The sequence below is a fragment of the Falco rusticolus genome, chromosome 3 (genome assembly GCF_015220075.1).
Source record: "Falco rusticolus isolate bFalRus1 chromosome 3, bFalRus1.pri, whole genome shotgun sequence".
Classification (NCBI taxonomy): domain Eukaryota; kingdom Metazoa; phylum Chordata; class Aves; order Falconiformes; family Falconidae; genus Falco; species Falco rusticolus.
Window position 1 is genome coordinate 93721175 of NC_051189.1, and position 288358 is coordinate 94009532.

Genomic DNA, 288358 nt, shown 5'->3' on the forward strand with positions numbered 1-288358 from the left:
GGCAGGTCTTACCAGGAGACATAACGTACCGTCAGGCAGTGCCTGCCTGCGCTGCTTCCACAGGGTGGGAGAGGGACCTCTGGACAAAATTCATGCCCTTTCCCTACTCATCTGTTCCCAAAGGGAAGGTGTCTGAGGAGCAGGCTCCAATTCCCTCCATACTGAGGCTCTTACGTCTTCTAGCCATAGCAAGGGGGGACAAGGAAAATATACTCGCTTCAGGTCCCCTCTGTAGCCACATTAGGCAGCCCCAGCCTTACCCTGGGGAGCCTTAGCCAATGGATTTTTCCTCGTGATGCCACAAAATGAGAGGCAACCTCTAACATCACGCAGCACTCCGTGGTGCACCACACATTGGATTGTCATTTGAAAAACAGCAGCATTAATAATCCTGGACAAAAGTCCAGGTTCTGCCTCTCTTACTTTCTTAGGGAGGGGGGTGTGTGTCAAAATTTTTTCACAGCCTTTTAAAATACCACACCACTGTACACATCTTTCCTAAATCACTTGTCCACGTATTAGTCCAAGTTAGATATGCAGCTGGCTCCTTGCTTTCAGAGCTCTGCTTTGGGTCATGGCCAAGCAGCTTGCAAATGAATTGATGGAGGTTTTCTACAGGCAGTAAAGAGAGGCAACCGTAGCCACCTCTTGTTATTTATCAGCTAACTTACTGGAAACCTGGAGACTTCTGGGAGTGGCCAAATATTCTTTCTGGAGACACAACTTTCCCTACCATAAAAAAATAAAAAAAGGCATTACAACTTACCAGATGATCAGTGTAAAGAACAGTCATTTTATCTTTCGCCATTGTAGAAGACAACAAATTCTGACAAAAAGTTGTTAAAGGCAGTAGGTGTATATGGGAATGGCACCAATTATTTAATCATACTGAAGACTGGAACTCTGGGTGAAATTTTGGGTAGTGAAATGAAAACCATCTTCCCTTCCCTCAATCTCTTGATTTGTTTACAGAACACAGAATCAATAAAAATTAAATAAAAATTCAGAAGGCGGAGGTAAATTTGATAAAATGGATACGATGAGTTCCAAGGGATTTTCCCTAAACTTTCCTTATATATTGATAGAATAGAAGGGCACAGACTGATTGCAACAAGTATTTGGTGCGTTAAGGACTAAAAATGAACTCAGGTTAAGGATAAGAAAAGTACATGTTTTACAGCAGATAATGGGATGGTACATGGAAGTGATATTTCAAATCTAGTCCAGACTTGCTGCAGAGTGCTTATGGATTGCAGACTTTATAAGGAAGAGCCTTCACTGAAAAAGCAAACAGGAAACCACATTTTAAAAATGATAGCTGAACATATGGAAGTTTTCACATGCATGATGTGAAATTAGGAGTATGTGTGTTACTAACAGGCAGTGCTATGGCTGATTCTATGTATCACAACCGGCTTGTATCATAACAGACTCCAAAGCACTGCTCTAGTCTAAACTGTAGTGAAGAGCCCGTCTCGAGTCAGAGCTACGTTACAAGAGCTGGGGAGCCACTGTGTAATGATGTGCAGATACGTGTGTTTTGACCTACAATGTTTATTATTTGGATGTGTTTCCTTTAGCTAGTATGAGGCTGTGCAGAAAAAAGCAAACAGGAATATTCACAAATGGCCCAAAGAAGGCCATCTACCAGCAAACGGTTGAGTTTTCATAAAGAAGCAGGGCCAAAATACTACATTTTAAAACTTTTGCTCCTTCACCGGTTAAAAGCAAAGTTGGCCTTGCTCATACGAGCTGGGACTGGCAGCGTTCAAAAGTGAAGCGGGTGTTTTTGGAGTCAAAAAGACTTTCACCAGAGTCTCTCTTAAGAAGGAATTTGGAAAAATCAAGCTAGGAGTATCTGTAGAAGGCATAAAAGTTTCCCTTGCAGAGATATGCAATTATGTGATGTCTGCAGCTGTGGGTACGCTCAGGCTGGGATGTCTGAGTCGTAAGGTTATCTGCTGAGGTTATTACGCAAGGGCAATCGAAGTGCTAGATCCCGAGCAGCAGGAGCAGCCTCCTCATTGCCCGAACAGCTTGTTCAGTGGGGAGGCACGAAGGAAGCAGCACGAGGTGGCCAGAGACGTTTCCATGGGGCTGCGTGTTTGCGCTTGCTGAAGCCGGTGTCCCTGGGGGAGTGGGTCTGGCTGGAAGCTAGATTTGAGAGAAATTTTACAAAACCCACCAAAGCAGCTGTCTAGGCTGATGTTGGGGATGGTCGCCAGTGCTGTGTCTGCGTAAGCCCGAGCCTCTGTGCCAGTCAAGTTACTGCCAGGCCGTGACCAAACGCTGTCCCTCCACATGCTCGCATTCCATAAACTGTGACATGGATCAGTTAAACTACTTAAGCCCACAGGAGACAAACACCATTAAATTTTCTGTTCCACCTCGCACTTGCTTTGGCATGTCCTGAGGACTGGGATTTGCAGTGAGGTAAATAATCTATGGGTTTATATAGTTTTTATAATCTCGGCTGCCTATTTGAACACAGCTGTCAGTCAGGGGCTCCAGCAAAAGCCCTGCCGCCAGCGCCAAGGGCCTTGGCCAGGCAGAGGCACCGGTGGCCGTGCCCAGTGCCCAGCCACCCGGTCCCGGCCCCCTCAGGCCCGTGTCTCCCCCGGTCCCGGCCCCCTCAGGCCCGTTTCTCCCCCGGTCCCGGCCCCCTCAGGCCCGTTTCTCTACCCGGTCCCGGCCCCCTCCGGCCCGTTTCTCCCCCCGGTCCCGGCCCCCTCAGGCCCGTTTCTCCCCCCGGTCCCGGCCCCCTCAGGCCCGTTTCTCCCCCCGGTCCCGGCCCCCTCAGGCCCGTTTCTCCCCCGGTCCCGGCCCCCTCAGGCCCGTTTCTCCCCCCGGTCCCGGCCCCCTCAGGCCCGTTTCTCCCCCCGGTCCCGGCCCCCTCCGGCCCGTTTCTCCCCCCGGTCCCGGCCCCCTCCGGCCCGTGTCTCCCCCCGGTCCCGGCCCCCTCAGGCCCGTGTCTCCCCCGGTCCCGGCCCCCTCAGGCCCGTTTCCCCCCCGAGTCCCGGCCCCCTCAGGCCCGTCTCCCCCACGGCCCCGGCCCAGCAGGTCGCCCCTCTGCGGCGCGGCGGGGCGCGGCACCAGGTGCCCACCTCCTGGCTGTGGCGGCGCGACGGGCGCCCGTCAGGGGGCGCTGCTGAGGCGGCCGCCGGCACCAACTCCGCACGCGTGTGGTAACCGCGCGTCTGTCTGCGCGCCTTGGCGTGTCTTTTCCCCCTTAAACTCGCCGGTTTTGTTCTATTTAACGGGAGGACCGGGGAAAATTTCTCCTCCTCCGGCCAGGGCTGGGCGAGGCCGGCTGGGGCCTGGTGCGAGGCCTTTCCAGCTGCCCCAGCCTCCCGCAGCAGCAGCAGCAGCCCCCCTGGCTGTGCCTCCCACCTGGCAGCTGTCTCTAAAGAAATGAAATGAATACATCCCATCTGTTTTTTTTGTTGTTTTTAAGGACGGTAGCAAGGCAGTTTGCTACCAAACGTCTCATTATTCAGTAAACATGGCGACTGCTGCCATCCCTTTGCCTCTGGACCCTGTTTGTGATGGCCGCTGTCCTGTGTGGAAGCTTTCGGTGGGACAGAGATGGCGGAGAGGTTTCATGCTGGCTGACAGGGCCCTGGGTTTCGCACAGCACCCTCTCTGCTCCCCCTCTACATGGCCCTGGATTTCGCACATCACCCCCTCTGCTCCCCCCTCACACAGCCAAGGGTTTTGCACACCACCCCAGCTACTCCCCCTTTACACAGCCCTGGGTTTTGCCCAACACCCCCTCTGCTCCCCCTCATACAGCCCTGGGTTTCACAGAGCACCCTCTCTACTCCCCCCTTACATGGCCCTGGTTTCACACAGCACCCTCTCTACTCCCCCCTTACATGGCCCTGGTTTCACAGAGCACCCTCTCTACTCCTCCTTTACACGGCCCTGGTTTCACACAGCACCCTCTCTACTCCCCCCTTACACGGCCCTGGTTTCACACAGCACCCTCTCTACTCCCCCCTTACATGGCCCTGGTTTCACAGAGCACCCTCTCTACTCCCCCCTTACACAGCCCTGGTTTCGCACAGCACCCCCTCTACTCCCCCCTTACGCGACCCTGGTTTCGCACAGCACCCTCTCTACTCCCCCCTTACATGGCCCTGGTTTCGCACAGCACCCCCTCTACTCCCCCCTTACGCGGCCCTGGTTTCACACAGCACCCCCTCTACTCCCCCCTTACATGGACCTGGTTTCGCACAGCACCCCCTCTACTCCCCCCTTACACAGCCCTGGTTTCGCACAGCACCCCCTCTACTCCCCCCTCAGCTTTCCAGATTGCCGTTAATAGCATATAAGAATGAAGGGTGCCCTTTGTGCCGTTTGGGGTTGCTGTAAGCTGACACAAGTGTGTTTTACAGAGGCTGATTTTAATTTTGCCACCCAGGAGAGCAATAGTCCCAAGGAAATGAAGCGTCTTTCTGCTATTGTTATATATCCGAAGGAAAAATCCTGGCACATAATTGGCTAAAAAATAGTAGTGTGATGAGTCAATAAATTTCTATTGTGTAGCTTTCTCTGGGTGAACAATACTATGTTCTGGGGTAGTGTTAAACAATTAGTTCACATATCATACAAATAAGCACATCCTAGATGGATGCATGTGGGGGTAGTAGAAATTATTCATCTCTGGCCAATCAGACAGCAGTTTTTATTTATTTCAGTGTTTAACAGAATACCTCTCTGGGCTCTGGGAGACCTTGCAAGCAATAGAAAATACAATAACTTTAGAAGGAAAGCCAGCAGTTTTTCCTCACTCTCGATCCAGAGGAATAATATATGACAAAATATCCTGTTCCCACAACTATTAGCTTTTGTATCCCCAAGTGTGTAAATAGATAACTGTGCAGGATCGACGGACCTCTTCACAGGGTATGTCCCGCCGTGGGGCTCCCAGCCCTCTTTCTCTAGCGGAAGAATTTTCCGTGTTAACGTTTCTACCAGTACAAGGCAGAAAGACGGATGAGTCTGTCCACGGGTCCATTAGAAATGAGTAATAAGGCCAGAACCTTAGTTTGTGTAAATGCAACACTGTCTGTATTGAGGAAAGTAGGATGAAAGGGGCTGAAAATCAGCCACATTGTTTCTTCTGAATTTCAGGCATCAGCTCCCTCCATGGTGCTTTTTAAAGGCAAAATATTGCATTTTGAGCTATATGCGGTGAAAACATTTACAAGGAATGTACCTTCATCTTTGAATGGTATTCACCGTTTTGCTTGACTTGTTTGGAGTAGTTCTGTGTAAATTCCTGCAGTTATTTTTATTGTTTTGTGTTACAATGTGCCTAGAAATCTGAACCATTTTGCTAGATGCTGTTCGAACACGTCCTAGAGGACAATCCTTTCCCCAGAAGGTTTGCAGGCTTGTTCCTTACCCTGAGAATTTAATTCCTGGATTTCATTTCTTGGTACATTTGCGTTCTTTTATCTCAAGAAAACTTAATTTTTCTCTGTTCTCATTTAATCCCAGTTACTGCCTCATTAGAAGTTAATGCTGTTTTGAAGGGAGACTACCACGAGAGTTTGCAAGCAACTTGCAGCATGCAGGATTCTGTGAACTAAGTCTCTACAGATGGTGCATGCCTACAGACCCAACTAGATCTCTCTAAGGCATTAAGGAAATGTTTAATATTTTTCATTTTGTGCAGGGAGATTAGCGGTCCCCAGCTGTGCCTGAGACCACGCATTCTTCACAGCTGGTCATTCTTATTAATCCCCAGGAAATGGCCTATGTCCTAATTTGTTGATTTTTTAAATACAAACTGAGCAAAATCCATTTAAAGACGATAGTGTAAAAATTGAAATCATACTTTGTGATGGATCACATTCGTGAAGAAGTAACTTCTGTGGGGGTAAAAAAGTAATACCCTAGTTTCACCTCTGATGTTTATTTTGAAGTGTCACAGTAAATGTAACGGGAGAACGTAAGCATCCGAGACACCCTGCTTAATGAACCTAAATGCGTTTTTAGTCTGGCTGTTGTTTTTTGTCTTTAACATGGGAAAAGAGGTGTCAGCATGGAAAAGCACCAAGCCATTATGACAATTGGGATTAACAGGCCAAAAGCTAGCAATACCATAAACCAGAAAACCACTGCTTTATTTTTACTGGTGTCCAATATGTTTGAGGTGGATTGCTCTAGCTGAAAATGGTGAAGTTTCTTAGGGCTGTTGACCCTGATAGTGAATGGTCAGCACATTACTATGGTGAGGTCTGGATAAAGACTGGTTCCAGTCTCTCTGTTCCTCAGGTGCGTATTCTTCAGTTGGAGGGACTGTGCCTGCCATTTTTGTTGGGATGCAGGTCCTCTTGGTCTGTGTGCCTGAGGCTTTAAAGCAGGCACTAAATTTCTAGTTCTGTCCCACCAGCACGTGGCTTTTTCCTGACTTCTAATTACTTGAGCACTCTATAATCCTGCTGGTCTAGAACAAGTCACAGTGAAAGCAGAAAATGCATGCCTTGCAAAAGAACTTGCTAAAAGGATGTACTTTTCTCATAAGCCACGTAAGGCAGTTACAGACACAACAGAGCAAGCAGCAGGGGAATACAACCTCCCAGTCCTCACCTTGCTGCTCCAGAGGCTTCCGAGGGCTTTGGTCACTATGCATAAGAAAAAATTTACAGAGCCATTCTTGTTCCTGCTTCTCCAACGGCAGCACTTCTTTCAAGCCCCAGGGCAACTCTCTTCCTTAGATTGCACTTGTGCTTAAAGGAATTAATTTATGAATGCTCTTCTTTTTCTGGCTTTTTGCTTGGAAGTTTTTACTGTACCAGCTCTTCCTTAGGGATAGCTAGGCAGAGAGTTGGGTTCTAGCTGTGTTGAAAACTTTTCTTCCACTCTGGCAGAGCCTTTCTGCTGGCACTTGCCAATGATGGCTGGGTTTTACTTGTTTACAGTGGTTTACTGGGTTTACAGTATTAGCTGTCCAGGGGATGCTTTAACACGCAGTGATTCTCGTAATTGTAAATGGCATTTCTCCAGGAACAAAAAAGGAAAGAATTATTCTCTGAACAATATGAGAGTTGGTTTTTTTTTTTTTCTCCAAAGCAGGATTGAAATTTGGACTTTTCAGTATAAAAAAGCACCCCTCTATCCCAATCTCCCCATCACTGAAGATGCTGGGATGGCTAGGCACTAGGACGTAAAAAGGTCTGGATGAGTTTATTTTACATTTCCGCTGTCCCCTTGCCCTTCCTGGAACATGATTACTTAAATGAGTGATGAAATGTTATTTGCATCTATTTAAGGCAAAAAGTTCTTAATCCTCTACATTTTCCAACACCTGGATGAAAATGGGCATGTGAAAAGTTTAGGTTATGAAATACTCAACACTTTTCTTGTAAGTCCACTTACATATTGAAATTAAAATTGAAGCTACATGAAACATTTAAAAATGCCATACTGGTTTTCTTTGGTGTTTGAGGTAATATGCATCTTTGACTGTTTTGAACTAGCAAGTCTTATTCTTTGTCTCTTTAAAGCTGTAGAGCAGCATGTAAATCAGAAAATTCAGTATCTGAGCCTCATCCATTGTAAAACACTGTGGCTTCCTTCATTTTCTCCCACAAAGAGTCTAACCTGGTAATTATTTTAATTATAGTGATTGGGGTACTATGTGACTTCTGAGAATGTTTGTGGCCTCGCATGGAGGCATAGCTTATACGAAATAGAAGAAAACTACGGACTTGTTTCATTCCATGCTAGCACACCTGTGAGGGTAAAACATAGGATGCATCTCAATTAGCAAATTAGTTTGGAGCAGGGGTTGTTTCTGAAGCCTAGCTCCTTAATGTCCTCTCTTACTATGTTTCCTTTCATGTCTTAAGTGTACAAGCTGGGATGCTTCCACGTGGCATGGAACTGGAAGATGCACTCCAGTATCAGTGCTCCAACCACTGACCAGAGTTCTGTCCCTGGGACCACACCAGAACTAAAGAAAAGTAACCTCCCCCTGCAACGTGTGTAGTGCAGACACTGGACCCTTAGCATCACAGTTTTGGGCTGCTTTACTTGTTAGCATAGCCAGAGCCAGAGGCACGTGAATGAGAGGCCCAGAACAGGGAAAGAGAGCACGCATGTTATTTGTGTCCATCTTATTCATGCTATATTAATTTATCTTGAAAGTTTAGCAGCAGAATAGTGGACAGGTGATAACGTAAAACCCAGCTCTGGAAACTGCAACCCTGCACCCCACTTCAAAGAACATATTAAAGAACTCCTGTGAATTGTCAAACAAATACAGCAAAACAGGGAGAGACATTATTAATTGCTAATGAGAAGTAAGTGCCCTGCTGTTGTCTAGGTGGGGAACATTTATCTCTGTTGTTCATCATTAAAGTATTAAGAATGCTTGCCACAGTTCCTGCAGTGTTAGTTCAAAGGCAGTGATTTACATTTGCAGGATAAAATCTTAGCAACGACACCTTGCGTTTGGTTCAGTAGGACCAGCACTTATAACTAATTGCCCTTATTATTATATTACCTTCTTTCTTTGCATGTATGCTCCTGTCCTCTGGTTTACCTTAGAAACTATCCAGCCTCAAAGCTGATTTTATCACTGCTGTAGATGCAAAGAGAGTAAATTGAAGGCATATTCTGCCCCCAAATTAACCAAGTTAGCATTTTAATCTCTTTTCTGTCATTTAGGGGACTATGAAAGACATGCATATGGACATTTGTGTAATGTATATATGTACATATGCATAAGCTCTTTACCTAGAGTATCAATCATTGATTATTAGCCTTTTAAATATCATTAATAAAAATGGAGTAATTAATTTTTATATGATGGATTTTTCGACACACTTTAAAAATACAAACTAAATGAGTGGGATTCACTTGGTGTTTCTGAACAGGAAAAGTCCAAACTCAATCTTCCTGTTATTTTTGAGAGAAAACAGCTATTTCAGGGAAGAAGCAGTTTGAACACCCAACCTAACATTGCAGTTCTAAGTTTGGAGATGGCCAGGCTTTTTGCAAGCTAGTCTTCTCCAATGAAGTTTGTTTTGCTAAATGTAGTGAATCAAATGAAAATTTAATCTGTCTTTACTTTGATTTATACTGAACAAGTACGTAGCCAACATTATAATAGCTTATTACCCAGTAACTGCAGATAGGAGCACCCTGCTGGCTGCAGCCTGCTGGGATCTTAGCTTTTCTGTGATTTTTATTTGAAGTCATATATGTGGCAGTATAGCGACTAGCAAGGAACACACTTGTGATGTATGTCATCCTACTTCTCAAAGACACACAAAACTGATGAGTCTGTCAGCTTTTTCAGTTATCATCCCACGAGTGTCAGAGGAGACAGCCTGGAGCTTCAGGAAGAACAGCTCCCCTTCCCTCCCAGCTCTGTGACAGTTTTGTGCCTTCACTCCAAGAAAAATATGCTGGGCCAAAGCTCTGTAGACAATATCTTCATTTACCTCCATAGATTTACAGCCTCTAAGAATGTAGCTTTTTCTGCTCTCATGGATTCTGTAGTGTGATTCACAATATCTTTTTTTTTTTTTACCCCTGCAAAGTTAGACAACCCCCAAATCTTGAAAAACACAAATATTCCTGTTATTCAGAGTGACATCATATTGTCTGAAAAAACCTCTGTGTTCCTGATCTGTGTTTCAGCTGCTTCTGAAAAGGTGTCATCAGATTGTTTGTTTATGATATCTTGGTTTTTTGTTGGTTTGTGGTGTGGTGGGGTTTTTTGGGTGGGTTGTTTTTTTTTTTTTGTGGGGTGCTTTCTTAGGATTTGAAGTGCCTAAGCTGAAGGCATCCTTACACAGTCTGACATCAACAAATGCAAAATTACTCCCCTTGTTATTTAAACTAGCCAGTCAGCATGACCTTTTGGCTCAGGCAGAGGCACAGTTGTTGGTATTCTTGGAGTGAGGCAGAGGAGAAAGCCTTTAAACATTTGCAGCATCTGAAGGAGGGTGGCCTGAGATACCTTACAGGGGTGTAACACAAAGGGGTACCGACCACCTACTCAGGAAAAATCAAAACCCTTCTAAAATACCTAAACTTGAACATTCTGAAACAAAAGCACTGGGAATGGCAAATAGTTTGTTAAAACTGCTCCAGGCTTACTGGTTCACTTTTTTTCTCAGCTTCCGAACTTTTTTACAATACTTACGACATGATAAAAATACTAATATGTACTTAATTACAAAGCCATGCCACTTCTTAGCCAAAGGGAAAAGGGGTGAAAGGAAGGAATTGGAAGCCTTGATATTGTAAGTCCTACAGATTTATGAAAATTATTGTAACAAACTTTGAAAAAAGGAAGGTGGAAAAGAGAAATCGACTTGCTTGTAATTTACAGCTTTATTTTCTTGGACCATACATATGAGTTATATATAGCACACAAGTGAATTAAAGTGAGAAAATTGTGACATTGAATTTTGCAGCTTTTTGCAGTGATTCTGTCTGTTAAACTGTACAAGCAAAATTCCTACTTTCCTTTTATGTTTTGGAGATACTTTTTTTTGTGTGGTCATATAATCTGGTATTAAAGTAAATGCTGTGTTCTGATTTCCATCAATTTAATTACCAGCTGAGTTTTCTTGCAGCACTTAAAAATAACGATGCCTCAGTCATCCAAAAATGAATTTAGTTTTCTTTGTGTGGCCTGGTTGCATGGACAGAGGAGGTATACCCCCAGTGATGAAGAAATATGGCTGTGGATTAGGAGGGGATATATTTCTGGCATACACTGTCAAAATTCTCTGGAAGTATGTTAAACTTTTTATTCTGTGTATCCATCCTTAAAATGCAGGGCACATGGCAGTGACATGCCTGCAGTCTCCCTTCGTATTTTGTGGTATACACACAGCCTTGAGAAGCGCATACCATCCTTCCTTGTCCAAAACTCTCAAATTACATCATTACTCCCTTTGGGTACGCCTTCATCTTGGCATCAGTCATTGCAAGGCTTGCTTTGGCTCTGTGTTTGTTCTCTTTTCAATGACACATCTTCTTGGAATGTAGTATCTTTACGGGACATGTTCAGTCAGGGTGCAAGAAAAGAACATGGGACAGATTACCAGAAAAATCACTGCAATGCTGATATCTTGCTGATAGGCAAGGATCTCCACCATTGGCATAGCAAGCATCTTATTTTAATTGTTGTATTTGCTTTTTGGGAAGCATGCTGTACCTCTCTAGTCTTGTCACAGCACCGATGGCTGCAGCACCAAGACATTTGGCATCTTCTTCTACCTTTCAGGGAGCCGTGGTTTTTGCATGGATGCTTCACAGAGACAATGATTTCTTCCCACTGCTTCTTAGGAGGGGCAGCAGGAATTTCTGGCAGTGAAACTGTGTGTCAGACTGTAATTCAGGTGTTCCATATGGTGGACACAGACCCTTTGGGCCTTAGAGAGCCTGTCCTGCACGTTTGCTCAGGATGCAGACTGGGAGTTAAAAGTTTTGCCAGTAGACCTCTAGCTCTGCAGACATCCTGGAGAAGTTAAGTTTTGTAGTTCCTCCAGTTCTGTCATTGCTGTTAGTCTGCAGCTGGAAGGAAATTCCTTTTTTCATGGCACTCTCGGATGGGAATTTGTTCTTTAAAATCTCTTTCTGGGGTCCTGCACATGCACGCATCCATGAACTAAGAATTCAGACCTGCCTCTGTGTCCTTGGACATTACCCACTGTTTTTGGGTAGGTATGAGAGGAACAGCCATATGCTACTAAACAATGAATTCTGTGATGTTAAACGTAGATCTGAACTCAGGAACGGAGGTGAGGAGTGCACCACAGAGAACTGCCTTTGCCTCTCATTCACAAAATATGTCGTCTTGGATGACCTCTAAGTTTGTTGGCCAAAACACTTTAGACCTCCTTTGGTATATTACATTGTTCTTCCCAGTTCAGACAACTGGGTTTAATTTTCAACACATAATTATTCTACACTTCTTTGTGCATTCCCTCTTCATCTCCCCGAAACTAAATGCATTTTGACAGTTACCACCAAGGAATAAAAAATGTTATATTCCGTGGTTCACTGGATGCAGGACTGGGAAGTGAATCATTCCTTTCCCGCATAAGAGCTACCATGTACTGCATGGACTGTTGTTTTGGAATTTATAACTGTGTGTTTCGCATGATCCTGTATGTCCCTAGGAATCTTAAAAGTTCAGATGCAGTGGCTAGAACATATATTTAAACATTACTAGGTCTGGTCCACAGTAAGTGGCCTTATAGCCCTAGAGCCTGCTTCAGATATAGTCATTTTTAACACGTGCTTAACCGCAATACTTGAACCCTATCATGTGGCTTTCACAGACACAGATTTAATACCCTTCAACAGTAGTTCTTGGAGACTCTTTTAGCCAGAATACTCATTACTTCTTTCAAACATTTATGAAACTATTTTCTTCTTTTGTTCCCCCCCCCGCTTTTTTTTTCCTCCTGTTTTAGATTTCTACACTTGGTATTTTCTTCATCTCATTCATACTGTAGGCTTGAATAAAAAGTTAATTTTGTGTCAGCATCTTTAGCATTTGTGGGTGAAAAAAATCTTTTAATCTGTTTCCAATTTGGGATGCAGGTAGGCGTTTAGGTTTATACAGCTGTTTCTGGCTCTCAGCATTCATGAAGTGCTCCTTTTCAATGTCTTCCAAAAAGTGGTTTCATGAGAGATTTGCATATGCATTTATTAATCTGCCACAGCACTGGGAGTAACTCGTATGCTGAGATATTTTTCTCTTCTTTCAAGGACATTTTTGAATTCTGTTTTGACCATCTCAAGGATTAAGAACCAGCATTTATATATGTTTCTCCACTTTCAATATAAGGCTCTTTCCTATATGCTCAGGGAAATACATCCTTCTCTTCCACAACACTCCCAAGAAAGGTTCAGAAGACAGTCTAAAGATGTGAAGTCATTCTTAACATATTGACAGGCAAACCAGCTCATTAGGAGTCAACATACCGTCTTTCCAGGAGAATCCCTGTCCTGGAGCAAAACATCCCTCGTTGTTCCTTATGGGGCAACACAATTTTGCATTGCTCGTGGTGCAGGAAAACAAAATCTGTTTCATACGTACAGTGACAAAGCCTCAATCTCAACTTTTTTTTTTCTTTTTTTAATTTATTGTAACGGATTGAATCTAGTGTTTGTATCCTTGTTTATAACCTGGCTTTAGCTGGCTCCGTAAGCTGGTAGCACTTTGCAGCAGGCATTCAGTAGGCGTCCCTCTTTTGGCTTTCTGTTATGCATCCATGTCTGGAAAGAGTACTTCCCTCTTCAGGGGAAGATTAAGTACTCAGTCTCTTCTCTCATTGTAATAGTTTACTGTATGGGCAGTAGCTGAGCAATAGGGGTTCCGACAAACAGTAATAATGCCATTTATCTGTGAATTAAGTTCCTTGGATGGGTTTACCATTCCCTGAAAAGACGTGCTGTTTTCCATCCGTCATTCATCCCTGTGGTGTTCAGATTATGGATTCCAAAGTGCTTTGGAAGCAAATGGTCTGCTTGCAAAGCGGTGGACCAGATTTTCTGCTGGCATACCTTGGCGCGTCTCTGTGCCCCATAGATAGAGCTGTTTGCTTGGGGTGAAGGCAGAGGTGTTCATTTAAAAGGTTGGGAGTCACAATTCATGACTCCCATAACTCATTCTGAGGCACGTGCTTCTCCCACAAAAAAGGCCCTCAGGAGGTGGCGAACATCTGGCAAACCTATGTTAGGAAAGAGGCTTGTCCCTCCGTTGCTGCCTTGGGTTAGAGAGCACTAAAATGAGGAGTGGAAGGAGTAAATACTAAACTATAAGAGAAGAGTTAAGTTTGCCGATACAGCTTTCTCCTCTGCCCTCTTTTATATCCATTAGTGCTTAGAGTGCTTCATTGCCATTACTAATTCTCCAGCAAGCTATTTAATAGATGAAAAAAAATTAAAAAATCTTACATGTGCATATAGCATATTGCAGTCATAAGGAAAGGGGTGTTATTGAGCACGTAGTGCTGTTAGCGAGAAATAGAGTGCTGCTGCAAGCTGCTTAGGATATCCTGTGGCTTTTCCCTGCAGTCTTGAGATATAATTTATACCTTTGTAAGGACCTTTGAATTTCCATGGTGGTGTAAACAGGCATTAGTGTAAGTAGGAATGGAGTGCTTTGTCTTCTTGTGCTTGTATTTTATACAGCTGAAAGAGAGAGCTGTATTAGAATTGTTACTTCCCATTTAAATATCTCTAATAGACAGGTCAGATTTTCAGCTAGTGTCATTAGTGTAATCTCAATGATATGTCAAGGAAACTACCCCAGTCTACTGGCCCTCTATCTCTAAATATTACTTATTTATAAGGCCTAAAGCCCTATTGAATTTTACAATTCAAATAATTTCTAAATGAAACTAAAACACTTGAAAGCAGGATAAACGATTAGCATATACTTCAGAACATGTTTCTACCTGTTAAGTTTTTTCACTGTGTTTGAACAGGTCTATCAAACGTTATAATACATCGTCAAATCCTGTAGTCTGCCCTAAAATCAGTTTCACAAGTGAGGAAGCTGCTAGTAACCCCTTCTGCAGAGAAGCAAATAACTGGAGAAAGGTCTCGGCAGGGCTCAGTTGCAAATGATGCACAGTGACCACGCTGAGGTTTTGACAGCCAGGGATCTGAAAGCATGGGAATATCAACCTGGTGTCACCCAGGGTTAAAGTTGCTCCCACTGAGGCACAGCTGCAGCTCTTACATGGCTTGGGTAATGTATTCGCAGATTTTTAAAACTGGGCGAGTTGGACTGGCTATGAATTAAACCGTATGCTTTATTATAGACAATAGACGTCACTGAACTTTTCCTATTAATTTGTTTTGAAAATAATGCCTTCCTAGCTCTGTGCTGCAGACAGTGAATGGGTTGGAAAAAAGTGACGATTGCCCAAGATTTATATGTACATTTTTTTAATCCAAATCTGTTGCTTTAAATGCTCATACTTTTTTCTCCCCCGAATTCTGAATTGGGCAATCAGGGCAACATAAATTTCCAAATAAAAGCAAACAGTGTCCTTTCAGCCTCCCCCCAAACAGCTCTTGGACAAGCTCTGAGGGGAAAAAAATGTTAACGATGCTTAAAGCTGCACTGACCCCAAAGTGAAGCTTTCCTGGGTTCGCTGCTGCACGGTCTCACTTTTCTGCAGCGTTTCGTAGGAGGTAATTTCTGTGCTGGTTAAGATTTGAAAGGGCTGGCCCGCAACCCGACCTCAATCAAATTGGAACAACATGTCACCAAAGGTCCTGGTCCCATGGTATGTGCTTGGAAATACAACTCCCCAGTGCAGAGAGGTTTCTGGCAATTCAGTGAAACTAAACTCAATTTCCATGGCTAGAAATTGCTGCAGGAGCATTTCATTGTGTTGCAGTTGTGGTCCTTTGTGTTGGGGGGGGTGTGGGGTGCGCGCTCACAAGTGTGTGTTGCTGCTTTACTGCTAACGGTTAGGGCAACTCTGAAAGTTTGATTTGTGGACAGAAATGACAAATTTCTGTTAAATTATTGACACAGAAGGGAAAATACTTTTCTCCTTTGAAGTTAACTAAAACCAAATGGGATTGTTTCCCCAAGGGAGAAGTAGGAGTTTAGTTATGATGCATCCCCTCCCAAAAATCTTTCAAATCATACATACTGTACCCTCTGTTTATATAAATATGAATTACATGATTGTGTGTACAGGGTCATTTGTAGTTCAAATGGAAATGCAATGCAGCTAGGCAGAGGCTATGGAGAGATCGAGGGGATTCTAGGATCTGCCATTTAACCCTTTTAAAACACAGTATGTTAAGTGGCTTCGAGTAGATCTGCGAGAAAGCTTTGGCCCGGCGCGAAACGGAGACGCTCTTGTTTTGCTGGTAAATCTGGGTTTCTGTGCAGTTTTAAACGAAGGGAGAGAGGCCGGCCGTTCCTCATTTACATCGTGGGCTCTGATTGTACATTGTTGTTGATGGTGACAACCAACAGTTTATGCTCTGCATTAAATTTGCTTATGTGTTCTCATCCAGCTGTGAAGTTCAAATTTTGCAAGGGATGTTTTCCCACATGCAGGATAACAAATTTGTCAGATTGACCTTAGGGTTGTTCTTTTCCAATTTGCCAGTTGATTTCTTTTTCATTTTAGCTAACTTAATAATAGTTGGTTTAAATGTTGTTAAGCCATAAATAAATTGTCTTCTGAAACATTTTTTCTCTGTCATACCATCGTGTTTCTGTATGTCAGAGGAAATACATATTTCTGGCTGGGTGTCTTTCTATCTTTTAAGCTGAGAGTTTAGCAAATTTAATTTCACCACAGGATATTCAGTTATGTTTTTGCTCTTACTATGTCGTTGGACTTCAGTTTCTACTGCCTTATGTCTCCTGCAAATTCTCTGAGGAAACTTAGGCAGAATTGATAATTTCCCTAATTTAGTAGCTCCGGGCAGTCCAAATATGATGCAAAGAAAGTAGGAATGTCATGACTATTGCCTTGTAGACAAAAAGTTTCATTCCCAATCTGGTGTGTCTTCCCTGCTCTCCCTGCCCCGCCCCCCCCCCCCCCCCCCCCCCCCCCCCCGCCCAGTTTCATCAGAGTATTCTCAGCAGCCTTGCAAGCTTTGGGTATTCTGCAGCTTATTTCATCTCTAAGAACGCCTCCTCTGCACAAAATTTCCCACTTAGATGAACTTTTCCACTGCAAATGGGAAGTAATCATCATTGGGTGTGTGTGGTGTTCCCTAAAGATTGTCAGGATCAGGCTAACGTATATGTTCTGCCTTCCTGAGACTGAGAAAGACGATTGAAGCTCCAGAAAAAACGTTGACATTGATTTGGAAATACTTCTTAGCATGGGCAAAGAAGACATGGCATCCAGCAAGAGCTCCTGAGCCAGATGACCTTTTTTTGCAGTGTTGGTGGCAAGCAGGGTGCAGTGTTTTGTGTGTTAAAAGACCTAATTCACTCCTCTGCTCTTGCAGGTGGAGTCCTTTCCGTGGCATCTCCTGCAAAGATGTTAGGAAAGCAGTCCCTGCCGTGCAGGGGAATAAGGGCTGACTAGAGCCGCATGCTCCTAAAAGCAGTGACCTGTACTTTCAGAGCTGGCCGTGGAAGGAGACTTTTGTCTTACCAAAGTGACTCGGGACAAACTAGCCTGTTAGCAGCAGGGAGTGTTGGGCAAGTGACTTTTTACGCAGCTTCTGACCTCTTCACTGCTGCATGTCCCATGGTAGTTCTCCATTCTTTATAAATCATTTCAGACGGTATCGAGGGATGTGTTTACCTTTCCATTAGCAGTGAATTTGCCAGAGCCACGTTCATAATGACCTGTTAATAAGAAGCAATGCAGGAGGATACAGTTTCAGAAAGCAAATGCTAGAATTAGATACACAGGTATCAGTATTGGATTCCCAGGTATCAGTATCTATTGACCCAACACTGTATCTCTTCTAGTCTCACCCCAGGTAATGTTAGAACCAGCAAGGTCAGTAGGCTTTTCCAGTTGAAATGGAAACAGGGCAGTTGTATGATCTGAAAGGTGTAGCAGTTTCTCTCATTTGGAGATCACTTTTTTCTTTTTTTTTTTTTTTTTGACAGACAAAGCTATGTAACTAATACAGAGGGTTTGCTTCCTGAAAGTTAGTTTTCCAGATGCTTTATTCATGCAATCCTAAGAATCTTAGCTCAACATACTCCCACGGAGCAAAATACCCGAGCTGTTTAAAGGGGTGCGTGGATCATTGCAAACAGCACCACGCTTCTGTTCTTCCCTCTTTTGCTAAAGGCAATAAGAAATCTACTGCAGGCTTCTAAACCAGTTTGAGGTTGCCTAACAAAAGGTATGAGCTAGGAGCTGTAAACTGTTTTTAAAGCACAGGCCTCTTGAGAACATGGATTGTATTTTGTCACTTTTTACTCTCCACCTGCAGAGTCTGCAGCATCAAGTAAGAAGCATGAGTATAAACTGGCTGTGAAAACTTTAGGGTGGAAATAAGAGGGTTCCCAGTAGCAGAGCTCTGGGCTTCAGGAACAGCTTTCCAATAGGAGTAGGGGGGGCAAGAACAAACTGGCTAAATATCTGAAAGATCAATCATGATAAATTCATGAACAGGACAGCATGAAATGAGTATGCCAGCAGAGTAAAACTCTATGAGTTGGCCATGAGATACGATCACATGGGTCGTTTCTCTAATAAGTAATCAGTGATGCTCGGTGCTAAGCACTGTCCATTTATGCCTAGTTATTGCAGAGATACTGCCACGTGAAATTGGAGCACAATGGGAGAAATCAAGCCAAGCTGTTAAGCAAGGTGATATTCTATCAGCTACCATTGTCTTTCCTTACTGTAGCAACAGGATTATAGGCCTGTGACACCTAGCCAAAACCATAATGCAGAAAAGAACCTGATTATGTGAATTCAGTCAGTGTTATCCAGCATTTTTAGATTGCCACCCTATTCTAACCTTCCTATTTTATATAATGGCATTGAGCTCTTTCTGCAACCCAACATCCAGCCCCCGCTAATACTCCCAGCTCAAACCCATCCTCTCCACATATTCTTGCACTCTGAGCTCACCTACATTAGCCATGGTGGTGCTCAGCTTAAGTCCTCCGAAATCCAGTGCTCCTTCTCCCCTTTACCATCTCTCTGCAACCCTTTGTAGCTTGCCTGGTTCCTTCCACCTCCAGCCAGGGAAAAATGACAAGATTCTCTTTGTCGGTAAGGAGGTGTTAGGAGGAACTAAGGTAGGCTGGAAATAGAAAAGATCCAGCCATTTAAAAGTGCGATCTGAGCGTTTTACAAACATTTCACATCTCAGCAGTAGCACGCTGAACCTTAACTCCCTCATCTCCTTCATTATTTAACTCTACAGCTTTAATGGAACATTTTCTTAATGAGCCACAGTAAAAGAAGTAGGTAGTTCTGGCTGGGAATTTATCAACGGTAATTTAAATGTTGTTTTGTCCTTTGTCAGATGTGTGCATTAATTCAAAGCTCAGTTCAGTTCTGAAGAGTGAATCAATGGAAAAGGCAGTGAGAAAAGCTTCATGTCCGTGGACTTTCTTGCTCACTTTTCAAGTAATAATGTTTGGGGTTTGGTTTTTTTTTTTTTATCTGCTAGAACCTAAAAGTCTTAACCTGAGCGGGCAAAGTCAAAGAGGGTTTGCTCTGCTATCTACATGACAACCAGTAACAAAGTCCCTATTGTCCAAACTGCAGTTTGTGCAGCTGCATTGTCAAAACCAGAGATTTTCACCTTGTGATGCTCGGATCTTAGGGACTCCACAGATGGCTTCTAAGCCTCCGTGAAAAGTCACTTAAAAAGTGGGTTTGATAGTAGGCTTAAATTTACTTTCAGAGCTGCACTTCTACTGGGAAAAAAACCCAACCAAGTCTGCAATCTGCAAATTAAAAATAAATGTCTGAAGTTTATCCTACAGTCACATGGATGCTAAAAGCCCAAAGACTCATAGGCTTTACACAGCTGTTACTGGGGGGAGTTGTGGAGTGTGTAGATGCACCTGAAGGATGTATTTCATCTTGCATATTTAGCCTCTGTGGGAAGCTTTTGTGTTGGAGGTTAGAAGTACACATCTGTTAACTCTTGCTTAACCATCCATAAAATCCTTGTCATCAGGTGGATTACCTTTTCCCTCATACAGGTCTGATTACATGGGAGTTGCTCTCATTCAGTTTTATTACACTGATAGGTGTTTGGAATGTATCACACTAAAGCAGCCTCCAATAAGCTACACAAACTGTTCTAATAAAAACATAAATTGGTCGAAAGAAATCCAGAATCAGCATGCACAGCTGATGTGCAATGGCTGCAAACACAATTACTGCGATGCACAAGCTTGCAAATACTTGGTCAGGCACAGGTCTGAGGTCTTGGGTGAAATCTTTTCAACCTCCATCCTATTTATCCACTGAAGCGTGTTTCTGTGGAATTAGGTTCTATAAAAACAGTATATAAATATTTATATATATATGTGTGTGTGTGTGTTTTAAAAAATGTCAATGGCATTCTTCATCGCAAAAGTGTTCCTAAGCAGAGGCTGTTGACAAAAGTAGGTATGCAGTGCTGGTGGACTTGAAGTCTCTCACCTCTCTGACGAACATGCTTTGGAGGAAAGAACTCTCCGGCGGCCTCTGTGTCACTTCGGTGTGCTTTTGAGAAAGCATCTATAAAAAAGGCAAGCGCTGAATATATGAAAGTGCTGTTAGATTCACAGTACCTTCTGAATATATATGCACACACACAGATTTTACATAGGCAAAACATTTACCTTGGTGCAAATTTCATTCTTAAACCTACAGGCGTCTGGTTTACATGTGCTTTCGGTTTGCAGACTTAAGGTTGCAAACCCATTTGAGAATGAGACCTAAACCCTCATGATTTGCCACCCTTAGTTTTTCTTTTGTCAGCTTTTTTAATTGCCAGCTTTTTAAGGCAAGCTTGAGAAAGAAGAAACCTTACAATGACTCCAGTTAATATAGTGATAAGTGCGAAGAGGCTGAATTTGAATGGACCTTGAACATGTGCTGGCAATGTTAGCAAGGGACTTTGTTAATATATAGTACTCCAAGATGACTGTAAATTATAGTCAGTCAGAGCTGTCAACAGGAAAAGAAAGAGATAATTTGCAAATGCTGTTATGCTGGGTTTGGGAAGGGGTGTGAGAAACAACCATCGTTTGGTCTATTCTGCAGTGGACTGGATGGATCCATGATGCTGCTAAACAGGCCAAATGTACTAAAAGTGAAGCAAAGGAGAATTGTTTATTAGGTAATTATTTATCAATTAGTTTGAATATAGTGATAAAAATACATTTTCAAATTTGTAGTTTGAACATACCAATTTGCAGTGGCAAGGAGAAAAAAGACACCTTTTTAAAGATACTAATATGTTGTTGCATGGAGATACACTCCATGGGATTTTTTGAAGTTCTTAAATTGCCTGATCCCTGTTTAAATTGGTGGGGACTCCTGACAGGCTTTTGGAAATTCTTGTAGTGCCTCACAGCATGTTTGGTCCTTAAATATGCTTTAAAATCCAGCCTAAATGACTGCACTAATATTACTTCACCCACTTATCACCTGAGGGCAATAACTTACAATTTTCCTTTGGATTTTATGTTTATGGCTAATATTCACAGAGGTTGCAGTGACTATACAGGTGTCAGAGGCTACCAGGACAGGTATCCTGGTGAAGGAGCAGTGATGTACTCGGGGTTATTGGGCCATGGAATCAAAGGGAGCAGAGTTAGGTGGTGCTGGCTTCCTACACATGAGGGATGGGGATTTCTGCGTTCAGTCCTCAATAGACAGGCGAAAATCCCAGGCAGCCCAAGACAGAACCAGCCAGGCTTTTGGGTATGGGGCAATAGCAGGGGGACGATGTGGAAACAGATTTTCAGAGCTGTTTTGAGGACAAGCTGTGATTTCAGTAGCTGGTTTTGTGGAACCAGCTCTAATAGCCCCCAGTGCATCTCTAGTGATATCCACACCCAGTTTGTCCTCCCGCCCCAGTCCCTCCAGCTCTTGCATTGATTCTATCTTCTTCTGCAACTCTTCCCATTCTCTATATCCTGGAAAAGGTTCAAAAGCTTTTGTAAAGTAAATAGTTCACTTACAGTGCTACCATGACACAGGATGTTTCATTTATCCAGTTACTGTTAATTTAAATCAATCAACTGTTAATTTGAATTCCACTAAAAGCATGGCTAGCAATTGTAACTACAGCTAACAAATATTCTTCAACTAAAATTCTATCAGGTTTCCAGCAAAAATAGTTTGTGCACAGACAATGAAAAAGGAAATGAAAAATGTTAGAAGTGTTTAATTATGGTTATGGCACAAAGGACTATGATAGCTTATCCACAGCTAAAACTAAAGATAACTTTCCATTTTAATAAACAAACAAAGCAAGCCCCTTGTCCAGTGTTCTCTATACCGCATCCTTTAAAGAGAGGTATCTGGGAAATCCTGTGGAAGCAGAGTGCATGAAAGTGTATTATGGAAGTATTTTCTTTTGCTGTCCTTGTGGGAAATAGACCTGTAGACTTGTGCATCTTCCTATATTGGCAGCAGTGCTCGGTCCTGTTCACTCTGTTCTTTTGAGCAGTAAAGCCCATGTCATTTTTGGAAGGGGCCTGGGATGAGGGACAAGTAGCAGCATGACAACTGCTGTAAATTACTTGGGAGCTAGGAAGTGTTGGATCTTTGTCTTTTTATTTGCTGACTGTCTGTGTTGGAGAGTCGTGTTTTCATGGCTCGTGCATGTCCTTCACTTTCCCACCGGGCTACACATCCAAAGCTTACATCGTCTCCCATGGAGGGATGCTCACCAACAAGGACAGCACTACTTAATAACTGTCAGAGGGGTTCATAGATTCTTACCAAACACGTATTTATTTGTACCTCATGGGTCATTTACCAGGAAACTTTCTAGAGTCCACACCATTTTGAAAGACCTTAAGAAAAAATACTTGTTTAAGAGCAAGCAGGGGAGAACTGTAGGCTGTCTCTTATGGAAATCCCCTTGATGTCTGGGAAGTCCTTTGGTGGAACATAAAGGGAAGTTTAGATTAGTTGCTGTTGCTGCTGTTTGCTTAGTGTATCTTAGCCAAATTTTCTTTAATTCATGCATAACTTGAACCAAAAAAACCCACCTTTGTGAAGAGGTTGTCATGCTGCAACTGTACTTCACAGCACAGAGAACTGCATGCTCTGACTTAAAGAGCCAAATATTTTATTGATGACACTGTAGTATAGTCAACATACGGGCCTCTATGTAAAGGAAGTAGTTGATCAAGGATATATTTAATTATTCACTTGTTAGCAGCCTGGTTTCTTCTAATACTTTCTTGGATCTGAGTTATGGTCAGATACTGAAGATGATGACGACTGTAGGGTGCCTGGGAATACAAAGCACTTTCACCACACTGGCTTCAGTATGTTGTCATGTTATAATTATTATAGTTCATTCACTGTCACTAACCTGTTTAAATATTTGAGAACAAAGCGGTGCGGTTACATAAAACTTTGTGCAAGAAAACGCAACTCTCAAGATATCTTTTAAGTGCTGCTGTTGTCATCTGCAGTCCCCTTTGATCCCAACCACATATCCGCATAGTAGCTCTGAGGATCTGTGAACCATTTCTCCCTTTCTCCCTGTTTTGGATTGTGGCTGATGCTTGTTAGAACACTTCAGAGCATCTCTTTGAAGAAACATGGTGGTGACAGTGGCTGATCAAAACCCAAATGCTTAAGAACCTTGCAGGGGGGGAGAGGAAACCCATATGTCAGAATCCTGTCACAGCTTGAATCTGTTATTGGAGGAAAAGTAGGCTATTAGGCACTGGTTGGGAGTCAGAAAAACAGAATGCTGCTCTCAGTTTCCCATCTAACCATGGAAGGGCTGTTTCATTCTCCCTGTTCCTTAGTTCTCCAGATGAAAACTGGTCTTTTCTTTCTCACAGAGGCTTGTAAGAGTGATTTCATTAAGTGTCGGAACAGCTAGGCACTGTGATGATGGTAGAAGCTCAGATGGGTGCGATTGGAGTCATGAGGCAGGGATGTCCTCTGGTGCGTGGGTGATCTGGCCCCAGGTGATGCCTATTGGTAGGACAGAGGGGGATAGCTGTGTGCTTGCTGCTTGTAGCTCCTGAGAGCTTTGATGTCGGAGCAAAGAGTGCAGCAACTTAGCAAGTCGCACAGCGGCTGCATGGAAGACCACACTGATCCTTTGGAGCTATTCCCAGCAACATCAGCTCATCTCAGTGTGTTATACAGCTGTAATCTGAAGAGTCATTATGGGAAAGCAGGTCTTACTCCATGGATGGCAGAGACTCCCAGCAGGTCTCTCTTTTTCACTTCTGACAGTTCCGTAGAGCCAACCAAGGTAAAGAGGATGTGAGCTGAAAAATCCTGCTCCGCAGCATTGGCCCCATGATTTACAGCTTCTGTAAAATGCTGTTGATGGCATCAAGTCTCAAAAATGTGTTTCAGGGCATAATATGGACCAATGATGCATTTTCAGTGATGGAAGCCTGTGAAAAAACAGGCACTGTCTGAGTCTGGAAATCCAGGCTGAGTTCATACTACTGACAAATATCTTGGAAATGAGTATCAGCTATCACTGGGGGGAAGAAAACACAGAAGTCAACACTGTCATTTTCAGAGTTGTTTCTGTAACATGAACCTGCAGTTGACATTATACATCACTTTTTGCCTCTTCAAATGTGAAACTCTGGGACAAATACTAAAAAAGCTTTCTAATGATAGTGCTCAATTGTGCAGTGTTCCTGGCATTAATGTGATTTAAAGAAAGAGCCTATAATATCTGTATGTTTTTGTTCTTGGAAAGGGTTCCTCCAATTGCCCGTGGCACTGTCTGACTGCCCAAATGAAGTGATCCCACAGGAGCTTTGTATCTCAGTCCAGGCAGCCAGCCTGGAGTCATCACCTTGCCAAGCAGTGTTCCCCCTGGCCCAGGTTGCTGGTGAATGATCTGCATAGGGAAATAAATGGGCTTTCATGTGAATCTTTTGACAGTGCCACCTTTAGGACTGCTCTATGAAGACTAGGCTATGCAAAAATATTTAAATACATGATAAAAATAAGTTCTCATTTCTATTTTTAAGGAAGGGTGTGCTGGCTTTGGCTGGGATAGAGTTAATTTTCCTCACAGTGGCTAGTATGGGGTACGCTTTGGATTTGTGCTGGGAACAGTGTTGGTAACACAGGGATGTTTTCGCTGTTGCAGAGCAGCGCTGACACGGAGCCAAGGCCTTTGCTGCCCCTCACCCCACCCCACCAGCGAGCAGGCTGGGGGGCAGGAGGAGTGGGGAGGGGACACAGCTGGGACAGCTGACCCCAGCTGACCAAAGGGGTATTCCAGACCACATGATGTCACGCCCAGCGTATAAAGCTGGGATGAAGGAGGAAGGGGAGGATGTTCAGAGTGATGGCATTTGCCTTCCCCAGTACCCATCACACGTGATGGAGCCCGGCTTCCCTGGGGATGGCCGAACACCCGCCTGCCCATGGGCAGTGCTGAGTGAATCCCTTGTTTTGCTCTGCTTCTGTGCACGGCTTTTGCTTTGCCTATTAAATTGTCTTTATCGCAACCCACAAGTCTTCTCCTTTTTAACCGTTCCAGTTCTCTCCCCCATCCCACTGACGCGGGTAGTGAATGAGTGAGTGGCCGCGGGGGGCTTAGTTGCTGGCTGGGATTAAACCACGACAGAGGGATTGAATGCTTGTCTGCAGAGTCCAGTCTCATAGGGCCCTGAATCCAAAACTGAAGCTTCTTGGCCCTTTCGTGATGCAAGCAGTAATTTAAAATACACATCTGTCACAGTGCAAAGAGAGAACACGCAACATCTGTCACATTCCATTATCTTGTCTTGCTGCTATTAGGCTATTATTAGTATTTAAACTAAATATATCTTCCTGCAGGCTGCTAACCATAATACCTCGTTCAATTACCCATTCCTTTTATTGCCACAAACTGTTCTGAACATCACATAAATGAAACCGGAACATCACGTGATGGTGTTATCATATTTTATTGCTTTTTTTAAAATTTTAAATGGAAGGAAACAAAACTTGCCAAATGTTGCCGTATGGTTTGAAGAAAATGAAATGGATTTCCCTATCGTTTTGGGCAAGGGAAGTGAACAGAGGTTTTTCTAATGGAGATCAGCTGCAGGCGTTTGGTTCCACACTAACAAGGGCCCATATGCTGTCACTGGTGTATCGGTTTTGTCTTGGGGCTGTAAGAGTCTGGAATGACTATTTTTTTTTTTAACTGTCTTTTATAATTAATTATCTGTCTCCTCTATCTCTTCAAAGCCAAGTGAAATAAAGACGTCGTGAGAGACTAGAATTACTCTAAGCAAGAAGTTAGCTTAGAAATGTTTCCTTCCCAAGTCGAATACTGTGTTTCCACTGGCAGCTCTGTGCAGCAGTTAGAAAAAACTGCCCGATACCTTGGGTAGCCTTTTGAAACGAGTCATGTTTTTAATTTGCATCAGCACAGATCACGGCTGTTTGCCCAGGGCCAAGAGAGGTGCCTTTCCCTGGGCAGCCATGAAGGATGCTCATGAAGCAGCCAGCCTGCATCACAGTTTGGCAGGTGCTCACACTGTGTCTATGCCTGTACATCAGGCAGTGCCCCCTTATGTTCCTAGGTCCTGGGACAGGATTGTCTGCACGGTTGAACACAGCTATCTTGGGTGTTATTTTGGCCTGGGCCAGGTAGCACCATCTCAAATGGTTCCTGAGACAGGTGGATGCTAGTGCAGACCAGTGGCAGTCCTGGGGAGTAAGGGAGCAGTGGTGTGGAGGTGAGCCTTCCCTGCACGGGGGCTCAGTCCCAGAGAACAGTCTGGACAACATCTAATTTTGAAGCAAGGAAAGTGAGGGTCCTGCAGCCCTAGGCCTGTCTGCAGGGGCTGGCCCACCACCCCAGCTCAGTGAGCTAGAGGGCAGCCACAACGCTCCAGCTAGAAAGCCTGGGCAGAGCATCATGCTAATGCAGTTGTGCAGCCTCTGGTGTCAGAGCTGTGGCATTCAGAGTTACACTGAATATCTCAAAAGTGCCTGGAAATGACTTTTAATCGCTTATTTCTGAGGCTGTTATTTTTTTTTTTTTGCTGGAAGAATCCGCTGGCACAAAGTGGAATAAGCTATTTAAAGTTGGCCATGTGGCAGTCTGACAGGATCAATAAGGTGCAGAGACCTTGCTCTGAACATGACCATCTGCATGGTGCAGAAAAGAGGATGTGGCTCTTCCCTCACCTCAAAACTCCTCTGAGCTGAGCTGCCTTCTCAGTGCAGGCAAGGTACTCCTGCACACCAGAGGTACTTGGGTTTAAGCTAATCCTATCTTCTTGTTGACTTTTTTTTTTACATTATTTATTATAGTACTGTACTTGTTAAATATGAAACCAGCAACAATATCTTAGGGGTTATTCTTTCCACTCCGCACAAGTCACACTTTTACATATGGGCAAAGACCCGCATAGACCCAGAGTGGCTCAGGTCCCCGAGTCCCTCCTGAACAGCTTGCAGGGGCCAGGGCTGGCAAGGGCAGGTTTTACCTGCATCCATGGGGGCTCAGCAAGGTCTGGGCTGCTGGCAACCCGCAGGAGGGATGGAGGCTTTGGAGCTCGTGTGTGAGCTGGCCGAGACAGAAAATTTGAGCTCTGCTTTGGGCCAACAGTGCAACAAAGACAAGCCTTGCATTACAGGCATGCTGTTGCTCCGGAAACTTGAAGCCTCCGATAAGCAATGCAATTGCTAGCTGGTTATCACTTTTGCTTCACCAAGGAGGAGATTTTGTTAATTTAGAGAAGGCTGAGAACACTGAAACGGATTCTTTTACAAGGCTTCCTCCTAATAGCCTTTAAAGAAACTACATTTCTTTCTCTGTGATCACTGTACGACCTACCTCCAGAAGGCAAATGTATAAAATCTTTTCTGTCAGCCTCTAAACGTTTTCTGTAGAAAGAAAAAAAAGACAACTCTCTTTTCAGAGTTACCTCATCTTAAGCTGGCATGGAAACTTGTTTAGTGCACAGTAGCAGCTGCATCTCTTCAGCTTAAATTGATACATGGCTGCTGCTTACCTCAGTTCTTCTCCCAGCTTGTTAACAAAATGATTATTGCAATGTGGACCTCTTAAATCTAAATGTTAAATGGTGTCTGGGAACAACTCATGTCCCCTTTCCTCCTGGCTGAATCAGTTCCCTTAAGGAACTAATCCGTAAGGCTATTAGCCATGACAGTAAGTACCAGTGTTGAAAAATACTCTCTTAGGGGGGATGAGGGAGGGTTTTGTTCCTGAAGTATGAAAGAAAAGGCAGGCTCAGCTATAAGACAATAGCATTTTTAAAGTTTTTAAAGCCACTGTGGTTCTTCATGTCTAAAAATGCCTTTGTAGGCTTGCTGCACTGTGCAGTGTCTTGTGAGACCCTGCTTTTTCCTAAAATACCCGTGTTTGGATTGGCACTGTATGAGGTGCCTTTTAAAGCAAATGTGAATGAAAGTGAGTGGTGTCTACTGAATGTCCCTAAGAAGCAAAGAACCGTAGGAAATGTGGTTTATCCCCCAGAGCCTGGGGAGGCCACAAGGCAGAAAACCCTTTGGTGGCAGCTCTACTGCAACAAGGGGTGCGGTGGCAGTGGGGAAGCCTCAGAGATAGCCAGGGACGGGAGAAGACACTGAGCTGCCCACCATGCTCCCTGGAGGTGCCCTACCCGGCGGTAGGGAGTAGGGAGATGTCCAGCAGGGTCGGAGTGGGATGGGTGCATACGAGACCGCTACCAAGCCTAATGCAGCAGGGATGGTCTCTGACATCTATTTTTGGAGGGTGTTTAGGGATCATTGCCTTGGAAAACTCACGCCTGTGTGCAACTAGGTGAGGGAAAGGCAGTTTGAGTACAGCCGCCTCTACAACAGGATGCTGCTGGGAACAGCATTTGTATTTTCAAACTTAAATAATCTGGCAGTCCCCGCTGTGGCCTCATGCTATTTGGGTCTATCCCAATTTCATTGAAAAGTGTTGTTGAAAAGACATATTTTGCACACTGGTCAGAGCAGACCTCATCAGAGTTACTTTAAATAAGATTTCAGATTTTTTTTTCCCCTAGTTTTGTTCTCTCCGGGATATTTTCCAGTCCCATTCTGCAATATTTGTTAGCAATCTTAACATCTGTTCTTTCGTTCATTATTATTACCATTGGCTTTGCTTCTTTGGTTGTTTTTTTTCTTTTTTTTTTTCTTTCTTTTTTTTTCCCCTGTTGCAGAGCACAAGGTGATAACCAGGCCCTTCTATCTCAAATATACGCTTTTTCTTTTGTCTGCATAAAACCACGCGCCTCTGAAGGTGAGTGAGCTCAGGCGTTCGACCCCAGGAAGCAGTGTTAGGTGCTGCTGTGCAGCGTAGCAGCCATGTGGGGTGTGCCTGCTGGCACCAGGAGTGGAAGGGGATTGTTTCAGCAAAGTACACTGCCTAGTCCTCCTCTCTGTTGATGGGGGGCTGAACAGCAAGTACCCTGGGCAGCGTGGCACAGGGAATACCCCTGAACCGCCCCCCCGCCCCCCCTTATCACACGGAGACAGAAATTACGTGCTAATTCTGGTAACTGGCTGATGCTGAGTCCTGCACTGTCTTGGGTGTCTTTCCCCTTTGCAGAAAGCGTGAAGAGTTAAAACCAGAAATCCAGGTGTGCTGGGCATATGGGTTTATAATGAGTAGATTGCTTGGATTAAAATCTTCCCAAACCTGTGAAGTGTAACTCCCCTTTGATAACTCACGGCACATTTCCAGGTTATTAACGCCATTTGAAAGCATTCATGGTTTTCCAGCTTTCCAGTTTCTTTACCAAATTGTGATGGCTTTTACGAGCTCATGGAGCTCACCATTTGAAATACCCACTGGCACAAGGGCAGAAATGGCAGCTTCTACAAGCTTCAAAAGAGCTTTCAACACTCAGAAGAGAGCTCTTCTGTTAATTTAGTCCTTTCTGTTAATTTGCCAAGGGTTAAAGCTGAACCGACCTAACAGAAAGGCTTTCTGTCTCCATGTGGATGTATGAAAAAAGAACAAAAATTAATTGCTGAACAAAACTTTCAGCCAGAGTTAGGGTCACTAATGCATGTTTATTAATTTAAAGTATTAGAAAGTAAATTGAGATCAAATATTTGAAGATGGAGAGTCTGGTAAAAATCTACATATGGACTCCCCTTTACCTCTCCATCCTTTCCCAACCTTAACCTGTCATGTAGACATCTCGGCATTCATTCATTATACCTCACATGAGCCTAAAGGTCAGGATCTACCTGCTAAAACCAGAGTCTTCCAGTTCATCCTCACACTATGAGCTACCCCAATCAGTGTTTATTTTTTTCTGCCCAGTACTCCAGACAACGCACATGAAGGGACACTGGCTGACGGTTTGCCAGCTGATACCAGCAGAGGATGCAGTGAGGACCTCTCCTCCTCTCCTCATCTCTTTTTGCAGCATTCACGTGCTCGCAGCCAGGTACCTCTCTGGTTCAGAAGAAATTCAGTTCTTTCTCAAGACCCCACCGGAGGATACAACTCCAGTGCGGACTCATGGCCACGCTGAAGCCATCTACGCAGGCTGGCCATGGTGCTGTGTCTTTTGGACGAGTGTAATCATTACACAACAGATGTGGGCATATCTGCACAGAATGCCTGATTACAACACAGGTATGCCTGCAGCCCAGCTTGTATGGATTCAAGATGCATCTTTGCTACTGTTGTTACTTGCGACAGTAATAATAATGGGGACCTGTTCTTACAAAAATCCTATCTTTGCTGTATGCAGGCTAAAGGTAGACTCTTACTCCCGTGTTGGCTAATGTATTTCTAAACTTACTGACTTTTCAGTTACATCAGTCTCAACTCTGTATATAAAAAGTACCTGCCTTTCTAGTTTACCAAGTCTAATTTGCAGCCTGTACAGTGCAGATTTTGCTGTTTCCCTTCTATAGTCGATGATTCACTTTCCTCAGTTTTAAACAGAAAAGGCATTACTAGCAAAAATAAAATGAAAAGCAAATACCGTAAAAAGACTCAGAAAAAATATATTAATGATACAATATATTAATATTGATTTAATTGCTGCCATTTCAGGTCAGTTTCCCTTAATACTTGATACTGTTGACTTCAAATAAACTTTAAGCTATAATTGTTCGCGCATAAGTATATCCTTGATAGGGTGGAGATGGTGGCCAGGGTTGGAACAGAGTTGAAATTGTTTGTGAAATGCATACTGGGACTTAATTCACTTTTAACTGTTTGCTTTTGCAAGGATAGTGGTCTAGTCATGTTGTCAAATTAGTATTTATAACCATTTTTTAAAGTGTTCTGATCTGGGAGATCATCATTGCGTATTTTTAGACGAGATTTCTGAGTAAAGAAACTAGTGGTTTGCTACGTGCAAATAAGATGCTGTTACTATTTTTCAACTGTCCCTACTTGCAGTGGAGAAAGTTCAGCGAGAGAAAGGAAAAATTTGAGCTTTCATAGCAAATACTGTTTTTAGCTTGCTTCAACCTTTGAACTAAGATTATACTCAACCACTCTTTCTCATTTCTCAAGCAGACCTTGGAAACTAGCACACTAAAATTAGGATGTTTGTATTTTAAACCTCTCCAAGTGCAGCACTGGAAATAGTCTGTTCCAGCTATGGCATTATTGTACAGCATAGGGTCTCTTTATTTTTTTAGAAAGAAAACGTCATTCTTATTACTTACAGCTCTTCCACGTTGATTTAAAAAAAATACCTGCCTTTGCTTGGCAAAACGAGTGTGAAGACAGAAGCTGCCCTTACTGCAGTGTCCTTGCTGACCCTGTAAGTGCAGGAGCCTCGGTTTCTTGCAGGCGCTTTGGCAGCCGCTGGTCCAGCTGGAGGGAAAGGTGGGAATGCAAAGTTATAAAAATTAAATGTCTCTTCTGTTTTCAGGAGGTGGAGAAGGGATCACTAGAATAGTAAGCTCTACGCTATATTCAAAAATATATTATTAGTCCTGAAAAAAAAATAATTTCAAGGTGTATCATTCTGTTAGAGTCACCTAATCCTGGTACCTGGAAAGTTGTACAACTAAAAGTATTGACAAAGGTTTTGCATATATATCCTCATGTATACAGATGAGATGGCTGTATTTTAAGGCATAGTAATAGAACTTGGGTTTGGGGTGGTTTTTTTTGGTTGGCTGTTTTTTTTTTTTTAATTATTATTATTTTGAAAGCTTCCAACTAGAGTTAAATTACCTCTTTACCATTTCAGTGCTTCATATGCCTGGAACTGCTCCTCACAATTTCTGCATGGAACAACCAAGAAACCTAATTTGCTTAAACGAGAGCAAGGAACGATTTGCCTAAATGAAGACAACCAGAAAACCAATGAATCCTTTTTGACCAGAAACAGGTAGTCCAGCATTTAATTGCATACAACCTCAACACTGTTGCTGCCAGAAGAAATTAACTGCTGTTGTTAATCCTTGCTGGCACCACACCACATCTTGGAATGGGAGTCCTGGGGGGGCAGGCTCTGTTCACAGCCACGTGCACAATACGTTCTTCACGACGCACTGAGCAGGTGTGGGTTTTTGAATACAGCCTGAAGTTTGGCTTAGGGGCAGAAAATTAAATAAGGATTTTTCTGGGGGAGAGGTAGGAGACCTCTTTGAATTACTAGTTGGGTTTGGGGTTTTTTGTTGTTTTTTTTTTGTTTTTTTTTTTAAAGAGAAAAAAGAAAAAAGGTTTTATTGCTAATTTGCCCGCAAAGGGAGACTTCCAGGAACCGACCCGAGTTTTCCCACTTTGCCACCAGATGTCCGTCATGAGCAGGGAAAGCTGATGACCTGACCGATACCCAGAAGCCTGTATCCACAGCATTTTTGAAGATATGACGGTGAAAGGAAAGTTTGAGTGAAAGTACGTGTTACCGCAGTTTTGGATGGTGGATATGCTACAAAGACTCTTTGGCAAGTGAAAAGATCTGCCGGTAGCACTACGATGTGTGTTTAATTAACTCTTAAAATGTATGTGTCAGCCTGCAGCCGTTGCTGAACACAGAGCCTTCGCACTGCTCCAGAGAATTAGGTATTTGGCTCTCATGCGAAGTCTTAAAATCCTTTGCAGAAACTTGCCCTTTCCGATGGCAGGAATATCTGAAACCTGTCTCTGTGACCTCTGCAAGAAGACGTAATTTTTTCCCCCCTCAGTGAGTTGCTGAGTGACACAGTGACTTTCCTAGGTCTGATGACGTTAGCTAAAACTCACAGTAAAGTGTTCACATCTACAGGCAAGAGGCATTTCCAGGGATAAGTAGTGTGCAGGTCTAGGAAGCACTGCTGAAAAAAAGTGAAAGACTTAAATTAAACTTAACAAAAGGTGCAATGACTTCTTAGGGAGGGTGTTAGCTCTCTAGCTACACATAAGAACTTACCTTAAGAATATGGTAACTTTAGGAAATACTGGAGAGGGACTTTTTACGAGGATCTGTAGCAATAAGACAAGGGGTAATGGTTTTAAACTAAAAGAGGGTAGATTTAGATTAGATTTAAGGAAGAAAACCTTTACTGTGAGGCAGTGGAATGGGTTTCCCAGAGAAGCTGTGGATGCCCCATCCCTGGACATGTTCCAGGCCAGGCTGGATGGGGCTTCAAGTGACCTGGTCTAGTGGAAGGTGTCCCTGCCCATGGCAGGGGGGTTGGAACTAGATGGTTTTTGTGGTCCCTTCCAACCCAAACCATGCTGTGAAGGTTTGCAGTGTACTCCTGTCCCCAGACTGCATCAAACTCAGATGCCCATATGCTGCCAACTGTTATTACAGCTGCTATTTATTGCAGTAATCCCTGTGCGAATGGTACTATTTCAAATATTTTTCCTTCAGAATAAAAACATATAGGTGATACACATTTGAGCATCAGAGAAGCAGAAACACCCAACAGCTGCCCTGGAGTTTAACGGTCTGTTGCTGAACATGCACTATCTCTGCCCAAGCAGGGGAGGCTTTGGATGGAAAGGTTCATTCTTCAGAGATAACTGTATAATGGGACACTTCCCTCTGTCACTGTCAAAACAGGATGCGGAGGGCACACAGCTCTACCAGAGCAGCCACATGGGCTGCATGCAAAGAGGCTCGGAGACTGGAAGGGAACGGCACAGAAGTGGCTGCTCTCTTCCCTCACCACCTGCGGGATAAGTACCTGCCTGGGAAATCTCCCTCACTGGCATCAGGGCTCCTGCGCTTCCTCCCAGCCCCCAAATGTCCCTCCTAAGGCAGCTATAAAATGCCTCCTTGGGGGGTTGAGAGGGATGCAGGACAGCTTGTGCAGTGGGCTCTCCTCCTGGGTTTTCCCAGCAGGATCCCACACCACCTCGCAGAAGGGGAAGGCTGTTGCTTTCCTCCTCTGTGGGAATTAGTCTTCTTCTCCCTGTTTAATCAAACCAGCCCCATCGCTCTAAGCTGAGCAAAGTAGACAAAACAATCAAAAGTTTCACTAGACATTGCCCTCCCCAGTCCTTGTGGGACGGCACAGACCACTCCACCAAAAAGGAGAGTGTTGGGTCTGTTCTGTCACACGCACCCTCGCTTTCAAATTCTGAGTATTTTCACAAACTGAAAATGAAAAGGAGACAGTTGCAAAAGCAACTTCCATACTCTTCCCTCCCACCCCCATGCTATCTATGCTCAACTCTCCTTAAAGGTGCCTTTTTTGCTTCCCAAACAAGCTTTTAAATACCCAGTATTATGGTGATCCTTGACCGGTGCAGTTAAAAACACCCATCTGTAACATTGCCTTCACTTAAGTGAACGCTTGGTGTAACCTCCACTTCTGAAAATAACATATTCTGCCTTGAATATTCTCAGCTGTGTCTCTGGGAAACTGAATATGAGCTTATTGCCAGATTCTGATTCTAATAAAATTAATGGAAATTTTGCCAGTGACTTCAAATGGTCCAGATATTATTCTCCGGGCCAACTCCTCTGAAATTATCCCAGTTCAAACCTAGAGTAATTGCACTGATTTCGGCAGGGCTAGCCTGGCTTTACTCATCCAGCCCCAGCCAGGTCCGTGAGATCGGAGATCAGCATATGGAAGAGCTGCTTCTCGCTCAGCCTGGCCGCCGTTATCAGCGGGGCGGGTGGTGGGTTTTAATTCTCCTTTATGAAAGGGACTGAAATCAGAGCTGCGACCTTAGACCATCCCCGCAGGAACGGGTATGTTCCTTACGGCAGGATAACGGGTTCCACCGTACGCAGAGGAGGCAGATGGGTGCTTCACCGGCCGGGGCTGGCGGGGATACCCGTGCCTCGCCCCTCACCGGTGCTCCACGCACGGGTTTGCAAGGTAGTCCGGTAAAAGCCGTAGGATGCTGCAACCCGTTACACCGACCCGCAGGGGTTAGTGCAGGCAGCGCTCCACCTATTCTCAGGACAAACAACCTACATCCACGGGCTGGGGGCGGGGGGGTGGCCGAGACCCCTCCTCCGCAGGGCAGGGAGGCAAGGCTAAGGCGGCCGGTGCCGCTGCTTTTGCGGCGCGCCGCCCCAGCGCAGCAAACCGGTGACAACCGACGGGGCCGGCGCTTCCCAACCTGCTCCGCCGCCCGCCGCTCCCCCCGCCCCCGCGGGGACGCGCTACCTGCGCGCTCGCCCCCTCCCCGCCCCGGAGGAGCGGCCGCCCGCCCCGCCGAGAGGCGGGCGCGCCGGGGAGCTGCCTTCGCCGCCCGCAGCCCCGCGCCGGCCAGCCCGCGGGGACCGGGGCTGCAGCCGCTGCGGCCGCTCGCTCGCTGCCGGGCAGGGGAAAGTTTGCCGCTCTTCCTCCTCCTCCTCCTTCGTCCCCCGTGCGCAGACCCCGCGGGCGCCCCCGGGCAGGGGCATGGCGCACTGAGCGGCCGGGCCGGCGGCGGCCCCGCCGCACCTGAGCGGCGGGGCGGGGGGGGGAGGAGGGCTGCGCCGCGGTGCCCCGCGGGCGGCCATGCGCGGCGGCGGGGGCGAGCGCTGAGCCCCGCTGGCCTGGCTGCCCCCCGCCGGCCCGGGCCGTAGCCGCCGCGGGGGGGCAGGGCTGGAGGGCGGCGGGGAGCCCCCGGGGAGAGGGGGAAGCGGGGACCTCGCCTGCCTCCGCCCGGCCGAGCGCCATGCCGCGGCGGCTGGCCTGGCTGTGCTGCTGCTGGGCGCTGCTGCTGGGCGCCTGCCGCCCCGCGGAGCCCGCGCTGCCCGCCGAGGGCGCGGAGCCGCCGCCGCCCGCCGCCGCCTCGGGCTTCCTCTACCGGCGGCTGAAGTCGCACGAGAAGCGGGAGATGCAGCGGGAGATCCTCTCGGTGCTGGGGCTGCCCCACCGCCCCCGGCCGCTGCCGCGGGAGCCGCCGGCCCCGCCGCCGGGGCGCCTGACGGCGGCGCCGCGCTTCATGCTGGACCTGTACCACGCCCTGGCCGAGGGCGCGGAGGGCAGCGCGGGCGCGGAGCGCAGCGGCCGCCCGCCGCCCCCCGCCCCGCCGCCGCTGCCCAGCGCGCAGGACAGCGCCTTCCTCAACGACGCCGACATGGTCATGAGCTTCGTCAACCTGGGTGAGTGCGGGGCTGCGCGGAGCCCACCCCCCGCCTCCCGGCCGGAGGGGGCGGCTGCTGCCCGGGCGGCGCGGCGGGGGCGGGGGGTGCCGGCCGGGCCCCACCGCGGGCCGCCGGGGAGGGACGCGCACGTCGGGGATGGGCAGAAACCTCCCATCCCTCTCGCGAACGCTGGAAAAACAATGCCCCGGAACGCAAAACCCGAGGGGGACGACAGAGAAAAGGGTGTATTGTTGGTTTACTTTTTTTATAGCCTCTTGTTCTCGCTGTGATGATAGGGGCCAGAGCCCCCTCGCTCGGGTTGACCCCCCCCCCCAGCTCCGGTTCCCGGGCAGTGGAGCCGCGGCCGCGCAAGTTGCGCGGGGCCCGGCGGGGCTGCAGGGCTCCCGGAGCAAAGCGCGTCCCGCGCCCCGCTGTCCCCGTCCCCTCTCTTCTGGTGTGAGCTGGTGTGAGCTGGCGTGGCGATGAATATGTGACTCTGTGTAGGATATTCTGCTGAGCGAGTCCGAGAACGTGATAAAAATCCCTGTTGTGTGGAAATCTTGAAATAAGTTGTGTTCGATGCCAGCCCGCACTCCAAGCATTTCGCGCAGCCAGTGCGGTACTGATGCGAAGGGCTCCGAGGTGGGTATTTCGGTGGAAAGCCATTAAACGTTTTTACTTGAAGGAGCCCTGAATACTTGTCTGCAATTGTAAGGAAACAGTGTAATTAGATTCAGCCTAATGTGGAGAATGAAAATATTTCAGTTGGCAAATTGCAGTTCCTTTTTTTAGGGAATTTCTGTGAAGCTCAAGTGGCTTTGCCGGTCGGCTGAAAACTGTCTTTACGCTAGTGCTGCCAGAGCTGCGCACCAGGACAATGGCACCTGTGAACAGCTTGCTTTGGTTTAAAAAAAAATACAAACTGTTGTGTGTTTTCTCATCTAGAGCAGGGATATGTTGCTGCTGAGGGAAGTTTCTCTCAGCTCCCAGCAGTGGCAGGTGTGTTCAATGGCTTTGCACCACGGTGTATGTATTTAGAACAAGAGCTGGGTAATTGTTGTACCTGGTGACAGTTCTGTAATAGGTCAGAAGTGCCCCCCTTGCGCAGCAAATGCTTGTTGAAGGGGTTTGTCTGCGTTGACGTCGGGGTGACTGCCCGTGTGGGCACAGCTGAGTGGCCTGGGGTGCTCAGCCCTTGCAGCAGTGCAGAGCCCTGTGGGCTCCACGTACGGCGAGGATACCTGTCAGGGTCTCGGACTTATCCTTTAAAATTAGCTTGGTGATGTTTAAATGGTGCTGCCATCTCGGGGCTCTGATGCGTTTGACTGAGACGTCCTGAAATCGTCCATCAATGAAGTCAGCGTGGTCAGAGTCTAGCTGGGACCCTGAGATGTGGGAATATTGTCCAGGGTTCGAGTCCGAAGGGCAGCTGCTCGGGTGCTTCTCCCCTCCCAGCCTCCCCAAGCCTCTGTGTCCTTTGAGTACACGGCGCTGCTGCCACTGTCTCTGCTTTTTGCCTTGGGGACTTTGAGGACGTATACTTGGAGCTGTGAATTTAAGAAGAGTGGTGTTGGCTGTAGCTGTCTGTAAGCAATCCCCATAGCAATTTTTATTTAAAGGACGCAGAGCAAGGTGCTTGCAAGGGGCTGGGTGGTTCCCAGAAGAGCTGATTTCGGGAAGAAACGTGAGCATGCGGTGTTTTAGAAGGTATTTAGCTGCCTACTTTGTAAAGCACCAGGAGAGCGGTACTAGACGGTAGACCTGGAAGGATTTTCTTTTGAAAATAAAAAAAAAATTCATATGATTCAAATCAGTTCTGATAATTTGGATCTAGACACTTATGTAACAACAAGGAAAATTATTCATGTAGTGTAGTAAAATAGCACGACTGAAATGCTAGTTATGAGTCTCAGGAAGTATGAATCAACTGCAGAAATTTCTCATCAACTTCCAAGTTCCGAGTCATAAACCATAATGTCATTTAACGTGATTGTTTGTTACCAGAGTGTTGGCAAATTGACGGGCTGAGACTGAACAGCTGTTCGGCTGTTTTCTCTAGCGCCTCTGACATGTCAGGGATTTTTGGGGGTCTTTCACATGCATATTGACATTTACTTTTCCAATAAACAATAATTAATGCCAGAAAACTAGAGGAAGCCTGAGGTTATATTGCGATATGGAAACTGAAGGTGTGATGGGAGAAAGCCAGCCTGCGATCTAGCAAATGGCTTATCAGATGTAGTCTAGGAAATGCAGCAAAAGATGGTGGGATCGCAGCAGCAAGGGAAGACTGCCTGACCCCAAGGACGCTGGCTATTCCAATGAAGTGTGTGCCAGGCAACCCTGAAAACCCACAGCTGGAGTCTCCTTATAAGCAGACACTGCCAGGATTTTTTTATGTGGCGTTTTCTGCATGTGATCAGGCATATAATAACTTAAAACTGGTTACAATTGGCTTCTGAAGAACTTCGCGTTCAACCTTAAAGACATCCATTCCGTTCCATTACTGAAGGGGCAGCTGCCAAAGGGATGTGAGGGGCCCTTGCTGTCTGTTCTCGTCGAATCAGGACTGTATGGTATCCTGTGGGTACACCGGGTGCAGGCTGCCCTGAAGATGTATGCAGCTGCGTGGGTGTGAAGGCAGTGCAGGTGACCTGCCTTCAGGTGCTGCTGCTGCTGCAGCCCAGAACCAGGCAGACATTTGACGATGCATCTTGTCGTGCTGGGAAGCCGTGATCTAGATCAGCTGTGGGGAGAAGTCCTGCTTTGTGGTGAAAGTTTGCAGGTGTTCTTTTGAAGTGTATTTAATTTTTCCAGCCCTGGAGCCCAAAAAGCGTCAGTAGCTTGTAGATGCTGCTGACTTTAAATGTGTGGTGCTCCAGCCCTTCCTGACCAGCACACATATTCCTTCAGTCTGAGGATACAGCAGATGTGGTTTCTGTCTGGGGCAGACTGTTTTCCTATGTGCTCAGGGTAAAAGTCCTGCGTGTCAAGGTCTTACAAAGCTGAGGGACTTTGGTGAGGTCTTGGATTATTCAGGCAGTGCAGGCTTGTCCCAGGCTCAAAGGTGATGTCTGGAGAGACAGTTTCATTAAAAAAAAAAAAAAAAAAAAAAGTGATGAAAGAGGGGCACAGGGGTGTGGAGGTTCTGCAGATGCAGGGAGTTGCTGTCTTGCTGGCAGGATAAGAAACATCAGTCTTAGAAGTCTAGAGTCTGGGATTTATCCTGCCTGCCTGATGATGTCTGCGCTGTAGTATGGACTTGCAAGGTGTGGGCGATGATTCCCAGAGGGGCTGACTATAGGGGATCTTTGAGTGTCCAGGGTTTCTAGGAGATGCTTAGCACTTTGTTTTAAAAGGCACCTGGAGAGTGTTACCAGACAGTAGAAAAAATTATTTGTTCCCATTACAAGTAAAATTAAGATATAAACCAGTTCAGGTAAGTTAGATGATAAATTTCATTTATCAGCTTAGATACCAAAAAATAATTTGACAGAAAATGTCATCTACCCTCAGTAAACCTGGTTGTTATTTTGGGAAGATGATCCTAAAAGTGTCTATTTCAGGTGTTTTCACTAGGGTGAGGCACCTGAAACATGCCTGTTTCTTTCCATTTCCCACATAGGAAGTTTGGATAGCTAGCGCGGATGGAAACATCCACATTTTAGATCTATTTGGGATTTATCAGACCAAGCAGGGTACTGACTTTTTATGCCAAGGGGATGACTGTCCAGCAGGGCTGGGGTGCTGTGGTGGTGGTGGTGCGTTCTGGACCAGCAGATGTCCTTGTGAAACTGTTCGGCTCCTCCTGGAGGAACATCCTGGGTACAAACGTAGAGCTAGCATGACTTGACACAGCATTGTTGGGGAAAATAACATCTACTAATGTTTCCTGTTTGACTAATGTACCTTCCTGGTGGCACCCGGTAGGGTTATCCCCTTCTTGTCGAACAGCCCCGGGGTTGGTGTGGAGATCCCTCTTTGAGGCGGTGACGCTGGATTGACAGCTGGACTCAGGCAAGCATCCCTACATTTTGCTGCCAGGACTGTTTTAGCAAGATAGGTATCGAGCTCCTCACAGCAAACCCCTTCTCTTTTCGGTCCAGGGAGATGAGGAGAGAGGGGTCACTGCTCAACCCAAGCTGCAGACTGGTGCTGGGGGCTGTGGCAGATCTGAGGTCCCCCTGGTCTCTTCTGGCTCATCAGTGCTGATGTGTAGGGGGCTGCTCTCCAGCTCCTGTTTCACTGCCTGATGTCTTCAGAGAGTAGTGTGCACCATGTGTAGCAGCAGGAAGAAGACTTTTGAGGACTTCGCTACTTTAACTGTGGCCAGAATTATTCCCTGTGCTGTGGGACAGTCCTGTGTTAACATGGGGAAGAAGCTTTTCAGGTCTTCACCCGTGCTTTCCTATCCTGGCATCCACGCCGAGGGGAAAAAAAGCAACATGCTATCCACAAGAAAACCCAAGGAATCCAGTGACAGTCTTTGTGGGTTTCTGCTGTGACCCAGATCTGGGGCTGCTGACAGCTGGATGGCTGTGCAGGAAACGTCTGAACCCACCAAACCCTCCAGAGATAAGGACAGCTAAAAGCGTCTTTTGAGGTGTGGTGCCTGGTTATCCATGACGTCGTGCCTTTTTGTAGCAGGCTAAGAGCGTGGATTTACTGTATCTCTGGACTTTTGGAGAGGGGGTTTCCCCCTTTATCACAAGAGCTGCAGGTCTCTTGGGAGAACTTCAGGCAGAGGGATGAGGGGAAGCCCAGCTGTTTGCCACGAAGTCCTGCAGGCAGCCCTGAGGCTTTTCCACGTGATTCGAGTTGGGACCATGATGAAAAGCCTCTTTCGTTTTCGAATCCCAAACCCCCAGGCAATTCCTGTCTTCCCTGCAAGACTTCAAGTATCTGCTGGGGCAAGGGTGCTCCCTTTCAGTGCCAGGGAGCTGCTGGGAGGTCAGCGTAGGGCTCGCTGTGCAAATGCTCTCTCTCCCCTTGCCTATAAAGCAGCAACTTACGGATGCGCTGTCTTCCAAACAGGCTTTTCATCTTTTTGGCAGCCATCACCTGCCAGATTTCCTTCTAGGAATGATCTTGCACAAATCCATAGCAGCTTAGGCGCAAGCAGTATGCCTTCGCTCCGCATGGCTTTTCGCAGGAGGGAAGCAGTGCTCCAGCATCTTTGTGTGCATTTCTAAAGCAGGTGAATTTTTTCATCTGAAGGATTTGATCAGCCCACCTGTCTTTTTCCTGGTACCATGCTTGCTGTCAGGGGATATGAAATTAGGCAACCAAGATGTATCAGGGACGTTGCCTGATTATGTTGATGGGACCATACCATTCATACTGTCATCCCATCTGTTTATACTCTTGGCCACATGTTGTAAAGGTCAAGACATCTACTCACAGGGAATAACTGGAGTGTGTGATGCTGTGGATCTGGCTGTGCTGCCAGCTGGCTGAGTACAGCCTCGCGCTTTCGGCATGTGAGCAGCGTCCTCCATGTGTGTCCAAAGCAGGCCAGTATTGGAAAACATGAAGCTGATGATGGGAATGAATTTACTGACTTCTGCCAAGCCTTGTATACCGGCCTTTGATGCCAAGACAGATCCCAAGTGTCAGAGAGCAGCCTTACATTTGCCGTTCAACTGATGCAGCTCAAGGTCTTCATTTATGTCATCTCCTTGAAGTAGTCATCGCTTGCAAGCTGCCTGCTAGTGTGCAGCTGCCTGACGACATGATTAAAGAAAGGGCAAATGGTCTCTTAAAAGTCCTCAGCTCCTCTAGACCCTGAATTTGAGGGACTGCAGTCATCCTTCTGCCTGTGGGCAGGAGCGCTGGAAGATGTGTGGCTTGTGGAGAAGCTGCTGTTCAAAACCTGCATTGTTGAAATGAGTGAAGAGTCACCTTTGTGCAAGCAGTTTATCCAGGTCCAAGTGTCATCTGGACTAAGCTACTGGAACCTGACTGTGTGGCATTAGCGGGACAATTCTTTGTCTTGTGAAAGCTTTTCAGAGCTTGAAAATTTAAGTCTCAAATTTGGGTGGAATGTTGAAGTCTTACTTACAACAACAACAAAAAATGATTGTAATTGGAAAAAGTTAGTAGTGCCAAAACAGTCTTGATTGATTCGAGTCCAATTTTGTATGTGTAAATAACGAAAAAGTTGCATTTTGAAATACAAACCCAGGTGTGTGGGTGGTTTTTTGGATTTTTTTTTTTTTTGTAGAAATAAAAGCAGTGCTTCCTAATTCTTTTCCTCAAACAAAGTTGAAACTAAAGAGCTTCTTGTAAAAAGGTTTTCTTTTGGCAGTTTTCTTCCAGCTGAACGTGGCTTCATCACAAAATCACTTTGGGTAGCAGTTGCAGATGTCTTCGGCTGAGCTCCTGCAGGGACTTCTTGCTGCAGGCTTGCATCTCCACCGAGGAGCTGCAGGTCCTTGCTGGCTCTAGTGGCGATGCTCTCTCTCGTAGTTTTAAATATAAACTTCCGAGTGGTGTTTGTGATTTAGGAGGAAGGAAGGTGGTGTTTAGACTTTCCATGTCGTGCAGGCATGATTCTTTTTAAGTCATCTTGCCTCATTGCAAACTTGTGGGGGGTTAGACGAAGGTACGAGTTACTTGGGATGTAAACAGTCCCATCTTGTGTTTCTCCTGTATCGCGAAAGATGCACGGTAATGCTGTGAGGTGCAGCCCACCTACTAATCATTTAGCATTTCCATTTGACCATTTGTGTAGTGATGTGAAACAGAGAGCAAACGCTATTGCCTGAATGGAAAAATGGCTCGTGGTTGAGACATTCCCATTGGTTTTAGCAGGCATGAGACCCCAGAGCCTGGGAGACCGAGGCTGATGGACCAGAAAGTCTTCTGTGCACCTGGTTATTGGAGGTTGGTGTTTGGCCACCCCTTGTTTGATGGGGCAATGGTTTCAAGCTGAAAAAGGGTGGGTTTACATTGGCTAACAGGAAGAAAATTTTTATAATGAGAGTGGTAAGACACTGGAACAGGTTGCCCGGAGAAGCTGTGGATGCCCCATCCTTGCAAGTGTTCAAGGCCAGTGGATGGGGCTTTGAGTGACCTGGTCTGGTGAATGACGTCCCTGCCTGTGGCAGGGAGGTTGAACTGGATGATTTTTGAAGGTCCCTTCCAACCCAAACCACCTGTGATTCTAAACATGGAAAGGGCATTTGGGACTGGGATTCTCCAGCTGTGGTACACCAAGGGCAAGGGGACATGCGTGAAAACAGTTCAGTGGGTTGTTCCTTTCCACATTTTTTCCAGTTGTGGCTGGCAGAGGATGAGGAGCGGTGCCTCCTGCACGGCTGCAGTGCCTGTAGCAGGGGTGGCCAGCACCAGCACCCTGAAGAGGTGCCCACTCCCTGGGGAGCCCTGCGGCCCCACGCTTGCACCCGGAGCAGGTTCCCAAGGCGGTGGCTTTGGGAAGAGCATGGGGCTGCAGCTGCCGCAGGGCTGTTGCAGGAGAAAAAAAGCTTAATTAAAGTAACTGAGCCCCTGTGGGATTGCAGGGGTGTTTAATACATTGGACTGGACTTTGATTCCTAAAACGTGCAGTGGATCAGGGCCAGTATTTCTTCAACTGTCAGTTACTTAAGAAACAGCCCTGTAGGACTGGGTAGATTTTTGGGGTCGGTTTTTTTCTTTGTTTGTTTTGGGTTCCTTTTTTTTTTTTGGTGATGGCACGAGATGATTTTTTGTTTTGTTGTTCAGGGCACAAATATTTTGACAGCACTGCCTTCAGCTCTTTTTATTATACATTGCAGTGTTCATCATAGCACAATGACAGAATTGAATCACTGGTAGCAACAGTGGGAATTTTTGGCAAAAAAGGATAATGTAGACAGAGCCGAAGTGTTCTGCTAACTAAAACAGTAGCTGTATTTTCAGAGAGCTAGACATGACTGTTTTGATCCAATGTGGTGTTAATCGCGAGAATACTTAACTACTTTCCTATGAACTTTCCCCTTAAAAATATCCAATGATATCACCTGATGTTTTGCACGAATGCTCGGTATAACCAGAATTTAGAACAGCTGGCTCCATATAAACTTGGAATATTCATAGGTCAACTATTAGTGTATAAATAAAAACATTTTGAAAATGAAAACAGAAGCACAGTATTTGAAATATACTCAGTGTGCAGATGTACTTCATGGCTTGAATAGCTTTACAAATTATTCAAGACAGCCTTAACACTTGTTCTGAAGAAGTCAAATTTCTCGATACTAAATGAGAAAGTGTTTTTCAAGCAGTATTGCAAAGATGTGTTATTCCGTGTATTTTAGTGGTCATTTGCAGTATGAGAGATGTATGAATCTGCTATTAGAAGCCCCCTTTTAAAGAAGATTTATTTGATCAACCCAAAATCTTACTGGTGGCAGATGGAGACCCACGATTTCTTTTATCAAGCACAGGCTGTAAAATACTCTGTGTTTAAAGTGTGCATGCAAATGTTGACGGTGAGGTGTACTACAGTGTTCTTATCTTGTCACTTACTGCATCGCGTTCGCGTGGTGTATACAGTCAAGGCATTAGACACTCTGTTTGCGCAAGGGCTGAGGGGTGACATAATGTCTATTGAAGCACAGGCGTTCAGCTCCACACCAGGCAACAACGAGCACTTAAAAAATGAGAACAGATGAGAGCTTGTGGGCAGGCTGTGATAGTCGCACCCGTAAGCCGGGAGGTGTTGGAGGGAGGAAAGGGTCCACAGTTTTGGTGTGAAACAGAGGTGCATTCTCACATTCTTATGTCTCCTGGGCTTTCCAGACTATCTGAGAGAGAAATCCAGGAGAGTGAAGCTGTAAGCAGTCAGTCCCAGTCCTTTTACAAGAAACAGAATTGTCCAAACGAGTTGGAAAAAATGTTGAACTGTAACAAGCACGTACAAGATGCAAGAGTCTTGTCTGCCACTGGCTTTGTAAACTCTGTAATAAATATTGTTTGGATGTGAACACTTACCGCAGCCCAAGTTCCATATATCTCAAGCCGCCTCAGAAGTATCTGGATGAAGGCTCGGTATCGGGGAGTAAAGCAGGCAGAGCTTTAGTTCCTCATATCGCAGAGGCGCAACCTCCCTGTGGCCAAATCCAGATGAGCCAGGGCCGAAGCGGTCATCTTTAATCGCCAGATGCTCTGCAGGAAAAAAGGAAGAAGCATTTTCTGTCACTTCCCACGGGCTTCCCATTCATGTTCCTTCTCTTCTTACACCCATACTGGTGGCACAGTCCAGCTCAACCATGATAAACAACACTTCTCCATGCGGGAAGAGGCCTCACGAGCTATTAATATAGCTGTGTCTTCATCATGGTGCCAAGCCTGTTTCTTCAACATGTTTACATGCAAGCACTGAGAGGCTTCTCCACAAACCTTGTCCTGTGTACATGATTTTGGTGCAGAATAGTAGGAGCATAGTTTTAAAATTTAAGCCTGGTATGGAATTGGTATTTGAGTAACTACAGAACGATTTGATCCACAAGTACAGAATCCAGGTGCTTGACTGACAAGCAACGAAGTTTGGAGAAGAAACCTTTCATTTTAGAAAAGCAGCAGTCTCTCTTGCCCACAAACTGTCATCCCGAGACCGCATTTCAAACATGCAGACCCTTTTGCTTAATTATTGTAACATCAAACGCCTTTGACATGAAAGGGACCAAGCAGTGGCTATGCAAGATAATGACTTGTTTATAAAAATAATTTAAACAGCATATGAAAAGGATAAACATGCATGTCCTGCCAAAATTCACTGTATGTTCTGCAGGCTTTGGTGATTGTGAATCTCTTGGCTTGCCCTTTCAATATATATATATTTTTTTAACCCACAAAGAATAAAAGGCAGAGGGGGAAGGGAGTGAAGAAAAAAGGGAGACTTAAAAAAATTGTTCTCATATTTAAGGAAGTTCCAACTTACTATGCTATGGAATATAGCTGGAGAGAAAATACATTTGTTTAATGTACTACAGTAGAGATTTTCACTTGGAGATGCCTGTGTCTTGTCTCTTTTCATGTGATAGTTTTTACACTTCAGTGATTGTAGCAGCTGTCCTGTCCAAAAATGTTCCATTCTGTGGGATGCGTAATGCTCGTTACTTATTAGACAACGTAAGGCTACCGCTCTGTCTCTTATTCAGGACCTCAAAACACTTGATAAGCATTGACGACTCACAGCGTGCTCTGATGAATGTAAACCGCTACTACACTCGTGTTCCAAGTGGCTGATCTGAGGCTTGAAGGGCACCACTGGACCACAGCGATGAGGTCTCTGACATTCCTGCTTCTAGTCCTGCAATCTAACTGTGAAGCTACGTGCTGTGTTACTGTCCTGGCAGGTCCCCAGGTGGCTCATGGAGTTGGTGGAACAGTAGGTTCTTACTCTGTGAAACCCGTCCTTCTTCAGGTTGCAGCATCAGTCAGCTGGAGACCACAGTTTCTCATTTGGCCTGGGGTTTAGTCATTCTGGCTTACGACCCTTGCTCATCAGTGTTGCACGAGCTGTGCCTTCTGCAACCACAGCCTGTTAGGGACGTGCTTCTCAGCCGTGCTTGCACACAGCTCAACATCAGTAACACCTCTGACCTCTCTGGGCGCTACCTGAACGTGAATGCCCACCAGACATGCATTTGTATATGATGTCTGCTGTGTGCCATAGGTGATGGCTTTTGCAAGAGAGCAGCTCTTCATTTTAGATCTCTGACCTGAGCAGCGCAGGAGATGCCTGGGTGCAGTGGGTGGTAGCGTGGGCGTGTAGGCAGGCTCTGGTTTTGCGCGTGTGTTGAAGTACACCTCTTGTGCATGGGTGTAAGCTGGCATCTGTGCAGAGGTGAATAGGAAAAATGAAAGTGGTCACAAGCTAGCCCAGTTTTCAGTTGAAACTATTGTGGAGCCTTGTAAAGGTCCGGTTGACTTTTGGTAACGTCCATGATAACGGTAACATCTGTGCTGCAGAGTTGTAATGTCTCTTGGTAATGTCCATACTGCAGGCGCGGGGAGGCTAGTGGTAGGTGTTCTTCTGAGTTAACTGATAGTTTTGTTGAAAAACTCTGAATAATAGTGCAGTGTAATGGCTGAAGTCAGTATAATGACTCCTTTATATTTCAGGAGCTATTGGGATTGGGTCTGCCTGATACTTCTGCTATCGCTAGTCTCAGTAAAAATGATTTTATGGGGTCCCAAAACAGTCTGTTGCTTCTGGCAGCCAGAGAGCTGGCAGCTCCAACTCACTGACGCTTGAAGAGATAGTTCATTAATTCATGGCACTTTCCAGAATAAACATGGCAAACCTCCTCTGAAATAACAGACGGTAAATCTTCCTTGTCACTCAAGACTGCACATTTGTCTTCAGAAAGGGGCCGTGAAAGAAGCTGTCCATCTCCTAATGAATGAGAAAATAAATAGAAGGGGAATTGTGCATTGTGTCATACTTGATGGGGCGAAGCTTCAGGCTGGAATAACAACGAGCCTTTCCTCCCGTCTTATCCCTGTTAAACGTGGACCTGACCCATGCAACGCCCACCGGGCAGGCTATCAGGTGCTGTAAACTATCACAGCTCTCCAGCAGGGATCCCTGGTGGGAATGACGGCCTTTTTCACTCCTGCTTTGACTCTTTTTGGGAAGGTAGATTTCAGCAGCTCTCAGCTTTGGGTCCTCGGGGATGGGACCCTCTGGTTTCTCTGTGCTGCGAGGTTTGTGAAGGTTGTTAGAAGCTGGGGTTGCTCGGAGCGCACAGATGTTTTGTGCAGCTTGTTATTTTCTATGTTGGAGGTTATGAGTCAGATTACTGTTACCAAAATGTTTATGTGAAATCATTTCTGAGTCATATATTTGCATCATATACAACCTGTCTGACAATCAAAACATTCAGTGCTCAGCTAATGATTATATTAAGTTTTCCGACACTCTGCTCCAACATAACATAATTACACGGCAAAGTGCAATATATTACTTTGACAGGGTTCTTCATGCGTCTTGTGATGTCAGAACAGCATCATCGCTATTATTTGAAATTATCAGAGAAACATGGACTTTGTTGCACGAAACAAAGTTAAAAATAGGGAGAGACAGTCCCTCAGAAACAAAATGCCCTGCCAATGTTCCTGGACGTGGGCTTTTTTGGCCCCCAGGAAGAAAAAAACATGTATTTTGAGAAGTTGCATAGTGCTTTTAACCTTGTTCTATCCAGAGAGGTGCCTGATCAGGGCTTATTGGGGAACTGGGTTATAGCTGTGTATATCTGCATGGAGAAATCGTTTGGCTACTGGGATTCAGCAGCTGCCTGGGAGGCTGTTTGGTGGTTTCTGTATAATACATTTTGTAGGACGGAACCAGAGTATTTTTAGCACCGTGGAAGACATAAACAGTCTGTAAACTACAACTTAATGCACGCTGTGTGTATCTCTTGTGTGAGCTCTAGCATAAATATGGGTTGCTTACAGAAGTATTCTGGGTAATCGGAGCAAACATTTAAATTACATTTACCTTCAGATGCGTGAGAGCTAGGGCAGGAGTGTTCGCTGCCGTGTCCCAGTGAATTCAGTAACTCCTTTTTAATTGTTTATTCTAGAATGAGATGGGGAAAAACAAAGTGCCTCTCAAGTCTGTCCTGAGGAAACGGTCAGGGAGATGAAAAGTGCATAAGGGCATAGGGCTGCTGTTTGTTTGTTTTTAAATAACCGGCCATGAACAAACTTAGGGGTATTGAAATGGAAAATGATTTTAGGGCTGACTTGTCTGAATTTGGTGTACAGTCTTTTGGAAATGGCTTTGGGAGCTTGGTTACAAGCGTGGAGGGCACTGGCCAGTCCCTTTAAATATAAAATATCATTGCGTTTAATCGCTCTTACTGAACTGGCCGAGTGCGAAGCGCAGGGTGGATTATGATGACATTCTTTATGTTCCTACTGAGAAGAGTATGGACAATACAGCAGTGGACTTTCCTGGCTACAAGTGTCTGAACTGTGCTTAGTAATCAGGGAGCCTGCGTTTGGAGTAATAAAACGCATCCCCGTGCAGTATTAGCGAGCACCATCTTTGCTTATGCACTCTCCTTGGCCAGCATCAGTGGCAAATACATAATTGGACTATGAGGACCAATATATTGTGAAGTGTAGTGGAAAATGCCCAAAAAATTTCAGTTGGATGAAGTCCATTTGTCCTGTGCTAATTTCTAGCCCTGTAAACAAACACAGCTGCTGAGTGTAGAATCAGTGCTCAGAGTGGTTAAAAACAGTGATGCATTGCTAGTGAGATCACGGCAGAAAAAATATGTAACATATGAGGCTGCAGTAAGGATCAAGACTATCCTCAGCTCTGATTAATTGTTTCTGTGTATATGTATTTTCATCTGTTTATGATGCTGTATGGAAACTAGAATGTAAAGATGGCTTTTTAATTGCTCGACCATTCAGCAGAGACAGGCTGAGTGTTAAGTATTGGTGAGCCATTTGTCATGAACTTCTGCGAAATGGTCTGAATTGTTGACCAAAGGCTTAATGAATCTATATGTACGTATTTTATATTTCTCTTTTCCATAACAGTATGTCATTGGTTTGGTCATCTGGGCTTTGTTGTTATTTGTTTATATATATGAAGGATCCATGCAGGTAGGTTTCCCTGTCATTTCATCTTTATTAAGATGTCTTTTAAAGTACTGCAGTGCTGAACAAGGGGCGTGAGGCTTCAAACATTAGAAACCTCAAGGCCAAGCCTGCTAGGTCATTGGCAAAGCAGCAGCACTTACACTGTAATTTGTCTTGTGTCCCAGTTGTATGTTTTGACATCCCAGAGCTGACTAATTGCCCTGGGGAAAAAAAGGAGTAAAGAACCGTCTCAGTTACTGTGCTAGAAAAGACAGCTTCCATCCTCTTCTGTCCATCGCATCAGTTATTTCATGACTGCTGCATGGTCACCCCCAGATCTAGCACAGCAGGACTCCCATGGCTTGCCCCAATGCAATTAAATAATGTGCTTGACGTGGTATTGTGCAGCACCTATCCTACCTGAGCATTAAAGAGATTTCTTTTTCCTCCTTGGCTTTAAGAGGAGACTAAAGGAGCTAGATAATTCAGGTAGAAAGTAGTGGAGAGTAGATGAGACAGAGTATTAATCACCATGTATGATTGATCAGAGATGTTGTTAGGGAATCCTCCAGCACGGCACACTTGTTTGTGTGCTGTGTATTGAGGATGGCTGGGGTACAAGATCTACATGCTCTGTGTGAGGGTCTGTTTCTGACAAAGCTGTGGTGGTACCTGTGAGGGCTTTTTGCCAGGTGATTTGCCAGGTGATTTGCCTGGTCCTTGGCCAGCTTGGTTGCGCATGGAGGTTCTGAAACTGAGACAGATGCCCTGGCTCCTCTGTGGTTTGCTTTGGGGTCTGCAGTGTCAAGGCAGGTCTCTGGGAGCTCCTGGCTCTCCACTGCTCATCCTGTCCCAGGGGCCTTGACAAGCTGCCTAGAACCCCCAAGAGTGGCAGGTTATCTCTTGCTGCAAATCTGCATCTGCTTTGTAATAATAAAATCTTCTATGAGATAGACTTGGTCTTTTGAATAGCTTTGGTATGAAAGCTTTGGACATTTCATAGCCATCTCAGGCTTCGAATTGTGCGAGGTGCTTCACTCCATGCTCTCCAGTGGTATGTGGTGGTGCCACCCTCTTCAGAAGCCACTTGGGGCTTGAGAAATAATTAGGTGTTCACATTGCTCTGCACTGGATTGTGCCATCGTGACTTCTGTCGTGGCTGCAGAATGCTGCCGGGGTCCATCAGTGGCTCAGGTTCTGGAAACTCTCCTTGCCACTACCCCAGCTCAACTACGCGCTGGCATGGAGAGTTTAAATCTCCAACTGTCAGTCTGGCACTTTCCATAAACACTGAATTGACTCAGAGTGGCTAGGTCTAGTGCTATAAAACATACTGTTCAGGTCTTACTGCCAGAAAAAAAAAATTACCTGTAAATAGCAGACTTACAGCATAGGGGCTTATTTCTGTGCTTACACTTCTTACATTTCCATTTTTGCACCAGCTTGGCAAGAAGTTAACTTAAATGTCAAAACTATTTTTATGTAAATATATGCATTATTGAATTTGTTACTCATAAAGCAAATACTACTTTAAACCCACACAAAACAGCTGAAGCTATATATATTTTCTCACTACTGAATTTGCCTTTTAAAAACTTGGAGTGGACTGTCCAAAATAAAGTTAGGAATCAAGGGCACTTTATTTTCCAGCTAGCAACATATGTATTCTTGGCTTTGGACTGTACCAGTTTGAGATGTAAGAAAACCTGGATTTGTACGACAGATCCTCTCAGCAATTAAAACAAGAGAGAGGTACCATGGTTAAATAAGTATATTATTTAATATATTAAACTAGGAAACGTTTCTAAAATTCTACAAAGCTACAGAAAAATATGAAGGACTATTAAGAAGCCTTGAAGGCTTTAATATCAGTGGGTTTCTAATGTGTTTCTCCTGCTGAAAGTACAGCCTCGTGCCAGGTTCAGAGGCAGCAGTTACCTGGAGAAAAGGCTGTAGTCTGCAAAGAGTCCCGTAGATTTCACTGATGCTATTTGAGGAGTATGAACAGCAGAACCTGCCCTGAGCAAGTACAAACAAAACCAAAGCTGGGCTTGGGATTGTGTACTAAGCCCAGGTTGTGGTGGCCTGGAAGGAGATGCTCACTCTCTTTCCTGGGATTCATGGCTTGTCTCCACATCATGCGTTTTCATGTCCCACCGCCCTCCTGCCTGTGGGAAGTTACCTGAAGTTGGTATCAGTTCCCGAAGATAAGGTGGGAGAAGTCACTTCAGAAGTTTACATGGACGACAAAGGCTTGTTCCTGAATCCAAAGGACACCTTGCCAGTGCTCTGCCACCGTCTCCTGGTGGGATTCACTGTATCGCCACTGTTTTATCACTACCTGCCACGTGCGCAGTGCCAGAGCTGCCGTAGCAGTCGTGCATTGGTTTTGCCTGGTCCTCTGCTGCAGGCAGGGCTCCCCCGAGCACACGGGTACGTTCAGGCTGATAGGGATGCAAAGAAGCAAGGTAGAGGAAGAAAGGAATCCTCAGCAGAACCGCATGCAATCTGCCAACCCAGATTGCAGTTCAGTTTTAAGTCAGTTATGCAGCAATTCAGACCACCTTAGGCTGGGTTGCAGGATGCTATGTGCTACAGGAACGGCACCCATCGCTGCTCCTGCTTTTTCTAGTTCAAGAAACACAAGCTTTGGTCGAGGAGAAAAAACGTCAGAGTGCTTTCTGAGGCAGATGGCCTGGGACAGCTGCCTTGGTTATCTGAGGCTGAAGTTAATGTGAAGCACAACTGGGGAAAACCCCTGAAAACCCCTGTTAAAATGTTGGGTGCAATCACAAGCAAAATTTGGAAGACTCCACCAGTGTCGGAGCAAATGCTGCAGCCGCTCATGGGTGGGTCACGTCCAGCCGATGGCTTGGGCTGACTTCATGGGCATGGGGGAGAGGAGAAAAACTGGGGGCAGGAGGAAAGAACTGGACCGGAGAGATGGGTATGTTCATGGGTCCTGGCTCTCACCCATGCAGGCAAGTGAATTTGAAGGATGGTGGCGAAGAGATTCTAGTTTTCTAAAAATAATATTTTCAGCTGGTTGAAACCACAGCTCTTGCTGTTGCAGCTTTTGATTCTTTTTCCTCTTCCATCTTTCCTAGTTTGCATGAATCAGACCTGTGCAAACACTAGTAACGGTGCCTCGTTGCTGTGACCGCGGAGCTGCATGGAAGAGGCAAGGCTCACAGGCTCACAAGTTTGCCATCTTTGTTAGACCAACTGATGGAGCTGAGGGAACAGGCATCTCTCTATCCTAAAAGCCTTTTTGTCCATGAGATCCCCTGTGCATCCCTGGGTGGTGTCCTCTCGAGCTCCCCAGGTGGCTTTCCGAGCGAGGAGTGAGCTGGCTCTGCCTGGTGGTGTCCGGGAGGGACATCTGAGGAAATGATGCTGTTCTGCTTTTCTTGCGATGTCCTCTCCTAGGAAACCGGATCGTAATGTTCTTTATTCTTTCTCGTTAAATGCAGTGTGTGTTAAAAGGCTGCTGAGCGTAGGCTGCTCCGGGTTGTCTTTGAACACAAGCCTTAAGGAAAAACTGAAACAACAGATGAATAAAATGGTCGTGGTTTCACTTGCGCCATAAACACTTTTCCTTTTTAAATACATTTTTGGAAGGTGAGAGGAAACCAGTAACAATCGAGTTTAAAGCAAGAAGTCTTTCCTTTATGTGACTAAGACACATGATTCATCTTGACCAGCTTCATTTTTAAGTCATTCTGCTTGTGCTGCCTTCGTTCCCTGAACTTATTTTGTTAACCTTGCCACCTGAACAAATAAAGCGTGTGCCGTCATGTGGTGTTCCCTTAATTGTGTACCTGCTGGTCACAGTTGGGATGCCTGTAGTTTCACCTGCTTCTGTACGTAGCCAAAGGACAATTAATCTTGCAGATTTTTTTGCAACCTTTGAAAACTTCTTTTGGGTATTGTGCAGATTATGTGAATACACTTAGATGTCCTGTTTTTCCATTGCTTTGGCATTTCTGCATGTGCTTGGAGTGCAGAGGTAGTAGGCTAAGGTGTGACAGTTGGTACTTTTGTAAGTAGCGGTGGTGCACACAGAAAGCCCAAATCTGAGCAAGAAAGGTAAATTGACGCTGGGACTAGCGAGGACCCTCAGGACCATTACAGACAATGAAGGTGTAGGCATTTTGTCCAGCAAACTCCACAGAAATCCTTCCCAGTTTTCCCCTGTGTCTCACAGGTCACAGGACCAGCTGTCCAGCTGCCCTGGAAAAAAAATTAAGAGCACAGAAGCAAAGACCAGTGCCTACAGCTGTAAGCAGCCAGGGAGGTGTGCCCAGGAGCAGGAAAGATCAGCAGTGTCGCTGGTGGCTTGGGTCCTCACGGCAGTGCGGCAGCTGCTAGGTGATGTTCCCAGGTGGGACATGGACTGTCCTCGGTGTTATAGAGGGAAGAGAAAATGCCTAACGTGCAAACTCTCCCTGCTTTGATTTGAGGAAAATTTCTTTGCTGGTCTTAGGCTTTGCAGGCGTTATCTTTGCATGTGATTGTCAATAACTCGGTCGTTGGATCCCAGTACGCTCTTGCCCCATGGGAGTCGCTGAGGTTCTTTCTGTAGCTGGGGTCAATATCTGATGCTTTGCAGGACCACAGGAAAAAAGGCTCAGACCATTGATGTAAGTCATGAAATGTGGGACTAATACAGTGTAACTCTGGGCCAAACGAACATTGGAAAAACAATGATCACCTCCAACTTCATTGCGCTCTGACAGTGCTGACAAATTTGGCACCTCTGGCCTCATTTCCCAAGTATCAGGTTCCCATTTCAGGAGCTTCAGGAGCAGTGGCTAAGTAGGACAAAGCACACCCCAACTTTTCTCCCAGTTTTTCGTGTAGATGTGTGCATGCTGTGCTCACGCTGTCTTCCCCTCCTGCTCGACACTGTCAGCTTTCTCTTTGGGAAATCTAAAATTTGCAGCGAGAAGTGTTGGAGGTGGCTTGTGAGAGATGTAAAACACAGGTGCTGTGTATTAGCTGGGTGGAAGGACCTACTTTTATTGAAATTTGGCTTTTTGGTCTGACTTGTGACATCTATACTGGTATAATAACACGTGCATTAATATTTGTAGAAGCAGTGACTGAATGTTATTGTTCAATGAGTGGCCCAGGCATGAGTGTGGGTTTGAGTAGTTTGACATTATCCCCTTACTATGTATATGACGGAGAATGAACTCAAAGGATCTCCCACTACATGCAGAATTATTTCAAGTGTTATGTGGTCAGTAGGTGCTCTGTGTTGGGGTAACTGCTTTAATTGGGATATTTTTCAAGAGAATTAGACAGTTTAATGATAATGGGGAAAAAACCTAGAGTGTAACTGAAACAGCATTAACAGATTGTCTCTTGGAATGCAATCAGCGAGCGGTAAGGGTTGTTAAATAGATACAAAATGTAAGTGACTCTACTGCTAATAAAGAAGCAGCTAAATAAATATTTCAAGAAAACAGTGAAGTCAAATTGCAATACATTTTATTATTTAGTGCACTTTTAAGGCCCCAGGACAGGGATATATCTGCATTCAGGAAAGCACTTAAGCACATGCTTTCCTGAATAGGGATAGTCTAAGGCTTGTACTTAAGTGCTTTCCTGAACATGGGCCAAAGCCTTCCAAGAGTTTATTTTAAAGACACTCTTCCCTTAATTAAAACACTTGGTCAAATTTAACAATTAGGTGTCAGCTTGCTTACTGTCACACAGCAACGTTCTGTAACAGCAGGCGGTAGCACTGTACAATGACTGAGGCCAGGAAGCGAAGACTGCTTCATCGGTTGACACTAGGAGAGGAAACTTGGGTTTTATGGGCCTCCCAATAGTTCCCTCCGGCGAGTGCCGGCGGTCTAAAATAAATTGAAGGGCTCTGCCAAGAAGCGGCCCAAAACTGTTTACAGGGTCTGTACTGGAACCAGCCTTGGCTTGAGGCTTCTCCCCGCTGTGGCAGCGCCGGCGCTCTCACTGGTGCCATCGGTACGTGTGGCTGGACCGCAGGCATCCCGCCAGATGTTTTGTTCCATTTATGCAGATGTTAAATTTTTATTTGATTGTTCCTCACAAGCATCCAGTTGCTCTTTTTCTCGCTTTGGTGGCTGGGAGCCAGGTGTGCTAATGGCACTATCAGATGAGCTAGAGAAAGAGGAGTCATTGCAATGTTGCTTTCCCCCCCACCCCAGGGTCCTGGCTGGTCTCCGTAGCTCTGAAATGTAGGATGGAGGGCTGCTCGGTCCTGCTGCTCGGTCCTCCCACCCTTCCCTGTGTTTGGTGTTCACTGCTTCCTACCCGGAGGAGCAAGAGCTCCCAAAGCCGTTGGGAGGGAGAGGTGGGGTCCTGTCACACTAGCAATGATGGAAATAAAGCTGTTCTGGGACACGCTGGCAAGAAGCCCCTGTGCCCTGAGGAGGTGGCCTTCAAGCATCTCCTGCAGTGCCAGTAAATATTCTTTTCTAGCAGCTCAGAGGCAGACGAGTAACTTTGATGAGATGGTTTCCGTACCGAGCTCAGCCGAGGCCCTGTCCTTTGGGTGTTCCTGTCCAGAAGCCATGCTGGTGAGGTGCTGGAGGTGGCTCCTGTCTCGTAGCAGCCTCAGCTGACCTACAGATGAGGAAACGCACTCTTTAGTTTTCCTGAGGCGTTGGACTTGTTCATAAACAAGTTGTATATGGTTTGAAAGCCTGTTACATTTTCTTTCTCTCCTCTTAGGTTTAATGGGTTTGCCCTTTGCCTCATAACCGGAGTGGTTCGGTGTCTTCCTCCTGTCGACCATGGCTGTCCTGTCTTGCTTATTGATATTTCCGTTGTTCCATAATTTGAGATCTGTAATTGCAGGATAGCTTGCAGCAGGCTAAGCCCTTACCTTTGTGTGGGTGCCTTCCTTTGAGGGCCACCTGCGTAGGGTTTTCCTCAGGTTGCAGTAACCTTGATTTTTTAAGTCAGCATTTGAATTCTCAAGTTGGTAAGTGTTAGCCGTGGCCGAGCTTTTAAAGGCAAGGTGAGGGCAAGTCCGTACCACATTCAAAACTGCTCCTCAAAGACTTTCCCATACAAAGCCTTGCATGCTGTTGTCCCCTCCTTGTGCTTTTGGATGTGGTTTCTACCTGAGCTTGGAGGACCTAAGGCTTGCTTTCGGCTCCTCTGGGAAAGGAGGCGAGCAACGAAAGAGAAAACAATTTTCCTGAAAAAAAGGTGAAGAAGGACATAAGGTTTGATAAGCAAAAGACTGCAGGCTGGACCCCCGATAGTTGGATTTTCCATTTTATGGAGAATGTGCCAAAATACTACAATAAAATACATAATGTGTTTCCTCCGCCTTCCCATTGTAAAACTTGAGAGTCATGGCATATTAACCAAAACCAGATACAGCCATCGAGTTTCCATACTCTGAAGCAGTATAGGGTGGGGTGAAGCTGGTATTAATAGGTCTATTCATCACAATAAATTTTCCTGGTAGATGTGGGTGGTTCAGACTCGGTCAAGAAATGGCTCAGAAGCGATCAGTCTCCACCCAGAGAAGCAGGAATTTGTAGCAGGGAGTGTCCCACATACCGGTAATAAAAAATGATGGTTAACTGAAGAGTCTTTGCTTCAAGGGTTTTATTTTAAATTCAGGTGAGCTGAGGTTTAGGTAGTGCCAAGACTCATTTTGGTTCCCCAGCTCTTTTTTAATGTAACTCGCTGATCGTAGGTCTGCACTCCATAGGTAAAGCTGCATTTCATTAAGAGCTGGCTTTAGGCTGTCATCTTCTCACTTCTGTCCCAGCGCACCATAAAAAGCCCTATAAAATATAGAGGTTCTCCAGGGAGTTGGCGTTTGCAGTGCTGACTGACACGAAAGCAGCATTTTTGTGAATTTGTGTCATTATGTAAATTGTACGTTCTCTTCAGAAATTTATCTATTTATTCATGAGTTTAATTGCTAGTTCTTTTACAGCGGGGCTTGGAGTTTGTAATGAGAAATCTGTGCTGGGCGTTGTACCAATACATAACAGAGAAGGCAGCTCTGCCCTTGACAGCTAAGAGGACATGACGGGATGATAGGAGTAACAAAAGGGGTGGAGGACAGAGTAACAAAATGCCCAGAGTTTCGCAGATAAATATGTGGCTAACTACATTAAGCAAATCATGTGAAATACAGTGTGTTATGTATCAGTTGCGTGGGAACGTGCATTTTACAGTATTTCATGTAACATTTGGAGACCTACATGTTTTTGTCTCTTTAAAGAAAAGTAAGGATCGGGCAAAATTTTTTTGTGTATACGCAGAGTAATCTTCTGTACCAAACCTTGCTTCTGTGTCCCTGGGAGGCATGTGTACATGGAAATCATTTTTAGGTTGGTGAGACTGAAACAGAAAATGAGGTGTTGGTGATGTCTGGGTTTGGAACTTGGATATCTGATCATGAAGGGATGTTTTGAACTCTGCTTGGTGGAGAGCAGAGAGATCAATTCTGTTGTGAAATGATGGACCTGTGATGGTGGGTCTGAATCACTCTGCTTTTTTGGAGAGCATGGGTGTGGGGACTGAATTTGGTCAACTGAGCAGGAGGAGAGCAGGCAAATCTCTATTTCAATGCAAAGCCCAAACACAGATGAAAAGGAACCTTTTCCCTTAAACTTAGCTTTTTGGGAGGATGGTGGGAGTTCACGTGGGGTTTGTGGCATGAAGGAGTTGTTGAGGTACAGGTAACCTGCTGTTTTCTGCTCACACTTTGCTGTGGGCATCTTTGGAGGTCCTAGGGATGGCTTTGCGTTAGGTGGTGTGTTCTGCAGGGGAGCTTGTGGGCTCCCAGTAGGTGAGGAGCACATTCTTCCCGCATCTGCTAGGAGGACTTTCTGGCCTTCCTTCTACAAACAGTCATTTTGATGTCCACCCTGTGAAATCACTGAGACAAGGTGGAGTGAATGATGGACAAAAATTGCTCGAGGATATTGGAAATGAAAATGTGTTCCCATTTCTTACGGTAAAGCTGATGTTTATCTCAGCTCTGAGTTTCTTTGCTGCGGGCTGTCTGCAGCAATTGAAGACGGTGTGTGCCCCAGTGGAGGAACATTGTCTGTTCAGCTCCACAACAGCTCGTAATTTGCTCAAGTAATTCTGAGATGGTCACATTTTTGTGGATGAGCGTGGGAGGCTCTGCACTGCGTCGCACCCTTAACGTCTTACCATATGAGCCTCCTGTTTGCTGATTATGTAAATGCTGAGGTTTCATTCTTAGGGCTTTGTTTCTGGGGCTCGTGGTTCTTCACTCCAAAGAAAGCAGCCACCTCCACCACAGTCCAGCCAGTGTTCACAATGTGGCTTCTAAGCTGCCTTCAGACCACCTGTGGTTTGCCCTGATGAACTGCTGACCCCGGTGGGTGCCGGGGGGAACGTGGATGCTTATGGGCTCCTCTGAAATACATGGCAGTGAGGAATTCAGGTGGTAAATCAGGACCCTGGTTGTTGGTGGTGAGAGGAGACCAGCGCTAAGTCAGGTTGGGCTGGAAAAAAGTGGCCAGAGGCTGGAGGCAGGTGCACTTGTTGGTGAAGGGTGGAGGGGACATGTGGGGCTGGTGAAACAGGTGAGTCAGTGAGTGGGAGGTAAGGACATTTCTGCATGGATCCCTGGGTGGATGAGTAAGTGAGCCTGTGCCAGCAGGGTGGGTTTCAAGGCAGTGTGCGAGGTGCTGCTGTGCTTCTGGCAGTAGCTGAGACAGCACTGCAGAAATGCAGTGCTTTTTGTGGAAGGGATGGTAAATGATGACGCTAAAGAAATTGAAAGAGTGTTCTTAAGAGTTGTGAGATGCTGGATCACCCCACGAGCAATGTTTTGTGGGAGCTGACAAGTTTGCAAAACAAGTTGCTGTAATTTTGCTGCCGTTGACTTTTAGTGGTGCTCTGACCGAACTCTCAACCACACCTGCAAGAAGGCAAGAAAAGGCTCTCGGGCTCTGGGTGCCAGGATTCCTGCTGCGGGTTGTCTTTCACCCTGTCCTTGGCTGGTCCTCCCTCGGGGATGAGTTGGGTGCCAGTGGTCCCCTCCACTTCCCAGTGCCAGCCTGAACATCCCTGCCATGGGTATAAAATGATTTCAAACCTTTCTGCAGCATAGGGAGGGCTGGGCATGGCTGTTCCTCACCTCTTCTTTTCCTGCAAGTTCTGGGAGCCACCAGCTTGTGGTGTTTTTGGGGTCTGAGTTGGCAGTAACTACCAGCAGTGAGAAGATGAAATTTGGCTTGAAAGCAACCCTCCTACTTCTCACCTTCAGAGGTGAGAGGTGTCTTTCTGACTAGTTCTGGTAAATACTGATTTTGGTGTTGCTTAACTATGGCTTGTCATGAGTTGCATTAATGGATTTCAGCATTACTGTTGGTCAATTTTTTTGAAAAATTAACATTATGGCTTTTTTAAACAAAAGAGCTAAAGTGTTATGGTTTGGGCTTTTTAAGGACATTATTCATTTTTGTATTAAAATGGAAATGAAAAAGGGAAGGGGAAGAAAATGAAAAAAATTACTGTGTCTTTTCCATTAAGAAAGATTCTTTTTTCCATCCTTTTACTGACATATGTGGTGGATATTTGTAAAAGTTTCTTTCATTTTTTAAGAGCCCCCAGCCATCTTGTCTTGGAGAAAATATTTTAAATGTGGAAAATCTCATTTTTCTTTTACTTCATTTTGGAGGGGCTTTCTTGCTATGAGCTCAGTTTACCAACTGGAGCTACATAGTTGGTGTCTTGAATCCATTTTTGTCAGCGGATCTCTGCATAACAGTTGTCATCTTCTTTTTTGCAAGAGTATTTTTTTTTTTTTGCAAGGATTATAATGAGAGAACCAGCCAAAAGATACAGAGTGGGCACAGATTAGTCTGTTTAGTCCAGACAAATTATGCAGAAAATGTGCATCTCGTGCACTGTGAAAAACACCAGGGGGGAAAAGTATCATCTTTTGAAGGTTAGCTTGTAGAGTGCAAAGAAAATAACTAGGTCTCTATATTCTGGAGCAAATCTTTTGCTTCCCATTAAAAATAATTGAAAAATCAGTTCTTTTCATACAATCGTGCATAAGTATTTCTTCCACAGTGTTGATCTTGCCTTTTCATAACTTTTTCTTGCAGAATACTTCAGAAATTCTTTTGCTCTCTTTCTCAGATTTTATCTCAGAACATGTGTTTTTGTCATTAATTTCATTCTTATGCATTCATTGTTTTACCAACTTCTGGTTGGCTTACAGTCTGTCTGCGGGCTGGGTGTATTTTACTATCAGTCCCTGTTCAGGTTGTCCTACAAATGCGATTTCTTCCTGCTCCCTGCCACCGAAAGATTGCCTTTGTAGTGCATCAGTGTTGTATTACGAAAGCAGTTGCAGAAAGATGCTGTGGAGGCCAGAGATATGTATGGTTCAAAGAAGGATGGAGATAATGGGTCTGTTGATAACTCACAAATGTGATGATCTTCATTTCCCAGGAAACTGTTAAGTTTATGATGGCTGGAAGAGTGTGTGCCAGGGTACACAGACCTTTCTGTGTCGTCTCTCATCTTGTGTTTGTCCCCGAATTATTTCTTACTGGCCACCCTTGGAGACAAGATGCTGGGCTGCCAGAGATTTTGGTCTGGTCTGTTAAGGCTGTTTCCATGACCTCATTACTCTGACTTTGCCTGGTTCGGGCTCTCCAGTTTGTGGTGCAAGATGGTGGAAACCCATGGGGAAATGCTACCTGTTCCTTGGCTCTGTGACTGCGGAGTTCATACTTATAAAAGCCAAAGAACAGAGTTAACCACCAAGTGAAAAAGAATGATGGTTTCCAACCTAGCGTAGGCTTTGAGATTACACCTAAAAGGGTGTTTACTGGTGTCCAGGATGAGCTTCTGAGTGAGTTCATGGTGCGCACAAGGGAAGGATTTAGCACTTGTGTCTTACCTGGTTTTGTGATGAACCATTTCAGTGCTCGACAGAGATGATTAATCATTTGTGGCTGTATCTTCTCTACAAAGCGCTTCACAGATCGCCAGAGCCCAAGATGTGGCTGTTCACTCTGCACAGGGCAAAGCTGAGGCGTGTGAGCAAATAAGCATGACTTGTGCATCGGCACGTCACAGACCAAAGGATCAGCCTCAGCCCTGCAGCAGCCTTTGGTGACTCTGTATTTTGGTTAAGCAATTGCAATGGAGGCAGATCCGTCAGCTTTTGAGCTTGTCATAGGTGTTGGAAGGCTTTATTGGAAATTGTCCATTTGCTCGCCTGTTACTGGTTGTCTTTCCTGGGAGGCTTTTCTGGGGCATTGCCTTAGAGCAGCCTGCTGCCAGGACAGATTGTGAGCAGACTGCTGTGAGCATGCAACCACAGCTTTTTGTGATTTTTGCCCCCATCATCCTTTTCCCACAGGAAAAATGCAGAGATTGGGATTGCCAGCTTTTGTTTTGAGTGTATTTCTAGAGCAGAAATGAGCAACGAAGATCAAACTCCTCAGGTTGTTGCCTTGGCTGGATAGAACAAGATTATTTCTATTCTTTGCTTTTGGGTTTGGTTTTCTCTTCTGAGTTTTCCTGTAGAAGCCTAGAAAGATACCATTATATGTATAATTTAATACTAAAAGCAGTTGGCTGTAGTGGCTGACTCAAGGATTTTGAATATGTGAAAACAAATATAAGTGTATTATAGTGATGGACTTGGCAGTCCTGGGGTAACGGTTGGACTTGATGATCTCAAAGGTCTTTTCCAACCTGAATGATTCTATGATTCTGTAGTTCTGTAAGACTCATGATAAAACTCCTGTGTTTGGGAATGATATGGGGGCAATGTTGATGGTACAAGGACATAAGCTGCACTGTGGCTGCTGCACAGATTTTACACCAGGCGAGGTATGTTACACTGGTGAGAAATACGTAGGCACCAGTAACCACTATTTCAGTTCTAGACGTAGGCACCAGTAACCGCTCTTTCAGTTCTAGACCTGTTGATTAAAGGACCTTGAGTATATACCCAAGTGGTAGACTATAGAGCTATAAAAAAAGTAAACCAACTATTAATATGGGCTTTATGTTATGAGAACACACACAAATGGTAACTTTTTGAGGCAAGATTGTTTGGTTTGGACATACCTACAATTAGGGGAAAAGAAAAAGTGCAAACAGCTGTTTCAAGGTTTTGTTTTGAATAAAAGTATCCAGTCTTAATTCAGGGCTTTTTTTAATGCCAAGTTCTGGTTCAAGGCCGGAGGAAGATCTTACAACTGACTTGATTCAGAAAGTGAGTGCCAGCACAAACTGTAATGGTGCCCACGTGTGCTGCTGCCCTGCGGATACGGAGTGGATGGGGCAGATTTTAGTAGTTTTGTGGGTTTTTGGGGGGCTCAAGTGAGCGGACAGTTAGAAGTACCTTTTAGTTATCTTGACAACAATTAAATAGAAGGACATGGAGTTGGGTAAAAGGAAAAGAAGAGCTTCACAGATACTTGTTCTTGCAAAATACATTTGTTTAACTGCATTTATGCCTCCTTCTACATTGTTGTCTGCATATGAGTGAATGCATTGGCAGGGGTGTTGGTGAAGGAGTTAGAACTTGGCTGAGTATGGGATAAGTAAAAGGAAATTTTGAATTAGAATGTGTTTGTATTGGAAAACTATTAGACCAAAACAGGAGAAAGAAACATCCCTATCCAGAAGCCTGCAAAAATGTCCATGTTGATGATGCTAAGTGTAAGAGCACAAGATTTTGGTAGGGTATATGTGAATGAAAAAAACCTGCAGATTTAGTGTCCACTGAACAAGCCAGCAGGTCAGACAGTGAACTGCTACTGTGAACTGCTTGTTTGCAACTGACGGTCCCTGGAAATTCATCGTAGAAAACAGTGGAGTGGATTATTCCAACTAACAGATTTGGGATGTTCACAAACTACTCATTGACAGCTGGGAAGTGGAGACTGGCAAAAGGAATGACATCTTTTGGCTCCTTGAGTCCTTGTAGGGTTAGTAACTCTGAGAACAGCAGTGCTTGGGGTGGGTGAGCACTTAAAAATAAAGAGCATTAATTCAAGAGATTTTTTTTTTTCCTTTTGTAAGTTAAAATTCAGAAAGACGCCTTTCATAGCAACTTGCAGGACAAGTGAGTGTGTTATGAATCAGGCTCCCTGATTCACCTGGGAGGTAGCTGCCGCCAAGCAGCACATCGTTCCTCTTCACTCTCTGGGCCAATGGGTTTCCAAGAGATAGGATTTGCTTCTTCCATATGCATCTCTGAGATGCTTCTGACAATGTATCTCAGACCCTGAATTTCGTTGTGACAATTTATTACTTCTGTGTGTTCAGAACATAGATGATACAAGTTTGGAAGGCACTTCGGAGAACTCAGCAGAGCCCTCCACTGTATTCAAAGGAGCAGGACTCTGCATATGGATAAATCCTCTGTAAATCAAGTGTATTAGCTTGAGGAAATACTTGTCGGGAGCAAGGAGGAAACGGCAGTAGCTGAGCGTAGATTGTTTTATTTGGGATATCTTGGGCTGCTGAGCTGCTGCTGAATCCAGAGTCCAGGAGAAATGTCGTATGTGGCAGCTTTCCCCTGTGCCAGGAGGTGCTGGGAGTTTTGAGGTCCCCAATCCAGCACAAGTATAACTGGAGGATCTTAACCAAGGTCCTCAGCTGCAGAAGTAGTACATCCAGTTCAGTCCAAAACCACACTCAAAAGAAATGAAAATTTCCTGACAACTGGAAATCCTGTTTTTCTGCCAGCTCTATACCTGGCTCTGATTTCATCTCCTAATGGAAACAACCTGCAAGATCCTAATTACTGGCTGACAGCTTGGGACAGAAGAGGCAATGGCACTGTTAAATGCAGGAAGCAGATTTCATCAGTGCTTTGTCAACTGTCCTGCCTGCTCATTCATGTGAGGCAGTGACTCAGCCATGGATCTGTGGTCTGGCTGCAGGTCCCTGCCTCGGACCGGGTCACCCTGCAGTATGGATGTGATCTGGATCACCTGTGAACAGATGACATGGCATTTAATGTTACCTGAGTGCTCTTATGTTGGCTTTATGTTGCCTGTGGGAGGCACGGACTGACAGATGACTTGGCCAGGAGCCTGCCAATACAAAGTTGAATAGGTAGCAACGAGCGGAGCAAATTTAAACCACTAGAGGAAATTTTTACCATATCTTGGTTCTTTATCACATTTTTTTGATTTGGTAGTAGGAGCTTTAAAGCTAGATTCACTGTACCAGCAAACCACAGCATCAGCATGAATACTGATTTTCAACCTCTTTCCTTCTGTTTTATTAGCCAGATCTTTTTGCAGATCTGACCTGGAGCTTGGCTCCACAGACACTTCACTCAGCATAACGAGGGGCCAGCAACAGCCACTGGGGATGAGGAGATGTCTCGAATGGCATCCTGGAAGCAGAAAGGCAGACAGCAAGCTCTTGAACTGTCTCTGCCACCAAAGGATGCAGCATGTGGGACTCCCCTCTCAGAGCAAGGTCTGCTGTCCTGGCTCTCCAGGTTGCCTCAGAGGTGTTTCTTCTGGTGCTGGCTGTTACTTCCTTTAAACTATGGCTTGTCTTTTCTTCTTCTGTTTTGTGCCGTTTGGTTTTGGTTTTTTTTTTTCCTTTTGGTACTTCAGAACAGTTTTGCATGTTTATTTCTTGCTGGAATTTTTGACAGTTTATCATTAGAGGCAGAATTTGTGCATTTGTTTTGAAGGCCAGCTTACGGGTCCTCTCATGTTCTAATGAACCTGTAGAAGTTAACATAAACAATTTGGTAGTATGATGTAAAACCTTTAAGTGGTTTTTGTAGGACCTTAGTTCTGAGATGGGTTCATAAACAGTAACCCCAAGTGTTCTCTCTTAAATCTGTGCCCCAGAAAATGGTAGGAAGTGATGGCCTTCCCCACCTCCAGAATTCTCCATCCCTGCCTGTGTGCACACAGGTATACGCATCTGTGGATATGCCTGGCTTGTGTGGCAGCCAAATAGTTACATGATTTCATTGCAACTCTTGAAGATGTTTCTCTTGCTTTCTGCATTGCCAAAAACCCTCTGTTTTTTTGTCATTTTAAGATGAAATATAGGTAGACCTAATACAGACATTGCACATACGAATGTGTGTGAAGGCATGTATACATAAAAAAAAGGAATGGAGTACAGCTGTGCAGGGGGCAGAGCATTGTTTTTTCTGTTGGAAGGGCCACTACAGCATTGATACATTAAAAAAAGAAGAAAAAAGAAAACCCCAAACCCACTAGAAAACCAACCCCCTTCAACCTTCTGTGGTGTGAAGACCCTCCAGTCTTTACTTATGTCTTGCCTCCAGGTCTGGGTGAGAAGAGGCTCAGAGATTTGTTGTGTCTTAACTTCTTTTAAGAGGGTTTCCTTTAAAAATCTGTTTATGGTTGGGGAGGACATGCCTGAAAAAACATTTGCACATAAAACAGCTGTTAAGTGAATCTCCACACACTGAGATCAAGAGAACGTGAAGAAATATGTACTTCCAAGGATCTCTCTGCCAACTTGGAGCCTCCTTCAGAAAATAAATACAATCTCCCTACAAGTCTCTGGTAACTTAGTTACTGAAAAATAAATTGAGCTACTTAGACCCTTGAACCTTCTCTTTTTCTCCCCCCACTCCCTCTAAGTCTGAAGCAAATGCATAAAATTGTGTTGGAATGATACACACCGAAGCCAAATAGATTGATTTTAATGTTTCTTCGGTATGTTGTCAGCTAGTCAAGTGCAGGCAGCGACGGAATTTGTCTGTGTGTGAACTAACCACTTCCAGTAGTGCAGCCGCTGGCCTTCCAGCAGTAAATTAAAACATTGCAAAGCCCTCTCTAAATCTCCCCTCGATGCCACTCGCCAAAAAGAGCATCACCTGTGAGGGGCTGTCAGAGGTGTAGTACGGTGTTATTAAGGACTTCTCCTTATTTGTAGTTGAATTCCCCTTTCCCTCTTTTGCATGGTCCCAAAAGCCAAGGGCTCACTGGGGTGGCACAGCTCGGTTTTCCTGGTTTTGTTTGTTTTGCTGTGCGGTGTCACTCAGTGCCAGCGTGCGTCTAGTTGAGGCGGCTGCAAAGTTCTCGTCCTCCACTGCAACATCGTGGCCCTTTAAAACCCTCCGCCGTCGCAGCCAGAGGCGGTCGGTGGTGCGCTACAGATGTTTTTACAGTTCATTTCCAAACAGCTGCTTTTCCCTTCTTTCGTCTGTTTTTCCTTTATTTATCAAGTCCCTGAGGAAGGCTGACTGCTCGCAACCCTGGCGGGGGCTCCCTCGGTGAAAGCCCTCGCACGGGGCCCCGGGGCAGACCCCCGGGCAGCACCTGCTACTGCACAGTGGGGCTCGTTTCGGCAGCTTGCGGTGAACCCGGGCACGGGGGACCATAGCCTCAGCCCTGGGTGGGCAAGCCAACAGACCTGCAGCTTTTCCTAAAATGACCGAGGAAAAGGATGGAAAAGTGCTTGGGACAAGGGTCGATTGTGCCAGGGTCTGTCTGTGGTGGCCGGAGCCATGCTGTGCGTCGAGGGCACACTGTTCCAGTAGCTTTTGCCCTGCTTCTGGTGCTTGAATGAGCTCTGTGGATTAAAATATCAAGGCACGTCCCCCATCTGTCATCCTGGAGAGCGCACGCTCGCCGGCTGCTGCCGTCAACCCCCGATGTTCCCTGATGCGCCGTGATTTGTCCCATACCGATATAAAATGTTTCGGTCGCAGGTAATGGGAAGCAGGAAGAATGAAAACAAGCCAGAGCGCCCTATTTGGCCAGCTGACAAAAATCCCCAGGCATTTGCGACTCAATCCTTGGCTCGGGAGCCGGATTTTTTCCCATTCATATTCCCTTTCAGCAGACACATTTCTGCGGATTGTTTAAGAGGAGGAAAGTCCAAAGATGAATCCTTTCTCCACCCGCTCTCTAACAAAGTTGTTTGTTTCTTAACTTGTTCCCAAAATCATGAATATGCTCCATCTGCTGCTTTTCCTTTTAAATTTTCTTTATGGCTGTTCCTTGCTTTGAAGGAACGCAGGGCAAGTGAATGCTGCTGGGGGGCTCCAGGGTTGTTGCAGCCCTGTTTGCTTCTGTTGTGTGAGGCCAATAAACCCGGGGCTGCCTTTTTTCTAAACAAGGTTTCAAGTTTTATAATAACAGGTTTCAAATGCTGCCTGGACCAGAGGATGCCCGGGGAGTTGGTTGCTTGAGGGTCAGGTCCAGCTTTGTTAACTTGGAGGGCCTGTCTGCTCTTTTGTCATTGTTTTGTCAAGTCTGGGCAGGGCAGATAATTACATGTGACAACTTTGCATCTCTGAGAAATAAGGTTAATTTTTTCATTGTGGGTTCTCGGAGCGGCATCTGGAAGGTTGTATGCCAAACCAAGGGGTTTGCTGTGTAAAGAAATGAGTGATAAAATGATTTTACATTTTGCGTGATTCTTTTGCAGAAGGGCTCAACTGGTCACCCCTCATGCTGAGTTAAATTAACTGTGTAGTCTTGCAAAACTGAATGCAAGACACTGCAGTTCTCTTTTAGTAAATAGCCACTGTGCTCTGGCTTGTTGTAGAGTGCGTGGAGCGAGGGCAGCACTGGCATGGAAGGAAAAAGCACTGAGAAATTGAATTTGAATAGAATAAATGTTATGCAAGCTGGCAGGGAGCTCCGCCACCTGGAGAGGGTGGCAGGGAGCCTGAGGCCTAGTCTTCATCTTTAACTTCTTTCTGGAGAACCTCAGCAGAGGCTGTGGCAGAGGTTGCCTGTGGCAGAGGAGCAGCAGGGCAGGAGGGCAGCAACCCTGCTGGGGGTCCTGCCTGTCGAGGGGCAGGGGAGAAATGCGTGGGGTGGGGTGGGGTGCTGTCAAATGTCTGTGTGCTTGTGCAGCTGGGAAGCCAGAGGGTTGCAGGGATCCCTGCCAGGAGGGTCGAGGCAGGAATGTGGCAGCACCCACCCCCTGGGTGGTGCTGGAGTCAGAGTGCCCGTGAGGGACAAGGATGTGTAGGTAATCACCACAGGGACATCCCCACACCTTTCCTTCATGGAAGAGCACCCGTTGCCCAGTTTCCTCACGCAGTTGGATCAGGGATGGGCTGTTCCCTCTCCCACTTGTTGAGCAGCCTACCGCGTTGCAAGTGGTTGGGAGTCCCCAGGTTTTACAGTGGATGGTGGTGAATTCCCATTTGAAACATCTTTCAGCTTAGCTCTTTAAAGTGAAGTGTATAAACAAACTGTATTAAACATAGATAGGTCTAGTTGGACTGGGAGGGTCAAAACATCAGCTTCTTAACTTTGCAGGTAAAGAAATAAACCCAGGGCTGGCCATTTCAGATGTCCTGAAAATGTGGGATGTCAGGTAGTGCCTGCTCTCTCTGACCACCAGACACTGGTTATCTGTTTGCTGTGGGACACAGTTGAGATATTTAGTGAATATTTAGGGAATACAGTATCGTAGGGCAAAAGGCTCTGAAAGGGCGACTCTTTTGGGTCTTTTCTGTATGCCAGCAAGATCTGAGCAGTTTCCAAAGCTTCGTGCAAAGTACGTTATGGAGCTGAGCAAGATATTTAGAAATCATTAGCTTGCTTTGACAGGATAAATGCATTACAGAAGATATGTGTAGTCTTGACCAGCTCTTGGGCTTAATTTTTCTTTGCTTCTGCATCTTCCTTTTTGTGGGTGTTTGAGATGCATCACTTTTGTTCAAACTCCCTTTTCTGCATCACTGTCAGAGTGATCTGCACCTCCTGTGCCATATTAAGTGGGTTCAAGCTGAACCATGCCAGAATTGCATGGTGTTGTGCAAACTGAAATGCAGTTTATTTGCTTGCTGAGTCAGGAGGGCCAAAACCAGTGATGGTACTTGCTAGTCAACTCACTTCGGTACTTTGGGTATTTGGCAGTAGCTTTGAGCTCTTTTTGTTTGTCTTCTGTTGTCAGGCAAAAGCTACAGCAGTTGGTTTGTTTCAGAGCTTATCTGCTGTTGAAGTAAACTCTTCAGAGTTAGTGTGGTGAGAGGCTGTTTGGCAACAGCAAAGAAATTATGCAGCAAGTTTTTCCTGTAATTTCTTCACCGTTACGGTATTTGCAGTATTAGGAAGCGTGCTATGAAAAACAGTGTAAGGCTAGAAAGGTGTATTTGGCTTTCATATTTATAAAGATGTTCTTCAGGACAAAACTACTTGTTAAGGTTTATTTAGCAGTAAGAGCTGGGATTTTTTAATATCCTAAAGTGAAGCACCTTTATTTCTAATACATAAGAGGTCTGAGTTCTTTTCTTCAATTACGTAGACCTACCAGTCCTGCCAGATGCTAGCTTTGATAGGGAGCTCCTCTTTCTCTTTAAAACCTACTTGCTTGTGATTTATGTTTGAATTCCACAAAAGCTTAAGCTGATGCTTAAGCATCGGAGGAGATTTCTTAAAGTTTAGGTGGAATTTATACAACTTGGAAAAAATCATGTACACGAATACCATTTTGGAGGACTGAGGCATTCACGGACCGATGAAGAAAAACTTTGCGTTTAGCTTCAGCTGAATGAGAGCACTGCTTTGTTCTGTTCAGCTTGAGAAGAACAACCATGCATCTCCCTGAGAGCCTCTTCCTGCAACCCCTCCTCTTACAGAGTTGTGACTGCAGCAGCAGATCTGCACTAAGAAAGTTTGTCGCCAGTGTTTCAATGACTATTAAAAAAGTACTGTATATAAATTCACCCTTAGAGAAGATGATGGGAAAGCAATTAATTTCACTTCTGTTTAGGATTATTTCTGGCCAAGTTTTTTTACCAAAAAGGGCTTAGTTTCAGCATACTAAATGTGAAAATCTGTACTGCATGACTTCAGTTATTAACAACAGAAAAACTGTCCCATATGTTTTACTGGCAGGGAAAACATATTTTTACATAATAGAATTAGAGCAGAAAATATTGTTCCCTCTTGGAAACATTATAGTATATTAAATATGAACTTGGAAGCTACATTTCCAAACAATTTGATTCCAAAAGCTTATTAAAGTTTGATATATGCTAAAGTATCTTTTGATTTATGTTGGTTGTATGCATCCTAATTAGCTAGGAAAACTTCAATTGATGGCTGTAAAATTATGAATGTTGTTACCTTGCCACTCCTGAGTCTTCAAGCGTTTCTCAGGGAATACCTTCACTTTTATGGGGCTTACAACTGGAATTGCAGTTTTCCTGGCTAAATATGTGAAGAAAGTGCATACACAAATGACCTGTTACCCCTTAAGAGCTACTCCATACCAGGGCAGGCACTGACATTTATGAATAAACCATTTTGTTTGTGTTAGGTGTCATCTGGAAGCCGTGATCCAAATTGGTCCTCTCCTATTGTGCAAGGCACTGTACATAAGGATCAATTCTTGTCTGGGAGAGTTTACAGTCTAATTAAAACTAGATTGCAGTAAGTAGCTTCACCTAAAAGTGAAAAGGGAAATAGTAAAGCATGGTGGAGTTTTGTTGCTTCCAGATTCACATTTTAAAACCCCAGAATTCATAGCAGAAGTGTAAAAAGAGTATTTTAAGCTATGAGACTCGTCGTTTTGCTGGTATGCTTTGTATTCTTTCACAATTGGATTTATACAGCTATGTAACCTCAGATGAAGGTTACAGTGGTAGAAAGATCTCCTGGTGAGAGCCTGGGCAAGTGCAAAGCTAATGGAGACACCTCTGCTGGAGTCTTGGACGTAAATACTGCAGCCTTAACTGTCATCAGCTCAGTCTGCAAAGAAACACAGGCAGAGCACTAATAAAAGTCTCTGCATTAATAACACTCCCACTGGGCATCCTTGACCAGGCATTTAATATAAGCCTTGACCTGTTGATGATTCCAGGTTGCTACTGGTCCTCTGTCTGCCTTTGATTAAAAGCAAGTTGCAACTGACGGCACTGGCAGGAGAGAGCCCTGTTGGAAAAAAATGAAGATATTGCATTGTAAAGGAGGAGGGTTGAACCACTGCCTGATCCTCATTAGCAGGCCTGCAAGGCAGATTTGGGATGGGCAGCAGCAATACACACTTCACCATGCTGTTCCACTGGTGTCCTCTCTCCTCCACCTGGGGAGATGGTGGCTGCATCCCTGTTGTCTATTAAGGAGCCTTTCTGCAGGGGTTGGCAGGGATGACTCCATCTGAGATGGCTTCCAGATGTTGACATTTCTTCTAGAACCTGGACTGGGAACAACCACTTCCCTTCCCATCACTGTTCCCCTTGTGAGCGGTTACAAACATTTCAACAGGAGTTTGTTCAGGGCACGCTTCAGTGCAGCAGTGCCAGTAAGGAGAAATCTTTGTGGAAACTACTGGAAACGTCACTGTTGCAGCAGCACACCTGTGTCATAATGAATTTACTGTCATTAAGGAAAGGAAGAAGTTTCTTGCAGCTCTGGACATATGAACCAAATCTTACATTCAGTCTTGCCTTCTTAAGAAAAACAGTTTTTGACATAGGCTATTACTGGAGACAGGGAGGAAAGAACTCTTCTTCAGAGAAATGCCTCCAGCCAGTAATTGGAGATCAGAAAAATATTTAAAGACCAGCGTAAGCATATTTTAACAATACTAAAAGAAACCAAAAATCATGGTGTTTCTTTTGTGACTGCTTTTTTTTTTTTTTTTTGTTGGCATGTTAAGTGTGCTTTTTTTATCATCCTGACTGTCTGGTCAGAGAGCTTTTTATACACACATTCATTAGGCAGAGCAAGTTAGAGTATAACTCTTTTTAGCCTCTGTCTTTGTGTTGCATTGTGTGTGACATGTTCACATGTGCTTTCATGAGCATTGAAGTCGGTATCTTGAATTGGACCACAAGTAAGTTAGGATTTGATTTAAGATATTTGACATGGAACTTGAACAGACGAGAACTAATGAATGCCCCTGTCAGCTGGGATCGCAGGGACCTCCTTGAAAAGGCTTCAGGCACTCTTAAAAAATCCCACCCATAAATAGTCCTGCAAAATGCCTCGTCCCTCTGTGTGTTACCGAAATCTAGGAAGCGGCGTGATTTGTCACAAAGCTGTTTCAGTGCCAGGCTCGCTGTGACAGCGGCAAGCTTGCTGGCGGATGGCTGCTCCTGTGCTTTCCTCCACTAGCCCTGACTCCGAGTGAGACTGCGGGAATGAGATTTAAGAGAAGCAGAAACAGCCTGCGTGGCTTGGCTTGAGGAGGGGCTGGGCTCCTGTGACCATCCTTGGTGGCAGTGGGGCTTGCAGGCAGCTCTGCTGGTGGGGAGATGGTCCAGGTGTTTGTAACAAACCCCTTGCTAAGTGCTGCCATCGGCATCTTTTGCTAGAAAAGCATCCGTTCCATTTTGTTTGCCTTTGGGTTAAGGCCTGTGTTTTGCAGCTGTTACTTAATCATGCTGGCACTGAAGAACAGTGTATTTGTTCTTACCGGTCTTCCCATTACTACCCGTGTTTATGGACTGGTGGCAAGTGCCATAACCTGGTAGCCGCCTCTCTGTGCCCACGCTGTCTTCATAGCCAGATATTTCCGCATCAGAAAAGCGGATTAGTCACGGGAGGAAGCAGGTGTGTCATGGATAGGAAAGACTGTGATTAAACAGTGGTATTTTCTGCTTAGGCTTCTTCCAGTGAACTGAGGGAGTCATCCTCGGCACCACATCCCCCGCAGGTCAGCTGCAAGGCTCAGGGAAAGGAATACGCCCCGGCTAATATCTGGTGGGCTACCAGCTGCATTTTGTACAGGAGCATCCTGCCTTTAAACCTGTAGGAGGTTTGCTCCTTTCTGCTTATGAGCCTTCAGAGAAGGAGAAAAAAATTACTTCTTCAATTCACAGCAAATCTAGTTAAGCAGTAATTTTCTTGTCATCCTTCATCTAAAGACTCTATGTCTTTCCCCATAAAACTTTGGGTTTGCTGTTTTTGCTGAGTTTTGCCACCCCCAGCCCCATGATGGGTGAGGGTCTGGCCACCCCTGACTGCAGAAGGTGGTGTGAGGGGAAGAGAAGTTTGGGCTTGGTGCACCCAGAGCAAGTGGGAAGGTCTGCTCCTCCTGCTGTTCTCCTGTACCTGCCGTGCCATGTTTGTTCCTGGCTGTCTTGGTGGGTCAACAGCCAAACCTGGGGTTGCAGAGTGATGGTGTAGTTACTGGGGACGTTTTTCCTTTGCCTTGACCATAGCAGGCTCTTGTTTTAGCAGCAGTTTTTCTCATAGGTGAGACGGCCATGACTTGTGGAGGGAAGGTGTGTACCTTGACTAAGGCTGGACCTTGGCATCCATCTTACTTTTCCCTATATCAGAATGGCCAGACATCTCTGCTTTTCAAACCTAGGTTACAATTGCTATGGGACACTTTGATTTTGTTTTGTTAAATCCTTGAAAGTTTTTTTTTTGTTGTTTTTTAGGGGGGGTTATTTTTCATATATATAAATTACATAGATAAATAATTAATAAATATTGTTAATTTTTTTATTGGGTTTTTGTTGTTGTTGCTAGACCTAAGTTGAGCCCTTTGCCATTGGTTTTTGCTATGTTGAAACCTGATGGAGAGATACCTGTGAGAACTCACCCTGTGAAGCTGTTTTTTGCCTGGTTGAGTCTCAGTGCTTCTTAAGGAGAAGCAAATCCAGGTACAGGGAAAATTTTTTCCCCTTCATGAACATCTTAGGAGTAAACTTCACTTTCAGATGCCCCTGTACAAGTATGCCTGTGGCAAAGTGGGGCAGAGTCTGGGCTTTGATGCTGTGATGTACTATGACTAAATACTGAGACAGGGTACAAATGAATTTTTCCAAGTCATGTGTTGCCTACATACTTATTTTTCTAACATACTCTCCAACAGTTTTAAGAAATGGCTGAAAAGGTCCAGCACAAAGCCAGAATATAAGTTTATTGTTACGCTACTGTTGTTCAGGCAATTTAGAGTAAAACACTACATGTACTTTGGAAGAGCCAAAATAAATATTAGGACTTCACACCTCACTTCCCTTCTGCAGTTGCTTTGCTTATCACCAGCGGTAATGAAGGAATAAAACTTACAGATAGCCACCTCCCTGGAGTGGCTTCCAATGCGCGAACAGAATTTACGGAGGTGGCTTGTTCAGGAAACTTACTTTCTCTGTGGCAGATACTGCAACCAAGTCACAGAACGGTAATGATGTTGCTGAAGACAATCCCTATGTATTTTGACAGCAGCTTCAGAACCCCCCTATCTAGTCGGGGGATTATCTTAATCTGAGTCAAGAGATACTGCTGAGAATTTGCAGGAGGCAAAAGCATTTGGGGTGGCTTTGTTTACTTCAGGCGGCTAAAGAGGGGTCATGGACAAATTCCACTGATGGTCTAATTACAGAGAGTATCCAGAACAAGTCAGTGCAGATGCTGTGTGTGGACCATGCCCTGAGCCCTCTGATGTGAATGGACATGGCTAACAGGGTCACTCTTCTGTCTGGTGGTCATCCTGGGAGCACTCTGTCATGCACCTGGGGAAAAAAATGGTGATAGAAACACCAGGGAAGCAGCACCTGAGGATGGAGTTAGGTTAGGAGGTGCCGTTCTTGTTCGGAGGTGGCACAGGAAGGTGCCAGGCGTGGAGACCTGCGTGTTGCTGCTGCCTCTAACCCCCATGGTTTGCAGATTGTATCACGAGGATGTGGCCAAAATATTAGGTCATTGGCAAATCAGAGATGATTATGAGGAACGTGACAAGGCATAAATCACGTGGGGAGGTTCAAAATGTGAGTAGCCTTTCAGATGCTAGTGCAAACTGATGGATTGTGTTCATAAGCAGAGCGGTAAGGCATAGCCAGTCAGAAAGGGGGGATGGACAATGCTCAAAGATGGTGCCGAAGTAGTTTTATATTCTGTCGGGGCAGGAGGCAGATCTTCTTTGTCAGTAAAATTTTATTCAAGAAAGAGCCTTGTTCCAACTGGTGAAAGGGCCAGCATCGTCCTTCAAGTAATTGTATCCACCACAAAAGGTTTTTGTGTGTCAAAGGAGCCTGACCCGATTCATCAGGTGGGTGAGGGGCTTCTTTAATTGTTCTGAAATGATGGGTTTGGTGATAGACATGGAGAGTAATGATGTTAGGCTTGGCTAATCGCAGGCTTTCTGAGTAGCAATTAACATGTCAGAAATGTAGTTATGCTTGAGGGAAATGCTGAAACTTTCCTTGCCTCCTATTAAGAAAAAAACAACTACAAATGGAAGTCTCCTGTAAACTAATGCAAACAATCTATATGGCTTCAGGAACCTGTTTGTCAGTGGCGTGACCCGATCGTTGCCTGTCGGGAGATGGCTGTAAAGAGGGCTGCCAGCGGCTCTCGGTCTGCTCGTACTGAAAGCGGAGATCACGCTGTGTGTATGAGGCTTCTTAATACCCCTGGCAGCTGCAAGAATTTCCAAGACTATAAAAGCAGCTTATCTCCTGAGGAGGAGAGCCCCCTCACCACCACCCCCCCTCCAAAATTAGACAGATTAACTTCCTAAGAAATGGAGAGTTATTCCACCCCAAACCTATGCTGCTCATTCAAGCTAATCTCTGGAGGGCTGAAAAGCCTCTTGTCTGTGATTGGAATCATATGATAAAGCCTTGCTTGCTTTCTCTTTTATTGTGCCAAAAACTTTGTCTTGCTTTTGATCTAGCTAAGAGCTGAAGTGGCTTTTAGTGTGTTTATGTGTGTTTTACAGAACATTTTAGGACAAGAATATTGGGTCTTGTTTCTGGGTTTCTGGCATGGTATCTCCCTGTACCCCACAGTGGTGTTCTCCTCGGGCATCTGCTGTACTTTCCACATCCCAGTGATGATTAATAGCACCTCCTGGCGGGCTTCTCCACTGATGCTGTGGGATTTTTCAGACCTGGGGCAGAATGCAGACTAAACAGGGGAGTAAAGTTATCTTAATTTGCAGATTATATTCCGCAGGCTGAGGAGAAGAGAATGGTGTAGGCCACTGTGGTGCTGACTCCCCTCCGGCATCCTGGCCCCATGCTGGGGATGACACTCGTCTACTGCTATACTCAGACATGACCTGCCAAAATACTATTAGTAGACACTGAATTGTACTAGCTGCATAGTAATCAATAGATGGAATGAATAAACTGTGCCCTACTCCTCCATGTAATCTGCTAATCCTTGCCTGATGGACACTGAGTTTACTTCTGAAGAGGTCTAGCTTTGGCATAGATATGGTAAAGGCTATAAATGTTATTTTTTTTTCCCCCAAAAGACTAACTTTCCACTTTAGTAAATGCTTCAGAGTCTTACACATCAAAAATCTCTGACAGATTTTTTCCAAGGAGCAAGCAGTCTTTCCTCCTCCCACCCAAAAAAAGTCCCAAGGAAAAAAAGAAATCTTTCCAATGTTCAATACATCAGAGTTGTACAAGTGCAACTGGCCCTCAGCACACAGGTGAAGTTTATGCTCCCTGGGACCGAATCCTCATTGCTCTGCAGAGCTATAGAAGGTAGACTTTGCTTGGACAGGCAAAATGGCATTTCAGAAGGAGGAGGACTTCTTCCACACCGCGTTTGCAGTGCTGATGCCAGATGCTGATGCTGAGGTGTCCCCTGTGCTGCTGCAGCTGTGGGTGGCAGTGGTAGGAACCTGTCTTCCTATGCTGGCTTGAAGAGCCTCTGGTGGGCTTATGGCAGAGCCTGAGTATGCTGATACTGAGCTGGTGCTGGGGGAAGCTGAAGGACATGATGTGGGCTACAGACCTCCCCCCCCAGCTGGTTACTATGTGGTTTCCCAGGGTGCACTAGATGGGTACCACTCCTGCTTTGTTTATTGCTGGCTGAGATTGAGGGTCCTGGGAAAACCGTGTCCCTGAAAGCCCTGAAGGGAGGAGGACAAGAGGAATTGCAGAGCATGTGGTTAGTTGAGCACTTTTTAATTTGGGAACATCAAGGCAGACTCCCAGGCTCTCTTCTGATAAGATGAAATGCTCTAAACTGTGTCAAAAAATGAGGCTTCCAAAAACATCTGAATTTGGATCGCAGCTCGAACCTCGGCTCCCTTGTGACCTTACGTAAATCATGTAATCTCCCCTAAGAAACATAAGGGGCCTTGCCCTTTGAACTGAGGTTCTTGGCTCATCCCTCTGCTGGCTTTCCTGTTGAACTCCTGGAAGCCATTCTTGTTTGCCGTCGGGTTGGGGAACTGGCTGCTCTGTCTTCGGAGTGTTGCACAGAACAATGGGGAAAGATTCATTCATTCATCTGAAAGATTGATCTCGTTTCTGTCACAACTAAATTTTTGCCTTCCTCCTTTTTTTTTTTTTTTTTTTTTTTTTTTTTAGTGTTTGTGTCTGTGCCTGTCTTGCTGGTCTAAAGTCTGGGTGAGTGAGAATTCAAAGCCTGCTTAGCTAATGTCACATGAGGAATAAAGCATCTTGGAGTAATGGTATTAATTTCCTGCACCTTGGGAAAACATGTTATCACCCATTGAGCATCCTGAAACTCTTCTCTGTACCAGGAGAGCGTCTGCCTCACTCACTTCATTTGAAAAAAACACAAATACAATGGGAGGCTTTTCACACTTAGTCTGTATGTGCACCTATTTGTATCATTCAGAAGCATTGTTTTTTTAAAAAACCTTCACAGTTTTCCATTAATTGATCAGAAATATGGTAACTAGCTTTCCTTGCACTGGGTTTTGTTTCCTCCATCACTTCTGTGAAGGTCAAAAGGGATGTTAGGGTGGCTGCTGTGGTGGAAGCTGTCACTGAGGGCTTCTCTATTTTTCTTTCTGTGATGATTGTAAGAACTTCGTGTTTGTTAAAACATCTGTGGCATTTAATGCCCTATTGTTTTCCCGCTTTGCAAGCAGGAAGGGAGAAATGTATATTTTCCTTTACAACAAACCAGCCTTTGTCAGATGCTGGCTCACTTGGCCTTGGTGTGCTGAACTGCTACAAGTGAGTTCATTGTAAAGGTCTCTAACAATGTATAGTTCATGCCTCATGTTTTTTGGATTATGAAATCATATACTGATATACAGGTATGAGAGGGGCTCTGCATCCATTCAGCACAGGTGAGATTGTTATCTGGGCAGTAATTAGCTTGAATAGGAGACTGGATTTAACTGTTTCCCTATGGTAACTTTGCACAGTGCAGACATTGAGATGCTAATATTTTTTGCATTACACGGGTTCCTTTTCTTCTCATAGCTTATCTCTGCTTTAAATGGTTCCAAATAGATGGCATTTTAATTGTGCAGATGCATCGGATGCTCTGGAATGAAACTAGATCTTTCCAGTGAGGGTCATGCTGAAGTTTTCATGTAATGAGAATGACTGTGAATCAATTACTTGATACTTCATTATGACGAAAGAAAACAAACAGGGCATCAACAGTGGGTTTAGCACTCTTTGTTTCAAAAAGAAACTTGCAGAACCATTTAAGGCAAAATTAAATCCCAGAGAGGATCATCAAAGGGCTCAAATGAGAGCATAAAATACTGTACAGTGAAAAATGTCACAAAAGCTTCAATGCCTTAGATATGTATGTGAAAAATTTCAGGCTGAGCCTTCCCACACTATGGGAGGTCATCAAGTAAAGCAGAGTTAGCTCTGTTTATCTCCAGGCAAAGCGACACATGACTTCACTTGGGTTTTAGTCTCATTACTGCTGAAGTGTGAAGTGTCAGGTTAAAAAGACTACACGCTTTTCACCCATAGGGATTGCTCTGTTTTAATGGGTCAGGTCAGTGCTATGGCTCAAAGCATTGCTAACGATTAATGTTTAATACATTTTAAAGTTAAGTCCTTGAGAATACAAAGTTAACCCTGTGGATGTCTGTGATTAGAACTTTTGATATTCACCCGTTCCAGGGAATACAGCGTGTCATTACTGCTGGCAATGGAGAGCTGAAACAAAACTAGAACATATTTTTCTTAAACCCTATTGTTCTTCACAGAGTGGTCCTGGCAATCTGTGCTCTTGCATCCTCAAAGATTGCCAGGATGAATTATGTTACACAAACATGTCAGTCTTGGAGTATGAGGACAGCAAGTGTCCCATCTAGGTCAAGCAAGAAAGTGCTATTTTTCCCTCAAGAGTTTCCCGTTACTGACTTTACCTTCCACATTCCTCATACTGCATACTGAAACTTTAAAAAATTCCAAAACCCCCAAACAAACAAAAACCCACCTCAAACCAAATACCCCCCCCCAAAAGCCTCTATCCAGAAGGGCAGAGATTTCTACCCCATATTCTTGCAATTTTTGTGGCAAAAGTTAGCAGACAGAATGCCCTGCTAATGCCCACAGGTTAAAAACACCTGAGGCTTTCCAACATACCACACAGTATCTCTGGTGGCTTTTGATGTCGTAACTGTAGTGGTGGATGTCTAAAATGAATAATGAAGAAGAATTCTGTGTGTTCTTGTATCTTGTCAGCAGTATTACTTCTGTGGTGGTTTATCATGCCTTGTTGAGTATTAATAATTCAGAAAAGACTGGCTAAGAAACTGCTTAATATATTGCCTTTTTTGGAGTGGCATGAGGACAATTTGCCAAACTCATAATTTTAAAGGAATGCAATAGTTTGCAGTAGAAAATCGAAGAGGAAAAAATTTTTTATGGTGGCAACATTCTTCATTCAGAACTTTATTTTTTTTTTTTTAAACCTAGAATACTGGCACATTTATTTCAGAAAGGCATAGATAATGTCAGTGTTGATTTCTGTGGCTGTATAAAACAGTGGGATGATGAGTTAAATTAGTGTATATTAATTTGTGGCTTTTTATATGGTTTAGTAAAAGGAAACATGATTAATTAAATGTCTTAAAATTTAAGATTAACGTTCTTCTAGATGTATCATCTGTCAGGGTTCTCTCATGGCTTTTGTTGTTCCTGTGGTGAGTGCCAGAGGAAGTATTCTGATCAGCAAGGCTTAATGGAGGGCTGTTTCTAAAAGTGGATTATGAATCTCGTAAATCTTTGTTTTGGAGACCTTTTCAGTGTCTTGCAGCTGAAGCCAGCGTGTCACAATCTGTTACTCTGAACTAAACGCAACGAATAGCTCAGTTGAGGTTCTGGTTTTGAAATTTCATTTTATTTTTTTAATTGAACAGTTGTTCTTAGGAAACGGAAAAGCTAAGAAAGATGTTGATATTTCCCCCTCACCACCGGCACTAGAGTTGTCTATTTTTATTTACTTTGAGAGACAGGGAGAATTGGACAATTGGCTGAACCACAGTAACCAGTGTCACCCGTTTCTCATTATTTCTGATGCTTCCTTAAACTTCTGAAATCTTGAGACCGTCAAGAAAGCCGAGAGTCATTTCTTTTGAAAACCACACAGACTCTGGCAAGAATTCCAGTGCTTTCAAGCAATGACAGGATATACACTGTCATCTTTGATCCATGCACTGGGAAGGGCTTTGTCCCCTACCCCATCCCCACCCTCCTTCTCCTTGCAGTTTAACTTGGGCTGTCAGAAGTGGTTTCGATGTATAACCCTTTGCAGAAAGAAATAGATCAGCATGCCCTCAAGCACTAATTTGGGGGGCAGTCCCCCCAAAAATGCTGACAATCCTTATGTTTGCATCCTAGCTTATCTTGCTAGGCTGTGAGATGGAGCTCTTTGTAGCAGATGAGCCATCCTGAGGAGAAGTGGAAGAGCAGCTCTCGAGTTGGGAAAAGAATGCACAGCATGGATGTTGTTTTTCTTTGTGGTTGGGTGCAGGCAGAAAAGGATGAAAATGTGGTTCGGAAATCAAATGCAGACAACCGCTGTTCTCCTTGGAGGACTGCACAGAAGGCGTGTATGTGCAGAAGGCACTGCTGACCACTGGCCACATCCCACCCACCACCCATTAGGGATTTTCAGAATCCATAAGCAAGCCAATGGCAAAAGAATTTTTTTTTTTTTTTTTTTTTTTTTTTTCCTGGGGGGCAATGTGTTGTGAGTATCTCTTTTAAGTTTTTGCAGCTGGTGAATTGCGTTTATGTCTGACCTTGAGGTTTCATCTGGGGTGGGGTGTGTGTGTGGTGAGTGGGAATAGTAGGAAAAGGGTCAATAGACAAAGAATGGGGAATTTATGCTGGACATTTGAAAGCTCTTTCTGGGCATTTAAACTATTTGTAGACCTAAACCTTGGATTCAGCTGTCCTTACGGAAGGGGTTTTGTCGTCTCTGTTTTCACTCCACTCCCAGCTCTTTAAGTCCAGTAGCATAAAGTTCTGAAAATACTGTACTGAATAGTCTCAGTCTTAAAAGGCTTTATTTCAAAGCGTCGTTGGCTGTGTCTAGGCAGGTGGCTTAACCCTGTTCAACTCTAACACATCATATGTGGAAGTGTGTGTCTAAGTCACTTAAAAGTTGCATTCAGAGCTTGAGCTCTGGCCCCCTTGGAACTGGGCCAGTGCTCCCAGTCCATCTCCTCACTCACAGCATGCCATGTGGTTGCACAAAGCTGGCAGAGCCTGAGCACCTGCCAGTCAACGCTCAGCTTGCACGGATGCTGGTGTGTCTGGTCAAGCCTGTGGAAGTGGAGTAGACTCTTCCATCAGTCCTCTCATTAGCCTTGCCCATGTGTAAAAGAGGCCAAAATTCCCATTTTCCCACTCAGAAGCTTTGCACAGCTCTGTTGATTCTGTTTGGTGTGCTTTTCAACTGGCTTTATATATAATGTAAAAAAACCTTTTCTCTTTGTCCCACTATTCAAAGCTAAATCTAATGTGCAGAAGTAGTTCATGTTTCCAAAAATCTGATTCCATTGACGAGCTTCTTTGCTTGGTAAGGAAAAGCAGCCAAGACCTTGCCCCTGCTCTCCTGGTGTTTCAGGGGAATGTGCTGGGAGTGATTAGGGAACCCATAACTTGTTTCCCTCTCCAACTTTTCGGGGTGCTAGAGATAGAGGCACGCATAATCACCTCGCAGTATCTCACCAGTGGTCTCTGACAATGCAGTATACCAATGATCTGATGCATGTAACAAGAATGAAGGCAAGATTTAACTTGATGTAAAATTATTTTTTAAACAATTGTCTTAATCTCCTGTTTGAGGAGGTAAGAGTGGTGGATGGGGTATCTGCCATGGAGACTCTTCTTGCTTCCTGATGAAGGCAAGTGTCTATTGCCTGGAGTTAGTATAGCACCGTTTGTCAGCTGGATACAAAGGCATGCCCTTCCCTAGACAACAGCTGGTGGCATATGGAGGACCTAAGAGCTTTAAGACGTGGATGCAAGCTCGACATGCAAGAAAACAGTGAATTTTTAACATCCGTGTAGACTTACCTATTACCAGTTTCTCATCACCAAAATGAATGGAAGCATTTATACCCCATCCCACTGCTGTTTGGTTTAGTGAGTGTGTGTGTGAGAGCAACGGACAGTGCCCTGCGAAAGAGATAACTTGAGTGGAGGGTGCAAGAACCAAATGTACAAAGGTTCACTGAGGTCAGAATTTAAAGGCTGGAGCGTGAACGTCTGCTTACTCAGGCAAACATGGTTGTGGGTCCTGTCCAAAAGAAAGGAAGTGGGAAGGCAAAGATTTTTTGGGAAGTATTGAAGATTTGCTTCAACAGCTCTTTTTGGCAGGGATGGTACCGGCAGTGCTTGCAAGGGACCTGCAAGTACTTGGGGCATTTCCCACAGTGGAATTAAACCAAGTGCTGGTTCATCTGTGCCCTGTGGGCAGCAGGGAAAGCTCTGACTTCAGGCAGCTTACATGAGGGAAGGCAGTCACTGGTGTACACAGTGTTTTGAGTCAATGGCGAAGATGCAGCCAGTAGGCAGGAGAAAGAAATGAAAGAGCTGCAGCACATCTGTGGTTGTACTACTGCATATAGTGGTCAAACGAGAGGGAGGGTTTAATTCCTTTGTTAACGCACCTACACTGATACTTAATGATACCATCTGCTTCTGTGCTCTTTCCTGGTTAGAAAGCACAGTCACCTCTACAGTACAAATTAGGAAATGGTCTGAAAACACATTTTTTACATTGTTACATTTGTCACAGATAAAGGTGTAGCAAGTGCATGCATGTATACTAAATGAGCAGTGGAAGGTAGATGTTTAAGAGGTTAGATAGATTTAACAGATTTTGCAGTTTTTGATCATGTATTTACTACTCTTTCTGAATATCTGTTCCTGTACCTTGTGATGTGGGTGCTGCTTCCTGCAAATGCAAAATGTTGTTACAATTTTCTGCTATCTATAGGAATGCAAAATGAACTCTAAATAAATGGAAACTTTCTATTACCTATGTAGACCAAAAAGCAGATGTCAGTTTTTAGTTGGTGGAGGTGAACAGCCAAATAAAGTTCAGCCAATTTTACTGGGAAATGAGGAAAATCAAGTAGAATATTTTCCAGCATTAAATTGCCTTGCTTGTCCAGCATGCTACTGCTATTTAAAAATATAGATTTATTACAGATGCCAGCAAAATATTTCGTCTTGTAGAGAGAAGAGCATTGTGAGGGAAGCTGCAAAATAATTTACATTCTAGTTTCCCAAGGTCTTTCCAACGTATTTTTTTAAAAACCCAAAAGCAAATAGACTTGTGTTAGTTTTTATGTCAGAAGCAAATACCTGCAATTGGTCAAATACCTCAGAGAGGTTGCTTTGTGGAAAGGGGTTTTCACAAGACTCTTAACAATGACTTAAGAGTGGAAAGGGGTTTTCACGAGACTCTTAAGCTCCCTATTGCTGGTTTGTGAAAGTCCTGGCTATTACATGAGTTAAATAATTTGGCCTACAGAGCTTTTAGCTGAGGGACTGTTTCGACTGCAGTACTTCAAATAACTCGAGTGTTGGGTATGGTTTTGGTTGAGCCTTCCTGCCCAAAGCAAAGGCAAGACCGTCTCTGTTTCTGGTAACTGTTCCAGCACAGCTGAGGTCTTTGTGAATTATCTGAAATGGCTTAAGTGTACCTTTGGATTCTGTCTGATAAAGCAGCAGCCTTTGGTGAAACCAGATGGGTTTCCCTGAGCTCTTTCTCTTTGCATGCTCTAACCTCTCTTACGGCCGGTTTCATGCAACATGATGCAAGCGCTGTCATCCACCTCTGTATCGCCCAGGGTTTGCATAAAGCTGGTCTTAAACTGCTGAAGAAACCCTACCAGTGTTTCTGGAAAGGATGTTTTTGGGTGTATCCCTAAGAGGACATGCACGTGGTGCTCCATGCACCTCCGCTTAGAGGACTAACCTGTCCTAGAGGTGGTGATGATATTTCTATCTGTTGTTATATCAGTGTCTCAATGCTGTTAAATGTTTTGGACAAGGCACTGGTGCTGTTTGGGGGGAGCTGACCCCTACAGCACTCTACCTCTCTGCTGATCTGCTCTCCCTGTAGGGGTGGGATTCTTTTCAGTGGAGAGAGCAGCCAAGGGAGCACCCAGTGCTGCAGCTAGGGTCACTGATGGGATTGGGTAGGCATTCTGGGACAAAATTTTGTTTTCTGCTGAAAAGTACATTTTTGTTTGAAATACAAGTATTTCTCAGGAGCAAGCTGATTTCATTAAAAATATAATCAGTTATACAACTTCAGAATAAATTGAGGTGAAATTGGGCCATTTGTATCTTTTGAACTAGTGATTTCTGTTTTCTTGCAAGTTTGAGATTCTTTGTACTTGTTAGCATGAAACTTGCTTCAGTGAAACATAATTTCAGTATTTTCGGTTCACAAGTTCAACTTTGTGATCCTTTGGTTCCAGTCTGATGTTAAACAGCATCCACTCAGGACTGTTGATGTTTTGGGAATGGAAGCTCTGTTTCTAGCCCTATCATAATCCTTGGCTTTTTAAGATGACTAGGTGTGTTCTTGTGAGCTTCAGCTATTAATGCTTACCTGTAAGACATCTAAACCGTGGTGGTATCTGTAAAGTTTGTGAAGCATTAATAATAAGAATTATTCAGTAATATTCCCCATTGAAGCTCTGTTTTCTAGTGATGTGGAAATCAAGCAAGACCATAACTGTCCTAGCAAAGGTGGCTGCTTTGGAAGGGATTCAGAGAGGCAGTTTCTTGCTGTTGCTTAATACCAGTAAGTTTGAGCTTGGAAGGTGTATCTCCTTGTACAAGGAATGCAGGGTGGAGAAACAGGTAATATTTGCTGTATTCTGAATGGAACATGCATCTGTCCAAGAAGCTTTTGATTCAGCCCATATTGGTTATCCTTTCAAGAACACCCAGATTTATGAAGAAAACTACTCCATGTCAGAAATTACAACAATAAAGCTGTGTGTACAACAAGTGCAAGTCTTTGAGGAAGAATATAGCAAAAATGCACGCCACGGCTTTACCTGAGCTGTACAGAAATGCACCTTTAGCCTCTTCTCTTGTTCTGCATGTAGGATACCATTGGTATCCTACATATTGGTGGCAACATGGAGCACGGAATGTGTGTGTGGAAACACAGTTGGCTATTTGTGTATGTCAGCAGATAGTAATGTTAAAGCCTTTAACTGTCACGTTAATTTTTCTCAGTTTTTATTTTGTATGTTTTTACCTGTTTTGATCCTGTTTTTATAGAACTCCTGAAGTCCTGCTGTACTGTAAAGTTGCTATCACAGAAACAATCTATAGAGATGTTTTATTTTACAGTAGCGAAACTGGTTTTTATTCAAAGTGAATCAACTTGTATTTGATTCCACCCTTATATAGATATTAGTTTGTAAAGTTTACCGGTGCACATACTGCTGTTAGCAGTGTAACCAAAACTAAAGAGCCCTAACAAATCCTTCTAAACTTGTCTTAATTCATGGACTTTATTTATAGACTAGCTCATATTTGCCTTTTCTCTATTCCATCAATTCTGAAAGCAATGCCATTTTTAAAATGGATTTTAACAGGGAGTAGGGGGCAAAATCATGGGCTTCTTGGAGATCTTTTGCAAACTTAACTGTAAAGCTGCTGCAAATATAAAACTAGAAGAGGGAGGTGAGAAAAGACTCTTTCTTCACTCTGTTTCTTTGTTCTTTACCTGGAAAAGTGTTGGAGTGGGCTTTCCACAGTGCCTTGGGACTAGTGACCATGGGCTTTGGCCAACACTGAGATTGGAATAGTGTTTGCATGGTCTGGCCCTGGTACAGAGGGAAAGTGGTGACCGTAGGGGCTTGGTAGCTTTGTATTGAATAAGGAAAACAAGAAGCTTGCTTAATTTGCAGATCATTCAAATAATCTGATTGCCCATGGGAAGGCAATTTCCTTGAAAGGTGCTGAGCAGCAGCAGTCTGTGTGCTGAGATGGTAAGGCAATTAGAGACAGGGGAGAGGAGCTCCCATGCCAGAATTTAGATTTTAGTATCTCTTCAAAGGCTTTCCTTCACACTTTCTTGCGTGCAGAGGACAGTTAACTTCTTTTTAAAAGAAATAGTCATACTGCTTCAGATACCTGTGTAAAGACCTTGATGTTTACGCTGGGTAATCTGACAGTACCCAAACAGGATTTATTGGTGACACAGTGAGCTAAATCAAATATATGACTGCGGTAAACCACAGGTGATAGTAACCTTATCTCAGCTTGGTCAGTCCATCAGTTATCAGTCCACTGCACATGCCCAGTGCCTTTTTGGGTGAGATGCAACTCGGGTAGGTTTTATGGCAAACAGTGCATTGGAGATGCAGGGTAGCTATCCCAGCTGTTTTTGCTGTGTTGGTGCTGCTCTTGCCACCATGAACAGCTATGAAGAAGCAGCAGAAAGACAATGGCAGAGGAAAAAAAAACTTATCATAAAATTGAGCCATAAATATGATGTTAAAATATGTACTCAAGAAGGTTTGTGTCAGCTTTGCTGTTGTTGAGCATCAGCTTTGTTTGTGTTTATAATAAAATCCTGCCTTTGAACGTAAATATAGCTTCCCACTAAGAATTTCTCATTGTAGGGTTTTTTTTCCCCCTAACTGAAAAAAAACCCCAACCAACCCAAAATCCAGAATATTAAGAGCATAATTACGAAAAAACCACATTTCTAATGGAGATATTAGAAAATATATTGTATTTACCAGTATTTTTTCAACTCTCAGGCCTTATCTCGGTGCCTACAGTAGAAGCAGAAAGTTCTGTTTCACCCAGAGTCCTTCTGGGTCAGCCTAAAGCAGAGTTGCTGAAGCTTTTGATTTTTTCCACATGGTAAAGGCAGAAACTTTGTCTTCGTCCCATAGAAAAGGTTCTCTAATGCTGGATGGAAAGATCTAACACTTCGAATGGATGATATCCTCAATAAGATAAACGTTCTATCTAAAATATTTTCCAGCTCAGATTTTCCTCTGATGGAAAGATATTGAGTGATTCTTTCCATGTGTTTGGGTAACAGGGTGAGAAATAATGTTGCTAGAAACTCTTCAGGATCTTGAAATACAAAGGCGTTATTATTCGTGTTGGGTTGGGTTTTTTTTCATGTCTTCGGATGAAAAGCGTGGGTCAGAAAGAGTCTGCGAGGTTATATACATCAACACCTCACTGAGACATCAAGCATGTGGAATTCTATATTGCAGTGATTATGCTTTAAAGAATGCCTGAAAGAATTCTCCTCAGCTACCCAGACAAGTGCAGGTATTATCAGGTAGTCACAGGTCTTCAGAAAACAAACAAAAAAGTCCACCAAAAAACCCCTCGTTGGAGTTGGCCTATTTCCTGTAATTTTCTAACTAGTGTAAAGTAGCCAAAATCTGTGGTCTAGACTGGTTTGTTCTGCAGATTTTTTTTCTTTTTCTTGGGGATTTACAAACCACAGAGAGTTGGAATGGATCAGAATAAATATTTGCTCATGCACCTACTGATTAGGGCTTTCAAAGTCCCCAATCTTGTTACAACACACATGTGAGCATTAGCATTCACGTAGGTTAGGTAAATAGAAGGGCTTTCCTCTCTACCCGCTGCTCCTCCGCCTCAATTGCAGTTTAATGGAGACAGCACTTTAAATGTGGTGTGTTTTTCTTTTGGTATCCCGCAGTGTTTTCTGCCTGGCAATTCTCTGAGAGACTGTTATTGTACCAGAGAGTACATTTTTTAGAATCCTTTTTATCCCCCTCCCTTAATATCAAGCATATTATTACTCATCTTGGAGCGCTTCATCACTGCTGTTTCTGGGTTGGAGATTTCTCCAAGTATGATAGCAGCTGCAGCTAATAACATCAATTATACAACATTTAGGTTCCTGTTCTCCTGTTTCAACTGGAGAAAGTTCTTTACTAGGACACGCCATATAATTGTCCTTTTTCTGCATGCAAACAGTATATAACGCTTTAGCCTTGCTGTCTCTACATGGGAACAACAGTAAAAACATTCACTCACATGAGCTACAACCCGACTTGTTAGGGTGGTTTAGTGTGCAGGGGTAAAAATGTTGTACTAAATGTACATTAAAAAGGAATTTGCTTGTCAGATAGCCCTACTGGTAATGTGTGCATGTTGAGGTGCTAACTTGATCAAATTTTCTAATGGTTGATGGTTTTCTTATTAAAACACAAACAAAAAATGACTAGGAGTGGCGGCTGCCTCCCTGGAGTCGTGCTAACACTGTCAGATCTATAGCATTACCATCCTGCAGTGACTTCTAAAAAAAGAAAAATAAAGAGATTTTAAAAGACTAAAAGAAAAAAAAGCTTTTTTTTTTTTGTAACCCATGTGCTCGCCACTGAGTCATAAACTCAAATCTGTGTCTGGGCAGTTCAGCTGTTGACAACATCAAAAACACTTCAGACACAACAAAAGATAAAAGAGATAAAAGACAAATTTTAAGATGAAAATTTGATAATAGTTGTGGGTATTTATTGATATCGATCTCTCTATATATATTTATATTTTCTAAAATTTGGAAGTCTTGGATGTTTTTCTCCAAGGATGGCATGTGACCAGTCAAGGCAAGAGAGGAGGGCATTACTAAGAGAAGGAGTGGAAAAATAAAGTCAGTGATGACAAGGCTGGATTGGGTGGGGCAGGGAAATGCTGGGATAGCCAAACAGCCGGGACATGAATCGCAAAGAGTGAAGATATAGAAGCCAAATGTCTAAAAACTAATTTGTGGGCAAGTGGCCTTACTGAGAATTTTAACACCTTCTCTTTTGTTCATTTTAAATTCTGTCTCCAGGACCCTGATAATTTAAGAAAAAGGCTCAAGATAAACTGAGAGCCAGAAATGCCTATACACTGGATTGGTTTTAAAACCGGCAAGGTTTATTAATTTCCTATTTTTTAACCTGAGGACTTTTGGAGTCAATTTATGTGCTGTTACTTTAAGACCATTTGTATGTAACTTTGATTTTTAAATGCCTAGAGCCCAAAGATTGCTTTGTATATGTGGTGAAAGTGAGAGGGGGGGAAAAAAAGAAGGGGAAAAAAAAAAAAAGTAGAACTTGGCAGAGGCTGTTGCTTTTCCTGCTGGATGTTTTTCAGGTGAACTACCCAGCTAAGCTACTGTATTAAAGTCAGGCCAACTATGTGGAACTAAGGATTATTCCACAAATCCGCTTTTAATAGTTCTTTTAATGGTGTTTTTCCTCAAGTCTTACTTTTTCCCTAGGATTTCCCACCCTGACTGGGACTCTCCCATCTTTCCCAAAGCGTTGCATCTCCCTGGCTTTTGATGGGGCTGGGCACTGTGCTCCACGGCTGGGAAGAGGAGCTGTGTCCCCCACGGGCCCGGCGCGGGGCTGCAGCCGCTGATGGCTTTATCAGATGGACAGAGACATTCCAAGTATGCTTCTGGTCACTGGGGGATATGGGAATATAAAAAATAATGAAAAAGGAAGGTTTACAGAGAAGCTGTTAGGCAAACTGAGGCTTTTTGTCAGATTTTTTTTCTTATTTAATTTTTTTTTTAAGGGTGAAATTCTTTACCCCTACACAGATTGTTAAAGCTGTGTGATGTCATTTTCTTTTCTTTTTAAAGCCGTGTGTTGAGCAGCTGAAAGGCTGCAGGTTAGGTAAAACTATTAATGACCATTTTGTGACCTCTGCTCCAACCGCCCACAGCGGCTGCAAATTTTTAGATGTCTGACGGCTGCTTGGCTCTTCGCAGCATCGTCATATTGGTCGACAGCAGATGAGATTTCAGAGGTAAAAAAGTCACCTCCCAAATCACACCCTGCTGGCATGGCCTGTGGGCAGATTAAAAAATGGGATTTCAGTGGTTTGGTAGGGCAGGAGACCTCAGTTTTTACGATGGAGGCATGCCGGACCTCCCTCTGTTTGACTCCGGCTGCATCCCTGCCGTGGGCTGCATGGAGGGTGAACGTGCACAGGGCTCATCCTGTCTAAACCGAGGTCTGTGTGGTGCTGGGCTTACACCACGGTGCTTGCTAGGAGAAGGCTCTGGTGACATATTGGGTAGGCTTGTCCTCTTCTTCTGCTTTTCCAAGGGCATCTGCTCCTGGCGGGTGTGAGACAGGCAGCAGGGAGCTTGGGCTGGAGCAGGCATGGCTGGTCCCACGTAACGTGGCTCTCACGGAGGAGCGTGAACGTGGGGCTGTGCGGGGCACGGAGCAAGGCCACAGCCCGCCTCGGCAGGGGATGTGTGCATGGTGGGGACAAAAGGTGACATAGGGCAGGTGTGGGGAGAGCGCTTTGCAAGGTGTCATTGCCTCGGAAAGAAGGATGGTTAGTTCACATTGCTGTAGTCGCTGTAAAATAGCTTGGGATTTCTGTCTCTTGTTGTTTTCTTCAGTTTTCGTGGTCACAATTTTTGAGCTCTTCCCAGGCGTGTTAGGGTTGCACAGCAAGAGCCCTAAGGAGTTCACAGGCCATCTGCCTTTGCTGGAGAAGACTGTGCAAGTGGTGAGACTTTCCTTCTTCCATCCCTCCTTTCTCGTCCTTCACTCTCCTTCCCAGCTCTTCAGTGTGGCCCTATGAGAAGAGCACGCTGGGGAGCAGGGTTACAGACACGCTGTGGGCACTCAGGCTCCTCGGCACCTGTGGGGGACGGAGGCCATGTCTGCCTTTGCAGGTGGTTTGGCAGCCTGGCAGGAGTCAGGGTGGCCAGTGCTGGGGTTCCTTATGTCTTCATTAAAGAGGATTTGCTTTGCCTTGTCTCCTACAGTTCCCAGGCCCAGATGTGATGCCATGCTTGGCATTTGTGTTGGTCAGAGCTTTCTGAAAGAAGAGTTCTGGTCAGACCCATGCTGTCTGGGACCACAGCCCCCCGCCCGGCTCCTCCATGGGGTGCCACAGTGCCCGTTGGGTCTCCTGCTGTGGTGGTGGCGTGCGTCTGCCAGTGGCTCTGCCGCCATCATCTCTGTGAGGCCCCATCTTGTGTCAATGAGCAGGAACCACAGCCAGCGGTAGCTGCAGCAGAAGCCCTCGGCACGCTCCCTCTCACCCTGGGCCTGAGGGAGCCTCTCCAGAACCTTCAGGGAGCCTGGCAGGGCGGCTGGGGCAGGAGGACGGGGAGAAAGGAGTGATAAATAAGGACGGTAAGAGAAACAGCAGGTTTAGCAAGGGTGCTCCAGTGTGTCTGCATAGCTCAATGTCTTCCAAGGCCCTGGCTCTTCCAGTTGGCACAGGGGGCTGTCCTGGTGCCGTGGTGTGGCCTGGCCTCAGCAGTGGCTGAGCGCCTCCCATCCCAGTGACATGTTGGAGCTGCTTCCTCCAGGTCAGTGTGCCGAGCCTGTGGGCTTACTGCGCGGTAAATGGAGGCACCAAGGGGGAACGCACTTCCAAACCACTGCTCTTAGGCAAATATACATGCCCAGGAACGATAATCTTTAAAACTATTCATGTTTCTTCAAACACTTCATGCATTTGCTCTCCTCAGTCTTCAGAGCTGTGGTGTCTTCTCGCCTTGACTGTCCCGGACAGCATTTGCTCTGTAGTCTCATTGAACATTGGGAACACCTTGTGGCATCTCCAGACCATGATTTTACTCTTTTTATCCCTGCCCGCACTTTCTGCCCTCCTTAGGTGAAGAGCTTCCTCCTTCCTCATGTCCTCTCTCTTCTCTGGCTGATACCAAGTCTAGTGTCCTTCATGCTCCCTCACAGAGCACCCTGCCCATTCACCAAAGCCTGCACTCTTTGGTGGTCCTTTGGTTGGGTGCTGCTTAATGCAGTCATTTTAAATTGATAACATACTAAACATTAAATAATAAGAGATGCAGCAGTCCTACATAGTGTCCACTGGAGTCACAAGTCATGTCAGCAATGCCACCATTACAGTGTGGGTGGTGTAGGCTTCGGACAGCATGATGAGCTCTGAAGTGAGGCTGACTTTTTTCTGTGTATCAGTGTCTTGAGTGCTAGATTAAACCTTTTCAATAATCTATAAAACATTAAGGGCTCTGGGCAGTATTTATACAGGGAATGATTGCATTGTGTTCAGGAGATACCTTTCTCAGCTGGGCTATAAACTGAAAAGCTGAAACCTGCCTGTGATGCTAAGAGATGAGTGCTCAAGAAAAAACGAAAGCTTGCAACTTAAACTGCAGATATTAATGTTGCCTGTTTTCCTCTTTGCTGCTGGTTGATTCACAGTCTTAATGATAAACATAAAGCCTCCCCAGTGAGGGAAGCAGAGAGGGAAATGCCCATCAATTAAAAAAAAACCAAACCCTTCCCACTTTGCACAACATGGACTTTGAAATTTAGCTCAAACGTGCAAGTTTGACTGCCTTAAATTCCTGTGGAAGGGCAGATAATTTTGAGAGAGAATGCGAGATAAGCCAGGCAACTGCTACACCATCTAAAAAATCCTGAAAACGTTTCCAGACCCAGTCAGTGCACCCAGGGCAGCTGCGCGCTTCCAGGGAGCTGCGTGCCGGCAGTCATGCCAGCAGGAAATGCGGCGTGACCCGTGGCGAGCTTGGAGGGTGGGAAATATTGTCAGCAGGAGGTTTCCATGGCTGGCTCTAAGTGTCCCAGGGAGTTACTGTGTGGGCATGGATGCAGGAGCAAACATAAAGCCAAGGAACCAAACAGGAGCAGTAGGAGCATCCTCTTCCCTCCATGTGCATAGCTGCGAAGTGCTCCCTATCGCGTGTCCATGCCGCTGGGCTGATAGCATTGCCTTCTTTCCCAAACGCTGGGTCTGCGTGCATGAAACCTGGCTGTGAATTAGAAATGTTTTCTGGAAAGCATAATATTATTTTAATCATAAATTATTTGGAAACGCAATACAGAAATAGCTTCAGAGCACTTCTTCCAGAGGGGTGTTTTTGCAGTCAGGGTCTTTATCAACTTCTCAGTGGGAACTGCATTAATATTGCCACAAAAATGCAAACAGTAGTGCCTTTGATAAAGCAATTTGGCATCTCTTAGGCAGAAAGATGTTTTGTTTTCCTAAGATACAACACTGTTTTCAGTGCAGGGACCTGCCGTATGTGCCAGCATATGGAAAGAAAATACTGGTTTTGTTAACATTTGTGTTTGCAAGCCGTGGGGAGGGGCCGAAGGAGGTGGCTGCCTTTGCGGTTGCAAAGCGATCTATGTTATTGCTAAGGGGACAGCACAGGAAGCCCAAAAGTGAGTGTTGGTGGCAGAGATGCCAGTGGCCTGCAGTCAGCCTCCCAGGCTTAGCTGCCCCCAGGGTGCTCTGTCAAGGGCTCTCCTCCTCCTCACCTTTGCTTTAGGTCTTGCCATCATGTGCCGGGGCAAGGCTGGTCCCCATGGCTGCCTGCCTCCCAGTGCAGAGTGGAAAAGCTTTACTGGCCATACAGTAGGCATCTTTGTGGATACTGTGAAAATGCCTTTTAGTACTTTCTGGTGTCCCATGGGTATTATATATTTGGTTAGTGCATTACTTTGATTTTTAAACTGCCTTTGGTTCAAGAATCCTGAAAGGAAGCTGTTGTGCAACTGTTACAATCTGATTTTACAAGCCGATTCCAGCTTGATTCCCAGCACAAAGAAACAAAGAAGAGCTCAGTTGTGTTTTTCATCCAAAAGTAAAAGGCTTTCCTCCTTTGAAGATCTTATGTTAGTGTGTTATGTTTAGAGAGTGATTTGCTATTGTTTAAATTTAATCTCCATAATTACATTGGGATTGGATTAATGCGGGTTATTTTTCTGAGTCATTATTTTCTGGCACTCGCAGCTATTGAGCATAAAGCCAGGTCTTCACTGGATGTAAACTGGCATCACTCCACTGAAGTTAGTGGAATAATTCCACTTTATATCGTGGCAGCCCAGATGTGATTATATAGCTGTTTCGAAGAAAGCACTGGTTTGGAGTTTGTTGGCCTTGAATCATCTTCTCGTTTTTAAGCTGTCTAGGCATTAACTTCCAATTGCATTATACTGATGGTGGCACAACTAGCCGTTGTCTCTAGACCACCTCAGGTGGACCCAGAAGGATCAACAAAAGGTGCAATCCCAGGTTCAACTATAAATATCTTGACTTTTTTTCTGTTCAAAACCTGCTTTTTATCCCCAAGAGTACTAGTGAGAAAAGTTCATTACTGATGTCCGGTGAGCTTTTACATGCTCCTATCTATGAGAACAACCCTTGGTCTGTTCGTTGGGGACGGTGTGCTGCAAATCTGGGGGAGATGGCTGGGAAGCAGAGGCTCTGCTCCTTTTTTTGAAATGGGTTATTTTTGCTCATTCTGCTTTTCAGAAGAGGGAGAGATCTGGGGAGACCTGCAATATAGGAGAGTGGTAGCAGGAGCAGTAGACAATGTTTTTGATGTATGGGACACAGATCTGTCACCACTGGTGGGGTGGTAGAAAGAAACAGTCTTTTTTTAGTGATCCTGAGGGGCTGTGTAGAGTTGCTATGATTGTGGAAGGTATTTGAAGTCGCTGGGCTGAGAGCAAGGTGGGAGAAAAGGATCTCCCTCACCGTTGTGCATGTTGCGTGGGGGAGGATTTGCTTTCAGATCTTTTATTTTAATGTCTCACCTGGCTTTATTCTGTTTTAAAAAATTTTCTGGCTCACTACTTGTGAAATGGCATGCTAATGTATCTTAGTTTGGAGAATGGAAAGGTTTTGCTTTCTTTTGGGTCCTTACTGTAAAGAGAAAGTGGTCAGTCCTATTTCTAAGAAGTAGTGGATACACAATGTCGCTGCAGTTGGTTAGACTACACTTCTCTTTAGCCTGGTACCCAACTGACAGGGGCATGTACTATATGTAAGCGTGAAAACCAGAGAGCAGCAATCCTTTCCCTGATGCATCCTTGCTACTTCAAGGAGCCATCTGTTTTTGCTGCTGGCCTGCTGTTCCATCTGCGGCTCCACTCAATACAACTGAACTCCTGTTTCCTTGTTAAACAGTAGAAAGTAGCTGTTGAAGCCTTTTAGTCTTCTGTTCTGCCCATTTTAAAATGTTGAACTAGTACTTTGTACTCTGCTCTTTTTTACACAGTGTTTAGGAAATACTGCTTGTTTTAGTAATAAAGGTAAGCTTTAAGCTTTAATAATAACACTGCTTCTACAGTTGCAAATCATCAGGCAGTGAGGCAGGACTGTTTGGGAGACTTGGTGCCTTTTATTAGATTGACCTGGTAGATTTGGAAAATAAAGAAGAGCCCACACACATATCCTGGGCATCTCTTCAGAGTAAAAAGGATGTGCTGCAGGTCCCATCCACGTAGATCCCTGTGTCTGGTGGTCTAAATAAGCACTTTTTTATGAAATAGGAGGCAAATTGTAAGACCCAAATGAAGACTGAGTCTTACACTGAAGGTGGACGTCCCTCAGCTTGGGTGTATGAAGGGCTTGCATGCCTGAAAGCTCGCCTTCTGTCATCCCTCACCATGCAGCCATTAGTCTTATAAAAGCACTACTAACTTCTATATTAATCCTGCCCTATATTTTGATTCTTAACTGTGTTTTGCTTCTTTTTACAGCAACTGTGACCAAGGTTGAAGGTTGGGATTTTTAAGCTTACATAAATTGTGTCCTATGCAAACTATTGACAACTATTACTGAAGAAATTCTGGTGATGCAGCTGTGAGGTTGTAGCAGTAGATCAGTCATGTATGTACATAGTCCTTTTATTAGAGGGGACCGTTGGAGCTGTGGTAATGCTTAAAGTATTTGAGGCCTAATCCACTGCTTCATTGCTCCAGATGTGATAAATGCTGTTGACTTAATGCAGAAATTGGTGACGTAAAATGGAGAAACTGCCTCTGCGATTATTATGTAGCTATGGTGGTGAATCTCCTGTTAACAACTCCAGTTTTCAGGGGCTTTCTCATTTTATTAGGGAGGGGGTCATGTAGTAAGGCTGAGAAGAAATGAATAAGAATGTCTTATATTTGTACTCATGCTGATTTCATGAACACTTGTGCAAAACTAGCTTTGCCTAAGCAGGCTGTGAATACTGGTTGCTGTCGCTAGAGTGTGGTTGCAGTGGTCCTGCAAAACCATGTCATCATTGGAGATCTTGAGGTGCAAAAGATTTTTCGAAAGTTTCAGCCTTGCTGCAGACCGGGTGGATGCAGAATGTCCCATCCCAAAGAGTCACATCACATTCATTTGTGACCCCACTCCTTCTCTGCCCCCTCCAAGGAGCCAGGTTGTTGTGGAAATTACGATTATTTATATAGACAGTTAACAAAAAAAATTATGTTTGTAGCTCTAGGTTATGAGTATACTTGTTAGTATTTTTTGCTTTAGGTCCTAGAGTATGAGCTAGAAACTTTCTTAAGCTACCATTGCAATTCTCACCTGAGCACCCGCCCTAACACTTTTCTCAACATCTGAGAACTGGAGAAAACCACTGAATATCGTAACACTTGGTGCTGCTGTCTGAGTGAAAATTGTGTTTCCTCGGGAAAGACTGTCGTCCTGTTATTTCTGCATACCAGTTACTTTAGATCCAAAAAGAAATGCTGAAAATATCTATGCACAGGAAGAGTTTATTTCCGTGACTGTCTTTAGGGTTACATTTTCTTTGCTCCAAGGTGTGTGCAACACAGTCAACACAGTAGGATAGTATAATTACTGAAATAGATGCATTGGGTTAATTTCTTAATTAATTTTTTGTGTGTGTGTGTGCACAGTGTTTTTAAAGTAGTAAGCATTGTAAGCAGCATGTTATTTTTAAACCAAGGACATTTTGTGCTGAAATTGGCTATTGCAACACTGGGTTAGAATTAGAATACACAAAATTCAAAACCACAGTAACCCTAATTTTGCCATTCTTGCCTTTTTAACTGCTTAACAATAGTGTAGTGTTTGTATAGTATATAAAAATATTTGCTAAGGGGAATGTAAAGAGCTACTGGCAGGCTTCTCTGTTAACTGTTTGTGCGTGCTCAGCCGCTCTGCTCAGAAATGAGCTGGAATGAAAACTCAAGGGCGAGTACTCCTGGTGTCCACAGCTCAGACCCTCCTTCGCGTTGCAAGCAAAGCTGCAGCCGAAGCCCTAGCTGGGATGTGGGCAGACCTGCCTGGTGGACCAGACAGTCCCTTTGGCTCAGAGGATGTATACCCGTGATGGGCTGAAACCTTGTTTGACATCTCCTTTCCCATCTTGCCCTGGTACACATGTGCCTGGATTTGTAGTCTCCAAGGAGCTACTCTAGCAGATGAGTAATATCTAGCAAATGAGTTCAGGATAATATAGTCTGACCATGAGGATGACTTTTATACGCCTGTAGTTCGTGGTATGACCCTAGGGTCCCTGGTTTTGCCTGACTTGGTCCTGATGTTCTAGCCAGCGCTGGGGTGAGGTTATGGGAGGCCAACACGGCTCAGGGCTGCTTGCTTTCAGCCTGCCCCAGCTGTGAGCTGCCTGATTTTTCCCTGCAAGAGCTTTGTGCAGTTGGGACATGCATGTGTCCATCTTCAGATGGAAATGAGCTTTGGATTTCACATTCAGACTGACCTGAACGAATTCATATGGAAAAAATAATAACTGGAAAGCAGCTTGAGAAATTATTTCTCCTTTTTGCTGTTGCCTTGGGTTTTGGCGTGTGCTGTCTGCGTTCTGAATACAAGGTCATCTGATGCATTGTAGCGTGATAGCAATACAGACTGGGTCATCCTGGGAACCGGCAGCTCAGATCTTGCCTTTCCAAATTTTACTGTTCTAAACTTGACTTCTTTGTTAAAAATGAACAATTTCCAGGGGGTAAAAAGCCTCTAGAGAAGAACTGTTGGCATCTTATATTTTTAAGCTGTCTTGCAGAATGAAAACAGTTGATTATTAACTTGATGGGGTGACAATGAGTATATAGAACTTAAATATCTCACCACTCCCACAAAGAAAAAAAAAACACCCTCCATTGTATCATGGGAAGATACATAGCCAGAAAAACTTTCCAACTCGTTAAACTTTTATACTTGCTTCATACAGCTTAATGCAGGCTTTTTTCCATCCTGTGATGTTGTAGGGACACTTCTGAATGCAGCTGAGGAGGACACCATCAACTTAACAGTAAATCTGTTTGAACATGCCTTTCTTATAATAGAAAAAGCTGAATTACTTAATCTGAAGGATTAAAAAAAGATTTCCTTGTTTGTGTGTTTCGGGTTGTTTATTCTGCCAGGCCTGATAACAAAATCAGTCTGAGTGTTTCCCTTCTAATCAGTTTAGTCAGCTTCTGTGATTGTGTGGGGTATTCAGACAAGGACAGGGGTAAAGGAAGAAAGTTTTTAAAAACAGGAAAATACTGTTGTAAATATATTCGGCAAGTTATAAACTGGGAAAGGGTACTTGGAGTCAAGCATCATACCTGCTGCTACTTTTGATTCTCTGTGGTAGATGTTTTGGTGGGTTTTTATTTCTATTGTGACTTGTGTTTGATTTTTTTAGAAGTATGGGAAAATACTGATTTAAAGGACTAGAGTCTGGCTATATCGCTTTTAAACTGTGGTTTTTGTAGTGGAGGTGAGTGGAGGTCCAGCTGCTATAGCTGACTTGAAGTCAGAAAGGAGCAACAAAAAGTGATGTTTGGGCTCATCTTGAGCCTCGTGCCGGGTGGGACAGCCCTGCACTTTTCCTTGTGCGCTTGGGGAGGCCTTGTCACATCTTGATGTGGGGCCATAGCTGGCAGGAACCTTCGAATATTCATTTTGCTATTTCTCTCTGGTGTAATTTTAGTTTTCTGGCACCCTGATGGAGTTCTGCTGCTCATCCTGGTTGTGTCCTTCCCCTTGCTCTTCCTGATCCTACTTTATCATCCTCAGCCATGAGCCAGGGGAAAGCCGCCTCCATGCATCTTGCCCGCAGGTCAGCTTGTCCCTGTGATAGCGCAGGAGGGGACATGGGTTTCAGCTGGTCATTGCACCCACAAACAAGGACTTGGCAAGTTCTAAATCAAGAATTGTTGCTCCATATGCGTGTCTCTCCAAACCAGTGGATTTAGACATTCCCTCACCATTAATTACATCCTCTCATCTTGTAGCAGCAAGTAAAAAGGCCAAGTTGGGCACGTCGTCCTGCTGCAAGCAGCTGAATGAGGTTTCTGGTTGATTGGGTGTTTGCAATTTTCTGAAAGTACATGGCTGCTCTATTTTGGGAGGTGCATCCTGCAGGGCTCGCCTCGAGATGGAGAGTAACCGGGCAGCTCAGGCCCCCTCTTGGAGGGCGTACATGCAAGTGACACTAACCAGTCCTGTATTGCCAGAGCTGTTCCCAATTGAAACCAGGGGCAGGTGCTTCAAAGGGAAGCCCAGAGCACCTGTAAGTGATGGCCAGCGAGGCAGTCCCTAGGTGGCACTGGAAGTGAGCGGTACCATCGTTTGCCTTGATGCAGTCTCTGGCGATGCTGGGCATCACCACCTCATTTCGGGAAGCCATAGGTCCAGTCACCCATGTTTGTCAGTCATTTGATGTCTAAACTGCTCACACAGATGCCATGTGGGACTGCCAAAATTGGCAGCGGTGTCCAACTGTCAGCAGTTTGCAAGTTTGCCTGTTTGCCCCATGGCAGCTCTTAACGCAGTATCTCCAAGCGCAGTGTCCCACAAAATACTCAGCAGCAGTCATGTGGAGGTGAAAAGATTTCCAGGCGAGCTTCAAAGAGAAGGATGTGACTAAGTGTCTTGCAGGGAGCCAGGACGTGGACACAGCCAGATGAGGCAGCTCACATGAAAGAGCTGCCAAAGGAAAGGGAGAGGACACAGTCAAAACTGGGACTGGGGGTGAGGAGGAACAGGGAATCGGGAAAGGTAGAGGGGAAAATCTCTGTGGGCAGTTTCCAGCAGCCAGGAGACATATCTGCTGTCTGGGGAGGTAACCTGTGGGTAAAGCAACGAACCTCAAGCACGTTGGCCGCTGTTCCTGGCTCCACCGCAAGCCTTTGCTGCCTGTCCTTGGACAAGTCACTCTCCTGGTGACTCAGTATCCCAGCTGTAAAATGGGGATTTCTGCCTGCCTCATGGGATGTTCTAAGGGTAGGCTCATGGATGGCTTTGCAGTTCGAGGTATTAAGGTGAGGAGGTGGCAACAAAAAGTGAGAGCAAAGACAAATGTGAAAAGGGATCTGTACTTCCCTCGCTGCCTTCTCTGTATGTAATCATGTCCCTAATGATAATATAATGGTGACTTACTCGTCATTGACATATACTCCTTCAGTTGCACTGGTGGGAACAGATTTTTGGTTTTATTTTTTTTCCCCTCAGGGTTTTAAAGATGTAATGTTGTATGTTTATATAATACATTAATGTCTTAAGCAATTTCTAATAGAAAATTAGAAGAAATAACAAAAAATAAATCAAATTCAGGCTAAACCAAGATGTCATCAAGTAAACCAAGAGAGGGTCTAGAAGTGGAGTTTGCAAAGGGAGCTTCAGAGAAAATGCAAAGCCTGAGGTGTGAAGAAAGAGGGTTTCTGGTTTTCATCTGTCTTAAACCCTGTACCTGATAGCATACTTGAGGAGGGCTAAGACCAGAAAACAAAAGGGGTCACTCCTCCTCAGCTCTCTCACTCTCAAACAAGCTTCTGAAAATGGAAAGGGAGCTCTGGTTAACTTTAACCCCTGAAATAAATGTCATGTTAACCTTATTCTGCTCACAAGGCAGTCCGATGGCTAACGCTTAAACCCTGGAGCTAGAAAACAGCAGTTTTTAGGACAGCTAGGGAATTGGTTGACCTGGTGCCAGCACTTATTTCTGTCTGTGCCTTTATGTGCTAAAGCAAAATGGAACTAATTGTCTCCTCTGTTGGAGGAGCGTTGTGAGGCTTAAGGAAATGCCATAAAGAACTGGAGATCCACAGGTGTAAAAAGCTGGGGGCGGTCACAGCTTCAGGAGCTAAATGCATGGCTGTATTTCACCTGTCAAAGCTGGCTTTTCTTTTAAAAATAAGAAATCTCAAAGGTATTGGCTAGAGAAGAGGAACATTCATCTTTTCTTAGTACTGTATTTGAAAGGCTTTAGCTGCATAAGCTTTCCTGGCACTTTCCAAGGCTATTTTTGGAGAAAAAAAAACAGGGTTCTTGGGTTTTTTTGAAGGAACAGGTGGCAGCATGTGGAAGCCTTTTGTTTTTAAATTTTAGTCATGGTTCCTTTTTTCCTTTTCTTTCCTTTTCCCATCTGCAGTTGAGTATGACAAGGAGTTCACGCCTCACCAGCGGCACCACAAGGAGTTCAAATTTAATTTGTCTCAGATTCCTGAGGGTGAGGCCGTCACAGCCGCTGAGTTTCGGATCTACAAGGATTGCGTTGTGGGGAGCTTTAAAAACCAAACCTTCCTTATCAGCATCTACCAAGTGCTGCAGGAACATCAGAACAGGTATGCAAGAGGGGGCTCGCTCTGTGCCACTGGCCGCTGTCCTGGGGAAGGCTGATCTCGTGCATTCATGTTGAGAGGACCGCTAAATAAATACTGGGTTTGTTCACATTAACTGAGTTATGTTATTGCATGATCCTTTCCTTGTGGGAAGTGGACATGGTAGAGTGCAAAATGGACCTCAGCCAAGGACAGTCCATGGTATCGTAGTCCAGGGTGTCACTTAGCTGCGATCTTTGTGTTGTCTTTAAATAGAGAAATATCCTGATGTGAGGCAGTAGATTTTAAAACCAAAGTTATGCTGGCATTGCTCTTGTGCACTGAAATATACATATCCCCTTCCAACTTAATACTACCAGCATAAAAAGCATAGCCTGTTTGAAAAATACTGGTAATTAGTGCAGACTTGACCTACTCTCAGCTGGACTTACATTAAAGTAAATAAAGCAAAAGAAAATTCATCATGCTGACCACAGGTACAAAATCACTCCTGGGCTTTCAGTGCCAGAGAGGGAGTCAAAAGAGAGAGAGAGACAGGGCAGAAACTGTGACACAAAAATCCAAACAAGTGTAAATGGAGTGATTAATTTAAAAAGGGTAACGTTTCAGATGGGGGAATCACGTAAGGCTAAAAGATGGAAATACATGGTCAATTAAATGTCAGAGTAATGCTGTGGTACAAAAGTGTTTCATTACTTCTGCTGAAATGTGTCAGGACTGTAACTGTTCCTCTGCTGCAGGCAGAGCAAAAGAAATCAGAAACAGCAGTGTTTTAAAAAAGCTCCATTTCTTTCCTCTGTGAAGGTTTCCTGGGTGTTTTCCTTTTTAGTCCTTCTTTCTCCAGCCTTTCCATTGATACTGTTTGGGAGGATCTGCCTTTGATGATTTGCTGATCTGAGGGCAACATCAAATAGCTAGCAGTTGTTCTGTGGGGAGCGTGGCCTCTGGGGAAATGAGGAGAAACACTTGGGTTATACAGGTGGTGGGAAAGAAGGCGTTAATTTTAGAAGATGAGTGTGCCCTTTCTGCTTTGAGTTGTGGGGTGCTGGAGTGCCTCCTAGGGTACTCCGCTTACTTGTTAGGATGTTATGTCAATGCCCACGTGAAGAGCTGATGGAAGTCCGGACGGTCATGCAGATTTCATAGATGTTAGCTGTATTGTTAATTTAGAGCCACATTGAATAAAAAATGGTCAGTGTTGGTCTGTTTTAGATTTCACAAGTAGAAATTCCACTTCTGGAGCTGGAGGAAAACCTCTGCCAAGTGTCTATGGAAGCCATCAATACACTGCTCCATAATGGTCCCCAAAGCAGGGCATGGAGTAGGAGAGCCGTCAACTTTTGTGTGTATGTAACATTTTTTTCGAGTTAACTAAGCAAGCAAGTAAAGCAATACAGGAAAGAGATTAAAGTACAGGATATGGTCTCCAACATACCCTGTTCCTAACAAATGTGTGAACTGTTTGTTCTGAAAGTGGCAGTGTGCAGCGGTGGTCCTGGTACCTTGTATCTTTGGTTCAAATAACGTGCTAAAACCATGCCAAAATCAGATTGTGCTGTGAAGCTGCAACGTGTGTCCTTTGATACCAGGTGCTTTGGTATCTGCATGTGCATCACTAGGTGCTTGGGACCTCCCTAAGGACAGACCAGAGGCAGCAGCTCTGGTGAGGATCACCAGGGTGGTCTCTCTCCAGAGTTGGTGAATATTTCGGGTCTTACAGTTCCCTTCAATCATGTTCCTCCTGCCGCTGTTGGCGGCTGTGCCGAGGGGATCCCGCTGTTGGGACTGGGAATCGTAAAGTGGCTTCCTCCGGGTCCAGACTGCCAGCAGTTTGCTGTCCCTCCTGACATGGGCTAGGCGTGAACCGCTGACCCAGGGATGAATGTCTGTAGTTCATTACTAACCTCTGACTCATCCAGTCCCTCAAGGCTCCCTTTTTGTTTCTTTTTCTTCTTTATTTATTTATTTTTACTGGTGGGAAGGAGGGAGATGTTTGGCTGAAGAAACTTGTGCTTCGGATGAGTCTGCGGGATTTGTCACATCATTTGTGCAGAGGTGGGCAAGCTGTGGCTCACAGATTCTTGCAGCTGTAAAAAGGATGTGCCCTTTTCCACCCTTTTTCCTTTCAGCTTAAAGGACTCTTTCATGTACATGTAAAATAGAAAAGCACATATGAAAACAAGTGTGCTTGTGTATAAATACACACATATGCATGTATTCTCTCTATGTATCTGTACATAAAAGTGTATCTATATTAATTGCCCTCTATATATTAAAAATATGCAGACATTAAAAGACAGTTAAAATAAGATATTAGAAGCTGCTTGCCACTCTTCAGTGTAACTTTCAGTTGAGGTTCTGATTCCATAGGCTACTGCTGCTACAGATTCAAACATGCAGCCACGTTGGTGACCTGGGTAGGCTTTGGCCTATAAATATTCTTGAAAACAAATACTAAAAGTTGTATTTAGCTGTTCACTAATATCTCTGCATGGAGGGGAAAAATGCCTCAAATTTTTCTGGTATACCTTAAGGGGCTGTATTCTTCATGTGGTCTGATCATCAGTTCACTTGCTTTTACTAGGGGGTTGAAATCCAAAGTGGTTTTTTCTCCCTCTTTTGTCTCAGTGGATTAATTTGGAATGTGTTTTCTTTCCCTGTTCAGAACACTAGAAGGCTAAATTACAAGAAAAAAAGCAGTGTTTTTTTTAAGGAACTTGCTAAATATTTGTAAGGCTTCTGTTGCATTTTAGCAGACATCTTATGAGCCAGAAAATAACAGCTGCCTTTGACTTAAAAAGAAAAAAAAAAAACCAACCCAAAAAAACCCCAAAAAAACAAACCTAAAAAAGTTGTGTCACACTTCCTTTGGACTAATGGTTTGAATAACAGCATGATATTTCCTGACATTTTGTGACATTTTAACATTTTATTGCATAAGGAAGAGTCTGTACAGATCTTGAAGTCTAGCTGGTGACCTAGCAGGTGAAACAGAAGGAGCTGATATAGCACCTTTTTTCATCTTGTTCTGCTGACAAATTCCTTCTGGTCAAGAAAATTTGTCTCTGAAGGCCACCGAAGGTGCCTGTTCAGTCAACTTTGACAGTCTCCAGAGAAAGTTCAGGCACCATCTTAAGCTTGCCTTTTATGAGGTTAACAGTTGTGTGAGGTGATTATTGGTAGCTAATAAAATACTTTTGAGCACAGATGATTCTTAACAGGGGAGCTGGTATGTATGGATTTAAATCAGTAGTCTGCAAGAGAAAGGCAGAATGCAACTCTGAGGGGAAAAATACAAAGAAAAAGAAATTTGCCTGCTCCTCTCAAAGAAATGAGTTTGAGAGGGAAGGAGATAAGAGAAAGCTTCAGTAAATACAAATCTTCACCAAAGCTCAGAGCCTGGAAGTATCCCTTAGCTCCAATTAAGTGTAATGAAGTGGCTTAATTCAGTATTACTTGAGCAAAGAAAAAAACAAACCCCTCATCTGGACAGTAACAGCATGATCGTGTGACTCCAGCCCAGATGTGCGTGCTGCTGCATGGAATCACAAGGCACTGCTGGCCGTTCCCCGATGGCTAAAAACAAAACCAAGCCTGAGGCTAACATTTCTACCAGTTACTGAATTATCAAACTGATTTTTGCCACTGCAGACAAGGCTAAAATTAAGGTTTGTATGGGCCTGTCCGAGACTGTCTGCTGGATTGGGCTGTATGTAGAGAGAGCACGAACAATCAGAGATCAATCCTGACTGAAACAGCATAAACCATTCAGGGAGAAATGTGACCCTTTCCTCACTCAAAGCCATCAGAAATATGAAAATGATACTTGTGGAGGCTCCAGGCAGTGAAATGCACGTTGAGGACAATGTGGTCTGAAGTACATTCTCTCTTAAAAAAGAAAACATTTTTAATACTGACTCACTTGTGTCAGTAATATTTTCATCTCCCCATTCCTTCCACCCTTTCGTAAGGTAAAAAAAATAGTGCCTAGAAACTAGGCTTTTGTTTTCTAACCAAACCACAGTTAATGACTATATTTTGTCATAACACAAACTGCTGGAGTTGTCAGTGGGATGCTGCAGAGAGATTAATGAAATTCTCTGGATGGGTCAAGCCTGTGGCCAGCCGTCAGCGGTCTGCATTTCGGCTTGTGTGGAGGGGAGGCTTCGCCGCACAGGGCTGAGGTGACGTCTGGTTTGCTCCGAGGGGGATGACCCTGGGTTTTGAAGCAGGCTGTGGGCTGTAGGGAGTGGGCGATACATCTGCCAGGTGCTGCTGCCCTTCAGCTTCTGACCCCCCAGAGTTTAAGCAACGGTACTTTTTGAAGGCTAGGGTGTGATTTTTTTTCTTCTTCTTTTTTTTTTTTTTTCCCCCCTTTGGTATGTGCAGGAAGCAGGGAGATTTGTCGAAGCAGCAGTTAAGGAAGACAGGTGGTGTCAGCTTCCAGGTGCTCATCCCACCTTGACCGTATCTGAGGGGGCATTTAGTTTAAGCAGGCAGGAGCTGCACAGCCTCGGCTGCCCTCCCTTCAGTGGCACCAACACACGGCCAAGCCCTGCACGTGGGCTTGCTTCTAAGGTGTAGCGCTGATTTTGTGGAAGGAGCAGGAAATCCCTCTGGAACTTCTGATACCTCTTGGGAGTGGATTACCATGTGGGACCTTCACAAGGGAAGAGGGGAAATTAGTTTGACCCTGGAAACAGCTCATTAATTTCTTTTTCTTTCTGGAAACTTCCTTGCTGTCACCCAGGGAGGTGTCAGGTCAGGACTAGGGAAGGCAGTTTATGGTTGATCAAAGATGGTTAGTCCTTGGTTTGGATCATCAGTATGTTTTCAAGTGTAAATATCCTGCTAATGCAGACCTCAAAACACTCCCACACTGTCCAAACAACTGATCTATGAAAAACACAGTGGCCTGTGTTAGTGATCAAAGGAAGATACGGTACCTTAATGGTCAAAGTTTATTAAACAGTTTCGCTTGCACCCAGAATGAAATATGAGGACTTGATGTGCCGAAAGATTCCTCCTATATGATAAGACATGTGTGGACATAGGTGTACCCTGCAGAGCGACCGCCTGGGGAGTACGTTCTACTGAACACAATTCCTTAAGGGTTAAGGCATTCCTTGGTTTTTAGCTGCCAGTTACAGTGGTAATAAAGTCTTCCTCTTTGCAACAGGATATTTATACAAATGTGATCCGAGCTTCTAATCTAAAGGGCAAATTGATTTGCCGGCAGTGTTTATAGCTTAAAAAATAAATAATCATTCTCAACTGGGTTTTGGAATGGGTTGTATAATACAGATGACAAAGTTAGCATCAATCTGTTTCAAGTTGGGGTCAGATTTGTATATAGTGTGCATATATTTATATGTGATAGAGCTGTTTCCATGATGCTATAGAGGAGCATCTGTCCACATTTCAGTTGAACTCCCACTGTGGGTATGTGATTTGTTGTGTTTTAGGGTGGTTGGCTTTTAGTAGTTTAAAAGTCAAAGTTTTTCTCGATTAAACTTACTGGTTCCATAACCAACTGGCTTTTTCTACTAAAACTACAGAATACCATATCAGTGCCTTATTTCTTTTCTTAAAGGACAAAGATAAATACTACCCCCTTTGCCCTCTCCCCCATCTTTGTGCCTCAAACAGCTTTTGAACTCTGAGATATAGTACTGTAGCCATCACTACAGCTAGAACACCCCTTAGTCTCATTAAATCTTAGTCAAGGAAATGAGAAATACAGCTCCCATTCCTTGATTTGGGATGATTTTTTTCTTTTTTCACTGTTCCTGTTGGTAAAATTTTCATTCCTCAGAGCTGTGAATCTCAAGACCTTGAGCTGGGTGTGGGGGGGACAACTTTGCACTCAGATACCAGTGTTTGCTTTGCTGGGGATTATCACGGACCTGTAGGCTGAGCTTCCTGCAGTCTTGGCATGGGGAGACCACGTCCTCTAGCTCTAGGCTCTGATCTTCCCCTCTGCCAGATGCAGCCTTGACACCAGCTTTCATCCTGCTGCTCTTCCAGTGAGTCTACAAGACTTAACCCCCTGCCCCTGCAGACTTTGCTGCCTGCAGTGATAGACAGGACAGCCTTTTCAGCACAGTGGAGCTCCTATCAGGCAGAGTGGTAGTGGTGTGAGGCTGAGCATACCTGTCCCTTCTGGTGTGTCCCCATGTCTGAATATGTCCAGGATGGCTCTCTTCTCCCTGTGCTGAACTGAACACCCCCTCCAGAGTGTCCCAGCATCTCCATTCTATGCTTTTTCCTCCACTGGCTGCCAGTCCCTGCAAATTAGTGCCCCATTTCTGGTCTTCGACTTCACCTTGGAGGTAACTTCATTTGTAGGTTGACACCTCTTGGTATTTCCTTCCGTGTTTCTAAGGAGCTCTTATAGGATGTGCACATCTCTCCTGGTCCTCTGGCCCACAGATGGTATAGCTTCTTCAAGACTGTTAAACTGAGCCTTACTTCTTAGCACATGATAGAGATTGCCTTTGCTTTCCGTGGCAGCTCGTTCCAGGTGCTGGCATCCCCCTGCCTGAGGCTGTCTGTATGAGTGAGCACTGATTAAATTTTGTACAGTGCTTTTAAATTTTGCAGTAACGGTCATTTAGACACACTAAGTTGTTAAGGTTTTGTATTGCATCTGTTGGCAGTACCTCATGCTGTGCGAGCTCTGCATACAGTCTGTTCTTTAAGTAATAAACACTTCTAAACTCAAAGTAGTGTTTGCATCTGCTGCAAGGTGGTGGATGTACAGCTTTGAAAAGGCTGTGATTTCAAAGTTGCATCTATGTGGAGCTCTGGTCAACTCTGTAAGACTGAGTCAGTTGTGAGTATAATTACTGGTCCATCGTTATTGGATAAGAGCAAATAACCTTGCTAGTTTGTTATATGCAGGATAATTTTTACAGAAGGTTGATGTCAGTGCAGGCTACAGAGTCACATCCTGAGGTATGCAGAAGAGTATTTAGAAAGTGCGTTAATTAAAATGTAAATCCCACACACTTCTGTGCAAAATTCCCTTTTGAGAAACTGCTGCTAGGCAGTCTAGACTATTATGTCAACTTGTCTTTGAAGAAAAGTAAACAAAAAGGTTCAGCTGAGGAAAGTTTTAGAGACTTATAATAATTAATGCTTTGGTAAATGGCTGTTGATGCGTAACAATCCTTTAAACACCTGGGTAATTGCAGGCTTTGAAGTTGGGCCAAAAATGTTGTTCTGAGATGTGTAATTAAAATAAGAGACCTTTAACTTGGTCATTTTGAAGGTGAGATTTCTGTTTGTTCTCACTGTCTCCCTGGTAAAACTTCTGCCAGGTCGGGGAAAAAAGGCCAGGGAGGGTGGGAAAGTAAAAAACCTAGTTCAACAGATGCTTCTTTAAATTTAGCTTTTTATGGCTTTGGTGTTTTTCGTGTAGCAAAGTTCCATGTTGTAATGTGTACCCAGAACAGAGAAATTATTTTAATGTGAACGTTTCACTAAGTATAGTAACTAACAGTAACCACTTGACCTGGTTACTAATTTGACTAAATTCTAATCTAATTAATGTTCAATTAAAGAGAATTAACACCCAGAGACATTTCGTTGAAAGGTTTACGCAGAGGTTTCAGTTAACAAACTGTTTATCTTACAGGGGGAAAGCACTGAAATTAAATGCAAGCTGTTTCTCCTATAAATGCCCTGAGTACGTGGTTGGGATGCCGGTGTTAAGAATAGTAGCTATATTTGATATTTATATCTAACAAATCAGCTTGCTCTCTGAGGACACTGGAGCTAAATCCTGCCTTCTGAATTACACAGGCCATATTTCTCTGGTAAACTGTGTACATTCTTTCTGTTTATTGCAGCCACTTGTGATTGCTCTGTTGACCTTTGCTTCTCCATCCTCCTCCAGAATCTTCTGAAAGCCATGGAAACACTCCCATTTATTTCTTGGGGCTTGCCGAATTGGGAATCTCTAACTTCCATCTTCTCATTTTAGGTCCTCTCTTGTCTCAGGAAAGTTGTTTCAGCTCATTACTTCGGTTTCTCCTGTTCACTTGCTTCCCTTTAATAATTTAAGTTAATACATATTATGCCTGCAGCAGCTTTATGGAAATCATTAACGGAACTCATCCAGATGGTTAAACATGCTGAAAATAAATATGAGTGTCAGGCCATAGTGACAATGACATGACTGTAGCTGTATAAAGAACCCCAGAGGCAGGTTTAGGCAAAGAGGATGTTAAGAAATTGCCTGTCTTGGTGATGAAATTTTATCTTCTCTACCCTGAATTTGAAAGTCCTGCTGTGCAGGTGCCAGAGGTCCTGTGATGTCCTTGACATGTGGGGTTGCTTGGGTGTGAAACCTCTGGACTGACTGGCTTTGTTCAGCCTGTGCTGAGAGCAGATGTTCCGTCCTCTCTGCTCTACAACGCTGGCTCGTGCATTTCTTCCAGCCTTTCTTTTTCTAGTTTTTACTGTTCTTCATGCTCCCTTCCTGTTTCCGTCAGGCCCCGTCTTGCCTCTGTTATTCTCAAATGCTGTTCCATTAATGTGACCGCATACACGGTTGCGTGCTTTCTCTTGGAAGGCCACTGCCCGCCTCACTGCACAGGATCAATGCCGTCACTTAATGACTGGACATTCAATACTCTGTTACATGCAACTTGCTCCGTATATGATCCGTTTCTCACCTTCTTGTCCACTCTTCAGATTTTACTTTGACTGTGGGCTTGCATCTGCTTGTGCATAGCCCTCTTCAGCATGGTTTCGGACTGCTTCCTAAACTGTTTCTTTTTTTGACATGGCTATAAGGCAAAGCTGGTGGCATTGTTCTCATCGTGCAGATGAGCCGATGCATATACTGGTGAGGGCCAACTGCCTCTGCTGGGTTTGGTTGCCACTTTCAGATGTTTTTTTCCCTTTCTCCAGCATCGCCCTTTGGCTCACAGGAATCCCCTGCTCTTCTGCCGTGGGAGCTCCAACTTTTGCAACAGGTCAGGCTATAGAGTGTGGACCTGCTAAGCAAACAATGATGACAAAAATGGTCCCTGCCAAAATCAGGCAACAGTCCAGCATCAGGCGTGGTAATAAGGCTAAACATCAGCTTTAGCTCTCATGCTTCCCATCTTTCTTTTGCAGCCCTAGTGGGAGAGGAATGGAATAAATTTGTTTTCCATGGTCTTCAGAAAGCAGAACTGGGGATGTGGGGGAGTTCCAGTTGTGTGGCTGTGTTTCCCTGTGAACATGGGGGCAAAACTGGAAGTGTGAGACTCGCACCACTGATGTCACCACGTTTGTTGGCAGCTGTGTTGCTGCAGATGGCAGCAGCAGCAGGCTGTAGCCCTCTGTGAGCCATAGGTCCAGGAAGATGCCGGTAGTTTCCCAACTACTTCTAGGAGCAGGGGGATGCCGAGGCGGGAGTAATGGGCCTGATTCACAGAGGTGTGATGGCCATGGGTACTTTCTACTTAGTTTTCTCTGCAGATTTTTTCCTTTTATGCAGGGTGTCTCCATCTAGTCCTTCATGACCATGTGTCCCCCACGACTGGCAGCAAATCCTTCACCCTTCCCCATCTATTTAGATATTCCTTCTCTTCTACCTGGGGTCAGCCTGGGACACCTCCCAGTATCTCTTCCAAGATCAGACATCGTACGGCTTTTTTTGCAGGAGTAGCAAGGACATTTCTTCTCAGCCATGTGGCTGTAGGGAAGAGCAGATTCCCCTCAGGTAACACCTGGTATTTGGTTTACCAAGGGGGAAAGGAGGGGGAAAGGAGGGGGAAGTATGTTCACTGCATACAAAAAGTCCAGAGGATTTTGTTGCTAAGCTCGGGGTCTTTGTTGAGCCCATGTGGGCAGCAATTTTCAAGTATTTACTGCTTGGCCAAATCTGAGGTAATTTTCTTAAAGGAGGAAGGACATAAAACATTTGTATTAAAAAAAAAAAAAAAAAGGAGTGGTTAAAGACTCTCAGTTAAGTAATTGGGAGCTTTTTTTATGTCCCCTAATTTTGTCTTTGGAAATAGATGACTGAATACTTTTTTAAAACATTCTTGTCAAAACCAAAGTTACTTAGAAATGTTATGCAGTTTTGTGCAGGCTGGTGGGGTTTGGGTGACAAACATTAATTGGGAAGAGCCTTAAGCCAGAAAGTATTAGAATGTTACCTGCTAGCGTTACTACTGTGATGTACAATATTGCTGGGGTGAGTCTTCACTGTTGGCTTCATCTGGTCGAATAATGCAAAAGTCAGTTGAATAGCAGAGCTGATTAAAAACCAGTCCTGTATGAGACATTTTGCAGAGTTAACTAGATTGGAAAGCCCAGTTGTCCATTTTTTCTGCATTTTACAAAGGAATTGAAATCTTTCCAAAGTGAGTGTGACATACTGGGATAATGTGGAGCATTCTTGTTTGGTAGAATTGTACCGTGGTCAGGCAGTTTGCTTATTACATTTGTGGAGGACACTAAGATGAGGGAGACCCACTGGAAGGCAAGTCCATATTTAAAGTAATCTAATAATGGTGGAGGTTCAATCTGGGGGAAAAAAGTGTGATTTTGTAGAAAGAAGAATTGCATTCGGACATGAAAAATGAGTGATATAAATACACTGTAGGAAGTGGCTGGGCCCTTTGCGGTTCAGCAGCATGAATCTAAGGATTATAGTGGATCACAAGGTGAACATGTGTTAACAGTGAGAGTTTTGTGAATAAGCCAAAATCGTATTCCAAGATGTGTGAGTAGAGGCATAGTCTGTGAGACTCATCAAGATGATCCTTCTGCTGTACTCGGCATCAGTGAGATCTTGATCCGAGTTGGGTCTATAAAGAGCAATGAAAATAGTCAAAGTCGATAAAACATGGCTTGCAAGGAAAGACTGAAGATGTTGTTTTAATAAGAAGGGGAGATAGTTGTGGCATTTAAGTTAGATATTATGGAGAAAGGCACCAAAAAAAAGAAGAATACTTCTGGTGAAACCCATTCAATTTCCTGGAAACATGGTGGAGTTCGTAAGGCTGAAGATCATGTCAGGTAAACATCTCTCAGGAGTGATGTGGTTGTAGTTGATCCTGTCTGGAGTTCAGGGGAATTGGCTAGATGATGCCATGTGGTCCTTTCAGGCTTTACAGCTCTCTGATGCCCAAGCATCTTTCCAAAGTGCAAGGCAATGGGAATATAGGCTCTGAGCCTCCTCTTCATGTTTTTGTAGAACTGACTATGCCCATGTGGTTGAGTGTTCATGAGGGTTTGCTCCTACAGAGTTCCCAGCAGCCCTGCAGCCAGACATGTTTGGTTTTGAAGGGACATCATGCCAAAGTTGCTCTAGTCTGGAGGCTCCAGTGGGACATTGTGTGGAGCGTGTGAGTGCTGGGGAGAGTATGGCACTGAGAGAAAGGGACGTGGGACAGGAGATCAGAAAGCAGTTGGTGTGAGAGGGAAGGTCAGGACGGGTGCTAGGGAAACACCCTTTCAGATATAGTCCATTTCAAGCATTGGAGAGGACCAATGTGTAAGTCAGAGGTGGGAATGATCTAGCAATTCATTCCTCTCTTAAACTTGGAGAGGCGAGGAGTGGTCTCAGCTGCAGCTGCTGTTTGCGGTCTCCTTTAAGCAACACTTCAGTTTATATACCCTGCCTGGGAAAGCCCAAATCTTTCAACCTTAAGGTTTCCAAAACATGTAGCAGCTGGCCAGCCTCAGCCACTCACTGCTGTTGGAGGTGAAGGTCAGAGTTGTTCCTGAACCCTTTTCCCGTTGGAGGAGCGGTGGCAAAGACTCCTGTGGGAAAGACTGTTGAGTCAACCACAGAGTGTGCGGCTACCAGCGAGGCACAGGAAAGCCTCCATGCTATAAAAATAGCCACACTAGGAGCCCTAATATACTTAAGTGCTTATTTTTCCATGTGTGATCTCATGCAAACCAAGCTGCTGGGCAATATGACATAGCAGTTGGCCAAAAATAAAATGTAACTCAATCAAAATGTTTTTTTCTGAAGTTAACCTTTGATAGGTGGAAGGGACAGGTATTCTGTTTTCTCATTTCCATTAAGGTATTGTTAGAAAAAAAATCCAGGGGGGAAAGACAGATGACGATGGGATTGACACAGCTGCATGATATCCATTTAGTGATGATGGCCACAGGTTAAGGATAGAAATTGTAACTGTCTTGCATGGGAAAGTTATGCCTACAATACAGTGAGAAAATATACATGGGATTTCTATAGGTGCTTCTTCAGCTCATTTAATTGAATTAAGTTTTGGTGGACACTTGATGCTGCAAAAGAAGGTACAGACGATAGCATTTGAAGCTGAAGCTCATGAAGGAGACCCAGTACCAACAGCCTTGGGAAAAGGTGCTCAAATCCCTGCTGATAAGCCTCAGAAAAATGTCTTTAGAGGCCTTTGGACGTTCATTTTCCTTCACTGTTTGATGCTTGGCCTATTAGTTGATTGTTATTTTGGTCAGTTGTGTAGGTTTGTGTTGTAGAAGATGGGCTGAAAGCATGAGACCCCTTTGGCAAAAGCCATTGAATGCCTGGAAGGTTTGACCGCTGTCCTGCCAGGGCTAGCATTACAGCCTTCAGGTGCCTGAAGGCCAGAAGAGTGCCTTACTAATCCCTTGCCAGTGGAGCAACAGGCAGACCTGAGGAGTAGGATTGCTTTCCTCCAGCCTAGAAAATTAGGAAAAAAAAAATTTGTTGTAAGGTTTGTGCTTTGTAAGCATGTGCATCTCAAGACAAAACTCTGGATACAAACAGGCAGATTTGGGGCATTGTTTCTTTTTCTAGCTATTAACATCAGTTTTAACGATTTCAGGTTTTGTCTCTGTAACAGCAAAAGCCAGGGGAGAAAATTCCAGACATCACCATCTTGTCATTACGCTTTTCCTGCAGGGCCTCTGACCTGTTCCTGCTGGACACACGGGCGGTGTGGGCCTCAGAGGAGGGCTGGCTGGAGTTTGATGTCACTGCCACCAGTAACATGTGGGTGATGAACCCTCAGCACAACATGGGACTGCAGCTGAGCGTGGTGACGCGGGATGGTAGGTTACAGGCCAGTTGATGCAAGTCACCTTACGAGTCTCTTGGATGCTGTCTAGAAGTGATACTGAGTCCGGTTATGATGTGGGGGGTGAGCACCCTGCCCTCGTAGGCAGCTGTAGCCAACACCATGAGCAAGGAATCTGAGAGCATAGTTTGAGGGCTGTCACTTCTTGGGTGTCCCACGATGGACGTGTCTTTCCCCATGGGTGAAGTCAGATGTTTCTGAATGGTACCAGGGTGAGCTGGTGGAGGCAGGCAGAGATAGGGCCCCAGTTCCTGGGTTGGAGGCGGAATGGGGCATGGAGCTGGGATGCCAGGTGGGGTGAGGTTTAGGGGTGAGAGGAAGAGAAGAGGGCAGGTATATGGGTATGCACCTCCCCGTGTGGGCTTATGGCAGCCCTCCTGACTGCTGTGGCTGTCGTCGCTACTCAGATCTCATCAAAGCTGGGGTGGGAACCCTGCGCTAGAGAAACGATCCAGTTGCTGGGTGGGACTGGTCCCTCTGCGGGCGGGCGGCTGCAATGGTAGCATTTCACAGCCCACAGAAACCGTGAAAGGTGGAGAAGGAGGGAAGGCACTGCAAAAGAGCATGAAAATGAGTGTTGGAAGATAAGCAGTGGGAAAGGAAAGGAAAGGCAGAAGATGACCAAAAAGATGACAGTGACATCTGTCCTCTGTAGGAACCCATCTCCAACCTTATATTTTCTTCTTATCCCTTCATGCTGGAGTTTGGTACACCTGTGGGGTCAAGTGAGACCAGAGGGGCTGTCCACTGTTCTCCCTGAGGAAATGTTAGTGCCAGCCTCCACCTCCCCAAATGGGCTGAGCCCATCCCTGTGCTCCTGACAAAAGCATGCTATCTCTTTGCTATCTGCTTTCCCTAGGAATCTCCTAATCCTGTCTCTGCCTCTTGTGTTTCGTGGGCAGCAGAACTAATTTCATGACACATGTGGGCTTTGTGTTTTATATACATATCTGTATACCTCTTCAATGCCTAAACCGGCGTAGAGATGCCATAGGGGTACCAAAGAGCCAGGTGCTGTGGTGGAGCCTCTTGTCTAGGATGGATGGGCTGCTGTTGTAAAAGTGTCTACAGGTCATGGTGGCAGGAGGGGAATGTTTAGTGATTAAAGAAGAAGAGTGTGAGCAAAAAGAAAGGAAACACTGCTTATGGGGATGCCACGATGCTGGAAGGTGTAATCCAATTGCACCATTTCTCTGACACTCGTTTTTCTGTTTGATTTGAAGGTTTCAGTGTAAATCCTAGAGAAGCAGGCCTTATAGGCCGAGATGGCCCTTATGACAAACAGCCTTTCATGGTGGCCTTCTTCAAAGTGAGCGAAGTTCACGTACGGACCACTAGATCAGCAACGAGCAGGCGCAGGCAGCAGAGTCGAAACCGCTCCACCCAGGCTCAGGATGTTTCCAGGGTGTCTAGTGTCACAGGTAATCAAACAACACAGGTAATCAAACAACACAGGTAATCATGCAACACAAGCTGGGACGACTTCATGTGATGTTTCTATTTGCTGTGGAGTGCAGAAGCAAGAAGGGAGATGTGAGGTGGTGTGCTCTTCCTTGGGGGAACAGGTTCCATCTGCAATGGGATGGAAGAGAGGGTCTCGCATAATGAGACTTACAGGAAGTCCTCTTGAATCCAGAGTGGAGTCCAGACATTGAATTCAGAGGGGTGAAGCATTATAACCCCAGCTCTTGTGCTTGTAGGTTGCTTGCTACACAGTATTTGCCTAGAATTATGCCATGTGAAACGCAGCATTTAAAAGATTCCATATCTGTGTACGCTGAGATTTGTGGTATGCACATATTATGCATTTTCAGCAGAGTCCTTTTGGTTTCCTTTGGAAAAACCCTGATAGAACAGCACAAGATCCCTTTTTTTTTTTTCTCCTTGTGAGAAAGCAAGTGTGTACACAAAGCGCATATCCAGGCAGGCAAAGAGGCTGGCCTGTTTGCTGTGGAAATACTGCATGTTGCAGGTGTCATACAGCAGCTTTGTGACTGCTCTTGTGGGCTGGTGGGACAGGACAATAACTCTGGGATTTTATAAAAAATTGAGTGTCCTGTCTCCTGAGTCTTTTCTGTGTTTTCCTGCCACTCTTCCCTGCATCACAGTGCTACAAGCCCTTCCTTCACTGAGTACCTTCTTTCCTCTCAAACATTTCAGCCCATTCCAAGTTACTTGATTAATTTGATTATGCTGCCCCCTTCATTTCCAATAGGATCCCTGCTTTTCCTGTGTCTAGAAATGAGTATACCCCAAGGAAGAGAGGTGGCTGTATTTTGTAGTCTGTTTCCAGATGAGATGGGCTGGGGAGATGAGCCAGCGCTGCTGAAACTTAACCGGTGTGAATCCATAGGCAGGTCCCCTGCTCTTGCACGCTCAGGGTGCGGCCACGCTGCACCCAAGGTGGCCCCACGCTGGCCGTGGCACTGAGAGCCTGCAAGGAGCCAGAGGCAGGTTGGGAGCCCCTCCAGGTCTGGTGGCCAGGCTTTGGGCATGGCTATATGCTGATGCAGCCCTGTTGCTCCAGCCTGGTGTGGTGACGGACTTGCCCTTTGGGCTAGTGCGTGCCAGCAGCAGTTGGCCACTGATGGCTGTTGTATGTCCTCGTGGTGCACACTGCGTTGCGGCTGTGGGTTCCCATGCTATGCATGCAAGACTCAGCTGGGTGTGAAGTGTCACTTCACGGATTTTAAGGGCAGGAGGAGTGACTTGGTCCTACAGCCTGATGTCCCTGAGGGAGGCTGGCCAGTGCCAGTGTGGCATTGCTGGAGGAGTTATCATCTAATCTGGTGTGAGAGCCCTCTGCCAGCTCCACAGGTGGGTCATCTGTTGGTCCCAATTGCTGAGACTCGCTTTGGTCCTGGTTTTCCTTGGGGTCTTCAAGCTGCAGTTTGAAAGACAGGCATCACAGCTGCTCACTGGGCTACTTTCCCATGTGATGGGCTTGCCAAGGGCATAGGTAGTTTATTCATCTGGGCACTATAAGCCATAAGCCCAACTGTTACGCAGGCAACGTGCAATTCTCCCCCACAGGTGGGCTCAACTGCTGTGCTCCCTTTATCACAAAGGCCAAGTTTTTAATCCATTGACAGCACTTTGGGAAAGTTACTTGCTGCGTTGCTGTTTTGTGGTGCTGGTAGCAGAGTCAGAATAGGCTCCAAATTTCTGCCTAGCTCCACAAGCTTTGCAGTGCTAAAAACAAATTTTCACTACTATTAAATCAGGCAATGTGACTCAAAGGTCCAGAGGGAGCAGATATATTGGGCAAAAAGGGCCATTTTTACATTGCTGCTTTCTTGACTACACCACACATCAGGTCGTAAAACTATAAAATGACAAAAACGGAAAAAATAGCTGGTCATTCTGTGGTCTCAAGGGCTTTTTTGAGCTCTTCTAGCTCAAAGGCAGCTTTAATTTAAAACCTGGAATTTGGCAGTTCAGTAGTCAACAAGGTATAGTTGGGCCTCTGTGGATTTAAGGCAGGGGAAAGGAGGGGAATTTAAAGTTAAGATGTATGTTTGGTTGGTTTCTGTGTTTAGAAAAGAGAGCCTACATCAGCTTATTTTCCTTTCTAAGTGTGACACTCTCAGACTCTGTTCTCCTTAAGAAGTGGTTGATTTAATAGCCCAGGAGGCACCAATGACCGATAAGCATTTTTAGCATTAAAGAAATCACAGGGTTTTTTTCTTTTCAGTTGTGTAGGTTCCTACATCCATGCCCTGATGATGCATGGCAGGGCTGGGGAGGCGTTCACCCCAAGATGAAGCAGGAGGTGAGCCTAGGGGTTACCCTGAAGGCTGCCCTGATCTTCTGAGGGTACCCTGATGCATCTGGACCCACTTTGGGTCCAGAAACGGGATGCTGTGGTCCCCTCCCATGCAGCTCCCTGCTTGCACGTCTTTGTTTCTTGCTGTACCTTACATCTTCTCAGGTTTTTGGTCTGTGCTCTTCCCCCAAGATAGGATTGCTGCTGCCTGTCAGGGCTGAAGGGCAGTTTCTGTCCTGGATAGCAAGGCAGCTGGCTGATGTTTATGTTTTTTTGTAGATTGAACCTTCCTTCCTCTACATTAGTGAATACACAGGGTTTTCTTTCTTCAATCCAAAAATGAACCACTTTCCCAAAAGATGCTGTGAGTTAGGTTGGGGCAGTATGTTTAAAAAGGCCCCATTTACTAACTAAATATGGAAAGCATTTCAAGTCCTGCAGTTCAGAGCACATGAAGTGTGCTGCTGGGCTGGTACTGGATCTGGTGAGGCGGGGGGGTACGGGAAGGCATGCTGCTATGTGTGGGACTGAGACCCCGCTGTGCTCCCTTCGATGTGCAGTTGTCCTGCAGTCAGTACCAACTGCTCAGATCCTAAGGTTATGGCTGTGGCATAAGAATCTCAATGGTCTGTATTTTTTTGCCAGGAATGCTCATTTCCCTGATTATAAACATGTAATTATTATAACTGGCTTATTTAAAGCAGAACTGAGTAACCCCCGTGGTTATAAACTGCTTTGACATAGAGTCCTGCGTCAATGCGTTCCTGTAGCCAAACTCCGTTCTTCTGCAGAAGGAGGATGAGCATGGAGAAAATGACGTATTTTCATCTGTTGAGGCAGAAAATCATACACCAGCTCTGGCCCAGGACAGGGGGGGAGCCAGGTGGATGGGAGGAGCGCACAGGTGTTTCTCTGCTGTTGTCTGCAAGATCTGGAGGCCTCGCTCAGCCGTGTCTTGCGGTGGGTTTAGCTCGTACTCTCAGACTCCAGTCTGACCCTCTAGCTAACATGAAGAGATGAGGACACTCCAGTGTAACAGGTGGTGACCCCCGAGCCTAAGGACTTTAGTGCCATCCAGCCAGCTCCTCTGTGGGTTACGGTTTCTGTATGGGGCTATCTCCTTGCCCAGGGGCCATTACCCTCCTCTTCTGCGAGCCAGCCTTCAGGCACAGGCGTTCCTGTCAGCCCCTCCTTATGGCGTGAGTTGCGTTTAAACATCTGACTTCAGGCTGCATTTGCTGCTCTAAGTGAAACTCACGCAACACCCCTTGCTGTGTCCTTCTCTTTAGCCACTCCAGGGCATTCAGCACAGGTGTGAGGTGCTCATGAGAAATGGAGGGGCCCTCCAAGTGGCCTTTTCATCCAGCAGACATCCACAGCACCAGGCAGATTTCTGACATGTACGGGAACCAAATACCACAAAGGACAGCATGCACAAACACTGAAGGCAAATAAGGCCGAATGCTTTCATGGTGGCAAGGGTCTTGTTAATAAACATTGTTATCTCACAGTCAATCTTCCCTTTAGCAGAGCATCCGAGTGGCGTGGCCGGCATTTCTGTCTGTGCCTTCACATGTGGGTCCACGTCAGCCCGGTATCTCCCCTTCTTCCCACCCAAGCAGATCTCTTTCATGTGAAGTGGACTGTTATTAACTGCGTGATCAGTTTACACCAGCTTTATCCGGACAAATCACCAAAAAGTCAAACACCAAGAAGAAGGGGGCTGGCCTTGGAGACCTCTGTCAAAGCTATTTTGAATCACAAAAGCAATTAATTACCATGTGGAGTTTGGTAAGCTGGCACCTTGGGAGCAGCAAGGGTGTTCTCAGACGTATCAACCTCAGTAAATATTTAGATATTCTTTGCCAGCACTTAACGTGGGAGAGGTTATAGGAAATCTAAGGTGGGTGCAGAAGTATCTGTAGGAGGAAGACCATTAGGGTCAGGCTATTCTCTCTCCCCTTTGAGCAACACACATGCCAGCGTCCAGTCTTAAGAGAAACATCTGTGCTCGCAGAAAGTCAGGCTTGGGTTCTGGTGAAGGCAGACAGCGTTCAGTGCAAACAAGCCCGCAGAGACAAGCTGTCTTAACTGTGCTGTTTTAACTGCACTGCCCTGGAAGTTATTTTTAAGTGCAGAACTAGGGGTTTGGGGTTTTTTAAAATCTGTTTTAGACAAAATAGTTTGCAGGATGATTCAATGCAGTGTCTTGTAAATGCCAAGCTAGTGTTTCTGAATTGGTACATTCGGGGCGGGGGGAAAGAGACGATTTTGCTAAATCCACAATGAGCCTATAGGAGCTCCCAAAGCAGCTCCCTAAACTCCCAGAGATTTTGGACGTCTCTGGCAAACAATCCTTGCAAATCACGTTGTGCCAGTGTAGGCTGGCCTCACGGCAGTTGTTTGCAGCATCCCTCCGCTGGAGACTGCCTCCTCTCAGCTCTCCTGGCTCCCTGCTGCAGCGCTGGTGGGAAGGGACACGTATCCTGTTGCCTTGTGGCAGCCACACTGCGAGCTACCTACAACGGTAATTCAGGCTAAAACAGCCGAGCATGCTGAACCGGGGTAGCTGGTACTGCTTTCCAGGCTTCGAAGAAAATGTGTCGTGGAGGTCCCCTCGAGTAGCTCTGAGCTTTAGCTTGGCACCAAAACCCCTTTACTGTGCGGGTTCTTCTTTTTTCAGGCCCATAACTGGATGTGTGTTCAATGGACATGGCTCTAGGGCGTGTGCCAAGCCCCAGGCTGTAGGGAACGGATAGTTGTTAGGCGTATCTGTGTTGCTGCGGGTTTTTTCCCAATTCAGAAAGCCAGTGCTAAGGGTTGATAAAGATTGTAAGATCCCTAAAGCAGGGCTGAAGTAGATTCCATAAAGCAGACACGGTGGGCAAACGTAACAAGAGAGGGCGGGGGAGCTTGGGGTAAGCATTACGCAGAGGAGAGTGCGAATCCTGGGAGAAGGGATGTTTAATATGTTGACATTTAAGAAAGCAAAGGCCACGTTTGGGCGAGTGAGGAGGTAGAGCCGTCTGTGTCTACCTGGGGTGGAGAGCAGCCCCCGCTCAGTGCGGAGTGTGACTCGGGTGACTCCAACCAGTGAGCTGAGGCACAGTCTTGGGGGCCAATTTCAGGCAGTGTGAGAGAGGACACGTTCATAACATGTTCTGCTTCGTGTAGCTTGTTAAGCAGCTCTTTTTTTTTCTTTTTTTTTTTTGACTCTGTGTTTTCTTAAACTTGTGATTGCTCGCAGCCTTCCTTCCCACTCCTGTTTTCTCTGCCTCCCTTGCCTTCTCCCCTTTCCTGTAGCCGATTTGGGTAAGTTGTAGCTGGATTTGGAACATAGCATCATTCTGCCCACTCGGTTGTGAATAGAGCAACTCCACTGCAACTCCCTATCCAATACAGATGGTTTTCCTCTAAGCAATGTATTTCCCATTGAAGAACAATGAAGTTGTGTTGTCAGGTACTTAAACGAAAGCCTTTGATCACTAGAAGTATCTTCTGCTCATATTTTTCCGTTGTTACGACCAGATCATTTAGCAACATCTCATGCTAGAAATTTGCTCCTGGGCTGAGCCAGAGACCAAAAAGCTTCATCTGAAAAAAACCCACCACACCCTGGTTTCTACTGGGTATGTCTGGTTTGAAAATGGAAAGCTTGAATAGAGGCTCGCCTCCGTGCTTGCTACCAAGGGTGCCTGAGAGCGAATGTTTATGCTGCAGCAGGCTGTTAACCAGCTCTGCTCACCTGATTAAATTTGTGATTGAAGTGAAGCTATTGAAAGTCTGAAATGCAATCCTTAAAAGTTTTAAACCCACACTGCTTCTAAAAACAACTCTCTATAATCTTTGGTGGTTTGGAGGCTGGATTTGAGGTGTAGGGTTTTTTCAGACCTTGGTGTTAACTGTACCCAGCTGTAATGCTGTGCTGCCCTTAATGTCAGTTGGATGTGCTTTTAGTATTATAGTTTTTCTTCTGAATAAATATTTGCATTTGTAGCTCCCAAACTGAGGGGTGGGGGGTGGGGGGTGGGGGGAAGAAAGGCTTATTCAGAGCCAAGGAAAAAGTCACTAAAAATATTTTTTTATCCCAGCTGCCGCATTTGGGGAATGCTGACCTGGGAGAGTGCCTTTCAAGCTGTGTTTGGGGTGCTGAGGCGCTGGTTACCCCAAAGGTCCGGGGCAGCAGGAGGCAGGCGCATCAGCGTGTGGCGTCTGCCTGCGGATAGAAATGCCTTTACTTGCAAATGAGGGGTGGGAGAGGAGAGGGGCCCGCTGTGTGGGTAAGGCACCAGAGGAAAACACGGCCAGTCTGGGTCCAGCTCCGGGAGAAGCACACAAGTGTCACTGCATGGATGGGGACCCGGGCTCCCACGTTGCTCAGCTGAATTGCCACTATCTCTTCCTCTTGTGCTTCCCGTCAGGCGTGAAGCGCGGGTTCGGCGGCCGCAGCCGGTGGCCAAGCGGCCCCTCTGCAAAGGTGGTTTCTGTGGCTGCTGCGCTGGGGTCCGGCAGCTGCCTGAGGTGTGACAAAACCAGCCACCACCCATCAAGGCTGGATTTGTGCAGCCACCCGAGGGTGAAAGGCCCCTCTGTCATGGCCCAGCTCCTCCGCTCGCTGCGGTTCCAGGTGTTCGCATGCAGAGCTGCCTCTCTTTCCAAATATAAATGGGAAATTCCACTCGCTGTCAAAAGCTGCATTTTGTAGGGCCACCGGGAGCAGCCCCTGCGTGGCTGAAACATCCTTGTACATTGCGTCGCAGCAAGGGGGAAGGTCTCTGGTCAGGGCTTTGCAGCCAGTGCCCCCACTCTTCTGGGCAGGATTGGCACTACGGAGCATGTTAACGGTGAGACCGTGTCAAATCCTGTGTCATCTGCAGATAAGCAGGTTATGGGAAGGCAGAACTTGTTGTTCAGAGCTTGGCTGGTGGAGGTGGTGCATGGAGCCATGTGTGATGGCTGGGGCAGGCTGGGGGTAAGGAGCAGAGAGGGATGGGGACATGGCTTCACTGCATGTGGGATGTCCTAGCTGTTTAAGGGCTTCCAGGGACACAAGGCAATGAGTAACCTTCCCAGTGTTGCAGTTCTCTCGGCGTTACGTGTTTTAAGCTTACCACCTAGGGCAGCGCACGCAGGAAACTGCCCAAGGGAGCAGGGTGAGTTTGAGCACCCAGCAGGGATGTAGCCTGTGCTGGCCTGAAGAAGTAGATTTATTTTTAAGAAGTCATTTTAGTGGAGGTGCTTTACAAGCACCGCTTGTCAAAGGCAGCTGAACTGTTACTTGGGTGCCTCCATTTCCACAGGCATCTTAAAAGCTTCATCCCTCCTTTGGATGCCCCTCAACACCCTTATCCTTTTGGCTACTGAGGGAGCTTGCCATCGTTGTTTCTTGCTTCTGAGGCTGCAGCATGCACGCATCTGGCCAGCTGTGCCCTCCAGCGATGCTCTGCCTGTTTTACTTTCTAAATTCCTGTTTTGTTCTTTTTCTTTTAACAGATTACAACAGCAGTGATTTAAAAACAGCGTGCAGAAAGCATGAACTTTATGTTAGCTTCCAAGACTTGGGATGGCAGGTGTGTGATGTTTCTCTCTGGGTAAACGAGACGTTTTGTTATGAAATGTTATCTAAACAGTGTCACGGTAATTCCACTCGAGGCTGCCATTATGCTTTAAAATGTCCCTTGTTCCTCCTCACTAAAACCAGTCACAGGGAAGGGCAAATAAATATTGATAGTTGTGACATTTGATAAGATCCAGAGGAAGCTTGATACTTTTATGAGATTCAACTATACAGTCATTCTCTGTCACTCATTGGAGTCACAGTACGGGCAAGGGCTCATATCTGTGTACCTCTAATGATAAGGTAAAACATCTGATTTAAGCAGTGATTTTAACCAAATCTTTTTTTTTTTCCAGTGATCAGCCTAATTTTAACCTTGGCCATTGTGTTGAAATTCTCCACCCCTGCCCCAGAATTAGCACTGGCTGCTCTAGGTGGATGGAAGACTAGGTTTAGTTGTAACACCATGAGGCTAGAGAGTTGCTTAGAGTAAATTACTTAGGACCAACCTGTAGTGTCATCAAACATCAAGTTTCAAAGAGTACCCTCATCTTCTCCTTGTTAAATTTCTGTTTTTATTCTTTTGTTCAGCACTTTAGTGAGGGAGGTCCCATTTCTGTCCATTAATGTTTTTAACAGATTATAATTCAGGATGCCAGGGCTGCACCCGCTGTTTCTGGAATACGCTGCACATGAAAGTCCTCTCCCAGCTGATGGGGCAGCAGCATTTTTTTGTAGCTTATGTCAACTCCAGCCCATGAGCCACAACTGGCTGCATGCTGACTCCGTTCCCCAGTAAACTTGTTAGTGGCTTTTCTTTTTCACTTGTGCAATCTTTCCACCTCTTCCTTAGCTCACTTGCCCTGCTTCCACGCAGGAAGCGTATTCCAGTTGTGATGTTCACGGTCTCGAAGGCACTGCCTTCACCTTTCTAGTTACAGAAAGGTAAGGTGATGCCAGAGGAAGGCCACAGGGCAGCAGGGCTCTTTCCAGGAGTCAGAATCCAGATCCTGTTTGTAGGGAGATGATGGAGGCAGGGCAGCAGCCCTCTGTAGTTGCTGGGCACTGCTATCTCCTTCAGAACATCCATACATTTTTTTAGCATCAATTTTATTTAGCAGAGTGCTTCCCTTTACTGCATTAAACCACAAATTTAACGACACGGTCCGTACTGGCTTCTGTAGCAGGAGAGTGACTGTCTTATGAAAAGCCACTGAGTTTACCAGGAGCAAATTATGGGTGAGCTAGTCGGTAAAATGAAGGGGTGGTTTTGCTGCGCCCAGGTATCCCCACGTTAGCAATCAGCAAACTGGGCTAGCAAAGCTGCAGCAGCAGTCTCTGGCTGCTCAAGCCTGCTGTAGCGAAATTCAAGGTAACCCAGGTCATTGTCAGGTAAAGGGGAAATCATCTTAAGAATTACGTGCCTGTGAAGCGTACCAGTACATCCTCCTGCAGCGTGGCCTGCAGAGCCTCACACTAAGGGAGGCAGAATAGCTCCTGCTAATTGGTGATGCTTTTAATTTACCTTTGGCTCTTTCGTGTCAGTAGGAGAGAAGCTGTAATTTTTTTATTAGCCTTTTGGTGAAGAGTCACCTTCCGTAGCATGGCATTCAGATTGCCACTGGGGCCACCTGCTTGCACATACAGCCCAGGCTGGCTGTCCTGCCCCTCTTTTAGGAGTCTGGCTGAGTTAAGAAGCTGTTCTACAGCTAAAGCTTCCCACAGTGGCCTTAGCAGACTGGCGTCCCAGCGTAAGTGTGTATAAGGTAGACTGTCTGCAAGGCACGACACCAGTGGTTTATATTCCTGTTCTGGAGCTCCCTGGTTGAAGTGTGTGTGTGTGTGTGTTTGTGCACACACACACACATAAATGATTTTCTCCCAGAGGGGACACCAGCTGAGGCTGTGACTCAACCTAGGAAAGGTGGTTCAGCCAGAGGGCCGAACCTGCAGGAAACATTGGAACATAAAGTCATCCAAACCACAATCCCCATCAAGAGTTCTAGGAATAAGTCTTTTAGTAGTTCATGGCAGTTAAGCTGTGCATAGATATGCACCGTTCTTTGGACATTAAAATCTGTGTGTCCATGGAAAAGTCACGGCTCACAAAAAAAAACCCCAACCCACCAAACCCTAACAGTTTCAGTGAAACATATTTTTCACCCTCAAGAAAAAAAGTTAGTGGAAAATTTTCAGCTGCTCTTAATTGCATGCAGTTGTCTGTACAAGTTGGCAGCTTTTTAATTTGAATCACGTTCTGTTTGTTTCTTAAAAAGGACTGGATAATCGCTCCAAAGGGCTATGCAGCCAACTACTGCGATGGGGAGTGCTCATTCCCACTCAACGCCCATATGAACGCAACCAATCATGCCATTGTACAAACTCTGGTAAGTCTCCAGAAAACTCAGTGCCAAAGCAATAGGTGAATTTGTAAATGAGTTACCATTGTCTCAGTTGTGTTTTCTTTTTGGCAAACAGGTTCATCTTATGAATCCCGATTATGTTCCCAAACCATGCTGTGCACCTACCAAACTAAATGCCATATCTGTTCTTTATTTCGATGATAATTCTAACGTAATCTTGAAGAAATACAGGAATATGGTAGTAAGAGCTTGTGGATGTCACTGACGAACAGTCTTCACATGGACTCTGTGATTCTGCCATGAACTTTCATACTACCTTCCGTGCTTTCATGAACTACCTGACCTTGGAGGAAAAAAAAAAAGCCCATGATGAACCACCTTTTAGAATACCACGTATGTGCCTTGTGGGAGGAAGGGGTGTGGGGACCACACGCTGGGGTGCGTGGACTGACCCTGCGCCATAGCGGCTGCTCGGCTCTGCAGAGCCGGGGTGCACAAAGCAGCGATATGCCCACACACGCTTTATTTGGCTGGGATGGTCTTAATCTCGCATAGCAGTTTGGCTTTCATCAGTTGCTTGGATGGGTGCTACAGTTTTACCAGATGGGCACCCAACACCCAAAACAAGTGAGGTTTTTTGTGGAGGGGAAGGCAAGGGGAGAGACAGGGAAGCTAGAGTAAAGACTCAGAGCATACATCTTGTACAAGGTAATTCTTAAGGTGAGGAATTGCCTTTTGTCTAGAAGGACCAGTTACTACACCTAGACTGTTCGTCTCCTCCTGAAATCTGCCATGGCAGTAAGCATCTTAAATTGTGCCAAAGCAAATGCTTCAGGGCTCTTATTGTCCAAGCACAGTTTAAGTCTGATCCTGCAGGTGTACGAGGGCTTGGCTGCACCCTGTGTGAGAAACACTAGCGTGAACTCGGGCCCTGGCTGGTCTCTCCCATTCACTATTTGACTGAGCAATAGAACTTCACACACTTGTTCTTACGCAACTTCCTTCCACTGCCCACGCGGAGCTGCCTCCTCTACTACCGCTTGCCCAGGAAGGAAGTCGGGATGCTTCTACAGCTGTAATTCAGACGTGAAAGTTTAGGGGCCATTCATTCTCTAGTGGGACAATTTATTTACAGGAAGACAGAATGCCAACAAGATACGCAAGTCTTTGGCCAACCTTTCCCATTCAATTCACGCAACTAACAAACTGGTATAAAGGATACATTCACACTGTAGCCACGGTTTGTCTAGCAGAAGCTAATAGCAAATTGTTTTGATCCATATTAAACTTGTATTAAATGCACTTACCTCTAATTCTTGCATTTAAAAGGCTTCTTGTAAATACAAGCTATAATTTATTGCACTTGTCACTGTATATTCATTGTTCTGTACCATTTATAGGAAGACTGCTTTTTTAAAAAGTTTTTTATTTAGAAAAGTCTCAGTGTAAACAATTGTACCACTTCGATTTTATACAAGAAACTCATGAGATTGTGCTTCACTAGAAAGTTGTTAAAAACGTAATAATAAAGGCTTCCTTTAAGGCAGAAGTATATACATCGACCTAATACATCTGCCAGTACAACACTTAGCTTTCACTGTGGCTTTTTCACCATGACACATTTTTCGATTGTCCAGAACTTTTGGTTCTGTTCAGACAGTGAAGTGAAGTACCAGGAGAAATTCACCGATTTAAAAGTTCATTGCTGTTTTACCTTTTTTTTTAAAAAAAAAAAACAAAAACAACAACCAACTCCATATGATGGACAAAAATCAGCATCTTGACAAATTAGTCAAATTAGCCTGTCACCATCCTCATTCCATGAGTTTCTACGCACACGAGACGGCAGAATTCAGTCCTCAGTTTGCTGTCGTCTTTGTATCGTGACAGTCTCTGCAGTGTAAATTCTTTGGCTTTCAGTTATGTCTAACATGGAACATCTTATGCACCAAAGAATAGATCCATATTATAATCCAAGGCACCACAGAGTGCATGGTCCTAGCATTCAAACTTATCAACGCTTACACCTTGGAAAAAAGTTAAGGCTCAAGAAGCATGGGGAACTATTTTACACTACTGTAGAACAGCTGAATGGAAAAAAAAAAATAATTAAACATTGTACTACTCGTTGTTCTCCCAGTACTTGGAATAAGGAGCAGGTCAGCACAAAGTCTGGATTCAGGCGAGGGTAGGAAACACGTCATCAGCTCTGAAGTCTTAACTGATCGTTTAATATTAACGGAGCAGTTATAATAGCGCCTGGCCACTTTGGCTCTATGGAAGTAGAGCACAGTCACTCCCCTGGAGCTGGACGGAAGCAGCCTATGAAAATCCACGTGACACACGTACGCTATGGCATCGGTAATGTTCAGGCACGTGTTACAGTACCATCACTTCCATTATGGCTAGACCTCCCATGCCGAGAGGATTAACAGGAAACAACCAGCCTGGTATCTTCCAAAGGTGTGTGTGTTTTCAACCTCCCGTGACTTTCCATTTCTTAATGAGCAGCTATATTAAGCCAAATAGGGTTCAAGTACAGTTGTAGAGGCAGAAGTGACTCACAGCTGTAGCTTTTACCTTTCTAGCAATGGTGGGCAGTTTGTAAGGATTACTTTTTAACCAAATCTAACCTGAAGACAAAAATATTCTACTGGTGCCCTTAAGCTGGTTTTCTTAATGTATTTTAGTCTCAAAGGAAACCATTTACACTTCATCGCGGGAATGTGGGAATGCAGCAATACTACCAATGCTGAAAATATTCTCAGTTTGCACAGTAACTACTTGTTAGTTTTCCTTCACACACAGGGTAGCATGTCTTTAACACACACACAGAGGGAAGATGCCAGTGTTTAGTACATTCAATTTCCTAAAAACAAACAAAAAAAATGCCCCAGTCCCCACCCCCACCCCCAAATACACTGTTTGAAAATTAGCAATGATTGAAATCCCTCAGCTACTGTACAAAGACAGCCAGGGACAGAGCATCCAGACTTTTATTACAATTCATCCCTTGCCTGACGCAAGACAAAACTATGCAGTGATTCAAGGTCTCTTGTTCCATTGTGTTCACTGACTTTCTTTCCACCTCGGAAAAGCAGAAGTGTAGGATAACCACGTACCTTCAAAAGACATGCACACACACACACAGAGAAAAGAAACCTGTTACTAACGTCCAAACTCACTGGTATCCTTCGCTTGTCTTTACCTGACTCTGAAAAGCCACCAAACTCCTCTAGAACAATGGTAAGTCGTCGTAATTTTTTTTAAAAAACCCAACAAACCAAACCCAAACACCACAACAGAACTTCTAACACCAACCTGCCATTTCTGAACATTTGTAAGCAAATGAGATAATACGTGTTCCTCTAGGCTCTTGGAACGGCAGCTCCAGCTCTGCCTTCGGCTGTCTGCCTACCAGCACCAAAAACTTTTTTTCGTGCCCCCCGCACCCCCAGAACAGAACTTTGCCTCAGCTACCACCAGACTGCGTTGGTGCTTTCACAGAGGGAGGAGTCTTAAAATTAGGGACTTCTTCAGCTTTATCCAATAATGAGAATGACAGTCTGAACAAACAGGCCAGGAAATAAAGGGTGTCACCAGGTGCTGCTCTACCTACCCCTTTCTGGCTAAGGGGGGACACAGCTGCGCTGTCACCAGGCACCCGCCACACAGCGGCCAGCTCGGCTGCACCCTGGAGCCCCTTCACGTTGGGTACACAATACTGTGCCGTTCATCTCGGACCTTTCACACTTACCGAAAATCTGTTGCAGACGTTACGTTCCACGGTGCAGTCTACTTCTGCTATTTTGACATCAGTCAAACCTGGAAATTGCTCTTTGGCAAGGTTCTCCCAAGTTGGAGCCAAGTTCTTACAGTGACCACACCTAGAAACAAAAGACAGAGATTTGTTTAGCAGATACACCTTCCAGTTTATCTCTGCTGCCTTGCTGCAATAGCTGTAAGTTTAACTAGCTGCCTGTCCTATCCCCTGATGATCTGGCCCTGCAACTCCCTTGTACTCTAACGTCAGTAAACGAGAGAAGAAAACGAGTGATTTTATGTAAGTTAAGCACTGAAGTAGTTTCTGGCCTTTGTTAGTCTCATCTGGAATGGTATTCTGGACGTCGGTACACTGAACATTTTACCCTACAAAGGAGTATGAAGCCAAATAAAGATGAGCACAGAGAATATTTAAATGCAGGGAAAAAAAAGATCGCTTAGAAACAAACACGGTTTAAGTAAGGTGTAGGACGTCTGTAGTGAAAATTAAGTCTTCAGGTAGCATATGCCAGTTACATAGCCTGAGTTTAATTATTTAAACGAGATTTTAATTTCCCTAAAAAATTTCTTCCAGTTCCTAACGCCCTCCCTGACCAATGTACAGTAAAGTATTAATTTTGTTTATATTTTGAACTTGGCTTAGCCAAGTTCGTAAGTTGAACTTCTTACTGCCTTCAAGAAGAATTCCCAAAGCACTTCAGACTTTAAAACTGCATTGCTCATTCTATTCTAACCCAGCTGCACCTTAATTGGGTTATTAAAACAGCCCCGTAATTGCCTCGAGGCTGGATCAGGGCATTTACAAAAATAACGAAAGATGTCTCAGCAAAAGTTTTCTTAATGCAAGCCACTGTATATTTAAACCACCTTGTTAATACACAGTGACAGTATAAAAGCATTTCTGACCATGCACAAACGCTACTAAACCAGGATGATTTTATGCTTACTATGCAAGTTAACATTAATATTTACCCAAAACTAACTGAAAGACAGAACTAGCAAGCAACATAATATTGTTTGCCGAGCCCTACATAAGTTAATCCACTTGGAAGAGAAAAAGGTCATTTATACGCAGAGCTCTACCACTGTATATATGAGTCTGACTTTCGGAGCTAAAACTAGGATACCAGCTACGTAAATATAGGAAGTATTTTCCTAAACGGTGGCTTTCTGAACATCGCAGCCAGGGAGCACACACTGGTTTAAGAACTTCACTCTGCATCCTGAACCACCATTTCTCAGCCTGCCATCCCACAACGATCCGATCTGTGAGATGCAGCAGCACCCCATTAGAATCTCATGAGATGAGCAGATGCTTAAAGTCCGATATTATTAAGAAAAGTTAATTCAAAAGGGACCGTTTCTTTATCTCAAACTTTTCCAGAAAAAGTTTCTCAGATAATGAACTCCTACATATGCCAACAACTCCTGGGGTTCAGAAATCAGACTCGGAGCTGCTTTGTGCATAGGTGTAAACTGAATTTACCAGCCAGTTCTGCTGGTGGCGGCGTGGCAGCACAGGCACATTGAAGCTCAGTCCCTCGCAGTGCACAGAGAGGATAAAGGGAGTGAAGAAAGCAGCAGTAAATGTGAAGGGGTGTGCACGTGTACGGGCTGGGTATTGCTTAACACTGCGGTGGCAGATCCTTGCCCACATCCAAAAGCAGATCTTTCAGACGTAAGAGAGCATAGAAGTGGCTCTCAAGCAGCAAACCAAACTGCGGTAAAAAAGGTGACGACACTGGAAAAGACTGCATCATTGAGATTATGTAAAATGAAACTTTCCCTAGTACTTTTTGCCTACAATAAGAAACACACTCATGCCTGCTGTCAAAGTTAAGCTGCAATATTTTGATACTCCTGAGCACATTTAAATAGGAGTTGCATTTGTTTGTGTGGTTTTGTAACGGTAACCTTTTACTGCCCCCCCCCAAATATCCTTTTATATTTTAGATGCTGCATTAATGGGATGGCTAGTGATGAAATCAGAGATGTGTTATCTTTCACACAGTGAAATACAACTTAATTTTAATCCTTCCCCCTACACTAGGCTCCCTTCTGTTGGCTAAGAGACTGGGCCCTGGGTGAGAAAGATGGCATGCAATTTTCATTAAATTCAATCCACGCACAAGTAAGATGAAGCCTATAAATCAGAGATAAAAATGCAAAACCTTCTTTTTTGTCTCTTAACAGTAAGAAAAGGGGGGAAGTATTTGTCCTATGAGTTCGTAATACTGAGGTCTTACCCCAGCTCGGGTCCCAGGCTCTGCTGGATTTGCCAGTAATGGGACATTATTTCCCCACCCAGTGCTTTCCATTGGGTGTCTATGCACCGTCTGCCTTGGGTCACTATAAGAACATACTGCACGGAATATACTCTTGAGAACATCTCAAAATTGTCACTTGTGCAAATTAGGTTTTTGTTAAGTTATTTGAAGAGTAACAGCCAATTATTCATAGTTCTACAGTCTGTACCAATTCCCAAGTGCTCAGATTAGGCTTCCAAGAGAGGCTGGCTGTGGCAGGATCGGGCCCAAAGGCCAGCGTGCTCTGCTTTCTGAAGACTGGTGATTTGGTACCCTCACCTTACCCTACTCAAGGGATAGCAGCTTGCTAAGTCTGTGGCAAAAGCTTCACTCTCCTTGTTGCCCAGCACTACCTGGAGGCTGACGCAGTAAAGCTTCTCTATCAGCCTTTTCACAGAGGGGAGTCCCAGGAAAGCTATAACAGTTTGAGCTTTTTTGCTGTACCTTTTCCCAACACACGCGTTCTTCAGTTAATTCGTGTTTTAAATCCAGACAACAAATACAGTACTACGCACAGCTCAAAGACCTACAGCAGCTAATGCACTGACAGCTGAGAACTGCAATAATCCTGAACAAGCACAGGTGCAAACTACTTACCATGGAGCATAGAATTTAATAAAGGTGATCCCTCTAGCAATGGTTGCATCGAAGTCTTTTTCAGAGAGAGAGAGTACTGCAGCCTGTTCAGAAAGGGGGGGTGGGGGGTGGGTGGGAAGGAAGAAAAAGAGAAAATAAAAAAGAAAGAGAAAAGAAAAACAGAGAGGAAAAAAAAGTCAAAACTTTTTGTAGATATAACATCAGCCAAATGAGCTTTTAGCTACCTGAAAGGGAAACTCAAACTGGGAAATATACTATTTATTATTGACAATATAAACAAGAGTAGCAGCAGCACACCTCACTTTTAACCCCTCAGCTACTTTCCTCCCCTAGAGAGATGTAGAGAAATGCGTATTTCACACTGAATCTCATCCGTAATTGGAGAAACAAAACATCCCTATTTTCAGGGGTTTTGCCCGTATCTGAATTTTCAGTTGTTGGGGGGGAAAAAAAAAAAAAAAAAAAAAAATCACCTTCATTGTAATACACTGTCATGCAAATCTTTCGAGCAACAACCCTGAGAGGAGCTGGCTTGAAGCACATAATGACCATCTGAGAGTTTAATGAGGTATTCAAGGCATCCTAATGATGTCTTGACAGCTGTTCTCTCTCTGCTATATCCCTGTGTTGCACACACAAAACAGTTACCAGAAACACATATTTGCCTGTCAGGAGGACATCACTACATCACTACACCACACTCACATGGATGCCAGGAAGAATTTTTACTCCTGATAACATCAGGAGCAATGGCACGGGAGTGATGGGAGAACAGCACATCATCTGCAGAGAGTCTCATATGAGAGCACAGAACCGTAACAAACTTCATTTCTGTGTGAGAACTTGGGGGTGGGAGGGATTAAAAATAAATAAACTGCATGCCTACAAAAGCTTCAAACTCAAATGAAAGTAAAAGAAAAGCAAAAGCGCAACTCACAGTATTACCAATTCTACTTTAAACCCAGTAAGAGTCTTATGAAGAGAAGCCAAAGAGAAACTTGAAATTACAAATTACCCAGTACCTTTAAACATTTGTCAATAACTGTTAGTTCATGCAATTATTTCATTCAGTTGAACTTTTATTACCTCTAAAGAATTATTTAAAATTATACTTTTGATTATTACATAATTACAAATAATTAAATGAAGAAAAAACAAGCAGTAAACACATATTCTTCTATTCCAAATCTCCTAAATGGGTATGTAAAACAGATGTTCCAAACATTTAGATTCTAAGGTGCCAAAGCTGAAAACCCCGTAAGAATCATCTTCCCCACTATCTGCACAGTAAAACAAATTCGAAAAATCTGTAAATTACTAACAGAATAGCAGTGTGAACTATGTTCCCACAAAAATAGTATCAGAGAGATCAATTTTAGCTTGGTTTCTTAGGAAAAGACATCTTACGCGATCACATAATCTGAGCGTCTGATGGTCACTCTACCTTAATCCATCTGGATCATTTTTGAGTAATTTAGTGATGTCTGGCAAAGACAGAAGAGAAGTCTCACAGACACAAAAGTGCAGTGAAAGGGCTGGCAAGTACTTGGCCCATGTAAGACGTGGGGGAATTCATGCACAGGCTCAACACCGGGACATAAATTTGGAGTCTGAACTCGTTTGTTTTGCTGCCCGCGGTACCAGCTGTGGGTAACTGCAGTGTTTGCTGCTACACGGGCTAGCCCCTTGTTTCAAAATTCATGAAAACAAAACCAGAACAAAGGTGTCTGAAGATGAGCGACCAAGAAAAGGTGGCATCCAAAGCTGTGATGTAAAGTTGCAAAGACAAGTTGAGACCTACACTGTGTCTACTATTATTTGGCAAAAAAATCCCCCCCCAGTTCTTCCCTGCTTGTATGTGTGCTGGTGCATGCAAAGCGTAAGTGGGAATATGAATCACATGTGGTTTGTGTTAGTTATTCCTATAAAAATAGAAAGACAACTAATTACTTTCTGCATTGTACCAACACCAGCTCATTAGGATCTTCCAAATATGAAGTCAATTTAACAAAAAATTAAAATGTGACGGGTATAAAAAAATTGCAAATCTATGTTATCTGTAACGTCTGGTAAGCCACTTTATGCCAGATGAGTAACGCTGCTGGAAAAGTCAACTGGGAAGGGTAATGTTTTCATATGAGAAGCTGCATATAAACTGTATTTATATTAATAATATTGATGCTTTTTAATTACCTAAGTTCATTCTACATCACAAGGAAGCATAAATCACCGTCCCTTATTTTCTAGGCATAAGTATGTTTTCCACGTTTCATGAAAAAGTGTGCTTGAAAACCAGCCCTAATTTCTCAACCTCACCAATTTTACATTCAGCTACATGAAAAATGGCTGATGAAATGCCAAAGGGATTTAGAAAAGACAGAAAACTAGATGTCATGAAGTACAACCATGCAAAGGTGATAAAGTTGTTCCGGTCAATTCCTTGACAACATTCGTAACCCCTACAGCTCCTACAACCAGGATTACAATAAGCCTCCAGACCCGAGGAGCCTTCTTGTCACAGGACACATCAGCCGCATTTAGATCAGTCTCCATAATCTTTGCTTGTTTGTTGTTTCTGCAAATAATCTGTAAGTATAGGAAGGACCCTGGCTTGTTTTAGGGGCTTAGCAGTATGTGCCATCTTCCTGAGTTCAAATGAGAATCTTGCAAGAAATGTTCATCTCCATAGCGATGAAATACACTGTCATACAGCCTGAGGCGCCAGCAGTTCCGCAGACAAAAAAAAAAAGACCGCATTTATGCCACTCTGTCTAAACAACTTACTGTAACCATACAAAAGGAGCCAGATTTTTGTTTTTTCCCTCTTGTCCAATTAGTTCATTAAGTTAGTCAAAGTTTCACTAGGGTTGATGGTCTGATTCCAGTCATTAATTACTAAAAAACTAACCAGGAAAGTATTTGGTACAGTTTCCATCTAGAACTTGTCAAGCTACCAGAGAGAGAGAAACTCATGGAAGACTCGGACAGGCTGCTGGAAGTTTGAACACTTCTAACATCACTGCAAAGTGCAGGAGTACTTACCTCAACATGGGGGGGTTCTGGGGGGGGCTGCGGGGCTTCGGTGGGTTTATCTGCTGGTGGTGCTTTCCCGGAGCTCTGTAGTTGGGAATCCACATACTCCTTTAAGGAATCGAAGTCCCTCTTCCCTTTGTACTGGTCACCCTACAATTATCAAATAGTTTGGATAAGAGTGCATATACAGTTAATCTAGCAAACAAATAATCACCAGAAAAGCCTAGATTGCCAAGTGTAAGCACATCCATAATAAATATGATTATCTAGTTGTTAAACCTCTCCATGGCATTTCATTCACTCCACGTCTTCGGGATTTGCTGTAGATTCTCCTGTACCGAAAGGGAACAACCTAAAATTTCCTTGAAATGAAAGGTATTTTAGAAACGTAGAAACAAGTTTTAGAAACTTTTCCACTTTGACCTTCATCTCTCACTCTAGTCAGCTTTTTCAAGGTTTGGGGTTTTTTTGAACCTAAAGCTACTGCAAGGAACAATAAAATCCCCGTCGCTGTTTGGTGGTGGTCTCTGTTACCATGAGAGCTCTGCCCAGTGCTTCGACAGGGCTGAAAGCCTTGACTTGCATGTTACCTGACTACACAGTCGCTCCCATGGCCCACACGCTTGTCACACATCCTCAAAACCCCTGAACAGTAAGGCAACGCTCCCTGGGTGCCCAAGTTCACCTGGGAGCAAGAGAAACCAGCTGCCTGCTGTGGGGCAGGCACTTCCAACAGCACCGCTCTCACAGAAGTTCAGTCACATTTTTGAACCTGCACATAAAGCCCTCAACCAGCTAGATCTTCGAGAAGCCACAGTTTGCCTTAGAAGCTTCCCCGTATCTCAGGTACTTTCACAGCTCTAGAGGACAAAAATCAGAGCACCTCTGAGCAGCTTCTAGTCTCAAATCCAAACAAAACAAATCAAATCCAAACAAAAAAATCAAAACCGTCTCCAAACTGACTCATGCATGACTGCCCTCAGCACGCTCTGTGAAAATCAGTCCTAATTTCTCAGTTCACAAGAGAGATCATCTCTACGAGACGCTACATATGCATTTTGGATAAGATTCTTGAGTTTTGGTCCCATGAGGTGCAGGCTACAAGATGTAGCTCCTTTCGCAGATGAGGAATGCTCTTCAAGAAACAGCACACAAGCCTCCATACGTTGGAAGGAAGAACAGACACCTCTCCGACTCTTTCCTGTATCTTTGGAACTTTCTACACATTTTTCTTCTTTTGTCATTGATAATATTACTTGTAACTAAAGCCACTTTCCCCACACTGGGTCTAAATCACAAAGAAATGCAAGAAGCCTGTACCTGCTTTTTTGAATCCATTTCAGCAGGGCAGGGTCAGTGCCCATTCACTCATCCCGGGGTTTCTGCTGCATCTAACCAAGAGGGATGGTGTGACTCAGTTATGACAAAGGGGGTGATGGTATTAGGGACAACAAGGCTGGATGGCTGAAGCAGCTCTCCTCCTTCTCTTCCTCCCCACTCACTGAGCAGTACCATAGTAGCCAGAGAGATTTCCAAGAATTTCTGGGTCAGATTTTTGGAAAGTTGTTGGGAGTTGGTTTGTGGTTTTGTTTTAAAATATATTTTATCAGCCCATGAAGAAACATGCGATTCTGGTGGCAGTATGCCACCAGGGAATACCACATTGCCAATGGAGAAAAGCCAGTCTGATGTCAACAGAAATATACTGTTCAGACTAATGGCTGAGATTCAGCTTTACCAAATACAACAACAGTGATCTGACTTTTTCTTCCACAGCACTCTTGATTAAAGTAACTCCAAGCAACTCAAACTTTAATAATTACAAAGGGTCCAAAAAAAAATAAATTAATCTGACTTGTCGAGAAAAAACACAGCAAGCTTTTCTAGATCAAGATAGTATGGCTCTGGCAACGTATCTTGCCGTTTGTATTTGATAAATAAAAATAAAGCACGTGGAAAATCATTCTGGAGAAACAGCAGAAGACTTCCTTAGACTCAGGGCACATAGAGGCAAACATTTCATTAACTGAAAACACCTCTCACCTTGGACCCGCTACCACATTTCACTTGAGCAACTCCCTCAGCTTCCAGTTCTGCTCCTGACACATGCCAGGCACCGCTGCTCGAGTGGTAACACGGCTGTGTAATTCCTGTGTGAATCAGGTTGGGATTCAAAAATCCAGGTGCTCCTTCATTTTAATTCCATGCAGTGACCTGATCTTACAGGGGTGCTGACACCAAACCTCCCAGGCACCGCTATGTACTTATGGCCACAAAACTGCCACGAACAACAGCCACTAAAGCGGACTGAGCAGGAAAACTTTCACCTCTGATACTGTAGATGTTCAAAAAGGAATGCAAGATGAATGGGGCAAAATCCCAAAGCTTAGCAGGTAAGAGCTGAAAGCAGAGTTCTGGGTTCTCTGCTTGCAGACCTATTTTTAATGTCAATTTAATACATACAATTAATCTTGAAAGTGTGAAACAGATGCTATTTAACACTACTATTTATAATATGTTTATTTGTTGCTGTTCACGTGCATGGTATTCGTAAATATTTTGCTTCCCCATAACTTCAGAATATTGTAGTTCTTTGAACTGCTACAAGGAAAAATGCCAACTGGGCCCCACAGGACACTCCCTCACAGTGTCATATGAAGGGTTCAGATTTATTAAGAAAGAAAATTTGCATCACTTAGGCACCACTTGCAGATAAGAACCTTCTGATACACATTGTGAAAATTACACTATTTTTTATTATTTCTATTTGATCTATGTTTTTGTGTTCCATAGGAGGTAAGGCATTAAGATAAAAGTAAACCCAACCCAGAATTCTCTCACAGTAGTGTAATTGGAGATACTGCTTGCAGGTTTATGGACATCACACCAGTTATTTGAGAGCACAAAGAGCAAAACGTCTAACTTTTATCTGTGGAGGAAGTACACCTCTTCCAGTACATGACTGAACCTCCAGCACCTTTTCTCTCACAAACAAGACTTCGTATATGCCCACCTGTTTGATTTTTTTTCCAGGACATAAGCACAGTCCAAGTATTATTCAGAAAAAAAATTGGTGTGATCTTTTGCTGAGCTTGCAGACTTACCTTCTCACCATTTCTAAACCACAGGAGTGTGGGATAGCCACGAACTTGGGTTTCAGAGCAGACTTCATAATGCTGAGTACAGTCAACCTACGTTTGGGAGAAAAAAACCCCACAAAATTATTCAGCGCATAAAATAAACATACAACAAGCATCATAGCTTCTCTTATGTTCAAAATCGCAGAAAAATACAGAAACGAGCAAGATAATGCTTAGCAAAACTCAGTACTAAGAACTGTCTTGAGAATGATTATATCACGTAATTTCAGAAGATGTGCCAACAAGTTAACTTCACTCCACGGGAAGTTCCAGTGCACAGCAACATTTAATTCTAGTATGTCATAAACCAATCTGTAAAGTTATCAGTTTATAATCTTTTCTGAAGCAGAAAAAAAACAGGTAACTTCAGCGTTGGAGCCTTGTCTTGACTTGGATTTTGAATTTTACATTAGAAATACTTTGCTCCAGATCCCTGAAGATCAATTCCAAAGATTAAACAGCATCCAGCCAGCAGGCATCATTGCTGTGAAGACGCTATTCCCCCAGATTACATAAAGGTCATGGTTCAACCATCTTAGAAACAGTTGTGTTTCTTGCTTACTTACAGACTTACAATCTTAGCCAAGACATGTTTCAAGCAATTTCACAAGGTACACAGTTACACAAAATTGACTAGGCGTCAAGAGAAATCATAGTTGCTTTATTAAATAGCAATTATCAGTAACAGTAACTGCAAACACGACAGACAACTGAATAAAATGAATTTTTTTTTTTTTTTAATTTTTCTCTGGGTATCAGAGAATGGTAACTTCAAGAAGATACTTCAGCTAAGCAAAGATCTTACCAGACAGCAAGCAAGGTTCTCAAAAAGTAAATCAGCAGATTGCAACATCTGGTACAGACAGCATCAAAGGAGCAAAGCCTCCAATATTTTATTCTCAGGGGGAATCTAATTTTATATCCACCAGGTTTCAACATTATATAGATGTCTTCTGCAAAGTTCAGTTATGCTGACCTGCTCTGTACATCTACAGCGTACCTAAATTCGCAGACTTTCAAAGGCAATAAAAATAATTTAAGGAAGAAAGAAGTCTAGTTCATCACCCCTAAACAACAGCTGAAAGTGCTACGAGGGCAGAGGCAGGGGAGATAGCTGGGGTTTCGTCCCTCTGCAGGACTAACACTGCGAACTGTTACACAGTCTTTCAGATCAGTAGAACCACTCTGAAAGCTTAAGGACACAGAAACTGAGCCTGGTCACTTTTCCACCGTGAAATACAGAAGGACTCACATCATGTGCCACCTGGACTTAGGTATGGGTCAGCAAATAAAGCCAGTAACTGCAATTGCCAGACCACCTCCATACCTCTGCACAGAAGTCACTCCACGTAAAAGTAACAAGCTCCCATGGTAAATACACCACAGAACCTGGTTATCAAACCCTAAGGGAAATAGTAAAGCAGGACAAGATATCAGTTTTTAAGGTGGAAGACCCCCCTGAAACCTTCAGAAAGTTCTATGGAGGTAAAGAGTGTGTGGGGGGGAAAAACAACCAAGAAATAATTAATCATAAGCAGCCCTGTAGGTCTAAAACTTGCTAACAAATCCAATGCTGTAAAAACCACATTAGAAGTCACTTTCCCACTCAAAATAAATACTAAAATCTATCAAGTTCTGACAAAGGGGAAGCACAATAAAAAAACCACATCTCAAAATATTACTCCCCCCATCCAAAGCATTACTTATTTCCAGCTCTCTCTGAAACACAAGGAGCTAGCTGTGTTTCCAAGCCCTTGCTTAAAATGAGGGAGTCCTGTCAACTGTGGATGTGCAAGAAAAACAATAACCATCCCAAAATTCAAACAGAAACAATGACTATAAAAGGATTTAAGAGGTGACAAACAAAACAATTGTTATTTACAAATCACAGTATGAAAAGCATGATATTTGGCTGAAACATTTATTCACACAAAACACATTTTCAGACTAAGAGCACTTCACCTACCTTGCCAATCTTGACAGTTTCCGAATGCTCGAAGGCTTGAGCCAGCTGTTCCCAGGTTGGAGCCAAAGCCTTGCAATGACCACACCAAGGGGCAAAGAATTTTATAAAGTGATTACCTTTTAAGTCAAAGAAAAAAAAGGAAAAACCAAACACATTTAACTCATTTGGAATGAACTTGGCTGCAATTAAAGACTAAGTCCTAATCTCAGACTGCAAATTTATCACGGTATTTCCTGAGTTAAAGATAGGAAGCACTGAATCAAAGGCCAGGACAGAATACTTCAGCCATTAGGTTTTCAATCTGTATGCAGTCCTACAGTATTGCCAATTTCACTGAAAATCCAAACAGCTTCACAGCCTCAAGCCAACAAATGAGATATTAAAACTGGTATTTTGAACCTAACCATTTGATACGATGTCTAAATCTACGATATCAATCACTTGCCCTATTACAGAGTAGAAAGAACCACCAAGGAACATGTGTTCTGTAACAGCATAAATGAAAGTAAGTATTAGACTTCAACTTAAACACTTCTTTGGAAACACCACTGCACTAAGTCCATGAACTACCTAAACAATTTTGTTCAGCTTTCCATACTCCTTTTTCTGCCCTGCTCTTTGTGTTTTCATGTCAACTAATGAGAAATCACTGCCTTTAGCAGGTGTTTGCAGTGTTTCATAGAGGAGAGTCTCCGTACTATCTCCTACTGTTTAAAGTATAATCTTAATTGCAAAGTACCAGAATATGTAAATTCCTTCATTTAAGATTACTATTAACTCAAGATGCTGCGCAGTTTTGCACACAGCAAGGCAAGGCTCTGTTAATATGAAATAAAAAGTAAATTAAAATAAGGGAAAAAAATAACTTGAAGGAAACACCAGCAACTAGAGAAAAGCTCTTTTTAACAGAATTATTCATAATTCTTTGAAGACAGCTTTGGGGATGTTATTACCAGAATTCATTTCTAGTTTGAGGAAGTTCACGGAAGGAGGTCAGAGGAAAGGCATCACAAGGTAACTAGGAAATGTAACCTCCAGCAGCAGGTGTACTCTAACTTGCCTGGTCTGCACATGGAAGACTTTCAAACTGATCAACATGGTTTGCTTTGGTCCAGTAAACTGCAAACTGAAGTTTCTCATGAATGAATAAGAACATCTAGTCAAAATTAGCAATTCTGTACCACATACTCTGATACACTGTCTTCCCTGATAGAAAAAAATTTAAATTCTTCTTGCCCTAGAGCACCAAAAAGGTAAAGGGAGACTTTTTAAGAACAAAAGTCAACCTTCCAGCAGCAACTGCTAAGCCTCCTGTTAAGTTTAAGCACTGAACTACTTGTAACTGAAGTCAAGAGCAGACAACAGCTTTACAGGTGTTCATAAACCTACTCAGTCATCAGATACAACCATGAGAATGTCTCTTCTATGAATGACAATGGATACATAATAAAAATATTGCAATAAAATATTAAAACATTTACACATACACAAAACAACCATCTTCTCAGACTGTAAAGTTGTTTAACGTTTAGCATCTCCCTGATGGCTTAGGGAAAAATCCATGAAGAATTTTGATGTAATTCTGTGTTAATCCACATAGGCTGGGAAATTTTAAGTTAGCCGCACAAAACACTCTCTTACGCTTGAAAATATTTCTCATCAGTTAATGGTTACTTTAAGAAGCTCTAGTATCTACTTCACGGGTGGTATCACATGGGCATAGATAAAATTTAATCCGGCCTTTGTTTTTGGGAAAACAGATAGAGATGGTAGGATCATCTCTTGTTACAGCAGCCCAAAGTTTGCTCATTCTCTAAAAAGCCACCATGTGCGGCGTGAAATCTCCCATGTTAGGTATCACTCCTGGCATTAATTATAAAGCTTCCAGACAAAATATTTTTTAAAATGGCCAAACAGGTGAAGTGTTTTGCCCACATTAAATTCTGCAGGAAGGAAGCTAAACAATATCAAATAAGGGGCCAGACTCAAGTGGGATGGGGGCAGTAAGGAGGAAGCGGGTGGATTATATTTATCCAGAACGGCAGCCTGGGAGTAAGAACAAGCCAGCATTTAGGGAAAGAGGAAACTGGACTTGCAAAAACACAAAGTGAGTGGCAAGGCTGTGACTAAGCAAGGAACTCAGCGAAAGAGACAGTTTAGTCAAGCAAGCCCCACTAGCTTCTTCCATGTGATTAGGGGCTTGAATTTTACTGCCTTCTGAGTGCAGTGCCGTTCTTAAACTTTCTTATGGTCTGCAATATGTAATTCAACTCCTGCATTTCTATACAGTTCCGTCCTCTTTCACTAGGTGTTACTGGAAAATAACAGTGGGAAGGAGGTACCTTGAACACTAACAACTCTGTTGCAGGCTTCCCACTACTGATGCCTCTGCAAGTATGCAGCAGGTTTGCATGGCAGGGTTTTGGTGGCAGGGAGGCTACAGGGGCGGCTTCTGTGAGAAGGTGCCAGAAGCTTCCCCCATGCCTGACAGAGCCCATGCCAGCCGGCTCCGAGATGGACCCACCGCCGGCCAAGGCTGAGCCCATCAGTGACAGTGGCAGCAGCTCTGTGATAGCGTATTAAGAAAGGGGGGGCGGGGGGCGGGGAATCTGCGTCAGCAGAACAAGAGTGAGACTATGTGAGAGCAACAGCTCTGCAGACACCAAGGCCAGTGAGCAAGGAGGGGAAGGAGGTGCTCCAGGCGCTGGGGCAGAGATTCCCCGGCAGCCCACGGTAAAGACCACGGTGAGGCAGGCTGTGCCCCCAGCCCGGGGAGACTAACGGTGGAGCAGACCCCCACCCGCAGCCTATGGAGAACCCCACGCCGGAGCTGGGGGTTGCCCACAGGTGCTGTGACCCCGTGGGAAGCCCGTGCTGAAGCAGGTTTGCTGGCAGGACTTGCAGACACATGGAGAGAAGAGCCCAGGCTCAAAAAGGTTTGCTGGCAGGGCTTGTGGACTTATGGGGGCCCCACACTGGATTAGTCTGTTCCTGAAGGACTGCACCCCGTGGAAGGGACCCACACTGGAGAAGCGTGTGAAGAACAGCCACGCATGTGGGAATGGCTCATGTTGGAGAAGTTCACGGAGAACTGTCTCCTACGGGAGGGACCCCACGCTGGAGCGGGGGAAGAGCGTGAGGAGTCCGCCCCCTGGGAACAAAGAGGCGGCAGAAATGAAGAGTGATGAACTGATCCTAACTCCCACTCCCCGTTCTGCGCTGCACTGCTTGCAGGGAGGAGGCAGAGAAATCGGGAATTACATTAAACCTGGCAAGAAGGGAGTGGGGGGGGGGAAGGTGTTTTGGTTTTTTTCTAATTTGACCGGTACTAAATTAAACTAGTTTTTCCAAGTTGAGTCTGTTTCACCTGTGACAGTAATCGCTGAGCCATCTCCCTGTCCTTGTCTCAACCCAGAAGCCTTCTGTTATATTCTCTCTCCCCTCTCCGGTTGAGGAGGGCAGTGACAGAGCAGCTTTGGTGGGCACCTGACATCCAGCCAGGGTCATCCCACCGCAAAGCAAGTATCTCTTGCTTATGAAAAAAAGTTACCTTCTGCTATGTGCATCTTGAAATTGTCTGCAGAGAGTTCATACATTCCCTGCTTAGGTTCAGGGGCTTTTGGTGGTTCCACATCAGATTCTGGATCCTATTAATAAGAAAAATTAACTTTTATTTGTTTTGTACAGTGAATACACAGTATTTGATTCCTGTATCACACCACTCTGGGGTAGTGTTGTAAACCCTGTACTCTGAAATTTTGAATTCCCAAAGCAATGTCCTTATTTAGCTTGATTTAGGTATGTAGTATTTCCTAATAAATGACTACTTGAAAGCAAAATGTGAAAAAGACTACCACAGAAAAAAACTATCACAGTCACTGGAACAACAGAGTCTTTCACTGGGCTATAGTATAGTCACAGAGCACAGTAACTGCTATGGCATTCATCACATCACCATATATTAATACACTTCGATTACATAAAAGTTCCTCCATAGCATCACACAAGAGTTACATCTGCCATCGCTCCAGTTTCAGTGGTCTTTGGACTTTTTAAAAGTAGTTGGTGAAAAAGCTGTTTTCCACTCCCCTAATGCTGGAAAGAGGGACAGAACGGCTTCATGAAGGCAGCAACAATGGGAAAAGAGCAAACGCTTTATAGCTATAAATGGCAGCAAACCCACTGGCCCTTCAGCAAAAGCAAGTGACTACTTTCTAGATACTGTGGTCAGAGCTGGAAAGAGTTGTTTAAGAACCTCAAAGTACATCTCTTAAAATAGCTTACCATTTAATGTTTAATTATTAAAAAGACTACGTTTATTTAAATATAACCATGTTCTAACTGTGGCTCAGCAATCACTGCAGCTTTATATTGATTAGAAACAGCAATCACAAATGTAATTTTAGGCAAGGCTTGGCTACTATATGTAAGTGCTACCCCTAAAGCCAAGGCTTTTCCTAGTTACGGTATTAGCTTAACTTGCCTAACCAATTATTTTGAACCCTTTCTTTAGGCTACAACATTATTAGATAATAACTGAGCTAAAGATGGCATCCATATTTTAAGAGATAATTAAGCCCAACACAAATGCAATTTATAACATATTGCAGCTAAATCGCTTTTGCTATTCTGGAAACATTATGGCCTACAGGTGTCACCTGAATTGACGCTAAGAATTGTATCCTAAAATCTCAAAATGTTAAACATTAAAAACTGCATTACGCACTGCAGTTTGGAATACAGGAAAGAAAGGGCAGGTCACAGGACGACAGCTTTAATTACTGTTCTGACTTATGTGGAAGCTGTTCCATAGTTATTGCCACCTGACTTTTATTCTCAGGAGCAGATTTCCTCCTAGAAAATGAAACCTAATGAACAGAAATGATAGATAAGCAAGTCTGCAGAAGGCAATATTTCCTTTTCACTTACAGATGGTTCCTCATTTAGTTTCTCCAACATCCAGTTTTCCAGTGCCTGGAAGTCCCGAGGGCCTTGGTATTTCAGAGGTTCTTGTCCTGGTTTAAGCAGCTTTAGGCTAAAGGATCAAAATGTAGAAAAGTGAGGCAAAAAATTTCACATAGGAAACATTCTCGGAAAGCTAACACACTTTGCTAATCCACAGCAATGCAGCTTGGGCTGCAGTAACAGCTCTCTTGGCTATTGACATCAGCATCAGGCATCTCCCTCAAGTTAAAAGGTCATTGCTAGAACTTAGGATGCTTTTTCATTCCCATGTAAGCTTTTAAAGGAGACTTTTGAAACAGCAAAAAGAAATACCATGTTAAAAATTAACATAGCCTAATATTACTTTATCAATAACCAAGAGTGCCTATGAATCCTATATCAGTTTGTCAAAATGCATCAATTTTGTTTTGTTCACCCCTCTCCAAAGGAAAAATACCCAATGCTTATTTTCCCAGGAAATCTTCTCATGTTTTGTTCCCCGACTGCTCCTGGAACGTAGGACTTTTCATATGGTATTAAACTGATTAAAAACACACTGTAACAAGTCAACAGGACAAGGAGGTAAGTGACTGCTTGTAGGGACTCAAGACTTCACAACTGTAACATTTAATAATTGCTATCAAAACTTTTCTATGAACTACCTAAAGCTCCTTCTATTAAATATTTAAGTTAAAATTGGAAATATATTTGGTAAAGGGGCGATATCGACTTTGGACCTAGCCTAATTCTTTAAAGCAAACCATAGTTTCAGTTACTACTGTCACCTAGCCCTCAGTTCCCCTTGCCAAGCTGTCATTTTGTATTGCTGCTTCTTTTTCTTGAAATGTTTATCTGTCTCCTTTTTCCACAGTTGGAAGAAACTAATATATGAAAGTGCTGAAAAAACACATAATGCAAATACACTCAAAAGAGAGGAGCTCCCACTGTCTTTTCTATTTAAGATATTCTTGAATGTTCCTTGTGATGACAGAAAGTCAGAATCTTTTGAGGGGAAAAAAAGGCAACTTCATAAGAAGAAAACAACAAAAATGAAACAGAAAAACATCTAACACACGCCTCATGGCAATACTTTTGAAGAGTAACAAGTGAAAAAAAAAAAAGACAGCAGCTTAGAGATCCAGCTACACCTTTATTTTCTTCAAATGAGGGTAAGTTTTCTCTAGTTCAGTTGAGAGAGTGTTTTGCAGCACTACATAATCCTGAGACAACTGTACTAAACAAGCGCAGGGACCCGGCTCAGCCAGTTTTACTCTCAGGGGTATGGAAAGGGGATGCAGCCTTTCCTTTGACGGGTGTTTGGAAAAAGCAGTGCAGAGACCAGCACATCCTGGACTTGCAACAATCCCTCTGTGCCTGAGGAAGCTGTGAAATTTCCCTTGCTGGAGGTTTTTAAAAACAGGCTAGTTACAAACTGACTCAGACAGGAAGAGAATTGATATCATGAATTCCCCTTCATCTCTGTATTTCTACACCTAGCAGATGACTGGCTTATTTTTTACACTTTTCAAGCAGATGAAAGCAAGCACTAACTATTCCTAGACATTCAATGACCTTAAAGGGGTGGGGCGGGGAGAGCAACTACATGCCCATTCTTTTTTTTCTTATTCAAAATCTCTGCCACCCCTTCTATTTTACAAGGAACAGCACCACGATAAAAGCCGTTCAAATATGCAAAGATGACCAACACTCACTTTCAGGGATACTAGTAGAGTTGTAATACTCATTTTTCTTGGTATTTCTATTGGAACTAAACCACAAACTGCCCTTAAGGACAATTCCCATTTCAAAAATGACTTCGCTATCTGTAACTCTCAACTTCTACTCAGTGGCACTCATCTGCATCAACGTGGGTGCGGCCAGGAGCATATGTCAAGGTCAGGCTGCTGCTGGGGTCACCAGTAACACCAGACAAAGTAAGCAAAGGGAAGGAAACTGAAAAATACAGGCTGTGGAAGGGCTGCAGATGATTACGTTCTCCACTTATCCCCACTAAGGTAAGAATTAGCAAAGCAGTTGAAACAACCCCATCCATTTCTGCAAGAAGCTTTAAAGATGACAAGTAAAAGAAATCCCTTTGCTCCTTTTTGGCACACAAAATGGTCAGGGCTGGAAGGGACCTCTGGAGAGCATCTACCCAACCCCCTGCTAAAGCAGGTTCTCCTAGAGCAGGCTGCACTGAGTCACGTCCAGGCAGGTTTTGAATGTCTCCAGAGAAGAAGACTCCACAACCTGTCTGAGAGCTAAAAAGAAAGCGTGCATATCTAACCCAAAAACACTATCCAGACTGATCTCTCAGAGATACTCTAGATCACGTTCTGCCTACCAAAGCTGAGGTAGTGAGACATACATCTTTTATAACAGGGTAAGTTTAACAACCTTAAACTCCAAATGAGTTTCTCCTAGATCATTACAAGCAAAACTACCTTTAAGAAGTCAGTAAAACATCACTACTGCCACGCTAAGTGATAATATTAATATATCATTTTCTGAGCACCAAATTCACTCAAAAATTTAAGAGATCACCTATACATTGATTATGAACGCTGCAGTGTACTGACAAATTTGTGACAAGTTATTTTTAAAAGTACTGTTACCAGAGACCAACTTTATCATGCATGTCACAGCTGTATACTGTAAGGTTGCTTGAGAAAGAGGTAATCCCAGAGAAAAGAAAAAGACAATTCTGGACCTCATTTAAACACAGCCATCTTCCAAGACATAAAACAGTCTCCTTTAAAAAAAGAAGAAGAGTAAGAGTAGTATGCATCACACGATACTTGGCAACAGGGTAAAAAGGCTTAAAATGAGCATATGAGGTCCAAAGGGCTACAAAGAAACCCACCAAAAAATTAGCTTAGAAGTTAGCTTCAACAAATTGGCAGAGGATCATGGAAAACTAAAAAAGAAAAATAAGAGCAGACATCCTTTTATACTTACGTAGGGTATCCACGGACGCCAAATTCAGAACACAGTGGAGTATCTGTAGTACAATCTACTTTGACAACGTAGACCTGCGGGTTTTCCATGTTGTTGTATTTATCTCCCAAATCATTCCAAGTTGGCTGGAGACGCTGACAATGTCCACACCTGCGACAGAAGGAATAAGATATTTACTTAATAGTTGCTCTTGTTTAGAGAGGAATGGATCTATGGAAAAGTCATATGTGGAATGGTCGGAGATTCTAGTAAGTTCAAAAATAGTTAAATCAGAAATCTTCCATACTCGAGCAGTGTTACACTAAACAACAGTGAATACTATTAAGAATTTTAGGACGCTGCAAACACACCTCATGTAAAAATCATCAACAGATGAGAACTTTTTGCTACTATCCTTTTACATTACAAAGCCTACTGAACATCTCCTGAACTTAATGAGGCTATTAAGAAATGCACTCTGTCTTCCAGCTTTCTCGAAAAACCCTGCAAGGCTGTCTAGCTTTCTTTCCACTCTAACAATTTCAAAGTACTGTGTATTTTAGCAGCAAGTAAGAAAACAGTTTCCAGCCTTTTTGTAAGGCCATTTGTGCTTCTGTGCATCACAGGAACTATAACTTGCAAGTCATGAAACCCATTAGGACCGATTCCTAAACAAGGTTGCTCAAGATCTTCCCGTACCATGCTTTGTCCCAGCAGCACACCATTAACTAATTGTATCTGCATATACACAGAAAACTGGCCTCATACAGTTGCTGTAACAGCAGCTCCCTGGAAGCAGAATATGGCTACTATTCTCATTGTTTTCCTAGTTTTCCAAGTCATTATGGCAATACCCTATTCCTGTAACTATGATGAAAAATTAAGGAAAGGATTTTCATTTCTCTTTAATGGCTGCTTTTGACAACCCTCCAAGATATCTGAAAATACATAATTGGATTAACAGAAAACATTCTCAGCCTGACAGTATGAAAACTGTTATTGCCCTTGGCATGACCTAGACAGTCTACTTTGTAAGTAACTATTAAAACACCATTAGGACTTTGGAGAAAGTTGTTCCCATTTAAAACAGTTTCACTTTTACAATGTTTTTGAGTCCACTTGTAGAAAAACTGCATGGATTCCCACCTTACCAGGTATCATGATAGAATTAAGGCAAAAAAAAAACCCCAACCCAACAACAAAAAAACCTTAGGATTTACTTCAAGATAAAGAACATCTGACCTTAATATGGTCCCGTTACAGCCAGGCGCAGTGGATCACATATGCTCCCACTAAGTGGGGGAACACAAACTCCAGTATGATCTTATTTTGAATTGTCACGGTGAAGGGATACAATGTGTTATTACTAAAGTTAAATATTCCTTAAATATTTAACTTCAGACCGAAGCCCCTCCACAGTCAACTCTTTCATGCTGCTTGAATTAAGAGGAAGATTTTGGATTCCCCGGTCCTTTCCTCTAGCAGTTGCAGGGATTTTAAACACTGAATGAATACTAACTGGGGTTAAACAACAGAGCGTGGAAAACTAGGTAAGGCAATCTCAAGTAATTAACCCGCTGTTTAAGTGCAGAACAGAGCTGCCTTGTCCATATTTAACACCATGATCTCTGCTGTACACAAAGTTCCCCCTTCCCTTCCTTCTTCAGATTATGTAAGATCAAATTGAAAATGCTCATACCTGAATCAGTAATCAACTAATCAACTAGTTTGTCACTCCTGGTTTGCAAAAAAAATTCTGCATTACACAAAAGAAAATACAACCCAAGACAGTCCCTAAAATACTTTTTCTGAAATTCCTAAGGTGTAGCTGCAGAATATATAAAACTAGAGAAGTCAAAAATAAAGAGAGCAAGACTGTGCAACATCACACACCTCCCTTTAGCCCCATGTACCTACACAGCCCGTCATCGCTACCACTCTACACCGCATCAGCAGGGCTGGAGAAGGAGCCAGTCCTGCTACTGGGGATGGTGGAGACCTGGGCATCAATGAGGAGTCCTGGTTTTCCCTCCCTACATGGGCTAGCAAGGTGCAAGCATTCATAATCTCTGTTTACAAATGTAAATGAAGATCCAAAAGAGACTAACAAGGCCATAGGAAAGATCCACCTTTCTGGGAAAAAAAAACAACAAAGAAACCCCTGCTTCTTGTACACCACTAACGTCAGGGGGGATGGGTGCGAAGACATTATTTGTAAGAGTTTGCGAGACAGGTTGCCCATTTTAACTCTGAGCAACCCTGTGCCACAAGTGCTCATGCCTGGGGATTATTTTGCTGTGGCAGAATCTATGAAGTACAAGGCTGCTCTACTGCACGGAGCCAGGTGTATCACAGTATCAGCACCTCTCATCTGCAAAACTGGATGGCAGACTTCCTGGGCTGTGACAAGAGATGCAAAGGTACATAGGGACCATATATGTCAAAACTGCAGTTACTGATAAGCCCTCTGCAGTCACTGAGAAGCACAGACATTTCTGGATGCCACCAGCAGAACTTGAACTCTGCAGCTAGCAAGGGCAGCTCCACAGCAAGACACAGCACAAATCATTACCCAGTTAAAAATGTTGGTAGATCCTGGGACAAACAGGCATAATGATACAAGCAGCACAGGACCAGTCTCACTCTGGACAAAAGAATCCAGCTAAGGTAAAATCCAGTCTAATGGAGTTCAGTTCAACAGCAGCAAAGCGGTGATCCAAGTCTGTTTCAGCTCAGTGGACTTCCAGAGGTTTACCAAGAGACCATGTATATTGAAACGATCTGTAATGGTCAGAACACCACAATGAAACTGCTGATTTGAGATTCCTTCCAGCTAAGGAAGCAGTGGAATCTCATTCCTTTGTAGACACGTGACTGGCATGGCCCACATGTTAGGAATACCTGGTGCCACTGAGACAGTAACCTGCTTATAGTTCTGCCCCTTGCCAAGTGCAGCTACCAAGAGGGACAGCCTGATGACTGAAAACCCAAGTCATTTGCCATCAGATGTCTAAGAACATTCTTTTTTGGAGTAGCCCACAATATTTGAAACAAATGTAAGACCTCATGGGTACTGCTGCTATCTGGAAGCGAGGCCCTCAGCAACTTGTGTTTCAAGAATCTGGAAGGGAAGGACTGTGTCTGCTTTAACCCAACTCTTACTGGTAGCACTGAGGATGCAACATTAGCAGCGTCTGTAGCAATCTGAGAGACAATCCTAGCTGAACGTTGTTGGGTTGTCGGCTAGGCTTGTCCCTTGTAACTACAAGGAGCAGTGCCAAAGCACATGCCTCTGAGAGAAGCATTAGGAGATTAGCACATTAACATCACCTAGGAATAGGGCAAGAGGCTCCAATATAGACTCCAGGGCTGTCAGGTTGCTGCCTGATCCCACTGACGATAAAACTACTGGTGTGTATAAGCACCCCTCTTGAGCACTTGGGTGTTCCCTTTGCCTCTCTTCCCCTTTGAAACCTGGCCCCTGTCACTGCCTGTCAGGAGCCAGGAGTCCAGACCAAGGGTCCTGAAGACCCAGAGATCTGAAGAAAGCTTGCTAAGGGTGTGAAGAACGTGCAGAGAAGCCACAAGTCTGGGAAATGATGCAGCTCCCTCACACTTAAGTTGGGCAGCGATCCTCGGCCCTCCCAAGGGCACTGCGTAGTCCAAGTTTGCAAGGCCAGTGCTCTCTTTCATGCACGCTGAGGATGTGCAGCAAACTCTGGACTCTGCAACAGCCCTTTTGGCACAGGGTGTCCTTACAAACGGTGCGCCAAGATAAAAGCTCATCTGGTTTTAGGGATGCCTGTGAAACAGTCAGTCAGAGCTTGGACAAACACAGATATCACCACCTGAAAACAAACCAGAGCAGAAGCACTCCCGTTTTGCATGGGCATTTCTTAGGCTTTGCAGCACTCTCAGGCAAAGGTCCTTCACCAGCAAGTCAGGCATCCTCCACTTCTGTGATCTTCAGAGAACAAAGGCAGGCATCTGCTCTTTCAAGCTTTTGCTTTACATTTTTGTATGGCATAAACAAGTCGGTGTTAAAAACAAAAACAGAAGTACCTACTCTGTTTTGAAAGGAAATCCTTGATTTCAAAGAGCATCATGACTCACGTATGCCTCAATGGCAGCATGTAAATTTGGGATCAAAACATAACTTTTGCACATTGTTCCCTTAACTTCATTTTATCTAAATTTAAGAAAACTTGGAGGGAAGAAAAAAACCCCAAAACCAATCACAAAACAAAGGCCAAAACCCAAACAACCAACCCTAACACAAAACTCTCAATAACCTCTACTGGATATTCGTAAGTTGAATAAAAAAGGGCTGGGCAAGAGATGAAGAGGGGAATATGAACAGCCACTAGAAAGGTGCAGAGATGAGAAGTACTGGCCTCTTGGCAGCTGTAACATCCAGCAAAGCCTGTTCTCCGGCTCCTCTCAACTCCCTCGTGCCAAACCCGCCAGCCCAGGACAAAAGCCCAGCAGGTCTCTTGCAAATCTGGGAACTCCCCAGCTCCACTACGGCTGCCTGCGGCCTTGGGGGCACTGCACTGCCCTGTGCTGCTTCCACCGCAAATTCACCCTTGAGTTTTGCGATTGCAAGGCGAACGTAACTTCAGCAACGAAGGCACCTGTGAGACTGGAGGCACAGGGTGCCGGTCACCACACCGCAACTACGGCCACACGCAGGGGCCGCGGGCTCTCGGCCTCTCCGAGGACCCCGAAGCAGCCCGGGGAAGGGCAGGGGGGGCGGCAGGGGCCGGTGCAGCCCAGCAGGGCCGGGGATGGCCCCGCTCGCCCCCCGCTGCCCCGGCGCAGCGCCGGCCCCGGCAGCCCCACGCTCACCCCGCGGGCCCTGGGGAGGGGACGGCCGCCGGGGCCGGCCGAAGCCCCCGGCAGCGCCAGCCCGGCCGCGCAGGCCCGGGGCCCGGCACACGCGGGGCTCCAGCTCCCCCTCCCCGGCCCGGCGCTCGCACCCCCCGCCTGCCACTTAACGCCCGTGTCCCCCCGCCGCCCCCGGGGAAGGCGCCCGGCCCGGCCGCGGCCGCTGGGGCTCCGGGCGGCGCGACCCCGAGGCCGCCCCCGCCGCCGGCCCGGCCGCCTCCCGCCGCCACGTCAACGGGGGAAGAGGCGGGCAGGAGGGCGCCGCGCCGCGCCGGGCCCCGCCGCTCCGGATACCCACCACGGGGCGAAGAACATGACGAAGTGGGGGGCGGCGGCGGCGCCGTGCCGCAGCATCTCCGCGTTGTAGAGGTGCCGCCCGTGCGGGTCCGGGTCCGCCTCCGCCGCCGGGCCCGCGTCTGGGCCTGGCTCCGGGCCCGGCTCCGGCTCGGGCTCAGCCCGCCCCGGCCGGCCGCAGAGCACGATACCGAGCACGGCGAAGGAGAGCAGGCGCCGCCAGGCCGGGCCGGAGCGGAGCGGAGCCATCGCAGCACCGGCAGAGCGAGCGGCCAAACCCCGGGCGGCCGCTGCCGCCTCCGCCCGGCCCTCCCCGCCCCGCCCGCCCGCCGCGCACGGCGCCCCGGCCGGCTCCGGCCCCCGCCCCCGCCCGCCTCCCGCACCCCGCACCCCTCCTCACGGAGAGCAACAAAATTGCGCTATTTCCCATCTATCGTATTTATACGTGACCTAGAATATCTGATTTCATGTTATATAGCAATTATATTCGCGTAGGCGTGTATAATACAATTTAAGAATGCATTTTATATTTTTATATACGCAAGTACCGTGTCGAAGCTTTCCGGGAAATAAATCCGTGGAAGCCGAGGCTGCCCGCCGGGGGAGAGCCCAGCCGGCCCTGCCTGCCTGCCCCCGGGCCGGGGTCTGCTCTCTGCACCCCCCGTGCCTCCCCCCGCTGCCGGGCAGGGCAACGGTGCCGGTACTGCAGGGATATACGCTGTTACTGCAGCGGGCCATTAATAATGTATATACTGTATTTTATATATATATATATACACACACTATATTATATAATAGGAATGTATACCAATAGTGCAGTATACTATTCATAGTATATATACTATATTTCATATACATACACATTCTGTTATAGAATAGGAATATATACTATTTCTGCAGTATACTATTCATAGTATATCTACTATATTATCTATATACACTATATTATATAATAGGAATATATATACTCTTACTGCAGTATATTACTGCATATATATATATATATATGCAAATAATATATATTACTGCAGTGATAGATGCCCTAACAGTAATCAGTAGATAATGGGAACAGTAGATAAGACGGAAAGATCATGGGTATGAGATAGCTGCAAGCTGATACAACACAGGAGAAGGGGTTGTGTTTCTCTCATTCCTGCAGTTTTTTAATTAATTTCAGTTCAGATTTTAACAGCAAGCCCTTGGGTTTGGGATGGCGAAGTGGGCAAAAAATCAGAGCGTTGTGATGATGGTGTCAGGCTGAATGAGCGGGTATGCGGGGGTGGATGCAGACACGGGCATGCGAGGGTGACCCCGGCGTGAAGTTCCCTTCACACGGTGTCCTCCAGGCTTCTCCACCCCCTCAGCATCTCTTCTCCCAACGCTTCTCCCTCTCTGTACCTCCTGCCCAGGACTAACACCAGGATGGAGCTTGCGGTGCTGCTGTGCCCACATCGTGCAACACGCACCACATCGCCTGGGCCGGCTGGCACGGAGAGCCAACGCTGCTTCTGGTTGCTCCGGTCACTTTTATGCTACAGTATCTTTGCATACCTTTGTGAGAACTGAAAAAAATCATTTAAAGAAAATAAAGTAAAAGTAAAAATTAGAGATAGCTTTTCAGCGCAAATCTTGAATTGTTTTTGACTTGCTATATGCCTCAAAACTAGGCTTCCAAAAATCCTTACTATGTATATTACAAAAGACTCAAACTACATTTAATACCAACTTAGAAAAAAAGACAAACCTAGATTGTCCAGAAGAGTAGCTAATCACCAGAATCAGAATTTAAGCGCAAATCAGTAACCTCAAGTACAAAACAGTAGCCTTTTCTTTAAACAAGGTTTGTATCTGTGCTCTTCACATTGACTGACTAATTGTGAATTCAAAAAGAAAAGAAAAAAAAAAAGACAAGTACAGATTCATTCCCCCCTTCTGCATATCAAAAAGTACCCAGAAACCCCCTTAAACAAAAAGGTGGTATCCGAGAGGGTGAGAACAACTCATTCGTGTCCCGATACAACCAGGTGAGTTGTCTAACCACAGAAAGTACCTCCTCTTGCTAAGCAAGCTGGTTTCTTTCCCACACAAGTGTATTTTTAGCCTGCTTTTTTTTTTTTCTGTACATCTAACACATTTAAACATAGGCTTTTTAATTAATGTTCCTCTTACCTTAATTAAAATAGATTAATTAGAAGTTATTTTGAAATCATTTTTGATAAATGTGTGAATTTAAGGCTTCCATCTAAGGCACAGACCGCATAAAAATGACAGAAATACAGCATCACTTTCAGCAGAAATGCAAGTATAATGGTTCAACATCCCCAAGATGAGCAGGTACAAATTTCAGCTAAGCTCTCATCAATTAGCAGCTAGCACTGCTAGGTCAGAACTGCCGATAAGAATAAAACTTCCTTTGAGAATACCTCTTTCCTCTCCATAAAATGCTAATAAGATTAACGTTGCTTATATACTGAGTGTTTCCTGCTTGCTGATTTGGATCTTGATTAAAATGTAATTACCCTGTCCACCACCTCACTCCAGCTCCCTGCTCCCTCTGCCTTTGGAGCTGACAAACTTTCTTTGTAGCCCTCGTCTTCCTGTTTCTGTTGGCTGCATCGGGAACACAGCAAGGATGGGGAGAGGAACCGTCAGTAGCTTTGCAGGTAGCCTGGCAGCAGCTGCTGTTTCTCTCTCTGCTTGGAAGAACACCAGCAAAGGTTTCACACAACCCAAGCCATGCCTATGTCCCATCGCACAAGGTGAAGGTGCATCAGGTAAGGGGTGATATGCAGAAGACTTCAGCCAGTCACCAGCGTCCCTATTCCTTTGCTCTTGCTATCATTTTCCACCTTGTCATCCTCTTACCCTTATTCTGCACCTGTACTAGCCCCCAGTGCAGTGCGCCAGCATCGCCTGGCCTCCTGCTTCTCCAGTCATCCAGCTTCTACCTGCAGTGCCCCAGATGTTTTCCCAAGGAACATCAGTCCCTGCCCATCAGCAGGGGTTTCTCCCAGCTGCCAGCAACTGACACCCAGGAGCTGAAATTCCCAGCTGTCTGTCCCAGGGCAAGGACCTGAGCACCACCACGGAGCAGCTGAGCAGGCAGGACCTGGGGCAGATGATGCCAGGGATAAAGAGTCACCGGCAGTGACTGCTTACGCTCACTGGAATTGCTCCTCACTGATCAGCAGTTCACAGCAGCTCATTCTGGGTGGCAACATACATCTGGGGGAAAAAGCATCAAAGCCCATCAGGATGTAGCTGATGTTTGCAACAACTGATTTAAACCAACCGCCTAATCAAGAGAATATTGCCAATACACAGCAATTAACCTGCACCGTCAGCAAGAGGGGCTCGTCCCTGCATGTCAGCAGTCACTGCTCCCACTGAATCCTGCAGCCCCTGTACATGTACTCCACCTCCCAAGGTCCTCCATGCTCTTGACCTCAGTTATAGAACCACAATTAATCTCAAAATCTTTGCAGGGGAATAATCCCAATACCCCAAAGCCAGCCCACCACCTCTGAACTCCCCAGGCAATCAGCTCCCACTGGCTAAGAGGCACCAGCTCATTCCTGGTGGATGCTTTGACCTGCAGAGGTGAAAATGCACCAACGAGTTATTTATCCACACGTTCTGCTTGGCCAAAGAAAGTCTGTGGCGGGCAGTGTGTGCTCAGGGGGGCTGTGCTTTGCATAGGCCTGGTGTAAACGTTTTGTGGGACCAAGAGAGCCCAGGACTGGAAAGGACCTCAGAGGTCACAGGTCCTTGTTCTGCCAGGTAATAGCATCATACAACCCTATTTGTAAACTGCCTTAGCTCTATTTAAAAGAAAGTACAGGGGTTTTTTGCCTACACCACTCTGAAAGTTAGTTCCTTGCCTAGGATGATGAACTTTTCTCATAGTCAGCCTATATTTATCCACAGCTCATTCATACCAGGGCATTCCTGTGCCAGCATTGTCCTTTAGCTGAAATACTCTTTTCCTCTCTGACAGTATTTAGAGGCAGCAGTGGCATCCTTTCTCAGCTTTTGTTCTGCTAAACTAAACAAGCCCACAGCTCCCGTTCATTCACAAGTACCATCTCACAAATCTTCTGCACAACCCAGACTGGCAAATAAAACCAATCAATCACCCTCCCATCCATTCACCTACAGCCGCTGAGCAGCACGTGCATTTTCACGCCTGTACTTTTTAGTTGCCTTATCCCTGACGTTACATGCCTCCCTAAAATGGGATTAGTATCTTGTCTAACAGCTTGAGTATTTTGCAGATGTTTCCCTTTCCATTCATGTCACAGGCAACTACTTCGCTTCTGTGGTCCTGATGCGAAAAGGTGATATTATGTATGCATTCGGGGTTGGGTGTGGGTGGGTTTAAATGCGGTTTGCTTACTGGAAACCAAAGCGATCTACAGTGAGTGACTACCCAGCTGGATAGAGTCCAGAAACAGGTGCTCTGCAAAGCAAAGCCTGACCCACACCCCCCACACCCCCCCGTGCCACACTTTTTTTCTTTTCTATATTACTCAGGTAATACAGGACTATTTGCAGGTGGGGAAAACGACCCCTCAGAAGCAGCTTTGTTGCTCTATTTTTCTCAGCTTCCCATTCCTCACTTACATTTTCCTCTGTTTCAAGGACTTTGCTAAAAGCCAGGCTTGTTTTCTTAAGAGCTTCCCATTTCTGGTTCATGTTTTACAAGAGCAGCTGAAAACGTGTCAGCAGAGGATGCTAAGATCTGGAAACAGCGAGGGAAAACAAGAAGCTGCCCAAGACCCTCAGGGAAGAAATGCCGGACACATCATCCAGCCCAGCTAAGGCGGTCATTTGAGCAGGAAAGCTGACCCTCCAGGTTTACTGTTTTAAGACCTACGTTGACCATATTGCACTTTGCTGCCTTCTGTCATTTAGAAATGTTTTAACTAAAGCTTTTTCATCTTGTGAAAATGGCATGTACACACTTCTTCACAATGCTTGGTTTTAGACGGAGTAAAATAATGTTTGCTATGGCTCTCATAAAAATTGCTCTGCTCTGTTCCATTACTTCAAACAGACACATGACTACATAATTGACACTGTTTTTGGCTGAGATGGAGTTAATGTTCTTCATACGGGCTCTTTAGGAAGGACAGACAGGGGAGACAAGGAGGGGGTCTCACCCTCTGTGCCAATGACCAGCTGGAGTGCATGGAGCTCTGCCTGGGGACGGGTGAGGAGCTGGCCGAGAGCTTATGGGTCAGGATTAAAGGGAGGGCAGGGACAGGTGACATTATAGTGGAGGTCAGCTACAGGCCACCTGACCAGGAAGACCAAGCAGATTAGGCCCTCTATAGACAGATACGAGCAGCCTCACATTCAGAAGCCCTGGTCCTCATGGGGGACTTCAACCACCCCAGTATCTGTTGGTGTACAACACAGCGGGGCATAAGCAAACCAGGAGGTTCCTGGAATGCGTTGATGATAACTTCCTTCCCCAAGTGATGGAAGAGCCAACGAGGAGAAGTGCTGTGCTGGACCTTGTTCTCACCAGCAAGGAGGGGCTGGTGGGGAATGTGAAGCTCAAGGGCAGCCTTGGCTGCAGTGACCACAAAATGGTGGAGTTCAAGATCCTTAGGGCAGCAAGGAGGGTGCACAGCAGGCTCACTACCCTGGGCTTCAGGAGGGCAGACTTTGGCGTCTCCAGGGGTCTGCTTGATAGAGTATCAATGGGATAAAGCCCTGGAGGGAAGAGGGACCCAAGAAATCTGTTTAATACCCAAGGATCACCTCTTCCATGCTCAGCAGCTATGCGGACCAACAAAGGCAAAGTCAGGCAAGAACACCAGGAGGCCTGTGTGGGTGAACAAGGAACTCCTGGACAAACTCAAGCACAATAAGGGAGCCCACAGGGTGGAAGCAAGGACAGGTAGCCTGGGAGGAACACAGAGGAATTGTCTGAGCAGCCAGGGACCAGGTTAGGAAAGCTAAAGCTTTAGCTAAAGCTAAAGCCCTGATAGAATTAAATCTGGCCAGGGACGTCAAGGGCAACAAGAAAAGCTTCTCTGTTTGAGAAGTCGTGCCAGTCTGGTGAAGTTCGACTGACTGGAAAAGGGGAATCATAATCCCCATTTTTAAAAAGAGGGAAAAGGAAGACCTGAAGAAGTACAGGCCAGTCAGTCTCACCTCTTTGCCCAGCAAGATCATGAAGCAGATCCTCCTGGAAACTGCTAAAGCGCATGGAAAATAAGGAGGTGATTAATGACAGCCAGCATGGCTTCACTAGGGGCAAAATGTGCCTGACCAACTTGTTGTCCTTGTACAATGGGGTTACAGCATTGATGGATAAGGGAAGAGCAAGTGACATCATCTACCTGGATCTGTGCAAAGCATTTAACACTGTCCTGTATGACATCTTTGTCTCTAAACTGGAAAGACATGGATTTGACAGATGGACCACTTGGTGGATAAGGAATTGGCTGGATGGTTTCACTCAAAGAGTTCAGGTCAACAGCTCAATGTCCAAGTGGAGACCAGTGATGAGTGGCATTCCTGAGAAGGCAGCACTGGGGCCACTGCTGTTTAACACCTTTGTTGGTGACATGGGCTTGAGGGCACCCTCAGCAAGTTTACCAACAACACCAAGCTATGTGGTACGGTTGACGCGCTGGAGGGAGGAGATGCCATCCAGAGGGACTCTGCAGGCTTGAGAGGTGGGCCTGTGTGAACCTCATGAAGTTTAACAAGGGCAAGTGCAAGGTCCTGCACATTGGTTGTGGCAATCCCAAGCACAAATACAGGTAGGGCGGAGAATGGATTGAGAGGAGCCATAAGGAGAAGGACTTGGGGGTGTTGGTTGATGAGAAGCTCAACATGACCTGGCAATCTGTGTTTGTAGCCCAGAAAGCCAACCATATCCTGGGCTGCATCAAAAGGTCGATGGGGGTGATTTTCACCCTCTACTCCGCTCTCATGAGACCCCACCTGGAGTACATCATTCAGCTCTGGGGACCCCAGCATAAGAAGGACATAGACCTGTTGGAACAAGTCCAGAGGAGGACCACAAAGATGATCAGAGGGCTGGAGCACCTCTCCTATGAAGACAGGCTGAGAGTTGGAGTTGTTCAGCCTGGAGAAGAGAAGACTCTGGGAAGACCCTATAGCAGCCTGCCAGCTCCTAAAGGGGGCCTACAAGAAAGCTGGAGAGGGACTTTTTCCAAGGGCATATAGTGATAGGACAAGGGGTAATGGCTTTAACTGAAAGAAGATAGATTTAGATTAGATATGAGGAAGAAATTCTTCACTATGAGGGCAGTGAGGCAGTGGAACAGGTTGCCCGGAGAAGCTGTGGATGCCCCATCCCTGGCAGTGTTCAGGGCCAGGCTGGATGGGGCTTTGGGCAACCTGGTCTAGTGGAAGGCGTCCCTGCCCATGGCAGAGGGTGTGGAACTGGATGATCTTTAAGGTCCCTTCCAAACCAAACCATTCCATGATTCTATGACAATAGCTCCTATGGTGCTGTGTTTTGGATTTGTGACCAAAACAGTGATGATAACGCAGGGGTGTTTTAACTGTTCCTAAGCAGTGCTTACACAGCATGAAGGCCCTTTCTGCTTCCCACACTGCCCTGACAGTGAGCAGGCAGGGGGTGCACAAAAGGCTGGGAGGAGACACAGCTGGGACACCTGACCCTGACTGACCAGAGGGATATGATACACCGTATGATGTCACACTCATCAGTAAAAGCTGGCAAAAAGAAGAAGAGGAATCATTCAGAGTGATGACATTTGTCTTTCCGAGGAGCCATCACACCTCATAATGGAGCCCTGCTTTCCTGGAGATGGCTGCACGTCCACCTGCTGCTGGCAAGCAGTGAGTGAATTCCTTGGTTTGCTTTGCTTGTGCACACATCTTTTGCTTTACCTGTTAAACTGTCTTTACTTCAACCTGTGAGTTTTCTCACTTTTACCCTTCTGATTTTCTCCCCCATCCCACGGGGGAGGAGTGGGCAAGAAGCTGTGTGGGGCTCAGCTTCCCACGGGGGTTAAACCACAACACTTACCCAAACCAAGATACTTTTTCCAACTTTTCTCCTCTTTTCTTGTTTGTGGAAATCTTCTAAAACTACATGAGTTTTTCCCTTCCAACCAGACACACAGACTGCACTGAGAATCTTTGATTTAATGCTTGTTCATAGTAATTGGCAGGCACTCGGAGCCTGTGTACGGTGGAAGCTGTCAGAGCACAGCTGAGTTTGAGACGTCAGACAAAACCTGAAAAATCAGAGGAGCTTTCACTACACGTTGCATGGTGTGATAGTACACAAAATTAAGGGAAAAGCCAGTTTTACTGTAGGTTACCAAACTCACTGAGTCAGCATAGCACCGCTATTTGTGTTAGCCTTGATTTTGGTCCCCATGATTTATGGCAAACGCTAATTATTTTAGTGTGTCGTCTGTATCTCGACTGTATCAGCTTGCCGTGTAAATGTAGTTTCCTCATTTACATTCAACTGTTAACTCTACCTATAATGCACTAGAAAAAAACCCAAACAACTCATATGTATGACCCCCTGAGAGACTTTTAAAGCTCAGAATAGAGCAAGTTGTATTTTGACTGCTGTCCTTTGAATCCCAAACTATAACCCCTCAGGGGACGTAGCATTATGTAATTTTAGTGACAGCACAATTGTCATTCAGCTAGAAAGAAGGATATTTTGATCTCAATGGAAAAGTGATACGGCCATCTGTAAGCTTATAGCTCTTTTTCTTCGGTAATTTGTACCTCTCATGAAGGGTTAGGAGTGGAAATTACTACAAGCTGTTGAATAAAATGACATCATTTTGCCACCCACAAAACGTTATGAGTTTGACAGCCTAGAAAATGGCACAGCAGTAAGGAAAGAGCAATCCCATGGCAAGGGAGCGCTCTTCTTTCTGGAATGCTCCTTGTGTCAGCCAGCCACTGTCTCCGTGGGACTCGGACCACCGTGGCCACAAACCCCCATTTCAACAGTTGCTCTCTTCACTGGCTGCAGGAAAGGACAATATAATTGCTGGAAATGCTACTGGCTCCATGGTCCTCCGATTCTTACGGTTCAGTCAAATGAAACAGCATTTTGCTTTCAGGCAATTTGCTCTCAATTGTTAAGTCGCTACGCTGCAAAATTAATAAACAGGGAAATTCAGTTATGCAATTAGAAGTTGTTAGGAAGAATAGGATAATATAGATTGAAGATTTCATGGATCATAAAGAAAGAATTTCCTGTCTATTAATTCTGCAGCTGCTTTAATGTGTTCCTCTTAATGATGGAATACTGGAGGCTATTTTTTTCCATGGTTGAATTCTCTTCCATTACACTGTACACACCCTCTTAAGTAACCTGCAGCTGCTTTTATCTGCCAGTACGAATGCTGGTCCATTGTGATACTTGACACATTACAGAGCCCCTGTGATTTCTCCACATACTCTAAATAAAACCGACCTGAAGCTCAAGAAACAGGGCCTGCAGGCACAAGCAGAACTTTAAAATGTCCTGAGATATCCAGAAAGTGAATGAAGCCTACAAAAAAAGAAAGCAAAAAACACTTGCGTAGACAGAGTTACTCACTCTGTCTGGAGTTGCTGGCCAACTCCACATGCTGTACAGCAAGAAAACTGTTTTTAATTATTTTTTAATCAGCATTTTCTCCCTAATCTGCCCTGTACCCTTCTGGTGGCTCATAACCAGCACACTCGAATATCCACCCAAAGAAAAGCTGGACTCTGATGTTGCTTTTGCAAAGCCAGCTGCAATTTAGGGGACCAATAAGAGCAATTTTTTCCCCATCATTTTTCTCTTCTGAACTGTGACACCACCTCTCTTTTGAAAAGAAGACCCAACACTATGGCGAACTGTAATTCTAACTGACAGGGCTGCCATTACTTAATATTTTTTTTATACTTTCAGTACGTCACAATCTAATTTGGATGTTTTGGAGAGCTAATGAACTACTTTTCCCTGTAACAGCTGATGTCAAATGCAGTATTTATGGTTTCACAGAAGCAGAGAGGAATGTACGGAGATTCAAGAATAAAGCAAATAGCCAGCCTTCTAAATGGGAGTTATCTGATTAGGATTTAAACACAAATGCCTTCTTTATGTTCACTTCACTCCCTTCAAACTTGGCTCATCTGTCCCTACGATCTACAATTTTGCACTTCTGGTGCAAGGACTTCTTTCTTTCTAGCTCTCACCAAGCCAACAGCTTTTTTCTTTATATTTAGCTCTTCATCTTGCTGCTTTGCCTTAACCTTTATGCCCGTACCTCTCAGCATATCCCTTCTTTTGCTGTGGAAGCTTATTAATTGAGAAATTGCTATATTACACTATCTATTCTATGGATTATTAAATTAATTCTCTAGATATCATGTGGTAAATGAAAGAAATATAAAAAAAATAGTTAAATACTCATTGTGTTTCTTTCTAAATCAGGCTAACGTTCAACCCCCTTTGTATTTCGCGTACATGACAAATCCATCCAAGACACACAGAAAAATAACCTGCAGGTCGTGGTTCCCTTAGGCTCACAGAGGGCATAGGTCTTCAGACAGGACTTTACTACACGTCACCAGAAGAACAGCACAGCACTGGTAGGAAGACAGTTTGGAGACAGTTCAGGAAAATCATTTGTCAAATAGATAAGGTGGGAGCAGCAGGGTAAGACAAGAAGAAAGGTAAGCAGGCACGGTCTGCTGTAGGGCACAAGAATTTGTGTGAGGAAGAGAAGAAACATGAGAGGCAGAAAGGCATGAAGGCATGCACATGGTCTGGGGGAGCCAGGGTGCTTGTCCATACAGACAAAGGGAGAAGCAATCTAAAACAAGGACACCGGAGTCCAGCAATCCATGTGTGCCTGCTGCAGGACCTAGGCTGTATTGCAGAAGAGATGGTGCCTGGCCAGGTCTCTTGTTCTTCATCTGTCAGCCGACTGGTGGCCAAGCGTTCACCCACAAAATTTGAGAGCATGAGAGCAGCTTAATTGCTCTCATTTACTTAATTTAATTGTATTTTTTTTTGTAATTTTTTTAAAAAATAAGTAATTTAAATTACTTAACTGTAAATTACCCCGGCTAGGAGACCCCACCAGGGCTTTGCTGTGAGAGCTGGGGACAACAGGGCACACCGTGCTCTGCACCACGAGATGTTACACGCCAGAGAGCAACAGGTCTGCAGTGAGAGGACCTCTCAGAAGGGGCTGTCAACACTTACAGCTTTTTGTTGATAGCTATACTCGTGAATAAGGCAAAGATCATCAGAGTGGTAAATATTTTAGAGGATGCTAAGTCCTTGGTGAGCTGGACATTTTATCAAAGTCAAATATAAAGTCACGCACTTTAAAACGAGGGATCATGCCATAACCTAGAGAGTAAAGAATGATGTTCAGGAGGCCAGAGCTTCACCAGGTGCTCTGGAAGCATTTGACTATTTGGTGAGAAGGCCAAAGACAGAACATGGTGGGACATTTCCCTAGAAAACAAGGAGAGGGAAGCGAGAGCACCTGTAGACAAAGAAGACAGGAAAAGAAAGAGGAAATGGGAAATAATAATGTCAAAAAACCCAAGAAAAGACAAATCTTCAAACAAGATGAAATCATCAAGGAGACCAAAGCTAGCAGAGAAGCATGCCATCATCCCCTCAACACAGAGAGTTGCCTAGGAACTCTTTGGAAACGGGTATAACTGTATTTCTGAAGAGAGACAAAAAATGAGAGGACCGCAGATAACAGTGATTAAATATAACTAATTTGGGTAGACAACAATTTAGTCACATTAGCTTTTTCTGCCTCACCCTGAGTGACCTGTTTAATTCCTGTTTGTTGGAGAGAGACAACAAAATGTCATGCATCTTAAGCAATGTGTTCAACAAATTTATTACCACTGCCACTCACAACATAGGAACAAGGGCTGTAGTAGGATTTTTGGATGCCTGTAGCATAATTTCATCAGCTTTTCTGTCATTTTCCTGATGTGTCCAAATCATTCCCAAACAGAGGAGCAAACAGAGGCTTCTGGTTTAGGAGCAGTAACTGTGTCCTTCCCATTTCAGTTTGCTCTAAGCTGCTTTAGCTATCAGAGATTTTGGAATCATCGTTCTCAATAAGAAAAACTGCTCTTTTTGTAGACAGAATTTAATCTTATCTCATGAAACATGAGCGTGTTTCTACTGCTAGAAAAGTACTAGGTACCTATATTTCTGATCTAATCCTTGAGTAAATATGACCAAATCAGTGACTGTAGCTTTAGGCATTCAGCCAGGGAGAAATTAATTTTCCATGCTGATGTTCTCAATGAAAAGCTCATGTACCTTAAATGGTTTAACAAAACTAAACATACTAGTTTTTCTGTGAAGTCCCAGACTATGTGATAAAAAACAAACCCTTCCCTGATGGCAATCTTGCCAAGATATATAGACCGTATGTGTGCCTGCTACTAGAAAGTATGAAATCAAATATTTTGCCTTGGCATGAGCTTGAACACAATTTGTTAAAGCTGTGCATTTAGGAAATAAAAAAATCTTATAATTAGGTAGTTATAGTTCAGTATATTTTGAACAACTTATGTTTTATGGAAACTATCAAGCAACCAAACACACAAGGGCAGCAACTCTAGAATTGTATAGTTATCTTCTTTCCCTCTTCCCGGATGTATCTATGGCAATGAATTCTTCCTCAGGAGAGAGAACTATTCTGAAAATGAAGCAAAATCAGTTATATCTGGGCATAACGCTGGAGTTATCACTGAGGCATATAGACTCCAGCATGGGATCTGCAGGAAAACAGCAGCAGCTGGCAAAGAGGCTGGAGCAGCAGCAGTCACCAGCGGCTCAGGACATCATACCACAAATCTTTGAACAGTTTAATCTATTTTCTTCCTCCATCACATGCGGAAGAACATGTCATTTGATCACGGAACAGGGAGGTACCAAGGGTGGCCTGGGAACATTCAGCCAGTGGCATAACCTACCAAAATTCTTGTTTCTATCAAACTTAGTCTTAATTGAAAACCCTTCACCAGGGGCACTGTCAGTTCCTTGTGCTCTGTTGCAGGTCATAAGATTCCTCTTAAAGACAAGTCTGTCACCAGCAAACACCTTTCTGAAGCTTCATTCTCTACAAAACTTCCAGGTAAATAAAGTGCCTTTTATTTCTGCAGTGGGTTTGCATGGCAAGGTTTTGGTAGCAGAGGGGCTACAGGGATGGCTTCCTTGAGAAGATGCCAGAAGCTTCCCTCACGTCCAACTGAGCCCATGCCTGCCGGCTCCGAGATGCACCCACCGCTGGCCAAGGCTGAGCCCATCAGCGACAGTGGCAGCACCTCTGGGGTGACATATTTACGAAGGGTGAAAAAAATCTGTGTGTAGCCCCCATTGCCTGTCCCCCTGCACTGCTGGCAAGGAGGAGGTAGAGAAACTGGGAGTGAAGTTAAGCCTGGGGAGAAGGGAGTGGGGAAAATGTTTTAAGGTTTGGGGGTTTTTTCTCATTACCCTACTCTGGTCTGATTGGTAATAAACTAATTTCCCCGAGCAGAGTCTGCTCTGCCCGTGACAGTAACTGCAGAGGGATCTCCCTGTCCTTATCCCGACCCACGAGCCTTTGGTTACATTTTCTCTCCCCCGTGCAGCTGGGGAGGGCAGTGACAGAGCGGCTCCGGTGGGCACCTGGCATCCAGCCAGCGTCATCCCACCACAATTCCACATATTCTGCTATCATCTTCCTGCTCGAGAAGGGGAAGGGGGAGTATCTTACTCTGGTTTTAGGATATTAATTATTAAATTTTTTTATCCTCACACACTTGCTTACTGAACTTGTATTATTTATGCTGATCAATGATTTCATGTACTCAAACCCACCAGCTGGCTCAGGGTCTGGCTTTCTTTTACACTAAAGAGCTCTCAACCTCTGCAAACGACGGAAACTGAGCCGTAACTAGTTGCTTTTCATGTGTACAAAGCGCTACGTGAAGTTTGCGATGGCAAGCAGGTCATATCGCTAAATCAATAACGCAACGTAGGCATTTCACAGCTGTTGCTGCTGGCGGAGGGCACATGAGGCACTGCAAACCAGGCGTGTGTCTCACCCTCTAGAAAAAAAGGAAAGCACCTTTTCTCTTATACCAGCAAGATGCCCTGCAAAGTGGATATACCTTTTATCCAAATAACAATGTTATCTTCAAGAAACATAAAATTCTTTGGGAAGACTGACTCAACTTTGAAACGGTATCTCAGTTTTATGCTGCCCTCTGCAAACATCAGGACAGGAACAGGGAAGGGCCAAGAATGCTTTGGGTGGTAGGAGCAGGAGAGAGAGGAAACCCAGGGTTAAGATGCAGCACTTGTTCACGTTTAGTTACATTTAGTCAGTGTGATGCTTAGTTCAGATATAATGAATCTATTCTGCATGAATTTTTTCCCAGTTCTAGTGAACATTTGAAATAGCTCAAGCAAAGGGTAGAACTGGGTCTCCTTTTTAAAAAAATCTATATTTTATATAATCTATATATATTGATATATATTTATGATTTATTAAAATATATAAAAATTAAATAATTTTAAGAATATATTTAAAAATAAAACAACATTTTATTGTGTCGTGGGGGAAAGAACTGGGAAGAAGTAATAAACATCCACCATCCAGGCTGATTTTTAAGGAATATTTCCACTTAAAGATCTATGTGACAACCTTTCTTTGCTTGGAAGTATATCCCTGGTTCTAGGACCTGCAGAAGCTTTCAGCAAAACAGCAATCTCCGACTTTGAAATAACTACATTAAAATGAAAAGGCGTAAAACAATCAACAAAACCCTGGGTTTCCTCCATGTGTGAATGAGACGGATCCGATTGAAGGCTGCCTGAAATAACTTTTGGCTGTAACATCAGTGGGTTGGTGTAAGCGCCAGAAGAATGGAGAGATATTTCAGCCATACCTCTGGGGATGCACAAACCATCCATCCCGCATGTTTATGAGCTCTGGATCCTGTTTGATGCCCAGTAGATCCTCCTTGAGCGGGCACCACCTGTGACTAGGGCGCTTGTTTCATCCCCTGGGATGTGGTCCTGGCTACGGTTTCTTTCTCTGTTATCTCAAAGCGGAGGCAGTATAAGGTGCTCTAGATAAGACTGTGTACATAAAGCTTGTTTAGAAATGGAAGTTATTTTTTAATGGAAGATCCTGTTTTTAAAGTGGGTCTTTTATGGTCAGTATATGATGACAGGTGGCTGACTTGAGCCTCCAGCGCTCTGGGTGAACAGGCACAACCCTGCCTTGGTCATCATCCTCCAAAGCACCCAAACTGAAGCCTCCAGCGCTACCAGGTTTGGAGAGACACAATAAACTCAAAACATTTCTGATGAGTCGCTCTACAGTGACGTTTGTACTTTTGCTTCACTGAAAAGAAATTTATATTCAACCCACATGAGTGACGTGAGGATTAATTTTTGAACACTGGCAAATTACTTTGGAAAAAAGATATCATAAATAGTAAATATGTTCTACTGAGCACTCCAGTTAGCATACATAGGAGCAACTTCTAATATATGATTAACTTTTGCTTTATTTTTCCTTTAAGTTTGTTGGTTCTTGTTTCTCACAGCATACTCACCCAAACCACAGTGAGGTTACAGCCGTCATACAACTCTGCTCGGACATCCCTGCTGTGCTGGGGGAGATCAAAACATGGATTTAAAAAAAAAAATAATTATGAGAAATCATGCTGAAAAATAAGCTTTGTAATTTCTTTTATTCCTGTTAACATCTGTCATCAGAATGCCTGGCTTGGCGCCTCTGCTGATAAAATTAGATACCAGAAGAAGGAAGCGTAGTTCCTTGATACAGCTCCATGAGTCAATACACGTCATTGTCTTTATTACACTGAGTCACTCGTCAAGCCTCTGCGTGTTCAGCATCTGATGGTAAAAGGAGATTTACCATTTTGGGTACTCTAACCTAGCAATTACTACTGTTGGACTAAAATTACTGCAATTACTACTGATTGGAGCCCAATTCATAAATTTGAGATGCATATTCAGACTTCTACAGAGTTGGAGAGCACAGCAAAATCAAGGGCTTTGTGTCACTCCCATCTTTAGAGGTACCACATTGCCTGTAGCTGCTTATGTCTTCAGCGGTTTTCCAAAAGGAAAGCCCTTCCCAAAGCGGATTTACGTGTCACATTTCTCGTATTGACGTGCCTGGAGTCCCGCTGAAGCAAATGGATCTGGTCTTAGGGTATAAACTATTGATTTTACATGGCGATAAATGTTTATAACCATTCTTAGAAAGCACCTCTCTGATACACCTTAAGACATTGCTTTTCCAGTCACTGACCTTCAGCGAAATAGTAGGTAGAAAGGTCAGATGGAGGAATAAATTTCTAACTTTGTCAAAGAAACAGAGGAAAAGGAGAAAGGAATCAGTTCGCAAAATGTACTTGGTTTTGAAAAAGGCTGAGACAGAAAGCGCTCTCAGCGGACTGTGGAAGATGCTACCCACTGGCAGAGGAAGAAGAAAAATGTTGTTGTCTTGAATCAGAAACCAACAAAGAAATGGAAAAAACCCTCAAAGCCACAGCAATCTGCAGAGGAGTGGCTGATGGGCAGAGCCATCCTCCTGCGCCCCACGTATGTTCAGCACGTGGCAGAGACGTGATGTGCTCCACGACCAGAGCCCTACACGCTGTTACAAACCGTAGCATAAAGCAGAAAACAATAAAAATTACTGGTAAAACATGGATAGCTAGGATGAGTTAAGACTGCAAAGCCTCCAGATGGGACTTTTGAACTAATGGCCTGGAGGAAAGCACTCTAAAGTGGCAAAATTTGCAAATAACACAGAAGTCCTTAAACTAGTGAAGAGTAGAGAAGGTCCCATGGAACTTCAATCAGCTGGTTAATGAAAATTTTTCAGCAAGTGCATGTATTTAAATTAATGGAATATTTGTAATTATCAGCTACCTGATCTCATTTAATGAACTTCAGCTGAATACTTCTTCAGGTACATTGGCATATATACATCTTAATATGTAACAAACTATATAGATATATATAGAAAGACATTTAGAAACACAATTGTGTTAATATTCAAGAGAGCAAAGAAACAGCCACAAGAGATTATTTCCTTCAAGGATAAAACTAAACATTAAATAAAAATATTTCTTGCAATTATTCTTAATATTTAATAATTTTCCAAATATTAATTAATGAAAGCCACTTCAAGGGATGGAAAAATCATTCCCTCCCTTTATGCCCAGGGAAAGTGAGATGAAGGATAAGGCAGGTGTGTTGACCCTGGCTGACCGAGTAAAAGCTCTATCAGATGCTGAATTTTGCAGTGGTGTCCCAGAAGAACACCTGCAGAAAAATCAAAGCAGCATCTTCTCCCTTGCTCCTCACAGCCTTGATCCCTTCCATCCCACGAGGCAGCCCGGGAGGAGCACACACCCCTGACCTACCCACCACAGGCGTTTTGGAGAGGACCTCGTACATGTAGTGCTGGCACTGGGGATCTCACCCCTTCAGAGGAGACACGTGAGGTTTGAATCCCTCCTCCTCGTGTGTTCACGTATGAGGGAACCACAGCAACAGTATCAGAAATGCAACCACGACACTGGCCTCCTCACCATCTTACCAGGGCACTAGATTACACAGTTCTTGGAACATTACAGCAATGCAGAAAAATTATTCTTGTGCCGAGTCCTGCACAGTCAATGGCAATAACTAAACACCTTTTAATGCTCAAAGCAATATCCTTCCAATGCTGTGCCACTCACGGTTTATGAACAGGAGTCGTCCCTGAACCAAAGGCAAAGCTCTGTGAGATGAAGCCATATCCAAGCTGATGTTGCAGCAGCTGCCAGCCACCACCTTCTGAACCGTCCCTCCAGGTCAGGCTGCCATCCCACACATGGATTTCTTTTGCTGGGGCTTCCCTGGGCTGCCTCAAACTCTGGGAAACCTTCAGTGTCCTCTGCATCAAGAAAGAACATTTCTTTTTCATCCATATATTTAATTATTAGCAGGAAGGCATTGTCCACAGGCAACTCAGAATAGCAGTATATATATATAATACAGAAAAGTTAAGAGAACTTGTAGATCTCTAGATGTCCAATCTGTTTGGATCCATTAGGGAACAGATTCCGCTAAAACCTACAGAACTGGATGAAATTAGAGGAGACCTCCACTTGTAGCTGGAGGAAGGGTTATTTGCCTTTGTCACTTTCAAATGCTATTTTGAAGGACCATCAGGTGCCCTTTCTCAGGCAGTGCAGTGAACCTGGTCAGTGCTGGTTGCTCAGTCTCAGAAACGCCTACCAGGTGCGTTTGCCTGGGGTTTGTGGGTTAATGCACTGGGGAGGGGAGAAAAACCACAAACAGCTGCATCTGCCTGTGTAGAAAGGAAGTGAGAAGGCAGTTGTGTTACCCAACTTCTGGAGTCCCTTACTCCCTAAAAAAAAGAAAGGCTACTACCTGGCGTAGCTACCAGATAGGCACTTTGGGTGTGGTGGTAACTAATTTGTGTTGAGAAAGGGCTGGAAGAAAGATGAGCTGGCTGCTTAGAGTCCTCTTTGAGCCAACGTTAACTGCTGTACACGAAGAAACAACTCTAAAAGATGCTGCTGAGGGTCTAAGTGGAGGGTTCACTGATGGTATCCACCCAAAACTGAAATACCAGGGTGCTGTCAACGCCAGTGGTGGCAGGAAGAGTCCCTCGAGCTCTTTGAGATAGCTCTGCTATGAATACAGCACAGCGATCTGTGAGAGGGTAGAAAGTGCTATCGGCTGCCAAACGTATGCTGAGGGTATAGATGGAGAAACAATAAACTATGATCTGTCTGGTAATCATGACTGCAGTGGGAACAACGGACAGCCTTGGCCCCGCACCTCCAGATCTCCTCCACCCTGAAACACAACTTCTCTTGTGGGCTCCTTCCTACCGTCACTTGAGACTGACCCATGTTCCTTGGCCTTGCCAGGTTGGAATGTGAGCAAGAGCATTTTGGAGCTCCAAGCATGCTCCTACAGAGAGTCCTGCTGCACCTGAAGTGGTCGTACACATTTATCTCTTTTTAGAAAGATGTTATGACAAAGCTGCCTTCTGGTCTCATGAGAAGGTGTTTAACTTCCTCACTCCCTACATTTCTCTTGGGAATCCAACATAGTTCCGTATCTATATTTTGTTACTATAAACCAAGAAATCTACAAAACTTTAAAGAATTAGATGACATCCATCCAGGATGGAGAAGTTCCAGCTTCCTCAAATCCTTGTAAAAAACTGAGAATCTCAATGAAAAGCAAAGCTGAATCTTAGGCAAGCTTGATATGACACCACAACAAGGAGGTTTAAGGAGATGTTAGATGGGAGGAAGGAGGCACAGTGAAAACTCAACAGACAAATTGATTTGATAGCACATCATTAAAATAAAAGCAGTTATTTTACATCAAATGCCAACCAAGGTGCAGCACTGCTAGCACTTATGTGGCTGAATGCTTAGAAACACAGGAGACAAGATTATGGGCTGAACCCCCCCCCTCCCCCATGCCTTAAGGGGAATTAATAGTAACGGGTTTTTGAAGCCATGGTAACATGTTGAGTCTGTGCTGACACTGGGGACAGAGAGACACTCAACCACCAGTTACCACCTGTAAGCAGAAAGTCACACTAATGCGAGCAGCTCCTGGCCCTGCCGCTCCTTCTGTCCTCTGCTCCTCCCTTGCCTCCAGTGCCGATGCAGCTGCGCATCCCCTTGGCTGGCAGAGCCCATCAGGGCACTAATCCTGCTGGCAAAGACCCAGCGCACAGCAAGGGCACCACAGCAACAAGTAGCTGAAGGTGGGGGTCACTGCCGGTCCCCACCTGGAGTTTTGGCAGTCCATGGAGCATCCCTAGCCTTGGCCCGGCTGCCACTGCTTGCAAGGTGGCACTCGGGGAACAGCCCGTAGAGCCGGGCTGCCTCATCATTTAGGTGCCCCAAGTGCCCTTGCACATCATGGCAGTGTCTGTAGTCAGGAACAGGGGTGCTACAGCAATGAATTTCATTCACAGAAAACTGAATGTGTTGATTTCTCCCAAGAGTGGTTGCATTTCATATGGAAAAAAAATATTTTTAAGTTTGATGGTTTCTTATTTTGCCTTGTGATCTAATGTAGCTTTTTCCTTTCCTTCTCTGGCACCACACTGGCTATTATTTATTTATAGAGCAAGCAAAAATGGGCTAAGCTCTTAAAAAAAAAAAAAAAAAAAGATATGGGAAAGGTGTGGTCTCTTCCTCTAGTGCTAACAGTCTAACTTTAGATGTGATGGGATAAAGTGGGACTAAGAAGACAGGAGGTTGAGATGGGCTCATGGACAAAGATTACAGCATAAGTACATTTTGGATGTTGAAATTTTATAATAATATTGTTGATTCGCAGGAAATGATTACTTTGCCACCCTAGGTCAGATGTACCGTGGAAATCAGTAACTTTCTCATCTCTTGGTCTAGTGGTTCTGACAAATTCTATTGCAAGCCATCCTCACGTTGTTTTTTACTCCTCTCCTTTCTGTTACAAAACAAAAATAACGTTAATGGTTCAGTAAAGCCTAACTTTAGAATCCAAAATACCAGGAAATTTAGAGTTTAAGAAGCAACAGTAATTTTCCATCCTTGTGTTGAAGGAACTAGAATCCTAAATTGGGTATGATGCTCTGAGATCCGAAGTGAGAAGTAGCATGATCAAATAAGTAAAAGCCGAGTTTGAATCTAACACCTGTTTTGGGGGAAAGCACGTGTCTCCATGACACTGGCAAAGGGCATGTTGCAAGAGCTGGAGAGCGACACATGGTACAATAGAATTTCAAATGAGAGACTTTTCTTGAAGTTATGGAAAAAGACCGGTCTGCAGAAAAACAAGGGGAAGGATCTCAACACAGTCTAGCTCTGTAGATGGGGAAAAGGAAAGAATAAAATAAAAAAAAAATCTCTACCAAACCAGATGGTTTCTGACGTTAAGTCAGATCAAGAAGAAAATTCAGGTAAAGCATATAAAGAAATGCAGAACAAATGAACATACTTCAGTTTTGCTTTAATCTGAAGGCCAGCTACAGCAGACCATCCGCAACGTAACGTGTCACACTGCTTCCCACTCAAAATCCCCAAACCTGCTGTTTTCTTTTGTTAAACATATCGAGTCGTATTTCATTAATCACGGTGAGCTTTGTGTCACATAGAACTTCTCAGAGGGTGTTCCAATTAGATTCAAAATGCTATTTAGTAAAGATGTCTGCTTTGTCCAAAAAGCTATGCAAATAGCTGTACAGCTGTAACTGTCTGAGAGTTGTCATGCTTGTGAAGTCTAATTTTATCTGACTAGCTAGCAAGGGGACCTTCTCTCAGAGAGAACCATGATGCAGTCACAAGGCCAAACTTTGATATAATTTTTGTAAGCGAATTTGCCTCAGGTATTCTTATTTTTTCCTCTCCAGCAAAAATCCGACAGCTGAATAGATATGAACTGGCGCTCACTATTTTGCAAATAAGGCTCGAGAGAAACAGGTTGAAATATCAGACGTGACCATTGAGAGCACATTCCACATCACCCATAATGCAGGATCCGCTCACGTTTAAAAACACAGCCCTTCACCTGGGAAGAACTTAACCAATCCAAGGACGCGTGTGTGTTTGTGACCAACACTTACCTCAGGACCAAACTATCTTCAGGGGTTTGTCAGCGTGGAGTCGGCACTTGCAAAAAGCCTGCAGCGCTGATCTGCTGTGTCGTAGGCTGCTTAAAATAACCAGTTGGTTATCCCAGAGGGTTGTGTTGAGTGATGGGTGCCTGCCTCCTCCTCCTCCTCGGCCAGGTGATCCTGCCATGGGAGCTTGGCTCTCGGTCGCATCCTGCTGTTTATCTGCAGCAGGCAAGCAGCAAGCCCTGCGCTTCCAGAGCTTCAGCCTCTCCCTGCGCTGGTGATAAGTTACTCCCCGAGTCCTTTCTGCCAATTGTTCTTGGCAAATGGACCGGGGAAGACTATTGTTGTTGCTGGCTGTTATCTCTGCCTCTGACTCCACTTGGCGGGGTGCAAATCCATCTCTCTGGTGTGGAAACAAGCTGCTGGACTCTGGATGAGTCAACTCATTAATAAACAAAGAGTTACAAAGGAAATGGGAATCAGTCTTAACAAAATAAATGCATAAAAAGTTTATTGGATGCGAGGGTGTTTGTCCTCCCCAGCATGACACTGCTTTATCTCCCGCCCCAGCCTTCCTATCAGAGAAATGGGGAAGTTAGTAGTTTATCAAATTTTAATCAGCTTAGATGTTGATGTATTACTTACATAGCATGGAAAGCATTTTCTGTGTTGTTACTGGTGAAGGTGGGTAATTTTATTATTAACTTGTATCTGTTTCTCTGTTTCCATACCTTTACTTGGTTGAGCATGCCAGTGCTAACTGGAAAGCCTTCCATCACCTCCTGCTGACACTGGCTCTGTGGAAGAGCCCAAACCAGCTGCTCCGTGGGAAGCTCAGGGCTGAAGTATTAAATTCTCATGAAATTGTCTTCTGTGTTGAAACAGAAGTGTGTGATCAGATGCAAGAACATGGGACTTTGGGCAGGAGTTGGGGGTTATAGCTTTTTAGTTGAGGGGTTGGTGGGGTTTGCTCTGTGTTTTGCTTTGCATTTTTGTTTGTTTGTTTGTTTTTAACAGAGAAGGTTTTTGTATTTTTCTCCCTGCAACAGCAGCTTTGCCCATAGCTCACTGTTGGCCCTGGAGCATCTCATTTGGATTGGGCATTAGTGTTTGGCCAGCAATACTGTAACAGCCTAAAAAGAACGACTGGCTCTTCTTGGTGGCTTGATGCTCCTTACGTGACCCCCAGTGACAGTACTGCCACTTTGCTTGGAGCAGCATTGGTAAAGCCTCACAATTTCCTCACCTGTGGGATATCCACAGCCATATCCCTTTCTCTCACCATCAGAAGCCAACCTGGTGCTCCAAGAGGCTCCTCAACAGTCCCCACGCAACCGCACAGCTATTCCAGGAGTGTTAAAAAAAGCAAGAGAGATACACCGCACTTCAGAAGAAAAGCTAGAAGCAAACCCACCTGTAAGCAAACATATGCTGCTGGACTATGAAGTTCCACAGAGAGCAAAGCTAGCTAAATAGAAAGCTTATTTACAGTAAACTCTTAGTAAGCAAGAGGAACAAGTTTGGCACAGACGGCAGCCACCTTGTCTTTCAGTACCTTTGCAAGGTACATTTATTTCAAAGCCCCAGAAATTCTGCCTAATGGCATGGATGTATTTGCTCTAGAGGTAAAAATGGGATTCTTTGTACTCTCCTAACAGAAGCATGCGTGCTCCCTCCCCCCCAAGTCACCTTACCATGCAGTTACCCCCCGCACCACCTTTCAAAGCCATTCAGGACCCAAAGCCACCCCACCTCCCACAAGGTGGTTTTGACAAACATCACTTACCTTAGTTTTCTTTACTGCCCAACAGTCACTGACAAGTTTGGCTACAGCTACATGCATTCTTCGCATTAAGAATTTTGTGAAATACACGTGAATCTGTATCTATCCAGAAAAACATCAAGCTGGAATAGGATGGGGGATTCTTAAAGAAAAAACCAAAAAATACAATGGCATACTTCTGGTAAAACTTTGATGTTGTTAATGCATTCCCAGAATTCCCTAACTAATTATGAATTAGATAGCAATTGTTACACATAGTGTGAAATACATTGTTTGGAAAAGTAAAATGCACAGAAAATACATACCTAAGGCTAAGTGTCTGATGAGATGAACACGTTGTGTTATAAAGTCTTGTGCAAAGGACAGTACCCAAGCGTTAGGAAAGGTCACGACGAAATTCGCCTTAAAAAGCCGATGGAAAGTTTCTTACGTGGAGTCCTTCGATGAAGTGTGGACAATTTTCCCAGAAAGTTCACCAACAAAGCAGTCGGTCAATGGCAATCTGTCATGTGGACTAGAAATCAATTGTGTGTTACGTAAACCCCAATTTATTTCATCAGTGGTAGAAGTTTAATCCATTTTTTCTCTACTCTCAAATAACAGCGAAATATAAATAGACATGTGATTTACTTTCTCTGCACTGGTTACTGTATTAAAGACTTCACTCTCTAAGTCAGACCTCTGAAGGTTTCTCCCTACGTACACCCTTCTGCAAACTTCATTTTATTTTCACTGTCCCTTTTCCCATCTCAGCCGTAGCCCTTCTGAGATGAAGACAACCGTATTCACTGGGCGACGTGAGTATGTACTGTACATCATGGTATCACATGGTTTATTGTTCTTTACTCTTCTCTTCATACTACCTAATTTCCAAATATATCTATTCCCTTTTCAGCCCACTCTGCACAACCAAGAGGTGTTTTCACTCAGTTCTTCACCGCAACATTTGTATCTTTTTCCTAGCTGGTTTCAGTAAATTCAAAATCTGACATATACAGTCAACATTGTTCTCTGAGTCACATCACACTACAATTGCAGTTTCACCACCATGCCAGATTGCCTGCTCTTTGTTAGGTCCTTCTACATTTCCTTCTCTTCCTCTCGAAATACGACCAAGTAATTTTTTTTCTTGGTCGCGTATGATTTTACCATCCCACTGCTTGCGCCTTCCTCCAAATCAAACACCAGACAGCGCCAGCACCAGTACAAACCTTGGGGGAAACCCTGCTTAACCTCACTTAAACTCTAAGAAAACAACTTGCATCCACCTTTTCCATTATAAAGTCTCAGACCTTCTACCATAAAGTAAACCAAACTGACCTTTTCATGTTAAAGAAAAAAAAAAACAGAAGGGAAAAAAAATAATCCAAACTGTGTAACCCCTGATTTAGGCTTGTTGAGGAAATGCATGGGCAGGGGTGAGGTGGGTGAAAGGGAAAAGCTGAAGCTCACAGGGCATCGCAGCTCACGGGGAAGCCAAGCACAGAGCAGAAACGAGAGGAGGGGAATCACAGAAGTGAACGTGTCCTTTGGGAAACAGCTCTTGAGAGCAAGTCCCGCATCCTGCGAGGAGGCCGTACGCGTGATGTCTACGTTCTTGGTGGTACCACTGACACGCATGGTGAAAGAGGGGACTGAGCATTGCTGGAAACATGTGTCAGAGAGGATCTCACCTCCTGCAAGCCCAAAGGCAGCTGTTGTGCCCATTGCCAAGGCTTTATGAAATGCAAAAAGCAAGTCATAAAAAAAGAGAAAAAAAAAAAAAGTGCTAAAACTCTCCAATCCTCTCACGTATAATTACAGAAAATAACAACAAAAATAAGGTGGCTTCTGGCACTTTTGGTGTTCTGAGGTGTTTACTGTTTTGAGTCTCGACTGCGGTAATGTGTAGGACGCATAAATAGTGAAGTTGGCCACCCAGATGGGGCACGCAACCTGCTAAATGGGGAAAGTCCGCCCCAGCATCTGGCCACTGGCGACACGACCACAGCCCCCAGAAAGTCAATTTGTATTTGAATTTTTTAAATTATTATTTTAAACGCTGGCTTAACCACTGGTCTAAAAATTAAATGAATATGCATTTGGTAGGCAAAAGAATTTTTTTCTGCATATTAGCTTTCATCACTTCTTGCTACTAAATCCTATAATCAGAGAAGTATAGGAAGAGAATCTAACTGCAAATGCCTTATCTACGTAGTACCACTGTCCCTACAGCTTTGGTTTTACTCTTTTCCTTACTTACACAGAAGTTATACAGATCTCAGGAGCAAGATACTATACTTATCACAAAACACAGCTACTCCAGTAAGATATTCAGGGAAAAAACAACCAAAAAAGCGTCGTCCCCCCCTCCCCCCAACCTGCTACCCTTGGATGCACAGCACAGTTACCTGTTGGGAAGAAGCATAATTTAAGACCTTTTCTTTCCCTTTCAATTTCATAGAATAAATTTGAGCCTTCATGACTCAGTTATTGGCACTGTAAGGAAAGGTGTCAATCCTGTTTTCTACAGACATTAAAAGAACAGATAACAAATTTCATTCCTCTCTAATAAATTCCATGGTTTTATTTTTTTAAAAACAGGTTGCTCAAGGTTCCGGGACCACACGCCCTATAATATACTGTTTTCAAGCAAGCCGACACTCGAGTCTTCCGATTTAATCTTCAGCTGTTTATCTCTCAGCTAAATTACTTCTGATCAAAGAACTTAGCAAAACAGCAATATAGATAACATAGAATATCAAGACATAATGATAACTTAGTTTGCTTTACTCAAGTCCCTGGGGGTGTGGGGATTTTTTTTCCCCCTCTTTCTTTTTTATGACACTGTAATGGAGCGAGGCTCTGATTTTCAGCCCAGGTTTTAGCTAATAATCCTTTGTGCACGCCTAATTGCATGGGGCCACAACTGTCCGGAGCGTGGCATAGGTGTGCTACATACATGTAATGGTGGAAGGTGGCAACTAAAATAATGTTTCACATTGTAAATCATCTGACCTTTCAGTTAAACATCTGTTATCGGCTTAACGGCCGCTGAAGGCATTCTAGTAATCGAAGTAGTTTACTACCTTCTACTCCTTTCAGATTACATTACCAACTCACCAATTAGCCAAAAAGCAGCCAAAGGGACAGTACTGGTGGGAAGCAGAGCATCAGGTCCTACGGCAGGATTGAATCCCAGCATCGGGTGCAATGATGAGGCCATTTGGAAAATCACCTCTTTACCAAAAGCAAAAGTACAGAAAGCAAAATGAAAACAAGGAATTTAACAATAAACTAAATTTAAACCTTATTATGCTTTTTGTCCATATAGAAGTCACTGTGACGTTGTTGTACACTTACTGTCTACACTTTACGGGTAGTTCCAACTGGTTTGCTGTTCACAAAGTGTGGCATTGAGCCACAAAACATGCTAAAGGCATTTGGCCTCATTACTGATGTGGTGCCTAACGATTTTAAATGCTTAGAAAAAGCTAGTGTTGAGTTGTGATGAACTGATTAAAACTTGATGCAGTGAACAGGATTACACTTTTCATTAATTCATAAAATGGACTTAAGCAGATATATTACAAACCTGTGACAATAGATTCAGTTTTCAAAAGATCTAAATAGTACAGGCTCTGCTGTCGGTATGGGGTGTCTTGTCTAGTTTATGGAGTGCCTGTGTTCAGTACAGCCCCTCAGTGAGACAGCAGTGCTGGATAAAACGCATTTTTCTCTAAGAGGTAAGGTGTTCCTGCAAGGAACGGGGAGTTGGACTCTATGATTCTTATAGGTCCCTTCCAACTCGAGATATTCCATAATCCTACGAAAGTTGAGTGGTACAAGCACAGTGATAACATTCATCACATTTCTTTACCATAGTTCAGCATCATTATTACAAAAAGGGACTGCTTGTTCTCATCCTTGACACATCATACCTGATTCCAAAGACACTGGCTGAATTCTAGTTGGAGGGAAGTTAGTGGGAATTTTGCTCAAGTTTTCAACAGGAGCAGGATTCTGTCCTGTTTTCCCTGGCATGAAGAGAACACGCTGCGGATACACGCAAACCTCTCTATGAGCCTGGGTCCTTCTGGCCAAGTGATCCCTTGTGAAGGCTGAATTGGCTTCCAGACGCTAAGTACGGAGCTGGGCTGCTGGCACGGGCAGGGGCCACACACTTACCCCTGGAGCTGGTGGGACTACTCAGTCAAGGTCTCTCAAAGAAGTAACAAAGAAAACCCATCTCTTAGAAAAGCTAGGTGATGTGCATATCTTCTCATTAAATCAGAACTACCTCTTAATCCATGAAATATAATTTCTCCATTTCCCATTTATGAATATTTTCTTTGAACTTCATCCAGAAGCACAAATCAGAGCCAGTTCAATTAACAGCCTCTGGTTTAACACCATTTGATTTTTTTATGTGCGTCGATTTGCTGTTTTCTTGCTGACAACACTGCAAATTTAATAGTGCAAAGTTCCCCATGCTACCTTGCTAGAATGCTTCCCTTCGGATCCAAGCACACGCGTCTTCAGAAGTATTTCTCATCTGCTTGATTACTAAATACCTCAAGTGAGGTCTTCAAAGATTGAGAGCATCAACTCTTTTCCCAGGAGCAGCATTTCACTTTGCTATATGCCTATATAATATCTGTCACGCAATCCAAATTTACAATCCCACCTAAGAACCATTCAAACATGAATTAAGGAATAAGATGAAAAGGACATGGAATTATTTGACAGAGAACCTGCCAAAGCAGTATCTGAATCCTCTTTAGTATATTTAATCTTTTCTTTGCACTAACAACAACAAAAGCATAAAATGAATACAGACAGCAGATGTAGCTAGTAATTTCAGAATGATAGAAACAGGACCAGAATAAGGCTGGTAAAAATTGTCTTGCATCTCAAGGAAAGCAAAGAGGTAAAGATGCTTTTTCACTACTCATTTTTTCCCCACTTATTTTCTGGTTACAGTGCAGTTCTCAGACCACGTTACGGGCTTTATTTCACAGAGGTTAAATGGAAAAAAAACCCCTCAAACCCAACCAATCTTTATTATCCTTTCCTATCTCTAAATAAATTCGGTTCAAGGTATTTTGCTGTCGGATTCCTGTTTCTTCTACACGTAATTCACGCGATTGCTGCTGAAAGGCCATTAAGGAGCCGTGCCTGCCACCGGACAGAGGAGGATGTAAAAGCACTTCATTGTTCCTGCTCAGAAGAAAAACAATTTGCCACCGCCAGACCCCACTCCCAGCAGTGCCAAGTGCGCAGTAATTTATTACCTCTGGATGTCTGAATCCAAGTGAAGGAAGCTGAAATGTCATACTTTCATTCATAACACCGTCTCATGGAATTATTTTTTCCGGATTCCTGGGAAGTTGAAGTATTTGAGAAGAATATCAGGAACTGTTGTTTTAGCCTGTTTGGTGAGTAGATAATTGCCTTCCAACTCTATTCTTTCAGGAAATGATGTGAGTGTTTCATTGTTCCTAGATGAGGGCAGCAATGTTTTTTAACAAGACACATACATACATATTTTTAAAAGAAACAAAACACAACAAAAACATGCAGTTTAAGCCACTGGACTGAACCAGACTTTTTGAATCTGGTGTAGATAAGAGGTTGGCCCAGACAACATGTCCACATTTCACATAACTAAGAGCATTCTTTAGGAGGGATGTAAGCAACACTTTTTGTTGAAGAACAAAAATAAATAAATCTAAAACAAAACCCTTTATGATGTGGGAGTAGAAAGCTCATTATGTTAAGTGATATCAAACATGACCAGAAAAGACCCTAGGGAGAAATTACACTTTTTTTATTGGATTCTGTGGGACAAACTAGCCTGGGAACTTGAAAGCAGAGGGAAGGTGCACGTGGAAATCACATCATATATGAAGAATAATTTCTTACCGTGTGAAAATTATTTGGAAACAGGTTTCAGCTAAAGTTTCTCTTTATGGCAGGCATTTCAAAGGGAGCATACCGAGGCAATGACCTGCAGTAGCACTAACACAATAGCGGCTGGGTAACCTCGCAGAGGTATGTGGTCTTAGTCCAGTTCCGTGTCGACAGGCAAAACAGAATCAGCACTGAAACTCGTTCAGAACAGAGGCTCAGTTTGAGCCCCTTACTTCATTTTGCCTGAAGATCATGGCAAATATTCAACCCAGTTTTTGAATGTAACTTTCGATACAAGTAAAATTGGGCACGGAAAGGGTATAAAGAGGGAACCACCATTTCCTATTCAGAAGAAGCTGCAAAGGACAAAAGGATCGCATACAGAAACTCTGCTGGGATGCTTTGTGCTCCAGTTTGACCACCACACACTTCTTGAGGACTTGCATTCTCCGACAGCAAACTGAAGAAAGATTTTGCAATTTATGATCCTGCGGTGATGGTGACTGCCACCCCAGGGACAAATACCAACCACTGTAGTACAGCAACCCGATGCAGTGGAGTGCATCATCCATTTCCTCCCTACTTCAACATCTGGCTAAGAAACAACAAGTCAATAATTAAACAGCTTTATTACATAAAATTCTATCTGCTCATGGATGTTTTAAAGGAAATTGCATTTGCTGTACCACCTGCAAGTCACAGCTGCAAGAAAGTTTCAAAACACAGTACATCCTGGTCACCCACATTTATATATATCTATATTTGGGGTTTTTTTTTTTACAACCAGAAATGGCAGCTTGTATTTGGGCCCAATTCTCCTGGTTATGTGGATATGCAAAAAGCCTTACGCAAAAAGAGAGAGAGAGAAAGGTACTGCCCTACACCAGGTATCTGTGGAGCATTTGTATTCTGCACTCAAGGTATCCCAGACAATAAATACAACACACTTGCCTAACCCAGTGAGCGCCTCTGAACTTGCTCAGGACACAAATATCAAAGTACTGCTACCTCCGACTGCTTCTTGGTTCCCAAAAACTTTTCCACTATTGCAATGTATTGCAAGTTGCTTATTCTGAAGTTTGTGAACCATTTAGACTTTGATAGTTTAAAGGGTAATTCCTCCTTAGGATTCCAAATGCTATTTAGTTTCTGAAATCAACCTGCTAACTAGGTGTACTATTGTAATGCTACTTTATAATTTTTAACATTGCTTAGCAAATATTTTCTAAATCATGCTCAATTTTCTTTCGAATCAGTACACTGGAGGGAGGCACAGTATTTCCTATTTATGGAATTCAGCTCAGAAGCTTTCTAGGTGACATAGTAAATATTGGAACAGATTTAGAGCCATCTGGAGAGGGGATTTTCAGGAACCGGAATTTATTTAATGAGGGCTAAAAACATCTGGAAAGGACAAACTTGGGTCCACTCATAAAGGACTTCCTATGACCTCAAGCAATCCGGAACTAAATTTCCCAAAGCTAAAGCTACTGAAAAGTGCTGTGCATATTCTAGAACATGTTACAGCAAGAGGCATTTTTGCATACCCTAGTTTGGGAGAAGCACTGGCTTGGTACCACCCCACAAGCTTTGCAAAGCAGCTTGCAAATCTATTTTACAATTAACTCAAAGACAACTACAACTGCTTATCCAGGTCCTGCAGCATTTTCTGTGGCAGGAACAAAGGGTGCTGTTCTCCACATTACAGAATATAGGGGCCACATGTCATAAAATGCTGGATAAATTTATAGATTATGTCCATCTCAAAATGTTAAGTAATGAGTAACAAGCAGGAGCCACAAAGAGTGCTTTGGTTCTCACTAAATTCCATTGCATCAAGTTAAATGCAATGTCTGTTAAAAAAAACAATGATATTTAGTTGCAGGTCTCCTTGCATCCACCCAGTGAGTCATTAGTGGAGAAGGCTGAGGAAATGTAAGGTTTTATTTTAAATTCTAGTTTTAAAATACAGTAGTATCTATCCTTCAGTGCAATTGTCTTGAAAGTTCTTATCAAAAGGGTCAGCTTTTTCTTCACCGCCTATAAAATGATGTAAAGCAACACTCTGAACCACCCAGGTTCTGATTTGGCCCAGACACAGCAATTTAAGAAGGCAATCTGAAACCTAGCTGGGTAGCTCTACTAGGTTCCTCGTTAAGGAAGCACAAACTTGAGCCCTGGATTTTCAAAGCTACATCTTTAAGCCCTGGAAGGACTTCTGCAAGCCTTTCTTCTTTCTAACACTCACCACTGTCTTAAGTAAATTTGCTCCTACTTTGCTCATTGCTATACATAAAACTGCAAAGGTACTACACACAATACCATATACTCTTCAGAACTGGAAGATAGGTGTATGTCGAATGATGCATTTCTAAAAGATTTCTTTCAGCCCTTATAAAACTCCTGTTGTTAATTGCCCAAAAATAGACTGAAGTGTTTTTGACTTCTCCCTTCTCTTTTAAATGCCTATGTGATTTGGAATGTCTGAATAATCTTATGACTAAACTATTTATGAAAGTTGTGTTATTCATTAAATCCTACTACAGCAGCTGCAATCCCATCTTCCTGCAGATCCTGCCGTATCTTGACATACAGACCATAAGTTAGACCAACAGCACCCAGTGTACTATGCCTTTACTACTTTAAGAAGTTATTTTTAATTGTTTAGAATTACATGAACTGGCCTGTTTAAGAGTGCATGTTATGATAATTTTGTTCACAAAATGTTTTGCAGAAGTTCCCATTTCTTTATCATGGCATAATATCTATCAATAAGCACAAACTTTTGCCTCAAACCTTCAGAAAACCTGATCTACGAAATGAACAGCAGTGTCAGAAGGCAGCTCGTGAAAGGTTTTAATCTCTGACATCGAGTATAAGTTCAGATTATAATAAATATTAATTAGAACACAAAAGTATTGTAGACAACATTGTTCAGACCGGCACACCTCACAATTTTAAGAGTGACACGTTGTAGAGCTGTTTTGAGGACTAATGGGGCAAAATGCTGCTAAGTAATGTAATTTTTTATTTAAAAGCATGTGGTTTCATCCACAAAATGCCTTGTACTTATAGAAAATACTGTATTACAATGGAACATGTGCATTTAGATTCTAGACCTCATACAAAAAGATGCTTTCCAAGTTTCCTTCTCAGGCTTGCACTGACACCTACTGGGAATATTTGTGAATCTCAAAACCCACAGCCCTGAGACATCGGAAGCTTTTCAGCTCGGGAATGAATGAGCTATGATTCAATTAATTGGCTGATTATACCATGTATTTGCTATTTGACCACTGAAAAAATCTCCACAGTTTTTGAGGGAAGATTTAACAAGCTGTAAATTAAGATATCAGAGACGATGCAATGCTCCAGCTGTTAACTATGGATTTTTTCTATAGAACTATTACTTAATTGTTTAGCATAGAAAGAAGCAGAGTAAAAGCAAACAAATCAGCTTTCTTCTTCCTAAGATTAAAAAAACGTGATAGGCCTTAGCTAGAAAACATTCCAAGGAGAACAGCACATAAGTTCATTGTTAAAACAAGGCAGTTAAAACCAAAACAAACCCTTAAGTATTTCTTCAGTTCCTCAGTTTGTTACTACTCCTAAACACAGCACCAGCAGATTTCACGTCGCAGTTCCAAGGCAGACACCAGTCCCTTGCTACGTATTCATTAAAAGAGAAAGACTAGAGAAATAGTCCAGTCACTACATGACAACCAAACCCACTTCCAGTTCCAAAGAACAGTTAAACATACAGTCCAGTATAATAAAACAGTGCTAACAGTTGAGCAAAAATTTATATGTGTAGTCTGGTACAGACAGATTGTAAAACTCACCTGCCACACGGGAAGCTGTTGAGGACCTTTTCCAGCTCCTATTGGAATCCAGCGCAGAGCTCTAACGAGTTTAACAGGGATTAAATACATTCTCAAAATTTTTAAAACTATGAAAGTGAGTCACGTAAATATTGCAAGTGTAAGGTAAAACACTTCCTTCATGCACCAATGACAGAAACCCAACTTTTAAACTATTCGTTTTTCTATTCCTCCCAACTAGGAGTGACTATTGAGTAACAAAGTCACACTGTGGAGAACTGCTGTGTCCAGACAGATCATAGTCTCGCCTTGCTAAAAAACTGCTGAAGATGGGAATCTTACCTGTCAGATGTTTTCTGTTTGGAGATTAAATTTAGATGCATCAATTTGTGGGTTTTTTATTGTTTGTTTATTGTTTGGTTGTTTTTTTTTAAACATTTGGACAGAAAAAATAGGTATTCCTGTAAATGTTGGCAAGTTGCTTCAAATGCTATTAAGCATTTCAAGTACCTCAAAACCTTACATATATACATAAAAAAGTGAAAATTACTAAATAAAATATTTCAGCAACAGATAGTTTTCAGATAGTCCCAAATGAACAAGAGTGGGTCAACAGGCTGATACAGACTATGAAGAAAAGTGTTTTCAAATGATCTTCAGCATAAAACCACCCATATTCTAAAACAGGGACAAATGCATTTTCAGTGTTAGCATTTGGCTTTCCAACGAATCAGGAGGCACAATCCCAGAAGATTTTTGAAATACTGCTTTATTTTCCAGTGAATATCCAACTTGCAACACTTGTATCATTGCTTAAGAGCCCTCAAAGTGACGAAATACTAAAATCTACAGCTCCAGTGCACAGTTAATTAGATATCTAAATATTAATAAAAATTATCAGTGCAAAAATAAACATGAATTCAGTATACAGTTAAATGTGTTTCGTATAAAGATATTGGGCTTTGAGCAGATACACATCAAATAATCTGGCACGAGGGATGCCATTTTCAGTCTGTGCTCAAAACAAAACTATTCCACACCCAATTCTAAAGGCAGACAAGAACTAATTTTTCCTTTTTAAACGAAAGCCTGAACTTAGTTACAACATACATCATGGGTACGTAAGCTGAAAAACTAGAGTTCACCTCCTATTCAAATAGGTGTTGTTCTAAAAGAGGCTTTCCTATTTTTCATGTGTGGGATACTTTTGAGACATCTACACTTTTTCCATCCACAACAGAGAATTAACAACATTCCAGCATGCCCCAGTGTCAGCAAGTCCCTTTTCAGTCCAGATACACGATGATGATTGATGAAGCTGTTGGGCCTACAGTAGCGGGCAGAGCAGCTTGGCAGGAATTCAGTGTTATTGAAAGAAATCTCAAAATACTTATTCCATCTCCTCTACTAACTTTAATCACACTATCAACATGCTGCCAGGAACGGAGCCTTGACACCAAGCCATAAACTTACACAAGCAGCCATTGTTGGCGTATTACTGTTGCAATACAGGTAAGGGTAAATTCTGTTTAATTTTACCTGTTTCCATTCCAGATTGGACACCAGCTAAATTATGGAAAGATATTTCCTGTACTAATGGTTAGCTTGCAGCAAATTTCATTAAGGTACTATGCTGCATTTTGCTCGGTTAATGAACTGATGAAGTTAACTTCTTCAGTTACACTGCTATTAACTGCAAGTTTAGAAAGAAAAGAAAGCAAAACAGGAGTTTCACATACCCCGTAAGAGTAACAGTTAGTAAGAAAGCAGATCAGTACTAGAGGCGTTTTACCACTAATCTGCTCATTTGTTATGTTGATAAAGAAACAGAAATGTCTTTCCTCAATGGCTTTATAAAGTTCTGACAAGCTTATCCTAAGTAAACCAACAGCATGTCAAATATTTAAGGTAAATACTGTACTAGCTACAAAGCTAATACAAAGATCAACATGCTTCTCATGATTACTTTCGAGTGTGTTTTGGCTTTGCTTAGAACAGTAAAGCTTAAAAACAGAGGCCTGAGACATTTACAGGGAGGGAAAAGAAATTGTTGTCCAAGCTCACCGATCCATTTTTACGTTACCAAAACCCATTTAAATCTCAACTCTACTCCGTAATACTGAACATCGAACCCAAAATTACAACTGGATTTAAAACTCTGTTGAGATCTTTCATTGCTAAAGCTTCAAAGTAAAACATTCTGTAAAACAAGTTGGTTTTCCTGAAATCTATGAACAGGATTTGCAGTTTTCCCAGTGAATTCTCAGCGAACTAGGGCTGGAACCTATTACACCTACTTTTTGGGAAAGGGCTGTGGCTGCACACTGGGATAGTTAATGTTACATTAGTCTCTGTTTTCCCAAATGATACAATACTCTCTGCAGATGGGAAAGAATTCCAGTTTGCAACTCCCTGAGCTGATGTAGTCACGCAATGTAATTTCCAGTCCCACTTTCCAACAAACGAAGAAATACTGGCATTCCACCTGCCCTGAACAAAACAGGCATAGATAGGCACTTAAGCTGAAAGTATGCAAACCTTTCCTTCCCATCCCAAACCTGTAGAGGAAATCCTCCTTTTTTCTTACGTGTTTCAGCTTTCCGAAAGAATCTCAATTTAAGTCAGAAGCAACAGAGTATTGGCACAAACCCAGCATTATTAAAAAAGAAAGGCCTTAAAAAGAAACATATTTGGCCAGTTCCTTCTCCATCTCAGAATACTGCTCTTTGAGGCGCTCCATAGCTTTTCTGTGCTCTTCGTCCACCTCTGCTCGCTTGTTTTGTTGTTCTTTCATGAATTCCTCCCAGTGGGCTATGTGCTTCTCTTCACGAGCCATCAGCTTGTCCGCCTGAAGCTGACAGGAGGAAAATACGAAGTTTTAACAACCATTTCCATATTAAAATGAAGGGTTTAAGGAGAGCTACATAATGCTGAAGTGTCAGAGAAACTGCACTTTTACTTCAGTACAGTGAAACTAGCAAAAAGGTGAAACTAAAAAGAAAAAGTTTATTTTAATAAAGTATAGTCAATCCAAAACAAATAATAAAAAGTCTGTGGTACTATTAATGTGACAGTATTAGCAACAACAGCTTTTCTATGCTAGTCTGGTGAAAAATAATTAAATAAATAAACCGAAAGACACATTAAAGCTACTAGTTCCCCTAGTTCGCTTCTGTTAGCTTCTAAAGATCACACTTGTTGCATTATTTGCTCCTCTGATTACTGACAATGTCAGAAGCACTGTAAGCAGCAGATATAGATCAGTATTATCTTTAAATTTTCTTTTAAAATGAGCTTCTGCTTTTGGGAACATAGTATTCAACGTTTTTAGCCCCTTAGTTATGGTGAAAGAAACCCACCCCAACCAGCACATGGACACCGCTTTTCTTTTTTCTTTTTTTTTTTTTTATTTTTCCCCTTTTCTTGTGTTCACACAGAAAGAAGCTGCCTACTGACACAGACAAGACTCAGGGAGTCCACTGTTCTTAAAGTATCCCAAAGAGAAATAATTTAAATACAATAAAGCTAATTTTTGATTAAGTGGTCTTAAAAGACCTGACAATCTGCATCTAGTACAGCAAGTATGGCCAGGCCTATGTTATATAAAGGCTACAGATTAAAAATGCACTTGAAGCATTACTGTATCTGAGTTATAAGGAAATCAGTAGCCCCACTATATTTCATATCTGTGAGTGCTAGACAAAATTTTAGAGTTATGTATGTCTATTATTTAGGTACATCTGCATTACCAGAGATTAAAGGATCAACACTCAAGACAACATTTGAGATTTTATGTCAAATACCTGTAAACAGAATGCTTCTATGTTTCACAGCAAATTACAATGGCTAACAAAACTATAAATTATACGTCAGCCAATCCGTCAACATATTGCTTCTCTTCTTTTACATTTGCTACTTTCCCCTTGAATGTCTCATTTGTTGAAACAAAAGTATTTTCTACATTCCTGAATACATTTTTCAAGTGAGAAACAAACCACCTTTCTATTTTACCACAATGCTTAGGTTCAGCATAGTAATTAGGTACCAGTCTTGACGAAAAGCCTCTAATACAAAAAGGAAAGAGTGAAATAGAATATAATAACATAGATATTCAATGTTTTGAAACTGGCAGTTAGTGTTTCTGCTTTGGCCAGCTACCTCTCACTGTGATTGATGTCTTCCTTTACAAATAAGTTATTTTTCCCCCTCATACTTTCATATTGCTTGGCTTCTGGTAAGTCTGACTCTTTTCACCCTCTTATCTTCAGGAAAAAAACCACAAAACCAAAACCCCAAATAAAAAATAAATAAATTCTAACTACCTAGAAACAGGGATCATATACACATTCAATATGCATGTCAACATGAGATATACTTATGTGGATTGCTTGCATACAGTATTAACAGTCTGGCCTCCTTATATTATAGATGCTGAAGTTACAATAAATCTAGGCAGTTGTTCTTACATTTGTTCCATCTTCCAGCAAAAGAGAGGATTCATCCTTTTTCTTCCACTTCCTTTTTAATTTATCAGCAATAACTATTTTCTATGTTACAGCACTTCTGTGCAGGAATAAATACTACCGTACAGCTTTAAGAGACGTGGCATTTTTGACAACTAAAGGTAACGGAAACCCATTTATGTATTTCACACACTCTATGCATTGTTCTTCAAGACCAGGCATCATGGGTTAAATACATTATTTTTGCCATGCAGCATTTATACACATCGTAACAACATTATGCCAAGATCCATTTTGTTTGCAACAGATGCAGCACTAGCCACTAACAAAATACACCAGTGTATACTGGTGCCTTGACTAGTACACTAGTTCATTCCACAGGTTTTGTAACTGGTGGTGCACCACACACTCGTTGACAGGATTACACAGCACCTACCCAAACCGCACTTCAGTGAGACTAACCCATGCTCCTCACAACATAAATAGTTTGCAAGTAACATAAAAGTCATGTTGCTACTTTCTACTTTCATCTTCCACTGCACCATTTCTATCAAAGGACATAAAATGATTTACCTAGTAAAACAAAGACATTTCTAGAACATGAGATAGTGAAGTTTAGTCTACCAAAAGTTTGTGGTCTAACTCCTTTTTCCCAAAATACTTCTCGCCTTCCCCTGCTCAGTCAGTCTTTAGCTTGTTCTGGCACAGAAGTGACATTATGAAATAAAGGGATATTAGCAGCCAGGCTATGTACGTTGCCTAATCTATGCCTAAATAAAAATTTAAACAGTTGAGTACTGAGAAGTAATCGTTTTAAGTGCTTATTCTTTAAATATATAAAAGCGAGCAGCATTCCACTGAAATAGTAACTGATTTTATAGAGTAAGATTGATGTTGGGAAAAAATGTAACTGTGTAATTGCAATTTACACCTTTAACAAAGTAAAAAGTAGCAGATAAGACTAAACAAACACTTTAGAAAATAGAAAATAAATAATAAGATATTCTAGAACAAGCAAGTAAGAATGACAAGAAATACCAAGGAAAAGACACCGGGGACATAAACACTGTTTTCACTCTCCCACCCTGGTAACAATTTGGAAAACCCCACTGTAGCAGCCCAGCGCACACCTTGGGCACTGCAGCCTGCCTTCCTAGAAAACAAACTCAAACCCAACTATTCTCAGCAGCACCTCCAAACCACTTAAACACTTAAACAAACACTTAAAGCCGCTGAGTGGATCTGTTTGTGTGTGTGAGTCAATCGTGAAACCAGTATTTCTATTCCTACCAGAGGAATAGCTGTGTGAAGAGCAAAACCAACAGAGTGTGATTCATAATGGATGTGTGCCTTAGGATACAGATCTTTCAACCAAAGCCTATGTTGCAGTGTAAACTTGCTTCTCATTAGAAGTTAAAGAATCCACGCAGGAGAGACCTATGAATGCTGCAGCTGTGGGATAAGCTTCAATGAGCACTTCAGTCTCGTTAGGCATCACAGAACAGTGTGAGAGAGAAATCCTGACCAAAGACAGGTTCCTCCTATGCCCACATCCAACTGCAGCACCTCCTGCAAAAGACACCAACCCTGGAGCTAAGGCACTAAAAGGCTTCCCTTATCCGAGTCTTCTCTGCTGTCTCTTAACAGCTACTACCGTGGTACAGCCTCACCCAGCAGAACACGGCTAACAGTCTCTTGAGAACCCAGGCTCCCACACAAGACATCGACATCTAGCTCTCCAGCCACAAGAAGATTCAGTTTCTCAGCACAGGAAGGTGACTTTTGCAAGACCCCTTCAGGTTTGCCCTGTATTGTACTTCCCAACTCCTACCACATCCTCTTCATATCCAGGGCTACTAACTTCACTGCTTTATTCAAATGACCGTAACGCTTAGGAGGAAAAACTAATTAAATCAAGACACTATGCAAAAAATATTGTGCCCTAATTGTAGCTGCAGCTGTAGCACAGCTAGAAAGCACAGAAGTCCATATAGGTAGATAAACAACCTCTCTTGTTAAGTATGCTATTGGCAGTCATAAAGAATCTTTAAAATACCAAGTTTTTCTAAATGTATAGACATCTTGGCGTGGATTTGTACTTCTCAACTCAAAAGTCACTCTCAAAAAGCAAACAGTTTCCAACAGTCAGCATAATTACATATATTAGGGATCTGTAGAGACAATACTGAGTGTATTTTATACTATCAATTAATAATCTTCAAATTTAGAGATTTGCAAAAAGTTTGTTTTACAGAAAACAATATGCATAGAATTTGACAGTGCGTCTGGCAAATTAATTTCCAGGGCAATTTCATAAAGGTGAGGAAAAGATCATCTTCACTTTAAGGTGACAGAACTTCAGGTTCTTTTCCATCAATTTGTTATTTAGGAAGCTTTCCAATGTCATGTTACATTTCTCACTCCTCAAAGTCTGATGACTTTAAAACTGAAGAAATAACCTCAATCAATTTAAATATTAATACAAATTGGTTCTGTTGTCTCAAGTGCCAGGATCCCTACTAAGGAAATGTTAATTCATTACACATTTAATCTCACGCCGAGTGGAAAAGAGCATATGAACATAATTTGACAGGAGCAATCTTTGAAATACATACCTGCTCTTCCTAAATGTGAACTGAAAATTGACGCAAAGAGTTAAGGCTCTAGGCATCTCCTGTAGCTTGCTGACACAAGTTATGACAATGGTAAGAACAACGATCAACCACTAGAGAACTGTATCACCTCAGTGATGCTGATACACACAGAACTCCAGTAGGTTAAGAACAAGTTGTCATGACTACAATAACTGTTAGTAGTTCACACGCCAGCTTTTGCATGTTCTCGGAAATTTTGTATTCAGGAAATGTTTAATAGCATTCTGAGCAACCTCAAACATGTTACTGTGTCTCAGTGATTTAGGTTTAAAACAAAATCACTAAAATAACCCAAACAAAAAATCCCACCAACAAAATTTACTCTTAATAAATATGTTTTAATGAATTATCAGTCCTCTAAAACTGTAATTTGTACATACAAGGTAAAAAAGCTGGCTATATGCAGAGTGGTCAATGTTTTGAGATGTTAAGAGATGTATGTACAATAAAATACCTTTTTACTAAAAAAAAAAATAAAATCTAATTCACGTATCACAACTCACAAGACAGTCTTGGTATTAAAGAGCTACAGAATATTCCAGAATCAATCTCTACAGTTTCCCTAACCTGATATATTTCCTGTGTAGAGTGAAGAGAAAGAACTGAAAAACTTTCGCTTATGGCATTTACCCTGATGGTGGAGACCTATTTCCAGTTCCTTTATACATCGAATAATAAAGTTCTAGATAACTAATGTCAATTACGATCTTGAATATTCAGAACAGTTTATTATTCTCACATGCTTTTTTAGTCAGCTGTCTCAAAGGACTACAGAACTGATACACACCCAGCGAAGTCCAGAAAGCACTTGCAGTAGTGATAAGTAACTTCTGTTAAAATTTGTACTTTTTCCTGTCATTAAGAAGGAAAAGATGCCTGCATGTTTGAAAATGCAGGTACAGTTGCATGAGAAAGTAATCATTTTTCAAAAAAGTTTGGAAGAGTAGTAATTCAGTGTTAATTATTTTTAAACTTCTAACATTGCAAGACCAACCCAACTACGTAGAAGATAAATTGAAATAAATTCTGGCCCATGCACAGTCAGCAAGACACTTCAAATGAAATACTTGCAGAATTCCCAAATTACTGAAAACTTCTAGTTACAAATTTTGGATTGCTGGTAATGATTAAAACCCCAGAAACAGACACTTTTGCTTTTAGGTTTCATTCTTTTGTTTCCAGGGCTGCCAACTGGAGAAACTAATTTGTAAACCAAAAATCTCACAAAGAAAAGCACATGCAAACATGAAAATCAGTATACTTTAATAGAACTGTCCAGAGTATAGTCTGATTTTAATTCCTACCTTTTGTCATTTTAAATGACTGCTAAAACAAACAAATCTGTAAGATAATTGTACTCTAAACTCCCAAGAAAAAAAACAAACCACAAGTCCCTTTAGTCAGACAATTATAAATTAGAAAACAGCACCTAATAAACCCAACACAGCCACTTCAGAAAACATGTAAGTTTTCACTGTTCTCCTCAACCAGTCAAGAAGTGTCTACAAAGTTGTTTTGGTATTTAATTGTATAGATAAACCAGGGCATGATAACAAGACAGAAGCCAATACTATGATACTGTATTCAGACTTCAGAACAACACATTTTGTTCTTCGGTAAAACCTCCTGACCTTTGTAATGTGGGAAAATTGCAGTATGAACTAAAGCATGCAGACAGGTGTACCTGAGGCAAGAAGAAGCCTTAGGTAATTCATGATATTGTATGGTATACGTACAATATTTAACCAGGAACCGAAAAAAAAAAGTCTCAATAATTTGCCACAAACTCTAATGCTGCGTTGTCTAATGCATAAAACATTTCCTACCATGCTGTAGATTTCTATTTGAACCAAAAAATCGTTTAACTGTCAGCAACAGCACATTATACTTTAGCAGTTTACAATCTGTATTACTGACTGGCACTTACTATCATCTACTGCACAGAAAACACTTTTTTACCCCACCTGAAAAGGTCTACGAAGTTGTACAAATGGTATTTCTCCGTGGCTGTTAATTTGGAAAAATCTGGGTAGAGTATTTTGTTTCCTTCATCACAGAATCATCTTCTCACCCTCAAACACTCTTAGAACTCCAGCTCTAGCCTCCTATAAATCTTCCAGCTCCAGACCACACGGATGCAGCTTTTTCCTGTCTTTTATTGCTAGTTATCCATTCTTTCAGCAACTCCTCTTCTCCAAACAATATTTCAGCTGTACTGGTAGAAGTTCCTTGAGTCGCCGAAAAGAACATAAGCCATGGCAAGCTGTTAAAACTTCACTTTTCACATGTAACCTAAATACTTAGCCTAAATTTCTGTCTTTCAGTATAACTTCACAAATACAAGGGTTTGGGAAACTCAGACTAAGCTTAGGATCTGTTCTATGTTTGTAACAATGCCTACTACTTTTATGAGTAATTTTTTAACTAAGATATTTAGACATCACTAAATTTGGAAGATTTTCAGCTTTCAGGTTCACATAAAAACTTGAGAATAGTTTTGAGCTAGTCTTGTAATTTGCCTTAGATATAAACCAAAGCTTCTCTAAATTACAAATATAGTTGCTGCTGTATTCATTCCTGTTCCGGGAATTCCCTTTGACGTGTTAGTAAATTTATACATTTTGGCAGTTATACCTTTCATATGCCTTTTATATCAACACCTATGTTCAGACATCAGTTATTTGGAAAAAAAATCTGATTACGAAACCCTTTTTTCACTCAATAGTGCACACTGCTTGAACTTGAAAAATAGTAAAGCCATCTTGTACACAGTACTGACTCACATGAGTCAGTTCTGTTTATTTCTATACTTTACTGTCATTGGTTATGCAAAAAACTAACATTTGTAAGAACATCAGAGTTTTCAGTAAACTTTGTTTTTGCTATTACCTGGGCTATTTTTGCTGAAATTAGAAAACACAAATAAAACCACTTCAAAAAAGCCCAAACCAAACCCGCCACCATCTGAGACAGACACAGGCTTTGAGAAATGTTACCATAGTAGATCATGCTGCAAGCAGTTAAGAGGTAAGAGCGTAACGGAAAGTGTTAGGTAGCTTCCAGTAGAAACCTGTACCCTTCTACATAAAAATATTTAAAACAAGTAAGAATATAGCACACACAAACAAGTTTACAAAATTTCTTGAAGTCTTCTCTAGTTTCTCCCACAAGCTTAAAGTAATCCTCAGCTTGAACTACCAACTAAATAGCACTGAGATCTGGATGGGATGACTACTCAACAAGACAGGAGACTCCACGAGTGCCTCTTTCAATGACACTCCCGTAATCACAAATTACTTTACACCCTAAGTGAGAATGTGATAGGGACAACATAATTTCGCTTTTGTTACTTGGCTGATAGCAGTAGCTGAAAGGAACTACACAAAAGAGAATTAGTAAAGCCATTTTATAAAATTCATTCTGTTCAGCAGAAATTGAATTAATGTCACTGAGGGCTGCTAACACTAATCACTTGACACTAGGTTCTTCCAAAACTCCATTATTTTTTCTGAACACCTGATTTCAGAAAGGAAAGGAAAAAGCATTTCTCCTCAAGTGGCTGCACTACAATAACAACTTTTATCTATAATTTTTAAAAAGTTCCCTATCAGTTACTACTCACATTTGGAAAGTTTCAAGCCGAAATGTCTTACTATACAAGCTTAAAGAAATGCTACAAATCCTGAATAGATATTAGTATTTCTCCACTACACATAAAAAAAAAAAAGTGGAAACATACAGCTAAATTTTTTAAAAAGAATAGTTACCATTCTTATTGAGTGCTCATTTTATAAGTTATACATTTTTTATAAAAGTTCTACTTCAAACAAACAGTAGCAGCAGTGTAAGAATTTCCTGCTTAACCTCTCTACCAATATCTACACCAGCGTTAGACACAAGCAAACTCTGTCAGGGTTTCACAGTGTGCTGTTCGCACAGTACCAGTATTCAACTCCAACTGGACTGCCCATCTTCACTGATTACAAAAAGGAAAGAAAAACACGACTATCAGCTTACATAAATCAATGCACAGCCTGTTTTGTATGATGGCCACAGCAGTCTTCAGTTTTTCTGAACTAAGTGATTATAAATAACATTTTGCAAGTAAAAAGATAACACAGGAACACAATCATGAAGGAGTAGTGGGAAAACATGAAACTAATTTCTTGTATAATTTTCCAAATCTTAGATTCAGAGCATACGCATTTCAAATGAGCAAAGTGTAGCCAACTGAAAAGATTCCAATGATTCGCATGTTCCTATAATATAGCCCTTCATTAAATAACCCATCCACAAGTGAAAAACACACTTCCTTTTCAACAAGCAATATATATAATATGGTCAATGTTCTCAGCTAACTAGGAAAGATTTACATTTCCATTCTGGTAGGTTAATAGGTGTTTTTTGTTCCACAGAAAATCATTTTTTTTCATATTTAAGCTTTCCCTGTATGTGACAAATATTACAGTCTGAGCTAGCAGGGAAAATAAAGCAAAGGAAATAAAAAAGTTTCCATGTATCAGGAGATTGTAGGAAGAGCCAGTGATACATTAACTTGCAGTCACGAACATATAGGCCACCGCAGTATGTGTTCTGTAAGTGCAGAAATGACCCTAAAAAAAGTTTTAGTATTAGTGCAAGTATATAAAGCATAGAAAAATATGCTTTTAAGTTTTGCTATACTGAAGGCAGATAAACTTGCTGTAGAAGCGCAAGACTCCTACTTAGATCACATTTTAAAAATCCATCCATCCTTTACCTTCCTCTCTTCATGCTCTCTCTCTTGGAGTCTATGCATCATATCGTTGGCAGCTTGCACTGAAATAACAAATTGCAGTAGATCAGTCTGTGGTTCTAAAGCAAAGAAACTCTCCTGAAAGGGACTTAAGACACGAGGCTGTTGCAAGTCAAAGATTGTATTCCATTGGGCCACTTGACTCTGCATGAAAAAGATTTGTCAGTATTTGCAGAAAATGCTTTACATGAATACTTGTGTGTAGACTTATCACCAAGTTTAACCCTTGCATGTTCCAGAAGCCAAAAAGAGAAAAGCAGCTAGATCCTCTTGTGCCCACACTCAGCGTGGCTGACGAGCTAAGAGTGCACTACTCAGCACCTTAGAAGACATCAAAAAAATGCTCAAGTCATTAAGTAGTAACAGGTGACCAAGTTCTATGTTTTAGTAGTTCGGGATTTCTTTTTAGTTCTTATTTTCCCCCATTAAATGTAAAAAGTGATTTAGTATAAACAATCTACATGGAGCACATCTTCATGCTGGAGCCAGCCTCGTCTTGTAAGCCTAAGCCCAGGAAAACTTCTCAATGGAAACAGGAACTGTATTCCCGTGCAGTTTTCAATACTTCATGCAGAATTAAATATACTAATTTCCCTAAAGCAATCATTTCTCCCACTAACATATCCTAGTATCGAGAAATTTCTTACTTATCATCATCTTAATGCTGGTGATTTCTCACACCAGGAGGCAAGCTCCTGCTCCCAGTTAAAGAACAGATTCACTGCCCTCACAGGTGATGAGGAGCTGCGAGCACCATGACCTGGAGCATCTGGGGGCTGAGCCTGAGCCACGCAGGACCATTAGAAGACAGTAGCAAGTGACAGTTGTAGCAGACTTCCTATGGCAGGCGACAGAGGCTCCCCACCTTTTGCTATGTTTTGTCCTCTAGGGAGGTTCACCAGTGCCCAGGAGCTCATTCAGGATGGTGTAGAGAGGCGACTAAGACTGGGATGATTCACCCTGCTACTCTTCCACATAGATGTCAGTGGCATTGCAGGGGTGACCTGAGAAATATCAGGAATGACTACAGGGACCTGGGGACAGTGGTCAAATGCATGGCAGTGTGTGTAGTGTTCTCCTCAACCTTCCTGGTGAGGGGCACCTGATGGATCTTTGGGGTTAAAAGCTGGTTGCACAGTCAGTGTTGGCAGCAAAGTTTCAGTTTCTACATCCATGAGACCCATTCTGAGCAGCAAAAGCTGCCTGGAAGAGATGGGATGTACCTGACTAGGCAAAGCAAAAGCACCTTTGCCAACAGGCTGGCGAACCTGATAAGGACAGCTTTAAAATAGAAATGACAGGTGAGGGAGTGATTCCTCAAAAAACGAGATGTAAAGAAGTTGGGGACAGGGTAGGCAAATCAAGGGTCTGGATGATGGTAACAGAAGGGGCATAGCACCTTTTTCAAGGATCACCTCCTCCATGCTCAAGAAAGGTCCAGCCCAACAAGCAGCAGATCAAGCAAAGGCAGCAGGAGGCCGGGGTGGATGACCAAGGAGCTCTTAACTGAATTCAGACTTAAAAAGCAAGTGTACAGGAGGTGGGAGCAGGGGCAGGTGACCCAGGAGGAATACAGAGCTGCTGTCCGATCATGCAGATAGGGTTAGGAAAGTCAAAGCTGATCTGGAATTGAATCTGGTGAAGGATGCAAAGGGCAACAAGAAAGGATTCTACAAGTACGTAAAGTGCAAAAGGAAATCTAGGGAAAATGCAGGCCCTCTGCTGAAGGGGGTGGCGGAGCTGGTGACAATGAACACGGAAAAGGCCAAGGTACTCAATGCTTTCCTTGCCTTAGCCTTTAGCATGAAGACCAGCCTTCAGGAATCCCAGGCCCCTGAGACCAGAGGGAAAGCCTGGAGCGAAGAAAGGATGGAGGAAGACCAGGTTAGGGAGCACTTAAACAAACTGGAAATATGTCTTAACATATTCCACAGGGCCTGACAGGTTGTGTCCATGGGTGCTGAGGGAGCTGCCTGACATCACTGTGAGGCCACTCTCTCTCTTTGAAAGGTCACTGTGACTGCAAGAGGTTCCTGAAGACTGGACTCCTATCTTCAAGGGTAAGAAGGAAGGGCCAGAGAACTACTGACCAGTCAGCCTCCCCTCAATCTCAGGAAAGGTGATGGAAAAAAGTCCTGGAAGCATTTCTAGACACATGAAGAACAAGAAGGTAACTGGGAGTAGTCAGCATGGATTTAGGAATGGGAAATCATACTCAACCAACCTAACAGCCTTCTATAATGCAGCAACTAGCTGGGTGGATGGGGGAAAAGCGGCTTCAGCAAGGCTTTTGAAGCTGTCTCCCCTAACATCCTCATAGACAAACTAAACAAAGCACAGGTTAGATAAGTGGACAGGTGAGGTGGATTGAGAACTGGCTGAAAAGCCAAGTCTAGAGTCTGCGATCAGCAGCGTGGAGTCAAGTTGGAGGCAAGTCACTGCTGGTTTACCTCAAGGGTCAGCACTGCAGCCAATACTGTTTAACATCTTCATTAGTGACCCAGATGCTGGAGCGAAGTGCACCCTCAGCAAGTTTGCAGATGATACAAAACCAGGAGGAGTGGCTGAAAGACTACACGGTTGTGCCGCCATTCAGAGGGACCCTGAGCAACTGGAAGTTGGGGTGAGGGAAGTCTTACCAAGTTCAACACAGGGAAATGACAAGTCCTGCACGTGGGGAGAAATAATCCCAGGCAGCAATAGGTCCAGCAACACAGGCTGCACCTGTAGTAGTTTGTCCACTTCCAGGTTTCCCAGTAAACAAAAGAAATGGACTTCTGGAAGCAAGACCAGTGCATGGCCACAAATCCGATTAAGGGACTGGAGCATCTTCCATATGAAGAAAAGCTGAGAGAGCTGGGACTGTTCAGTCTGGAGGAAAGAACGCCTGGGGGGATCTCATTAACGTGAATAAATATCTGCTTGATGGGAATGAAGATGAGGGAGCCAGACTCCTCTCTTACAGTGCTCGTTGCCAGGACAAGGGGCAGTGGGCACCAACTGAAACACAAGATTCCACCTAAACACAGGAAAACTTTTCTCCTGTGAGGGTGGTCAAATACACATTGCCCAGAAAAGCTGTGGAAGCTCATCGGTAAAGATATTCAAAACCCAACTGGACACAGCCTGGACAACTGACTCTAGCTGCCCCTGCTTGAGCAGGGAGGTTGGCAAAATGACCTCCAGAGGTTCCTTCCCGCCTCGACCATTCTGTGATTCTAACACTAATGATGTACTGCACAGGTGACAATTACAAATTCAGGGAGTAATAGCAAAGGTTCACTCTATTTAGAAGGTATCAGAACACATGCCTTATTTGCATGAAATGATTTTAAGTTTCAAAGATTTTTCTGCAACCGTTAAGTGTATCGCATCACCTACCATTTCTTATTCTGAATATGTCAGACAGATGCTGTATAAATTATATGAAATTAAATGGTTATACAACACACTATACATAAAATATAACAAAACCCACACTGGCATATCTCAACTGCATAAATCTGGCAGCTAAAGCTATATAACCACACTCCTTAAAATATCTTTTTGAGAAGCTATCCTGCTGAATGTGTAAGAAAAAAAAATACTGAAAAATTAGCACAACAATTTTTAAACTTTCTTTTATAATCCAAGCAATTAAAAGAATAGAGGGTTATCATGATGACACCAGGACTAGCACACAACAATTACTACTACCACTACTACCCTACTTATGACTAAAGATAACAATTGCAGCACATTTCATAGCTATGTAGCAGCAAGTTTTGTTTTAAATCATGGGGGCAGTATTATGCTCTCCCACAGGAAAAATTAAGAAACTTGAAGGTCACACCACAGCATGCTTTCAACAAATCAGAAAACTGAAATTTTGTCGATGGCTTTAGCCAGCTTGGAGCAGTATCCTGTTTCCAAGCAGCAAAAGACTAAACTGAAATAGTTTCTTCTTAAATCATTGAAAAGCTTTAACATAACCTTAGCAAGAGCTGTGGTGGCTGGACCAATAAATACCAAAAAACGTGCCTGTTCTTTCCCTTTCAAACTTTCACAGAAATGAGAACAAAGCACCTAAATGGTCAAAAATTTATCCAAGGGTGGTAATTTTTCTACAAATCATATTTTCAATCCAAACTATTTAAATTATTCCTTAAAATGATGCTATAAGGGAAATAAGAAGCAACGTGCTTACATCTCTTGAATACTTCATTCAAATTGTCATTCATTGCTTGCTCACACTTAGGAAGAACATGTTCATTCGTTTCAAAGATTGCGTTCTTTAGATTTTCGAGTACTCGTAGTTCTCGGAGGCCGCGTTTTTCCTGCCAGAAGAATTGAAAGAAAATGAGTGGCTAACAAAGAATTCCACTTCATGAAATAAGATGGTTTCCAAATTGATAAATGCATAGCTTTATCTCAAAGACTATACCACTGTCTATTAAAGTGTAACTCAATTATTACACAATTGATATTAGTTTTGTGGGAAAAAAAAAAAAAAAAAAAGAGTAATACTCCATTCTTCACACTAAAATAAGGAATACTTTGAATGACACTTGTAAGAAAAGTTAGCATTTATTTAGGAAAACATGGTGTGCAAAAATGTGTTGCTTTGTATATATTATTTACAGCACATCAGAAACAACAGAGAGAAACAGAGCTTAATAGCATCTAATTTTTATAACTCAGTTGTTACAGAGAAATAACACAGCACGGATTCTGCTTGCTTAATGTCTGACCTTCCAGATTTATCATGGTATGACGTTAAAACAATTCAAGTAAAATTATTTTTACTTAAGTAAAGCAATGAAGTCAAGACTAAAAAAAAAATAACACAGCTGACTAAAGAGGCAGCCCTTCTTCTGGCTCACTGCTGATCGTGATTAATTACAAGAAGAACAAGCTCTTGCTTTATGGTTTACATGAAAAAAACCCATCAGAACACCCCACCAAAAAATCTATTTTTCTGAAGCCACAGCACGACCTCCACTGTGAATTTCACCTGCATTTTCCTTTAGACAATGAAAAGGATTCTGAAATCTGCTCCAGGCTCCTGCCTGCCTTGTTCCTACTTTTACCCGCCTCTTCCGAGTTATGAGTAGAGTTGCACACAAACATTCCTGTACTGAAAGCTGCAAATCATAAAGCAATTCTAGATAACAAAAAACATACTACACCACATGAAGTAGGCAACTGGATCACCATGCCCATTTTAAAACTTCAGAAATGAAAGCACAGACAAGTAAAACTGTTCAATTAAACAGGCTCCAGACTTCCTGAATGCAAATCTACATTCTTTACACACTAGATGTGTATGTCCCACTACAACCAAAAAAATACCTGATATCTCAAAGTGAGAAACAAGTGTAATTTTGGAAGGAATTCTAAGTTGCAAAAATATAAATAATCCTGTTTTGTTATTTCTCCCCCTAGAAGTATAAACCAGAAATTAAATTTCAGGAAAAGATCTAAGAATACATGAAATTTGCCTAAGAAACGGAACAGGACTTCAGGTGCAGTGAGAGAAATATATTATAATGATATGAGTTCTAATTTTGTAATTGAGTTTAAAATTTTCCTTCCTGTAAAAAGCCATATAAAAACATTTACAGTATCCTACAACTTAGGAAGGCAAAGAAAAGAAATCATTCCTTATGACTCTCCGGTCCATATAATACAGATCTGATGAGAGTTCAGTTCACATATGTCTTTTGCTAAAGCAGTATATAAACAAATTAGACCTGCTTGAAATATTAGCTACAACTGGTGCGTGTGTGCGTGAGGGAGGACATATAAATGTAATTTTAAAAAACATCAGCTCTGCATACTGGAACTTTGAGGTATAACTGTATTTTAAGATTTTAAATTCCATGTTCTGTAAGAAAGAAAATCTACTCAGAAATAGATTTTTGTTGACACAAGAATCTACTTTTCTAAATTTTTGCTGCCACCGTGTGGAAGCCCTGTCACACTTTCCAAGAAAGTTGAATATAAACACTTCAGTGCTTTAGCCTTATTTGCAGCCATTCAGATAACATTTCATTCAATTTTTAATCATTTTCTCACTTTGCATAAACTATTGCTCCTCTCTTCCAGTAATATTACTTTCTTTCATGGAACAAAAATTAAAGCAAAATTAAATTACAACTGTGCTGGCTGAATCCAGCTGAGGCACAATGCAGTTTCTTAATCAGATGTAAACCCGTACTGGCCAACAGTATTTCCCTTGAACCAGCTAGACTTCTCTAAGATTTCAGAACTACACCATTCTTCTACATCAATATTCCTGCCAGTCTTTTGCAGGAAAAATATTTATGCCCCTTTCAAAACTTTTTACTTCCGAAGACCTAAATTACTGCTTCACTTACTAAAGATTCAGACGTATACTGTAGATGTTTGAAATTATTTTGGGCAAGATATATATGTGAAGTCTTTCTGAAGAAAATTACATGCAGATTGTAATCTCTAAAAAGATGATAGAACTGTTTAAAGTCTCATACTCTGAAGATTACAGCACCCAGTAAGATACCAATACTTACTTCAAATTCTTTAACAAAGTAACGTATTTCTCCCTGAATTACTGGTCTGTGATCCAGTAGTCTTGAATAGATTTCCCCAACATCTAGAAGATTAATGAAAGTCAGATTTTTAGTTTTTCTCTCACACTCCATGGTACAGAAGGCAAGGCACCACACACCATACTTTAATGCAAGAAGGACTACTGCTCACCAAATACATACAAAATCATGAGAGCACCAGAATAATATTTGTTGGCTATCCTATCTATTCTGCAAACAATCAACTTAGATGAAAGGCAATGAATCAGTACCCCAGGCGCCACAGACACCTTTCTGTGAAGATGAATGCTTGCCTCTGTCTCTCAGCACCCTGTTCTGCTTCGCCTCAGCACAGCTTCCACACCAGACTGTTAAGAACGGTTAAAGAGCAGAACGAAACGCTGCAGCTCCACAGAGAATCGCAGCTTAAGGTGTGGGAGTTTTCTGCAGCAAGAGACAGAAGGAAAGCTCATTACGAAGGAAAACTTAGCATTTTCTTGTATACCAGGGCCAAAGGCTTGAAAGTTAGTCTTGAAGAAGAGTGTTTACAACATAAATATGTATGAAAAATAGGCTTGGCTGTCATACAGAAAAAAATAACCAGCAAACCACCATTCAATTTAAAAGCACTCTGACAGCACAGCAAATATAGACTACTTCAGCAGACACACAGGGTAGTTCCAACAAGCACTTGGAACTGGTGGTGAACTGGCAGTGTCCCGTCTATGGCAGAGCCCCCCCCCCCCCCCCCCCCCGCACCCACGGGCATCTGTTCACACCCCGACTCCCACCCCCTTCAAAAAAAAAAAAAAAAAGCGCAGAACGATCATTTCAAACCTGGGGAAACGACACGATTGCAGCAAATAAAGGACAGGCTGAAACGCTCCCAAGTTCAAACGCTTCTACGTACAGATCACCGAGAGCAAACCGCGGGTGCGCGGGGTGAACCGAGACAAAAGCAAGGAGCTCCCCAGGAAGCTCAACGCCAGCGGCGGGGGCTGGGGGCAGCCCGGGCTCCCCGGGCACAGCCAGGCAGCCAGCCCAGCCCCCCGCTGCGGAGCCCAGCGCCACTACAGCCTCCCCGGCCCTGGCTCCACCGCCTCGAACGCGGAGCCCCGGGGGGGCTTGGGCAGGGGCCGCGGGACCTGTCAGCGCCGCCCGCCGCTAGGCCGCGCCTCCTCCAGGCCCGTTGCCCCGCGCCGCGCACGGCGGCCTCCACTGCCACCGGGGCCCAGTACCGGGGCGGCCCCGCTCCTCACCCTTTATGATGGGCTGAATGGGGGAGCCGGCGGCCAGCGCCTCCCGCTTCCTCTCGCTGGGCAGCGGGGCCGCCCCGCTCCGGCCGGGGGACGCGAGGCCGCCCCCGCTCATGGCGCCCCGCTCCAGCGGCGGCCACCGGGCGGCCCGGCCCTTCCCCGCCCGCTCAGCTTCCGCCTCGCCGCGCTGCCTCCGCGTGACGTCATCGCCGCGCGCCGGCCGCCTCAGCGCCCCGACAGCGGCCGTTGCTCTGGTAACGCGGGCGGCCCGGCCTGCCCCGACCCCCTCCGCGCCGGCGCCAGCGCAGGGCCCCACGCGTGGGCTCCTCCAGGCCCCGCACCTTGCGCCGCCGGGCACAAACCGACCGACCCCCACGAAAATCCCGCCCCCCCCCCCCCCCAGGGCTGGCGTGGCGGTTGGTTTCAGGTGGCGCATTCGGATAAAGCTGTTTGCTTCTGGGCACTGCGAAAGCGCCTAACGACTGTTGGGCACGTGGGCTACACAAATGAAGAGCAGCACTGTATTTTGCAATTATACAAAAGAAGGAAAAATTACATAAAATACCTACACATTTCTTTTGAAACCATTTGGGAGTGTTCAGATGTTTCCAATATACTGTCCCCTTTATAAATTGCAGTATTTTTATACAGGACTTTTTCTCATGCAATGTGAACTGGGTAACTTTTAGAACAACTTTGATCCTGTTTAGGTCATTGCACCTACAGTTTGGTTTGGTTTGATTTATTTATTTTTTTAACATCTTTTTCATTTACTATACATATCATGCTGCACTAGTCTCCGTATGGTCAACGAAGGAAGAACAGGACCACAAATTCCACTGCAGCCTTCGCTGTCCTGACCTGGAATACCTGAAAGGAGCCAGTTTGGCTGGAACAATTACTAGTTTATTAGTAGAAAACAGGTGTACTATAGATTTCTTTGTCAGTAATTAATCCTGCCCATTGTCTACTCCACACAGCTTTTATAACTAGGAGCAATTGCTTGGCTGAGGGAAAAAAAAATAATACTTTTTTTACTGTGTGAAGCTATTACAACTGACACAAACAATGATCCTTTTATTAAAATTCTGTGGCCCATCATCAAAGCCCAGAAACTGCTCACTGAAATCACGATAATATTTTTTGGACAATATATATAATCTTCTAAACTCAACTTTAAAAACGAGTGAATTGGTTTGGTTGAAAATCTCCTCCAAAATCAGTCAAAATATGATTAGGATCTGCTTAATAAAATGAATCTTTCATTGGGAAGTGTTCAATACTTCAATTAACATTATTATTAAATTCAGTAAAAATATGTTTTTCACTCCTTCATTGCTACATAGTCTGCCAATACTACATTAAATAGGCCATTAGCAGAGAAAAGAACAGTTATTAAAAAATACCATTCCCTTTCACGTATCTTCTCCCACCTCCCCCCTCCAAAAAAAAGTAACCACCTCTTGCAACCTATGGAGTAGTATTTATATTTTTCTACTTTGATCCAAAGCATGTAAGGGGTTAACAATCACCAGTAAACTAGCTAGTGCTCATCCATTAATAATGTCTGTAGGACAGTCCAGCTAACTTGATGGTCACTAATAATTAGGAGTAGAATTATTCAAATGTTAATTTTATCCCTTTCTGGTCTAGCTGCCATCCTTTCCTAGTCTTTCTCTGAGAAAAGTTATTTCTCTAAGCCCTACGCTCCAGCTATCTTTTTATTTGCTAAGGAAGAAATCCTGTAGTTAAGGGGGTTTGTAACTACTGCATTTCTAGGAAAGATGATCATGAATAATGTCAGATTTGGAATTAAGGGCCTGCAACAAGGGCAAATTCCGACAGGTAAGTGCATCGGTTTCTAGGACTACTATCCTGAAACCATCTCCCCTCTTTGTTTGAATACAGGTTTTTTGTTTGTTTTTTAAAATTGTTTATTTTCTACATTTATGCCTGGTTCTCCCCCTTACTCTCTCTGCCCCATCAAGCTTATTCTCCAAACATATTTAAAAAAATTAAGGAGGACTTAAAGAGGTGATGGCTATAAAAAGACAATACTTGTGGAGCCCCTAACCTGCCAGTTTGTAGGCAGTAGTCATCAAGTCACAAAAATATGGAAATAGCTATGGCTTGGAGCATGAAAATCAACATATGTAGTCATCATGTATTTTTTTGGAAGAGAGGCGAAACAACCTCTGTCACTTTTGCCGTGCAACGGAACCCGCTTTCTCTTTTAGGGATCACCCTGCCACTTCCCATTAGCATTAGCAGCACTCTGAATTGCAAAATCTTCAGATGAACGTGCCTTGTCCTGTCATTTCCCCCACAGGCTGTCTAGCAATGATAATCCACTAAAGGACTGTTTCATCCAAGTGGCAGTGTCCGAGTCAAATGCTGGCAACAGGCAGGGAAACCCAAACCTGTTGAGGCAGACGTCTGCCGAGACGGGAGGAATCGGAGCGACGGCCCTTAAGAGGGCGAGGCGGGGGACATACTTTGCGCCAGCAGAATAAGTCCATGGGCTGCACCCGTGATGGGAGACCGAGACCACGATCATGATGGCTGGAAGTTTGTGGGCCGCGATGCCGATGCTGGCCAAAGCAGGCCTGGGGCTGCGCTCTTTGGAGGAGTGCCTTTTCAGATTAGTCGTGCGGCTACTGTAGTTGATGCTCAACCTGGACGGACAGGCCTGCCAGGCAGAAACTGCTCAGGCAGATGATGCTAGGGAGGACAAAAATTATCCACCGCAAGACTAAGAAGACAGATGACACCCAGCAGGAACAGCAAGCCAAATCTGCAGAATCCACAATGCAGCTGGCTAGCCCGAGGCTACCTGCCTCTCTGAAGTGGAACAGACATCACTGACGAGCTGTCAAATTAGATCACCAGCCTGGAAATACTGAAAGAGATTTAGTTCTTCCAACAGAGAAGGGGAAGTTTAATAGATGAAAATCTTCCTGAAGGGGCCAAGGTAGCATGGGGAAAGGGGAATCCTTCAGATGCAGCAACAATGAAAAATTACTCACCTCGTGCCTGCCAGCAGACCAAGAGGTGGGATGCACGGCGCTCTGCAGCAGCCACAGTGGCTGTAGTCACTACCAGCATGGAAAATAAAGGCCACGCCTGCAGGAACATGCACGGAACAGCAACAAGTAACCCTTGCTACAGCACCCCCCACCCCCCCCACCCCCCAACAGATCTGTGATATCTTTATATATCGCCCTGGAGCTGGGCTCTGAAGTACTACAAATCTAGTATTTGAGACACGCAGCAGTGGGATACAAAGACACTGCCTGAATCCGAAAGCCCAGCACAGCAGAGGCGCACGACGGCATCTCCCCTCAAATGTCTTTTGCAATAAAATTCAAGCACAAAAAAGATGTGTGAAATACAATTCAACTTCAATAAATCCAGAACAAAACTTCGTATTACCAAGTGAGTAAGCATGTGCTCAGGTGTACGGTGAATATGAAACTTGGAATTTCCGTCAGGGACAGCAGCAGCACGATTCAATTATAGATGCAAAGAAGAAATACTGCTCTTAGGGGAAAATATTAGATGTATTAATCCATTAAGCAGCTGCATCATTGCAATTATACTTTGAAGTTAAAGACTGTGAAACACACCAAAGACTGAAAGAAGTGATAAAATTGAAAATTAAAAGGAAAAAAACCTCAAATAGGCCTACAGATCCCTCTTCCTAGCAAAAAAAAAACAAAAACAAGAGGTACAAAAAAATAATCACATACTAGGTTCTGTATACACATAGAACTATAAAATCAATTTATGGCCATACCAAGGCAAATCTACTTGGGAGAAAAATCACAATAACGTCTCCATTCCCAACTTCAGGATTCACGGAGCAGACAAACCATACATCACCTGCAGAGATGCAAACAGAAGATGCTAGCAGACCAGAAAGAATACAAACCAGACTTCTGAATTGAAGAGCTTATGCTGGATTTCTTGATAATGATTTTAGTTGTATCTATTCCTTTATTTTCACCTCTTTCAGCTAATCTCTTTTTAGGTACTTTATCCTCATCTGTTCCAAACCCACAGCACTGAGGAGCAGAGTTTTGATCATCTCTTGCTTTTTAATCAAGAGAAGAATAGATGCCCAAGTCCTACAGCTCTCTTCATAGGTCACGTTACTTGTATGTATTTTATTTCATGGCCAAAACCATGTTAACACTTCTAAATCATATCTTCATATATTTTAGATAATATAAGATGTCTTCAATTGCAAAGTACTCATGTCCATCTTAAACCTTAGTCTCAGCTGCTTGATAATAACTCAGGATACACACCCACGCTGAAGTCTAAATTATTCTTCCATCAGCTATAATTATCATTTAAATAAACGTGTGTACGTTTGTGTGAGAGAAAGAAAGCAAAAGTTGAAGAATTAGTTAATCAAGATACTCCACTAAGCTAGGACACCTATTGGGCAGTTCAAGAAGTACCTTACAAAAATTAAGTCCCTCTCCAGGCCTGTGTTTTTCAAAAGATTCAGATAGTAGCAAGAAATTCCTGGGAGAAAGGCTGCTTTAGTCTAAAAATACTTAAGAGCGTGGGGTAGCTATAAAGAAGGATTAGAAGATAAAAAAAAATGATGAAAAGGATGTGAAAACAGACCCTCTTACAGGCAAGCAGTTAAGATGCTACCCAGGAGACTTCACTGTCCAAATGTTACACATCCTGCCCAAACAATCTCTGGCAATTCAATAGTTGCAAACCTTGAAAGCAAGCACAGTGTGGCAGTGAAGAAAGGTAACAAACACAAGGTGCTTGATGGGACTGTGTCAACTGTTAACCAGAACTGATATTTCCTAACTTGTTTTCTGTGTGGAAAACTGGGATGCCAACCTAGTAGGTGAATCACTGACGATACAAAAAGAATTCGACAAAAAAACATGTTATAAATTTAAGGTATCATTAAAAAAATTATACAGTTTTGCTGCTGAAAAGCTTACATTTCAGTTCCATCAGAATGGTCAGATTTTCTTTGTACCTAGGTCTAAACTGGAACTGTTTTTTCTTCTTCAGTGTAACACAGCTCAAATTTCTCATTCCTACTCACTCTTCTCTAATCCTATATCAAATGTAGATTTTTTCTATAAATTGCTGTTGCCCAGTTGTCTCAGTGCCCCTAGAGACTTCCGAAGTCAAACTGAACTCTCATTTGAAAATTAAGTCACATATGAAAAGACTACTAAAAATAATCAGCACATTTCCGACATACCCAATGCAACAGTTGAACATCAGTTTCAACCTGGCTTCTCTGCAAGCACTGGTCATCTCAGCATCAAGGGGAAAAAGACAAATCTAAGTGGTAAGTGTAACATTTCACTGAACACTTAAAATTATCATATTTATTTCACTGTTGAATTCTTCAGTTGCTGAAAGGTTGTCATGTAGCACTATCTCACCATATGGCAACAACCTCAAGTCCTAGAGGCACATACTTAAAAGACCATAACATGTCAGGCCCCTTGAATAAATTAGATAGAACAATTATGCAAAATAATACTGCAATGAGATACATTAACAAATGAGTGTGTCACCATTCATGAAATGCTGTGAAAATAAATTCCACACATCACGGTGGTCATCATCATCATCAAACTGTGAAGCAACAAAAGTAAAACAACATCACAGTATTTACTGTGCCCTTCAGCAACTGAGATTTTAAGAAGGAAGAAGGGGGTTGCAAGGGAGAAAAGTCACTTTTACTGATGTTCAGTGAAAATATAATAAAATATTACAGAAAGACAAGTGGCAGTAGCGTTAAGAACAGCAGAACATTTACCCATGCACTCTATACAGACAATCAATGTTAACTCGAGAGCTCACGTACATCTCATCTGTAAATAATATGAAGTATCATCGTAAAAAAATGTACCTCGTACAATCTCAGATAGACCAAGCTACATTTTTATGGGGTTTTTTTAGATTTTTTTTTTTAACAGATTTAATTGTCCTTGATGATCAAAAGACATTAGACAGAAAGGGGGATAGGGGAGGAAATCGATACCATCTGGTTTTCCCAGTCCTGTCTCTAAAGGCAGTGTCTCAATTCATCCTTCTTTGCTTTTTAACCCTCTACCCCCTTAAGTTTCTCCATACAGGGGAGAAAAAACTGAAATGCTCAAAGTTGTATATGATAATGACCAACTGCCTTTTAGATAGTATAGAGTTAAATTTTACTAATCCTTTTCTAAACATTTCAGCTGTCAGCTGATTTTTTTTTTTTTAGCATTTCAGCAGCAAGTAATACTTCTGTTCTACACCAGAGAAAATAAAACTGGCACAAGAGGCTAGGGGATACTGCAGCAGTAGCATGTAGCCACCTTGAGAAATCCCAACACTTAGAAACAGCGGCTGTTTGGGAAAAAAAAGAAAGACACTTTTTAGCATCATCCCTTCAAAACTTGTCTGAAAAGATAACAGTATTGTTTTCAGCAATATTTTTAGCTCTGGTTCCCTTTGAGTGTTCTTAGCTGTAACGTCATCTGCTGTTCCCTTGGAAGAAGGCTTGCACGTACGCTTTACAAAGTTTGTATCATTCTCATTGCAATAGCATATATATAAACAAAATCTGCAAGACTAATGTGAAACTTCCCCAAACCCTGACCAAATGCACTGATGATTCCCGCTCACGCTCCCCTTCAGAAACAGAAAATGGTTCGTTATAGCAGAATTAGTAGAAGTGCAGGTATTTTTCTAAGTCTCATCATCACTTGCTCCCAGCCATAAGTGGGGGAAAAAAGCAAACTTATATGTGTATTACTAGGTAACAAATGTTTGAATAAATCAGGAATTGAGAGTGCAAGTACTGACAGTAAAAACCTGAAGCCCTCAGGTAATCAAATATAAAGAAGTTTACAATGTACATTTGCACTAAAGCCTACTCCACCATTCTTGAACAGATCTCAAGATTTCAGTGAGATACTCATTACAAAGGCTTACTTCTGAATAGCAAGGAGCAAGAGTAATGTCACAGGAGAAATGGTAGAAGCCAAGAATTAAGACCCCTGGAAAACAAGAACTTTTTCAAAACAAAAAATCTTTCATTTTTAGCAATAGAAGACATTCCTAAAAGTAACACTGTGTGCCTGCAAACCCTCTGAGAAATTATGTATATACAGAAAACACCTATTAAAGAGCCTGGAATTATCCAAGTTAAGCTTACTCATGCCATATTCTTCTATCCATTTATGTGTTAGGATATATTTTAATTATTTCATTATCCTTATTTTTTTTCTTAAGGCCTTGTAACATTCAAACAGCTGCTGAAAATATCTACCTATGGTAGATAAGCAGCACACAAGTTAGGACAAAAAAATGTACAAATGAAGTCGCTTGCTGAACGCTGTTGTAGAAAGCAACAAAAGTTTATCAATTAAAGTATCAAAAATATTTTTGTAATTCCAGTTATTTTGAAACAAAGGTTAACTGAATTGTGCAGAAGGTAATTACCCAATTCAGATACATCCTTAGGGCATTATGTTAGGGCTTTTAAATTTGCTCAAGAGAAGAATGGAGGGACCACATTCTACAGTGAAACGACCCATCCAAGTGTCTTTGGTTTTAAAAACAAACTAAAACATGCTTTTGTTTTGCTTGCCAACTAGCTCATTGTTATTTTAATCCGAGTTATTTTCCGCCAGTTTTTGTTTGGGTTTTTTTTTTTTGGGGGGGTGGCTCAGCTTTTTTTTTTTTTTTAGGATCTCAAAGCTTGCATTTGGGAGTTGTGTGAATACTGTCTGAAAGGAGAGATATGCAAAATCTTGAAAAACACTAGCATTATTACCCAGTTTGAAAGAAACTTCTAGAATTAAAAGTCCATATAACTAAAAATGAAGTAGCAAGTGAACTAACCTTTAAAAATGTTCATTTTCTTTAGTGAAGAAAAACTAGAAAGTTCCACAGCCAAATTAAGACTACATTTCAAAATAATTTATTCAGTCACATAAATACTTTGTAACATTTGCATGTTCCCTTTTTCACATCCTTGGCACACAATATAGCTCTTAACTCTTACAAAACTAGTGTAAACATCCATGGAAAATAAAATGGAGAGAAAGCGGGACATAGATAAAAATTCAATAAATAGCAGGAGTGAATAATTGAAGGAAAATAAGTAAATCTTTCCTATAATTACACTTGAATATTTAATTGAAATAACTTTTCATTTTTAAAATATAGTGAATTAAAACTCAATTCCCATCTTTCTACCATTGCTGCATTTAATCAGATACATGATACAATTATTTAGTTAAGTTCAACTTCTTGAACGAACAATACCAATTCAATGCAATTCTATTATCTGAGGGATCAACAGTTTTGGTTCACATACAGAAGGTTACAAACCATTATTTTCAAGTTAGTGGTTTTGGACAGTATAACTTCTAAACTCCCTGACACCCTTCCAACCCGACATTAAGATTTTCCTTAATGAGCATTAGTGTATAATCTGTTCTTGATAAAGACGACATTAGACAGATGTTGTCGGACACCTGGATAATGTTGAATGTGATTGAACCAACGAGACACATTAAGGTACTTCTCCTTTTCTTGCACTGTGAGGTCCACCTGCATTGGGAAGAAATACAAGGCACCAGTAAGAAAAGGCAGTGCATTATCAATGTATTAACAAGTGGTAAGGCAAAATAAAAGTGGATAGTTTTTACAGCTGATTTCAACTCACAAACAGGCCAGCAGTATTCTCTCTTAATTTCACATATTAAAATTCACAGCCCCAACTATACATTTACTTTTAATTTACTCAAATGAACAGACCTGGAGTGTGGAATGTACACTTGTGTGATACAAGAGAGGGAAACAGGGCCTTAGCTTGCTTGACTTCAATGCATCTGTTCATGGGGTTAAGTATTGAGGGGTGCACGGAAGAGTTAGTCCCACAACATGCATAAGTCTTTCACATTAATCTAGCAGGCGGTCTTGCCTTACAGGAAAAGCAACTACTTTGTACTTCAAGTGTACTGTAAGTATAGGAGTAAGGTTTTTTTCAGACTGGATAGAAAAATTTGAGCAAGAGTCATACAATAGTTACTGAGCAACAGCATAGCTTAACACTTAACTGTTCAGACAGGCTAGCTCACATTAAGATAGCAATGGCATCAGTCAAGTTACAGCAAAACAAACTGGAAACCTGTCCAAACTTCACAAAGTACCATCACTTAGTCCTACAGTTTGAGGCTCTGCTGTTTACCAGAGTTCTCAAGTCAACAGCACATTCACTTGCTTATTTTAACCCACATCAAAAAGCTGTAAGATCAGTCAGGAAGAAGCCTCCAACTATCACGTAACCATTGCAACAGCTCCTTGCCACAGGAATCGGGGCTAAGATTAATGAAGTGCTTCAAGCCTACCTTTACTTTTATCAGAGGACTGGCTCAGGTAAAGTCATCTACAATTACAGATCTTAACTATTACCTTTCAAAGTCGTCTAAGTTCAAGTCGGCAACATCCCCAAATTTGCAGCAAAATCTTTTATTAGTTCAGAGTCTTTCAAGCCAGCTGTAGAAAAACTATTCCCATCCTGTATTACTGTTCCTTAAATAGCAATTTCAGGTCTCCTCATTCCCCTGTAATGAAGTTAAATTATTTCGAAACTGATAAGCTGTTTCCTCGCATTAACCTACTACAACTGAATTTCAAATGGGGTAGTCCTCAAAAGAGACTATAAAAACTGTATCTGAAACAAAACATGATTTTCACATCAACTACCCTAACTTACCTCACCCATACCTAAACCATTCAGTGCGGGATTCGCAACACTTCATTTTCAGTTAGCTAAGGCAGACATCAAGCTTCACTTAGTCAACCTTGACAACACTTGCAGTCAATGAAAAAGGGCACACCTGTAGAGGATAGCTTTAACAGACATCACTAGACAGACATGCCTAATATTTTTCATGTTTAGACTTCTAAAGCTAATCAAGGTTAATCCCCTCCTCAAAAGCTAAACAGATGGCATATGCCTTATGCCTTGTTCTGCAAATGCCAGATTTCATGGATAATGCAGGTTCCCTGCAACTTTCATCTTGGGCACAGGACAGCTGGAAACAAGTATGTTCCAACAAACTTTAAAGCGCAAAAGCAGCTATACATACTCATTTACTCAGCTGTACGAGTGAAAAGCTGGTGTTTAAAACTAAGTTTTGTATTAAACTTTACCTCCTGACCTTTATATTTTAAGGGCCACCTATAATGTCTGCTGCTTCTCCTTACTGTCCTCTCACACAGCCCAGCTCTTGGCTTAGAACTGGAAAGCTTTAAACATGTAGAGGTAGAAAAGAAGGTAAGGATATATATGCTACAAGAGGAACCACTGGAAAAATACCAAGGAAGAAGAATTTCAGGAAGTTGCAGAAAGGTATTCTAAACCAACACCACAGAGCATTAAAGCTCTGTTAAGAGGAACATTCAAACTGTGGCAACAAGCAAAAACCAGAGATCTCACAGCTGCTCCTAAACCCAAGTAGCTCTTCTTCCTACAGGACTCACTCACCAGAATACAAACATAGCACTGTCAACATACTTCCACAGCAACAATTTCAATTCTGAACCCCAGTTCAGGTAGTACATGAGTATCTGCTTCTCCTGCTGCTGGCATGGAAACAAACTATTCCTACAGCTGCATAGTCTGAAAGAAGTGCACAGACAGATCAATTAAAACACAGCCACTTACTAATTTTGCTGAGCTAGAAACCTAAGAGCTAATCAGCATTAGTCAAGAGGAAGAGAACAACACTGGTAAAGGGAAAAACTCCAGAATTTTTAAAGGCACTACAAGGTGGAAGTTATTAAAAGGTAACACTGAGTGCTTCACAAATTACCTGAGCTTCTCCAAGTACAGTATACTCAGGACAAAAGAAATCCATGCAGCGTCATTTAGGGAAAAATGCTTTTGATCACCTACAGTTTGTTGTAATTAGTGGTAATTGGAAGCTGGTGCTTGGTATGAAGATGTAGAACCATTTACAAAGCAACACAGAGCATGAAAAGAACATGTGTACTCTAAGGCTATCTAAAATTACTCAAAGAAAAGTAAGCGTATGCAGGTACTAAAAAATACCAAACACTCAAGTTCCTTGAGTGTTGTACATAAAGTTATAATTACAATACCCTTTTTCAAAGTCTTTAATGGATAAGCAATTTCTTATGAAAATGCTGAACTAAACTTCAGATTTCGCAGCAGATACAGTATCTTCTTCCCATAATTTTATACTGAGAAATCTCAATCTTCACATTTCTTTGATGTAAATAAAAAATAAAGTCTGGAAAACTAGTTCTCCATTCTGTCAGAGCAGTGAAAAAATATCTGAAGGGCAAAACCAGACAGCTACTCTAATAACAACCCCCTTTTTGTACTCTAGGCATAACACACAAGATACTTCTACTTATTTACATAATGTACCCTATCAGTGAAATACATTAAAAAGCACTTTGTGGCATGCTCTACTTTTCACTTGTAACATAACTCTTAGGTTAATTGTTTAGAGATCACTTCCATGGCATTTTTTACAACATTTTGTTAGATGGGTATTTTCTGTTCTCTCTCATTAAATTAGATAATTCCCCCAAGTTAAGAAAGGCTGCTGTTCTGCTGTTACAATAATTATTTGCTATTAAAGCAATTATTTTAATAGCAAAGAAGCAGGCACTCAATTTGACAGGCTTTTTTTTTTTTTCAAAAAAAAAAAAGAAGTCTTATTCTTCACCATAAAACTCACAAAGGGTAACCAGGGTGGTCACCATACAATGCAACCAGAAGAGTTTCTAGAAGGGCTATAAATACACAAGCTTTAATTATATTTGCTTTCAGTAGTGCTGTGGATGCAGGCATAAATTCCCATTCCCACACCCTGCATGTGCATGGGAAGTCTAAAAACCTGCCTGCACCTAAAGTTCTTCGGCATCAAGGAAAGGATAAGATAACTCACTTTTTAAATTTAGCCTTTAGATATGAGGGAAAGGGAAAACACAAAAACAGCTGAATGGTGTATTTAACAAAATAATGAACTTTCACACAGTTTTGACTAATTTTATGCTGTTAAAGTAACATGCTTAAAATTAAATCTTTTCTTAAACTGAATTAGAAAAAACAGTATAAAATACCATTTCTAGCATTCTTTAGAAGGAAAGACTGTTATCCCAGTACTAAGGTAAGCACCATATCAATATTAACAAAAATTCATCAATGCTCATTATGGAAAAAATTAACTGGAAAATAAACTATTGCAGTCTAATTATTATTCAGTATCGGTAGCTCTGACAAGATAAGAGCAAACTTACTTTGTTTTATACTTGACATGACCTGAGAATTTTGACTGGGGCTTCTTCAATTTGCAGATAGAGATTTCACCCAGCAGTTATTTTCTAGACCTTATTAAAGAAATTTTCAAGTCAAACAAAGATTGGAGACCTACTTTTGTTCTGACAAATTTTTCAAGTCTAAACCCAGATCGATCTTTGTACTGACGATTTCTCTTAAAGAGAACTGGACTCAGGGTGTTTGAAAATACTTAATAAAAAAATAGGGATTTTTTTTTACTTTAAATAAATAAATAAAAAAAAATATGAAAGCAAGCTCATTACCACAGGGGGAATGTAATGCTTACAGATTGCATGAGCTATCCTCAAGCAATGCTTCCGAATTCATGTTTTCTCTGCAATCTATGCTTTAACCCAGTAAAACTTCATTGTTCATCGTATTTATCCACATACGTATTTATCCACATACGTATTTAAGTAAAAGTGTCTAAAGACAATACAATTGGGTTGGGTCCAAAAGGATTGGGTGGTCTTGAAAACCCTTCCAATGAAGTGTGCAGCAGAAGATTTTTAAAGTTTTAATAATACTTGACTCGTTTGGGATGATCATGGCATGTCGGTAATATTTACAGTATCTTATTACCAATGTCTGTTAGAATGTAGTTGTCAAGTCTATGAAAGCAGATTAATCCTGAAGGTCATTATCAGTAATGTTTTCATATCAATTTTCTAGACAGCTTGATGGACAGCAAGAACTGCGGATCTCCACCACCACCCCCATGCCTCCCATTACCACCTCCTCTCTTGAAGGACTATAGGAAACATGTATTGATATTTTCTAAAAGGCTTAGCTGAAACAGTGGTAAATATGACCAACTGCTTCCCTGGACCTCATCACATCAAGAGATACAGCAGTTTCCTACCACACTAAAGCTTAGGGTGGAGAAGCAGCTCTGGGCATACTTGCTTCTCATTACAGGGCAGGGGGTGGGAATAAAAAAAAAAATAAAAAAAATATCACAGAATTCTACGGTTCAAGATCTTACCCCTATAGTTAAGTACTAATATTAACCAATTCTGAAAGCTTCAGAATACATGCTATTCCTAGCTAGTAGCCTCTAGATTTTCCTCTTTGTTTAGGATAGCCACCCCATTATATATACCCTTCTGATTCAGAAAATTATCTTCCATGAAATCAAACATTCCAGAAACAGATGCTGTAATATAAACTTGTCCCAAGTAGTGTCTGGATGGTTACAGGCACCCAGGAGCACCAAGTCATTTGTTTTTACCATCTGTTCCATTTCCCAAAGCAATAACTTGTATCTTTTCTTCTTGATTAGGTGGTCTACTCCAGAGCAAACTAAATTTAAAATATGCTTTATTTTCCCCTGCCTAAGTCTTTTTTTTTTAAAAAAGTCTCCTTTGAACTCGTACTCTTACAGCATATACAGTCATATATTTAGAAATTACTTAAATGTTTTTCTATGTCTACATATGATATGTGAAAGGTAACCCATTCTGACACTCTAGTCAACACACCTTTCCTACTAAAGGTGTTTTACAAGGCAAATAAGATTTAACAGAATTAATTCTAAGTGACTCACTCCAACATGTTTTCAAAAACCTTCAGAAATGAAGCTTCCCTTCCCTCTCCTCTGCTTGACACACTCTCATTTGAACTTTTACTCCTGGACAGTGAAGATCCATATAAGTTCTTCCTCATTTCCGATAGTATTTCATTATTTTATCTCCCCCCCTTCCCTGCCCCAGCCTCTGTTCTGAAGCATAGCATTCTTGCACACTTCTCCCAGAGACCTTCTTTTAAATGTACTAAGTAACCATTCACCCAGTTGGTTAAATTCATGTTTGCCAGAGGCATCTTTTTCTGATTATCTCCCCCCCTTTCCTAATGTGAAACTGACTGCTTTTATCTTTTCCCAAGAATTTAGCAGACCTTTTTGTGCAAGTCCTTTGTTTTTTTTCCAGGAGCACCCACTGCAGAGAAGGATAGCTCATTTACAATCACATTCCGGCCACCAAAATACAAGTAACTTCTACTGCTTCATCTTTAAACTACCACTTGGGGTTCAGAATTGAGGTGCAACGATTTATAAGCACTTCATAGTAAACCCTGAATTGACTACAAAGAATCTCAACATCTCAATTCTGTACAAAATCTTGGAGGTTTGGGTTTTTTCTTGTTGTTTTTTTTTCCTCCTACACACCAACTCCCCATGCCATTTTCATATACTGTATATTATCAAGTCTTAACATTAAGTCTTGAAACACAAGAGACATTTTGTTATGGCTCACACTTTTACAGGCATTCATCCTTCAAGAGCTTAATTTATGTACATTTTTCATTGCACCAGCAGTATTTCTCCAATACTAACATGGTTAGTACTTCCAGTTCCGACACATCCTTGCAGTTTGATTCATCTATTTCCCCATGTAGTTCTGTAAGCCAGTCATGTTTCAGCCTTTAACAGATTGACTCCTCATACCCAGAAACACAGGGATAGCTATTGCCCTTGTTACATTACATAAGAGGAAAGTAAAGCACTCTGGACACTACAGACAATACACTTACTTTGACAGATTCATAGCTAAATATTAAAAAGAGTAAAAAAAATGAACACAAAATCTTGTTTTTAAGTTCTTGTAAGAAACCTCTCAATTTCTGTCCAGTAATTGTCACTGATCAATTCAGCAAGTCAACTTCAACAATAAACTGCCCTTTAGGTAAACAATTATGATATCTGTATTTATAAAAATAATGCAAATAACACTTACCATGACATGATGCAGTCCATAGTACATCAAAATGTCTGCTAAGGTAAAAATGTTTCCTGCAAGGTAGACTTTATCTTCAAGGTGTAAATTAAGATCCTAAAAAGGAAAAAGTCATTATACTGCTGTAGTACTGACTTTGTAAGACAAAATATTAAGGCAATTGTTAAAAGTAATAGAAAACTACCTCTGAAGACCATGCATATAATATAAATGCCCGCTTTAATTTTTCACAACTGAACAAAGGAGAAAGACATTAAAAGAAAAGAATCCAAAAAAAGTGTCAAGATAACTGAAGTATCATAATTCTTTGACAGCAAAAATTCAATAGAATTTAAATGTTGGTCTCCAAACAAATGCATAATTTTTCATAATTCCCCCACTTACATCACTCAAGTTTTTGTAAATACAACTGAGATTTATTTTACATATTAAGCTAACTCCACAGAAATACTTGCAAATCTGTCTTTTCCTGACTTCAGATTACTGGAATTCTAAAATGCAGGAGTTGTGCATCTTTTGTCATTAGTGCATATGACTCAGAAGCACTGCTGTTACACATTTAACATTTGGTAAGTGGAAAATATAGTCCTATGATCAAAGGAGAGCATTTTGCTCTTTCAGCAGCAGCTTCTCCTCCCCTCCAGGACTCACTCAATGCAAAAGTTCTGGAAACTTTCAGTTCAGCAAAGTTCTGGAACTGCAATGTGAGAGAACCAGGGAAACACAAAGGGATATTGGGGTGGGAGACAAACAACGTGTTTCAAGCTCAGTGCCAGAAACTTAATACCCATCAGCTGGTATCATTTTACAACTGCTTTTATTAATGTTGAAATCACTGCTAGCAATTCTTAATAACAGATACTGTCAATTCAGTTGCTATCTAAATACATATGACGAGAGCACTGCTTCAGCATTTTAAGATCATCCCTCTCTCAACAATTCCGTATCAGAAGCTATACGGGTGGATAGTAGAAGTTTTCATTTAGATTCAGTGAATAAATATTTCAAATCTGTATTACTGGAAGAGTTTTTCATGGCTTTTTGTAGGCAGTCATTCTCTGCCAGAAAACAGGATGCCAACATTCTCACCATCACTCATGTGTATCACTTCTGAGATCACAGGCATCACACAGCGGCTCTACCTCTTTACCTCTTCTTCCTTTTCTCCACATCTTACCTACCTCTCACCCTGTTTACGCATCCTTCTGCCCCATTTCCCTCAAAGAAATAAATGTAACAGCAAATGAAATTATCTACTTTAATCCTGATGCTAGCATAAGCAAGCCTTAGTTTTATAGTATTATTTTCAGAAATGTAGGAAAAGTTTCCTAGCTTTTCCCTGGATTTGGAAACTCTCCTTGTTATTATTCCTCTGCTGGCTGAAAAAACTTGTAGTAAATGCACACCTTTTTCCTGAAGGCACCCACTCTCCCTGTCCCAGAAAGAGAATGAAAAAGCTTAAACATAACTAACATTTCAAATTTCCCTGAAATAGTTTTTCAGTATAGATTACAGCATGTTCCATTTTAAGACAACCTTTCATTTTAAGAAGCAGTCTAGGGCAAGGAGAAGAGGGCTAATAATTAGCAAACAATCTAAAAATTACATTTAGCCTTAAGCATATTGTAGGTTTTGTGGTTCCATAATTTTACCAACATGGAGATATCCTACAGAGCATATGTAAAAAAACCCAAAACAGAAAACTAAAATGCTGAGACTTTAAAACATCTGACCTTGCATTTGCATTTGACAAGTTTGACTCCATTATGCCACCTTACTATCTCTTTGATAACTTCTTCATGACAGGACTCTGGTCCTTCTGTAATATTTAAACATCCTCATGTCTACTTTGATTTCTTTTATTAGAGCAAATCAGGGAAAAATATTAACCCCTGCATAGTTAAAATTCTGTAAGGTCATCTGCCCCTGGCTATGTAGCTTCTTTTCTTTAGACTGGTTTACTGCTTTGGTCATGTTAGTTAGCGCTCAAATTACTTTAAACATGTAACTACAGTTCTGCAGAATTTCAAACACACAACACAAAGGCAAATGCAATGTTAAGAAAAAGCTTGCAGGAAGATTTGTCTACTAAAAAAAAAAATCAAACTCAACTATTCTGACACAGGTTCTCTGACCAGTATTTTTAGTTTTGATTAACCAGAAATTCAACATGTATTATAATGAGAAGTAACACCACTGAAATTATATTACCCCCCTCTCTCACCCCTTTTCTTCTTTATCTAGGCTATGGAATCAGGATTTTGTAAATTAGAAAGCTCATTATGTCTCAAGGTAAAATTAACACAGTTATTTCCCTGCTCAAAATTTTGGATTTCTGCATCAAAGAAGTTATGGCATGCTAATTCCCAAGTTTTATACTGTGCATGTATACTCAAAATATTCATCAATAAAAAAATCCTAAAACTTTAAAGGCAGGGTAAGCCATTACAGCATGAATAATTATTTATTCTGGTTCATCAAGTTTTATGAAGTCAGCTAACTGAGCAAATGGAATTTGACAAAAATGGTTTAGTCTTGGATAAATTAGCATTAGTTTACAATTGTTTTTGAACATGTACTTTCCTTCCATAAAACAGACAGATAATCTGATTTCGTTCTGTATGTCAAGCTAATTCCAAAACACCACAGAAATTTTTTTTTTTCTCCTGTGCACTAGGCACATTTAGTTAATCCTGCCTCGTGGGTTATGCTTCCCATAAATGATTATATTATTGGCTAATAGCCAACTGTGATAAAATTCCTGAAAGTCAATCTTTAAGTGACCATAGTATTAAACTAAAATAGTGTTCCTGTCCTGGCGAGATTAATGAAAATTGGAATACAAAACTGTATTTGAATTTCTATTACATCCAAGAAATTCAGGTCTGTTAGCTGTCATTTGTATCATTGTCCTTCATGTACTGCATGTCACTACTTAAATTGATTATGCATATACAAACCCAGTATTAAATGACTGAAATAAGTCTTGGAAGTTGCTTGCAACTATATAAAGTTATTGTTGTAATCCTTTGGGAAACCTTTCTGAAATTTCAGACAGGTATTTAAGGCATAACTTCAGTCTGATGCGCTAATATGTGCTGAACAACTGCAGCAATTCCAATTCCACTTTTGGGTATGAGCGGGAAAGAGTAATGAGAAGAAGAGATGTTGCATTATTTATGGACTAACTGATGAATTTCCATTTGCTTGTTCTATGGCAAAATATCCAATTTACAGCCCATATCTAGAGTGACAGCTTAACACATCCTATCCACAGCACACTTCCGGCTACCCTACAGTATCACTTACTATCTTTTAAGTATGCAACCTAATTGTTTGTAATCCAATTCATCCGTTAAGGTGACTGAATCCCTTCCAGTCATTGCAAGTTGAAACAGCAGCTCAGGTAAGTAACAGTTGCTTCTTACAATGACTCAATAGCTTACACAATGGATCTAATCATAATCCAGTTTTGTGTTGGGTGTTTTGACCACAACAACACACTGCTGGTGTACGTACTTCCCTTACATCCTTTCATACCCTTTCAGTCAGCGATATTCTCGAGGTCATTTATGCCCTAAATGCCTTTATATGGCACCACACAAAGACAAAGAGCTGAGCACTCTCAAATGTCTCAGGAAAGCTTCTGACATTGCAGAACTCAAGAAAAGCAGAACTGCACTGTCAGGGCATAGCCCACATTTTTAATTCTCATGCAAAAAACTTTTTGAACTGGCAAACTATGAGCTAAACCTGGTCTGGAAAAGGAATTCATTAACATCTAATTAGACATTTGATGGCACAGGTGTTTCACAAAGGTTCTCAATTCCTTCCCAGAAGAGCTGAAAAGCTACTAGTTATCCAGCACAAGTACTCAAGTACAAGTAATTTCCAGATATTTTTTTTCTCTGCAGCTTGATTTATCACTAACCAAAGCAAGCAAAGGAAAACACTCTCATCCTGTGGAAAGGTAATGTAATGCATCAGATATTAGGTTATTATCCCTCTTGACAATCATCATTCCTACATATCTGCTGAAGAACAGTCCAGAGGTAATGCTCCCACTTTTGTCCAGAACAGGAGCGCAAATCAAAGTCAGACAAAAATCCAAGAGCACTTCCACTGGCCACTTCTGAACAGTATGGCATTTACCCTGAATGAACATAAAAAACCCTGGTTGAGGTGGTCCAACTACTTCATGATTGTTTTAATGTCAAGTAACAGATTAAGTCAACACATCAGTTAAGAACAATATGAGAACCTATTTTCCTAAGGCAAACAGAAGAACCTTCCTATTCAAATTAACAAACATTAAACCACTTATTTACTGACATTTTTCAGAACCACATCACCTAAGTTAATGGTTAAATAGAGGCAGCCTCAAGTTTATAGCAGAAGTGACTGAACTGTTTTTGGCACAGCTTATTATAAATCGTGGCTCTAGGCTGCAACTGTCCCAAGACTGCCATTGTGTATTCCAGACATGTTGTAAAACTACAACTTCAGACTTCCCTCCCCATTTTCGTTTTTCTTTTTTTCACCCGTACTCCCTTTTGACATAGTATACTTTAATGGTAGGCTGCCTCTTTCTGATTAATCATGGTGGCAAGAGAACAAATTAAAAAAAAAATCTTAATTGCTATACTATGAAATTATTAGTGCTGGAACAATTCCACAGCAGCCCTGTGTCAAAATAAATTCTTCTGCTAAGAAAAAAAAAATCCACAGCAAAATTTTAAAGTAGCAATATCTATTAGAATATAAAGGCAGAGATTCTCCTTCAAGTGACGACTGTTTCTCAGTAAGAAAATTTTGCTTTGCTTGGAAAACTTGATTTTACATATATAGACAGAAAATTAGCTTTTGGTTTTTATATGATAGAAGGGCAAGAAAGGTAAAAACTTAGGTTTTTTTCCTCATATGGTCTTCTCAGTTTGAGAGAACAAAAGGCATCACAATTTTTTATAAAAAAAGGACTGACATTTATCTAATACTTGCCATAAAGTATTATAACAAATACAACAAAAAACCAAGAGAGACCCCTGAGGGCCACCTAGTCATACCACCTGTTCAAAGTACAGCTAAACCTCAAGTTGAACCCTGATTAGTCAATGCCTCCTTTAATCATATTCTGAAAACCCAAGGGGTAAATAGTTTTCATGTGGTATCTGCAGAGTAACCCTGACTGTAAAGGGTCTGATACCATTTGCACACAGAAAAGACCAGAGAAGTTACAAAAAAAGCAATGTAAACAAAACTTGTGCTTAACCAATCAATGATATTCCATAGATACAATGAAATCAAGATAATTATATAATCAGAGGTGTGAAAGAAATGCTTCTTTAGGGCTTTCACCAAGTTGAACTTTGTTAAAGTGGGCAAGATACTCCAAGTCCTCAAGATCAAGGAAGCTGTGTTTGAAAAGCACAGAGTACTAACAAGCTTTTGCTTCACACTATTTTAAGATGTAAAATTTTCCTTGATTTTAAGCAACACAGCGTGTTAATTCTTGAACGCTGCTTCAGTTATCTTCAGTTCCTGCAATAGTTCTAGTTGACTTAGATTCACCACATCTAACAGAAGTCAAAAGTATTTAGACTCTGCTAGCCTCAAGTCAAGTCAACCTTCCAATACATTGCAGCTCACAAAGCTAATTCTAAATCCAGACTCACTAATAGCACTGGAGCATCGTGTGATTTCCATCTAAACCACCCTTCTGTTTCATACACGCCTAGTAAACACAGGCCTTAGCATTTACCATTACAAAGCAAGTTTTCTCTTCAAGCTCTGTTCCCAAAAGACTGCAAATATACTAATTACCAGTCACAAGTAGCAAGAAGGAAAATAAAGTAAGTTTTGCCATCTACCCCCTGCCATGTGGCTGCTTAAGTAACAGGGTGACCCTTGAGATTCTCTCTTCTGCTTCCAGCTGTTTAAGAGGAAGTAAGCTTTAGACTACAATTAAAGTTTAATACAGCAGACCAAAACCTCCATACAAAGTAGCTCGATATGAAGGGCAGATCTGCAGAGATTCCTTTACGATTTCACTTTTCACACACAATTCTGTCCAGTAACTCCTTTTGATATCAATACCAATTACTACAACATCAAGTAGGGCCTGTACTTCATAATTAAAACCCCAATGAGAATAGCTCTTAAAACAATCAGAGCAGTGTTATCTTGAAATACAACGCCCACTTGTTTATAACTGAGGGTTTATGAAGATGGTAAGAAACTGGTGTCTCTACATGGCTCATAAGAGACTAGTTGAATAATCTCCACGTTATAATCATGGCTCATAAGAGACTAGTTGAATAATCTCCACGTTATAATCATGGCTCGTAAGAGACTAGTTGAATAATCTCCACGTTATAATCATGGCTCGTAAGAGACTAGTTGAATAATCTCCACGTTATAATCATGGCTCGTAAGAGACTAGTTGAATAATCTCCACGTTATAATCATGGCTCGTAAGAGACTAGTTGAATAATCTCTAAACTGTGCGGAACACCCTGGGTAGTTTTGCGTGTTTTGTGGTTGTAATGCAGTAAGAGCTCTGCTTCACATATTTTACAGTTTAAGCTGTCTTCCCTCCTGTTTCACATTGTTGGGGCATTTTTGTCAATAAAAGTGAAAAGCAGCAAGGAGAATAAAAGCCAGTACTTAAAGATACTGTCAAGTCTTCAGCATTTGCTCAGTGTTATTAATTGGTTGTTCATACATACATTAGCACTGCATGTGCTCCAAAACAAGTGGCAAGGTAATGAAGTACTCCTTACCTTCAGAATTATTCTAGTATCTTCTTTACTAGAGCCTCCATCTACTCGAGTCACTCTATATTCCAACCACTGCTGAACAACAGCTTTCTCTTCTGCAGTACCTCCAAGCAGTTGGTCTTTCTTAGCCTGTTTAACTAGGTGGGCAGCTATGGTCATTAATCCTGTCAGACCAGGACCATTGTTTGTCTGAAGAACAGGAACCTGGAAGAAAGAAAAGCGTAATACTAAACTCATTCAAAAAGCAGTCTCTATAGACTAGCTATTTTTTTATAGCCCCTCAAAAGAATCTTTAAAGCAATACATCAGAATATAGAAGTATTAACAAGCTAGTAATGGTAAAAGAAAGTACATTCTCTTTTTATTCTTTGGGTTAGTTGATTTTCAGTTCTTACAGAAATGTATTTAACACACACACATGGAGAAACCAAGGTACCTTTAGCTCCAATTAATCAAATTCTGCCAATATTAATAAGAAATAGTATAATTTGTTCTAACACTAGCAGAAATCTTATTAACTAACTTTTAAGTCCATCTCAGATTCAGAACTCTCACTTAAGGTTGTAGTCAGTAGCATCCCATTTCTCTCTGAGCAGACCAGTAGCCAGACTTACTGAAATGCTTATTCATACCTACTGTTCTATTCCAAAATGCTCTGACAGAATTTACTACAGGGGAGGACAACACAACACACCTCTAGCTTTAACCATGACTTTGTTAGTATCATTAGCACATGTTCAACCATGAGAAACGAAAAAGAATCACTAAATGTCATAAAGTGAATTAATTGAAACTCACTTCAACAGACTAAAGCCCATTCAGTCATTTATGACATAAAATGATAAAGAGAAACTGATTAAAATGCTTTTTTAAAAATATCTGACAACACAGGGGAGCCCTTCTATCTTCTGATTTAACATAAATTACAAATTGAAAGCTTACTATTAGTTTTGCAATTGTAGCAAGAATCTTTGACTACTATTAAATTTTTCTACTGAAGATGCAGTCAGAAAAACTAGACAAATCTAGTTACTTGATTTTTCAGACTTATGCTTTACAGTAATAGCATTAAAGTACCAGCTAGGTTGTTAAATAATAAAGGAAGGTTTTGGAACCAAAGAATGAATATACTGATATTTGGGACTTTTTTTACTGTTTACGACTAAAGTCGAGAAAAGCCCCATACAAAAACTTAAGGCGACTACATAGCTTCTTTTCTCAGTTGTCCTCCAAAAGGACCATGCAAAAGCCCTCACATGTTTGTGGCACTCTCAGCTTCATATTACATTTTGCATGCATCAAGTGCCTCTTAAACCACGAAACTTAGTGTTTCCACACGAACTTTAAAATGCCAAGACATCTACTTTAAAAGAGCAAAAGACTTAAGAGTAACAACTGTTCACTACAGACGCACTCCTGATATTAAAATCGAATCTTTTTTTCACATGATTTAACTACCCCAGCACAGACACAACTTGTACTGGCCCCAGGAAAACACAGGGAGAAGAGCAGTGTAGGAACAAGTACATTTTAAGCCCATATTCCTCCCAACGACACACGACAACCCTCCCATCGGCACAGGGAAGATGTTTCCAGAACCTACGAGCAGGTAGCGAGGCCCTACAGCCACAACTTACGGCGGGCGGTGAAGGAAAGGTTGGGGGGGGGGGGGGGGGGCGGGGGGAACGACCCCCACTCAAGGGGAAGCGCTGAAACGCTGAGCGTGCGGGGATGCGCAGCTGAGGCCAGCACTAAGCCCGCTCCGGAGCGGGGGGCCCGGGGGGCCCCAGCCACCGTGGCACCGGTGGCGGAGGAATCGCCGCGCCGGGCCAAGAAGGGAAGGGGCGAAGGAAGAAGCCGCCGGGGAAAGGGGCCAGTGGACACCCACCCGCCCGCTCGTCCCTCCGCGCCGCTGCCCGCTCCCGGCCCCCCCCCTCGCTCCCTTCACCTTCCGCTCCCCCTGGACGCCGTACTTGTTCCCTTTCGGCAGGCCCAGCAACTTCTCCAGCAAAGTCAACTCCTCCACGCCCGGCCCCAGCCGCGCAGCACCCGCCATCTTCAGCGGAGGATCACTTGGGAAAGGAAGGGCAGCTACAGCCGCAACCTCACAACAACGGCCAATCCCATTGGAAGACAGAACGACTGCACCGCCAAAGGAAGAGTCACTGCTATTGGCTTGAAGGGGCCGGCCAGCCAATCAGACGCTCGGCACAGCCAGCGCATGCGCCGAGCCAGGGTTTGCCTTGAAGTCCCTGGGGGCGGGAGAAAAGTTGCGGGTGAGGAAGGGCGCACGCGCAGCCTGGGCACACGCTCCTTGCCCACACGGTGGTTTGCGCATGCGGGCGCAGCGGGCGGGGCACGGGGCTCGGCCGCGCCCCTGGGTGGGGCTCGGTCGGGGGGCGGGGCGGCGGGGCGGGCGGTGACGGGGCGGCGGGGCGGGCGGTGACGGGGCGGCGGGGCGGGCGGTGACGGGGCGGCGGGGCGGGCGGTGACGGGGCGGCGGGGCGGGCGGTGACGGGGCGGCGGGGCGGGCGGTGACGGGGCGGCGGGGCGGGCGGTGACGGGGCGGCGGGGCGGGCGGTGACGGGGCGGCTTCTCGGCCCCAGCCCGGCAGGGAAAGGAGGAAACGCTCCCGCGGCGGCCCTGTCGCCGCTCCAGGGCCCGGCCACCGGCGGCGGGGCCTGAGCAGCCCCGCGGCTTCCCCGAGCAAGGGGCTGCCCGGACCGCGCCCGCCGGCCGGCCCTGCCGGAGCCGGTTGGTGCCGCGGGGGAGGCGGCCTCCCGTTCCGACGGGAATAAGGGCTGCGTCCCTCTCGGAAGGGGGGAGAGCCGCTGGGAGGCAGTTAACGGCAGGAGAGGCCTTCCCTGCGCTTGCTCGGTCGCTGGAGGCGGGCGGGGACGACCTGTCCCCCGTGTCCCCGCCCGCGGTGGCCCGGTCTGCCCGGCCCCTGGCGGCCGCCGCTGGGCTCCGCGGGTCGCTTCATGCAACCGCAGGGTGACACGGGGCGATGCCCTCTGGCATCGGGGGGCACCCTCTGGTTAGCTGGGCGGGCGCTCTCCGCCTTCCCCCGGGTTTCTCGGGAGCCTTGGCTGCTGGACTTGCACTGCTGATCTGTCCTTTTACCGGCCCTGCCCTCCTCCACCCCGCAGGCGTGGCACTTGTTGCCCAAGTGTGGCCACATTTAGCAGAGAAGCTGAAGTTTCAGAGCAAGTTACAGTTAACTAGAGATACTGTGGCTGGAAGGAAGGAAGATCACACAGAACCAAACCGCTAAATGCATCCATCGGGGGCATCAAAGGAAGAGGAGGATGAGAGGTTAAGAAAAGCATGTTAAGGACAGCAGTGAAGAGATAAAAAACACAAAATCTGAGCTGACCTTGAAATAGTCTGATCTAATTGCACGTTACTGTGTCTGAGATTTGTTAAAGACATGATGTAATCACCTTTCTAGGTATCTTCACTTTTTGAAGATACCCTGCTGCAGATGTCATACTTGTGTCTCATCATAAACGTTAGAAATTAAAACAATTTTAGACCGGCAAGTCTTGTTTGTGCAGAATACCAAAGTGCAGTTCTTGATGGAAGACTATTAAATACCAGACCAGCATTTCTACAAAAATTAAGGAGCTAGTCTTGTCCTACTACTGACAGTTTCAGAATACAGATTCAGGGCTATCACTGCGTTAGTTGCCTTAAATAAGATGATCCTGACAAATGGTTCTTCAGTGAAAGGCTTTATCTTAATACAAGATGACATTTAGATTTGTACCTTCTGTTGCAGAAAGCCTGAAATTGGCCACAGACCCTTTTTTTTTGAGTGGGGAGCAATTCTCAAATTGTGAGTGGATTTTTAAGCCTTTGCAGGAATTTATCCAATCTTTTATATTAACATCTGCAAAGCACTTCATTTAAAAAAATGTTCTGCCTTGAAAATTGCTGCTTGCAAAGTTTTTTTTTAATTCTTCAGCTCCTTTCCTGCAGCAATATTTTGAAATGCTAGTGTTCCAGCTGTGTTCCAGTGTGGTATCAATGCATGATCTAAAATTGTACAGAAAGCCTTCATTTTTCAGTGGGGAAATTGATAAAAAAGTTTTGCCATTTTTTTTAAAAACGACTTGATTGTTTTGTTATTGAAAGAGTTCACTTTTCACAGTTTATATTTTTATAATTTTTAAATGCTTTGGAACTTAGAAGGTGAGAGCAGTGTGAAATGTTAGTATCAATGCACTGAAATATCTGTCAGTTACAATAAAAAGGTTACACTTTCAGCCAGATGAAAAGCTAAAGGTTTGGTTGGGTTTTTTTACTTTCCTCCCACCTCAAAGTTTTAAAGACTTTGGAATGGGAGACTTTGTAAATTAGGTGGAGGAGATTAACTGTTTACAGTTGTGTAGCAGTTTTTCCTTCACCAAAGTGTTTAGCAATTTCTCCCTCTTTTTCTGTGCACAGTTCTTCCCTCGTTCCATTAGGTGGAGCTTTGCGATTAAGACTGCGGAAGAAACTTGCTTCAAAGTGCAAAATAATTCACCCCGGAATGGCTGGGGGAGGAGGCGAGCGAAGCCTACTTTGCTTAGAGGTATCGGTGTCCTGTACGCAAGCTCGATACACAAAAATCTGAATCAAGACCCTCACACACAAGGAAAATAACTTGAAAACTTGATTCTGTCAAATGGAGTGCTGCTCTAATCTGCTGTTATCATAGTCAAGTTTCAAATCTAAAATACCTTAGGTTATAAATTAAATGTCAAATATAATTAATTTGGCACTTGAAACATGAAGTGGATGGCTGTCCTTTAGAGGAAGCCTGACAGCTTTATGTATGTCACATTGGTATCTGTTAAAACGAGCTTTACATGCCAGACAATCCTTGTGTGAATCATATTGCTGTTGGCTGTACCAGAATTTTGTCAATGTAATAAGTCTCAGAACAGTTTTCTCCTTAATTGTCTGAAGCTTTTGCAAGACAATATAAATCAAGTGTCATCTGCCTCATCTGTGCAAAATAATAGTTTTATCATACATCAAATAAGCAATTTATTTCTTATTCCTTACTACAGAAGTTATTATTGAATATTTACATACAAATCTGTATTTTATACAAATGGAGACTTTTCTGCCCTGTGCCTTGGACCCACTGCAGTTACAATTTGTATCCAGTTTTCCTTCCACCTTAAATCCAGCAGCAGTGGCCGTAGTCCTGCAGCACCTTTCCACAGGGAGGTCCAGGTGACAGCTGCCATGTACTGCTCCTTCCTCAGCCCACTGCCCTGACACAGGGCCCTCCTCCCCTTGCCCCAAACCAGAAACAAAGGGGTCTTTCTTCACGTTTTGCACGGTGTGTCTCTGCTTTGCACTATGAACTACAGTGGCCTTAACGCTTATGTATTCAGAGGTACCCCTGAGGAATTGGAGAGATGGGTTTGCCCAACGGAGACTTTTACACAGTTGTTGAAATGAAAATATCAGTAAACCAAATTATTTTCCGCTAATAGGATCAGTAGGACCTTCCTGATCCAAACTTTTTAAAAATTCCCCAGGTAAAGATTTAACAGCAGAGTAGCTGCAGCAAGGTTTAACGAATATTTTTTAAAGGCATGTAAAAAACTGCTAAATGTTTGTGAGTGAGATACCCTTTATACATCCTGTGTGAGTGGAGCTATTATTTTAGCTTAAAAGCAAAAAACAAAAAGAGGCTGAGACATTGCTGCTGTTACTCTGCTCATTGAAATGAGTGGAACTTATGCAGTCAAACTGAAAGATCCAGGTTTGTTCCTGGGTTCTGCGGTGGCTGGAGGAAGCAAAGATGAAATTGGCTGGGTTTTGTTCAAGTTCTCTTGGAAAATCACACAAAAAGAATGGTTCTTGTAACAGCCATCTCTCCTCTGCTTCAGCTTCCCTTCTGCTCAACCTGGTGCAGTACAACAGAAACATGAGCCCCAGGTCCATGTTACAATTTAGCCATTCTTGTACGTGTCAGGCAGAAAACAACTCAAAAGCAGTATTTTACACCTAAGAGGCATGATAATTTTATCTTTTTGTCTCGTTTCTGCTGGGTTACACTGACAAAAGGGCTTCTACTTAGAACCATATTTCTGTCCCACCAGCCAGCAGCTGATTTTAGTGTAAGTGCATATTGAAGAAAACAGGGAAGGGAAATTTGCTCTGATGCTGCTGCTGTGATAGTGTGTCACCAAAAGTAGGGCAAGGGAGACTTGTCACACTCCTAAGAAGACTGATTTCATTAACATGTATGTCTTAATTTAGCCAAATATTCATGTTTATATTCATTGAAGTCAGAGCGACAACAGGATTCATCACTGACCATTATAAAATTGACATTTCTTTTTGTCTTCTGTTCCATGGAGGATGACTGCAGGTGACAGTGCTGGCCAGGCATTGCAGTGAGTGCCAGATCCACAGGCAGGATAGCTGCATTACTGCACTGCTGCATAAAAGCTCATTAGCCCAGGTAGGAGGCAATTAGCACTGCTGTTCCTGTTTTCAATGGTGTTCTCAGAGCTGACTCACTTGTTCATAGCTCAGAGTTCCCCAAACTTTGTTATAGGCATATCTGCATTTGGATCTCAAAAGCATCGTGACGTGATTTTGAGATAAAACACTTGAACCTGGGTGTGAGTTTGTGTTTGATAATTCCAAAATAATTTTGACTGTTTTCCATGGATTTGGAGATCAATGAACAAAGATCAATCAAACAAAAACATATATGTATCTAGAAATAATATCTCACTGATGTTCCTTTGAAGTGTTTTGTTTGGTTTTTTTGGGTTTTTTTTTTTGTGTCAGAAAGCCCAGGTAACCTTATTGTTCAATAAAGAAAGAGTCAACTCTTAGGCACTGATTGTCACAAAATTTCTCTGAGACAAGAAAATATGGGCCTGTATGAAAAATTTACTGAGCAATCTGTAGAGTCATATTCTACTTTCAGTTCCATCCTTGTTTCTTAAGTCAAATTTACTATCCTTTGTTACTCACTTGCCTTCCAAATTAGAAGACATCATTAAAGAAGAACAATTGAAATTGACGGGTGTATGGAAATGAAGAATTATGGAAAATACCTGAGGTTTGGCACAGAAGGGAACAAACTGATGCGTGCTATACCAATCTGAACGCTGTGGTTTGGTGTGGCTGGGGACCACTGGTTTGTTCAGCAGTTGTGTGTATCTAGCACAAGCAGTTCTGTTCCTGAAAGACAGCTAAATAGATGAAGCAGATAACTAATTTTAAAAGTAGTGTACCTAGAACACTACACCTAGTTTATCATATGTAAATGTGGTGCATTAGGTTGTTTAAAAAGTGATCTGCTTCTTTTACAGCTGCGTAAGTGCTGGGTTTTGTCTGCTGTGTTTTTGAGAACAAACATGGTCACTGTAACTGAGTCGCTGCTGGCAAACTGCTTTTGGAGGGTATGGCCTATTTACGTAGTGCAGAGTCCTGGGATGAGAAGGGTATTTCAGCGTATGCCATCAGTAACGTGCCACCTTAGTCCAGACTAATTCTGTTCTTTGTTCTCCAGCTGTCGCTGTGCTGAGCTGGAAATAGGTCCTGAACATACACTAGATGGCAGGCGGGGCAGGAGGCTGGAAGCCAGCCTTGCCCATTCATCACGCAGCCTTCCCTCCTGCCTCCAAGAGATCAATTGGTCTTCCTCAGGCCTGTACAAAAGCACATTTGGCTCGCTGTGCTGGATACGGGTATGCAGGCAGCAGACTAGAAGCTGATCTAGCCCTCTGCCCACAAGATGCTAGGCCATGTTGTTTCCAACAGATTTGCTTTTGCCTTTTAGCCGACAAGGAGAAGATGCCCGATCAGTAACAGCTCGATCGGTAGCAGCTGTTGTGGAGAATAAGGCTTGTGTTAGAGAAGTGGATGTGTTAAAGAAGCGCTGTCAGCACCTGAGGCAGGCTCTGATGGCTTGTCTGCAACAGTAGACTCCTGTATTTGCCCTGCAGGAGATGATGGCAGCTTGTCGCAAATTTTTTGTAGCAGAACATCTTTGCAATGCTCTGTGTTTGCCCCAGGATGAAAGATGCCCTCAACGTTGCCCTTAAAGTGAAGATCTCATTGCGATGCCAGCACATACAGCCTTGAACACGTCAGTGCTCCCTGTAGGATCCTTTGGGAGCTGTCGTGACACAAGGTCAAATTCAGCCCTCATGTAAACTGGTGTGGTGCTCACTTGACCCGCAGCTCTGTCAGTGTAACAGAAATGCTGTCAGCTTTCACCTCGCCTGATGTCCTTGAGGAAAGGATGGATTTGAAAGGAGGTGTCACATCACTATCAGATTATGCTAATGTCATAGGTGAGTCTCACAGGGTTCTAAGAGTAAGCCACATTTTAAAAATAGTCTTTCCAATAGTTTTGTTTCCGTTAGTGAGAGTCATAAGGATGCCTTTGGTGGTCATTGTTGCTTTTTTTTCTCTCAGACAAAAAGTTTCCTCAGTGTTGATTTGCAATCAGATGCATTTAGGATTCCTGCTCACAGCATGTGAATTCCTGAACTGCTGCACCTCTTCTGATTTTAATTATCAATTATTCTTCAGATTTTAAGGACACAACTTATTAGCATTAGTCTGACTAATGCTAATGTGGTTATTTAGCACAAATAAAACAAGTCTATACTGAGAATTTAGGGAATTTTCTTTATCTGTTGCAGGAGTAGAGCACTTCCATAGAAGCAAAGTAGTTTTTTGTTGCCAGTTCATCTAAACCTACTCAGCACATCTCTAGTCAACAAATGGTGGAAAAACTGCTTTTTTCCTAGACTTTTCTCTAGAGTAAACTACTACTGCTTGTGGCTCTGTATCAGTTGAGAATTACAGAGAAGTAGATGCTCGTGTAGCTTCAATTGCCTTATTCACCAAGTCAGCTAGTCAAAGAGTCTCTGAAGAAGAGCGATGGGGAAATCTCAGTTTGAATAAACAGACACAACTGGAAACTAGGAAGTTTAAACTTCTGTTTGTAAGGGGCTCTAAATGCAGTGGTCTTTTGAGTTCCAGACAGATTCATCCTGAGATGGGTTAAAACCACACCTGGATGCTGTACCATTGCACTGTGAGCAGTTTTGAATAACTAATTGTTGATCCCAGCAGCTCCTCTAAACCCCTTTTATTCCTTCCATCTGCAGTGACTACATAGTTATGTGAAGTTCAGAGAAACACCTTGTGTTGGAGGCATATGTCATGAAACAGCAACGGCTCTCCAGGGCAGATATTGCCTATATCACCGTGTATAGGGTGCGTTGTGGTTATTAATTGTTGTGAGAGGATTCTGCCTCTACTTTTACGCTTCTCTCCCAGATGAAAAGCCTTTATGGCCTTCAGTAGTTAGATCAGTAACAAAAAAAAAGAGGAATCAGGCTTCGGTTGGTGCTAATCTAACTGTCTGACACTTCCTAGGGTATTTGTACATTTTCTCTAATAGGGCTGGAATGATCAACTAGTACACACAAGCACGTTTTTCTTTTGATCTTTTGAGTCAATGAGGAACCACTCAATAAAACTAGGAAATGTTGCAGAACAGAAAAACGAGAAAAAAGTAATACAGTGTTGGCAGCGTGAATAGGCACGTGTATTTCTACAGACACAAACACTGAGAGGGTCCTTCACTAAGCGGCAGCTGGCCTCAAAGGAAAGCTTACATACCTTTTCTCCTGCAAATGTGGTTTGAGACAAGTTGCATGAAGACAACAGAGGCAAACACCAGGACACAACCAGAAAAATGAAAATATGGAGCAAATGACTCACCACAGTTTGAGTTCTCTTTCCTATACATGCAGTCACAAGGTTTATCTACAGCAAAGCCCCTTGAAGCTGGTATTGCTAATTAAAATAAATGTTATGTTCCTTCATTTTTCCTTCATGCTTCTCTTTACTCAGTATCTTTCAACTTCTAATTGCTGGAAACAAAAACCTATAAAGTAAGCAACCACATTCAAAATATAAAATTGTAATTAAAGCAGTACGTTGTATAACTTTTAAAATGCATTTTTTGCCATTAAAACAACTTTCTTAAAGCTAAAATGTGTTTGGATTATATGGTATAGACCAAGGCCAGCAGAAATGCTGTCTGTGGAGGCTGCCTTTGTGAGAAGAAATTTACATTTAGCTTTTGGCAAGTCTGTGTGTTTGACATTAGTGCATATCACAGAAAGAAAAATCTGTATTAGTGTGGAGATGTCACATGACGTCTGATACTAAAACACATGATGCTTGACCCAGGACTGCAGGAAGGATTACATGCAACACTAATGAGTTCAAGAACTTCAGATTATGTTGTGCCATAACCCATGAGTTTGAGAATGGATCTACCAGAAACAAACAGGGACACAGACTGATTATTCTGTCCAAAATCACACAGTTCCTCCTTTTCCTAGGTGTTGTTTTTTTTTTTTTGTTTGGTTGAATTTAGGGTTTTGTAATGAACTCTCCTCTTCTCCTTTTCCCTGTTCACTGTTCCTTTTCCCCGATCTCTGCTTCCTGCAGTGATCCTCAGGCTTGCTTCCTATCTCCATCCAAAAATCGTCAAAACGATACCCAGTGATGCAGCTGCTTTTTTTCTCAACTGTTTACTTGCTGCTGTGTTTTGGAAAACATGGTGTGGAGATGGGGAGCGAGGCTTGTGTGATGACGAGTATTTGAACTGATTACAGCAAGGAAGCATAATGCAAAAGAAGAAGGGTATGATTATAAGCTGCTGGGTGTTGTTCAACACATCAGTGACATTGTGAAAAGTCTGGTTTAGAATTATTTGAGCCCGCAGTCTGGGGGACTGTAATTGGGTTTTACTTCACAGGACCTCACAGAGGTTCAGACAATAGTTTATGAAATATTCACAGAGATCAAAGTGCTTTGAAATTCAGACTGATTTTCTATCTTTTTTTTTCTGGTGCAGGAAAAATGAATAAACCCTCAAAACACTTTCATTTAAGGCCAGTTCCTGCCAGCAAGGGAAATTTAATCCACTCAAGCCACCAAATCATTGAGTACATTTATTCATTAAAGTAATCAATCAGTGGAAATAGGTTTTTCTTTTTATATATTAAATGGCAAAAATGATGAGTTCATAAAAATGTCAGGAAATTTTCATCTCTGCTATCTCTTTTCTTAGGTCAGCTGTCTTCAAATGTATTATCCCATTTGTGGAAATCTTACTTATTCTGTCTTTCTTGTAGAAAGCTGAGTATTGAGTATTACACAGACATTAAAATTGAGTAGAAACTATAGAAAATGTCAAACATAGCAGAAATCATGACACTTGCTCTTTTGACTAGTCACAAAAGCATCAACAAAGTTGTTAATTTTAGAAGCTAGTACTCTGGCAGTGTTACTTTAGTACATCAGTCACAGCAACTTCTTGTTTACCTTTTTGCTAGCATCTACAAGTTTGTCAAAATCTATCGTCTCTTTCCTGTACGCAGTTGGCTTCTTTTATTTTGACAAATGGATCCTTGCCAAGAAGTTATATATGTGCCTTGCACATCATCATTTGGAAGCAGGAGACAACATCGCAATTATAATTTTTCTTTACTATTTATAATGCAGGCTGTTTCTTTGAGATCTTTTAGCGGAAAAGACCTGGTGAAGAAAAACATCAACTGCCCATTTGCCATGGTAAATAAAATTACATGCATTGTTTGTCTGACATACTCCAAACCTAGAAATTAAGCTCCTTTTAGTTTGGGAAAGGTGAAGTGCCTCCCAGGTTCTTTTTTGAGCTCATGTTCATTTAGGAAAGTAGGAATGTAAAGGGACCAACCGTGTGTTGTGTATTCAGTGTCTTACACCTGCAGGCAGTCCTGTAATATAGACTAACCAAAATTTATATAGCTTCCCCCCAAGACCTTTGAATGAAATACCTTACAATTGTTATAAAGATTTGAAACCTCAAAAATGGGAAAAGATGAAATAGAGGGCATCACCAATATTTTGGATGAAGCAGGAATTTCTTAGGTGGTGTTTCCAGATCATCCTAGCAAGCCATGGGACTGTGGGCTGTGCCCCAAGCTCCAGAGGAGGAAGGATATTCCCAGCTAATTTGCTGAAGCAAAAAATCCATCCTCAAATGTGTTGTTATCAAACCACCAGTTTGTTACTATTGAGTGTGGTGGCAGGTTTAATACTGAGAGTGTGAAAAAGAGAATGCTAAAGAAATACTTGGTCTTCCTCAGTATTCCAGGAACATCCACCACCTCCCCCAGCACTGCAGCTCCATCTGTGGCCTATCAACAGAGGAAGCTGACTGACAGCAGCCCCGAAGTATGGACTAATTAAATGTATCGTAAGTAGGTTGCAGTGAACACAAATCAGCTTGACCCAAAAAATTTTGGTTCCCAGATGTCAGCAAGATTTTCTGTTTAGCTTTTTAATATGGTCAGGGTCCAGAAGCAGTTTCTGTAAATAACAGGGGCATCTGATGCAAATTCTTACTCCTCGCAGTTTTAAAGCTCACTAACAAATATCTTTGGAGCAAGCAGACTCTAAAGGGCAGACAAAGTCCTGTTTGTATGGGGAAACCAGCATGTGGTAAGGTAAGATGAAAACGGATGGTACACTAGCTGTCTGCGCTCACTCTTCACAGGGAGAGTGGGGAGCCCTCGGGCTGTGCTCGGATGGCCTCTGCCAGCGCTCACCGAGGTAGTTTAAGGGGTCACTGTTCCTGGATATCTGCCTTGTCCTTTTGCTGGAGATTATAGCCCTCATTCCAGTGGGGATGGAACAGAGTACATGGCCACACTTCCACCACCCTCCTTCACAGCCTGCCGCGCTCAGTGGAAGTGCCAGCGAAGGCTGGTCTGGGTCAGTGAGCTGAGCTGCTCGTGATGGAGGCCGAAAAACTGAACAACATTCAGGCGTGCTGCCCCAGCTCGGGGAGGAAAACCGCCGTCCGAAGAGCGGGGCAGGTGCCTTGCTGACCTGAAAGTCGTAAGAACATCTCTTTGTGAGTGGAGTGGAATAAGATAACATGTATTTGATGATTAAAAGTGTCTACCTGGGGGATCAGGGCAGAGGGCTGGCATGTCTGCAGTTTACACAGCTGTCTGTGTATGGTCTGGCACTAACTTCTTGGGCACATCAGCAGAAAACTCTGCAAGTTTCAGTTGTTCAAAAACACAGCAAAACTGTTCCTTTTGGGACAGAGCAACACCATATTGCTTAATTGTTTAATTAGAACTCAGAAGTTCTTGTATTCTTGATGACATTAAACAGAGCAGAACTTGGCATGAATAGGGGTGCGCTGCTATGATGCAGCTATCACTGACTGATCTCCCGAAACAGGATAACAAAACCCTTTCAGATCCTGATGAACATTTCCTTACGTGTTTACTGCATGCAATGCAACCCCCCTTTTTTTTTTTTTTTCTTGAGATTTGATGTGGATCTGCGAGTTTTAATGCATATCCTTTTGAAGCCTTGAGACTGGGCTATATCATCTTTCCACAGACATGCAGTGTTTAGGTAAAGAGAGCAAAGAGACACAATCTCAAAGACTGCCTACGCGATTTAGAGATCATTTTGTCAGTGTTTAATAATTTGTTGAACACTCCACAGAAAGCTAACAGAATATCTTCAATTGCTTTGCATTTTTGAAGGAATTCAGGAATCTTAAAAGTATCCAGAAGCCACAGTTAAGTTTCTGGATAACCTGCAGTTAAACTGCTGTAGGCTGGGCTCATCTCAGCTCACAGGCTCGAAGTGACTAGTCTTTGCTACTCATCAGAAATCTCTACAGATGAATGGTAATTAACAATATTGTGAATACTATTTCATACTTCCAAACTAAGCTTATCTTCTGGTCATTAGCAAAATCAATTTTGGAATAAATGGTGTATACACAGACAAGACTGCTGTATATCTGGCTGTTACAAGTTCATCTCTCTCCTCTGTATCCAAATCTTTGACTATGTGTAAATCAGTATAGCCCCCAGCAGGGATAATTCATGAGGCTAGATCCAATAACATACCATGCAACACATACCAAGGTTGTCTGCTGTAGCAATCTCACCAGTGTTGAAACATCCCTGACAAAGTTTCACCTGTGCTAAAGGTTAGGTCTAGACAAGGTGGAAGATTTCAGGAACTCTGGGCAGATCTTTTGCAACCAGTTTATGTCAAAAAAATACCTTGACCTAATACAAATTGCTTTATGGACACCATGAATTCCTACCTTGAAAGGAAGCTAGGTCAATATTTAATATGAAAGAGGAGAAACCTAAAGACCTGCAGTTTCCCTCAGGTTCTTTCAGGCCCTGTTGCTGATACTGAAGAGCAGCTGTTTGCCATTTAGCACGTACAAGGACTTCGCTGTAATGGAGGCACTCACCTCTGCTGGCCTCCACTGACATTGATGCCAACAGCTCAGTTCCAGCACATCGGGTCAGTGTTTGTTTAGTGTGCAAATACATGAAAAAATCCTTGGGGAAGAAAGTAACTGGATTTTCAGAATGTTTTGTCTATTTCTGTTCCACAGCTTGTCTTGCTTCTGCTGCATTTTACTACATCTGGACTCTGTAGGGGCAACGGAGCATGTGTTGGTTCTGTCCTATGCTCTTTGCCCTGAAGCAACAATGAGTGCTGCTGGTCAAAAGATTCTTATTTTGTAGGTCTACCAAAGAGCAAATGTAAGTGGAAAACAGGTGGGAAAAAATCATCAATGCTGCTGGAAAACATTCAATTCCTATTCCAGTACTTGGATTCAAATTTTCTTCTTAAAATTACAATATCTACTGGAAATGCTTAGCAATTCCCACAGAATCCCAGGGAACAGGAAATCCTGTGGAAACACCGTTGCAGGCCCAGCCATGGTTCCACCCTTGACAAAGAGAGTTTTGCCACCAGTTCAAACGAGAGCTCTTGGAGTATGATCCAAGGCCACCTGCAATCACTGATTCTTCCAGTGTTTGTTAATACGGTAGCAAAACCACCTTAAAGCAGAGGAGAAGTACTGGGAGCTGTTTGAGGAAACACAGGGCAGGTCCTTGGATAATTAAATCAGCACAGTTCCACTGTAGGCAATGATATATACTGTATCCACCGACATTATGCCCATTTTTCCTAGCCAGGGCTCAGGCTGACGGCGTTTGAGCACATCACTGCTCCAAAGGCTGCTGCTCCCTCGGTATGTCTGGGTGGGATAGAAATCGGAGGCCAGATGCAGTCCTCAGGTCACACTTCACAGGTCTTACAGAAGACTGTGTTGCATTTTGTATAAAAAAATAAAAATTCTTTTCAGACGGAATGTAGTTCCTTTATTATCACTTAGTTTTAGAGAGAGGTGTACCTGCAGCTGGGGACTCCTGGTGCTAGCTAAACTGTACAGCCGTGGTAGGGGTGCAGTCGCTTGGGGGGGCTTGCAAATTCTGCTGATTGCTCCCCAGGGTCAGACCTGAGACATACCAGCTTTCACCCACTTAACCTCACAGCTGAAAAGCAGAAACATTTCACCTGGTCTGATATCTCACATACATACAAATAGGCACGGGCATTTATAGGCTGCAAATCATTTACATGTTTAAAACCAAACAGAACGAATGCAAACACGAAATGAGGATGTACGATGATGTGAAACATATAAGCGTGTTGGAGGTAAAGGCCAGTTTCCAGAGGCTTCTGACAATTGCCTCATGGCATAGGGAGAGGCACTACATTCCATAATGCACAGAGCCAATTATACCAGAGCCTTGACAGAGGCGAGGGGGGAGAAATCTTTTTGCTGACCCTGACAGACAGCAAACTTGCACCCTGAAGCCTGATGTCTGATTAGTTTTTCAGGTTTTTTACATTGCATGGCTGTTAAGTAATGAAACAGTTTATTCCTAAGACCAACAGCATTTCATTTACCAGTATACTATTTGGTGCATTCTTTACTTTGTTTCCAACATCAACTTAAAGATCTGGACCTCCTCTCCTGAAGACGTGGAATTGCAAACTGACAAGCCCAGTTAGTGGGAGCTGAGTCAGTAATACCTCCAGGGATTAAGGGGACAGAATATTTATAGGCAATCTAATATTTTTGAGTACTTTTCATTTTAAAAAAAACCTAGCAATTAGGTACTAATATAAAAAGCACTAAATATTAAATTACTAAAAGGTCATGTTTACATAATATGTTTTTTGCCCACTAGCCACAGAGAGAAAAAAGTTAAGCATTTGATTTCACTCTGAACTTTATGCCTTTGATAAATTTAAGATTATTGTTTTATTAAAGCCATTTTATGTCCTCAGTGGGAGTTCAGGCACTCAGCACTTGCAGGACTGAGTCTGCAAGTAAGGATGGCAGCAGTAATATGACCACTCTTGAATTGTACTGCCTAACATCTGCGAAGGATCAGGAAGACAATCCTTAGCCGTGAGCATTATATACAAATGAAATAGGGGTTATCTGGGGGCAGCATAATTCATTAAATGTTCCTTCTAAATGTAAAACACCAAATTCCCTCGACACACTCAGCCTTTTGATCTGCAGTCTAGTTGTGACATAAAAAATGATATTACAGTAAGAGTAAACTTAAATTCAGAAAAGCTCAGAAGTTCACTGTTAAAGCTCATTCTATTTTCTCATTACATCTCATAACAAACAGCCAGGAAAAACATATAGATATCATAGTCCTTCGGAAGAGTGTCTGATTTTAGAAGATGGGACTAGATTCTCAGCTGGTGTCAGTCAGGAGATTTACATTAACTGTAATCCAATTACCCTGTAGCTCTATCAGCTGAGAATCTGATCCAGGAGCTGTAACAGTCAGTTAGAAATGCATCCATGTATAGCTTCATCTTCCCCTGGTACATCTTTCTCTTTTACTTCAAGCCAGTGCTGGGAAAAATTTCAAACAAATAGTGTGTTCAGATTTTTTGTAAAGACTGGATAAAATTACATTGTGACCAAACCCCAGTTTATTTCAAGGGAGGGTATAAGGTGATCAGACCACACAAAGTTCAAAACCCCCTCACAACTGTAATTGTACTGGAAGACGTGTACATCACCCTTGTTATACAGACTGTATGATTTTCTCATCTTTGATATATTTATCCTTACATCAAACCCTCTCGTGAAACAAGGAAAGATTATTTGTCCAGTTTGGTCAAACAGGACACAACAGGGTCAGTGGTTTGCTTAAGGCTGTGCAGGAAACATGTATCGGAAAATTGTGAATCTTTCTCATCCTGGGCTAGTGCCCCAGTCCCTGGACCACTTCTGCCTGCCTAGTTCACCTTCTGTTATTTAATTAATACAGGCTTTATCGATAATCTTTGGGAAGTCAGTTATTTATACCCCAGCTTAATCAACACAGAAAAGTTGAAATGTCTGCCTTGTGAGCTGACAAATGGAGGGTTCTGTATAAAGGCGATGTGTATTGATTTTAAATATACTATCTGTAACCATGCCATTAGCAGGAGACTGGTCCAATGTCTTGACTGCTTCAAAGATGCTCTGCTCAGCTCCACCAGCACTGCCCTGCTTGTGTTCCATGCCCCGCAAGGCAGAGGCAGTCCTGTAACAACACTGCTCCCCATCCATCGCACAGCCCCATCTGGCCTCGAAAAGCTGGGACCAAATCTCAGGGTCTGAACAAAGGCGGCTGCTGGCCTCGGTGGATACTCAGCTATGCCAAACGACACTCACTTTCATGATAAATCGCCAATAAAATGTGAAGGAAATTAAAGAACTTGATGGCAATGTCCCAGATAAAAGCTTTGTAGGAATTGTCCCAAATGAGAATATAAAAATACTTGTGGAGAAAAGGGAAAGGAAAGACCTTAATGAGAGACAAGCTTTTTTTTTTTTTTTTCATAATTGTGTTTTAAGATTTCCTCATGGAAACGCTGCCGATTCATGCGTTTGAAAAAATACGGTCTCTGCCTGTTCAGTCCCTCCCAGAGCAGGTCAGTCCCGATTCACTGCCTGCTGCAGCAGACAGCTCCGTTTCCTTGTGTTTGCCTTAAACTTAACCTAGAAAATTGGAAACCATTATAGAAATACAGGTCTAGGGTCCCTCCAAAACTCAAGATTACATTATAACTACAGCTGGTGCTTAAATCCTTTAAGAGATAGAGTATACCAACAATGATGTTACAAGTGGTTGCTAGAAAGATTTGCTTCCTCTTCAGTCTGTCCGGGACCCCGCAGCATTGCAAAGGGACCAGTGGAAGAACCAGGTGGAACTGGCCACTGGCTTTTTATTCCCTCCATGTAGTGAGGTAAGGAACAGAAAAAGTATGCCTTTTCCAGAGTGATTCCTTTTTTATTCAAAATCTACGAGGGCTTACCTTAAAAAATATATGATGCTATCGAGTTCAGCAAGCTGCATGATTTATTAAAACAGGGTCACCATTTTTTTCTGTCAGTTACATGTGATCAGTTATTGTAAGTGCCTATCACTCGTTATATATTTATTGGAGGTTGGAGACAGTCTCCTCAAAGACTTTCACACACAGGTATCAGGGCACAATACCCAAGAACTGACTTTCAGCTAGCTAGTGAAATAAATGTTCCAGGCTACATTATCAGTTGATAAAAATCCTTGTAGCCTCGTGCTTCCAATTTACCTTAGCCCCGAGAACCTGGCCCATTATCCGTGACCTTGTACCTGACCGGTTTTGGTGCAGTTTTGCTCTGGCACGGTACAGCAAAACTGAGACATTTTCCCAGAAAAATACAAAATGTTATACACCATCTCGTCAGGTATTCTGTACTTCAAATTGGTGGAACAAAGCATGTTATTTCCACTTAGTGGGAAGAAACCAACATTGTTATTTCTAATGCTCTAGTGTCAGGGCTTTTTATTTCCACTGCAATGATTGTACAGGCTCTCATAACCAATAAGCCAACATCCACCCTGCCAAAAAAAACAACAAAAAACCCCCCTTGGCTGGTCTGAAGCACATAGAGCACGCAAAAGAAAACTGACTCCAGGCTGAGGCTAGAATGGAAATGTCTATTCTCCTGGTAGGGGTGGTGGGATTTGACAAAAAGACATCTTTCTGACACACCAGCAACCTCTGGATTGTTTCCAGTTCTCCAGATGATGGAAGCAGAAAAAACAAACAAAAAAACCCCACCAAGGGTGCATATATATTCCATGCTAACTTATAAGGGGAGGAAAGGAAATACACTACTTGCTTATGGTTGTGAAAAATAAATACAGTTCAGGTTTAAAGCTTCTGGACACAAGTGGTCAGATATCAAGGACCCAGATACACCATATCAGACAAAAAACCTGAAATAATCATGTCTCTCTGCAGCAGTGTAAGCTTTAAGAGAATTCCCTCTGAATAAGGGACACAGCATCACTTCTCAAAATTTCCTGCCATGAGAAGCAGCAAGAGGCTGAAGCTGGGCCCCCCTGAAAACTCCGTCACGGAGCTGATGTGAACCAATGCGCTGGGAACACTGGCTGTGCCCCACTCCCAGCCTGCTCTTCCCACTTGTTACCCCAAACTGCCCTTGGTCCCTAGCCCTCCAGGTGACCTCTTACAGCACAGCTCAGTGCTGTGACCTCCTCCAGCTCCCAGCAGTGGGTTTTCTGTTTCACAGCATGTGAACCTGGGCCAGGAGAAGGTGGGTTAGATTTTATGAGGATTGTGGACTATGGAGTCATTGCGCCTGAACACACAGAATGTTGGACTCTTGGTTTGGTGCAAGTCTACATCACTTCATGGTCATGAATGGAACAAACCAAATTTGTTTTAGGGGAATGTACAATCTGCAGATTCTGGGGTTACACAGGATTTATTTGCTGTGGTAAGAAAAGATCTTGGGTTTATTGCTTATCAGTGGGAAAAATAGGTGTCATCCATGAAACAAGGGCTGACTCATATTTATATGGCTTTATTAACACCTGATGTATTTTAAAATGAGGGAAAATTCAAGAGGGAAACTAAAAGATGTGTTTTCTGGAGAAAATTCAAATTATTTTATTTGAAAATATAATGATCTTCTCAGCTTGATGTGCAAAATGTGGGCAGAAATATGAAAATGAGCTCTTTGACGGAGTTTATCACCTTTCACCTTGGAACATGTGTGTAAATGCTCTTTACAGCATCATTTTTTCATGAAGCTGTACTTACTCTGGACCATGACTTGAGAATTCACAATATAGAAATATCATACAGAAAATTTTGTATAACATAGCCATTATTTTATAAAATTAACTTACTTCATAGAGGATCTTACTGAGAATTATTTAGTTCAAGTCACCACAGCCCTTAAATGTGAGGCTGACATCAGCAGAAGACGTATGCTACTTATATTACTAAATGCTGGGGACACTGTTTCAAAAAGTCTCCTACAAGAGCCGGAAAAAAAAATATCTAAAATTTATGTTAACCCTTCTCACCAGTACCAGCTAACATCTGCCTAGTTGCCGTCATACATCCTTACCCAGTGGCAACAGAGACGTGGCCACCCTGAACCCCATTTCTCAGAGGGGACCAGAACAAGGAGTTGACGATCTCAGTGCAGCGTGGGCTATAGCACCTGGCTTTGTGACAGCGAGCAGGAGCAGGACCTGAGGGCAGGAGAGGGCTCAGCATCCTCAGGCTGGAAGCATGGCAAGGCAGAGCAGCGGGCACGGTCTCTCCAGCGCCGGCTGAGGTCACTGTGGCTCCGCACCTCCCGCTGCTTTCGGAGCAGCTTTTTGCTGCTGGAAGAAAAGAAACGGCAACAGATTTTTCTATTCCACACCCCCCACACCCCCCCGCACATATAGTTTCTAAAAATGAGGACTAAACGATGGTTGTAATTTTGATGGAGATTTACCTGTAGGCAAGACGGCAATCAAACCCACACTATTAACAGAGGGCTGATTGAGTTAATGAATATAATTGTCAACTCTACAAACTGATTCAGTCTGTCTAATGATCTATCAGTTTGTCTTTCCTCTTGTAGTTTGTCCCCATTTATATCTTGCTGTATTCTGACTGTAGGTGAATACCTGAAACCCCTATAAATATAAAATTGTTTGACAGAGGACCGATGGATGGATGCTTGGGAAAGAAAAGTGGATCTCCTATACGGGGTAACTGAATTTATCACCATTCAGTTAAACACAGTAAATTTGGGCCAGACAGCTGAGGTAGTAGTTAATGTTATCCTTTGTCTTTATTGTATAGCTGGTCTGGACAAAATTCAGGTCTTTTACTCATTGGACGAAGTCTGCAAATGTCATATCCTTAACATAAATGACTTACAGCCTGATGGATGGCATAGCATTCAGGAAGCATTGCACAAGGATAGTAGTGCTCCAAAGTAACATCTTCTGGGGAGCAGGGCAGAAATAAGATGGGAGGAAACATCAGAAATGCCTCCTGTGGGTCAGAACGTCAGGTTTGGCAAGTCTGCCAGCCTACATTGACACTGCAAAGCCCATCACCTGATCTGCAGGTTTCCTTCCCTACAGGGAACCCCGAGGGGCTGCAAGAAAAGGCTTTTCATCCTCCCCACCGGTCAGGCTCAAAGGTCAGAAAAGTGTTAGAAGATGACAACTAAACCACTGAATAGTCAGAAAAGCACAATTCACAGCTCAGGCCAGGGTCAAATCCAGTTCAGAAGAGCCCTCTCCAGATCAGACAGCCCCTTTTAGGAGCAGTTACTATAGGTTACTTTTTCAGAGGTACTGTGGGGAGGGGGGGGGGGGGGGAGGGTGGAAGGAGGAGGGAGTGCATTCAGCTTTTTAAAGCAGCATGCATACACTGCATCTTTACCAGAGCTTGAAACCAGTCCTCAGAGGTGCTGTCACCAAAGAGGCGAAGAACAGTAAGATTGTTACGTACCTTTCCCCTGGGGTCACACATTAGCAGGAAAACAAAAACAAGGGCACGCTACAGGCTGTAAATAGCATTGTAAAGAAATGTGTCATTGAAATAATAATATATACCTTTTAGAGTAGAAAGACCCCTTGTCTGCTTGGAAGCCACTTAGGAAAGTAAGGAAAAAGAACCCACAGAGAGAGAGACATAAGAATTACACCTCCCCAGGCCAGGAGCTGCTCTTTTAAAAGCAGCTTTTAAAAGAGATGTCCCTCACCTGCTCCAAGGGCAAGATCAGGTGGAGTGAGACTTGCCCCAGCTGTGTTTGTCTGCCTGCAGGTGAGGGTCTTAGGGCAGGGACACGGGCAGGTGTAGGTGCTCTGTAGCTGTGTTTTAAGAGAGGACACTAGGCTGCAGCACCAGCCTCCTCCAGCTGAGCTCAAGGAGAGATGCACACATACAGTTGCAATACGATTCACCTGTGGATGCGAGTGATGTATTGCCTCACTGGGGGGCAAAGGCGTGCATACTTTTACAATTTTAAAAAACAAGTGTAAGTGGGGAGACTTATGTAAAGTCTCCTAATAAAGAGGTGAACAACTGTTCTGAAATCCAACCTCATATAGCTGTATGTGGGTAATGCTGTGCTTTGCAATCTTCCTTTCATCTACGAGACTTTTTCAACGTGCACATGATAATACAATATCCACCCCTGCTCTGACATGAATCTGTGTTCTTAAGGCCTTGCATGAAGCAGATGGGGAAATATTTATAACCCATTTGCTCATATTTCAGCTAGTCCTTAGCTAGCTGTTGCACATTATTCATTTTATTCGATAGAAGAATATTTTGCTTGTCCTGTCATGCAATATTGCAAGCTTCTTTCCAGCATAAAGAATCCTTCCCCTCCCAGATTTTCTTATGCTGCATCACTGTGTATGTGTCATGGCTAATAGCTGCTTAATACACGTTGCCTGTACAACTGCAGGTTTATCCTCAAGTTAGTTGGATCAGACAGGGTGTTCCAGAGACTACACTGCCACTGAATACGCTTACTTCAAATTTAACATGAAGTTTAATCAATAAAAATAACAGCAATAAATTTGTCTCATTCTGCTTTTTTTTATGATGTAGAAACGCCTGAGTATAAATGGCTTTCAGCTGTTCCTCAAGAGATACCTTTGTCATTTACTGAGCGCTTTGTGCGTCACTAGAATTCATATTCCAATGTCACCACTTAAATTTGCCTTGCCCTGATGCTCTTGAAATGCCTAGCCATCTGATGGAAAAGGAAGTATCATTTGGTGCTTGAATGAAGGTATTACCTAAATCAAGTGTCCATAATCTATTTGCACATGCAAACGTTAAAAATCCCTGAAAACAGGAAAATTAAAAATAATTTTTAAAAAAGAGAAACCTCTAATCCAAAGAATAGAGTGGAACTGCTTGTTAGGAACTTCAGTGAATGAGTCAATATCTCCTGCTCAAAAATGAAACGTTAGCTAAAAGTTGAATTAACTGAGTAAGCCAACTAATTGAAGTCTTAATCATGACCCGTAAAAATAATAAGACTGTTTGCTTTTTCATTTTTTATTCATATAAAGCCTGTTTGATAGGCATTTTTTACTGGAGGTGAGAGGAAAGTAGGGATTTTATGTTTGCTGTTCAAGTCCTGCCTTGCCTGCCTGCCTGTGAGAACTAAAAAACTATTTAAATTATAACATCAGAAGAGTCAAGAGGAAAAATGTCAAGTGTTTAGGAGAGAAAGGGTTTTTACCCTTCACTGTTTTGATTTTTTCAGTTTGTTTAATTTTAGTGACTAAAAAGCATTTGGAAAGAGGATGTTTTTATTTGAAATTCAACATCCATAATACTTACATTACGGTGTGAAAACTGCACTAGATGAGTGATATCCTGGCAGCTCTCCCAGGGGCTTAAGTGGGGCAGGATTTTACCCATTATTTTTAAAGCAAACAAGTGTAGGGGGAAAAAACAAACAGAAGAAAAATATTCCCATTTTTCATTGTAATAAAGAAATAAAGAAAGCACCAGCCTAATTTAAAAAAAAAAAATCTTTGGTAGATAGGCATTTCACAGAAGAGGTTTTGACAGACCACCGGGTTAGGCTTGTTGTCTGAAAATATCCACCCTAAATATAATTCAGAAATAAAAGGGGTTTTGAGGTGGTGGTGGTAATTGTTTTTTTTGACTCAGTAATTTGACGGAGACTCAGCCTTTCATTTTACCTGAAGGATATACTAAAATTCACAGTCTGGAATAGTAGCTCAAATTCAGACACGTGTTTAGTAGCATGGCAGACTGTTTCTCATTGGAAATGGTAAGAACATTTCCTCTTATTTTTAATACTTACTTAGTGATTTTTATGTAACACCAGTAACACCGTTATCTCAGCATTGACAGAAAGAATATAAACTGTAAATTCTCTTCTTTGAGACATTTAAAGCTTTGCTGGATAAAATGCTAGCAAAAGTGGTACTAATTAAGAAATAATCCTGCACAATAGTAAAAGATGTTAGATCTTTATGATTAAAAGGAGTTTCTCAATTTTTAATATTTTTAAATCTGTGCTAGGCATAGGATAATGTTCTTAATTTGTTACTTTTTAGTAGAAGATCAAAGCGCATTATAAATTAACCTTGATTTGAACAATACATTTTCTTCACATTCTCTAGGCCTGGGGATTTTTGAATCATCAGTAACCTTTGGGTGGGTACATAAAGCGATATGCACTCTCTCTGTGGCCAATAAGTAATATAAGCAAATTTTCATGGTTGTTAAGTGTAAACATTTTTAATCTTAAAATCTAGTGTAAAACAATTGACTTAACTTTCCAAATGTGCTCAGGTACCATGGTGATGGGCAAAGCATGACATCCAAACTCAGGAGGTCGTGTCAGAGAGAAGGCTGTGCAGCACGTGGAGGGCTGCTTTAATTTCTAGTTCCCCACTCTCAGCAGCTCTGGCATCAGCTTGATGCAGAAGAGTTCCCCATTCCTAACCATGCCAAGGCATGTATCCAGGGACCTGTGTTGTTCACATGCTTATTTCATGGCGCTGGAGTTGAGCTTATTGATTATTCACATATTTAAACATGCTTAACTTGAACATCTTTGTTAAACTGGGGACTAGTTCACAGTCAGTCTCAGTTTTGTGCAATAGGGATATACATTAAAAAAAAAAAAAAAAGGAGAACAAAAGGAACAAATAAAAAAGGGTCTATTAGCTTAAAACAGGCTTTAGGCAGATTTGAGGCATTCAAGCCCACTATTGAATCTAGCCCATAATATTGAATCTTGCCTTGTTTCTTCTATGGCTTTGAGTTAAAACTGCTTCTCTTCCAAAACACAGTCAAAACCATTAATCACTAAGGGCAGTATTAACAGTGGCAGTATATGACGGATATTGGTAGTGAGAGAAAAACAGATTGTGTAAATTCAACATTACACACTACTTTAGCATAACTGTTGTTTTGGAAGGTTAAAAGGTGTATTTTTGGAAGAGCTAGTAGGTAGGGTGGGCATGGTTTAACCCCTGCTGGCAACCAAGCACCACGCAGCCACTCGCTCACTCCCTCCCACCCAGAGGGATGGGGAGGAGAATCAGAAAGGGATGTAAAACTCAAGGATTGAGATAAGAACAATTTGATAGGTAAAGCAAAAGCCACGCACGCAAGCAAAGCAAAGCAAGGAATTCATCCACCGCTTCCCATGGGCAGGCAGGTGTTCAGCCATCCCCAGGACAGCCGGGCTCCATCACGTATCATGGCTACTCGGGAAGACAAACGCCATAATGCCGGATGTCCCCATCTTCCTCCTTCTTCCTCCAGTTTATACACTCAGCATGACATCATATAGTATGGAATATCACTTTGGCTAGTTCGGGTCAGCTGTCCTGGCTGTGTCCCCTCCCAGTTTCTTGTGTCCCTCCAGCCCTCTCGCTGGCAGGGCCTGAGAAACCAAAAAGTCCTTGACTCAATATAAACATCACCCAGCACCAACGAAACCCATCGGTGTGCAGTCAGTGTTCTCACATCACAGCCAAAACACAGCACTGCACTAACTACTAAGAAGAAAACTAAGTCTATCCCAGCTGAAACCAGGACAAGGGTATATAATGACTGCTGATCCATATTATGCCATTTTCTCTCCATTTCTTTTTTAATAATTTGGCTGAACAAAGATAAATTTCATTATACTATACCCACACATCAATTTTTTAACTGTGTGATGTTTCATAGATCGGCATCATGTGAAATCACCTAATGCTGTTCCCAGAAGTATTTCAGTCCAGTAATAAAGAGGAGAAAAAGACCCATTAGAAAACAGAAAAAATGAGCAGATGGAAAAAACTGCAAATACTTTTTCTGTTTCATCTAATTACAGAAGCAGAAAAATTCTCTCAGTAACAGCATTTGCAAATGCTGACGCCCCAGAGTGCCTTCCTTCAGAAAGGGCTCCTTTGGACTAATTGCATCTACAGGATGGACAGAGGACCAGTTTATTTCTTTAAAAATGGTTTTCTGAAGAAAAATAAAGCTTCTTATTTTTGGAGACAGCCTCCACCAACCCTTAAAACACAGCTGTTCTGCATTCTCACATCTCTTTTTTTTAAAAAAAGTATTAATATTTCTTTTTGTTTGCAAACACTCTATCCTAGTAGGATTTACTTATACCCTGTGGTGGGACAGTAAGGCCCCAAGAGGTATGGGTTTACAGGAACCTGTTATGTCCCATTTTCCAGCTGTGGGAAAGTGATTCTCAGGGAAGGGAAAACGTCTAAAATCACACAGTGAGATTAATGATAGAGCCAAGCATTGAACATATAGGCTGTGGTCAGATGATCACTAAGATTGGATTAATGTATTAGTGGATCACCTGGTAATACAAATTTGGTGCAGACAGGCATGCATGGCTGTTGAATTATTCACAGCACATCAGATAGTGCTTATGTCAGCCGGTGCCTTGAGATAGCCCAGAGGACCACGAATCCCAGAAGCCATTCATCCTCGTCTCTCAAGTGTAGCTTGGGATGTTGGCCTGTTGCACTGTGGTAGGAAAGTTAGCTCCTGCTTATGAGGCTGTTAATACCACAGGAACAACCCTAGAAGGTCACTGTGTCACCAGTAAGGTGCTGTTTGCATGTCACCACATGCCAGGGCATCACAGTTTCTAGGATGCAGTAGGTGGCAACGTTGCTGGCTGTGCCCCTTAAAGTGGCCCTTTCCTGCTACAGGCAGGAGATGTGCAGATGTGATGTGATAGAGGTGTGCAGACGTGATGCCCAGGGAATGGTGTTTCATGCTGGGCTGCAGGAGCAGGGAAGGGGGAACAGGAGAGAGAACTAAGTGTTTTGCCAAATGTTTTCTCACTGCTGATAAAACTGAGCACAGTAAGGCCAAGGGATTGCAGGTTCTTGTTCCCCGAAGCATCTGGATCTGTGAGAAGAGATATGACTACCAGAAGAAGGTTACACTTCAAATATGGGGAGATCAGCAATGTGGGCAGAACTTGTGAAAGGAAATGTTCGCAAATATCTGCTTGCAGCTGTTTCTCAGGAAGGTGCCCACCCAAGCAGTGATGCTCACTGAACACTGAGGAGAAAGGGACTTTAGCTATCTGGGAGGTGGCAGGTCCTGACTCCTAACATTCAGGTCCCCATCAATTTGGGGTTGAAAAGTCAGTAAGACAGTGCTGAAGTTCAGAATGCTTTTTGGAAGGGCCTCAGCTTGTGATGTGAGTGTGACAAGCAGGACTTTAGAGCAATGCTCAACTGAGTCTGTATCCTCTCCCTCTGTCCTGTGACCTGTCCTGGTTGTTTATCAACATCTTGGGTCACTGCAACATTGTGCTGGGGTCATCTTCAGCTGGTCTCAGAGACCTCATGAAGTTTGTGTTCTCTGTACTGCTCAGCTGGTGCCCTGGAGACAAGACAGTCTTCTGTCACGGGTAATCACTCATGTAATTTGGTGCTTCCAAAAATACCCCGTGCCATGCTTACTTCTGAGAATCCTAGTGCACAGCACTTGCATCTAGTTGGGTTTGGCTTTCCAGGGTCTGTCCACTGCAATCTTTAAGCATGCAATGCCTGACTAACCTGCTGGGCTAGGCCCTGGCCTGGCGTCACTTCAGGTGAGAGGCAGCAAGCTACAGATGTTGGCATGGATGTGTCCAACCGCTTGACCTTGAGACAAAACCAAGGTGATGGGGTTCAGTGAAAATAAGATTGTCATCTGCAGGGTGTCCTAGCAGAGCATATGTGCGGTCATAGGCTGGGGGACTGAGGTTGTGGTGATGACAGGTGTGATGTCGGAAAATAAGGTACTGGTAAGGAAAGTAAACTTCCAAACAGGTGGAATAAGATATGGGTTCAGTTTGATTATCGCATCAAGAGACTGTTACTTCCAAGTGCAGGGAACAGGACATGAGGAAAAAAGGACTGGTGAACGCTCTAGAGACTACAGAGGGATCTGCTAATGAAGTAAGGTGGTCAGCTAATACTCAGTTACATCATACGTTCTGATAAGTGTAAGTTCCACAAAATTTCTTTTAAACAAATGCCTGTGAAGTGCACTTTTGGTCATCTTGTTTCTAATTTGGGTTTAAGCGCCCTAAAACAGAAATAACCATAGTATCTAAACATCTTCTTGGCTTCTGTACATATAGCTAGGTCATATGCACTCTCTCAAGTTCAACCAAATTGAGATCATTGCAACACACTGAAAGATGGCACGATGCAATTGCACCATATAACATTCCTCATGGTATCCTGAGTGGTTGAATAGACAGGCAAAGCTTAAGTTATCTATCTTGATCTTTATAAACATTCTTTACTTAGCAAAGCATTAGAACCCATGTTTATCACTGTGTACATATAGTTCATTTCCAGGCTGCAGCTGTGGCTGAAACATTGCAATAGATTGCAGCCAGAGATATGGAAGAGTGTGGTCTCCAAGAATCAGTAATTCATCAAACAGAATGCACTGTTGGTCAGGAAATAAGGGTGTAGTCACATTTACTACTGCAAATGCACCTAGAGAGTCCAAGAAGGTACCTCTCCCGTCTCTGTGACGACTTCTGAATTTTAGGACAGAGCAGCCAACACGATCCTGTTTCAGTTCATCCAGTTCAACCTAAACCAGAGACAGAATCATAGAATCATAGAATAGTTTGGCTTGGAAGGGACCTTTAAAGGTCATCTAGTCCACCCCCTCTGCAATAAGCAGAAACATCTTCAACTAGATCAGGCTGCTCAGAGACTGATCTAACCTGACCTTGAACACTTCCAGGTATGGAGCATCTACCACCTTTCTGGGCAACCTGTTCCAGTGTTTCACCACTCTACTCGTAAAATTCTCTTCCTTATATCTAGTTTGAATCTGCTCTCTTTCAGTTTAAAACCATTACCTTTAATTGTATCGCTACAGGCCCCGCCAAAAGGTCTGTCCCCATCTGCCTTACAAGCCCCCTTAAGTACTGGCAGGCTGCTACAAGGTCTCCCTGGAGCCGTCTCTTCTCCAGGCTGAACAACCCCAACTCTCCCAGCCTTTGCTCATAAGAGATGAGTGTGACTTGAGAAGACCTGGCTGATTAGGCATTGAATCTATTAGGATTTACATAATCTGTTCTGGTGGCTCAACTGTGGGTCGGTAACCACCAGCTGAAAGATGGTAAATGACAACTGGAGACATTAATGAATAGTAAGAGTCTGTAATATCTTGAAGGCTCCAATTACTGCCATTGCAACTCTGTGAGTATGCCCAAAGACAGAGTGTGGGAGTGCCTTGCCTCTGCCAGTGACTAAGCGATTAGCCCCAAAGGCGACATGGCACATTTCTCTGTGCCTCCGTTTCCCATCTGCAGAAGCAGAACAGTGCTGTGCATTCGCTTTCACTTAGCACGTTCTGCTTTGACACTGAGTGTGAGGATTCAACATTAAACAGGAATTTCTCAGATGCATCATGAGGGGAGTAGGCATCTACTGAAATATAACTAAACCAGTAGTTAGAAATTACTGGAGATGAGCCCACGTCCTTGCAGGAACAACAGTTACACTTCATCTCCTTCATATTCTCTTTTTCATACAGAGAGATCATAAAGACCTTATTTCCCCGTATTAAGATCACATGGCAAGCCTTTTCTTGGAGCAAAATGCCTGCTAAAACATTTTGGTTTATGTAAAGGTACAAAGTGGTATTACCTATGGGGCTTTGGGCTGCAGGGGCCTCCAGGCAAAATACTCTACATGCTGAAGAGGAAATGCAGTTACTGAAGTCAAGTTTATGTTTTTTAACCTATTTTTCTTGAGATAACTTTGTCAGATTGTCAAACAAACTCTCCAAAGGGATTTGAGTCACAACCACATTAAACTGGAATCCAATCTTGTTATGCTGGCCTCAGCGAGTGGATATTCCCTCTGAGCAAGCCTGCACTGTATTAAGCTGCCTTCTGTTTCTTCAACCTAAGCTGTGAATGTATAATCATATTTCCTTTTGAAAATGACTTGTTTTTCTTCATTACAGAAACAGGATTGATTTTCCTACAGAGTGTTACACTTGTCGAAGCAGCTATAATCAAATTTCAGTGTAATGTCCCTACACAAGTAATTCCCACAATTAAAACTGTAACCGCTCTGGATACCTGTTGGGTTGGATTCTAATCTTCGTGTGTATCTGCAATAGGTCCACTGAGAGCATGGGCCAAATCCACAGCTTGTGCAAATCAAAGTCACTGGAGCCCCATCTGTGGGTACCAACTGTGGATATAACTATCTACTTTCAATGAAATAAACAGTCACTCATTAATACTGGTATGACAAAAGTAAAATTGGACTAAGTTCAAAATAAACTCCCTTTCACATCAGTGAATGGCAGAAGCTGCATGATTTTAAAAATCTTCCAGTATTCCAAACATTCCTTTATCTAACGCTAAATAAAATTAAGTGGAGGTGTATACAAGGATAGCAATGTTTCAGTCGTTAGCTCAGGAGAGGCTTCAGTGGCTCGAGAACTCGCATGCCAAGCCACGGTAAGAACGCGGTAGTTCAGCAGGCTGTATTTTGGTGAACAGCCTTGCAATTTATTAATAAAGATGTTTAGGTCAGTCTTGAAGAAAGCATGGGCTAAATCTGTGTCCTCCTATACGTGTGACTTTCAAGTGCTGCCTTTGCTGCCTCCTCAGCAAGGGTACTTGTATGGAATATGTAGCACAAGATCTAGGCAAAGTTCATTTTTGAAAAAACAAAACAAAACCAAACAAAACCAAAAAACCAAACACAAACCCAAAAGAAAATCCCTCAAAGGTATTTAAAAATACGTTTTCTATGGCTTTACTGTTTCCCCAAATTTCTTCCCCTCCATTGTGATCTGTACATTTGGAGGTTTTTCTTCTCTCTTTTTGTCTTCATCAGAAAAGTCCCAACTGAATGAACTTTAATTCAAAGAATTATTATCAGCATTGCTGAAGAAGTCCCCCTATACTGCCCTGCCCTTGAACATCTGCAAAATGGAAATTAAAATCACACCCAGCAAAGAGGTGCAAACCATTCTGTTCTATTACTAGCGTGATCCTGCAGGTCATTCTCCAGACTTCCACTAATCATTTATAGCTGTAGTAAGGGTTTGCCAATGTGTTCAAATTCACCTTTCCTGGACAAAACTTCTGAGAGAAAGCAAATACGGCTGCCTTCCCAAGCACACCATGCCTTTCCTGTGCCCTGGGCACCGTCGAGGAGGCCACAACCCTCCTTAAACTGACTGATGCTCATTCACATGCTCTGAGTCTCCCTCTTTTCTCTCTCTCACACACTAATACTTGCATGCACACACACCCGCCTGCAAAACGCTGAGAATCTAAGTTAATAGCAAATAATTAAGAGAAAACACATTTTAAACATAAAGCTGAATCACAGCTCCCACTGCCTGGCAGCAGTTAGGTGATATAAAACCAACTATAAACTTGCCCTAAAGGGCAGCTGTGGATTTCCTCCATTACAGGAGGATGGATGTTTAAAGCAGTGCAAACAACAGTGCTGCTGAATTTGCAGCTCCACCTATTTTCTGAAGGTCAAGCAGCCTGACCTCCTTATGTCTGTATGCATGTACACACACACACACATACACACACACACAAGTGCGTAAAAATATTTTCCAGCCTGCCTTTCACTTACATCCACTTAGTATTATCTATTGTAGTCATTCCATTGGAGAACATCATGTTATTAAGGGAGGCCAGCTCTGCCAAGTGTTACTCCCCCAGAGGGGACTCACCCATGTGTTAAACATTTTAGCTCTCATAATAGAAGGCTATGCTCTGTATTTCAATGACAATTCACTTAGTGTTTACAGATGAGATACTTGGGAGTGCATCCCAGCAAGCAGTGTTTGCTTTGATACCGAGAGTGGGCAATAAAACCACGTAGTGCGTGCTGTTTGTGAGACAGATGCATCTTGTGGCAGCCAGCAAACGAGATACTCAAGTTCATCTCAGGCACTTAATGTATTCATCAGCCTTGCTCAGTTACAGAGAGCCCTGAACACACTTGACTTCCAGAGGCAGCGGGTAGTTAGGAGAGTGGAGTGGCTGGAGAGCTTCAGAAATGTAGCATCCCTTTACAATTAGGCAAGCAAACTGCTCCTTTCTACACAACATTCCAAAGGCATCCTATAAAAGAAAAGGTGGAAGTATCTCAGGCTTCTTCATATGCTTTAGAAGGGAGAGCAGATTTCACAAAACCTTGTTGCTAAAAGCAGAGAGTATGTAAACAGGAAGGAGGAAAAGAACAGGGAATTACAGGAGGGAATTACAGATTCCTCATGGAGTCTTTCACCCAGCACCCTTCTAAAGCACTCTGGCATCGTGAAGTGGCATGCACTTTGGAAGAACATTCCAGTTTTGGTTTCCTTTAAGTAGATTTGACTTTGTCTCATTTAAAGCGGATGTGTTGCTTTGTTGACGTGAAAGTTTTGATGACACACCACCCTAATTGTTCTCTTCTCTGGAGAAGCACAAACCTGCAGCCGATGCTCTATGACATGTTTTTGTGCTTCTCGTTGTTATAGTTTTCCACCAACTGATCATCACAGCAAGTCAACCTGCAAATAAGTACTCCTGAGCCTTTAATGAGGCCCTTATCTCTGGCCAACTTAGGAATACTCACTGGGCTCTCCCCTGTTGAACAGCAGCAACTCCAAATAACCCTCCCATTAAAACGAACGCGCTGCTGTCAGACATGTCAGGTTGAAGGGGCGGCAGGCTTCTGAAGCCGCTGTTGCATCATTCTTTTGCTGGGCCAAGGTACAATGCCTACCGGAGTGATTAGAGCAATTACTCAGCACTGTTTGTCACAGTCAATCAGATCTGACCAGCATGAACACAGCTGTGACCTAGACCTGCCTCTCTAGCAGGGCATTATTATTGGTTGTCATCTTCGTCTTCAGTAGCTCTATGCATGTGCCTAAGTTGGAAACACACTAAGAAAACTTCCTAGCAATTATTTCTCTTTCGTTTCTCTCCTTGATGGGCCTCTCCAATCATCTTGTGCATGCTTTCTTCCCCTTTTGTCATTCTGCCTATGTTCCTGCTGATATGTACTGTGACTTTCTGCCAACGAGTGAAGTAGCAAAAGCCACTTGGGAGTCTCTAATGTCACCCCTTCTCAGTTTAGCGTGAACTGGAGAAGGCTGCTCACTGGGAGCTAATGGAGAGAAACCCCGGTCTTAGTAAGTCCAGATCTCTGTATGTCTCCTTCAGAACAGTTTCTATGGCAAAGGCAACCTGGTATGAATATTTCGTAGTGGATTTCTTATTAAGATTAAAAAATGCAGATAAAAATGTGTTGCTCAAATTCATGTAAAGAAAGTTATGTGATTTGTTTTTGTATGGGTGGAATTAGGATATTGAAGAATTACACTTGAACTCCCTGACTCTGGTTCTTACTCTTGCTCTTCACTTCATCTTAAACTTTGCTTGAGATCTGCAGGAAAGCAAGGGCAAGCACACCTTCTGCTTTCCCTGCACAGACAAAAGTACCCAGCTGTGCTGCACCTCTGAACTGCCACATTCTCTCTTTTTTTTTTTTTTTTTTTTTCCCCTATGCCAATACAGGAAAGATACTTCATCAGTATTATCGAAGAGCCAAAAGGCATAGGGACATATGTTTCAGGAGGCTGAGATGCCACAGTGATACTACTTCAGACAGATGAATGGGTGAGGAAACCTGAGACTGCCTTGTACTACCCATCAGCACCTGACACAAATACCCTGCATGCAGATGTGCGAGGGAGGCTAAAGAACGTAATTTCATGCAGGTCATGCCAGCAGAGGTTCTTACACTGATTCTATCAGCTGTTAGGAAGAGAAAAAGCTCGTGACAAGAATGTGTGTGTGAACAAGACTCCAAATCTCAGTAAGGGCAAGATCATTGTTGTGAATTATTGTTACTAAGAAAAATGCCTGCATTGTTACTTGCAGCTGTTACTAGTAATGAAGGAATAAAGGGCCCTCTGGTCACAAACAATCCCAGCAGGAACTTTGTCACATTACTGTAGTAATTTAAGTATTGTTTTTAAAACAGTTGTTTAAAGCAATCAGCAATACAGTATGAAACATAAAATGCTTTGTAATTATTTTTCAAGGAAGTAGTTACATACTACAGAGTTTATAATATATACTGTGCTCTATGACGGTCTAAGGACCCAGAAGTTTAGACAGTTTCCCAAATACTTTGCTAGAATTGGAAACATATCTACCTTACACAGGCCACTGGCAGTGGCTCTTTAACACGCCCCTTGAACTATCTTTTCTCAGCTTGACTGAGTCAGTTCAGCACTCTGATACTCTTTGGATACCATGGATAAAGGTATTTGGATATGGGGCACAACAAAGAGTACTTCAGCTCTCTGACTTCAGAGATAAAAAACCAGGATGCTTTGTAGTTTGTCAGATCCTTAAGTCCTTTGAAAAAGGTTTAAGGATAAAAACCTACAGTTAGCTAGAAAATAATACACATTTGCAATAATAGAATAAAATGACAAATAGATCAAATAAGAAGATGTATTACTAAGATTATACTGAATAAATATCCTTCTTAGCTGATTTAGCATCTCAGCTGCCTGTCAGACTGGGTGATTAGCCTTTACAACATACCCCAGGGCTGGTATACACTGGCAAAATCTAAAGGTGTATCTTTTTTCTCGCTGGTGAAGGTGGTTGCCAGAGCCTTCCAGTGCAACAGCTCTTCTGCCCACTCTGCTTCTTCTGTAGCTCAGAAAAAGAGTACTTGTCTCTTCCTGTTCACTCTCCTTCACAGTACAGAAGTAACGGAGGGGATCAATTCTTTTACCTTTTTTTTTTTTTTAAATGTTAGAGATTGCTTGTCTTAACTGGCACATTCCTGGCTTCAGCTTTAATCTGTCTGTTCCTGCAATCTAGGACACAATAGCAAAGCTTTATAAATCTTCAGCAATTGCCAGTAGATGCATCTTATTGAATGTTAAGCGAAATCAGCCTTTTAACACCACTGACCTATGGGTTCTAATTAAAAATGAAGGATGAAACCCTGGTTTGGATTGTTTTGATTTGGTAACATTGACATACTTGCTGTTAGTTAAGGCAGGGTCCTTTCACACAGCTCAGGAGGCAAAGCTGGATATTCTGGCGGAACCCAGAACCCCCCCAAAACTCAGCCCCATGCTGACCATTTGCACCGACAGTTGTGACATTTCCTTAGTCTAAGGCAGAAAAAAAGAGAATGTTGGTGTAGACTTACTTAAATGTTCTTACAATTTCTGACTAGGAAATGTGTGGCCGTGAAGGCAATATGGCATACAAAATAAAGTAATTCAAAAGTTTAAAGGCTAGAATATATGTATTCTTGAATCTAAGAACAGAGTTTAATTACATGGCTGAAAAATGAATTTTAATTAACTTTTTCTCTGCTGTGCAGCCGACAGGTTGTTATAGGGGCACTGCCACTCCTGCTGCAATGCGTGTGCTGATATCCTTAAAGACTCCACTGAATTTGGTGATTCTGTGTGTGGATGGATGCACTGCAGGACCAGAGCCTTAATGGAGCTTAAGAAACTTGCGAATGCTCTTTCTCACTGTTTGACTACCCTCAGGTTTGGAGATTGTACAGCTGGATATGCTTCTGTTGTTGGTGAGACTTCATCATACAGCCTCTACCTCTGAAACTGGAGGAAACAGTAGAGACTGGTGAAGTCAGTGGAAGTGTTAAGCATACATGGAAGGCACAGCCAGGCCATCAACTTGGTAGATTGTTCAAAATCTTGGCACTCCACAAGATCAATTTATCCATATAAACCAGTAACTAAACTAATCATTTGTGTGTCCTAATATTTTCCTAAAATGTTCTGGGGTCCTATGTAACTTGCCTCTCATATTGGCAGTTCTCCCACTATGAGATGGCTATTAAGTTCAATCAAAGATGGCTTTTCCAAATAAAAATCCCTAAGAAAACAAGGTTAATACCTTTTAAACAAAACTATTTTCCTAGTACAGTAAATTCACTACTTCGCTGAACTAATGATAAAGTGCTGCTCTCAAATTATTTATTAGTAAAGCTATGACTGATTGGAACTTTGCCAGCATTGGTCTAGGGCAAGACTGGCAGATCTCAGTGATTCTGAAAAGTTTTGCAAATGCTGAAGAGAAGGCAAAGAAAAAGAAAAGTCAGGTTGTTGGATCTGATTCCACTGTAGTTGATTGCATCTGGCAGTCCCTCTCCATCTGAGTTGGTAGCTGTCTGAGTACAGTACAAGGCTGCATCTTTTTGCATCCATTAAATCTGAATGGATTTAATAAATTCAAATATCATTTTTCTTTTTCTTGCTTTCTTAACTTTTCTGTGGTAGGAACTGACTTTTCTCCACATAGCTGAATCACTGTGATTGTTATTACCTGCTATTTTAATCAGAAGACAGTATACCCAGTGTCGTACAAGACTAAAAATGTCTCTTTTAATGATGAATTTATGATCAAAAATATAGAAGTTCTGACTGCAGCACAACCACTTTTGAGACAGCAACTGTACTTAGCCATCTGGAAGAAAGATTTACCAAAAAGATAACTAGCAAATAACTAACTAACTTTTTCCAAGCCTTCTAGAAAGCTTAAAATTTTCTAATGATGCTTTTGGAACACCTTGGGGAACATTAGTGCCATGGACAAACACGTGGGCTTACCCAGGTTAGTTACAAATGGTCTAAGGGCATTTAGCTGTGGCAGCCTGGAGCCCCACCAGAGTTAGTTACTCTGTTGAGAAGCAGATTAAAGCTTTTTTGGGAATGGATTGCACTTACACAAAGCAATGTTCAAACTGATTAACTGCATAAAATAATTGGTTCATTATTACATGCCAAACTTCTCCCCCTCTTTAGAAATTAGCAGGAGTATCATCAGCACCTGAGATTCAGCAAACCCCACGATAAGCTAAGAAAACTGAAAGACTCCTCTCAAAAAAACCCTAACAACAAACGCAGCAAAATCACTTGTTGCCTTGATCAGACACTTCAGTGTGTGTAGGTGTGCTGGGGTGATGGTCACCCTCCGGCAGCACAGGGAAGTATTAGCTGAAAAGATTTGTGGGCACAGTAAAGCTAACAGGACACTAATTCCAGATCAAAAACTTTTCAACTATAGGATATAAATCACTGAACTAGGATAATCTCACACCAGCAATTTAAATGTGATAAAAGTATTTGGATGCATTAATTTCATACTCCTGGGGTTTCTTTCCAAATTACATACTGTCTGCTTGCTTCATTCAAACTTTTGCTTTAAACTAGCGTCTGATCTCTCTCAGCTTACTACAACATCCACAAAAAACATCCACAAAAAATCCAATAGAAGAGCAGTCACATATGTGTGCATGTCTAGATGGGATCTATACCACTCTGTGCTCCAGTGGGGAGCAGGTCTGATGCGATGAGTGCAGAACGTCTTCACATTTAGCGTGGGAGGTAAACATGAGGAGGTAATTCCCTCTGACCTGAAACCAGACTCACAAATTCTTGCCCCCGTCTAAGCTATATAGAATATTAATTACATATTAATAGTCTGTTTCCATGGTTGTGGGAAGTGGGTTCCTTAGCTGCTGCTGGGTCCTGATTCCCCCCTTCACCTCCAATATGCAACTGTAGCCAAGCTGGGTCTATGAAGTCCGCTCCTGTTATTCCCCTCATTGTTACATTCAGCTTCTAAAAGTCCGTGGGTGTCAAGTGCACATTATCTGTGCAGGAAGCCTAAAACAAAACTGGGAGAATTATAAAGCTTTGGTCTGGTAGTTAAACCAAGGAAATAATTTTGGTTTCTATTGAAATAATTTTTTATTTGCTTTTTGTTGGAGGGAAAAGATTTTCCCTCTTTGCTTTACTTTGCTGCTTTGGATAGAACAAGACACAGTAAAAGAAAAGAACAATATAACCAAACACAGTATGGAACTAGATCAAGGTGAGTTGCAATATGCAAATTAAAATTTCTACAGCAAGCATTTACTTCTTCTTCTGTAACTTTTCTTTTTAAATGTTCTCAATTGAGGATTTATATTTTCCCTGTATATGCAAAACCTGTCAAAGTTGTAGCTAGATAAGTGAATACTTTTGTTTTAGGCTTCGTGTTTTAGGCTGCATTATTATGTTGTAAACATTCCCTTTTGCCTTCGCATCATATTTCCAATGCAGAGTTCTGCTATTCCTTAACAGAAAAATCAAGACTTTGGCTCTGACTGCTTCAGGTTTTCCAGACAGGTGCTATCTCCCTGGTACCTTAATTACACTCTTCCCTGGAGTGTGTAGACAGCAGGCACTCTGCATTTATAATTTAACCCTTCGAAGTCACACAATAGTAAGTGATATAACACACAGCGCCGCTTTGCATAAGATCGTAAACCCAATCTGTTTATATATAGCATGACAAATTCAGATCTGGATACAGCAATAAACTCTATACACATTTCATGCCTCAATTTTTTTTTTCATTACTCCCCGAAGGTCTTTTGATTCAGGCCAGTCTTGAATCCTTTTTTCAGCATAGCTTTCTGTTGGGACTGTTGAGTCTCTACCTCTTTGTTCTAAGTAAACTTGCTCTGCACCTAATTGCTGCCTGATTTAAAAAGTCTTTCCCTACAAGAATATACTCCTTTCATCTTTTCACTTGTCATACGTTTCCATTCTTGCTGTGTGAGTTTCACACCCAATACTTTTGTTTCCTACAAGAGGTTTAGTATTCTATAATTCCTCCTCTCGCAGGAAAATTGGAGGGATTACTTTCCTTATTGCAACCAGTTAATGTTATATAGGGTTTGCATTTCAATAGGAGACCACTGATGTTTAAAGTGTCGTATTTTCTCAAGGCTGGTCAATAAATGATACAGCACAGATAGCATACGGTAGATCCTGCTTACTCTTGATATGTTTGATGATAGTGTAATTTCACACTAAAATTAGAATTCATAAGCTGCAGATAGATTCCCCAACGTGTCACAATTTTGTTTTACAAAGCAAAGACTTACTCAAGAGGCAGTGCCCATGGGTTCTGGTACATTTAACATCACCTTGGTAATGAAGCTAAACATCAATTTGAATTAACAGTTTGAAGATGGTTAGAAAGAGAGAAGAGGGATTATGTAGCTTGCCTGAAGTCACAGAAGCAGAGTGCAGAAACACGGGGGTAGAATCATCTTCTGAGCCCCATTCTTCTCCTCTTTTAGCTACCACTTACCTGCTACTCCAGTAACAGTTTAGCAAATTTAGGTCATTTTTCAGCAAAATGTAGCTACCCATTAGTGGAATAAATATATAGGTCCAGCTTTTTAACAAGATTTCTGCTAAGAACATGCAGCTGAGTGAACACAGTAAAGCTACTGCAGCAGTAGATGAGACTGGGTGACTTTTTTAACAGTACTTTATGTGCTGCTTTTTTATTTCAAGAAAGGCATATTAAAAAAAAAAAACCTGCTCAGGTCTTATGCAAAAGCAGGATACATACAGAAAGTATTTGTTTGTATCACTGTATAAATAGAAGACTGAAAAACTCTAATGACGAGTAAAAAGCTTTTCCAAAAATGATGAGAAAATGGTGCCAAAATGAATACACAAAAATGTGCCCCTTAAAAATGACTCTGTCATTAGAATTTACCTGTTGAATTGATTTGCAGGACCTGAAGGGCGCTTGCTGTAGGAAGTTAAATAGGTTTTAAAGTATCTCCTTTGTTGTTTTACCAGAGGCTGTTCACAAAAGTAAGGTGGTTTTGCTCAGAATTTTATTTCAGGTCCTTCTAAAATAAGGAGGGGACTGCAAGACCACTTAAATGTTCCGATCTTTGATGATGGTTTAAAAACTTCCACTTTAGCTGGTGATTACTTGCTTCTCAGCCCAGATGGTTCTGTGGCAAAGTGTAACAGACGTTTTTCAAGACAAAATGGATTGCTTTCTAATATGTTTATAGCTACATCTGAGGTGATCCAGCACTCCTTGCTAAAGCGTAACCTACAGTTCTGCTTAGCATCAAATATTTCCTCTCACCAGTTTCTTCATTCAATTATTGATATAATTTTCCCCAGAGTTCACACTCCCCCTGCTTTATGATCTTGTAAGCTGCATCTACAGCATCTTTATCATCCATGTAGGACAATGACTTGTGGCCAGGCAGTTTGTTCAAGTCCTGATAGTCTGTCCCCTCCTCCCTGCCTGGGTTCTCCAAAGCCCGGGTGTGAGCTGGTACTGCTGGCAGCCACGGGACGAGGACCCAGGTGAGAAACACAGTGCCAACAACTTGACAGTACAGTGGCTTTCTAGACTCTTTTGGCTGTAGCTGCATGGTAGCTTGGATTATTGAGCACAGAGAATTCTCCAGTTCCACTTAAGGCAAAGTTAATTAAAATACTGTCATTTTTTTGGCTGATATTGTTGACTATGAGCAATGAATACGAATTTTTCCCTGGCAAGCAAGTCCTTTGTCTTTTGACCATCTTGTTGCTGCTATCATTTTTCGCATCATCATTAGGTTTCTGTTTTTGAAATGATGCTCTGGGGATTAACAGATCATTCTTAACTAAATTATGCAAGCCATGTCTGTGTGACAGTGCATTCTGTAACTGAAAAAGGCAATGGAGTCCAATTATCTGAGCTCGACAGTATTCTACGTGTCAGTGCAGAGAAACCTAAACTATTCACAATATCGTTTCCATGCTGCTGGTGTTAACTGCAACCATTACTAGGGGCCAGTACCAAGCATACTTTGGCTGAATTGAAAATCAGCACTGTCTCTAAGAAAACTTCGCTTGACATAAATTTTAATCAGATTTCTGTAGGAGCTTCACCTGTACGTTTTTAAATGTCAAGAGACTTAAAAAATCTCAGCTCATGGAGCCTCGCAGCATCCCGATCAGGTAGCTTCTCCAAGATAGGTGGCAGAAAATACCTATATCTGCAAATGGCAATATTCCTGTTTTATAAAAGGACAAATCTGCATTCAAACAGTAACTGAGTCAAATATGGTGACAGAGGAAATCTGCAGCAGAGGTACCAACACAACTCAGATCTCCTGCATTCAGTCCTGGATTTTATCTGACCAAAGATTTCCTCGTTTCTCTACAGCCAGCTTTCTGGAAATCCCTGTGATTGTTATTGTCCTGCTTAGATCATGTGAAATACCACTAGACTTGTTGGGAATAGCTCCATAATAGGTTTCTTCTAGTATTTTTTATCAAGTAGAGGAGAACAGACATCCTAGAGGAGACTACCTTTACTTTGGGAAAAGACAGTGAAGCTACTTGGCCTTGATCAATTTGGTGCTTGCTGCTCATTTCCCCGTCCTGTAATTAGTGGGGCTCTTTGCCAATTCGTTGCAAATCTGTAGTCACATAGTAAGAACAGTGGCAGTATCAGGGCAGAGCATTAACTGTAGCTGGGATATACACTCACTACTACCCTCAGCAGGTAAAAGGGCGTGTGGTGATAACTTATCTCAGAAGGTGACTGACCACTGGGAGTAACTTAAGTGCCGGTTTGATGCTGCAGTTGGTAATCAGAATATTCAGAACATACATGATGTGCTTGAAAAAAACAAGTAATTAGATGACCTTTATCTCATTAATATATGCTTGCACGATGCACATCCATAAACCAAGCCACAGCATTTTAGGGGACATATCCTGATGTGAAAAGCTATGGATAGTTATTTTAAAATAAATAAATAAGGTCTTTGGCATATTAGTGTGGCTTATTTAGCTCAGCACTTCAACTGGTTGTTTGCCATGTCACGCTGATCTAGGACTGTTCTCTTATCAATTCTAAAGCTTTTGACATCCTGCATTCAAGATCACTTTGGATTAGTAGGGATTCTGCACCCTAAACTTTTGATTACTTGTGACACCTTTGTTCATTTGGTCCACAATCATGTACCGATGGATCATTTTATTTACATTAAAAAATTCACTTCTCCATCTTCTTGATTTATTTTTCATCACCCATCCCCATGCTAGAAATATACACATAAGCACACACGTAGCCAGTAGGACTTACAAACACACATCCACATAACACGATTCAATATCACTAACTGTAACAGGAGCAGAACAGTAACGCTCAGGTCCCTAAGTGGATGTGGCATTGTTTAAGCCTCAGGCATACAAATTAAAGCACCTACTAGCTGGCGTAATTTGCTTGGTCAAATATCAAGACAATTCTTCCACTAGCTCCATCCTAAGAGAAAAAAAAAAAACAAAAAAAACCCCCAAACTTCAAAACCAGCCTCTGCTTTCTTCTATTCCATGTATCTTGGAACAGATTTGAAGACTGCAGAATTTTTGCTGGTATTGGAAATAACTGGCACTGGAAAATAAACAAAGTATAACACTAGCAAGTCACAGATGCCACAGCAAACTTCAGGCATGAGGACTTTTCCTTCACTGCTCAGCAAAGGCCATCCTTGGGGCAGGGGCGGGGGAATTGCCCAAGTAAACTTGGTCAGAAGTTACTGATGTAAAAAAAATGCTGTAGGGCCTTTAGAAAGCAGCTTTCTTATCGCAGTACAATTAGATAACGAGCATGGCAGATGAAATTCAACAAGATTTAGTACTTAAATTCCTTAACTTGGTTTTTCCTCAAGCATTTGCTGTTCACACTTCCTAGGAATTACAGTCTTTCTAATCACAAACCTAATTTATCACAGCATTATTATTGAGGTTTCCCCTTACTCAATTAAATTTTTGAACTGCAAAACACGAGCCTATTTCTGGCCAGAACCGGCCACCAGTGCAATGCAAGCATTTACTTAGGTTGCTTTATACACTTGCTACTTGGCTACATTGCTTATTCTCTCAGCTACACATAGAAGTGGTGACTCTGGCAAGTATCCCCTGGAAGACCTGGATCAGTTTAAATATAAGAAACCTGTCTTCATTATCTATTATGTCTAATCCCTGTCAATATTATCGGTATTTGACTTCCCAGACAAAAGCAATGCAATTAGTTGTGCAACTCATTCCAGCTGATACGTACACTCACGTACAGTCAGTGAAATCCATGGTAGGTCCCTTCAAGCATCTCTTTATAGTGTTGGACAAGCTGCCCATTTTCCATGATCGGGTAAAGGCTGGGAGGACACTCCAGCAAGACACCATTTTTATGGCTAATTGTTTTTCAGAGAAGAAATGTAGTAAAATAAAGTTGAGCTGAATCCTAAGTTGCTTAGTAAATTTCTGCTCTGTGTTTTTCCAGTTAAAATGTGACCAAACTTGATGGGAGTTTTCTTTCTAAATTCCAAATGTTAGACTTTTACAGGTATTTGAACAGCCAGAATAGAATTCAGTTAGGTAGAGATGCACAGGGTATGAAATAATTTTTTATTTCATGAAATGAAATTTTTTCACTAGAAAAAGTGAAAAATAACTCAGCAATTGTGCTGTTGTTGACATTGTCTTTTGTGGGTTTTTTTTGGTTGGTTTTTTTTTGGGTTTTTTTTTTTTGGCATATTAGGAACCTCTGACAGGTTTACTCTCAGACAAGTTTCTTCTGATGTGGCCACAGCTGAGCAACTGAGATACTTTGGAAAGCTTTCTTGTAGTTTTATTGCAACGCTTTCTTCATCAGAAGATGAGAAGGCTGTTTCAGGAGGCTGTTTTGTTGCATTTAAAATATTAAAGTTTATTCTAGTCCATCTAATAAGCATCAGGATGATGCTAAAGCTGATAGCACAATCTGCTAGACAAAACAGGTAACTCTGAGAAAAATCCCTGTGCTGTGGCAAGTGCTGAAACTATACATATCCTCCAGGATCTTCAGCTTCAGGATTGTCATTATCCTTTACCCTCCATGGGTCATATCAATTCAGAGCTCTCTTTTTCTGGCTTCCTCCACAACCTGAAGCCTCCTGTTTCAAAACTATCTGCCAAAGATTTCCAGTCCTGACCAACAGTGAAAATCATACGTGTTGCAACAGAGTTGCAAAATTCTTCCTTTGTCTCAGCCCAGTAAGATGAAAATTTTGTTGTGTTGGTATGAATACGGTTTCTTTTGCTAGGAAAAGCTGACAGCCTAGTGGACAAGACAGATACATGGGCAGGGACAGGTGAAGGGATTTTCTCAGGCTTATCCGGTAGGTCAGGAGTGGAGGTAGGAGTTGCACTCCTGGTCTCTGGCCACATCCACAAGCAAGCTCAGCATCCCATCCCACCGCCCAGCATTCAGGGCTGGGAAGAAGGAGGTGAAGGTTTCACAAGGAACCTGAGTGACACAAGACCAGATGTTTAGAAGTGGGAACTCTTTTGAAGTTGCTAGCTCTCAAAATCCAAGGCCCCTGTATCTCCTCATGCAGGTCCTCAGCATCCTGAGAGAAGTTGTGTTTCCTGGCTCTGGCAATGTTCCTCAGTACTAAAGCAGCTCTAATCTTTGGCATCCCCCTGCCCCGAGAAGTTAACAAAGTGCCGTCCTGTGGGGCATGTGTAAGTGTCCACTGAGAACCGGTGAAGAACTGAATAAATTCATTTCAAATATGCCAATCCAGACTGATGTGAATTCAGATGAACTTTCACCTCCAGTCTCCTCATAGACTGTGATATACACCAGAATACAATTTGCCATATGTGTAGCATCCTAAACTCACTTCATCGTGAGCTGGCTACATAATTAACTGCGAAAAACGGCATATTGCTTTGGTCTACTTACAATAAGGATTTGACAGGCTGATTGCAGAATATTTTTTATCTTTTGGCAATATTTCTGTTTCTCCAACCCAAACCATTCTATGATTCCATGTTTATTTTACTTAATACAGTGGAGCAGTTCGGCGTATTGTTTATACAAGCAACATCTTACAAAGGGAAATTGTGGTTTTTCGTTTCTGTACAATGGTAATTTTTGAAAGCAAGAAAAGTTATTTAGGTGCCTGAACGTAAGTATGTGACAGAACCTGGCTTCAGGTTCTTGATCTTAAAATCTTAAATTAATTTTTCAAAACTAATTTCAGAAGTGCCCATCACACACAGTTGTAAGCCAGGCAGAGCAGCTTTTCACCAAAAGAAAGGCCTTTAGGTTTTGAAGACACGATATGGAAGCTTTGAGTCACAGAGGGAACACCACCCTGCAATTCATTATTAGTTCCAGTTTAGAAAACATTGGAAATTTTTGTATGGCAAAGTTGATTTTTTGTGAAAGTAGAGAAATTACGTTCAAAATACTAATACATTTCTAAACTATGTACAAGGTAAAAAAGCAAATAATGGAACACAATTAAGAAAGTATTATATTTAATGGAAGTGGAACATGATAAAATATGTTTTCCCTACTTCAGCTATTTTTTCCTCCTAATTCCAGCATATGATTTTCCCACTATTGTGTTATTGTTACTATTCCTCTCCTATATAACCGTAGAAGTCATAATGCAGAGCTCCCTATACTCTACAAAAATAGAGCATGATGACGGCCCAAGATACAAGTAAGTTTAAAGCCATCCCATCCAGGTGAGGGAGGACTGAAATATATTGTTAAAATTTCACTGCATCACTTTGTAGGTTTAAGTAAACTGCTGCTTTTTATCCACCTGTTCATTAGTTTCATAAGTTGTTTACCTTCTAAATGGTAAATTGTGATCTACAGGAGCAGTTTGCCTTCTTTTTCTCTTCTTTATGTAGACATTAATACAATACACTCCTCAGTTCCTTCCAAACTGGATGTTTGGAAGTTTTGCTAGTACAAAAGTACATTTTTAATATTAAATTTTAATATTAAAACTGACAATATGGTAATAGTAACTGTTTTACCTTCTGTTTTAGCAAAAAATCAGTATTTAGTCCTGAAACAGGAAAAAACCCAAGCAATCCAATCTAAAACAGTTCACTTCCAGCTTTCCATGAAATTCAGAAATACCTGAAACACATCTTGGGGTCTGAGTCATCGCTTTTTGTGACCATCTTGGGGTTAATTTTTTATATTTTTCCTATTTTCTAACCTTGGCTGATGGTTTATAAACAAATGGTTTACAAAACATTGTGGATAGAAGATGCACTGGATAAATTAATCAATATTTAATATATTTCTATTCTTTTGGGCTTACCTTCATTAAAGTAATATCACTTTTTATGTGTGGTCGGGGAACTCTTTGATGAAAGCCTATTTGATAAGTTAAGCTTTCCCAAACAAACCCCAGCTGAGTTCACCTTTCTTCCTGAAACCAGAGTTTGCTCCTTGGCATGAAATCCAAGACTGAAATGCTGATAAAGATTCCCAGTGAAATCTTCCAAACATTCTTCATAATATCATGTGTGATATAGTGACAAGCTATATGTTTCCCTGGCACTGAGATTGAAAATGGAAATGTTAAATATAAATCTTTGTGGAAGTTTCAGTAATTTTTAATAATTTGTTCTTTTGTGGCATTCATATGTGAATGATATATTTGTCCTAGAGCAATGCGAATTCATTTCCCCACATCTATAATATCTGCAGTAAGCTAAATTAAAAATACATTTGTACTTGTACAGTTAAATGATCATATTTAATGAAATGTCGGAGATGAATCTTAGCAAATAGGAAATTATTTCAGAAAGAGCAGCATTTCATTACTGGCAGTCAGGGAAAAGCAAAGAGATTAAACAAACGGCTTACTACTCCGAGATACCGGGGAGGTGGGGGCAGTTCTGTGCGGGGGGTGGCTGGGCATATCAGACCTCCGTGGGGATTTTTGCCTATGAGTATGGAAGCATTTGTGCCCTATGAGGCTGACACGGCTGATGCTCGATGATGTGAAAGCGGTTGATACCTGGGCCTGGGGAGGCTGCAGGCGTTGCACGAAGGCTGGGTGCCACTCGGCACTGCCCACCGCTGCTGCCGTGGGTGCTGGTCCAAGGGAGCCCACCAGCTGTCTGCCCCATCCCTGAGCAGCTCCAGAGCTGAACCCCCAGGCTGGGGGAGCAGGGCTGGGTAAATGTGAAAGCAAAGGAGTTAGAGTGGGTCTGACTAGGTCAAGGGGAATGGGGACTGGTAGAGGGGCTGCTCAGGGGAGAAAGAAGACCAGGCAAATTGTTTTTGCTGTAAACATTATGGCAATAAGAAATAGCTGAAAGGTGGTCTGGGACCTGATTTGCAAAGCCACCTAGCTACTTACTTTATTTCCATGAGAGTTAGAACCATGTTGAACCCTCCCCTGGGGAGCTATTGGCATCTTTCACCAATCATGTAACTTTAAAGATATCCGTCTCCTAGCCCCTCAGGGAAACCTCGCTGTCTGGGAGCACAGTTGCCCTGGGCTCCCTGTTTAATCCATGGGGAGACACTCCTAGGGGAGCCTCAGATCCCAGGTAGGCTGCCCTGGCCTCTGCAGGGCTCCATCTCTCTCTGTTGTCTGTGTAAGGAGCAGGCAGCGGTGAGACACCCGGCTTGGCTGCGCTTCAGCTGGTCCTGCTGTGAACCCAGCCTTCCATCCCTCTACTCCTGTTTGTAAACTGGGAATGCTTCCCATGCTTCTGTCCCACCCTCCACCTATTTGATTGTTTAAACTACGAGATCTTCAGGCTACAGACCATCACAGACCAAATCAGGTCTGTGTGGAGGATCTGGCCTAACAAATCTCTCTGTGCTGCTGTAAAACGACTGCTACTAACCCATGACACCAAATAAATCAGCGTCTATCAATAGCATCAACATTTTAACGAATTAATTTTTTCAACCTCTGTAAGAAATCCTGTGGGAGGACTGAACTCATCTGAGTTGTAAATTAAATTCTAAACTAAAGTTACAAACTTAATGAAAGATTAAAGAAATGACAGAAAATATGCTGATTTTCTGGATTCTGTAGACAATAAAGGTGAAAGAAGACGTAGGTATGAGAACTCCTTCTTGGCAAAAATTCTACACCACCAGAAACATTTTCAGGGAAATGAAATAAATGAAATAGCTGAACTGCAGCATTTAACTATTAACAGAGAGCAATGTATGCTCATATATATATATATATATATATATATATATATATATAACAGACAGTGCAAGGTGACAAGACACAGGCTGTTTTGAGTCTCACCCATCCAAGCATGCATACATACATTTAGGCTGCCATTTCTTCCTTTCTGATTTCTACTACCTCTTGGGCCCTTCAACCACAATGTCTTTGTGAAAAAGAACTAAGCTTCTTGCATCCCATCTCCCTTTGTTTTTCTTTTGCTTGCTTTTGGAACAATAGCAAATTAAGAAAGCAAACAATGTAAGTTACAGTTTAGTTTGTACAGGTGCACCTGTATTATAGTTAAAATAAACATCTGAATGAGAACCGATGTAGAGGAATTTACTTGAGATTCTGATTTGCAATGTGGAAAGAAAAGCTGGCTGGATTAGTTAAGCAATTAATCAGGTGTGCAAAGCCATGTGAATTCTCTGAACAACACATTGTGTAAGAACTCAGATCATGCATACAAAATTGAATCATGGAAAAATGGTTGAGGCACATCAGGTTTGAATGAGGAGAGTGTCAATCAATTCTGTTTGTCAAGGTCCTTTGTGATGTGAGTCACCAACCTTATGAGAGACAAAGGATCAGTGTAGGGATCAGCATAATTCTCATGCTTGCTCTGATTACCTTTAGGGATAATCATGTAGACTTGCGACATATTTCTAAAAAGGTTGTCATTTTTGGAATCGTCTTGCTATTCTCATTTGGATTTCTTTTTGGTGGTGGTGTTGCTATTCAGGGAACCGTTTTAGACAGGCAAATGCTTTCTTTAGTGGCCAGTCTTGTCAAGTGCCCGCAATGGCACTGGGAAGGCTGAAGGAAGTGGGAGAGAAGGACTGGAAACAGGTTCAAAACACAGCTGCAAGATTGGGTCCACCATAACTTGTCATCATTCTTTGTTACAGAGCCTGAGGTCTGAGGGGTTTTTGCGGCAGGAGACAAGACAGGGCTTTCCACACAGGAAGGTTGTTAATACTCTTTTGCTCCTTCTGATTTGGGGCTGGGACTTAAAGAGTAAATTCTTGAACAGGATTTTTTCTCCTAATTGCTGAAAAATAGATATTCACCTACTAATCACTGCAACACAGATTGGTACTACTAAAACACATACTATCAAACTGTCATTTTTCAATTCCATTAAATTCTGTTTCGATAAAGATGTGCTTCAAATCTATTTTACACTCACAATTTAAATAGGGCAGAATAAGCCACAGACAATTTCATAAAGCCACACAATTTGGGGGTTTTTTGGTATAATGTTATAAAAGGAGTTTATGTGAAATAAAAATAAAGTACAAGCCGCATGCCTGAATTTATAGGAATTCTGAATCCATTTCCAGAGTCTAAATATCCCAGGTGAAAACAAAAAATAGACATTCAAGAAGACTACATTTTCTGAAGTAGCAAATTTGCCTGGTTACTTCTGGTTTTAATAATGCTCAGTGAAACAGTTGAGGTGTGCAATGAAATTTTAAGCTTCAGGTTCTGATCCAGCAAATCACTTAATCGTCTGCATACATTTAATCAGGTATTCTTAAATGTGTTACTGAACTGACTCCTTAATGCCGCTTATATTTGTCTCTTTCCCATCCTACCATCCAATCCCTGCTAATCCTCTACTTCATCATGTATTCACTTTCCCTTAGGCTTTATTTCTTTAGACTACTTAATAAAAAAAAATAATAATTAAAAAAAAAGAGACACCTGAAGTACCAGGAGCAGCACAGCATACTTATACCCTAAGCAGCAGTTTCTGTGAAAATCTAAGACAGGAACAAACCTTTCTCAAAATGTGTTATATTAGGAGCACCGCAAAAAGCAATGAAGAATAGCTACTCAGGACAAACAAGTTCAAATTGGAAGATGGCAACAACAGCAGCAGCCAGAGTTGTGCTTCCCTAGGAGAAAAATGAGCTTGTGCATTGAGTAAACCACAACATCTTAAGATTTCATCCCAGCTGCACTAGAACAGTGGGAATCAAAATACTTGTTAAAGTTGTAATATGGTTGCTTTCAATCAGACAACAGAAGACTTCATTCCATTTGCTCTGTATTTTGCCTTCCTGAACTCCATCCCCCCAATAGCTTTGCAAGCACATCTGAGCAATTCCACAGTGGGTTTTACATCCATGGCAAGTCATATCTGCTGTGCCTCTATGCAGGACTTGTATTTTACAGAGACTGCAATGAATGATTCTTCCCCAAATTTGATTCTGTAAAAAGCTACTAGACTGCTCCAAGTAATCTTTTTTATTCTTCATCTTAGTTTACTCTTAAGGGTTTTTCGTTTCATCTTTTTCTGCTGTCCTAATGTACACAAATCACTTCTAGAGATAGTGTCATGCGTATGAAGGGAGCAATTTATCAATACAGACACCTCTTTGATGAAGGATGGTTTGTCTTTACAAGGCTGGACAGCCCCAGCTGAATTTCAATTTGCTATGGCATGCAAGGGATTTAGGGGATTAAGGTTGGTGAGAGGCTTTAAGCATCAACCAGCTTATTATTGCTGAAGGAATATATGATTTGAAAACCTTGCTTGTCTTGATTTTTTTTAGTATGTGGGGTGAGGTGGAAAGGGATGAGTGAGAAAAGCAATAACTTACTTGATGATTTAACAGTGATTACTTTTCTTCTGCTTTTCAGTCACTGCCTATTTTTAATGGGACAAGTAGAGCTTATACGGCCAGGTCCATTTGACACCAACTAAATAGCTGGTTAATAGTATTTTACTACTAATAACAGATATAAAAACTTGTAATAAAAATAAAGCTGTAGGGGAGGGAGAGAATGGAGAAGGCAAGAAAGATAAGTCACAAGTATTTATGTAAATGAAGAGGTGGTGAACCGCTACAAATAAATACTGTTCTGAACATAATGTATTATCTGCTCCTTAATACAAGAAAATTGTTAAGGAATAATATTTCCTGATTAAAAAATATATATGAAATATATTATTCACCTATTCTTTGTTGGAATGGCAGTGTGGGAGGAAACCCAAAGGAATCTACTGGCTTAAAGCTATGCTAGTTACTTTGTGCACCATGATATTAATTCATTACTGATAAATACAAAACCACTGTGAATCAAACACCATGAAGTCTAACATTAAAGGAAGCACTACTATTTTTTGTTGAATTCTGATTCTTTTAAGTAACTAAACCACTGCAGGACTCATTTATGTGTTATGCTGACAAAGGGCCATCGTGGTTAGTGTTACATGGGCTTGAAGCTGAGTGCAGGGGAGAATACAGCCGCAAGTTCCTTCCCAGGGCAAAATTCCCAGTTCTGCCAAGTATTCACTTCTGAGGGTCTGATATAGCTCCCATGAAAAATATGACCTCTTTTCTTCAGAGAGGTTTCAGGTAGATCCATACTCAGGTGGAGAGCAAAAGAAATTTGTGTGGGGTAGCTTTTCTCCCTCCCTTCTTCTCCTAGATCCTGTGCTTTCAGAGCTGGAGACTTAAGTCCTGCCTGCATCCTTGGAGCAGAGCAGCACAGCATACAGGAGATAGCTTCTTCCTTTCTTTTTTCTTTTCCTTCCTTCCTTCCTTCCTTCCTTCCTTCCTTCCTTCCTTCCTTTCTTTCTTTATCACATTTCTTGGGAGGGTTTCCTGGTAAGCAGCTATCAGCACGTTTTCATACTCTCCTTGATGTGCTCTAGTAGTGTTTCACAAGGAGTGGAAGCATTTCAACAGGAGATAAAGCCTCTTCTCAGAGGAATATTCAGAGCCCTTCCCAGGAGAGCCAAGGTTTGGACTGGTGTTTTTTCCAATCTAGGCACTCTATGGTGCACAAGAGAAGCGGAATAAAGTTGTCCCATTTCTATGAATCTACAACATCCTTCTCAAAGAAAATTGATATGTGTTGCTAGAATAAAATCTTCAAGTTGAAATAAGATGCTTCTCTTCCCCTTCCAACATTTTAAGCCATATTAAAAATATGCATGTTTTCCCTTTTTTTGGCATTGATAAAATCACTGTCTATCCATACAATGCTGAATATAGGCTTCTCCATGTCCCCTTGTTGCCATGATGCCACTTCCCTCTACAGCATGGACTATAACAAAGGAGGATAAAAGACTTCATGGCTATGTTTTCTCTTTGCTAAGGCTGTTAAAAAGGAGTGTCGGTTAACTGTTGTTCATCTGTACCTTCTGAGCTGTGCATTGTTGTCACTGTGCTTTGCTAAGGATTTTGAGCCTGGTTTTGTTTGCTGGAGACATCAGGGTTTTGTTGTTTTGGGGGTTTTTTGTTTAGTTGTTTTTTTTTAATTCAGCCTCTTCAAGGCTTGCCATAGCTTGGGTATGGAATTGGATACCTCCTAGAAATCCTACCACTTTACTTATTTATGTGCACTGTATTATGAGAAAGATGGTCTGAAATGAGGATGCAGGGCTGTGAGGAGAGGGTAGACAATGCATGACAGCTCAGACCATGCAAAATAGGTTCTTTTGGGTCCAGAGAGGAAAAAAGTCTTTATGACAACAGGGAAATTTCAGAGGCATCCAAGACTCAGGTTTTCTTCCATCAGGAATGAAATGCTTTTCTACTCCCCTGAGCTATAGCATCCAGCCCTTACAGACAGCCACGTTACTTATTCCAGAGGCAGGGAAGGCACAGGCGTCAGACTTCTGTCCTCCACCAGCTGGCCCATGGGCATGCACCGAGTCTGGTGCTCTCTGGAGCTGCGCAGGGAAGGTATTACCCTGCTCCTACACAGCCCCATGAAAGAAAGATGGCAGAGAAAGCTCAGTCACAGCCTGGGCAGGGTGTGGGGTGGTGGCAGCCAGTGAGGCTTGTCAAGGCCATTAGTGCCTGTTATTGCCCCCAGGATCCTGGCACAAATGACCTCTTCCAGGAGTTACGTGAGTAAGCAAGGATCTGTAAACACTTAGCTCCTCTTGCTTCCCATCTCAGAAAAAGGTTTGAAGCCCTTTCCTCTACTCAGGTTCAGAAATGACTACTAGGGCTTTTGAAACAGTGATGATCTGAAGATACAAGTTAATTTGATGAGAGAATGCAAAGCCTGAAAGCTTGTATTCTTTTTAACTTTATCAATTGGCATGATACAAAATACAACCTCTCCCCACAGTGCTTGTTTCCCCTCAAGTGGAAAGGCATTGTGTGCTGCACTGTTAAACCTCTGTCATCCATAAGTTCCAGTCCTATTCACTGGACCAGTTTATTGCAATACAGACACTGACTGCAGCCTCCACATGGTGGTATCCTTTAATATGCCACACTTTTACCGGGGTGATGATGCATGTTACACTGCTTCATTTCCTTACCTTGACTCACATATACCTGCATGGGTAGTTCAGCATAGAAGTAGTTTTGTAAAGATGTCACTTGGTAAATCATCACCACAACATCCAATGATACAATGACACAACAGCTTGGGGAAAATACACACACTTACATATCTAGCAGCGTAAATGAAATCTCTACCTTCTATTTCGGGCCAGGCAACAGGAGACAAATGGGAAAAAAAAAAAGACAACCAAGAAAAATCAGATTTTCTATAATTATATAAATTACAGCAAGAATGACTGTAATCACCTAAAATGCCTCTGGGGAGTTGGATTAGCAGAAGACAATTTCTCAGATCCACACTCCAGGGTTTAAACCTGGGGTTGATATTCAGAATTAGACTACTAAGCTAAAACAATTAACCCTTGGGAAGCTAAAATGTGTAACTCAGAGGTGTAGTATCTGGCTAAAAGGGAGGAATATGTGATTGATGTTATTTTAAAATTCCTATGGATCCTAATATTTGACCAGGTCAGCCAGACCTCACACTTCAGTCTGAACTGTGAGTATATTTAAATGAAAAAAAACCTTTCCAGCAACAGTCACTCAAACAAATACCTCTTAAAACCAGCAACAGACTTCCTTCAGTAATGTATGTCTATTGCTAAATATATGATAAAAATACAGATACAGGTAAAAAAGATACAGAACTAAAGCCGATTTGCAAGAAAGCAAGCTAAAATATTGTAAAGAAAATTCAATAATTGTCTAGAAACATAAGCAGGAAGATGGTTAGTATATGAAAGTAGATATAAAGACAAAGAAATAAATAGGAATGCCTTCTTTTGCTTGAGCCTTCCGCACTTTCTAGTTTTGTGGTGGGGGCATGGATGGGACAGAAGAGAATGGCAGAATGAGCAGGTTCAATATGACTGTTCCTCTGCGTGGGTGTTTCCCTGGGTGTGGACAGTGTTTCTCAAAACCTCAGCTTGGATTTTCTACCAGCAGGTGTTGAGGGTTTGACCCTAAGCAGAACGGTGAAGGCATAAAGTTTTATTAGCACTATCTAAATCTCCTGCTTCTCTGCCCCACAAGTTTTGTTCTTTGCCTGAGGTTTCATCCTGTGATTGGAATCCAAATATTGCCACAAATATCTAAAACTTGAAGCTACCGAATCTGCTACTATTTGTGAATCCTAGACGAGATGTTACTGTCTGACAATGAAAATATCAATAATTCTCTTAATCATGGTGAAATGTTTTTTCCATGTAGATATTGCTTTGAGAATAGAAGTTTCCATGAACAACATCAATCAGGGAGCTCACACAAATGAATAACTTACAGCCCCACTGGCAACCAGTATTGAAGATTAATGCTGATAAACACTACATTCAACTTAAGATGTGATTTCTGAAAATAAATCAATTTATTGGATTCCCAGACATATGTATTTTGTAGTCAACCATTGATTACTGACTCAGCTGATTCTACTGTTCATTCATCACATGTGCTTATATAAAAACTGAACTATTCACTTTCAAGACTTCATCTAATATATAGTACAATTACTTGTGAAGCAGTGCTGTTCTGATTAAAAGAAATTACATTTGATAGCTGCACACTGAAGTGGCTCCATTTACGTAGCTCAGACATGACAGACATACAGACAGATTTTGTGGCAATAAGTATCATGAATCAAAGAACCACTGTTGCACCTTGAATTGTACCGAATGTTTTATGCTGCATTGCTGCATACCAGGCATGATGTTTGAAGAGAGTTTCAGTGTTTATTGCATTAAATCCTTACTTACCAAACAATGACGACATATCTTATGCTTGCTAGCAAATAAGGACAGAAAGCTCCTGTCTTCAATCCTTTACCTTTTAATTACAGTGTATTTCCATTCTATCTACTCTTACATGAACCTCAAAAATCCAGAGGAGTTGGCAAAAGCAACAGATCTGTAAGCAAATTAATGCAAACGGAAGATCGGTAACTGAGCAAAGTATTTTGATGAGATTAATCTGTAGGAATGGCAGGAAAACAACTCACTAAATTGTTGTGAAGTCTTTAATTTGCCTACAAAGACAAGCGTTCATATTCAAGTCCTGATTTTGCAAAAGTCCTTGAACAGGTGAGGGTGCCTATGAACTTGAATTAGATGAGTTTCACACTTTATTAGGCACACACTTAAGACACAGCTGAACTAAGCATCAGTCCTGTTAACTAAAAAAAAAAAGTGGCCTAGATACATACTTCTGTATTACATTAATCTTACCAAAACTGATGGGCACTGGAGTCAGTAATAAAATGCCTGGTGACACATTTACTGTACAAAGCACATTCCTGTACAAAAAGCATTGTTTTATTATCAGCTATACCCAGAGTCACAGAAAACACTTGCATGACCAGCACTTTTGTATTTCTGAGGGGAAGGTTGGTTGGTTATATTGGTTATAATATATATGGCCATATTTTTGATAAACCTGGTGAGAACATGATGACAGGGATAAAAAAACATTCAGGCAAAGAAAGCTGGAAGCAGGGCTTTTTTCAGGAGTTGGTAAAGCTGAATAGGAGAGTTAGATGCAAATTCGGCAATTACAGTTTTATAGTCTTATCAGAGATGAGGGAAATTTTCTTATTCCTTACCTGGTAACTTGTTTATAATTGGAAAATATTTTTTTATCTTGATTCTTTTGTCACATCCTGGAGATTCCTTGATTCTAAAACTATCCTAGATCTTCATTAGGAGAAGTATTAGTCAAAATCCTTTGGAAGCAGTGGGTAATCTAGCTGTGTGCACAAAGACTCATTTTCTTGTGCTTTCTTTAACCCTCTTCTCTAATCTGCTTCTCCTTCCAAGTTCTGAGCAGACAAATATTATCTTGAGGTCCATCACTGGAGGTTCCTCAGCAGATGTTGCTCTTGTCCATGGAATCAGCTGTGTTGCCATCTTTACTGGTGGATGCAGAATTCCATGTGTCTGTTTTGTGTCTGTTTTCAGATTCACCAATGTTTGCTGATGATTGCATGCAGTTCACTCTGTATATACTTTAAATACACTGTGCAATGGCTCCTTCTCTCAGCTGACCACTTGCTGAAGTAATATACAGCTGTCATGAAACACTGATTAGCAAAACTTGCTGCTCTGCAGGAAGAGTTGTGCATCATGCAATGCAAATTCAATATAGGTGTTACTATTACTATTACTATTACTATTATTCACACCAAGTATCTTGAATTGTTTATGGAAAAGCCAGTATGATCAGCATGTTAGGGTCTACAGAGCAACTTCATTCCCACTAGCATTGTTAAGAAGATACAAGACCTTGAAAAAGAGCTTTCAGTTCTGCCTTGGAACTAACTAAATGCAATAGCTTTATAATATTGCATGACTAAAAGAAAGATAATCCTGTAAGTGCAATGCAAAGGAAGTCAAAGCCCAACACCCAAAGAGTTTTGTTTTAACAAGGGACCAATTAAGAGCCTTTGATCACTAGATCTGAATGTTCATGAAAGAGAATGTAAAATAAGTCGATTGAAGAACACAGCCATAAATGGTTTTGTGATTTAGATAAATTTGCTTAAAAATTTTACGTAAAAACTGAGCTCGATGGAAAGTGATTGCTAGTCAATCTAGAGGTGTCATGATGAGAAAATATGCTGTTCTGAGAACACCTAGAAAAGAAATGTGTGCAATCCTTAGTCCGGAAATAGAAGGAAAGATCCTGCTTGCATTAACAGCTGCAAAGCTGTCCTTCAGGAAGCAGGATGAAACAGAAATTAAGCAAGAGGGAAATAAATACATGAGCATTGTGCAAAACAAATGGAATTTCATCCTGATATAAAATAGTTCTAGAGCACAGTGGAAATAATGACACCGGTGTCCACTATGGCTTTGTGTCTTGTGGTTGAATTCACGTGTGCACCAGACACGCCAACCAGCATATCTAGAACAACCTTTGCCTGCCACTTGACTGCTTGCTGTGGCTATTGGCTTCCATTTACTAGACTTTTATAGTTAAGTAGTGAATCCATCAGAAAGAAATGGAGAACAGAAAAGTGTTTGTTTTGCGAGAATGTCCACAAGGACTGTAGGATCCTTGTCAGGATGTAGAGGAAGAAAGTCTCCACAAGCCATATTCCCTAAACATACAGTCTGGGTCTATTGTGAGTCCAGTTATAACAGCGGGATGGTAGCATGCTGGGGGTCATCACTGCTTGCATTGACCTTTTGCTTTGCAAGGGAATGGGCTTCCAATTAATTTACACTTGATTATGTATTACAATATAAACATGTAACAACGAGTGACTCAAAGCCAACAGGAACTGCCAGTATTGCACTTGGTCCCATATGGCCAGTGATGCCCTAAGAACTGTCATTATTTTGGCAATACCACAAGTATTCATCCAGTGCCCAATTCACTGTTGTCTTCCCATGTGCAGCTGGTCATTCCAATGCAGGCTGCAAGGAAAGATGATTTAGATTCCTACAGAACAGAGATGTGGGTATCTTCCATACAGTCAGCACTAGCATAATGTCTACATGTGAAGCAAGTCATAAACTGAGCTGCAAATTTCTAATGTGCAGCTGGTCTAAAATATGCATTGAGTTCAGTGGTGTTGCTATTCCATTTACAACACCACAGAACCCGTACAACGGCCTTTGTTCAAAAAAGTAGATTTTCTTGGTGTATCTAGCAAAGTTATTCTGTTCTATTCTATTCTATTCTATTCTATTCTATTCTATTCTATTCTATTCTATTCTATTCTATTCTATTCTATTCTATTCTATTCTATTCTATTCTATTCTATTCTATTCTATTCTATTCTATTCTATGCTTGTTAATTGTTTGTGTAATATATAGTAAACCGTATTGTTTCTTTGAAAGTCTTTGCTTTCATTGCTTTTATGAAAAATTCATAATTGCTTCACTGAATTGCCATCATACTGTCATGACAATAATACAACTACCATTGATTACTGACGTTTTATACATAGCCTTACTCTCACTCCCTTGTACAATCCAAGTTTCTTCTCTGTTGATTTAAACTAAGCCAATTGTAGAACTGACATGGTAGGCAAAGACAGGTCCATCAGCCTCCAACTGTAACAACAATAACATCTTTAAATTAGACTGAAGTTTTGCTTTTGAAATGGCTTTTGCAGAGAAGGTCTCTCTGTACTGCACTGCTTGCATGTTTATGACAACCTGGCTGTAATTGCAGCTGAGAAATAATTTAC

The 288358-nt window shown here is 42.8% G+C and overlaps 4 protein-coding genes across 4 annotated transcripts; 1 reads left to right on the top strand and 3 right to left on the bottom strand.

Moving 5' to 3' along the window:
- Positions 1-35263: 35263 nt before the first annotated feature.
- Positions 35264-128504, top strand: BMP6 (bone morphogenetic protein 6). The gene is made up of 7 exons (XM_037379872.1): positions 35264-36130; positions 102019-102211; positions 115092-115240; positions 116490-116687; positions 124526-124602; positions 126866-126976; positions 127068-128504. Exons 1-7 carry the CDS (start codon positions 35701-35703, stop codon positions 127215-127217), a joined length of 1308 nt encoding a protein of 435 aa, XP_037235769.1. The 5' UTR covers positions 35264-35700; the 3' UTR covers positions 127218-128504.
- A 177-nt stretch (positions 128505-128681) lies between these two features.
- TXNDC5 (thioredoxin domain containing 5) lies at positions 128682-155149 on the bottom strand. The gene is made up of 10 exons (XM_037379873.1): positions 154844-155149; positions 149680-149829; positions 146707-146812; positions 145328-145424; positions 141778-141893; positions 139776-139862; positions 136681-136821; positions 133639-133721; positions 130710-130839; positions 128682-130074 (listed from the first exon to the last, which is right to left on the bottom strand). The coding sequence occupies exons 1-10, from the start codon at positions 155086-155088 to the stop codon at positions 129952-129954; spliced, it is 1278 nt and encodes a 425-aa protein (XP_037235770.1). The 5' UTR covers positions 155089-155149; the 3' UTR covers positions 128682-129951.
- Positions 155150-188767: 33618 nt separating this feature from the next.
- BLOC1S5 (biogenesis of lysosomal organelles complex 1 subunit 5) lies at positions 188768-207908 on the bottom strand. The gene is made up of 5 exons (XM_037380433.1): positions 207738-207908; positions 206461-206543; positions 204117-204246; positions 199895-199953; positions 188768-190872 (listed from the first exon to the last, which is right to left on the bottom strand). The coding sequence occupies exons 1-5, from the start codon at positions 207847-207849 to the stop codon at positions 190693-190695; spliced, it is 564 nt and encodes a 187-aa protein (XP_037236330.1). The 5' UTR covers positions 207850-207908; the 3' UTR covers positions 188768-190692.
- A 5795-nt stretch (positions 207909-213703) lies between these two features.
- On the bottom strand, positions 213704-231727 carry EEF1E1 (eukaryotic translation elongation factor 1 epsilon 1). Its single transcript, XM_037380498.1, has 4 exons — positions 231561-231727; positions 229616-229816; positions 222837-222932; positions 213704-216332 (listed from the first exon to the last, which is right to left on the bottom strand). The coding sequence occupies exons 1-4, from the start codon at positions 231666-231668 to the stop codon at positions 216192-216194; spliced, it is 546 nt and encodes a 181-aa protein (XP_037236395.1). The 5' UTR covers positions 231669-231727; the 3' UTR covers positions 213704-216191.
- Positions 231728-288358: the final 56631 nt, after the last annotated feature.

Bases quoted from the DNA above. Each gene is read 5' to 3' on its own strand.
- BMP6 (XM_037379872.1), top strand. From the start codon at position 35,701: ATGCCGCGGCGGCTGGCCTGGCTGTGCTGCTGCTGGGCGCTGCTGCTG. The intron at 102,212-115,091 runs GTATGCAAGAGG...CTTTTCCTGCAG, and splicing joins CTGCAGGAACATCAGAACAG to GGCCTCTGACCTGTTCCTGC. The intron at 116,688-124,525 runs GTAATCAAACAA...TTCTTTTAACAG, and splicing joins CAGGGTGTCTAGTGTCACAG to ATTACAACAGCAGTGATTTA.
- TXNDC5 (XM_037379873.1), bottom strand. From the start codon at position 155,088: ATGGCTCCGCTCCGCTCCGGCCCGGCCTGGCGGCGCCTGCTCTCCTTC. The intron at 130,840-133,638 runs GTAAGTAGTTTG...TTTTGTTTCTAG, and splicing joins ATTAAATTCTATGCTCCATG to GTGTGGTCACTGTAAGAACT. The intron at 130,075-130,709 runs GTAAGTGTGAAA...TGTCTTTTGAAG, and splicing joins ACGTCTGCAACAGATTTTCG to GTACGTGGTTATCCTACACT.
- BLOC1S5 (XM_037380433.1), bottom strand. From the start codon at position 207,849: ATGAGCGGGGGCGGCCTCGCGTCCCCCGGCCGGAGCGGGGCGGCCCCG. The intron at 206,544-207,737 runs GTGAGGAGCGGG...TTAATCTTCTAG, and splicing joins CATTCAGCCCATCATAAAGG to ATGTTGGGGAAATCTATTCA. The intron at 199,954-204,116 runs GTAAGCACGTTG...TTGTTATTTCAG, and splicing joins GAATGAAGTATTCAAGAGAT to TGCAAGCTGCCAACGATATG.
- EEF1E1 (XM_037380498.1), bottom strand. From the start codon at position 231,668: ATGGCGGGTGCTGCGCGGCTGGGGCCGGGCGTGGAGGAGTTGACTTTG. The intron at 229,817-231,560 runs GTGAAGGGAGCG...TCTTTCTTCCAG, and splicing joins GCGTCCAGGGGGAGCGGAAG to GTTCCTGTTCTTCAGACAAA. The intron at 222,933-229,615 runs GTAAGGAGTACT...TTTCCTTTTTAG, and splicing joins ATACTAGAATAATTCTGAAG to GATCTTAATTTACACCTTGA.